General features: G+C 43.0%; 3 protein-coding genes across 4 annotated transcripts; all 3 read left to right on the plus strand.

The window, feature by feature from the left end:
- Positions 1-34886: 34886 nt before the first annotated feature.
- plch2a (phospholipase C, eta 2a) lies at positions 34887-121454 on the plus strand. The gene is made up of 22 exons (XM_090202583.1): positions 34887-35971; positions 45846-45992; positions 52340-52583; positions 53515-53644; positions 65131-65301; positions 74418-74511; positions 75244-75447; positions 75844-75964; positions 77271-77442; positions 79835-79942; positions 86951-87106; positions 88062-88160; positions 96699-96799; positions 98643-98731; positions 98931-99116; positions 99546-99653; positions 99881-100005; positions 100227-100311; positions 100837-100983; positions 105430-105509; positions 109295-109679; positions 118437-121454. The coding sequence occupies exons 1-22, from the start codon at positions 35698-35700 to the stop codon at positions 120155-120157; spliced, it is 4947 nt and encodes a 1648-aa protein (XP_090058709.1). The 5' UTR covers positions 34887-35697; the 3' UTR covers positions 120158-121454.
- A 4486-nt stretch (positions 121455-125940) lies between these two features.
- On the plus strand, positions 125941-134334 carry si:ch211-251b21.1 (PBP2_iGluR_non_NMDA_like domain-containing protein). The gene is made up of 10 exons (XM_021565655.3): positions 125941-126556; positions 127527-127607; positions 128980-129011; positions 129512-129691; positions 129943-130169; positions 130555-130652; positions 131967-132184; positions 132421-132640; positions 132952-133199; positions 133591-134334. Exons 2-10 carry the CDS (start codon positions 127544-127546, stop codon positions 133687-133689), a joined length of 1386 nt encoding a protein of 461 aa, XP_021421330.3. The 5' UTR covers positions 125941-126556; positions 127527-127543; the 3' UTR covers positions 133690-134334.
- Positions 134335-144352: 10018 nt separating this feature from the next.
- Positions 144353-227041, plus strand: LOC110491848 (MORN repeat-containing protein 1). Of its 2 annotated transcripts, XM_021565656.3 has the most exons (15): positions 144353-145130; positions 145271-145342; positions 145762-145860; positions 147371-147481; positions 147977-148067; positions 148385-148472; positions 153295-153391; positions 161896-162006; positions 162221-162344; positions 163085-163296; positions 172326-172397; positions 189731-189873; positions 190143-190219; positions 221138-221208; positions 226543-227041. In XM_021565656.3, the coding sequence occupies exons 1-15, from the start codon at positions 145058-145060 to the stop codon at positions 226683-226685; spliced, it is 1584 nt and encodes a 527-aa protein (XP_021421331.3). In that variant the 5' UTR covers positions 144353-145057; the 3' UTR covers positions 226686-227041. The 2 variants fall into 2 exon arrangements, with proteins under 2 accessions (XP_021421331.3, XP_021421332.3); XM_021565657.3 differs by lacking the exon at positions 172326-172397.
- Positions 227042-288358: the final 61317 nt, after the last annotated feature.

The raw sequence follows: 288358 nt of genomic DNA on the forward strand, positions 1-288358 counted from the left end.
GCTGCCATGTTGTTGTTGTGTAGCTGCCATACTATGTTGTCGTCTTAGGTATCTGTTAATGTAGTGTTGTGGTGTCTCTCTTGTCGTGCTGTGTGTTGTCCTATATTTGTATTTTTTAAATTTTATTTTAATTCCAGCCTCCCCCGCAGGAGGCCTTTTGACTTTTGATAGGCCATCATTGTAAATAAGAATGCCTAGTTAAAGGTTACATAAATCAAATAAAAAAGACCAGTCCCCCAAGTCTCCAACGTTATTAATGCGCTCGAGTCGCAGCGCCGCCAAAGTGGTGCTTATGGGAAGGGAACTCACTTATCCAATCAGAGTGAAGAGTCCTTCCGCGCTTAAGCTCCTGTTCACAAACTACAAGATGAGAGAAGGGGAAACTTGAGGATACAGGCACTCCTTTTGCATTATTCACAATGGACTTTGAGTCACTTAGTAAAAAAGCCCTTGATGGAAGTCCCAGGAGTGAATCCTTTAAAAGTAACACAGGGTGGTGACACTGGTAAAATAAAAGTTCCTCATCTAGTTGGGGAAACGTACGGAGGAACTTAAGTCTAACATGCTGACCAAAACGTTCACGCGCATGTTCATTTTGTACCCCCACACCAGACACGATCAGGACACTTATCAAAATAAATTCTGAACCAATTATATTAATTTGGGGAAAGGTCAAAAAGCATAAAAAATGTATGGCAATTTAGCTAGCTAGCTTACTGTTGCTAGCTAATTTGTCCTGGGATATAAACATTGGGTTGGCAAGAGTTCAAGTGTAGTTCAAAATAACTTTGTTCGGTCTGGCCAGTGATAGTTTATGTGCCTGTGATCAATTTATTTACAACTGTGTTTAAAGTTGCTTCAGTCAATGCACAAGTTGTGGTATACTCAAATCAAATTGTATTTGTCACATGCGCTGAATACAACATGTGTGGACCTTTAACGTGAAATGCTTACTTACAAGCCCTTAACCAAGAATGTAGTTTTAAGAAAATAGTTAAGAAAATATTGACTTTTTGAGGAGTAAAAAAGTTTCACGATCAGCTCCTTTGTCTTGCTCACATTGAGGGAGAGGTTGTTGTCCTTGCACAGGACTGCCAGGTCTCTGACGACCTCCCTATAGGCTGTCTCATCGTTGTCAGTATTCAGGCCTACCACTGTTGTGTCGTCAGCAAACTTAATGATGGTATTGGAGTCGTGCTTGGCCACGCAGTCATGGGTGAACAGGGAGGACAGGAGGGGACTAAGCACGCACCCCTGAGGGGCCCCGTGTTGAGGATCAGCGTGGCAGATGTGTTGTTGCCTACCCTTACCACCTGGGGGCGGCCCGTCAGGAAGTCCAGGATCCAGTTGCAAAAAGAGGTGTTTAGTCCCAGAGTCCTTAGCTTAGTGATGTGCTTTGTGGGCACTAGGGTGTTGAACACTGAGCTGTAGTCAATGAACAGCATTCTCAAATAGGTGTTCCTTTTGTCCAGGTGGGAAAGGGCAGTGTGGAGTGCATTTGGGTCATTTGTGACTCTGTTGGGGCGGTATGCGAATTGGAGTGGGTCTAGGGTATCTAGGAGGATGCTGTTGATGTGAGGCATGACCAGCCTTTCAAAGCACTTCATGGCTACCGACTTGACTGCTATGGGGCGGTATTCATTTAAGCAGGTTAAAATCTAAATCAAATCAAATTTTATTGGTCTTATACACATGGTTAGCAGATGTTAATGCGAGTGTAGCGAAATGCTTGTGCTTCTAGTTCCGACCATGCAGTAATATCTGACAAGTAATCTAACAATTTCACAACAACTACCTTATACACACAAGTGTAAAGGAATGAAAACGTCAACAAAACTAAGGAGATGATTGTGGACTTCAGGAAACAGCAGAGGGAACACCCCCCTATCCACATCGATGGAACAGTAGTGGAGAGGGTAGCAAGTTTTAAGTTCCTCGGCATACACATCACAGACAAACTGAATTGGTCCACTCACACAGACAGCATTGTGAAGAAGGCGCAGCAGCGCCTCTTCAACCTCAGGAGGCTGAAGAAATTCGGCTTGTCACCAAAAGCACTCACAAACTTCTAACTTCTACAGATGCACAATCGAGAGCATCCTGTATCACCGCCTGGTACGGCAACTGCTCCGCCCTCAACCGTAAGGCTCTCCAGAGGGTGGTGAGGTCTGCACAACGCATCACCGGGGGCAAACTACCTGCCCTCCAGGACACCTACACCACCCGATGTCACAGGAAGGCCATAAAGATCATCAAGGACATCAACCACCCGAGCCACTGCCTGTTCACCCCGCTATCATCCAGAAGGCGAGGTCAGTACAGGTGCATCAAAGCTGGGACCGAGAGACTGAAAAACAGCTTCTATCTCAAGGCCATCAGACTGTTAAACAGCCACCACTAACATTGAATGGCTGCTGCCAACACACTGTGCCAACACACTGACACTGACTCAACTCCAGCCACTTTAATAATGGGAATTGATGCGAAATGATGTAAATATATCACTAGCCACTTTAAACAATGCTACCTTATATAATGTTACTTACCCTACATTATTCATCTCATAGGCATACGTATATACTGTACTCTATATCATCGACTGTATCCTTATGTAATACATGTATGTATTATGTATCACTAGCCACTTTAACTATGCCACTTTGTTTACATACTCATCTCATACGTATATACTGTACTCGATACCATCTACTGTATCTTGCCTATGCTGCTCTGTACCATCACTCATTCATATATCCTTATGTACATATTCTTTATCCCCTTACACTGTGTACAAGACAGTAGTTTTGGAATTGTTAGTTAGATTACTTGTTGGTTATTACTGCATTGTCGGAACTAGAAGCACAAGCATTTCGCTACACTCGCATTAACATCTGCTAACCATGTGTATGTGACAAATAAAATTTGATTTGATTTGATGAATAAAAATATGTAATATATGGATGAGCGATGGCCGAACGGCATAGGCAAGATGCAGTAGATGGGATAGAGTACAGTATATACATATGTATGTATGTATGTAAACATTATATAAAGTGGCATTGTTTAAAGTGACTAACGATACATTTATTACATCCGATTTTTAATTATTAAAGTGGCTAGAGATTTGAGTCAGTATGTTGGCAGCAGCCACTCAATGTTAGTGATGGCTGTTTAACAGTCTGATGGCCTTGAGATAGAAGCTGTTTTTCAGTCTCTCGGTCCCAGCTTTGATGCACCTGTACTGACCTTGCCTTCTGGATGATAGAGGGGTGAATAGGCAGTGGCTCGGATGGTTGTTATCCTTGATGATCTTTTTGGCCTTCCTGTGACATCGGGTGGTGTAGGTGTCTTGGAGGGTAGGTAGTTTGCCCCCAGTGATGCATTGTGCAGGCCTCACTACCCTCTGGAGAACCTTGCGGTTGTGGGCGGAGCAGTTGCCGTACCAGGTGGTGATACAGCCCGACAGGATGCTCTCGATTGTGCATCTGTAAAAGTTTGAGTGTTTTTGGTGACGAGCCAAATTTCTTCAGCCTCCTGAGGTTGAAGAGGCGCTGTTGCACCTTTGTCTGTGGTGTACGCCGAGGAACTTAAAACTTTCCACCTTCCCCACTACTGTCCCGTCGATGTGGAGAGGGGGGTGCTCCCTCTGCTGTTTCCTGAAGTCCACGATCATCTCCTTTGTTTTGTTGACGTTGAGTGTGAGGTTGTTTTCTTGACACCGCACTCCGAGGGCCCTCACCTCCTCCCTGTAGGCCGTCTCGTTATTGTTGGTAATCATGCCTACCACTGTAGTGTCGATTGAGTTGGAGGCGTGCATGGCCACGCAGGGGTGAACAGGGAGTACAGGAGAGGGCTGAGAGCGCACCCTTGTGGGGCCCCAGTGTTGAGGATCAGCGGGGTGGAGATGTTGTTTCCTACCCTCAACACAGAAAGTCCAGGACCCAGTTGCACAGGGCGGGGTCGAGACCCAGGGTCTCGAGCTTAATGACGAGTTTGGAGGGTACTATGGTGTTAAATGCTGAGCTGTAGTCGATGAACAGCATTCTTACATAGGTATTCCTCTTGTCCAGATGGATTAGGGCAGTGTGCAGTGTGATTGCGATTGCGTCGTCTGTGGACCTATTGGGGCGGTAAGCAAATTGGAGTGGGTCTAGGGTGTCAGGTAGGGTGGAGGTGATTTGATCCTTGACTAGTTTTTCATGGCACTTCATGATGACGAAAGTGAGTGCTACGGGGCGATAGTCGTTTAGCTCAGTTACCTTAGCTTTCTTGGGAACAGGAACAGTGGTGGCCCTCTTGAAGCATGTGGGAACAGCAGACTGGGATAGGGATTGATTGAATATGTCCGTAAGCACACCAGCCAGCTGGTCTGTGCATGCTTTCACTTTCTTGGGCACACCAGCCAACCCTGGATGTTGTCAGCCTCTAGGAAGTCTTCACTATTTGACTTTGACACAGGTCTTTGAAGCCCGTTGAGGAACTACTCTTGTTTAATTCATACAGCATCCGTTTCCTTCCTCAGGGATGCAGAGTCTTATGAAAAACCATTCAAATGACTCAAAGGGCCATTGCAACAGATGGAAAACAGGGTGACATGATAAGACTTTTCTGCTTCCTTGGTGTATTTGTATGAAAAATAATGTCCATTATAAAGTAATGCAGGGGGATACTGGCAAAATGAAATAATTGGATTAATAATTAGAAAATTTTATTTACATTATCTCTGAACTCTCTTCAGAAACACACACACAATTCAAATGCTATCTTCTCTGCCAAGGCTGTCGGCAGCTCCCACATACTGGCAATGACAAAAATAAGTGATTTGTAGCGTCAGCTATGAAGTCATTAACATGGTGTAATAGCCTGCAGAGTTTGGGAGATGAACTGTGTATAGCGCCACATGATGTGGCTTCGCACCTTTAAAAGTTAGAATTAACAGCGCACGCTGCTATGATACGTTAAAAAGGAACTAAGGTCTGTGAAATAAATGCCAAGGCGATGTTTTATCGTCTCAGGGGATCGACCATACAACGCCAATGTCAGATGTTTGACATTCCTCAGATTAGACGCCAACCGCTGTTTGGAAGCCAACATCAATAATGAAGTGGTTCAGTGGCAGCTGCTGTAGTGGTGTTCTCTTCTTTTGAAGAGTGACACTGGGACACGGTCTGCAGCACAACAGCTAAAGGCTGCTACACCCCTATCAGATAGCCACTGAGAGAAAATCATTAAGAAAGAAAGCTTTGGAAGAATCCAATGTGAACTGAAGCGGCAGTTTCTGTGGTACAGCTGTTACTCTCTAATTCTCTAGTTCTCCCATTGAAATTGCCATTAAATTCTACAAAATGTATTTATTAATCTTAACATGATTTCAAGTGAAGCAGTCAAGCTTTCAGAAGTCAGTGGCACAATGGCTTTGATTGATAGCCCATTCATTTAAATTGAGTCAATCCAATTCATTACTCTATAACCGTGTCCGGTATTTAACTAATGACACTTCATTGCAGGCCAACCCCTCTATAGGCAGATCTAGAAGACTAGGCCAATCCATACTGCTATAAGAAAAAAAAAGAAGAAACCAACAGTGGCCAAAATCAAAATGACACGAACGTTGTCAACACTGTATATTGACACTAATCAATCACTTTTCGCCAGCTCTTCGATGCCGGCACGTTCACCTGGTCAGGTTGTAAGAAAGAGAGAGTTAGTCATCCCTCAAGCCACCGTTTCTGTTTTTCAGTATTAGTTTCTCAAATCTGAAAGTCATTAGTTTCCGATTTAAGTCAGAATAATTTCCAGCATACCCTGCCATCATCAGTCCATGTATCTGACATGACCAGAGGCACTGTGAATGTGTGGCCATCAATATAAATGCTAATGTCACTAAAGTCAACTACCTTCCATAAAAGACGTGCGTAGCATTTTAATAGCTTTTTTATTTGGCCTTTCCAATAATACTAATTTGACACGTTTTACCCAAGTCATTCAGCCTTTTAAAATACATCTAAACTAGTGTCCCTTAACGTAATTCGGTCTGGTCCAAAACAACGTGGTGGGTTAAATGTTAGAAGATATCATTCAGTATCTGCAGAATAACATATACATGCAAAAAAAGGTCCTATCTAGAAGCTTAAAGGGTTCTTCGCCTGTCCCCATAGGAGAACCCTTTGAAGAACACTTTATGGTTGCAGATAGAAACCTTTTGGTTCCAGGCAAAACCCTTTTGGGTTCTACATGGAACAAAAAGTGTTCTACCTGGAACCAAAAAGCGTTCTCCTATGGGGACCCTTTTTATTTTTCTAAGAGTGTATTATTTTACTTTACACACTGTTATTTTGGCCTGATGCACAATGGTGAGATTCAATCTTCACCCACCCTGGCCACAACAGCTCAGGAGGTCCCTGACCAGATCCCCTACGAGCAAATCATTCTCATGTGTACAAACCAATTCAGAACTACCCAAGTACTTTATGAAGACACATGAATGCACTGAAGACACCCGATGACACAAGTTGAACTAACTGAATACAGATTAGGCTTCATTGTTAGACTCTGGCAGGTGGATTGACTCGATCTCTGTAAATCTCTTTAAAAGTAATGAGAAGTGCAGATGGGGAGACCTTGACCTCCAGGTTCCCCTGGAAAGGATGGCCTGAAATGTGGAGCTGAGGCTGTGGTGCTATTGATTTCCATGAGCTGAAGGAGATTGGTCTCATGCATATTGTACCTCTCATGTGCCACTGCACAGTAAGGGTTTCATTCATAAAATAGAACGCGGCCAGCACTGAGGTTTGTAAAGCATAACTCTGTACTGGCACCCACAGGTGTGGTTATGGTCGTGGTACGAACTTACCCCCCCCCCCCCCCCCCCCCCCCCCTCTTTCTCTCACACACACACACACACACACGCTGTTAGCTACTCTTCTTCCGTGGCTTAATTCAACGAGAGAAGGTCACAAGTGTTTCCCTAAAGGCTGTCTGGGTTTGAACATCTAATATTGTACAGAAAGTGAACAGCTTAATCAATTGATAGTGACCGAATTAGATTACTTCTCAAGCAAAGTCAGCCTCTGAATGTCAAATAAACAAAACAATGATATCCACATATGCATCAGAGTCACGTCTTTCCAGAGTATTTTCCAGGTTGTTTCTAGCATTGCGGACCAAATCTCTGTAAAAGATCGCTTTATATAATCTGATCTGTGTTATGTTCTTCAAAATCTTAAACTAACAAGGGCCTGTGCATTTAGTCATTTTCTTTAATAAAAGGTAGGCCTATGGTATACCACCACAATTTGAGTCTTGGTTTTAACTTAACAGCCCTTCACTGACACAGAGCTATTTAAAGAGTGCATGATGAAATTAACTGACACATCTTTGGATATAGCAGCCTATAGCCTAATTTAATCTGTCTAACAGGTAGGCCTACCTCTTATTTCTTAAATAGGAAGAAATAGGCTCCAACACAAAGCCCTCTTGTTGTTCATAAAATTAACATTTTGAAATGAATAATGCCTATTGGAATTTGGCTACTTTCAGCATCATGAGCTGTCCATTTCTGATTGATTGTGCCGCGGCTGCTGCTTCAAGTTTCAGCACCACAATGTAAGTTAGTTGAATCTGGCTTATTGTGAGGTCAATAACTCCGATAGATACATCATAAGCAAGAAACAGGTTGTTTTTAATAAAAATCAATTATTGTAGTGGCAAGCTATATGGTCCTCTTTCTCATCTTCACACGGTCCTTCTCAAACTGAATAGAGGATAGGCTAGTCCTGACCTACCACCATAGCCCTTCACAGCGCAGCCATTGGTTAAGCAGCACACCAACACGTTTTTGATCAGCAAGAGCAGAGCAGGCTCACTGCAGGCCGAGGTTCAGGGTTAGAATAACCACTGCAGTGTCTAATGCAGCCGAGTTTTATTTACTCCATCACGGCAGCTGTCTTGGAAATATAACTTTGCTCTGTGCTTCTCCCAGCATGCACTTCGTAGCCTATATCATATAGGCTATGGATCACTTTGAGACCACACTAAATGGCCTATAGGCTCAATTGATATCACGCTCATCAGAGATGAGGGGCGGCATCAGGCACACATTGATATACAGTCTAATAAGCAACTAATTTTAAAACACTGAGAAATATCGAAATTCCAAATGACATGATCCTCCCCTAGACTAGATTATTTAAAAAATTACTAAACTCTCCCCTTGACTGAAATTGATAAAGCATGACCATCCCCCATTTTCCTACAGGTAAATTTCGATCTGTGCCTAATTATTAATGTTCTTCCCTTGGGTCCCAATTTGACCACACCTCAAAACCAAGTCCAGGTACTGAGTGGAGGGAGGGGGCATTTACAGTAACAAATACATATATATACACACGTAGGCACGCACGCACACACACATGCACACCACATAGATAATGAATGGCCATTTGGACTAATGTCGTAATCATACAGTTAGGTCTGAAATGCGATCTGGGGGTCTTATTAGGTTCATGTCCTAACAGCGCACACACTTCTAGGAGATGGTAATGATGGTTGAATGCATTTACATGTCATATCTCCATTTCACTGTATGGGGTAGTTGTGGAAATGTAAGAGTGGGTTGACTGCTGTGCTGTCCTTTTGCATTAGTAAGTACATTAGAGTATCTTTTTGGTGATGGGTATAACTTACAATGCATCCTGTGGAAGGACGCAAGCCCGCTCCTAACTCTATTCCATATCAGCCAGGGATAGGGTCAATTCAGTTTTCAATTCAGTCAATCCAGGAAGTAAGTTAAATCACGATTCTCGAATTGTGGTTCACCTTGAACATAACGTTTACGGGACTAAGTCCCATCCAGCACCCTTCTGATTGGCCCATTGGGTTATTAAGGGACAGTTTGGGTTACCAATTACAATATATTTCAATAGGGTCTCTTGCTGTGTTGTTGACCCCAATCCTACTTCCCCTGGTCTCCCCACTGAGTCACCCAGTTTCCCACTGCACTACCTCAAAGCACAAATGCATCCAGTTTTCAGGGGAAATGGAAAAGGGAGCCAGTGATGCGACTTCCGCTCTTGGATGTTAAGAAGGCGACACTCCATCTTAACTCCTCCTCCACATTTACTGGATTGGTTCAACAGTGCAGGAGAGAACCTCCCCCCGACAGTCTTTTTTTTTCTCATCTTGACCATGACTGCTAAGCTAGGTTAGTGTCTGGGAGACATAGGATCAGCTACAGCCCTAATGGTCTCCTTGAGTGACCACATAAGGCCAGTGAGACCGGGGATGCGTCCCAAATGGCACCCTATTCCCTATGGGCCCTGGTCAACAGTAGAGCACTATAAAGGGAATTGTCATTTGGGACACAATCCAGTTTGTTTGGGACTAGGTGAGGTGATTAGGTGATTATAGGTGAATGCTATGATCCCTTATTGATGCCACCTATTAAATCCACTTCAATAATTGTAGATGAAGGGGAGGAGACAGGTTATAGAATGTTTTTTAAGCCCTGTGACAATTGAGACATGGATTGTGTATGGTGTGCCATTCAGAGGGTGTATGGGCATGACAAAAGATTGAAGTGCCGTGGTAGGGGTGTTGTAGTAGGTGCACGGTGAAGGGCTGATACGGTGACTGTATTACCGCCACACAATATTAAGCACTTTACAACAGGAGTATAGCCCACCTGTCTGGCATGAAAATGAACCACAGGAAAAGCGTCCTCCATTCGCTATTTAAGTGCATAGATGACATGTATTTTTTCCGCTGCCTCTGTTTTTGAGACAGGTGGATGATAATGGTCCATTCTACATTTCACACATATATTATTTAGTAAATGTAAAGACAAGATTAAATCAATAATAGTCTGATGGGTAACATTCATAACTCATGCCCATAGGCCTTTCTGTTTGATAAGGTTTGTATCGCAACTAAAGTGGCCAAATCGCAACTAAAGTGGGCAAATAACTTCAAATGAAGCACATTAATCCGCTTTACAAGAGGTATAGAGCCTAACTGGTATATATATAAGCAGCGCGTCAGTTTCAAGCTTGGGGAAGATCACTTTCACCATAAAAATGCACCTTTATAATAAAAACATTACCTGCATAATCACATTTGCGGTCTCTTTTGATAATGGTGTTTTCCATCTAATGAAACATTCGCGCTTTGCCGTGTGCGCGTAGCTGCGCTTATAATGTGAAGAAATAGTTTATCAACATTTTTTGTGTGTCAAGAATGGTCCAGCCAACTTGACACAACTGTGGGAAGCATTGGAGTCAACATGGGTCAGCATCCAGCGTCTGGGTCAGAACACTTCTGACATTTTGTAGAGTGCATGCCCTGACGATTTGAGGCTGTTGTGAGGGCTAAAGGGGGGAGGTGTTCCAAATGTTTAGTACACTCAGTGTATATGAAAACCCTTTGCTGGTGGGCTGTTAGTCATTCCTGACTTGTTTGTCAAACTGAGAAAGGCACAGTATAATATTGTTTTACTTATAATCAGAACGGACTAATGGTCAAAGGCATTGGTTATTAGTGTTTGAGTAGTTTCCGAACAAAAGGTCTATCCATACTGAAGCTATTACAGTCTCTATGGGAGACTGCGGAGGTAAGTCCCAGTGTAGAAACACATACACACAGTCTTCTTTTGGCTACACACCGACCCATAAACCTGGATGCCCAAAGTCCTCCTTCCTTCCTGACGTCCAATACCAGAGAAAATTTCAACCAAAGGCCACCAATCCCTCACAGAGGAAAGTACAGAACTACCTTTAGCTGTGTTTTGAACGTTACGTAAGCGTTTCCCTAAAGAGAATACATTCATTATTTCCCCTAGAATTAAGTTTGGATTAAATCACATGGATGATCGGATTTGCGGTCCGTGAGCAGCCAGCCGGTCTGGAAGCAGGGGTTATTTTGAGTGAGTTCACTCAACGTTTCCCCAGCGTTACATAACAACAACCATGTAACACATCTGTGCAATTGGACTAAGAGCTGGCGATGTGAGAGCATTTGTTGCTTCTACATTACCTTTACATTTGCTGATATACCGTGTGTGTGTATGTGGTCCATTATACATACAGCAGAATCTCTTCCATGTGGTGAAACTGTATGTTGGATTAACTAATGGATGTTTAGTGGCGTATCCCTCTTGAGGAATGGTATGGGGACGGATTACTATATGCACTTGGTGGGGAGCCAAGGTCAAGCTTGACGTGATGGAGGTCTGCTGGAGGTCTGGGGTTAGCTGCCCTTGCTTCACTCACGGGAGAGAGGAAGACAAAATGAGGGGAGAGAGAGCGAGAGAGAGTGAAAGAGAGAGACAAAGAAAGAAAGAAAGACCGAGGCATGGCTTATCGTAAATGACCTCACTCGAAAGGAAATATGTAGCGAAAGCACTTTTATATATGTGGCTTATCATTATTTAACACCCCCCCCCCCCCATTATTCTTGCCTTCTCTCCAGTTTTCTCTCCCTCATTTTAGCAGCTGTAAGGAGATATTTCTGGGTGGGTACCGCTGTGTGTGGCTCAGGGTTGGGATAACAACTAGGTGAATAGAGAGAACCCAGTAGAGTTCTCTTAGTGAGTTCCTGTCATGACTAGAATCCTCTACTTTTACGGTCTCTGCGAGGTGGATGCTGACACACCCGCTACATATACAGGCATAATACACACACGCACGCCAATAAAGGCAACACTACTCATAATTTAGTTACAAAACATTAAGTGACATGCGAAACACACAGGAGGTTGGTGGGGAGGACGGGCTTATAGGAATAGCTGGATGGGAATATGACATCAAGCTCATGGTTTCCAGGTGTTTGATGCCATTCCATTTGCTCATTGCCATTCTTATGAGCCGTCCTCCCCTCAGCAGCCTCCACTGACGAACGGTCCTCTCCATCGAAACAATTTGTGAGAGGCGAGTTAGTTCACTAGAGGGCGCTGCGTATAGAGTTTAAGAGCACATTTGGCATTGTGCAGACAGAACGACAGAAGGGCACATAGACTATGGTAATAGGACTGAGAATCCTCATCTCCACTCGTCTCTGATATTAATACTCCCTCCATTGATGTGTATAGAAATGCAAATTGCATTCAAGTGTCAGGTAGAAATCATTGCGTTATACAGGGCTGGTGAATGGTCTTCGGAAACAATATATATTGTTTGAAAACGCCAAAGCGTATTACATTTTTGTTTGGGATTGCAGAATATAAAGTCACTGGTGAAATAGCAGTGTATTTTACTACTACCATTTTTATCAACTGAGAAGCCTTTGATTGTGATAACTTTGACTGAATAATATTGGTAAATCTGTTTTATATAATTAATTATGTATATTATGCTTAAACTGTATACAAGCAACACATTTACCAAACACTGTATTTAAAAATGACTCCTAACTATAGCTAAGCCACCATATGCTATTAGCATGGTTGTGCATCTTATGCGTTTCTAAGTAAAACATTTCCCAAATGGCTATGTCTGTTTTACACGGCAGAGCAGATGGTTGTGCATGCTACCTGTAAGTTGCTGTCTTCTGTCATAACGTATTGTCTGTTAAAAAAAATGGACTGTCAAAGATACGTCAGGCATGAAATATTTCTGGCAGCTCGATTTATGAGCAGTTCTCTTTATTCTATAACCCACAGTGGTCCAGTAGTAAGAGGCGCAGTCCTAATCCAGCAGAGAAAGACGTGGGGCCTTGTTCAATCCAGACTGCTAACCTATTCTAACTAAGTTACCGAAACAACTTTCCTCCTCCAACGCAATGAAGAAAGCATATTTGTTAAGGTATGCTGTTGAGTTTCACCCCATGAACGTTTTGCTGAGAACGTCAATGCTGTTTTTGACCAGGGCTGCAAAGGGTCGGAAACTTTCTGGTAACTTTCCGGAAATTTTCCATGGGAAGTTAAGCCCGGGAATTTGGGGAATTTTGCTTAAATTCATCACAAAGTTAGCTTGTAACAGTGAACCTTTTTTTGTGGGATACACGTAAGGCAATTCTAGGTCTTGTGGCCATATTTTGGTTAAACTTTCCCCAATTCAATGGAATTGCAACCCTCTGCATGCACAGTGCATTCTTCCATCACATGTGCAGTGTACTCTTTCATCACATGTGCAGTGTACTCTTCCATCACATGTACAGCTGATTCTCAAGATCTTGCACACTAATGAGATGCTATTGAGCCCACACTACTACACTGTCTGATCCAAGGACTACATGCTTTTTGGTACGTTTTGATTACAATACTGGGTGGGGTGAATATATTTTATTTGACATACATGATTTTTTGTTAACTAGTAAATAGTAGCCTACAGCAAAGTGTGTTTAAATAATTTCTAACTTGTTAACAATTTCTGCTAGTTAGTTTTTGCTACCATGTGGATTTTAGCTTGCTTGAGCCTACTAACTGAGGAGTGTTAATTCACCTGTTTCCATACATGTTTCATTTGAACACATTTATCTTACGCAGGAGTTGTTTAATTTAACTGCTTAACTATTTATCAGTACATGGAATTGTATTTGTTTGTTTTTTTACTCATTTTTTTCTAATCTTTACAGGAAAATGCCACGGGCACTATTTGAAGTGTGGAGACATTTCACTGCAGCTAACGTACATTTGCAAATACTGTGCCAAATCATATGTGGAGAATGCAACAAAGATGCAGAATCACCTGGCCAAGTACATAAAGTTCCCTCAGTGCTCACAACAATCAACCTCTGACAAAAGTCCCTCTACTTCTATTTGAGGTGAAAATGATGTATCAGACACCTTATCGATAGCAACAGCTCATGTCCTCCTGGAATCAGACGTTTGACTCAATGGAGGAACGTAGTCAGAGAAATGCTGATGAATGTCTTGCTCGAGATGTGTATGCAACTGGTTCACCTCTGACGCTCACAGGCAATGTGTATTGAAAGAGATTTCTGAATGTTCTTTGCCCAGCATACACCCCTCCAACCAAACATGCTTTATCTACTCATTTGCTGGATGCAGAGTACAACAGGGTTCAAGTGAAGGTCAAGCAAATCATAGAGAAAGCAGACTGTATTGCAATCATCGCTGATGAGTGGTCAAATGTTCGTCAGCTAGGAATAATTAACTACATCCTCTCCACCCCTCAACCAGTATTCTTCAAGAGCACAGACACAAGGGACAACAGACACACCGGTATCTACATTGCAGATGAGCTGAAGGCAGTCATCAATGACCTTTGGCCTTACCACAGAAGGTATTTGCACTGGTGACAGACAATGCTGCGAACATGAAGGCTGCTTGGTCTAAAGTGGAGGAGTCCTACCCTCACATCACAACCATTGGCTGCTGCTCATACATTGAATCTGCTCCTCAAGGACATCATGGCACTGAAAACAATGGATACACTCTACAAGAGAGCCAAGGAAATGGTTAGGTATGTGAAGGGTCATCATGTTATAGCAGCAATCTACCTCACCAAGCAAAGTGAGAAGAATAAGAGCACCACATTGAAGCTGCCCAGCAACATCCGTTGGGGTGGTGTTGTCATCATGTTTGACAGTCTCCTGGAGGGGAAGGAATCTCTCCAAGAAATGGCCATTTCACAGTCTGCCGATATGGACAGCCCCACCAAGAGAATCCTCCTGGATGATGTATTTTGGGAGAGAGTGGTAAGCAGCCTGAAACTCCTGAAACCTATAGCAGTAGGCATTGCGCGGATTGAGGGAGACAATGCCATCCTGTCTGATGTTCAAACTCTGCTTGCAGATGTAAGAGAAGAAATCTGTACTGCCTTGCCCACTTCACTGTTGCTCAAAGCAGAGGAATCTGCTGTTCTGAAATACATCAAAAAGCGTGAAGACTTCTTCCTGAAGCCCATACACACCACAGCGTACATGTTGGACCCCAAGTATGCTGGCAAGAGCATCCTGTCTGGTGCAGAGATCAACAAGTCCTATGGTGTCATCACTACCCTGTCTCGCCACCTTGGCCTGGATGAGGGCAAGGTTCTTGGCAGTCTGGCGAAGTACACTTCCAGGCAAGGGCTTTGGGATGGAGATGCAATATGGCAGTCGTGCCAACATATCTCATCAGCAACCTGGTGGAAGGGACTTTGTGGATCTGAAGCTCTTTCTCCTGTTGCCTTCATCATCCTCCAAATCCCACCAACATCAGCCGCCTCAGAGCACAACTGGTCCTTCTTTGGGAACACATACACCAAAGCACGCTACAGGGTGAGCAATACAAGTTGGTTGCCATCTGGGCAAATGTGATGCTTTTTGAGCCTGACAATGAGCCATCTTCAACAAGGTTGGAAAGTGACAGAGATGATGAGGTCTCAAAGTCGGATGTTTAAGAGGTGGACATTGAGGAAGACAACCAAAGCTTTAGTTTCTATTCTATCATTTTACAGATGTATGTTGAACGTTTTTGGGAGATGTGATGGATCATTGGGGATCATTCAATACTCCCTTTATTTTGTTGTTCAATGAAATTATCGCATGTGAAGAGTCAACTCATTTAATTAAAGTTAAATTCGACAACTACAATTTTTGTTTTTCTATTGGAAGGATTTAATCATTTGCAAGTATGTCTACTTATGATAAGGTAAAATGTTTGTTTCTGTCTCCATATGATATGGTTAATATATCCAATTCAAAAAAACATCTACATTTAAATGGTATTAATATTAATTTGCATATATTTCCGTTAATTCCCTTCAATTCCCATGAAAAGTTTCCACCTCTGAATATTCCCCAAAATGCGCAACCCTATTTTTGACCGACCCTGGAAAATCCTTTTCAGGTATTTTACTGTGAAATGCCTAGCATAATGATAAAGCCACATCAATCCAGTGGTATGAATACAATGCTTTATTCATGGCTTCGGTGTTTGTGTGTGTGTGTATATGTGTCCGTGCGTGCATGCGTGTGCATGCATGTGTCCACCAGTGGGTGAAATCAATCCTTATGTTTACATTAGAGGCCCATGCTTTGTCCAACCCATTCTCTAACCTCTCTCACCATGGTGTGTCGTGAAAAGGGGTGAGGGAAGGGGTGAGGGAAGGGCCCCTTCCTTATTCCATTGCCCCAGGGCTACAAGGCCACGGGTCTGATGAGAAACACACACACACAGGTCTGATGATGAGAAAGTCAATGACCACAGCTGGATCTTCCTCTCCACAGAGAAAGGTTATTAACCTCTTCTACGGGCTTCCAAACGAAACACCGGCTCCCATCTACTCTGAGAACAGTTAACACCTCACAGTTCACAAGCAGCCATTTCCAGCCATTTTCTTGTAAACCAAAGACTAAGATGTTTTTCAGGTTGCCAATGAGTTTTTCGGTGTTTTCACATCACACAAAAGGCAAACCTGACTTCAATCATTGTGATGCTTCGACACATCACCCGCACTGCGACTTTTACACCCGCGCCTATCGAGCGTATAAAGCGCTTTTTTTTGTCGATCTGCCATGTTATCTGCCCTTTCCGTGCCACTCCGTCCATAGTTTCTTATCAGCTATAGGCCGGTACTGCGGCTTTTGTGACATCACATCGCTGGTATCTGTGCTCGGGAGGTATCGACCGCTCTGTGTCCAACGACCTTGTCGTTATGTCCAGATAACATCAAACTTCGCCGATGTGAACAACACTCTAGAGATAAAGACAAATGTACTTCCTTAAGGACTTTAACAAAAAGGGGCTGAGCTGAGCTTGACCCAGATTTTCTTTTGAAGTCGGCTGAGTGGGAGAGGTCAGATCATGGCAACGCACTTCTTCTGACCATCACTCTCCGTCTCCACAGCCGACCAGAACAGAGCCGAAAGCCATGAATGATTAATCAATAACAGAGACCTCAAAGGGGTGTGATATCTCTCTTGATGTGGAATACAAATGTTAGAAATGTGGCTGTGGCTGCCTGAGCTGAGCCTTGGCTATCAAGCCGAGGCCATTGTCAGTTAACAGCTGTGATCAGCGTCTGGTCTGTGTTGAGGCGCTCCAACCTTTTTGAGGGAAATAATCTAAACCATTTGGTTCAGGGAATGACAGTGTATTGGGAACAGGGAGTGTGGTTTTGTATTTACAGATCTAGATTATGTTTGTGATGTGTGTTTGAAATCCTTACGAATAAAGACATCCATATATTTCATTATACATTATGCACATAGATCATTTTAATACATGCTGTATTTGAAGGCATGCCTTCTTTAACGCAAATCGGTTAACATCTCACAAATGACTATATTGGACATTTGTCCAAAAGACACCAACATCAAACTGCGAGGCTGCGTACAAACATCCTATAACAGTTGGTTGGCACCAGTTTGACTCCTCAGAGTATAATCAATGTGGACTGAGTGACAAACTCCTCAGGCCTTCAGCCAACCAATTCTGAGCGTGCTGCCCAATCTTTAATAATCATACAGTATACGCCTACCGATGTTTAAAGTCTAATCCGCATAGCAGGTAGTCAACCCTTCGTAGTGCTCAGTTACCTGTAGGGCATGTAACAAAAAACACTTTCGCAACAGAAAACAAAATTGAGCATTTCTTATTGTTCTGGTAGTCCCTCCCCATTTCGTTACGTTTTCTTTGGTTTCGTGTTTTATCCCAACACAGCACTGGTCATACTTACAGTCATTCAATAAATCACCATACAAATGTATCTATTAGGTCATGATGATTTGAATACGGTAGTAATGACTAAGTCTGTCTCCATCTCTTCAACGATTTGAAGTAAATACCAAGTTAAAACCGACAACCTTATTTTCCCAGCCCCACTTCGGCCATCTCTGCACTACAACTTACAAAGGTCCCCCCCCCCCGATCTCTATGCCCCCCTATAACAGCACCTGAGGACCCAGTCTTAGGCTCCATAGTAGCCCTCAATGTTCCGCCCATCCCCCCATGCTGTTTCCAGCCCTCACTAGTGAGTCTGGATGGTGGTCTGTCTCCCTTAGCCTCATTCTGATAGGCCATTAGCCTGTCCTTTATGGACTGTACAGTGGTCTTAACTCACTCAACCTCGCCACGCCTCTCCTCTCTGTCTCTGTCCAACAACCTGACTCAATGGACAGTTACTGCACCGTAGTGAAGCTCACTCAAGCAGCAAGAGGTGTAGCACGACAACCTATGGCTCTACTGTACGCGAAGACAGTCATTGGCTAAGGAATAATTGCTTGTGGTTTATTGCAAGTTCAGTTGAGGTCGAGGTAAACTGTGGCCAAAAGTCCAAATAAAATACATCTTCAGATTGTTTCGTGTTTCTGCAGTTGTGAAACATGGATGGATCAAGGCTAATCAGGCCGTGTATTATTCACTATTCATAGCGGAAAGTGTTTTATTATTATTATTATGGGATGCGGTTTCTGTCTCTCTGTGTAGATTTCACTGCAGAAATGTGTCCGCTCTCTATCCTTTAGCTCGTTCATATGCCATGCCAGCAATTGGAGGCAAATTGAATTCTGACAAGTGTCAGTCATCTCGCAAGTGTTACTGAATTGCTTTTAACAAGGCTCAACTGGAAATGACCCCGACATTTGGTCTCACTTTTCAGGGTAATGTACAATGAACTTGAATAATATAGCTACAGTAGCTAGCTAGCTACACAGTAAACATAATTCATGGTTGCACATTACATTACAATAAGTTTGATATTATCAGGTTTCAGGTAAGACCCAGATGCAGACAGTGTCGAAGTAACACAAGTTTATTGCTAGTACAGAGGCAGGCAAAACTACAGGTCAAGGGCAGGCAGAGGTCAGTAATCCAGATAGGTCCAGAACAGCAGGCAGTCTCAGGGTCAGAGCAGGCAGAGGTCAGTAATCCAGATAGGCCCAGAACAGCAGGAAGTCTCAGGGTCAGAGCAGGCAGAGGTCAATAATCCAGTGTGGTGTGGCAAGGTACAGAACGGCAGGCAGGCTCAGAGTCAGGGCAGGCAGAAAGGTCAAAGCCAGGAACAACTAGAAAACAGGAACTAGAACAGACAGGAGCAAGGGGGAAAACGCTGGTAGGTTTCACGAAGAAAAACAAATTAGCAACAGACAACACGGGTATAAATACACTAGGGATAATGCGGAAGATTTGCCACACCTGGAGGGGGGTGGAGACAAGCACAAAGACAGGTGAAACAGATCAGGCTGTGACATATATAATCAGAATTTACCTAGTTTAATCTACTCCTATTACAGTACATCTGGAGACAAAACATACAGCCCACGTCCTGCCACATTTCAACACTCTCTCATGAGTTAGCTAATGTGCTGTAGTTTGTTGTCACTAAGTGATAACACACCTCCCTACATGACAGCCCCCTCTCTCCCTTTCTCTCCCCCTGCCGACCCCACGCCACAGCCCTGGGAGGCATCCATCCACACTATTTCTCTCTATCTCTCTCTCTCAATTCAAGGGGCTTTATTGGCATGGGAAACATATGTTTACATTGACAAAGCAAGTGAAATGGATAAACAAAGTGAAATAAACAAAAGTGAACAGTAAATATTACACTCACACAAGTTCCAAAAGAATAAAGACATTTCAAATGTCATTCTCTCTCTCTCTCTCTCTCTCTCTCTCTCTCTTTCAGCAGCTCTTCCCTGAATAATACATGTGTAGAAGAGAACTCGCTCCGCAAATCACAGACGCTTTGTGTCTTTCGCTCTCTCTCTCTCTGTCTCCCTTTCTCTCTTCCCGCGTGTTCCCGCCTATCTTGCTCCTCCCCCTCTATTTCTCTCCTCAATTTCTTCCCGTTTCTCTTTCTTGCTATTGTTCTCTCTCTCGCCCCCCTCCCCACTCTCTCTCTCTCTAAAAGCGCCTGTTCTCCCAGGTGATCTGTGAGCCGAGCGAGGGCTCTCTGGCACACAAGAGCTGTGAGAGGCTGACTGCACTGAGCACGCTCCCCAGGCTCTCCGGGCGTTCCTCGCTGCCCCGGCCAGTACAGTACATAACTATACCATAGCACACAATACACCACAGCATCTCAGCCGCAGCCTGCCTGCCTACTTGACTGCCTGCACAAGTCTTCTGAGGGCCGAGAGAGGGAGATAAAGGGAGGGAGAGAGGGAGTGAGTGATGGGATACGGAGACAGATTGTGAGAACAAGAGGAGGGGAAACTATACAGGGAAGTGAAAGAGAGGGTGAAAGAGAGAGAGATCAAGGGATATAAGCTTTTACACCTCTGCAATGACACCCGTGGGACATGTCTTCCCCCTGTCCTCCTCCGACCTGAGATCAGCAGCCCTCCTGCCAGGAGAACCCAGCCCTTCCATCTCGGTTTTAGCAGCACCTGGAGCCTGTTCTTTAGGGGATAATACAGCATGGATAATTCCGGCAATATCCGAAGCCTCAGCCCGGAGAAAGGTAAGAGGAGCCTTTCCGATTTCATACTTCCGCACGGGCAAAAGTAGGCCAACGTGCGGCAAGAAGTTCCTTGTGATCGGAGGAGGGGTGGGCGAACGAGGCAGAGAGGAGTTCAATCGTTTGTTGAATGCTCTCTCTTTCTCTCAAGACAATTCAGAAAGAATCCATAGATTTTCTGTTATTCCACTTTCCTGTTATTATTTGATAATGTGCTTATGCCCACTTGCTTTCCTTTTTTGCAGACAACGAGCCACAATTTTTTTTTGCACGGCTGCCCTCCTATGAATATCTATGTGCATGCCCTCCATTTGGGAAGCCACTGAATAAATCTTTTAAAGGGTTCCACGCTGAAAATCGTAGGTTTGAATGCCTCAGAGGACCGTACCGTGATCTCTCTCGGCTACAGTACAGTTTCTTTGCGGTGTGTTCTGGGGGGCTGCTGTACCGAAGGAATGTGAGATGGAATGGGAGATGAGGACTGGGGATTCGGGACAGATTTAAGAGCGTTGTTGCCCTCATTGTCTCCAGACCCAGATCAATGGCTCTTTGAGATGTGTGTCCTTTGGTTGTCCTGTTGTGGGGCTCAAGTCGTTCATTATTGATCTCATACGGTTTTGAAGATCTTTCTGCTCGGTTTGTTAGGACACTATATCCCCTTTAAAGGTGATCACCTGGGAGGAAGTGTGTTAAGGAAGTACGCGTAAGTCACTTTTTCACTTGCATTGAAGGAAATAGGGATACACAATGGTAGGAGGAGAATTATGAAAGGGAAAATGAAAAAAGAGGGAGGGGCAATGAGGTCAACTCTATTTTTGACAACTCTGTCTCCAACAGGGGTTTGCTCTTCCCTCAATCCTCCCCCACCGCTCTCTTCCCTACTCCCCCAAGCCCAGGTAACCATGGCATAATTAGTGCCAGCTCACCCTGGCACAGAGTATGCAGTATAGCGACGACAGCAGCAGCATTGCAGGCCAACAAAGGCACATGGCGCAAACACAGAGCGCTCGTCAACGTTCCAAAACTACAGCAAAATGGTGCGCTAATGCTAATGCTCCCCGCTCCACATGTAAGAAGTGTCAAAACGGGGTGCAAGTGCTTATTTTTCCCTAAGCTGACTTTGAAACTGTGGCGCTCATGCTACGCATGTGTTTTGAAGTTGCACACAGCGAGACAAGCTGTACAGCGTTCACACAATGGAGTTAATAGCTAGCGGGAATGTGCTAACAGAGTGAACGTGCTTGCCTAAGTGCTACAAACAGTAGGCTTTGATACAAAAGAGTGTGATTGTAAGCGCTTATCTTATATCTAAAAGAACACCAAGGAATGCTTGTGTGACAATTTGAAAGGTTAAGAAAGTCTATTGGAGAGTGTTTAAATATCAATGAAAAGTAATCTCGCTAGTCACCTCTTGCTTGTGAACACAACCTCTTACCGATTGATCGTTTTATGACCACTTACTCTGACATCCGACCTCGTTTCCTCAAGACTTATTGGCTGGCTATTGGGCTTTTACAAGACTCCCTGTCGTACATGTGTTGCAACACAAGCTCCACGTTTCACACAGGGGAAGACTGATGGTCGTCAGCTGTGTTTCAAATCATCCATGGAACGTGCTGCTGGCATTGCCAATGGTGACATGGAGTTTGACATGCATACTTCCATTGCTATCAGTCAGAACGATTCTGAAGGGCAGAAAATTGGATTTTTGACAGTTCTGAGTTTTAGAATTGTACGAAGCCTTTTTGGTTTAAGTTAGTCACAAAACACCTGCATGTGTCTCTAGGCAACTCTAGGTTTGATATCTGTATTAGATGCACCTAGAGGCTGCAGGCGTGGTACAGCAAATTGGTCTGTCTGATTGTCATTCGTGGCATATTGTGTCTCAATATTTGTTAGTTAATTAACTGAACAGCCATCTGGTTGTCTGAAATTCTTGCCTGAGCAACTCATTTAACCTCCCTTAAAGTCAAAGCAGCGACAGCACTAAAGAATGCTTTCTATGTTCATTTCTTCCCAATCTCTCGCTCTCTCTTCCTCCACAGTCCTCTCTTTGCCGCAGACATTGAGGTGGGGCAGACTTTTATCCTGGATCACCACATTGAGACCCATCCTAACGCAAAGCTCCAAATTATCGAAAGGAACCCATTGTGAATTTGACTGTGATGGAATATAAATGGAATACAAGGGACAGACACTGAGGTAGATCGTTTTAAGACAGCAATACGATGAGGCTGGCCTATGAAAATGAATAATTTAATTGGATAATGTCTAGTAAAAAGCAAAACCATTTCAGATCAAGATTGGTGAATGGATTCTCAGCAAGTGAGTGAAATAAAAAAAAATGGACCAAGTGATATACTAGATACCACTGTATGGTTTTTAACATATAGGCTGCAGTAGGTTTTCCTGTAATGCATGTCAAATCACTTAGAAAAATATAGGAGGAGTCAATAGTCATAACTAGCAACCTGGAAGATGTAGCCTCTTTTTATGTGCCGACGCTCCACGTTTCACACAGGGGATGACTGATGGTAGTCAACTGTGTTTCAAATCATCCATGGAACGTGCTGCTGGCATTGCCAACGGTGACATCATGGTGATGTCTGGCAACAACGAACAAGCAACTTTTTATCGATAACACACGACAACAAAACGGTTGTGTGCATGAGATCAAATTCTTCATTGAACACTTGAGCCCTTTCAATGAAGAACCATATGTGTGTTTAGCAAAATTTGGATATTGTCAAATATGTATATTTGGGGGGAATGTGGCTCTTTCAGTTAGTTTCAGCTAGTTTTTTTTAATTGAATACTTTTTTTTTTACCATATATATTTTTTTTTACACACATATGGTTCTTCATCTGTAGGATTCAAAGTCCTAATGCTGAAAACAAAACCTTCAAATCCCAGAAGCAAAAAGGACATTGTGTTTGGAAAGACTCCCAGTTCACATATCTACTTAGAATCATCATGAAAAGCCCTTGTTGTTAGACACCTTAGTGTGACATACATGCAACTCTTGCATTACCATTAAGATGTGAAGCCCAGAGAAGGTGTGTGTGTGTGTGTGTGTGTGTGTGTGTGAGCTGCATTGAGCTGCATTTTGTGGTCGGTTACCAGGAATAGAGTGGTTTCTGAGGACATTTGTTTTGTCTTTTGTTAGCTATTCTACTTGCTCAGGGAGCCTTATGTGTTAATGAACGAGGTCAATTGATTTGTGCTTGGAAGACTTGCTCGCACACACACACAAACTGTTTACAGCATTGTGTGGTGAAAAACACTATCCAATTCACAGAACATTTCTACAAATGTATAAAAATGAGTGATAAGATGCTATTCTATGGTACTAGCAACACTTCTGCTGCACATCGGCAAGCAGCCTGGGTTGTAAGTTGATTCCTGGGTAAAATAGCTCACTAAGCCCTCACCCCTGGCGTTTCATTAGAGGCTATGTGAGAAGAATGTCACAGCGGAGTACCAGGCATCTCGGCAGCTTTACGTAACACTTTGGGTAGGTCACAAGAGCACTGGGGGCTGGATGATGTGAGATGGAGATGGATGATGTGAGAGGGATGACAGAAAAGCAACAAGCTATTATTGAACCTTTCTTAGCCGAGACCCCAAGGGAGAGAGGGGCGAACAGAGGTAACAAAGGTACGAGGGAGGGCTGGTGAAAAATGAAGACTGTGTCTGACTGTCCATCCGTCCACTGATATGAACCCACCGATGCAGCAAGGGCTCTAGTCTTGTCTGAAGTGTCCTTGTCAGGAGCAAACCAAGATGGCGGAGACATCTCTCTCAGGTAGGACATTTTAATTGGTATTTTCAGTCCAGCTGTCCGACAGAGTGCCCGGAGAAAATTCCCTCCGGGAATGTTCTTTGATCATTTTCAGAGGCGGGATGATGCTTGTTGAACCCAATGACTTGTGTTCAGAGAACGTTTCTAAGGAATAGGTTTGACTCCTTCTCAGGCTTTAGAACTTACCCTTAACATAACCCCAGTAGAGAGCTCTGTCGGAGCTTATCCAAATGATCAACATACACACTATAGGTATACAAACGTATGTGGACACCCCTTCAAATGAGTGCTTTTGGCTATGTCAGTTGCTATGTATGTCACCTGTTGCTGACAGGTGTATAAAAACATTGGCAGTAGAATGACATTACTGAAGCGCTCAGTGACTTTCAATGTGGCACTGTCATAGGATGTCACCTTTCCAACAAGTCAGTTTGTCACATTCCTGCCTTGCTAGAGCTGCCCCGGTCAACTGTAAGAGGTGTTATTGTGAAGTGGAAACATCTAGGAGCAGCTCAGCTGCAAAGTGGTGGGCCACACAAGCTCACAGAACGGGACCGCCGAGTGCTGAAGTGCGTATCGTGTAAATCGTCTGTCCTCGGTTGCAACACTCACCACCGAGTTCCAAACTACCTTTGGAAACCACGTCAGCACAAGAACTGTTCATCGGGAACTTCATGAAATGGGTTTCAATGCCCGAGCAGCCGCACAAAAGCCTAAGATTGTTGTGTAAAATTGGCTGGAGTGGTGTAAAGCTCGTCGCCACTCTGGAGCAGTGGAACTGCGTTCTCTGCAGTGATGAATCATGCTTCACCATCTGGCAGTCCGACGGACAAATCTGGGTTTGCCAGGAGAACGCTACTTACCCGAATGCATAATGCCAACTGTAAAGTTTGGTGGAAGAGGGATAATGGTCTGGGGCTGTTTTTCATGGTTCAGGCTAGGCCCCATCGTTCCAGTGAAGGAAAATCTTAAAGCTACAGCGTACAATGACATTCTAGACGATTCTTTGCTTCCAACTTTGTGGCAACAGTTTGGGGAGGGCCCTTTCCTATTTCAGCATGACAATGCCCTCGTACAAAAAGTGAGATTCTTACAGAAATGGTTTATCGAGATTGGTGTGGAAGAACCTGACTGGCCTGCACAGAGCCCTGACCTCAACCCCATTGAACACCTTTGGGATGAATTGGAACGCCGACTGTGAGCCAGGCCTAATCGCCCAACATCTAGTGGAAAGCCTTCCCAGAAGAGTGGAGGAGGCTGTTATAGCAGCAAAGGGGAGGCCAACTCCATATTAATGCCCATGATTTTGGAATGAGATGTTCAACGAGCAGGTGTCTATGTAGTGTATCTTGAAACGTGAACACCAAGGGATAACATTGTGCTGGAATATACCGTGTCCAACGAAATACTTATTTTTGAAATAATCTACTTATTGAAATATTCTGCTCTCTGAAATGATTAGACTAAATACTCTGCTTTCTGATGCTTCAGAACCGGGAAACATTAGCTTTGCTTGGCGTCCCACCAGAGGTTTAGCAAGGTGGACTGACCAGGGCGCTCAACACTACAAGAAATCCATGGAGGCGATTAAGAAAGCCCACAGTCCCGTTCAAACATCCATACAAGGCTGCACAAATACACTCTCCTGTGGTTTCCTATAACCTCTATTGAGTTCACTCAAACAAACACACACACCTACACCACTTGTACTTGTGCGGGTATTGACCACTAGTGGCTGGAACCAGAGGTCCTGATTGAGCGTGTGTGGGCGGCCTGTAAGAACCCCTGGTTATTAGCGAGATAAGGTACACCTACACATCACCACCACCATTAAATCTGTTAGTATAAAAATCTATAGCCAGCTGTGAATCCCCAGCACGGCGCCCCGAATAGTCTCATTGAACGTTGCTGAAGGACTGTACTGTAGGAGGCTGGTAAAGGGCGATTCCACGATAACAGAGTGATCCGGAGAAACAGATTTGTCACTTTAATGATGGCAAAAGTTAAACAAACCAGACAAATCTCTGCCCAAAAACTACTTTTAACAATTTCCACAGAAATGTTTACAAAAACATTTTTACTTTCAGCTCACACAAACATACACTTACATCCCCAGCACGGCGCCCAGAATAGTGTCATCGTACACTGAATGAGGTTGGTAAACAACAGCACCAGGACCAATCAGTTACACATAAATGAAGAAGAGCTGTGCAGGTTCATTCTGAATGATTACACTATCGGAGGAGTTAAAAATCGCAACATGCAAAATGGACACTCTCCGCAAACTGTTCCTGTCATGGTCATTGTCATTGGATACACAAACCACACGTGTTGGTAGTTACTATACAGTGTAAACATTCTGAGGGAACCCGTACTGTAGTTATCCTGTACACCTAATGATTGAATTGGAGCCTATATCCCAGAATGCCTGGGTTTATGTCTGTTTCAAAAAGCCCCTGACAGAGCGCCGACATTCTGTTGGTTGAGCCAAAGATGCATCAGACAACCTACTTGTCTGTGCCTGATGAAGAATGAAGATCATGGAGAATGCACATCTTTACTTGTTCATCTTTACTTCCCATTCAACCACCTCCCTGACGTCACTGGATGTAGTTCCTCTAGAGATGAAGTCATGAATCACTTTGAGCCAGTTCTATGGAAACGGTTGTTTCTCCATTAGGGAACGGCATCTTCCATGGCAGCTCCTGCTCATAAAGAACAGCAAGTTGATCAAGGGTTCAGCAAATTGGAATTGACAAAGCAAGCCATTACTGTAGCTCCTGGCTGAATGAGGAGGTTGAGACGGCACGTAAACAGATCACAGACAATGGACTCTTCATTCCCAACCTCTAGCACAGCACGGTGTACAGTAACAGGAACTAGTCCGCTGTCGCTGAACTGCTTCGCGTAATGCTCTCTCGGGAGCTTCTATAGGATGGCAACAATAATATACACTTTCACATTTTTCTTCTTCTGACAAGTTTTCCGAGTGAGTTATAGTTGCAGAGAGATTAAGTTTGATGCTAACATGGCTGTTGTGGACGGCTCTATGTTTGTCTCTGACGCGGGGCCTGTTATTGTGCCGTGTCGCATCGAGTGATGGAAGCTGTTTATCATTCGGCCGCCCGCTGCTTTTATGGCGTGTGACGCCTGATAAATGCCCCCCGTGAGCTGAGTACTCTGGGAACTAAGAGGGAGAGAAATAGAGAGACAGAAAGACACACAGACAGTCAAAGACGGAGAGAGCGAGAGACAGAGACTGAGAAAATAGAGAGAGGCTGCCATGAGGACATGTAAGAGGAAATGTACTGGAAAATGGACACGGGACTGGGGAATACTGGAGCTTTTTGTTGTTGTTGGGAACAGAAGAACTATTCACGCCCAGTAAGGGACCGACCTACTCCGTTACAGTGGTGCTACTTGACTCAGATAACCCAGTTGGGCTCTGCCTGACTGCTGGGGTTTCTGCAGAGAGGAGGAGGTGAAAAGAGGGTAAATATAGCCAATGCGTATTCACTAACTAGTTAGCTATGTATGCGCTAGTAGCGTCCATTTTGCAAGTGACGTCACCCTCTCTGAGACCTAGAAGTAGTTGCTTCCCTTGCCCTACAACAGCCATGGCTCAGCGATAAACAACACTGCTTTGTGAGTGGGAAGTGTTGTTGGGAACAGAAGGTTGCAAGTTCGCACCCAGTGAGGTAGAGGGACAGGACCTACCCTGTTAGACCAGCACAGGTGTCTGTGGGTTCATGTCCCTTCTCTAGATCAAAGTTGAGTAAACCATTGGATCAGCAAATGCATTATTCAGCATTTGTTTGCTTTGGAAAGTCTGGTTTACACTAAAGATCCTTTCTTGAATGGATATTTCTCTTTAGTCATTCAGTCTCACTAACGAGGGTATTGACCTCCTTTGAATGACAGTGTCTGCACTGTAGAAAGAAATCATTGTCGTCATCCCATTTTCCATGCTAATTGTCGCAGCCAGACAGCAGGCAAGGGGTTATCTCCAAATGTAAGCTTTAGCATTTCAAACATGCATTGTGATTGGTCTGTATTTTGATGCCCAGCAGTACCACATAACAAGATTGGCACATCATAATTCCGGTCCAGTATTTCCCCCAGCAAATAGACCCTATTTTAATGATTGCTAACCCAGTGGATGACTTGAGGGACTGGTCAACTTACCTCTCATAGTGTACCCAGTGTTCTCTTTGTCTAATTTCTCAGTACCACACATCCTCGCTGCCCGCCCTCTCTTTGCTGATGATAGTCCAGTTAACCTTTTACAAGCTGGTACGCCTTCAAGACCATGGCATGGAAGCTGAGAATGTGCATTAAGTGAACAATGTATAGCTACTAAAATCTCCCACACCCCAGTTTCCAAAAAGTGCAAGTGCGTGCACAGCACGTTTGAATTCAAATCCACTGCAGAAGAGTGCCGACATGGCTTTTTGTTAGTGCTTAAAGACTTTGTGGTTCAGGTCCTTTAGAAACTGTTCATGGTACTGAGCTGTTCTATATCCTCTGCATAGGTCTAACCACAGTTCAACCAGGTCCAGTTGAACTAGATTGACAGGGGCCACAGGATTGGAGCCAGGTTTTGAGGTGAAATTGTGTGGTGCGGTGTTTGGGCAGTCAACACCTCAGATTAGGCTTGACAGAATCCTCTGGACCCCTGATTCCCCAAACACGCACACACACACCAAGCTCATCCCCCCGGAAAGCTAAGCAGCAGGGTTCCATATACTCTATGCCACCATGCCATCTGGCAGACAGAAACTCTGCTCTCCGTTGGCATGGTAACCCTACGTCAGGGTTCACGGTGCCCTTGCTGCTCTGGGCCTCTGATCTTTGATCCATCCGGTGGGAATATTTGTAATTTTTTACACTTAAATGACCAATCTACCATATTCATTTGAGCACAATTCAGCAAGATGTACTCAAATATTTTGCAACGTAAAACAAAAACAACCATTTCTTATTGGACAAGTTGTAGTTCCTCCCTGTTTCAGTCTGTTTTCTTCCGTTTGGTGCCGAATGAATACAACCCTGGTTAGCAAGTTAATTGACACATCATTCTCACTTACAAACCATGACCAATAGGATACTGCCAATACAGGATGGAGATTTTTTTCAAAGAGAGGATGATTAGTGCAGTTTCTCAACTTCTTTGTACTTTTGAACAGCATATGTAATGGTTCTCTTCCTTGAACAACCGCTAAAACCGACACAGTTGGACGAGCGCTTCCATTAAAATATCCCAACATATCTCAACATAGAGGTTGAGAAACAATCTGTGCTGTTTTTGCACTCTCAGATAGCAATCTATTATACCCAGTCCTTTTCATTTGGCATGTGCGGAGTCAACACGACTGGAGTTAAAATAATGTGATTTCACATCACATGATTTTCCTGTTCGTCCAGAGTCTTTTAAAGTGTTTTACGGTAGTGTTTCATTCCATAACTGCACCACTTCTTGTTACGCTGCATGATATGAGATTGACCTCGGCTCTCCCAGGCAGGCTGGCTGAGTGGCAATATTCTTCTCCCTGGTATCTTCAGGAGGAGGGTGGCTTAGAGGGAGGAGGGATAATAGAAAGGGAAGGAGGAGGATAAGGATAAGGGGGGGCTCAATAATCTCCCATGGGTGTTAAAAACGCCTGGCAGGCATTTCTTTACGTGTGTGTCAGGACGATAAAGTCTGATAATGATTCATTCATACAATAATCAGACAAGATTCTGATATGTATTTTCTTCCACTCTGTGGGTAAGAGCGTCCCTTCTCGTTTTTGACAAGTCTTTACATAATGCAATTTGGCCCAGTGGACTTCTCCGCCAGCCCAAGTTCTAATCTGCAGCCGGGAGTGTGGATGGAGGGAGAGGACGGGGTGGTTCCTATCTAGCTCCCACCAAAACCGTTTCAAATCCTACATTGCTATTTTGAATTGTAGGGTGAACCCACGGCATTAGCTGAACCAAAGCTGACAAACTTGTGGGAAATTTGTGGTAAAATTGTATATAAAATGACATCCTATCTCCTGACAGAATTCCTAATAGAGACAGAAAAAGGGAGACAGAGAGGGAGGCGGTATAAATATAGTAATAATGTACCATATTTATTTGTGAGGCGGGACCAGATACAATTAAAACATTGATAGATTGAATTGTCACCAGGCATTGCAACATCATGCTTTAGATTACGCTATAGTATAGAGAGAGGGCAAGAGAGAGAGGGCAAGAGAGAGAGGGCAAGAGAGAGAGGGCGAGAGAGAGAGGGCGAGAGAGGGAGGGCGAGAGAGGGAGGGCGAGCGAGAGAGGGAGAGGGCGGGCGAGAGGGCGAGCGAGAGAGAGAGGGCGAGCGAGAGGGCGAGCGAGAGAGAGAGGGCGAGCGAGAGAGAGAGGGCGAGCGAGAGAGAGAGGGCGAGCGAGAGAGAGAGGGCGAGCGAGAGAGAGAGGGCGAGCGAGAGAGAGAGGGCGAGCGAGAGAGAGGGCGAGCGAGAGAGAGAGGGCGAGCGAGAGAGAGGGCGAGCGAGAGAGAGGGCGAGCGAGAGAGAGGGCGAGCGAGAGAGGGCGAGAGAGAGAGAGGGCGAGAGAGAGAGAGGGCGAGAGAGAGAGGGCGAGAGAGAGAGGGCGAGAGAGAGAGAGGGCGAGAGAGAGAGAGAGAGAGGGCGAGCGAGAGAGAGAGAGAGAGAGAGGGCGAGCGCGAGAGAGAGAGGGCGAGAGAGAGAGAAAGAGAGAGAGGGCGAGCGAGAGAGAGAGAGAGGGCGAGCGAGAGAGAGAGAGAGGGCGAGAGAGAGAGAGGGCGAGCGAGAGAGAGAGAGAGGGCGAGCGAGAGAGAGAGGGCGGGCGAGAGAGAGAGAGGGCGAGAGAGAGAGAGAGAGGGCGAGAGAGAGAGAGAGAGGGCGAGAGAGAGAGAGAGAGGGCGAGAGAGAGAGAGGGCGAGCGAGAGAGAGAGAGAGAGAGAGAGAAAGAGAGGGCGAGAGAGGGTGAGAGAGAGAGAGACAGAGAGATCCATTCACAACTCAGCCTATCAATCTGTCCACATAGTTTAACACATTAAATGTATGATCCCACTGAGTAACATTTATTTTTTGCATAGTGTAGCCTATTCAAGTACAGTACAATAAACCACTGTCTGTTTTTAAAGACATGTTGCATCCTAACCAGGGTCATATTCATTAGGCACCAAACGGAATACAACGGACTGAAACAGGGAGGGACTACCTGAACTTGTCCAATAAGAAACTCACATTTTTGTTTTCCGTTGCAACAAATCACTATGTTTTGCTATGTGCTTTGCAATAGTAAATACAGCCCAGTACTCCATCTCCACAAATGTAAGAATGCAGCCCACAGCTATAACACCACTGTCTTAATTGAAAAAATTAAACATCACAATAATTCTATTGACAGGCTGGGTTCTATACGACTCATTGATATCTCACTGTCATTCTCCACACCGCCTTGCCAAGTCCAGCCGACTCGATATCGGGGGGGGGGGGGGGTACACATGTGTATTGCGGCAGTTTAAACTCCTCTGTCTTAAAATATATTTGAGTTTCTTTTTTCACCTCTTTTGTTTGTTTTGGGCGGCACTCGCGAACTTGTTTCATCGAAAGACACAGTATAACGGCGAGCGTGTGTTGAGGTCACACAGGGAGTCTTTAGTTGGAGCATCATGAGCCTCTTCTGGAACAGTGTTTCTCAATCACAGAAGCCCTCCTGGGAATGCACGTTTTGATGTAGCCCAACAATAACACGCCTGATCCACTGAATCAAGGTTGATGGTGATCTGACACGTTGAATCAGATCTGGTCGTGCTGGGCTAAAAAACAAAAATGATGTAACCCATAAAGTCATTTTAAGATCTGGTTACAGACGACGATCTGTCTGTAGAAAAGGAAGCATGGAAAGGAAGCTGTTCTGAGGATCTTGGAACACAAGCTGAAGCTAGTACTGTGTGAACAAGCTGGATACTGCTGTTGTGCTAGCCTTGGTGCTGAAATGCCCCGTTAGGTCAGGCCTACTATAGTCAGTCCAGGCTGTGAGTGTGCCTATACAATACTACAGCAGAGATTGGATCTCTATATCAGCCCAAATTACCCCCAGAATCCAGTTGCGGTCGAAGCTAATAAAACAGGTCAAACAGAATTTCCCTTCAAATCTCGTTCTCAAGCCAATAAGCTAGTTTCAAGTTGTCTGGTGAGCTGCCTTTTTTGTGGGGATCAATTGTAACTTGTGTTATTTACATTGGATAAAAGTATAGAAAATGGTACATCATACACTACAGTTGAGGAACAATGGGAAAGTAATTCTGCTTCAAAGGTTGATAAATTTGTAACCCCACTTTTGAGAAAATGGCCCTTGAATGTTTTGGTACACCTTTTGGAGAGCTCTTCTTTGTTTACACTCATTCAACATCGTTTACACACTCTTAAGCCTTAGCCCCACCCATCACTTTAAGGATTCACAGGATTCACACTCTAAACAGAGTGAGTAAGGTAGTAGCAAACAACCAAGACTTTCAAGAGTAAAAGTGGTGAAAGTAGTAGCAAAAATACACATATCTAGTCCTTGGCCTACAGTGCATTCAGAAAGTGCATTCAGATCCCTTGTCTTTTCCCACATTTTGTTACATTACAGCCTTATTCTAAAATTGATTAAATAGCTTTTTTCCCTAATCAATTTACACACAATACCCCATAATAAAAAGCAAAAACAGATTTGTATGCATTTTTGCAAATGTATAAATATATAAAAACCCGGAAATATATCACATTTACATAAGTTTTCAGACCCTTTACTCAGTACTTTGTTGAAGCACCTTTGGCAGAAATTGCAGTCTCGAGTCTTCTTGGGAAAGACGCTACAAGCTTGACACATATATTTGGGGAGTTTCTCCCATTTTTCTCTGCAGATCCTCTCAAGCTCTGTCAGGTTGAATGGGGAGCTATTTTCAGCACTCTCCAGAGATGTTCGATTGGGTTCAAGTCTGGGCTCTGGCTGGGCCACTTAAGGACTTTCAGAGACTTGTCCCAAAGCCAACCCTGCATTGTCTTGGCTGTGTGCTTAGGGTCATTGTCCTGTTGAAAGGTGAACCTTCGCCCCAGTCTGAGGTCCTGAGCGCTCTGGAGCAGGTTTTTGTCAAGGATCTCTCTCTGTACTTTGCTCCGTTCATCTTTCCCACGATCCTAACTAGTCTCCCAGTCCCTGCTGCTGAAAAACATCCCCAGAGCATGATGCTGCCACCACCATGCTTCACAGTAGGGATGGCGCCAGGTTTCCTCCAGATGTGATGCTTGGCATTCAGGCCAAAGAGTTCAATCTTGGTTTCAACAGACTACTTCTCCTGTGAAGTAGTGACGTGTGACATACGCCTAGTTTCTTGAAATGAGTCACATATTTAAACGTACTTTACCGGTTGTCTGTGCCGTTGGTCCTTTTAGTGGGAGGAAGTGCAGATAGGGTAACCACAGGAAAGTGTTAAGTTCTGTTGCCAGTAAGTTCTGTTGCCTGTTTTTTCCATCTCCTGATGCATTTCACGTGATGTACAATCTGTAAACAATAGCCGAATGTAACCGAACGTTGTCGACCAAAGCGTTTTCCCTCGCAATCAGCTGGAAATTCTTGTGAAATTTTCCAGCTGATTGCATGGGACAATGTTTGGTCTGTGCTTCATTTAAGCTTGGCCATTGTTGACACATTGTGCAAGTCGTTTGCAAAGTGCATCCGCACTGAAAATACAAACTGGAAATACAAACAGACATACAGACCAGCGTACTGAAAGTCTGGTTAATGACACTACTCTGTGGATATTTTGTGGATATTACCTCCTACATAAGGTCACAATCAGCAGACAACAGGGAAAGTACATTCAAATGAAGTTTATTCAACAGTCTGACTTGTGATGGGACTGTGAGAGGACTCTTGTCCTATCGGATTCGTAGTTTTTTATTTTTCTTTACATTGTCGAGATTTGTGAAAGTGATATTTCAGATAAATTATATTTTGACTAATATATGGCAAGGGAATGACTTAGCCACATAGGACGATACTGCTGCTATATCTAGAGCGAATTCATGAGAACATGTCCTCAATTCCCCTTGTAGGATGAGATGTTAATGTGTGTGCGTTATAAGCTATTACATTTCATAATCTTAAAATGGCTCTGTCACTGACTGGCATGAACCAAGGATCTCTGCCAGCAGAAACCACATTTCCCCCCCCCCCCCTTGTAACCACCCAAATTAAAATTGCATTGGACTGCTAGCTGAGGATTTAACGGAGGCATTTTGATTACAAAACAACACTTCAATATTCAACTTGTCTTCTGTTTCTTAATTCTAACTACGAAGGACTGTGGGATTTCTTATATAACAATGGAAGAGGATTCCAACTCTGTCTCTATTTTTACAGTGAAGGTGTGACATTATTGCAGTGTTTGTTTTGTCAGATTTAAGGCTTTGCACCCCCTCTTTCACCCTCCCACTTGATTTTGCAGCGCTTAAGTCGTTTTATATGCACCTCTGCCAAAGACACACTAGTAGCTAATCATATCTTCGTACACCTATAGCAGGCCATTCAATTAGCCAAAATTGAGTGTTTGAATGTATTCAAACCGGACCCAGATTATACAGGTGGTCAGAATAGAGAGGGAGATCATTTTTCCTCTCTATGGAACGTAACTGGAGATTGAGGTCTCTCAAACTTTCCCCTCAGCCGGGGAAAGCGAGTTTGTGTGCACAGACTTGTGTGTGTCGTCATTTTGATACCCTCTGGTAGCCCCACAGGAGACACCTTCAGGCATGAAAAAAAAAACGTTTTAATTGGTGAGAAGGAAAAACAAGACTTGTTACATCTCTATTAGGGTGCCTGGCACATTCTCAGTGCGTTTCTCTCTCTCTGTGTCTCTCTCTCTTTCTCGCCACACGTTAAGTAAATCCCCCCGACCTGGATTAGAGATTCCGAAGGATTTACGCTCCCGACTGACACTGAGAGGCAGCCTTTTGAATTCTAGCTGAAGAAAGAAGAGAAAGGATATATGATACAGGCGCACCTCGTTGTCAACTGAGATGGAGGGATATTGAAGAGAAGGCGAGCTGAGAGAAGAGAAGAAGAGAAGGTCGTTTGCTGTGGTGAGCAGCGCCAGATTATTGACTAACTGTTGACAGCATTTGGAGAGGAGGATTTTCTTCTCGCTCTCCCACCGAGAGAACTGCCTACTGAAAAGGCTAGATCTGAAAGAATGCTTTGGAAAGGAGCCATCAGCAGATATTGTGATTACTAACTCTCAGCAGTCTACCAAGGACTTTGTACACTAATCAGCTCTAACAAAGACAGAAGAAGCATCCTTCCAAATCGAATCCAAAAAATATCCCCCTTTGACCTCAGTCATACGTTAAGATGTCCATGTCGCATTTGCATTGGCTTTGCCAGCCAGAGGGAAAACAGACCTAACTCTACCTGAGCAAACGTAGCCGGGGCATTCAATCTCCTTTTCGCAATTGAGAGAAGCAGACAGGGAACCGGCGGCGTTCACCCACAATCCTTCAGACATGAGCGCCTCAGTGATGACCAGTGGCCTTTTCCCCATGTCCTTTCCCGTGTCCTCTGCGCTGATGCGGTACGCGGAGGCTGCCCAGGAGCCATGCCCTACCACGGACCAGGCCCCCATCCACAGGGACGAGAAGGTGAAAGAGAAGAAGAAAGAGGGAGAGAGTGTTGTGTGTAAGAGCCAGCAGCAGGCCTCCCTATCCTGCCTGGTGGAGGAGTTCTTCTGTATTGGCAGCAGAATTGTGTCCTCCTCCATGTGGAGGCTGGGAGACATGGGTAAGGATGGATGGATGGATGGATGGCATTTGGACTAGGTTAAAAATTGACCATTACAATAACTAGTGTTCTGGAGTACATTTGTTGTTGAAACGGAATGGGAACTTGGTCGTGTGTGTGTGTGTGTGTGTGTGTGTGTGTGTGTGTGTGTCTGGATTGCGGATGTGTTGTAGGAACAGTACATTTGTTTATGTATCTCTGGTGAGACATGGTACTAGGTACTGTTCTACCGGATGACTGGAGTGTGCCTGTGGGACTGTGTGTCCAATGACCTATTGGTCTGCTGCTTTTTACATCAGTGACACAGACACCTTCACTACAGAAACATCTGTCTATAGGTGTGTATGTGTGTTTGCTGTATGTGTGTGCACGCTTGTGTGTGTGGGTGTGTGACATATGGACTCCAGACAATCCCCTAAAGCTTAGCCTAGTGCTCTGACCGAGTGAGTGAAGGACAACGTGACTCCGCCCCGTTGGCTCTCCTGGCCCAGTTCTTCTACCCAGACTGTACTCCCACTGATGCGCTGGACGACCAGGTTATGCCATCACTGTGGTTGCACCCGGCACTTCTGCCGCTGCTTGTTTAGCAGCATTAAGGTTGACACCAACTTACCTCATCCTCAGCTACCTCCTGGCAGATTATGTGTCCATCACCTGTCGTCTGGCTTCTATTTTAACCATGTTAACCAGTTGTAAAGCCCTCACACGATGGGTAGAAGTCGGAAGAGTGTAGTTATGAATCAAGGTCATAGGGTAATGTGTTTTACTAAAATCATGTTGAGAGTCAACACCAAAAGTTAGGAGATGGACTACGTTGGGAATTTTGCCTGGGTAATTGTTTTATTGTTGTTGACGGTCAGGGTAATTACTTTGATTCGTTTTCAAGCAAGCATTTGTTTTTGGTCTGATTCTTGTCATTAATTGCGTTTGTTGAATTCCAGTAGCTTGTTCTCAAACAAACAAGCAAACCACTTTAGTGTGTTTCAATCAGACCTTTTGGGGCGAAGTGATTTCTCTCATTCAGAGATGTAATTGTTTCCCTTATTAGCTGACACGTTGTTACACACAAGTGATTCTGACGTTCTCTCGTAATTACAATCAATTACAGGAAAAGTAAAATAAGTGTGAATTTAGGTTGACCTTGTAGACATGCCGAGAATAATACCATTATAATTGATGTATTTATTTTCAGTAGCTCCCAAATGTAATTTGGTTGTTGGTCATATCTCCCATGACTGGCATCTGTATACAGCAGGCTAGTCAAGCACAGTAATGACACACAAAACTGTATTTTTTATAACTATTTTATCCTGCTGGACTGTCTTATTGTCTACATGTTCTTTTACATCTCCCCATACTGTGTAACCCTGAGCATGTTTCCATGGCAGCGGCTCTGGACCCAATAATAAAGAGTTAGTTTGAAGTGGCCAGTCTCTGGGCAAACATTGAGATTTCCCTCCAGCTGTTAGTAGAAGTCTTTGCTACAGTACTACTGCAGCATGTCTTTGCCATGCTGTGTCTGCTTGTTATCACTAAAAACGAGTGTCTCACGTCATGCCAAACCTTTATTCATGATACAATTCTCAGTCCTTTCCCGAGGGACAATTTTTTTTTTAGGGGGTGCACATTTTTTCTCTACCCACCTGAATCATTGAGCCCTTGATCAGTGGAATCAGGTTTTGTTGGTGCTGCTGGGCTAAAACAAAAACGTAGACCCGCTTGTGTGATCCCAAGGGGAATTGATCGAGAAACACTGCACTACACACACACACGGCTGGAACACTTAAAAAAAAAATGTTCCTTCTCTAATTTCTTCTTAGAACACTGCACACTTTTGTGCAGTGTAGTTATATTACGAAGAGTTTCCTACAGAGTCCTTGAAGTTGAGTCTTCTTTACAATGTGTATCTGCCCCAGTTTGACCAGTTGGTCCCTAATTGCTCCATTAGCAGCAATTCAAACAGCTGCAACTTCCGAGAGCAGCAGTTTATCTCTGAGAGAGGGAAAGTCCAACATGCACTAGACTGGTGCCTAATTGATTGTCCTTTGATTAGTCGGGCTTCCATGGGCTGTGAATAGCCTTGAAGCTTCCAACGTATTGACAAAATACGTTGGAAAATATGCCGTATTTATTATGTGTTGAATACAATTGAGTTGCATTCCCATGGAGACATTCCATGTCCAAGTTAAAGAGGAAGTGACCCCAACCCCAAAGAGGAAGTGACCCCAACCCTGTAGAATGATGTGGTGTTCTGTACACTTCACAGTAGACTGTAGATGACCCAACAACCCATTAGTGCACATTCCATCTCCCCCAGTTTAGACTGCAGATATTCATCATTTCATATCGTAACTCTTTGACGCAATCCTCTCCCATCTATCTTTGTCTCCCCTTGCTTCCCTCTCCTTTTCACCTCTTCACTTTTTGTCTGCTGTACGCACCGTGCAATCAGCACTCAGCCCACTTTAAACAGAGTTTCGTTAGACTAGATTTGATTCGATTTTGCCCCTTGTCGCTGTAGTGAAATCCATTAGTCTACCCCACCCCCAACACACACACACACACACACACACACACACACACACACACACACACACACACTCACAGTTGAGTAGATTCCTGGAGGAGCTCTCTGTCTGTATCATGGACTATGAAGAGTTAAGGTGAAGGCTGGGTATAAGGGATAGATGCAGTCAATGATAGTGTTGCGTTTGTAGGGGGTTGTGATGGTTCTGTAGCAGATGTTGGTCTTCACCACCTACCTTATTATATCTGGGATGGCTCTTCACAGATTCGGAGCTGAAGAGGCAGGCGGACAGTTTAGTTGTTGGCACAGTTCAGGGACGGGGGAACACAAAATATATAATACAAATACTGAGCTACATTGTATGCCAAAACATTTAGGGGGAATATATTATTTTATACTAATACAATTGCTCATAGACATCGACTCCAGCACCCTCCCGCTGCGAGGATAAGGACACTGAGCCGTTTTCTTAAATGATTCATGAGATTGGGTGGGATCTTAGACCATTCCTCCATACAGAACCCTTCCAGATCCTTGATATCCTTAGTATGCACTTATGGACTGCCCTCTTCCATTCAAACCACAGGTTTTCAATGTCCGGATACTGAGATGGCCATTGCGATATGTTGATTTTGTGGTCAATTAATAATTTCTTTGTAGATGTTGATATGTGTTTCTTAGAAAAAAAAGGGTTCCAAAATGGTTATTCGGCTGTCCCCATAGGAGAACCCTTTTTGGTACTGTGGAAAGGGTTCTACTTGGAACTAAAAATGGTTCTTCAAAGGGTTTTCCTATGGGGACAGACGAAGAACCCTTTAGGTTCTAGATTGCAAAAGTTTTTCTAAGAGTGTACATTTTTTGAGGAAAACAAGTATTACTTGTTAAACAAAATGTATTTCTCTGAGCAATTGTATAAAATAATATCATTTTCCATTTTTTGCATACAATATAGCTCTGTGTTTAAATTGATTTATTTGATACAGTCATTTTTGCTCATCTTTATAAAGGCTGTCAATATTTTCGGACCCTACTGTAAATATACTGTATAAATAAAGTACTGCGTCTCTATGCCACAATAATGTAAGGCTTCAACATCTATGCCCAAGCCATAGAAATATAATTACTTGAATAGGCATTCCCATTCAAGTCAATGAGTGGGTGATGGGTGGTCTATTTATATTGCTTATTAAACAGCCTGAGAATAAAATGAACACAAATGAGCTGGACTGTGCAAAGCCCGGCGTATTTTACTGATGTTGTTGTTGGGCTGAGCATTGCGACAGTATGTCCAGGCCTATTTGGAATGAGTACAGTTACAGTATGCATCAGCTCTATTGTCTCTGGTGGACAATATTCACAATGTTTATTCCATGCATAGCGACTCACTCAACACCCATTTCCAAGGGAATGAAATTAAAAAACATTATTGATCCCTAGAGGGAGAGACTGGGTTTTTTACTGGCAGCAGACAGACTGGGACAATACAGACACACCAGCATGCGTCAGAACACCTATGGAGATTCTCCTTTTCTGTCCTCCTCCGTGACCTGGAAACCGATAAGTGGTAGAGTGATCGAGGAAAGTGTCAAGTCGTTATTAGGCGAATGGAAGAGTGTCCGTCCTTCTTCAATACCCACCTTTCATCGAGCATAGTCATGTGTATTTGAGTTTTGATATGTGTCACTCCCCCTGTTGTTTTGTCAGAGAGGAAAAGCATGCACACATTTTAAGAACATTACACAACACACAATGATATACCAGGATATTTGGCATTCTTACTGAAATAAAACAAACTTTTGAATGTAGATTTTCTGACAGAAAAAGGACAGTGTATTGCCTAGACAGGTTTTACGCATGTACAGTAGCTTGTTGTTGTTGGCACTACTGTCAGACTCCATGTTCAGTAGCTTGTTGTTGTTGGCACTGCAGTCAGACTCCATGTACAGTAGCTTGTTGTTGTTGGCAGTTACACTGTACACATTCAAGGCTCTAATAAAAAATGAAACTGAAAGTAAAATCAACTTCCACAATGTATTTAACATCGTAGCCATATCCTCTTTACATCATTGAAATCACACTGATTCAAGCTCTTTAACAGTATAAAACATCCCTGTTATCATATACACATGTTGTCTTGAATTTCAATGCTAGCTAGCTTCGCTACTAAAAAAAAAAGCTAGCCAACAACACCCAGAATTTCGACATGCACACTATCCACCTAAATTGTTGTAAAATGTGAATTATTCATCCAATCATGAAAACATTTGGTGGGGTTATGCATGACACTTTATTGATCTAGTGGCTAAAGACAAAGAATAGTGTTTAAAAGAGTTAAATGAATTTGGACATTCAGTTGTATATTTCCGTTATTTTTAAGTTAAAATTGTACATTATTTTGTGTGTAGGGTGGACCTAGGAAAGTTGTGAAGGCATATATTTAATCTTACATTTATGCTCTTTCAAATGATATAATAACCATAAGTGTGCTATGTACATTTCTTGATTTAATAGCTGTTAAAAAGGGTGAGTATTACACTAAGATGAAATGTCCAACTGGCTGGGTTATAGCAGGTTATTAAGGGTAATATAAAACAGCACAATTGATGTCATAATATAAACACATTGTTCAATTTATCATTATTGTGATAATTAAGTAAATTTTTTGTGATGTGGATTTTTGTGCCAGATAGAAATGCTTCTCAATGTTGTCATATGATATCTTAAAACACTTTACAGTAGGGTTGGGTGGTATCCAGATTTTCACACCGTCATACCGTGTACCATACCGGGGTATACGGTATTACCAGAAATGCACACAAGGAGTGCTATTTCAAAAATGATTAAATAAATGCACAAAACAATTTAGGCAACAGGGATGTTGATCCAGGTGGGATTGAATGTCTCTGCTCTAACCAAGAAGCTTGATCTTGACATCTTGCCACTTAGCTAGGAAGTTATCAAACCAAATGCATAGCTGGAGCCATGACCAGGATATCATTTATTTGACATCTTTGATTTCTTATAGTTATACTTAACTTGTACTTATAAGAAAGGGCATGGCACGCAGCATCTTTGAGCGGAGGTGCCCCCAACCCAAAAATGACAAATACATGTATATATATACATACGCCGGTATACTGTACAAACGGTATATCGCCCAAGTCTACTTTACAGTCCAATCTATTGACCCCAATTGCCCCCGCCTACGGCAGTAGAGAAATAATTGGGCATATTTCAAGTAGTCTATTCTCTTGTTCAGCCTATTGCTGGCATGTAAGGCTAACATTATTGTGCCACATACTGTAGCCTATATTATTAGCATCATTGTAGCTGTAGCAGTAGCTGTAGCTGTAACAGTAGCTGTAACAGTAGCTGTAGCTGTAGCTGTAACAGTAGCTGTAGCTGTAGCAGTAGCTGTAACAGTAGCTGTAACAGTAGCTGTAACAGTAGCTGTAGCAGTAGCTGTAGCAGTAGCTGTAGCAGTAGCTGTAGCAGTAGCTGGTAGAATTGCAATTTAAGTAAGTAGTGGTCTGGATTGGACTGACATTCTGCATTATCCCCTGGAGCAGGTATTCCCAAACTGTGGCAATGCCATCGAGGGTACGGCAAATAAAAATTTGATTAACATTTAAAAATATATATATATATATAACTATAGAATCCTTTTTTATATACAGTGCCTTGCAAAAGTATTCGGCCCCCTTGAACTTTGCGACCTTTTGCCACATTTCAGGCTTCAAACATAAAATTATAAAACTGTATTTTTTTGTGAAGAATCAACAACAAGTGGGACACAATCATGAAGTGGAACGACCTGTTCACAAATGCTCTCCATCCAACCTCACTGAGCTCGAGCTGTTTTGCGAGGAGGAATGGGAAAAAAATTCAGTCTCTCGATGTGCAAAACTGATAGAGACATACCCCAAGCGACTTACAGCTGTAATCGCAGCAAAAGGTGGCGCTACAAAGTATTAACTTAAGGGGGCTGAATAATTTTGCACGCCCAATTTTTCAGTTTTTGATTTGTTAAAAAAGTTTGAAATATCCAATAAATGTCGTTCCACTTCATGATTGTGTCCCACTTGTTGTTGATTCTTCACAAAAAAATACAGTTTTATATCTTTATGTTTGAAGCCTGAAATGTGTCAAAAGGTCGCAAAGTTCAAGGGGGCCGAATACTTTCGCTAGGCACTGTATTTTTTTCCTTCACATTTTCAAATAGTCCATTTATATTTTTCAGGTTTTTTTCTCGCTTGAGTAACCTTGTTTCACTGCCCCCCCAAAAATTTAACTATCTAGTGTTCAGCGAAATAACAACACAATGTCAAATACAGGTAGCCTAGTCAAATAATTAACATCCAATCACATTAACCATTACTCTCTCACAGGAATTCCACTAACAGTCCATAAGTAGCTAAACGTAGCTGCTGCTCATGTTGGTATCTGTACTGATGGCGCAAACGCCATGACAGGGAGACATAGTGTAGTGGTAATGCTTGCTCCCAATGCCACTTGGGTACACTGCAGCATCCACCGACAGGCTCTTGCTGCCAACCGAATGCCTGACAGCTTGAAAGACGTTTTGGACACTACAGTGAAAATGGTTAACTTTGTTAAAGCAAAGCCCCTGAACACTTGTGTATTTTCTGCACTATGCAATAATATGGGGCAGTGACCATGTAACGCTTTTACAACATACAGAAGTGTGCTGGTTATCAAGGGGAAAAGTATTGACACATTTTTTTTAATTGAGAGACAAGCTTAAAGTTTTCTTTACTGACCAGGATTTTCACTTGTCTGACCGCTTGCATGATGACGAGTTTCTCACTGGCCTATCTGGGTGATGTATTTTCTCGCCTGAATGTTCTGAATCTAGGACTCTCTGTGCGGGACAAATTTGAGGCTATGATTAAGTAGTTGGAGCTCTTCTCTGTCTGGATTAACAAGGACAACACACAGGTCTTTCCATCATTGTATGTTTTTTTGTGTGCAAATGAACTCAAGCTTACGGACAATGTCAAATGTGAAGCACCTGAGTAAGTTTGGTGCACAATTACACATGTACTTTCCCGAAATGGATGACACAAGCAACTGGATTTGTTATCCCTTTCATGCCCTGCCTCCAGCCTCATCGAAATTGCAACAAGCGGATCTGTGAAAATTTAATTTAATCAGAAACCACTGTCAGATTTCTGAATAGGGCTGCGCTCAGAGTATCCTGCCTTGGCAAATCGAGCTGTTAAGACACTGAAGCCCTTTGCAACCACGTACCTATGTGAGTGTTAGATTCTCGGCCCTCACTAGCATGAAAACTAAATACAGGCACAGACTGTGTGGAAAAGGATGTAAGACTGAGAGCAAAAATGATTGATTATTATAATATTATTATTTGTGCCCTGGTCCTATAAGAGCTCTTTGTCACTTCATACGAGCCGGGTTGTGACAAAAACTCACACTCATTCTTATGTTTAATAAATGTATCATAATAGGCTTACAATGATTGCAAAAAACAACATTTGAGAGTGTGCTGAACTTGGTGCTAGAGGGGTAAGCAGCTGGAGGTTGAATGTTTGAAGGGGTACGGGACTAGGGGGTACAGCTGGAGGTTGAATATTTGAAGGGGTACGGGACTAGGGGGTACAGCTGGAGGTTGAATGTTTGAAGGGGTACAGGACTAGGGGGTACAGCTGGAGGTTTAATGTTTGAAGGGGTACGAGACTAGGGGGTACAGCTGGAGGTTGAATGTTTGAAGGGGTACGGGACTAGGGGGTACAGCTGGAGGTTGAATGTTTGAAGGGGTACAGGACTAGGGGGTACAGCTGGAGGTTGAATGTTTGAAGGGGTATGGAGCTGGAGGTTGAATGTTTGAAGGGGTAGGGGACTATAAAACGTTTGGGAACCACTGGCCTGGAGGAAATTGACACAGGCCGTTTGGGGTTCGGGACTGCATGGAATTAACCAGGGCCTCTGGGCCAATTCTCACTATTGACCAATGAAAGCCCAGGGAAGCCAAAACAATGGCAATCTATCTATCACTGGGATGTCTGTACTACTTTAGCCTAACATAGCAGCCGTAAAAGAAATGCCTGAGCGGAGTTCCCACCGGAACTTAGGTCAAAGATGGCTGTATTCCTGAATGCATCCGGTTGTTGGTAACTCCGCTAAGGGTGGTACTATGCACCACACTTAATGTTTAAGGAGATGTTTATGATAATAATCATAATGGTATTATATATTAGTCAAACATGATTCATTCATAGGATGTTATTGACACCTGACAGTTGAGAATCTGGCATTGGAGACTTCAGCCTTAGCCCAGGGTTGTGTAGGGCTAAACAGTGGCACTGGACAAGCTAAATTAGGGATGCCATTACCTGGGCTATCTGTGGAAGAGCTGTCAAACTGAAACCAAAATAATGAACCTGAATGACCGAAATTATGCCCTAAATGTGGTAGCGATATTTTGGTGCCGCTCTGTTTTAGCCATTTTCCTCTTGAGGTATGTTTGGTGCTGTGCGAGAAGTGGTCTCGTCTCAGCACCAGTGTTTAATAATCTCTTCTGTACAAACCAAATGGATTCGGGTAGCTAACAATAGCTAACCATTTTTCTTCTTCCACACTAACACAGTGTAAAATAGGTGTCTGGTTCAGGGGATAAAAATAAAAAAAAAGAATGGAAATTGCTGGGCTCTGCCTTCTCCCCCTTTATCTTCCCTTCCCTCCCTCTCTCTGCCTCCCACTCTCTCTCTCTCTCCCTACCCCTCTCTCTTGCCCCCTCCCTCTCTCCATGTCCCCTTCTCTCCCTCTCCCTTCCTCTCTCCCTTCCTTTCCTCCTCTCCCTCTCCCCCCTTTCTCCCCCATTTCGCCCTCTCTCTACCCCCCCTCTTTGTCTCTCTCTCCACCCGTCTCTCCCCCTTATTCCCCCCTCTCTCCCCATTATCCCCCTCTCACTCTCTACCCCCTCTCCTCTCACTCTCACTCTCTCCCCCTCTCACTCTCTACCCCCTCTCCTCTCTCTCACTCTCTCCCCCTCTCACTCTCTACCCCCTCTCCTCTCACTCTCTCTCTCTCCCTCTAAGTAAAACACTGCATTGGATATGAAAGCCATATCCAATGCAGTATGTGGGAGCGCGACCTTGTGTGAGTAAATGGTAAATAAATGTTTATCTGCCTTGAGCTCCAGACTGAAATGAATGAATGAATTGGTGCTTGACAACAACACCTACTCTCACTCCAATGCAATACACACAGCCTCCCTCATTATCCCAGACATAATCACTTGAATACAAACACTCTCTCACTCTTACACTCACACTAACTTCATGCTTTCTGTGTTTCCCTCTCCAGTGGAGAAATGCATGAGCTCCATGCAGACAGGGACCCAGATGGTGAAGCTGCGCGGCGGCTCCAAGGGACTGGTGCGCTACTTCTACCTGGACCAACACAAGTCCTGCATCCGCTGGCGGCCTTCTCGCAAGAACGAGAAGGCCAAGAGTGAGTAGTTTTACTATTTTACTTCATTACTGAATGATTAGCTGACCTGCTTAGACCTGGAATTAACAGGAGTTAAGTCTTTGTAGCCACACAGTCTGTTTAATAGTCGAATTACAAAGCCAAGAGTGAGTCTCTTTAACTTTACGACTGAGTGACTGGCCCTCATCCAGTGTCTCACGTTTTGATTCCCTACTTCTGTATTAACCTGGATGTAACAGGAATTAAGGCCCAGATCCAATCAGATCAAGACTGGCCCTCATCCAGTGTCTCACATTTTGATTCCCTACTTCTGTATTAACCTGGATGTAACAGGAGTTAAGGCCCAGATCCAATCAGATCAAGACTGGCCCTCATCCAGTGTCTCACGTTTTGATTCCCTACTTCTGTATTAACCTGGATGTAACAGGAGTTAAGGCCCAGATCCAATCAGATCAAGACTGGCTCTCATCCAGTGTCTCACGTTTTGATTCCCTACTTCTGTATTAACCTGGATGTAACAGGAGTTAAGGCCCAGATCCAATCAGATCAAGCGTTAAGCCGGAGGTGTAACTGTGTTAGAGCTGTCAAATCGGTGAGTGGCTGCTTGTGTGGTCATTATCACGAAGCCACACCCATCCCACTCGCTTTAGGCTATATAAACATAATGACACTCGCGTTCAAAATCAATAAAAACATCATACGGATTTATATTGGCCTAATGTAACAGGGCTGCATAGGATTATTACTAATGCGACTTGGCACATCCAATGGAAATGTCGTTGATAGGTATAATGCTGGAAGCTCCAATGCAGTTACAACTCTGACACACCTCCGACATCGCCTAAATAAAAATGATGAAACTGATGTGCGGTTGTCGGTTATTGCGGGTTAAGGCAGAACTGATTGAATCTAGAATAGTATCTATAGCTCCACAATTAGATTCATAGTACATATTAGTACATATAACATGTTTGCGTGAATGTCCCTTTAGTCTGTCTTACATCAACAATCAGCACTTCCATCTCTCCCACTAAGCTTATTACCGTAGTCCCAAACAGGAATCATTGAGGATTCACCTCAAAATTGTTTGTGTAGAAACAAAATGGCCCCGTCTCACAGGAGGCACCAGGCTCAGTTTCCTGATGCTCGCTTCGTAGCCTCCAGCCCAGCTCCACCACCGCCATGGGAGTTAATAAGCTTCTTAAGTAGCCTCAATTATTCATCGGCTTTAATCTGCCAGACCAGCGTTGCTTGATTCAACACATTGAGCCAGGAAAGGCAGAACGCAGGGACCTCCAGAGAAACGAATGGAGCAGGAAAGGAAATTAGAATAAGAACCCCGGAATCTTCAATTTTGTCACATGGGATCGGATTGGGAGATACCCTAATGAACACAGTCTCAGGCTATGCGACGGAAAGCAAAATCAGCATTTCTTATTGGACAAGTCTATTGTGATGCATACGACCCTGCCTTGCCGGGGCAGTTTTGGTGGTGGGGAGTCGAGACAGCTGGGTGAGAAAGGTAGAGGTTGTTGTTGTTTTCATGCAGCAACAACAATCATGTCAACACTAAACTAAAAGACAGCAGGCCACATGACAGCACACTGACCCTACAGCAGCATATATATATATATTTTTTTTTTTTGAAAAACGGTTCTTGAGAGGCCCACGATCACATTCCCGGCCCCAGATAACTGTACACCTCTGCATTATTTATGAACAGGCCTTATTCAGGGATCCCTTCGTGCTTTTTTTCCCCTCTCCACCCGGGAGCACACAAGCACCATGCGCTGTTGTTATTCAGCGTGCCGGCTTCACCTTTGACATGTCGTCTTGTGTGTGTTGACAATCTCCAGTCAAATTGGTTTCAGGTTTCCATTCAACTGGGAGGCTTCTGTGTGACCTGAGATGCATACTGTACCTGTGTGCATGCATGTGTATAGAATTTTTCTGTATTTATTTTTCTATTTGAAAATATGAGGTACTGTACGTTTTTTAGATTGTATAGATCACTCCTCTCCTATAATGATGCTCTGTGTTTTTTAACAGAAATGCATCCACAAACATAATTGTATTAGTATATTAATAGATTCATCAATTACCATTATCTAAGTGAGTTTCATCGAGAAACTTTCTTAGACAATTCCTTTGATACAGCAGTAGCAATACAAGGATATAACATCTACAGAAAAGACAGAAGTGCTTATGATGGAAGTGTTACGATATACAGTACCAGTCAATAGTTTGGCCACACCTACTCATTCAAGGGTTTTCCTTTATTTTTTTACTATTTTCTACATTGTAGAATAATAGTGAAGACGTCAAAACTATGATATAACACACATGGAATCATGTAGTAACCAAAAAGGTGTTAAACAAATCAAGAAATATTTTATATTTTAGGCTCCACCCTTCACCTGGAATGCTTTTCCAACAGACTTGAAGGAGTTCCCACATATGCTGAGCACTTGTTGGCTGCTTTTCCAACTGTGGTCCAACTCATTCCAAACCATCTCAATTGGGTTGAGATTGGGGGATTGATCCAGCATTCCATCACTCTCCTTCTTCGTCAAATAGCCCTTACACAGCCTGGAGGTGTGTTGGGTCATTGTCCGGTTGAAAAACAAATTATAGCCCCAATAAGCGCAAACCAGATGGGATGGTGTATCTCTGCAGAATGCTGTGGTAGCCATGCTGTTAAGTGCGCCTTGAATTCTAAATAAATCACAGACAGTGCCAACAGCAAAGCACCCCTACACCATCACACCTCCTCCTTCATGCTTCACATTGGGAAACACACATGCGGAGAGCATCCATTCACCTACTCAGCATCTCAAAAGGACACAGCGTTTGGAACCAAAAATCTCAAATTTGGACACATCAGACCAAAAGACAGATTTCCACCGGTCTAATGTCCATTGCCCGTGTTTCTTGGCCCAGTCAAGTCTCTTTTTCTTGTTAGTGTCCTTTAGTAGTGGTTTCTTTGCAGCAATTTGACCATGACGGCCAGATTCACACATGTTGAGATGTGTCTCTTACTTGAACTCTGTGAAGTGAAGCATTTATTTGGGCTGCAATTTCTGAGGCTGGTAACTAATGAACTTATCCTCTGCAGAAGAGGTAACTCTGTGTCTTTCTTTCCTGTGGCGGTCCTCATGAGAGCCAGTTTCATCATAGCGCTTGATTATTTTTGCAATTGCACCTGACAAAACTTTAGAAGTTCTTGAAATGTTCCAGATTGACTGACCTTCATGTCTTCAAGTAATGATGTACTGTCATTTCTCATTGCTCATTTTAGCTGTTCTTTCCATGATATGAACTTGGTATTTTACCAAATATGGCTATCCTCTGTATACCACCCTTACCTTGTCACAACACAACTGATTGGCTCAAACACATTAAGAAAGAAAGAAATTCCACAAATTTACTTTTAACATGGCACATGGATGGAAATGCATTCCAGGTGACTACCTCATGAAGCTGGTTGAGAGAATGCCAACAGGAAGTATTTGTTAAGAAATTAACTGTGAGAAGTGTTAAAGCCCTTTTGGATTGATGATGAATGAAAACATTTTATGGTTCAAAGAAATTATGCAAAAGAGGTGACAAACAAGTCAGGCTGCTCAGCTGATTGGTTGGCATACTGTAAATTGAGAAATGTTTTGACTAAACTTAAGAAAAATAAGAAACTATATTATCAAACCAAGATAAATGACATAAAACACAGTGGGAAAATAGTTTTGAGTACCTTAAATTATTTAATGGGCAGAAAACCCAATTCATCTCCATCGTTCATTGAAGATGATGGGTCATTTATAACAAAACCTTTCGATATTGCCAATGAGTGAAATGACAACATTGAACAGGGAGTGAATCATCATATTTTTGTATAAAGCATAATGAAAGAGAAGGACTGCTGTTTTGAATTTGGTCAAGTTAGTGTGGGAGAGGTTGAAAAACTTTTAATCAATAAATGATAAGAATGATAAGCCACCAGGTACAGACAACCTTGATGTCTCTATTTGGTTAGTTCGGGGTGTGATTTGGGTGGGCATTCTAGTTTTTCTATTTCTTTGTTGGCATGGTATAGTTCCCAATCAGAGGCAGCTGTCTATCGTTGTCTCTGATAGGGGATCATACTTAGACAGCCTTTTCCCCACCTTTAGTTTGTGGGATCTTGTTTTTGTGTAGTGCCTGTGAGCACTCCAGTCGTTACGTCTCGTTTGCTGTTTATTGTTTTTGTTGGTGAGTTTCATTTATATAAACATGCCCCCCCCCCCAAAGGAGTGTGGGTGTCCACAGGCATGGAAGGAAGCCAAAGTAATTTCACACCCTAAAAATCCTAAAACACCCTTTGCTGGCTCTAACAGCCGCCCAATCCGTTTTGCTGCCTGCTCTTAGTAAACTGATGGAGAGAATTGACCAAATACAATACTATTTTTCTGAGAACAAATTAACTACGGACTTTCAACATGCATATAGAGAAGGGCACTCAACTTGTACTGCACTGCCTCAGATGACAGATGATTTGTTAAAATAAATTGATAAAAGATGATAGTTGGGGCTGTATTAGATTTCAGTGCAGCCCTTGATGTTATTGATCATACATTGTTATTGAAGAAGCTCACTCCCTTCCATCTCCAAGTACTCAAGCAAAATGACCTTTAAAAAGGGATTAAACATCATCTCATGGAACAGCAGGGACTGTGACGGGACACACACACACATATTTTTTTATTATTATTATATATAGATTTGTTGTATTGTTTTGTTTTGTATATAGTTTTTTTAAATTTGTGGGCTTGTCCTTGTTATGTTTTGTGTTTTTTTTGTGGACTCCAGGATGAATAGCTGCAAAAGCTAATGGGGATCCAAATAAACATATAAACCATCAAAGCGTATTGGCTGGACCTCCTCCAAGCATTAATCAAAGGCACAAAGGCTTTTGAACTAACTGTATGGGAATGGATTGTTTTGCTCAGGTTGGATGGCCTCTAGGTTATCAAGTTGTTATTTTCATGGGAATTATGCATGTTCAACAGCTCCACGACCCAAGGGGCTGGTATATAAAATAATGACATAGAAAGAGCTCAACCTCAAAACCAGCCAGAATATATTTTATTAGCTCCCAAATTAGGTGATCATCCCAAAAGGTTACTGAGTCAATCTTCCTGAAAACAGGCCAACATGATAGCATACACTTCTCACCTTTTCTTTCTCAGAACATTGAGTGGGCTTGAGGTAAACTCAAAATGGCCACCACATACAGTTGAATTCGGAAGTTTACATACACTTAGGTTAGAGTCATTAAAACTTGTTTTTCAACCACTCCACAAATGTCTTGGAGTAGCCATCATAAGCCCTGACCTCAATCCTATAGAAAATGTGTGGGCAGAACTGAAAAAGCATGTGCGGGCAAAAACGCTTGACCCAAGTTAAACAATTTAAAGGCAATACTACCAAATACTAATTGAGTGTATGTGAACTTCTGACCCACTGGGAATGTGATGAAAGAAATAAAAGCTGAAATAAATAATTCTCTCTTCTATTATTCTGACATTTCACATTCTTAAAATAAAGTGGTGATCCTAACTGACCTAAGACAGGGAATTTTTACTAGGATTAAATGTCAGGAATTGTGAAAAACTTCAACTGTAGATACCATTATAAAATCCGTTTGGGAAAAAATATGCTAAATGTTATTGAACATCTCAAGGCAATTTCTTCCTATAAAATATAATTATCATGCCATTAGTGTTTCATCTTAATAACGTAGCTCTCCTGGCACAGCATGCTAATTCTGTGCCCGGTAGAGTTTTTTTGTGTGTGTTTTTTCTGTATCATATTGCCTAGGCTTCGTAATTCAGACTTCGAAGTTAAGTTTCCATCCCTCCCTGTACCTCAACAATTTAGCCGCCGCTGCCGTTTCAGCCTCGTTATACGTCAGACGGGGGGGAAATAAATCCCATCCCGCCCAATGGAATAAACTCAATATGAATATGAGGGTTATAAATGGATTTGCTTCATCGAGTGACTTTTCCTGATTCTTTATTAAGTTTTAATGGTCTACATTGGAAGTGCCTCAGGTTTCCCTTGAATAGTTCCTCTTTTAACATGTGGATTTTTCACGCTACTGAGCTGGGTTAAATGAAATGGACCTGGTTATGCATTTTTTAGGTGCTGAAAAGGACCATTTTTGAAAGGGAAATAACTAAGCCAAAACAGTGGTTCGGGTTGGCATGATGGTGTGAAAAGGGTCATTCATGTAAGGTCCCAAATTCACCGTCAACAGTCAGCTTTTCAGAGTGATGGTGAACTAACCTTTATTTCCTATCTCTCTCCCTCCCTCTCGCCCTCGCTCTATCCAGTCTCCATCGACTCCATCCGAGAGGTGTGCGAGGGTAAGCAGTCTGAGATCTTCCAGCGCTACTCTGAGGGCAGCTTCGACCCCAACTGCTGTTTCAGCCTGTATTATGGCGAGCGCTTGGAGTCCCTGGATCTAGTGTCCAGCACAGGCGAGGAGGCGCGTACCTGGATCACCGGCCTCAAGTACCTGGTGGCGGGCATCAGCGACGAGGACAGCCTGGCCAAGAGGCAACGCACCCGTGATCAATATCCTTACCGGGGCAATGGGCATGTTAGGCTGTCTCTGGGAATGGGTTTAGTAACTGGACAGCCGGGTCTCATTCATTAGTGCACACTAGCAAAATGTTTTGCATTAGCATTTGTAATTGGGCAGGTTTAGCTAGTTTTCTTCCGTTGCCTAATAAATAGGACCCACAGGTCAATGACATTTCTATTCAGTCAGTGCAGGTCAGAAGAAGAATTGAAATACCATTTTTGGTGAGGACTTTTCAATACTTGGTTAAGATGATTCTGAGTGTGGATAAGTAATAACGCAGACTGACACACACACTCACACACATGCAGACTGACACGCACACTGACATTCCTTCTCTCTCCCCACACGCAGACTGACACGCACACTGACGTTCCTTCTCTCTCCCCACACGCAGACTGACACACACACTGAAGTTCCTTCTCTCTCCCCACATGCAGACTGACACGCACACTGAAGTTCCTTCTCTCTCCCCACACACATACTGAAACACACACAGTCTTCCGTGCTGGCATGTCAGCAAGGCTGATGTGCTGATAAAAGAAGGGCAGGTGAAGGCTGCCGGAGGCACCTATCACATCGTCTCGATCAGAGACGCACACAGACGGTTTGCGCTAAAATTAGACTCGGCTGCGGAGAGTGAGAGCTGTGTGAGAGATCAAAAGGTTTTGCTTGTTTCAGAACAGTTTGGGGTCTGAACCGCAATTCAGCTTAGGGCTACCTTCTCTAAATATTCTGAACCACCCTAGCTGTCAACTATTTGTTGCAGATTATACTTTATTAATTGATTGATCAATCAATAAATCAATCAATCGATGTGAACACCTGTGGATAGTTAATAGAACACCAAGACTGCGTAGTACCCGTGTCTGTGTTTGTGCTTACATGTGTGTTATCCATCCTCAACACCTGCTTGATTGGTACGTGGCTGAAGCAGACATTTGCGGAGGCGGATAAGAACGGCGATGGCAGCCTGAGCATCAGCGAGGTCCTGCAGCTCCTCCACAAACTCAACGTCAACCTACCCCGCCAGAAAGTCAAGCAGATGTTCAAGGTACACTACAGTCGTAGTTTTATGTTAATAATAATAATGGAGCTTTAATAGCACTGAATTACAAAGATCATCTCAAAATGAGAGGGAGAGAAGTGTTATCAGTGACAACAGGGCTGCTTAGTGGCCTTTTTTTTATACCAATTTGTGTGTGTCTCATTGTTGTGGTAGGGACGCACTACTCTCTAAATAATGAGCAGTCAAACAGTCAGTTGTTTGAGCAGTCAAACAATCTTACAGACAAGTCTGTCAATGGAGTTGGTCCCAAATGGCACCCTATTTCATCTATAAGTCTTTGCTAGGTAAAGCCCCGCCTTATCTCAGCTCACTGGTCACCCTAGCAACACGTGCCCCTGGCACACGCTCCAGCGGGTATATTGCACTGGTCATACCCAAAGCCAATACTTCCTTTGGCAGCCTTTCCTTCCAGTTCTCTGCTGCCAATGACTGGAACGAACTGCAAAAGCTGGAGTCTTATATCTCCCTCACTAGTTTTAAGCATCAGCTGTCTGAGCAGATTACCGACCACTGTACCTGTACACAGCCAATCTGTAAATAGCACACCCAACTACCTCATCCCCATATTATTACTTTCCCTCTTGCTCTTTTTCACCCCAGTATCTCTACTTGCACATCATCATCTGCTCATCTATCACTCCAGTATTAATGCTAAATTGTAATTATTTTGCCTCTATGGCCTATTTATTGCCTACCTCCCTACTCTTCTACATTTGCACACACTGTACATTCTATTTTTATTTTGTGTTATTGACTGTACGTTTGTTTATGTGTAACTCTGTGTTGTTGTTTTTGCCGCACTGCTTTGCTTTATCTTGGCCAGGTTGCAGTTGTAAATGAGAACTTGTTCTCAACTGGCCTACCTGGTTAAATAAAGGTGAAATGAAACATTTAAAAAAATATATAGTGCACTACTTTTGACCAGAGCCCTAAGCACTACATAGGGAATAGGGTGCCAATCAGGACGCAAACAATGTCAACAGATTTTTTTATTTTATTTAACTAGGCAAGTCAGTTAAGAACAAATTCTTATTTACAATGACGGCCTACCCCGGCCAAACCCGGATGACGCGGGGCCAATTGTGTGCCGCCCCGATCAAAGCAATTGATTCTACACACGTAGATTCAATCAAAACAATTGATTCTACACACATAGTATTGATCAAAACAATTGATTCTACATGTATGTATTTTGGTAAGTACTTTCTTAACACTTTTTTCTCAAAACTGCATTGTTGGTTAAGGGCTTGTAAGTAAGCATTTCACTGTAAGGTCTACAGCTGTTGTATTCGGCGCATGTGACAAATACAATTTGACTTGATTTTGTGGATATTTTGAAACGGTAAGTACAAAACCAGAGATGCACTTTCATTTCTGAGATAATATTTAGTGAGTCTTTATCTCATGAATTGAAACCATAAAGCCTAAGCAAACGACAATTACCTTTGATTTCTTAGATATCTCGGCTCAGTTTGTGTGTGAATGCCTATTCTCCCTGTATGGTTTAGAAATGACGAGGCGCTTTTTCTAAATGACCCAGTCATGGTGAATAGATAGGGCTGTGGCTTTCACGTCTTGATTACTTCACAACTTTAAATTGAGTTCATTCACCAACTTCAGTCAAGAATGTCGCAAAAGTACGCATTCACACTTGACCTTTTCCAAACCCATTTCGAATTACTCACTCAGTGGTAATGGGGATGTGTCATCATGATGGTTGTGACATTTCAGACAGATTTGTCACAGGAAACTGTATTACAGGAAAGGCAATTGTGTCGTTCCATTTGATTTCAGTCACTTTTTAAATTTGTTTTATTATTAAATTTTTCTCCCTTTTTCTCCCCAATTTCATGGTATTCAATTGGTAGTTACAGTCTTGTACCATTGATGCAACCCCCGTACGGACTCGCTAGAGGCTAAGGTCGAGAGCTGTAGGTCCTTCGAGACACGATCCAGCCAAGCTGCACTGCTTCTTGACACAGTCCCCACTTAACCCGGAAGCCAGCCGTTTCCTCCGCCAGGTGTTGGAGGAAACACCGTACACCTGGCGACCGTGTTAGCGTGCATGCGCCCGGTCCACCACAGGAGTCGCTAGAGCACGATGGGACAAGGCCAAACCCTCCCCTAACCCGGACAACGCTGTGCCCGTAGGTTCCAAGGTCGCGGCCGGCTGCGGATCTCTAGTGGCACATCTAGCACTGCGTTGCAGTGTCTTAGACCACTGCGCCACTCGGGAGGCCCTTCAATCACTTTTTAACCACACCCCTTTTGATTTGAGCAAAACTTACCATACATATTTGCCATGGTAGAAGTTGTCCTGAAAGCCCCAATATTTTGTGTGTTTTACTCTCCTTTTCTCCGCAATTTCGATCTCATCGCTGCAACACTCCAACGGGCACGGGAGAAGCGAAGGTGGAGTCATGCATCCTCCGGAACATGACCCACCTAACTGCTCTCCTTAACACCCGCCAGATTAACCCGGAAGCCAGCAGGCACCGCATGTGTCGGAGGAAACACAGTTGAACAGGCGACCGGGGTCAGCCTGCAGAAGGAGTTCCACAAGGAGTTTCTAGAGCTCGATGACCCAAGTAAAGTAAAGCCCCCCCCCCCCCCCCCCCCCCCGGCCCAAACCCTCCCCTAACCTGGACGAAGCTGGGCCAATTGTCCTCCATCCTATGGGACTCCCGGCCACGATGCAGTGCCTTAGACTGCTGCGCCACTCGGGAGGCCCGCCAAAACAAAGTTTACCCATTTTGCATACCATGAGACATCCATGCCATCACTGGAAAACCCTGGAAAAGATCAACGGTTTGGTTTGATATAATTTTAAAGCTTACAAACAGGGTTGTCAAACTATTTTATAATTTCTTTTAAAAAAAAGTGCAATAAAAAATCATTTTTTTACCTTCAATTATCTTAAAACGCATAAACTCTTATGTTTTACATTTGTGCGTATGTTGTAGCTTCAAACCTATTCTACATCATCCGAGGTGTTTGTGTTGTGCCCGCCGCCGGTTGAGACACAGCATGCCTTTGAATACAGGGTGGGTGTCATTGTGCTGTCAAAAAGTCTGTATGAACAATTTACATATACTGTACGATGCCTTCAGAAAGTATTCACACCCCTTGACCTTTTGCACATTTTGCTGTGTTACTGCCTGAATTTTAAATTGAGATGTTGTCACTGGCCTACACACAATACTCTATAATATCAAAGTGGATTTTTTTTTACAAAAATTAAAAGCTGGCATGTCTTGAGTCAAGAATTCAACCCCTTTCTTATGGCAAGTCTCTAAATAAGTTCAGTAGTAAATAATAGTGTTTAACATGATTTTTGAATGACTACCTCATCTCTGTACCCCATCCATACAATTATCTCTAAGGTCCCCCAGTCGAGCAGTGAATTTCAAACACAGGTTTTCCAATGCAACACAAAAAGGGCACCTAGGTGTAGGTGGGTGAAAAAAACACATTGAATATTTTTTATTTAATTTTTTATTTAACCTTTATTTAACTAGGCAATCAGTTAAGAACACATTATTATTTACAATGACATAGTAAAGTCCTGAACCGGTTCCAACCCCCAAAAAGTACTGGTATATATCGTTCCTTTCTGTTCCTTTTTTTAACCAGTGAAGTCAAGTTTTTTAGATTTGGCTAAGTCAATTACTTCACCAATCAGTGCGGATAGAGCAGGCAAGCTATTTGTTTACATGCGTGGTGGACAGACAAGTGTAGCCTATGGCACAAGTGAAAATTTGCAGCTAGGGAAAGAGTGAGAGAGGCTTGAAGCACTGGGCATCTTGTTATGACATGCATTATATGAATTAGTTCCATAGAATTATACCTTCTATGGAGGAACGTTTAAATATCCTTTGAGCTAGCTAGCGAACAAGCTTGAGCTAGCTAGCGAACAAGCTTGAGCTAGCTAGCGAACAAGCTTGTGTGTGCAGAGTGGCACCAGAATTAAAAACATGTCTTACCTTTTTGTAGTTAATAAATCCAACGTGAAACATGATAACTATGCTTATAGTATTATAAACGCAACATGCAACAATTTCAAAGATTTTACTGAGTTACAGTTCATTTAAGGAAATCAGTCAATTTAAATAAATAAATTAGGCCATAATCTATGGATTCCACATGACTTGTACTACAGATATGAATCTGTTGGTCACAGATACCTTAAAAATCTGGTGTGACCACAATTTGCCTCATGCAGCCCAACACATCTCCTTCGCATAGAGTTAATCAGGCTGTTGATTGTGGCCTGTGGAATGTTGTCCCATTCAATGGCTGTGCGAAGTTGCTGGATATTGGCAGGAACTGGTACACTTTGTCATACACGTTGGCCCAGAGCATTCCAAACATGCTAATTTGGTGACATGTCCTGGTGAGTATGCAGGCCATGGAAGAACTGGGACATTTTCAGCTCCCAGGAATTGTGTACAGATCCTTGTGACATGGGGCCATGCATTATCATACTGAAACATGAGGTGATGGCGGCAGATGAATGGCACGTTAATGGGCCTCAGGATCTCATCATGGTATCTCTGTGCATTCAAATGGCCATCGATAAAATGCAATTGTTCTATGTCTGTAGCTTATGCCTGCCCATACCATAACCCCACCGCCACCATGGGGCACTCTGTTTACAACATTGACATCAGCAAACTGCTCGCCCACACAACGCCATACACGTGGTCTCCGGTTGCGAGGCCGGTTTGGATGTAGTGCCATATTCTCTAAAACGATGTTGGAGTCAGCTTATGGTAGATAAATTTGCATGAAATTGTCTGGCAACAGCTCTGGTTGACATTCTTTCAGTCAACATGACAATTTTACACTCCCTCAAAACACACTTGTTGTGTGTCAAAACGGCTAATTTTGGAGTGGCCTTTTCTTGTCCCCAGCACAATGTGTACCTGTGTAATGATCATGCTGTTTAATTAGCTTCTTGATATGCCACACCTGTAAGGTGGATAGATTATCTTGGCAAAGGATAAATTCTCACAAACAGGGATTGAAACATATTTTTACAAAACATTTTAGAGAAATAGGATTTTTGTGCGTATGTATTTGTTTTAATCTCATGAAACATTGGACCAACACTTTACATGTTGTGTTTATATTTTTGTTCAGTGTAGCATTGAAAAAGTTCATCCATTCTTCTCTAGCTAATTAAAAACTCTCTCTATCTTCTGAATCAAGCTTGTAATGTCAGTACAGTAGCCTGTGCTATGGAGGGGCAGGTAGCCTAAACACGCACAGGCAAAGATTTTCAGCTTGCAGGCAGACACTGGAAGTTTCTGAGTGACAGAGTGAGGGCTTTGCATAGGAGCTTTGTTGCATTTTGTCAGTCGGACTGCCAGATGGTGAAGCGTGATGAGTCCAATGGTGGCGAGCTTTACACCACTCTAGCTGACGCTTGGCATTGCGCATGGTGAACTTAGGCTTCAGTGCGGCCTCTCAGCCATGGAAACCCATTTCATGAATCTCCCAACTAACAGTTATTGTGCTGACGTTACATTCAGAGGCAGTTTGGCACTCGGTACTGAGTGTTGCAACTGAGGACAGATGATTTTTACTGGCTACGTGCTTCAGCACTCGGGCGGTCCTGTTCTGTGAGCTTGTGTGGCCTACCACTTTGCGGCTGAACAGTTGTTGCTCCTAGACTTTTCCACTTAAGTGATAATGCCAGAGAAGCTGGTGTTAGGAGAATATATTGGCCAATATATCCTCCAAACACCGGCTTCGAGGGCATTATCACTTTCATACAACGGGGGTTACCAACACATTAAAATAATGATTTACATATTTTCATTCAACTTTATTTTGATGAATTTATTCATACTATTTCATCCTTCCACAAGATACAGTCCCGACACAAATCTAGGGTTGCTACCCAAGCCAGCTGGTTGTTCGTTCTATCGGTTCGGTTGCCAGAGACAAGACCCAGTTAAGTCTTTTTGTTCTGTATCTATGGACGCGACCGAGTTGTTTGTTCTAAATGTTCTATTGCCATACTGGCTGGCAACGTTCTTATCCCTTGTTGCTAGCTAGCAAACTACATCAGACTTGCAGTCACTTCAAACAGTGCAGACAGAATAACAAAAGTAGCTGCATTTGTTTAAGCTCTTTTCTAGTGACATTTAGTTGGATACATCCATAACAATGCGCTAATGATGCTCGATTTCAGCTGGCATAGAAAATGTGCTCTACTGTCAGGACACTGTTGTTCAGAGGAGCTAGCCAACACAATCCCTTCAAACTGAAGCTGGAAAGACTGGAAACTAGATACATTTAATTTTAACAGTTTGCTATTGATATTTTTTTGTATATTCTTTGTATAAAAATGATGCTGATTCATGATTTCGAATGGCTGAGAAAAGCTGCCTGCTTGTCGGTCTCATCCTGAGTCTCAACACATTCATTACTATGAGACAGCTGGAGATTGAATTTGAATATTGTAACAATGTTGCAAATGTCAGAGAGACAGACAGCAAGGTTTAAATCTCCGCTTTTGAAAACAACTAAATGTTAGTCTAAAAGAAATGTGAGATAATGTCTACGTGCCCTTTACAGTGGAGATCAAGTTTATAAATTGCCCAGCTGGGCTAATGAGACAGTGGATTGCTCAGTCAGATGGAACAGAGTAAATACCCATTTTAACGTCATATATTTAGCAGATGGGAACTTGTGGAATAGACACCGGCTGGAATGCAGTTTTAACCAATCAGCATTCAGGATTAGACCCAACCGTTGTACAATTCACAATAACAGCACTTACAGTTGACCGGGGCAGCTCTAATAGGGCAGAAATTTGACCAACTGATTTGTTGGAAGGGTGGCATCCTATGACGGTGCCACCTTGAAAGTCACCGAGCTCTTCAGTAAGGCCATTCTACTACCAATGTGTCCTCGATTTTTATACACCTGTCATCTACGGGTGTGGTTGAAATAGTTAAATCCACTAATTTGAAGAGGTGTCCACATACTTTTGTATATATAGTGTATCTGCAACAAAGCAATTTGTTGGAAAACATGCATTTTTTTTTGTTGTGCTGATTTTAGATATTAACATGAAAATATGTCGCCAATTGGATGGAAACCTAGCTTGTAATGTCTATGATAATGTTTTAAATGTATGCAAATTGTGAAGTTGTCTGTAACGTATTTTCAGGTATGTGTCAGATCGCAGGAAGACTTAGCTGTCTCCATTGACGTTGGCTAATGGGGATCCTAATAAAAATCTAAAATCCTAAAAAGTGGTGGTGAGAAGATCATGGAAAGACCAGATATAACCCTTGATACATGACTTTTTACTGAGGGTTAAGCTATTAGCTGCAAACTCCCAGCCATGACATAGCCTAGTAAAGCCAGTGGGTTCTTTGACAGCATGACCCTGCGAGGATTAGCAAGTTAGCGTTGTGTTATCGTGTTAACGTGTTGTTAGCGCTGGTGGCCGTGGCTGTTCTTTTACCCCAGCCTGTGGCGTAGCTAAGCGCCCTAAGCCTCGCGCCCCACCGAGGGGTCACCCATATGGTGCTCAGGGACGCAGATGGCTTCTGGTGTAATACATGGTAACACACGGTAAACACACCAGGGAACAGTCTGGACGTATGTGTGTAAGTGCGTGCGTGTCAGACAGGAGTGTGTTTACGAGATGGTGGACTTGTCTGCTGGCTTAACCTATTTACTCCTGGGAGGAACCTGTGTGTGCTTTTCTCTGTTGACTTGACCCGGTAGGAGGATAATAACCAGCGCACATGCATCAATTGCAATAAGCATTAGTGACCCTCTTTCAATATATATTACAGTATACAGAGTTCTTGGCTTGTTAGCACATGATTTTTGGTACATTTGTCAAATCACAACATTGTGTGCAAAGTCATAGGCGGTCATGCCAGAGAGTCTGCGTTATGTTTTTTAAATGTATTTATTTAACTAGGCAAGTCAGTTAAGAACAAATTCTTATTTACAATGACGGCCTACCCCGGCCAAACCCTCCCTTAAACCGGACGACGCTGAGTCAATTGGGCGCCGCACAATGGGACTCCCGATCACGGCCGGTGTTGATACAGCCCGGGATCGAACCCGCGTCTGTGAGGACGCCTCTAGCACTGCGATGCAGTGCCTTAGACCGCTGCGCCACTCAGGATAAATGTCGCATTGCTGTAATTTTCCAGTTAGCTTTGAAACTCTCATACAGTGCCTTGCGAAAGTATTCGCCCCCCTTGAACTTTGCGACCTTTTGCCACATTTCAGGCTTCAAACATAAAGATATAAAACTGTATTTGTTTGTGAAGAATCAACAACAAGTGGGACACAATCATGAAGTGGATGACATTTATTGGATATTTCAAACTTTTTTAACAAATCAAAAACTGAAAAATTGGCCGTGCAAAATTATTCAGCCCCCTTAAGTTAATACTTTGTAGCGCCACCTTTTGCTGCGATTACAGCTGTAAGTCGCTTGGGGTATGTCTCTATCAGTTTTGCACATCGAGAGACTGACATTTTTTCCCATTCCTCCTTGCAAAACAGCTCGAGCTCAGTGAGGTTGGATGGAGAGCATTTGTGAACAGCAGTTTTCAGTTCTTTCCACAGATTCTTGATTGGATTCAGGTCTGGACTTTGACTTGGCCATTCTAACACCTGGATATGTTTATTTTTGAACCATTCCATTGTAGATTTTGCTTTATGTTTTGGATCATTGTCTTGTTGGAAGACAAATCTCCGTCCCAGTCTGAGGTCTTTTGCAGACTCCATCAGGTTTTCTTCCAGAATGGTCCTGTATTTGGCTCCATCCATCTTCCCATCAATTTTAACCATCTTCCCTGTCCCTGCTGAAGAAAAGCAGGCCCAAACCATGATGCTGCCACCACCATGTTTGACAGTGGGGATGGTGTGTTCAGTTGTGTTGCTTTTACGCCAAACATAACGTTTTGCATTGTTGCCAAAAAGTTCAATTTTGGTTTCATCTGACCAGAGCACCTTCTTCCACATGTTTGGTGTGTCTCCCAGGTGGCTTGTGGCAAACTTTAAACGACACTTTTTATGGATATCTTTACGAAATGGCTTTCTTCTTGCCACTCTTCCATAAAGGCCAGATTTGTGCAATATACGACTGATTGTTGTCCTATGGACAGAGTCTCCCACCTCAGCTGTAGATCTCTGCAGTTCATCCAGAGTGATCATGGGCCTCTTGGCTGCATCTCTGATCAGTCTTCTCCTTGTATGAGCTGAAAGTTTAGAGGGACGGCCAGGTCTTGGTAGATTTGCAGTGGTCTGATACTCCTTCCATTTCAATATTATCGCTTGCACAGTGCTCCTTGGGATGTTTAAAGCTTGGGAAATCTTTTTGTATCCAAATCAGGCTTTAAACTTCTTCACAACAGTATCTCGGACCTGCCTGGTGTGTTCCTTGTTCTTCATGATGCTCTCTGCGCTTTTAACGGACCTCTGAGACTATCACAGTGCAGGTGCATTTATACGGAGACTTGATTACACACAGGTGGATTGTATTTATCATCATTAGTCATTTAGGTCAACATTGGATCATTCAGAGATCCTCACTGAACTTCTGGAGAGAGTTTGCTGCACTGAAAGTAAAGGGGCTGAATAATTTTGCACGCCCAATTTTTCAGTTTTTGATTTGTTAAAAAAGTTTGAAATATCCAATAAATGTTGTTCCACTTCATGATTGTGTCCCACTTGTTGTTGATTCTTCACAAAAAAATACAGTTTTATATCTTTATGTTTGAAGCCTGAAATGTGGCAAAAGGTCGCAAAGTTCAAGGGGGCCGAATACTTTCGCAAGGCACTGTAGACTAGCTCTCATGTCTCAGCTACCGTTTGGGTGCAAATCGTTACTCATATTCTGAGTTCACCATCACTGGCAACGTTAAATGGAACGGGAAAAAGAGAAAGACAAAACACCTTGCCTGACCATGTTTGCAATTTTCCAGTAAATGTAGATCCTTTTGATTCAGTCAATCTGATCGTAGCACTGGCTTATCTTACTTCCACACTCCCCTCTATAAGTCCCTTGAGCTCCACACACCGATAGCATCTCCTCCATTCTGACTCACTATCATCTCATTCATTGGTTCCGATTCACTGGGCCTATGAGCAGAGGCCGCTCTGTTGCTTTCAGAACAATCCTTAGGGTGAGTCCCAAATGGAACCCCCATGGGCCCTGGTCAAAAGTAGGGCACTATATAGGGGTTCTGGTCAAAGTAATGCACTTTATAGAAAACAGCGTGGCATTTGTGACGCACACTCAGTCTGACCCCCTGCCTGCCCAAGAAGCAGTAAGCTGAGGAAATGGTGTTGCCCGTTTTATTACAAAAGGACTTCCAGCACCAACTGGGGTGAGGTGATGTACTGTAGCCTAGCTTAGCCTAGTGCATCAATAGTCTCTCTCCTCCTCTCACCCTGGAAAGATTCAGAGAGCCCGTTTGGTGTTGAGACACAGAGGTACGTTGTTTCAGTGAGGCACTCTTTATCCCGGGCCGGAGGCACCACCACTCAGGCAAGCTGCTCAATGATTTATTGCTGCTGAAAGCACCGGAGATGAGGAAGAGAAGCGAGAATCACCACACACTGATGAATTAGTTCATATTAGCCACATGGCTAAAGCGCCACCTCGTAGTAACCTGCTTAAGTGCTCAGGCCCCCTTTTACATAATGAATGTGTGGGAATGAGACTAGATTGATATTTTCTGTTGATTTAGAAGAACAGGAGCTCTCCTGGTGGATGTGTGTGTCAGTTGTTTCTGCCTAGTCTTAATGAGAAATAAGTGTCAGTTCCTCACTTGTGCCAAAACCCATATTCACTCTGTGACCTGGGTGTGTGTGTGTGTGTGTGTGTGTGTGTGTGTGTGTGTCAGTGTAGAGCAGGGATCTGGCTGATTGAAAGTTATGAGACCTGGAAGTTTGAAAGTTTGTGTGTGTTTTTGAAGAGCTGGGAGCTGGCCGTGTATCAGAACTGGCAAGTGTGTGTGTTGTGCATGGAGGCCAACCTCCCACCAGCACCCACGTCATCACTCTGCAGTCAGGTCCATCTCAAGCAATGCGAGACATATGGAGCTGGCCATACACAAGAAAACCATTTCAGCCATGAGTGTTGGCAGGCATGCAGATACCTAACTACAATATGCATGCGCATATTCACACTACATCACCAAAACACAACTCGATATTCCATCTGACTAGTTATCTGAGTGTTGGTGGCTGTTAATTGCTGTGCATATTATTCAAGCAAACTTTTAATAATGTGATCCTATACACAACACCGTTCCATTCACAACAACACATCATTTGGTCTAGGATCTATAGGCTAGCCACATGATGGATGCAATAACAATCATCCCTCAACTGAATAACTACTGCGATACAGTGGAAGTTAGGATTCCATTATTTGTCTAAATGACCTGACATGGCATTGTGACTTCTCTTCTCCCCAGGAGGCAGACACAGATGACAACCAGGGCACCCTGGACTTCGAGGAGTTCTGCTCCTTCTACAAGATGATGTCGACGCGCCGCGATCTGTACTTGCTCATGCTCACCTACAGCAACCACAAGGACCACCTGGACAGCATCGACCTTACCCGCTTCCTGGAGGTGGAGCAGAAGGTATACAGGAGCAGAGTTGAAGCGTATGCAGGCAGGCTGTTAAGCAGAGAGGCACATAGACGCACACATGCATGCTAGCACACACATCCATACACGGACGCACACACAGGTGCAAGCATGCAGGCACGCTGGCATGTACTCACACGGAGGTACTCACACGGAGGTACTCACACACATACACACACACACGCACATCCCTAGATTGATCTATGAGGACATGGTCTATCTATGGGGACATGGTTTGGGTTAACTTTTATTTTGTTGGTCCCCTTTAAAGGCCAGTGCAGTCAAAACTCTGTTTTCCCTGTGTTTCGTATCTTATTGTACAACAGCTGATGTAACTAACAGTGTAAACATTTTTGATCAGGGTTATTTCCTGATAGTTGCTGGTTGGAAATACGATCTTCACAGGACCTTCTAATCAGCAGGTTTGCACAGGCTGGAGTTTCAGCTTACCATGGTGACATCACCATGCGGTAAATTGGTTAATAGACCAATAACAAAGACATTTCCAAACCTCTGCCAAAAACATCTAGTTTTCAGTTTTCCCCTCCCCACTCAGACCACTCAAAAGCAATTTTTGCCAATTTGAATAAAAATCTATTACAGTAAGGTAATTAATTAATTGTTACCCAGAAATGATTTGATATTGATATAAAACGGCTGCATTGGGCCTTTAACCTGATGACGCGTTCCGCTGGAACGTGGCGCATGGAACGCAAAAATATTCTTAGAAATATTTAACCTCCACACATTAACAAGTCCAATACCTCAAATGAAAGATAAACACCTTGTTCATCTACCCAGCATGTCAGATTTTTTAAATGTTTTACGGCGAAAACACACCACATATTTATATTAGACCACCACCGAAACGAAGACAAGAGGCAGCCATTTTGTCCCAGAAAATATAAAATTATAAAAGCAGGATTAAAAAATAAATCATTCACTAACCTTTTGAAAATCTTCATCAGATGACAGTAATAGGACATGTTACACAGTACATTTTTTCAATAATATGCCATTTATATCCATAAATGTCAATTTACATTGAATTCATGTTCAGAAAATACTGAAAAATGTCCGCAGAAAATATAGGTAGCGCCGCAAGATAACGTAAATAGACATCATAAACTTTGACTAAATATACATGTTCTACATATAGTTAGAAAGATACACTGCTTCTTAATGCAATCGCTTTGTTACATTTCTTTTTAACGTTACTGAAATCGCTCACTATTCAATATTCTGAGACGGCGCCTAGACATAAGCAATATTTCTCCGCTATGTTGGAGTCAACAGAAACACACAATTTCAGCATAAATATTCCCTTACCTTTGATGGTCTTCGTTCAGAATGTACTGGAAGGGTTCATACTTACCCAAAACATTGTTTGGTTTCAAGTCTTGTGTCTTTGTATTAGCATCTGCTAACAATATCAGCTGAAATGCACCCAATATGTCCTCTGGTCCCAAAAAGTTGCGCATTAAAACTTCAAAATTACATATTATATGTCGACTAAACAGGTCAAACTAAGTGCAGAATCAAGCTTTAGGATGTTCTAAACATACAAAACAATTTTCAATTCAACCGGTCATTGTTAGTTCTCCTCCGGAGTGCTGGAACAAAGGAATGGATGGGACCAATTCGCGCCCTAACGCACAGGTATTTTCTCGCGACACTCACTCAATTCACTCCCATAGGGCCAAAACTCGCGGGATTTGAACGATTAAACGCTCTACTGAATGAGGACATCTAGTGGAAGACATAGAAAGTGTCCCCAGATCCATAGCTGGTTGGGAAGGGTGGGGGCGATGACGTCAAAGTTGCCCCAACTTTCATGATCCCAAAACTAGTTTGGAAGAATGCCTGCCCTGTGAGTTCTGCTATACTTACAGACATAATTCCAACGGTTTTAGAAGCTTTAGAGTGTTTTCTATCCAATAATAATTATTATATGCATATATTAGCAATTTTGGACAGATTTGTTTTCAGTTTACTATGGGCACGCAATTCCTCCAAAGGGGGCAGTATTCTGCCTAGCCTTTCTGTGACAGCCCTTTTTTGTAATGGCTTGACTGAGGCAAACATCTGAAGATTTGACTCTCAATAATGGTTAGCGACATGATCTACTTGTGGAAAATGGTATAGTCCCCCCCCCCTCCTGCCTGTTTCCATGTGTCAAAAATATGTTGGTCAACAGATTAGGGGGAAAAGCAAGGAATATTACTGTTTAATTGCAGTGAAAATCAAATTTTGACATTCTGACGCTCCAAGCTTTGACAAAGAGGTTTCAACCGTTAAGGGACAGATCGAAATGTACTGGGGGGAGGGGCAGGTTCAACTCAAGGTGTTATAAAAAAGAAATGCAACCCCCTCCCCAATGTTACAAATATTTTCACATGACCCTCCCCTTGTACAGTAAAATAAATGGAACACCCTCCCCCCTCATAGAATTAACTAATTAACTCAAAATAATGTTTACGACCACAAATAACAATAACTATAGCGACTCTGTGTTTATAGACGTGGATATAGACTTCAACATGCTTTTGTGGCACGATCGGTGCCACCCAGAGCTACAGTGCCTTGCGAAAGTATTCGGCCCCCTTGAACTTTGCGACCTTTTGCCACATTTCAGGCTTCAAACATAAAGATATAAAACTGTATTTTTTTGTGAAGAATCAACAACAAGTGGGACACAATCATGAAGTGGAACGACATTTATTGGATATTTCAAACTTTTTTAACAAATCAAAAACTGAAAAATTGGGCGTGCAAAATTATTCAGCCCCTTTACTTTCAGTGCAGCAAACTCTCTCCAGAAGTTCAGTGAGGATCTCTGAATGATCCAATGTTGACCTAAATGACTAATGATGATAAATACAATCCACCTGTGTGTAATCAAGTCTCCGTATAAATGCACCTGCACTGTGATAGTCTCAGAGGTCCGTTAAAAGCGCAGAGAGCATCACGAAGAACAAGGAACACACCAGGCAGGTCCGAGATACTGTTGTGAAGAAGTTTAAAGCCGGATTTGGATACAAAAAGATTTCCCAAGCTTTAAACATCCCAAGGAGCACTGTGCAAGCGATAATATTGAAATGGAAGGAGTATCAGACCACTGCAAATCTACCAAGACCTGGCCGTCCCTCTAAACTTTCAGCTCATACAAGGAGAAGACTGATCAGAGATGCAGCCAAGAGGCCCATGATCACTCTGGATGAACTGCAGAGATCTACAGCTGAGGTGGGAGACTCTGTCCATAGGACAACAATCAGTCGTATATTGCACAAATCTGGCCTTTATGGAAGAGTGGCAAGAAGAAGCCACCTGGGAGACACACCAAACATGTGGAAGAAGGTGCTCTGGTCAGATGAAACCAAAATTGAACTTTTTGGCAACAATGCAAAACGTTATGTTTGGCGTAAAAGCAACACAGCTGAACACACCATCCCCACTGTCAAACATGGTGGTGGCAGCATCATGGTTTGGGCCTGCTTTTCTTCAGCAGGGACAGGGAAGATGGTTAAAATTGATGGGAAGATGGATGGAGCCAAATACAGGACCATTCTGGAAGAAAACCTGATGGAGTCTGCAAAAGACCTGAAACTGGGACGGAGATTTGTCTTCCAAGAAGACAATGATCCAAAACATAAAGCAAAATCTACAATGGAATGGTTCAAAAATAAACATATCCAGGTGTTAGAATGGCCAAGTCAAAGTCCAGACCTGAATCCAATCGAGAATCTGTGGAAAGAACTGAAACTGCTGTTCACAAATGCTGTCCATCCAACCTCACTGAGCTCGAGCTGTTTTGCAAGGAGGAATGGGAAAAAATGTCAGTCTCTCGATGTGCAAAACTGATAGAGACATACCCCAAGCGACTTACAGCTGTAATCGCAGCAAAAGGTGGCGCTACAAAGTATTAACTTAAGGGGGCTGAATAATTTTGCACAGCCAATTTTTCAGTTTTTGATTTGTTAAAAAAGTTTGAAATATCCAATAAATGTCGTTCCACTTCATGATTGTGTCCCACTTGTTGTTGATTCTTCACAAACAAATACAGTTTTATATCTTTATGTTTGAAGCCTGAAATGTGGCAAAAGGTCGCAAAGTTCAAGGGGGCCGAATACTTTCGCAAGGCACTGTATAAGCTAGAAGGTTGTGGGTTCGCCGACCAACACAGATGAGCTCACACTCTCTGCCTGGTTCATTACACTATGATCAGAGCTGGCTGCAGACAATGATCAGCTGGGGTGAAATCAGATTTTCAACATTTTGATGGCATATTTATAATGACAAAATATATGCAATTAATTTTCCACTTCCAGGTTTCTGTGCCAATGTACCACACAACCAATCAACAAAGCATACCGACTTCGAGCAATTCAATATCATGGTTTTGTGTCGACAAAAATAAAATGCATCCCTCCCTATCTTGTAGGCTTACCCAGTATAGAAGGGATAACTTGACAATGTCATTAAACTTGTTTGTTGTTTCCTGACATTTAATCCTAGTACAATTTCCTTGTTTTAGGTCAGTTAGGATCACCACTTTATTTTAAGAATGTGAAATGTCAGACTAAGAGTATAGAGAATTATTTATTTCAGCTTTCATTTCTTTCATCACATTCTCAATGGGTCAGAAGTTGACTTACACTCAATTAGTATTTGGAAGCATTGCCTTTAAAGTGTTTAACTTGGGTCAAACGTTTCGGATAGCCTTCCACAAGCTTCCCACAATAAATTGGTTGAATTTGGGCCCATTCCTCCTGACAGACCTGGTGTAGCTGAGTCAGGTTTGTAGTCCCTCCTGCAGCAAAGCACACCCACAACATGATGCTGCCACCCCCGTGCTTCACGGTTGGGATGGTGTTGCAAGACTCCCTCTTTTTCCTCCAAACATAACGATGGTCATTATGGCCAAACAGTTCTATTTTTGTTTCATTAGACCAGAGGACATTTCTCCAAATAGTACGATCTTTGTCCCCATGTGCAGTGGCAAACCGTAGTCTGGCTTTTTTATGGCGGGTTTGGAGCAGTGGCTTCTTCCTTGCTGAGTGGCCTTTCAGGTTATGTCGATATAGGACTCGTTTTACTGTGGATATAGATACTTTTGTACCTGTTTCCTCCAGCATCATCACAAGGTTCTTTGCTGTTGTTCTGGGATTTGTACTTTTTGCACCAAAGTACATTCATCTCTAGGAGACAGAACGCGTCTCCTTCCTGAGCGGTATGACGGCTGCGTGGTCCCATGGTGTTTATACTTGTGTACTATATTTTGTACAGATGAACGTGGTACCTTCAGGCGTTTAGAAATTGCTCCCAAGGATGAGCCAGACTTGTGGAGGTCTACAATTGTTTTTCTGAGGTCTTGGCTGATTTATTTTGATGATCCCATGATGACTAGCAAAGAGGCACTGAGTTTGAAGGTAGGCCTTGAAATACATCCACAGGTACACCTCCAATTGACTCAAATGATGACAATTAGCCTAACAGAATCTTATAAAGCCATGGCATCATTTTCTGGAATTTTCCAAGCTGTTTAAAGGCACAGTCAACTTAGTGGGTGTAAACTTCTGACTCACTGGAATTGTGATACAGTGAATTATAAGTGAAATAATCTGTCTGTAAACAATTGTTGGAAAAATGACTTGTGTCATGCAACCAGTAGATGTCCTAACCGACTTGCCAAAACTATAGTTCGTTAACAAGAAATTTGTGGAATGGTTGATAAACGAGTTTTAATGACTCCCGACCTAAGTGTATGTAAATTTCTGACTTCAACTATATATATATACAAATATTTTTAAAAGTGACCTGGATTGCACTATAAATTCAGGGACTTATTTTCATTGTGGTTCTTATTTTTTTACATACATACATATACAATTACATAGATACAGACACATTACAGAGATGAGTATGAGGGGGTGTTTAAGTACAATTCTTCCAAGCTTGTTTGGCTGGTAGCTTATTCCTTCGATGTTTGGGGCTGCTGGTGAACCATGATGTGCAGGCATCATCAAAGTGACACTGGACCAACGCACACTAGCTAGGTTTCCATCCAATTGGTGACAGATTTTCATGCAAATATTCTAAAATCTTCATAAAAACAATACAATTTCAGAGTTTTCTTTAGGAAAAGGAAGAATTTAATGTACCGGACATTTGGGAAATGTATCGGACATTCAGGTCCGACCTGGCGCAGCCAGCGCCATCAATAAACCAGGGATGTTGGCTTGTGTATCGGAGGACGCATGACTTTCATCCTTCGTCTCTCCCGAGCCCGAAAGAGAGTTGTAGCGATGAGACAAGATAGTAGCTACTAACAATTGGATACCACGAAATTGGGGAGAAAAAGGGGTAAAATTCAACAAAAAAAAGAAAGAAAAAAAAAAAAAGAAGAGCAAATGTAAACCAGGGAAAAAACACACTACCCTCCCCTGTGCGCAATAAAACCCACAAAACCCTCCCCAAAGCCCACTAGCTAACTAAATGGGGATGTACTGTATCTTCCCCCGTGAGTCACCCCGTAGAGCCTGCGCTAGGTGACAGACAGTCGTTTAATGGATTTGCCATTGGGTTCTGAAGCAAATGCTTAATAGTGCTTAAGCGCAGACACAGGCCCCTACAAGGCTATTAGAATTAGCAGTATCACTTCAAATGAACTTCTAAAGGCTTCAGGGGATAAAATGTAATATGGTTCTGCTGTGAAAAAGAGACAGAAAAGGAGCTGTAATTAGGAAATTGTATCCAATCTGTCGTATTTTTGGGCACGGAATTGGATGTTCCACTACTCCCTACTTTGTTGGGAAGCATTGAGGCGGTTTTGCGAGGTGATTTATTTGAAATGGGGCCAGGATGCAGCTGGGCTGTCTCTAGCTCTTCTCTCCTCTCTCTGCTGGCATCATTAGCTACAGCCTCCCCTCAGTTTCTCATTTTAACTGTGTTTACTAGCTCTCTCTTGGTGTGTGTGTGTGTGTCATTAGTCGTGTGTACTGGATACACTGGATACACATGGTATCAATGGATACACATGGTATCAATGGTGGTCAGTGCCGTTTAAGGTGAGGGAGGCCATTTTTACTTTATTTAGCATGGATATTGGATGACTGGAGCATGGATATTGGATGACTGGAGCATGGATATTGGATGACTGGAGCATGGATATTGGATGACTGGAGCATGGATATTGGATGACTGGAGCATGGATATTTTAATTTGATGACTGTCATTCGTATTCTATGTAACATCGATAGGTTTTGGCTACTACATGATACTCTCATTTTCCCTACAACCATCATGAGGTTGCTACAACCTAGCCTATGAATGAAAGATGGCTACATGTGTGCCTGAAGAAGCCTGTAAAGCCGAAACATCTGTGTACTCTATCTTCGATGCAGTGGGGGGGAAAGGAAGGAAGCCTTTATGCGGCATCTTCTTTATTGCGACCCGTTACACTTTTTTGTTTGTCCTTCTCCACAATGCAACAACCATAAGAAATAAGAAAATTATACGAATATAAAGTAAATGGATTAATAAAATTGAATAATTTTTTGCATAAGTATAATATAGCAAGGCACAATTTATAGTCCAATATGTGTTTTGAGGAAGGGGGGGGGGGGGGGGGGATTGGGGGAAAGTTTAAATTGTGCAGTATTTAGCAATCATAATAAGAGTGTGTGTGTGTGTGTGTGTGTGTGTGTGTGTGTGTGTGAATGAGTGTATATCTGTGTGGGTGGGTGCATGTGTGAGTGCATGTGTGCTAATGTGCGGCGAGTCAGTGCAGGTGGTCTGTCCTGTTCAAGTTTTAAGCAGTCTGATGGCTTGTAGATAGAAACTGTCTCTGAGACTGTTGGTATCAGACCTCATGCTCTGATACAATCTGATGGCTTGTAGATAGAAACTGTCTCTGAACCTGTTGGTATCAGACCTCATGCTCTGATACAATCTGATTGCTTGTAGATAGAAACTGTCTCTGAACCTGTTGGTATCAGACCTCATGCTCTGATACAATCTGATGGCTTGTAGATAGAAACTGTCTCTGAACCTGTTGGTATCAGACCTCATGCTCTGATACAATCTGATTGCTTGTAGATAGAAACAGTCTCTAAACCTGTTGGTATCAGACCTCATGCTCTGATACAATCTGATTGCTTGTAGATTGAAACTGTCTCTAAACCTGTTGGTATCATACCTCATGCTCTGATACAATCTGATTGCTTGTAGATTGAAACTGTCTCTGAACCTGTTGGTATCAGACCTCGTGTTCCGATACGGTCTGCCCGACGGTAAGGGAGTGAACAGCTTGTAGCTGGATTGTATGGGTCCGTTGATGATGCTGCGGGCCTTAATCAGGCACCATTTTGTGTGTGTGGTGTATATTAACTCTCCCATCTCTGCCTCAATACCATTGCCCAAAATGTGTCCACTCTACACCCTCGTAAGCCAAACCCATTTATCCACATTTACCCACTTCTTAAAAATGCCCTGAACCTCTCATGATGAGGCATTGGGAATTGGAGCAAAACCACAGTCAGTAAGCAGTTTGATGTCAAATCCCTCATGTTTGAGAGTGAGCAGTTGTAAGTGTCACAACAGAAGGGAGAATTAGCTATTTTGCTGGCTAGTTGCTCATTCTGTGGTCGAAATCCTGTTTACCCCTTCAACAAGTAGACCAAGCCACTTAGCCAAAGCCTCTCTCTCCCAGTGCTAAGCGGTAACCACAAACATATTGGCCTAGTAGTGTGCAGCCCTGTACTGGGAAAAAACCTGGCACCGAGACAGTCTGTTTCTTCAACAACTTCCCCCACCCATTTTGCAACGGCCTGACGATGATCAACATGGATGGGAATCTGATCGACCAGTCAGCCGGTTTAAAAGGGCCAGCTGTTGGGCGGACAATCGGATTCCAGCACAGGGATGGGGGACAGAAGCCGCATGTGAGGACATCTCCTAATTGGATTAACAGGACTTCCCCAACCCTCCCTATGTTTACTGTTATGGAGGGGGGATTTGAGGAGACGTAGTTAATTATGGGTACTGTCGTCAATCTGCGTTTCTTACTGTTTGCTTATGTGTTTTTGTTTGTCTTTTTGTCCGTTTTGTAGATGACCAAGGTGACCAAAGACCATTGCCTTGAGATCGTGAACAAATTTGAGCCCTGCTCCGAGAACCAGAAGCAGGGAGTTCTGGGTATTGATGGTAAGAGCTCTCTTATTGGTCCCCTTTTCGATTGTCCTTTTATCAGTCAGATGTTGAATGTCTCACCATGCTCTGAAATTCAGCTTTTCCAACAGCCTATTCATATAGACTCCCTGAACTCCCCCCCAGTGATTATACAAAAAAACATGTGTTTATTGTTCATCTCTAGAAAATCCAAATAGTTTAGAAGTATTTGTATAAAAAAATGGATGCATGAAATGTTGGCTTGTAATCATTGATTTTTTGTTGTTGATCTGTCCCTAAACTCACAGACATACTCTTCGCATTTTCTGAACTTGTCATTTTAGTGAGCGAATACTTAACATTTGTGTACTGTCAGTTTAAATACAACATCTACAGACCACATTCATGTATCTGTTTCTCTATCATATTCTCTTTTCAGAATACATCTACAATATTGATACTTTATATGCCCAAAGGAAATCCCTCTAGGAACTCAACCATGGTCAAATCACCCTGAGATCCACTTTCATGTTCAACACATCTGCCCCATTCCCCTCAATCCCACCCCTGTCTCCAACATGTCTCCAACACATCATGATTGATGGCTCCCATGTGGTCCTCTTCAGGGTTGCATTCACTAGGCACCAAAGGAACGAAAATTGACTGAAACAGGGAGGGGACTACCTGGACTTGTCCAATAAGGATCGTTCATCTTCATTTTCAGTTGCAAAATGTTGTAAAAAAATGTTCTGTTTGTGTGTGACCCAGGTTTCACCAGCTACATGCGCAGCCCGGCAGGGGACATCTTCAACCCGGAGCACTACGAGGTGACCCAAGACATGTCGCAGCCGCTCTGCAACTACTTCATCGCCTCGTCCCACAACACCTACCTGATGGGCGACCAGCTCATGTCCCAGTCCCGCGTTGACATGTACGCCTGGGTGCTGCAGGCTGGCTGCCGCTGCGTGGAGGGTCGGTGGAAGAAGCCGTTCTCTCCCTCATGAGCACACACACAGACACCCAAAGATTTGTGTGTGAAGAAACACATGCAAGCAAACACATGCAAATACATGTTTGCAAGGAAGCATGTACCCGTGCACATATACACACGCAGGTTACCTACAGTGTTACAAATATTCACTATGTCTATCCTCACAGTCAGTGACTGTAATGGGTCCCTAGTAAGTTATACAGTGTTACAAATATTCACTATGTCTATCATCACAGTCAGTGACTGTAATGGGTCCCTAGTAAGTAAAAGAGCATGTTTAAAGTAATAACACAGGGCTATTAACTGTCTGAGTGCCCTTCCCTTCTCATGGTCGCTCCTCTCATTCGCCCCTTTCTTCTTATTCCCCTCCACTGAAGTGGACTGCTGGGACGGGCAGGACGGAGAGCCCATCGTGCACCACGGCTACACGCTCACCTCCAAGATCCTCTTCAAAGACGTCATCGAGACCATCAACAAGTACGCCTTTTTGAAAAACGAGTAAGTGTGTCGCTGCTTTGATTTTCATCTCTTTCTTCTCCTTTTGTCCGTAGATACTTCAGCTAGTTTCCCAGGTTTCAACCACCTGACAGAAAGTGGGGCTTTTATGGCACATGGAAAATGAGGTCCTGAGACATTCGCTCGCACATAATCTCAATTCACAACTCTCCCTTATGCCGTGTCTTCATCCTGAGCCTATATAGGAGAATGCGTGGGAATGAGACGTTGAATTCAATTGCCGCCAGTATGGTGTTTCATGAGATAGGGGTCTGATGAGAGTTTTTTTTTGTCATGCACGCAATAGCGAGCCTAACAACATTGTGCGTTTATGCTAATGCTTGCAGTATGACATTCAGATGTAGTCTACTTTACCGTAGGGTATGTAAATGCATTAGATACATCAATGAACAAGGCTCATGGTAAAAACATTTATTTTTATTGAATTATTATAGTCATTTATAAATCACAAACTATTAAAGATAATTATCTCCTAATATTCCTTAAAACAAATAGGTGGTTCTCAGTGACTCAGTCTCTTTCATTGAATTGTTTTTCTTGAACAAAGCAAGCATACAAATTGATGCTCCGCTAGAATGAAATCTATCAGACTACACAACGAATCCCTGGGATCATAGTTGAAAAGCATTGCCAGACAATGTAGTGTTTTGAGTAGGACCCATAGCAATTGCAGTCTAACCCACACACATGTTTTTGAGGACAGAACAGGGAACGTCGGCGACCATCATGTCTTGGGTTATGATGGGCTGTGTTGTGTGCCTTAGTAGACAGAGAAATGCAGGCTTGACACTCCTACAGGCTTACTGGAACAAGCAAGTGTTTCTACATGACCTGCTTACACACACACACACACACACACACACACACACACATACACACACACACACACACACATACCATCAGAGATGCAGTGCTACTGTAGGTGATAATCCAATCAAGATGCACGTGAGTCTGCATGCATATTTGGGTGATCTTTAGTGCAAGACTATTTGTACATAATTGTTTGAACAGCAAGGAACGTATTCAACTTCAGAGAATGTTGTACATTTCTGAGGCACTTCAAAATCACATTTCAGAGGGTTGAAGGTGATGACATTGGACTGAAACTCTAGTGACAAATTGAAAACCCATGTCTTAGTCATCGACTGTCTGAGTAGTGATAACCCAGTGCCAAGGCTGTACCATAGATGTCTGACACGATATAGATTGATGGCTTTATCTCTGGCTGTACCTGAGTCTTTGTCCTCCAGTCTCAGACGTTGTGATAACCCATGTCTGTCCCTGTCAGCTACCCAGTGATCCTGTCCATAGAGAACCACTGCAGCGTCCCCCAGCAGAAGAAGATGGCCCAGTACCTGGTGGAGGTGATGGGCGACAAGCTGGACCTCTCGGCCGTCAAGGCAGACGAACAGGGCCACCTGCCCTCCCCAGACACCCTCAAAGGGAAGATCCTCGTCAAGGTAAATACTTTGCATTCGCATATTCACACACGCCCAGACACACACACACAGAAGTATTATTCTTAGCAGCTAGCCATAGACCAGGGGTCTTTCCACCATCCGTCCCAGAGAGGAGATCTACTGGGTGTTCAGGCTTGTGTTTCTTCCCAGCAGTTATACAGTTGATACAGCGAATTGTGGATCTGCGGACTATTGAAATAGAATTCTTGGTTGGAACAAAAGCCTGCAGGCTTGGACACTAACCCTTGTCACATTACAGAAAGGGAGGAATATTGCCAAAAGCAATACATCATATTAGAAACAAGCAAATTCATTTCTAAAAAAAGGTGAGGCGCCTGAGTTCCTTCCTTCTCGCTACATAAATGGTGTTGTGGAAATTGTGGAAATTGTTCAACCTGTAGCTGACTTCAGGCACATCAGACTGCTATGGGTCAATGGGCACTTCTTGCGCAAGTTACCACACTGTTCTAAATACAGCCTCAACTCCACACGTCTTCCCCGGACAGACAGCTTAAGAATCACTCTGATTTGGCCCTAGTGGGTCTTCGGAAGTAGTCCTCTCCTTCATGCCCTCTGACCTTGAAAGGACGTGACTGGCCAAATCAATATGGCTGACAGCTATCCAGCTTTTTTCTTTTCATTATCACTAAAGAAAGGAGACAACGAGAGGAAACCTTTTAAGAGTGCTAAGACACATGCATGTCTGCAACGAACTGAGTTGCCTCCATCAACTCCACATTAGCAGACAAGACAGAACAGCCAGTTTTGAAGTTAAGGAGGGTTTATTGATGCCAGGTGCTTTAGTGGAAGAAGGCCCAGTACCAAGGCCTGGTTGGCATTCACACCACACTGCCATGTGGCAGCTGTCCAGTAGAGCTGCGTGTGATTGTACTATAACATCACTCCTACATGATCGTTTGGAACTGGCTGAGGGGGATGGATTTTCTCATTTGATTGTGGATCATTATAGTTTTGTCTGTGTTTCAATTAACTGTCAATAGTGTGTGTGTGTGTGCGCGTGTGTGTGGCCCCGAAAGAGACCGCTTCTTATGATGGTTCTAAAACATTGCATACCAGAAGCACACTAGGATGTTTAACACAGCACTTAAAGGAAAACTCCCCCCGAATGATTTTATCATATCGGCTGGACTTCTGTATATTGAAAGGTAAATGTCTGGAAAACTTGATTGCTGACATGCAAAACATTTTGGAACTATATCAACAATGGACTAAAGAAACAAATACCAAAAGTATTTGGGTGGAATTGGCCTTTAACTCATTCCACTCCACTCACAACGTGCACACTGCTTGCGAAACTGTCCGATGACACTAAATGCAGCCATTTTCGATCAATCCTGGAGCCAAAACAGAATCCGCGCGGCTCTCCATTGAATAATATAATATCACAGCCTCGGACCTCGTTATTGACCATGGTTGCTGCTGAGAAAATCAAACAAACATCCCCTCGTTGAACCTTGGAAAACCGGCGACCGGCAAAATGGAGACCAATCCTTCACTGCTGCATCGATCCCTGACATGTTTACCCCTCTATCCATCAGCGTTGTCTTTTCAACTGTCCCTCTCGTAGAGTATAAGGCTGCTACTCAGCCGGGCCGCTTGTGTCATTCAATCAAACCGTTACTGGTTAACAGCATGTTTAGAAAGTGTCATTTTACAGGACAAAATAGAAATGCATCATGTAGAATAGACATTCTTCTTTGTCAAGGAGAATAGGCATTTGTGCCAGCTTTTATGTATGATATTTCTATCTACAACATGACACCATTCTGAACACTACCCCAGATATACTGGTATGGGAACAGTCCCTAGTGGCTGCTGTAGCTGTTACGGCTGGTACACCTTTAGCACTCAGGAGGAAAGCCTAATGGTTCAGATTGGGGAAATATAGTGCAAAAAGCTACACCCTTTACTACACACCATGTTAATAGCACTCAGCACCTCTGAGCAATAACAACCCATTTGGTGTTTACACTGAATTAGACAGTATTATGTTATGAATATCTAGTCCAACCTAAAATGTCAAATTCAAAGCCGAACTGACCCACACACTGGCATACAGATGAAAAGGTCCTAGAATGGAGTACAGGTCAGTTTGTTTACCCATCCCTAATGGTTCAGGTAGAGGATTGAGGAGGGTTACATGATTCTACACCTGGCCTACGGGTAACATCTACCCAGAAACTCATGAAATGGTGCTACTTGGTGCTACTTCATTAGAGCATGCAATCGAAAAACAATTTGCAAAGAAGTATGAACATGTGCGATTCTTATTGATCCTATTCAGGTATTCCATCCCTCATACAGAATGTTTTTCTTCTGTTTGGTGCCTAATAAATATGACCCACATATTAACGCCACTTTTGTCCGCCAGGGCAAGAAGCTCCCGCCGAACATCGACGAGGACAACGAGGAGGGCGACGTGACGGATGAAGACAGCGCTGACGAGATGGAGGACGACTGCAAACTGATGAACGGAGATGTAAGGACCCCGCCCCTTCTCCTCCTCCTCCCTCCATTTACCCATTTGAATCCCTCCATCTCTGCGGTCGATCTATTCTATATTGAAAATAATACAATATACAATACAGACCGAAATATACTGTATTGTATATTGTGCTGGATGTTGTTTGTTCCTAATTGGAGTCTAGAAACAACCCCAGTATGTTTGTCGTTGTTATTATTGTATCATTATCTGTGCTGGTAAATGTGCATTCGTGATTGTGGGAATGCATGTTTATGTCAGGGATAAGATTTCCGTTCCCGTTTTGTACTTGATGAATGATGTCCCAATTAAGCATTAGCCCGTGTCCGTTGTGGCCCCCTCCTCATGTCTCGTCTTCTCTGTCGTAAAGCTCTGTTGTTCCCGCTGTGTACCTATCTCTCGCTCTATCTTTTCATTGTCGTCCATGCATTCTGAAGTGGAAGGTACTATAAAACGTGGTCCTTCTCAGACTTCTTTAAACATCACCCCTCCCCAATCATATCCTATTTAACACACATATGTGCACACTACACCTGTGACTCTGCTGTCCAATGCCAGTGCAGAGGTATTTATGAAACCATAAACCATAGAATCGTTAGAAGGGACATGGGAATTCTATTTTTGTATGAAACCTTAGTCAAAGTGAGAAGCTTTACCATGACCAATGGTGTAATTTTTAGGATACGTCCCAATTTCTCTCAGTGGTTGCTTCTCCTCGTCTCCTTTCCCTCCTCACTGATATGACAAGATAGTTGTCGTTAAGCCCATTACAGTTAGTGGTCCTGAAGGTGTGATAAATAGTATGTATATTATGTGGAAGGAAACAATTGAAGACTGCTTGGATAATGTAGCTATTAGCTATGTACATCTGTTTTGATTTGTATCTCAGGACATTGTCTATGTACATGTTGAGACCGATGACAGGAGTTTGTTTGTGGTGTAACTCTCCCATCTAGTGGTAGAAGCATGCAAGTGGTTTCAGGTCCAACTTCCATAGTGCTCTCTTTTGACACTATACAGGATACAGAACATTTCCATGACATAGACTGACCAGGTGAAAGCTATGATCCCTTATTGATGTCACTTAAATTAGTGTAGACCGGGTAATCCCAAACTGGGGTACGCGTAATGCCGTAGGGAGTACGGACAAATAAAAATGTGATTGACATTTCTTTTTTTACTCACATTTTCAAACAGTCCATTTATATTTTCCAACGGGGCTATACGTTTGGGTGAGGTTTTTTTCTCACCTGTGTAGCCTCATTTCACTGCCAAAAATTAAAATTCAACCATCTAGTGTTCAACAACACAATGTCAACTACAGGTAGCCATGTCACGTTCTGACCTCTATTTCCTTTGTTTTTGTATTTATTTAGTATGGTCAGGGCGTGAGTTGGGTGGGCAGTCTATGTTTGTTTTTCTATGTTTTGGTCTAGTTCTATGTTCGGCCTGATATGGTTCTCAATCAGAGGCAGGTGTTCGTCATTGTCTCTGATTGGGAACCATATTTAGGTAGCCTGGGTTTCACTGTGTGTTTGTGGGTGATTGTTCCTGTCTTTGTGTTTGCACCAGATAGGGCTGTTTTTGTTCTCACGTTTCTTGTTTTCGTTAGTTTTGTTCATGTATAGTGTCTTCATTAAAATACGACGAACAACCACCACGCTGCGTTTTGGTCCGCCTCTACTACACAACAAGAGAACCGTTACAGAATCACCCACCTACCAAGGACCAAGCGGCGTGGTAAACAGAGGCAGCAGCAACAGCAGCAGCAGGAGCAGCAGCAGCTGCAGTGGGAGAGGCTGCACCACCTGGAGAAATGGACATGGGAGGAAGAACTGGACGGTAAAGAACCCTGGGCTCAGCCCGGAGAATATCGCCGCCCCAAGGAAGAACTGGAGGCGGCGAAAGCTGAGAGGCGCAGATATGAGGAGGCAGCACGGCGTAGCGGATGGAAGCCCGGGAGTCAGCCCCAAAAATTTCTTGGGGGGGGGCTAACAGGGAGTATGGCTACGCCAGGTAGGAGACCTGAGCCAACTTCCTGTGGTTACCGGGGGGCTAGAGAGACCGGGCAGGCACCGTGTTATGCTGTGGAGCGCACGGTGTCCCCAGTGCGGGTGCACAGCCCGGTGCGGTACATTCCAGCTCCGCGTATCGGCCGGGCTAGAGTGGGCATCGAGCCAAGTGCCATGAAGCCGGCTCTACGCATCTGGTCTCCAGTGCGTCTCCTTGGGCCGGCTTACATGGCACCAGCCTTGCGCACGGTGTCCCCGGTTCGCCTGCATAGCCCAGTGCGGGCTATTCCACCTCGCCGCACTGGCAGGGCGACCGGGACCATTCAACCGGGTAAGGTTGGGCAGGCTCGGTGCTCAAGAGCTCCAGTGCGCCTGCACGGCCCGGTCTATCCGTCACCACCTCCACACCCCAGCCCTCCGGTGGCAGCTCCCCGTACCAGGCTGTCTCTCCGGCCCATCCGTCCAGAGCCTTCCTCCTCTCCAGCTCTGCCGGAGCCTCCCGCCTGTCCGGCGCCTCTGCCGGAGCCTCCCGCCTGTCCGGCGCCTCTGCCGGAGCCTCCCGCCTGTCCGGCGCCTCTGCCGGAGCCTCCCGCCTGTCCGGCGCCTCTGCCGGAGCCTCCCGCCTGTCCGGCGCCGCTGCCGGAGCCTCCCGCCTGTCCGGCGCCTCTGCCGGAGCCTCCCGCCTGTCCGGCGCCTCTGCCGGAGCCTCCCGCCTGTCCGGCGCCTCTGCCGGAGCCTCCCGCCTGTCCGGCGCCTCTGCCGGAGCCTCCCGCCTGTCCGGCGCCTCTGCCGGAGCCTCCCGCCTGTCCGGCGCCGCTGCCGGAGCCTCCCGCCTGTCCGGCGCCTCTGCCGGAGCCTCCCGCCTGTCCGGCGCCTCTGCCGGAGCCTCCCGCCTGTCCGGCGCCTCTGCCGGAGCCTCCCGCCTGTCCGGCGCCTCTGCCGGAGCCTCCCGCCTGTCCGGCGCCTCTGCCGGAGCCTCCCGCCTGTCCGGCGCCTCTGCCGGAGCTTCCCGTCTGCCCGGCGCCTCTGCCAGAGCTTCGCGTCTGCCCGGCGCCATCGGAGCTTCCCGTCTGCCCAGCGCCGCCAGCGCCGCCCGTCTGCCCAGCGCCGCCAGCGCCGCCCGTCTGCCCAGCGCCGCCAGTGCCGCCCGTCTGCCCAGCGCCGCCAGTGCCGCCCGTCTGCCCAGCGCCGCCAGTGCCGCCCGTCTGCCCAGCGCCGCCAGTGCCGCCCGTCTGCCCAGCGCCGCCAGTGCCGCCCATCTGCCAGGAGCCGCCAATGCCGCCCGTCAGCCAGGGGCCGCCAGTGCCGCCAGTCAGCCAGGGGCCGCCAGTGCCGCCAGTCAGCCAGGGGCCGCCAGTGCCGCCAGTCAGCCAGGGGCCGCCAGTGCCGCCAGTCAACCAGGGGCCACCAGTGCCGCCAGTCAGCCCAGCGCCAGCGCCGCCAGTCAACCAGGGGCCGCCAGTGCCGCCAGTCAGCCAGGGGCCGCCAGTCAGCCAGGGGCCGCCAGTGCCGCCAGTCAGCCAGGGGCCGCTAGAGCCCCTCCGCCCGGAGCAGCTGTCCCTCTGTCCCGAGCAGCTGTCCCTCTGTCCCGAGCAGCTGTCCCTCTGTCCCGAGCAGCTGTCCCTCTGTCCCGAGCAGCTGTCCCTCTGTCCCGAGCAGCTGTCCCTCTGTCCCGAGCAGCTGTCCCTCTGTCCCGAGAAGCTGCCCCTCTGTCCCAAGCAGCCCCTCTGTCCAGTGGGGTCATTGAGAGGGGTGGGCATGGTGAGTAAGCCACGGAGGCGGACAATAAGGCGGACTGAGACAATGGCGAAGTGGGGTCCGCGTCCCGCGCCAGAGCCGCCACCGCGGACAGACGCCCACCCAGACCCTCCCCTATAGGTCAAGGTTTTGCGGCCGGAGTCCGCACCTTTGGGGGGGGGTACTGTCACGTTCTGACCTCTATTTCCTTTGTTTTTGTATTTATTTAGTATGGTCAGGGCGTGAGTTGGGTGGGCAGTCTATGTTTGTTTTTCTATGTTTTGGTCTAGTTCTATGTTCGGCCTGATATGGTTCTCAATCAGAGGCAGGTGTTCGTCATTGTCTCTGATTGGGAACCATATTTAGGTAGCCTGGGTTTCACTGTGTGTTTGTGGGTGATTGTTCCTGTCTTTGTGTTTGCACCAGATAGGGCTGTTTTTGTTCTCACGTTTCTTGTTTTCGTTAGTTTTGTTCATGTATAGTGTCTTCATTAAAATACGACGAACAACCACCACGCTGCGTTTTGGTCCGCCTCTACTACACAACAAGAGAACCGTTACAAGCCACCTAATTAACATCCAATCACATTAACCGTTACTCTCTCGCGGGTTCACTCTTGTGCAGACATTTAGAAACGAAACATGACACTTTGAAAAGCAAGCCACAGGAGTTTTTTGAGCGACAATATAGACGACTTTCGAGTAGTAAGACATATAAAAGCAACAGATACCATTAATCAGAAGGGGCTAGAAGCGTCTTATATGATGAGCTACCGAGTGGCTAGAACAGGCAAGCCCCATACTATTGTGGAGGACTTAATTGTTCCTGCTGCTGCGGATATGGCTTGGAAAATGCTGGGGGAAAAAGCCCCAAAAAACTATACAAACAATGCCTTCATCAAGCAACACTGTTTCACGACGCATCAGTGACATGGCAGGAGATGTTTTGAAACAACTACTGCTTCGCATACAAGCTGGATGAGTCAACAGACGTGGCACAGCTCCTGGTGTTTGTCCCTTACGTTTATGGGGGGTCAATTAAGAAAGACATCCTCTTCTGGAAACCACTGGAAAAGTACTGGACAGCTTTGTGACATCATATGGACTTTGGTGTTCAAGATATGTTGGTATTTGTCCTGTGGCCGCAAAAGCCATGACAGCGAGGTATAGTGGAGTGGTAACGTGATTGCAAGCAGTTACTCCCGACGCCACTTGGGTACACTGCAGCGTCCACCGAGAGGCTCTTGCTGCCAAGGGAATGCCTGACAGCTTGAAAGATGTTTTGGACACCACAGTGAAAATGGTTAACTTTGTTAAAGCAAAGCCCCTGAACTCTGGTATATTTCTGCACTATGCAATGATATGGGCAGCAACCATGTAACGCTTTTACAACATACAGAAGTGCGCTGGTTATTAAGAGGCAAAGTATTTACACATTTTTTGGAATTGAGAGATCAGCTTAAAGTTTTCTTTACTGACCGACCATAATTTTCACTTGTCTGACTGCTTGCATGATGAAGAGTTTTTCACACGACTGGCCTATCTGGGTGATGTATTTTCTCGCCTGAATGATCTGAATCTAGGATTACAAAGACTCTCTGCAACTATATTCAATGTGTGGGACAAAATGGAGGCTATGATTAAGAAGTTGGAGCTCTTTTCTGTCTGGATTAACAAGGACAACACGCAGGTCTTTCCATCCTTGTATTATTATTTTGTGTGCAAATTAACTCAAGCTTATGAACAATGTCAAATGTGATATAGCGAAGCACCTGAGTGAGCTGAGTGCGCAATTACGCAGGTACTTTCCCAAGGCGGATGACACAAACAACTGGATTCCTTATTCTTTTCATGCCCTGCCTCCAGTCCACTTACCGATATCTGAACAAGAGAGCCTCATCGAAATTGCAATAAGCTGTTCTGTGAAAATTGAATTAAATCAGAAGCCACTACCAGATTTCTGGATTGGACTACGCTCAGAGTTTCTTGCCTTGGAGAATCGCGCTTGTTAAGACACTGATACCCTTTGCAACCACGTACCTATGTGAGAGTGGATTGATTCTCAGCCCTCACTAGCATGAGAACTAATACAGGCACAGACTTTGTGTGGAAAACGATTTAAGACTGAGACTCTCTCCAATACAACCCAACATTGCAGAGTTATGTGCATCCTTTCAAGCACACCCTTTTGTGACAGGCTTACAATGATGATAAAAAACAACATTGGTGAGTGAGCTGATCCTAGTGCTAGATGGGGTACGCAGCTGGAGGTTGAATGTTTGAAGGGGTACAGGACTATAAAACATTTGGGAACCACTGGATGAAGGAGAGGACACAGGTTAAAGAAGGATTTTAAGCCTTGAGACATGGATTGTGTATGTGTGCCGTTCAGATGGTGAATGGGCAAGACAACAGTTTTGTGCACCGGTTTGTGTCAAGAACTGCAACGCTGCTGGGTTTTTCACGCTCAACAGTTTCCCGTGTGTATCAAGAATGGTCCATCACCCAAAGGACATCCAGCCAACTTGACACAACTGTGGGAAGCATTGGAGTCAACATGGGCTAGCATCCCTGTGGAACCCTGTGGAACGCTTTCAACTCCTTGTAGAGTCTATCCCCCGACGAATTGAGTCTGTTCTGAGGGCAAATGTGAGGGGGGATGGGACTCAATATTAGGAAGGTGTTCCTAATGTTTTGTATACTAAGTGTACATTAAATTACAATGAACAATATTACACAATGCCTAAGGATTGCACACAAAATAGTTTGAATCCAATATGAATGTTGTCAGTGCTCATAGAATTGTTTCTTTACTCTTTATCAAATAGTACACATCAGTACATTACAATATTGCAGATTGTCATATAAAACTAATCTCATTCTCAACCAATGAAATAGTAATGTTATATGCTGAAATATTCAGTGGTTTTAAATGGCACCCTGTTTCCTATAGTGCTCTAATTTTGCGTCTTTAGGCATAACATCAGGGTTTTTTTCCACATAAAAGTATCTACAAAAAATGTTTTTCTACAGTAGTGTCCATATTGTCTTTTCTCTGACATATTGCATGACCATTGACCAACCATTTATTTTGTAAATCAGAACAAAATGACGATCTTTCTTTGTTGCAATATATGGTTGTACTTAGACCCTGTAATTCTCTCTCGCCCCCCCCTTTCTTCACCTTCCCCCCCCCCCCCTCTCTCTCTCTCCTTCCTTTACCCTCACTCTCTCTCCCCCATCCCTCCCCCTCCCAGACATCCATGACCAGGAAGCAGGTAGAGAACGTGGCTAAGAAGAAGCTGGACAACCTGCTGAAGGAGTCTAAGATCCGTGACCGGGAGGACCCAGACAGCTTCACCATCGCCACCTTGTCCCCCACGGGGAAGCCCACCGATCAGTCAGCCTCCAAGGTAACAACCACGGCTCTGTAGACTAGAACTGGGTTCATATTCTATACTTTGAGTGTTTGCTTTAACCTGCCTGGACTTTTCTATTGGTTCCATTGCAACAGGCATGCTCAATCAAGCACAGATCCAGAATTTAAAATGATTTCAAATAGTATTTGAACCCCCAGGTCTGTGAAGAAATGTAGGCTACCGCACGCACACCCAACGGGGGTGTGAGTGGAGTGAAGAAGAGAGCCTCTGCACACTTATTCTGTCAGGGTTATACTACCTCTGTAAGTAATATGAAGGGACATTTCGTTAAGTACCACTGCAAGCCGGAGAAGCAACACTTATAGAACACTTATATAAGTATTCTGGGCGAACGTTTTGGTTTTCGCTGAGACAATCGTTCTTTTCCTCCCCTTTCTCTTATCGCAGAGATGCCCATTATTAGTAGAATGTTTCATTAGCATTGTAATTGAGCCCTTTCTCTCTCTCTCTCTCTTGCTCTCCTAATCATGATAAACATTAAGTAGTGTGGCCTAGCAGCACCGGAGGGCTATGGCTGATTGAGGAGGCAATGCCTCCTGCCCAGGGTGCCTAATGCAAGCAACAGTACACACATATACTCACATGCATGCATGCAAGCAACCACACACACATATACACACACACACACACACACACACACAACACACACACACAGGCCAAGCGCGAATCAATTTCAATAAGGAGGACATTAGCATTCAAATTGGTCTCGAGGCATTGCTTATGTGAAGACAATAAACATGGTGAAGAAAATAGGTGTGTTTGTGTTTGTCTTCATAAATGTTTTTGAAAGCCTCTACAAGTTTATTATCCATTTGAAAGTGGGACCAAAAACATATCACTTTGGAACTGAACAGGTGTCTTTGTGGCAACAAAATATGTTTAAAGGAGGTCTTGAATTGTGTTTGTTTGTGTGCTCCTTCTCTTCCAGAGCAAAGGTGATGATGATGCTGACACAGGGGACGAAGCCAACCCCAGCACCAACAAGCGTCTAGGCAGGAGCTTCATGGGAAGTTTCTCCAAACGCAAGGTGGGCTTCATTCGCCACCCCACCTCCTCTTCCTCACTCTTTCCTCTCCTGTCCACCTTCCCAGGTCATCTTTCTTGGGTCATGTTCAGTAGGCTATAACGTAGTGAAATGATTTGATTCAACATAGTGTTACAGTACTGATGGAAAACACTTTGGAGCAGAGGTGCTACCGTACCAACTGAACTTGTCTTATAAGAATGCAAATTTTTGTTTCTTCCGTTTAGAAGCATTTTGAAACGTTTCTGTTTTGTACCTGCTAAGCACGACCCTGGTCTCCACTCCTGTCCTTAATTCCTGTTGTTATCTCAACATGATTGAATTTACCACTTCTCATTCCATTTCATTAGTCTTTTGAGGAATGTCAGGTCAGTATCATGTTCCATTTAAAACATGTCCATTTAGATCCATGGCTGTTTGAAATCACACCCTATATCACGGGTCGGCAACAGGCCGGTCAAAACCGGAACAGAAGTGATTTTTTTTTGGAGCCCCCCAAAGTTTATAGTAAAAAAAAGATTTACACTGAGTGTACAAAACATTAGAAACAGCTTCCTAATTTTGAGTTGCACCCCCTTTTCCCTTCAGAAACGCCTCAATTTGTCGGGGCATGGACTACAAGGTGTTGAAAGCGTTCCATAGGTATGCTGGCCTATGTTGACTCCAATGCTTCCCTGTTGGCTGCATGTCCTTTGGGTTGTGGGCCATTCTTGGTACACACAGGAAACTGTTGAGCGTGAAAAACCCAGCAGTGTTGCAGTTCTTGACACATCCAAACCGGAGAGCCTGGTACCTACTACCACACCCCATTCAAAGGCACTTAAACCTTTTGTCTTGCCCATTCACCCTCTGAATGGCACACATACACAATCCATGTCTGAATTGTCTCAAGGCTTAAAAATCCTTCTTTACCTTGTCTCCTCCCCTTCATCTACACTGATTGAAATGGTCAGTCTATGTCATGGAAAGAACAGGTGTTCCAAATGTTTTGCATACTCAGTGTGTATATTAGTTTGGGTTAAAAAAAATACTGTAAAATCATAAGGAATTCAGATTTTTTTTATTTAGGAAATACGTTCCCTTGAATAAAAAAAAATATTTGTTTGTGTGTCAATGTAATCTAGGTATGAAATCTTTATTTTCAAATACCATTTTTGGGGGGGCTTAGTTGGGGTCAATTTTCTGTGTACAAATTATTATAATTATGTTCCGACCCTCCGCTCTGACAAAAATCAGCCCACGGGCTAAATCTACCCCTGCTCTTTGTAGTCCAGATTTTTTGTGGAAGTACAATACTTTTGTAGTAGGGATAGGATGCAATTTCAGACACAACTAGGTGGTGGGCCAAAGCCGAAAAACTTGAAGTTGATCGATCCCCGCTGAGGGAGGAGTTAGATTTTTTTTGTATATGACAGTAAAACATTATTTTGATGACTATAATATTTGTTGGCACTGTAAATTCTTGCAAATCTTCTCAGAAAAACTATATTTCAACACTGTCTGCTTAGGTAAATTTGCTGAACTGCTAAACTTGGAACTAGATGTAAACACAGCCTCTTGTGAAAATGCGAGCTGTTGTCTACTAAGAAAGAGATAATATACCTAGCTCCCAAAAACTGAAATAAGATAACTGTTTTCGAGTGCACTTGAAATATGCAACATGCAATATGAATTGTCTTGATCGTATGAATAGGTAACTCCGTTGACCATTTAGCCAATTTATTGAAATCTAGCCTATGTTAGTTTGACTAGCCTAGCCAGCTACTGTAAATGTACATTTGTGTATCATTAGCCATCTCTCTGTCAGTGAATTCACAATCATGTTTTGGCGTGATTATACACTGAGTGGACAAAACATTAGGAACACCTGCTCTTTCCATGACATAGACTGACCAGGTGAATCCAGCAGAAAGCTATGATCCCTTATTGATGTCACTTATTAAATCAATGTAGATGAAAAGGGGAGACAGGTTTGGGGTTAAATAAGGATTTTTAAGCCTTGAGGAAATGCAGGATTCATGGACTGTGTATGTGTGCCATTCATAGGGTGAATGGGCAAGACAAAATATTTAAGTTGCTTTGAACAGGGTATGGTAGTCAGTGCAAGTTGCACCGGTTTGAGTGTGTCAAGAACTGCAACAGTTCTGGGGTTTTCACGCTCAACAGTTTCCTGTCTGTATCAAGAATGGTCCACCACCCAAAGGACATCCAGCCAACTTGAGACAACTGTGGGAAGCATTGGAGTCAACGTGGACCAGCGTCCCTGTGGAACGCTTTCGACTCCTTGTAGAGCCCATGCCCTGATGAATTGAGGCTGTTCTGAGTGCAAAAGGGGGTGCAACTCAATATTAGCAAGGCGTTCCTAATGTTTGGTACACTCACTGTATGTCTCATTTCATGTAACTAGCCGCAGGCTTAAATAAACATTAAATCATGTAGATAGAAAGATGTGTGTCATGTATACTAGAATAGAGGTTTAAAAACCACACCTGCATCTGCATATTAGCCAATACATGGGACATAGCCTACACATATAGCTTACCTTGCAATACAATGTTCTCTACAAACAGTTGTTCAGTGTGCTCTGCAATAAGATAACCAGAGTTGTAAACCAGATGAGCTCTCAAATGGCAGCTACCCAATACCATGGCAGGAATGCATAATATTGGAAAATAAGGTATGATGGAGGCTGTAGGATTATACAAAAAGCAGTTGGGAAATTCACATTTGAGTTTCAAATACTACATGTTGGTTTAAATGATTCACTTTTCTACGATCCTAAAGGCTGACAGTGCCAAAACCTTGCCAAGCCATTCATTATTCTACAAACTATGAGTCTGAGCGTCAGACATGTTTTCCAAATGTACATCTCATATATATACTTTAGATCAAAGAACACCATCACAAATAGTGTTTCACCATTTATTGAGTACGGAGACAAATCGCAAAGGTGTCTCAGGCAGTATTTGAAGTATCTAAATATAGTGTAAGCTGCAGTACCAATCAATGTATATCAAGTACTGTGGAGGGCACAATCTTACAACGCTGCAGTCCAGGAATGAGAGCTTTACCATCTATGAGCCTGAGCCTCTGATGGTGACTATAGAACTGTCATCAACAGATACTTCAGAATTCTTTCCAGGAGCCTTTGTTTGCCGCCCAGGGCCATGGAAAGAATCCCACCCTGGTCACCAATGTAGCCAACCGATGTAGATGGAGACCAGTGCTTTAGCACAGTGTTTCCCAACTCCAGTCCTCACATAATACCTGTGTATTCCAGAGACGAGAGCTCTACCATCTATGGCAAAATCCTGGGCTCCTGACGGGGGCAATATAATTCTCCCCACTGCATGTTACAATAGTAAAATAATCTGTCACCTGAGGATCGGACCCTTTTAAAAAAATATATATTTAGCCTAAAATGACATACTCAAATCTAACTGCCTGTAGCTCAGGTCCTGAAGCAAGGATATGCATATTCTTGATACCATTTGAAAGGAAACACTTTGAAGTTTGTGGAAATGTGAAATTAATGTAGGAGAATATAACACATTAAATCTGGTAAAAGATAATACAAAGAAAAAAACATGAGTTTGTAATAATTGTTTTACATGTTTTTATAGTCTTTGAAATACAAGAGAATGGTCAATGTATGATTTAGGAATATAGGCGCAATTTAGGTTTTGGCCACTAGATGGCAGCGGTGTATGTGAACGTTTCAGATGGATCAAATCAAATGACATGTTATTTGTCACATGCGCCGAATACAACAGGTGTAGGTAGACCTTACAGTGAAATGCTTACTAACAAGCCCTTAACCAACAATGCTGTTTTTAGAAAATACCTAAAATAGTAAGCAATAAGAATAACAAATGATTAAAGAGCAACAGTAAAATAACAATAGTTAAGCTATATACAGGGGGTACCGGTACAGAGTCAATGTGCGGGGGCACCGGTGTTGAGGTAATGGAGGCAATATATACATGTAGGTAGAGTTATTAAAGTGACTATGCATAGATAATAACAGAGAGTAGCAGCAGCGTAGAAGAGGGGGTGGGGCAATGCAAATAGTCTGGGTAGCCATTTGATTAGATGTTCAAGGGTCTTATAGCTTGGGGGTAGAATCTGTTTAGAAGCCTCTTAGACCTAGGGCCTTCCTCTGACACAACCTGGTATTTAGGTCCTGGATGGCAGGAAGCTTGGCCCCAGTGATGTACTGAGCCGTATGCACTACTCTCTGTTGTGCTTTGCGGTCTGAAGCCGAGCAATTGCCATACCAAGCGGTGATGCAGCCCGTCAGGATGCCCTTGATGGCGCAGCTGTAAAACCTTTTGAGGATCTGAGGACCCATGCCAAATCAAGTCTCCTGAGGGGGAATAGGTTTTTCTGTGCCCTCTTCACGACTGTCTTGGTGTGCTTGGACCATGTTCGTTTGTTGGTGATGTGGATACCAAGGAACTTGAAGCTCTCAACCTGCTCCACTACAGCTCCGTCGATGAGAATGGGGGAATCTTCCTTTTCCTGTAGTCCACAATCATCTCCTTTGTCTTGATCACGTTGAGGGAGAAGTTGTTGTTCTTGCACCACATGGTCCAGGTCTCTGACCTCCTCCCTATAGGCTGTCTCATCGTTGTCTGTGATCAGGCCTACCACTGTTGGGTCATTGACAAACTTAATGATGACTTTGGAGTCGTGCCTGGCCATGCAGTCGTGAGTGAACAGGGAGTACAGGAGGGGACTGAGCACGCACCCCTGAGGGGCCCCCGTGTTGAGGATCAGCATAGCAGATGTGTTGTTACCTACCCTTACCACCTGGGGGCGGCCCATCAGGATGTCCAGGATCCAGTTACACAGGGAGGTGTTTAGTCCCAGGGTCCTTAGCTTATTGATGAGCCTTTAGGGCACTATGGTGTTGAACGCTGAGCTGTAGTCAATGAATAGTATTCTCACATAGGTGTTCCTTTTGTCCAGGTGTGAAAGGGCAGTGTGTAGTGCAATATAGTTTGCATCATCTGTGGATCTGTTGGGGCGATATGCAAATTGGAGTGGGTCTAGGGTTTCCAGGATAATGACGGTGATGTGAGACATCACATCCCCGCCTTTCAAAGCATTTCATGGCTACAGATGTGAGTGCTACGGGTCGGTAGTCATTTAGGCAGGTTACCTTGGTGTTCTTGGGCACAGGGACTATGGTGGTCTACTTGAAACATGTTGGTATTACAGACTCTGACAGAGAGAGGTTGAAAATATCAGTGAAGACACTTGCCAGTTGGTCAGCGCATGCTCGGAGTACACGTCCTGGTAATCTGTCTGACCCTGCGGCCTTGTGAATGTTGACCTGTCTAAAGGTGTTGCTCACATCGGCTGCGGAGAGCGTGATCACACAATCTGGTAGACTCTGGTAGACTCGTGTCACTGGGCAGCTCTCGGCTGTGTTTCCCTTCGTAGTCTGTAATAGTTTGCAAGCGTCAGAGCCAGTGTAGTACGATTCAATCTTAGTCCTGTATTGACACTTTGCCTGTTTGATGGTTTGTCGGAGGACATAGCGTGATTTCTTATAAGCTTCCAGGTTATAGAGTCCTGCTCTTTGAAAGCGGCAGCTCTACCCTTTAGCTCAGTGCGAATATTGCCTGTAATCCATGTCTTCTGGTTGGGGTATGTGTGTACAGTCACTGTGGGGATGACATCATTGATGCACTTTTTGATGAAGCTAGTGACTGATGTGGTGTACTCCTCAATGCCATCAGAAGAATCCCGGAACATGTTCCAGCTTGTGATAGCCAAACAGTCCTTAAGTTTAGCATCTGCTTCATCTGACCACTTTTTTTTAGACCGAGTCACTGGTGCTTCCTGCTTTAATTTTTGCAGATTTTTTTTAAATCCAAGGAATCATTGCATTTCTGTCCAAAATGTTGTATCAAGACTGTCCAAATGTGCTTAATTGGTTTATGAATACATTTTTAAGTTCATAACTGTGCACTCTCCTCAAACAATAGCATGGTATTCTTTCATTTTAATACCTACTGTAAATTGGACAGTGCAGTTATATTAACAACAATTTAAGATTTCTGGCCATATCAGATATGTCTATGTCCTGGGAAATGTTCTTGTTACTTACAACCTCATGCTAATCACATTAGCTTGCATTAGCTCAACCGTCTCGTGTGGGGGACGGGGTCGCCAATCCTGTAGAGGTTAAACTGATTCTACATTAGTCTTCGAGATGCTCAAACAAGCATGTGTATCTTCAACTCTATAATGCACTACACTGTGCAAGACAAAACCCCCAACTAAAAGACAACAGGCAGATGCATACCTGGTCCCAATGTCTAAATGGTGATGGCAGGGCTAGTTCAAACTGCAGTAGTATGGTTCTCACAAGTGAGAGAATCAGCCCATGCTTGGTCAAAAGCACTTGGTTGATCTCTGGGAGCTGGACACAGGAGAGCTGAATAGATTATGTGAGACAAAAGTGAAAGACAAACAAATAAATCCTCACAGCAAAGGAATGGAGTTTGCGAGCTATAATATGAATAGATATGCACATCTGATCGTCTGAGGCAGGGTGCTCTGCGATCGTCCTACTCCAACTATTGACAGGGATATGTGGCATTTCTTATTTGTCAGTATGAATGAAATGAGTGGGTCCTGCCTTGATGACTGTATTAGAGTTACACTACTTGTCCTACAGATTTATGTCGTCTTAAATTATTACTTGGAATAAACTATTAGCTAAATGACATGCTAGCTAGTGATAAAGCTATCTGCTCCTGCTAGCTAGCAACATATCTACTTGTTGTAACTAGCTAGCCAACTAGCAAGATAACTAACTACATTACTTGTTAAGTTTATTTGATTCAATGTTGAGTCATTTTGATGGTATCACATTTCTATAACTAAGTAGTCAGATTATAAATAAAAAAGATTTAGACCCGCCCGTGCACGGTTTTCGGCGTACTACCTTCAGATGACAGAGACGGATATTTAGTTCCGGCGTTCGAAGGACCAATTGTTAGAGGAATGAAATTCCTATATGTTTATTAACCATCTATATGTTTAATACACTCAGCCCATTTCTAAGGATTTGTAAGATACTTATTTGCATAAAATGGGCAGAGACCAGTCTCAAAATCCAGCAATAGCGTTTATGCTCGAGAGTACTGAACATGATACAATTTTCAACAGGTTATAAACTGAAAATGACGTCATAGGTTTTAAACTGTCCCGTCCCTCCTCCACTCCGATACAATGGCAGTATAGTTCACAAGCCTTCCTACATCGTCTCCCACCGGTTTAGATCATTTACGACCAGGCCAAGGTTTCCCTGTGTAGATAGATAAGCATTCTAGCCAGTCTGACGATAAGTTAATTCGTTTCTACCAAGGAACAGACAGTCATTGTTCTAATTCTTGATTATAATTACACACATTATATTCAGTACTAGGATTAAAATACAATTAATATATCTATACAGTAACATAATAGTATTCTGATTAGTCAGTCCTGATTGAAATGTATACATCATTTAGTCATTATTGATAAAAATCCCTTAACAGTTTGTCGGACGGAGATCTTTCTCAAGATGTCACCAGCTGTCTACTACTTTAGGTAAGGATTACTTGATTGACAGACGTGATCAGCAGAGATAGTACCATGGATATTACACCATTTTTGATGGGTTTACAGTTTAGTACTCGACGGCATTGGCCTTTTTTCTTCTTATTCTTTAACGTTTTATGGCAGACTACACCTATTGGTGTATTGCCACCACCTACTGTGCAGTGTGTTCTTCTTTGATATGATTGCAGTCCACAAACAAATGCAATAGGTGCATGCCAGCGCCTACTGTTTTGGCTGTAAATCAGCCCAAATAATTAACGAAATAAATCTAAACGGAATAAAACTCAGTGTACACCTTTATTCAGATTCAACTGCCAACACCCATCCCTACAGGCTCTGGGGCCTGAGAGGGAAGACCATCTTTGGAAAGTATTCTTTGCAATGTTTTGGCAGTGAAGTCCTGGAAACCCAAAAAACCTTTCAGCCGTAAATACTATTATGTCCAGTTTCTTGGACACCATAAAATCCACCTTCTTCACATCAGTTTCCCTCAACTGTTGAACAACACTCTGAATCTCCACAGTCTGCTGAGCATCCACCACCATATCTTCAGCTCCCCTCGCTCCTTAAACTATTTCACGTGCCTCTGTGTAGGAGACCTGCTCTATATCCCTGACCCTTGCCACTACATACTCCTTTACCCTAGCCAGGCACTCCGGGGAATTGGGGCGGCATTAGCCTGTCCAGCTAGCGAACGTAAACATTTTTAAAAAATCAAGAATTGACATTACCAACTAACGGAAATGTGTTCAGAATAAATAAATATACACAATATGTAAAAACCAGCTCCTCCCTCGACAGAGATCAATCATCTTGAAAACTAAAGCAGATAGCTTGCTTCGGCCCACCACTTAAGCTCATCTCGAGAAACTTTAGTGCATCGGTGCTGTTGTAACTGTATTGTGACCTTCTCCCCTCCAGAAAAAGGCGGCCAAGCTGAAGAAGACCAACAGCCTTGAGGACACTGACACGGACCAGGAGAGCACCAGCATGGCCTCCCGCGCCCCCTTACACCACAGCAGGTACTGTTACCGTAGAGGCATGGACTGTTACCATAGAGACTTAGGAGAGAGTGGTGCCGAAGGAGATGGCTGCTGTTTTACGATCTCGTAACCAATTGTGCTATTGTGTATGTTTTTTTTGCATTATTTGTAACTTATTTTGTACATAATGTTTCTGCCACCGTGTGGCAGGGCTTGTGTTCAACACCATAGTGCCCTCAAAGCTCATCACTAAGCTAAGGACTTCCTGACGGGCCGCCCCCAGGTGGTAAGGGTAGGTAACAACACACCCACCACGCTGATCCTCAACACTCAGGGGTGCGTGCTCAGGGGTGCGTGCTCAGTCCCCTCCTGTACTCCCTGTTCACTCATGACTGCACAGCCAGGCACGACTCCAACACCATCATCAAGTTTGCTGATGACACAACAGTGGTAGGCCTGATCACCAACGACGACGAGACAGCCTATAGGGAGGAGGTCAGAGACCAGGTCATGTGGTGCCCGGACAACAACCTCTCCCTCAACGTGATCAAGACAAAGGAGATGATTGTGGACTACAGGAAAATGAGCACTGAGCACGCCCCCATTCCCGTCGACGGGGCTGTAGTGGAGCAGATTGAGAGCTTCAAGTTCCTTGGTGTCCCCATCACCAACAAACTATCATGGCCCAAACACACCAAGACAGTCGTGAAGAGGGCACGACAAAGTCTATTCCCCCTCAGGACACTGAAAAGATTTGGCATGGGTCCTCAGATCCTCAAATGGTTCTACAGCTGCACCATCAAGAGCATCTTGACTGGTTGCATCACCGCCTGGTATGGCAACTGCTCGGCTTCAGACCGCAAGGCACTACAGAGGGTAGTGGGGCCCTGGGGCCAAGCTTCCTGCCAGTACATCCCTGGGGCCAAGCTTCCTGCCATCCAGAACCTCTGTACCAGGTGGTGTCAGAGGAAGGCCCTAACAATTGTCAAAGACTCTAACCACCCTAGTCATAGACTGTTCTCTCTGCTACCGCACAGCAAGAGGTACCGGCGCCAAGTCTAGATCCAAGAAGCTTCTAGACAGCTTCTACCCCCAAGCCATAATACTTCTGAACAGCTAATCAAATGGCTACCCAGACCCCTCTTTTATGCTGCTGCTACTCTCTGTTTATTATCTATGCAAAGTCACTTTAATTCTACCGACATGTACCTATTACCTCAATTACCTTGACTAACCGCACATTGACTCTGTACCGGTACCCCCTGTATATAGCCTTGCTATTGTTTATTTTACTGCTGCTGTGTAGTTATTTGTTACTTTTATTTTTCTATTTTTTACTTAACTTATTAAAGCATTGTTGGTTAAAGGCTTGTAGTAAGTAAGCAGCATTTCATTGTAAGGTCTACGAACTGTACGGATACTATTTGGATTTTTCGTCTGCCTGTTGTGACTGCGTTTGAGCCTGTGGATTACTGAAGAAAACGCTCGAACAAACGGAGGTTTTTGGATATAAAGAGAGACTTTATCGAACAAAACTAAAATTTATTGAGTAAATGAATGCCTTTTGAGTGCAACCATATGAAGACCACCGAGACATGGGCTGTTACCACAGAGACATGGGCTGTTACCACAGAGACATGGGCTGTTACCACAGAGACATGGGCTGTTACCGCAGAGACATGGGCTGTTACCGCAGAGACATGGGCTGTTACCGCAGAGACATGGGCTGTTACCATTGTGACATGTTACACCTGCACCACAGCAGGTACATGGCAGCATGTACTACATAGCAGGTTACCATTGAAACGCTCTGTACAACCATACCGTAAGCCTAGACGTAACATAGCACTGTCCCACTGGCTCACTGGTTGTTTTCCTGCAGGAAGAAGAAGACCATGAAGCTGTCCAGGGCTCTGTCAGACCTGGTCAAATACACCAAGTCAGTGGGCGTCTCCGACATAGAGACACAAGGTGAGCAGGGATTACACACCCGGAAACTGCTTTACCATACGGATACGGACCCCAGAGAATAATGTGTCTGTTTTTAACGTGTTCACAGTCCATTTCAGACAAAGGAGTCTTTCTTTGTGTGTGTTTGTTTTATCACCAAGCCAACATAAAGGATATAGTTGTCTGTTTGTATGCACGCGTGTGTGTGTGTGTCTTCCAGCCGCCAGCTCCAGTTGGCAGGTGTCTTCTCTGAGCGAGACCAAGGCCCACCAGATCATGCAGCAGAAAGCTGCCACCTTCATCCACTTCAACCAGCGGCAGCTATCACGCATCTACCCCTCCTCCTACCGTGTGGACTCTTCCAACTTCAACCCACAGCCCTTCTGGAATGCTGGATGCCATCTGGGTATGGGGGGGGGGGTCCATTTCCATATAAAAACCTTGTTTGATAATGTAGAGTTGGACTTTGCCCCCCTACATGTACAGATTACCTCAACTAGCCTGTACCCCTGCACAGTGCCTCGGTACCGGTGCCCCCTGTATATAGCCTCGTTATTCTTATTACTTTAGTTACTTTTTATCATTACTTTTTATTTTAGCCTACTTGGTAAATATTTTCTTCTTCTTGAACTGCACTGTTGGTTAAGGGCTTGTAGGTAAGCATTTCACGGTCAAGTCTACACTTGTATTCGGTGCTTGTGACTAATAAAGTTTGATTTGTTTTAGTTGAATTCTCCAAAGGCTGCTCATGCGGACAGAATATGGTTCCATTTGCCCCCAGATTTTCTGAGTTTCTAAGTTTAATCAAAAAGGTTTTGGTTTGTGTGATTTTCAGTGGCGTTGAACTACCAGTCGGAGGGGAGAGTGCTCCAGCTGAACCGAGCCAAGTTCAACAGCAACGGCAACTGTGGTTACATCCTAAAGCCGGCCTGCATGTGTGAAGGTGGGCAGCAGCACCCTCCCATTGATTTCATAGCAAAACAACTACAGGGCCGTATTCACAAGTGCACACCGTAGCAAAATGTTTTGCAACAGAAACGAAAATAAGCTTTTCTTATTGGACAACTTTAGGTTGTCTCTCCCTGTTTCAGTCTGTTTTCTTTCATTTGGTGCCTCGTGAGTAACAGAGGAAAGAGTAAGAGGGTTTTTGTACCTCCGTCCCTCCTGTAGGTGTCTTTAACCCTATGATGGAGGACCCGTTGCCGGGGCAGATGAAGAAACAACTGGTGCTGAAGATCATCAGCGGGCAACAGCTGCCCAAACCCAAAGACTCCATGCTGGGGGACAGAGGAGAGGTGATGATTTATTTTTCACTCATTATTTTAGATACAGTTTTCAAATATATGCCAAAAATCCATCCTCCAAAGGACCTTTTTTATCGATTTAATTTGAGGAAGATCATATATTATGGACCAAAATTACACAGAATGTCCCTATTACTAATAATGCTACTACATTGGCTGTTTTGGTGAAGCCTCTTAACTTCTGTCTGTCTGTCTGTCTGTCTGTGGGTCAGATTATCGACCCCTTTGTGGAGGTGGAGATCATTGGTCTGCCAGTGGACTGCTGTAAGGAACAAACCAGGGTGGTGGATGACAATGGTGAGTACGCTTGGATAAAAAGTTGGCTAAATGTGCATTGCACCCGCTACTTGTCCTTTACGTTTGGTTAAGTCAGGTGTTTTGTTTTTTTGGTTGCGCTTGTCTCGGCGTGTGTGTATGTCATGGATAATTGATGAGGTTGGCACCGAAGCAGTGCACTTTACAGCACCACTGGGTCTCCACACACACACACACACACACACACACACACACACACACACACACACACACACCCTGAATTATTCATGACTGCTGAGCCAGCGCTCTAACTCGTCTCTCTCACTCCCTCTCTCCTGCTCTTTTTCATTGTCCATATCTCTCCCACTCTCTGCTCATCTCAATCTGTGTCTTCACCGCTCTCCCTCTTTCTCTACCTCTTTCTCGCTCTCGCTCTCTCTGTCTATTTCTATATTTTCTCTCACACTTTACTTCTTCCCCACACCTTCTCTTGCTTCATCCCTCTCCTCCCCCCTCTCCCTTCCCCTCTCTCCTGTCCTCCCTCCCTCTCTCTCCTCTCCTCTACAGGCTTTAACCCCATGTGGGAGGAGACACTGGTGTTCACGCTGCACATGCCCGAGCTGGTGCTGGTCCGTTTCCTGGTGTGGGACCACGACCCTATCGGCCAGGACTTCATTGGCCAGCGCACCATTGCCTTCAACAGCATGATACCAGGTACCTACCCACATCCTCCTCCTTCTGCACTCACACCAAACCCCCAACCGCTGCTCAGGGCTCCCGAGGGGCGCAGCGGTCTAAGGCACTGCATCTCAGTGCTAGAGGCGTCATGACAGACACCCTGGTTCGATTCCAAGCTGTATCACAACCGGCCGGTGATTGGGAGTCCCATAGGGCGGCGCACAATTTGCCCAGCGTCATCCGGGTTTGGCCGTTGTAGGCCGTAATTGTAAATAAGAATTGGTTCTTAACTGACTTTCCTGGGCTATTGTGTTAGTATAGGCTATGTATGTTATGTGTTTGTTATTATAAACTGAGTGGATTGAGCCCTGACAGCTGTGGTATGTCAGAGCGCATACCACGGGTATGACAAAACAATACTTGTTACTGTTCTAACCCAAAATAGTTTATAATAGCAGCAAGGTACCTCGGGGGTTTGTGGTATATGGCCAATATACTATGGCCAATGGCTGTATCCAGGCACTCGTGCATAAAAACAGCCATTAGTGATGGTATATTGGCCATATATACTGTATACCTAAGTATAAAGAAACGGGATAGGGGGATACCTAGTCAGTCGTACAACTGAATGCATTAAACAGAAATGTGTCTCCCGCATTCAGCATAGCCTGAAGTTAGGGAGGGGAAGTTCCTCCTGCTGCTCCTTAGATAAGCACCATGGTCTTGATGTGAGCTTCGACTGGAAGCCAGTGGAGTGTGTGGAGGAGCGGGGTGACATGAACGGTACATTGGCAGGTTGAAAACCAGGTGGGCTGCGGCGTTCTGGATAAGTTGCAGGGGTTTGATGGCACAGGTGGGGAGACCAGCCAGCAGAGAGTTGCATTAGTCTAGACAGGGTGATAAGTGCCTGGATTAGGACCTGCACCGCTTCCTGTTGCAGAGCATGAACCTGCAGGAGCGACTCACTGCTTGGATGTTTGCAGAGAACGACAGGGTGTTGTCCAGGGTCACATCAAGGTTCTTTGCACTTTAGGAGGGCAACACTATGGAGTTGTCAACTGTGATGAAGAGGTCTTTGAGCAGGCAGGCCTTCCTCGGGAGGAAGAGCATCTCCGTCTTGTCGAGCATGTGGTGGGCTGACATCCAAGCTGAGATATCTGCCAGGCACGCAGAGATGCGTGTCGCCACCTTGGTGTCAGAAGGGGGGAAGGAGAAAGTAGTTCAGTGTCATCCTCATAGCAGTGATAGGAGAGACCATGTGAGGATATGACAGAGCTGAGTGACTTGGTCTATAGAGAGTAGAGGAGAGGTCCATCCTCATGGCAGTGATAGGAGAGACCATGTGAGGATATGACCAGTGACTTGGTCTATAGAGAGTAGAGGAGAGGTCCATCCTCATAGCAGTGATAGGAGAGATCATGTGAGGATATGACAGAGCTGAGTGACTTGGTCTATAGAGAGGAGAGGAGAGGTCCATCCTCATAGCAGTGATAGGAGAGACCATGTGAGGATATGACAGAGCTGAGTGACTTGGTCTATGGAGAGGAGAGGAGAGGTCCATCCTCATAGCAGTGATAGGAGAGACCATGTGAGGATACGACCAGTGACTTGGTCTATAGAGAGAAGAAGATGGGGCCAAGAACCAAGCCCTGGGAGACACCAGTAGTGAGAGTACGTGGTGTCGACACAGATCCTCTCCATGTCACCAGGTCGGAGCGGTAGGATGAGTCCAAGAGTGTGCAGACCCTGAGACGCCCAGCCCTGAGAGGGTGGAGAGGAGGATGTGATGGTTCACGGCATTGAAAGGCAGCGGATAGATCTTGGAGGATGAGAACAAAAGAGAAAGGTTCAGCTTTGACACAGAGAAGTGCAGTCTGGTTGAGTGACCTGTCTTGAAGCCTGACTGGTTAGGGGTCCAGAAGATCCTCCGTGACAGAGAGGAGAGCAGTCTGGGTTGAGTGACCCGTCTTGAATCCTGACTGATTAGGGGTCCAGAAGATCCTCCGTGACACAGAGAAGAGCAGTCTGGGTTGATTGACCCGTCTCGAATCCTGACTGGTTAGGGGTCCAGAAGATCCTCCGTGACACAGAGAAGAGCAGTCTGGGTTGAGTGACCCGTCTCGAATCCTGACTGGTTAGGGTCAAGAAGGTCGTTCTGAGAGAGATAACGAGAGAGTTGATCAGAAGTGTTTTGGAAAGAAAATTAATTAGTGATACAGGTCTATAGTTTTTGCCATCAGACGAGTCGAGTGTTGGTTTCTTGAGGAGGGGAGCTACTCGGGCCATTTTGAAGAGTGGAATACAGTGTTTAAGGTAACACTTTACTTGACACCCAGCATCATAACACGTTTTGACGTGGTCATAACTATGTCGTAATGTCATAACCTGTTATAATATGGTTATGACACATATATTTAGACGTTGAGCGTTATTTTATGGTTGGTTATGACACCTCCATAAGATTGTGAAAACACACAAAAGGCAAAACATTCCATTGGCCTACATGTCAACAGTATGTTTTATATATATAAATATTTTTTTATTGACCATATTAAATTATTATTGTAAATGCAAACACATTGATGTCAGACATGTACCTACCCCAATGCTCTGTTGCTGATGACCGGGATGAATGCAGGAGCAGATTTCAGGAGCAGGACAAGACACCCTCTTTTTGACTGATGACTGATACACTACATGACCAAAAGTATGTGGACACCTGCTCGTCGAACATCTCATTCCAAAATCAAGGGCATTAATATGGAGTTGGTCCCCTCTTTGCTGCTATAACAGCCTTCTGGGAAGGCTTTCCACTAGATGTTGGAACATTGCTGCGGGGACTTGCTTCCATTCAGCCACGAGCATTAGCGAGGTCGGGCACTGATGTTAGGTGATTAGGCCTGGCTTGCAGTCGGCGTTCCAATTCATCCCAAAGTTGATCGATAGGGTTAAGGTGCAGGCCAGTCAAGTTCTTCCACACCGATCTCGACAAACCATTTCTGTATCGAACTCGCTTTGTGCACAGGGGGCATTGTCATGCTGAAACAGGAAAGGGCCAGATTCGTCCATCGGACTGCCAGATGGTGAAGCGTGATTCATCACTCCAGAGAACGCGTTTCACTGAGTCCAATGGCGGTGAGCTTTACACCACTCCAGCCGACGCTGGGCATCACGCATGGTGATCTTAGCTTGTGTGCGGCTGCTCGGCCATGGAAATTTCATGAAGATCCCGACTTACAGTTCTTGTGCTGATGTTGCTTCCAGAGGCAGTTTGGAACTCGGTAGTGAGTGCTGCAACCGAGGACAGACGATTTGGTCCCGTTCTGTGAGCTTGTGTGGCCTACCACTTTGCGGCAGAGCCGTTGTTACTCCTAGACGTTTCCACTTCACAATAGCAACACTTACAGTTGACTGGGACAGCACTTGCAGGGCAGAAATTTGACAAACTGATGGTGATGACGGTCCACATTGTAAATCACTGAGCTCTCCAGTAAGGCCATTCTACTGCCAATGTTTGTCTATGTAGATTTCTTGACTGTGTTCTCAATTCATACACCTGTCAGCATCGGGTGTGGCTGAAATTACCAAATTCACTCATTTGAAGGTGTGTCCACATACTTTTGAATATGTGCCTGTACTTGATAGGCCTATCGGGCTTATATGTTTATGGTGGTCACAATGTTTATTTTTTAATCCCTTTTTCGCCCCAATTTTGTGGTATCCAGTTACAGTCTGTCTCATCGCTGCAACTCCCGTATAGACTCGGGAGAGGCGAAGGTCGAGGGCCCTGCGTCCTCCGAAATACGACCCAGCCAAGCCAAGCTTCTTGACCCAATGCCCACTTAACCCGCACCAATGTGTCAGAGGAAACACTGTACACCTGGCGACCGTGTCAGCGTGCACTGCGCCCAGCCCGCCACAGGAGTCACTAGTGCGCGATGGGACATGGACATCCCTACCGCCCCATGGGTCTCCCGGCCGCGGTCGCCCTCGACAGAGCCTAGACTCGAACCCAGAATCTCTAGTGGCACAGCTAGCACTCCGATGCAGTGCCTTAGACCACTGCGCCACTCGGGAGGCCCCGGTCATAATGCTTCTTGACAGTGTCATAAAGTGTGTTTTCATAGTCCAAGTAAAGTGACACAGGATGGTCATAATGCTTCATTTGAATAAATGTTTTGACACTTTTATTTAGTTGTCATAACAGTCATAAAATAACACAATATATGTCACAACAGGAATAGATATGGGTCCTGACAGTGTTATGACCATATTATGGCAGGTTATGACATATTATGACATGTTTATGGCCGCGTCATACCGTGTAATGACACTGGGTGTCAAGGAAACTGTTACCGTATTTAAATACTCAGTGTGACATGGGACAGCAGCGTGTGTGTGTATGTTCTAACTGAGAGACGGAACATTGCGCTGTTTTCTTGTCGCCGGGCTCATTGTCATAATGTCTTTGTTTTATTTTAGGTTTTCGCCACGTGTATTTGGAAGGTATGGAGGAGGCTTCCATCTTTGTTCATGTGTCTGTACATGACATCACTGGTAAGGTAGGTACTAAGGGAGGTACTAGGCCTTTTGTTTTCGAAATGAGGGTTTGTCCTTAGTATTGGAAAACATTTAACTGTCCTTCTCTTAATAATTTAACTTTGGGCTTCTAAGTATGATTCCTGTCAAAACACTATTTAGCTCCAAAATACTTCTCAACACAATATTCTAGATAGAATTTAAGTTACTTTCCCCTCCTAGTCATCAATCGATGGTGATTATTGAAGGGAAAAAATATGTTGGAATTCAAAATCTCCATTATTATACAGATGAAGGATTGAGTGCCAAAGCTGGAAATAAATATAATAATACAACATTTTATTCAATTAGGAACTCTCGCTAATTGCCCCGGTTGCATCTCAATCAATAAGAATTCATCTGAGAGATGACTAATTAAGTAATTAAGGCATTAAAGTGTCATTAGCAGCAGCCAACCGAGGCCCAGACAGCCTACCAGTGTGATCTGTGCGTTGCAGTTGAGTGGCAGCTGCTGCGGATGCCACCCTTCTGACAATTGGGATGTTGAAATGGGGACACGTATAGTAGAATTGTCTCAGTGGTGTTTATTTTATTGTTTTAAAGACAGATTACACTCTTCCTGTATCCATGCAGACATATGCAATTGTGTTTCTTATATTATATATTTTTTCATTACTCAGTCAAGACACTCTGAGTTGATTTTTGATAAATTGAACGGCTTGGAACGGCCTTGGAAATGTTGTGACATCTTGTACTAAAACCAGAACATTGTCAGAAGCCGTTAAAAAGGATGGCCTTCATTAAATAGTTATTGGAAATTGTAAGCATATGGTACTTCAGTTTGCAGTTACCCAGAGTTAGTTATCGGGAGTCAGTCAACACATGTTGGATTAAATTAAACAATTTACTATCAACAGGAGAAGAGTATTTTCCATAGTTTGGCTATCTCCTACTGTCATTCTTTGTTTATTTCTATACTGCATTTTGTCTTCTGTCATACTTGAAATTACCACACTGTTGTTCATCTCTTCCTGTTTCTAGATCTTCCCTGTCAACTGTGACTGTATGTGCATCTGCTGTACTCTTCCCCCCCCCCCTCCCTCTCGCTTCCTCCCTTTGTCTCCTCCTCTCTGAACTCTCTCTCCTCTGTCTCTTTGTGATTTCAGTGGACCCCTCTTTGTCCAAACGCCGCTTTTAGAGGCAGGAAATTGTTAGGAGCCCTGAAGGCGTCACTCAGAACCCAGGTGTAGTGGGATCCAATCAGCACACTGCATGCACCACATGCCCCTCCCCTGCCACCCCAGTGATTCCGCCCCCGCAAGCCAATTGCGTCCACCCGTAGAGGCCAACTCATGCTGACCATGAGTTGTGAACATGCCAGCATCCTCCATCAACCCAAAGTAGATCCAATGTCGCTAACCTGCTCTGGGGGGAGGGAGGGAGAGACAGAGACAGAAAGGGAGCGAGAGACAGAAATGGGGGAGCGAGCCACAAAAACAGGGGACTAGTGGCCTGTTAAGTGGAGAGTGACAATGTATTTTTCTGGACAGTATTTTCCCCTTACTCAGGACATTCTCAGTTTGATGCACTGCAGGGGTATACAGTTCCTGCTTTTTGAGGACACTGTCCCCTGTGTCGGCTTGTTTTAGTCCTGACCTTGTCATCACATTACCTAGAGATGGGAAAAGAGTTCCCATGTATGGCGAAAGGAAAGGGTACCCAATCACCACTGTGTAAAGCAGAGCACTTTCCCCATGCGTTTGAATGCACTGCTAACACGTGCAATCTAATTCCACTAGAATTGCTACCTTTAATGCTAGTCTAGAGATTCTGGATGTTGCTAAACAAATGTAAAAGTGGAGGAAAGTGGAAAGGAAACATTCCCTAGATAAGAACCCTTGAGAGGAACCCGTCTCCGATTTCAAATGTGTTCTGGATAATGTCTGCCATCGGTGTGTGTTCAGTCTGCCATCCCCTTTCTGTCCATAACATGTAGACAAACTATCAGGCCCTTGGTGTTCATGGTATTGTGATTTTTACTTTAGTCGATCTGCATCATGTGTACTGTAATGCCTGGGCACTCAGTCAGTCTGGATGTAATTCCACTTGAATCTACTTCATGGTTTATGAAATGACATTGGGTTGTTGCACATCATGTGCTGAAAGGCGAGCATTTTTCAATGAATGCACATCCGCACACAGTGCAAGGAGTGTAACAGCAGATAGCCCCGTGTTATTTAGATGAGTGGCCGTCAAATTGTGTCATCACCATCATGTCCCCCTGTCAGGGTGTTCATGAATCAATCACACTGTCCCCCATTGTCACTTTCATCGTAACCTTTCACCCCCACACTGTACATGTGGACACAGCATGTGTCCGTCCGCAGACTACTGTGTGTGTTTGTGAAGTGAGCAGAAAGTCACATTACAGTGGTTACCATAGTTTATGTTGTTGTTGACGATGCGGGGTCAAAATGCTAGGTCTTTGTATAATAAATGAATGGACTTTGGAAATGAAAGCTGATTCCTTTCTGTCACCTGTTGTCTGGGTTGAGTATTAGGCCTATCTGCTTTCTCTAGCTTACTAATATCGTTTGTGATGCTCAACATATGTTTCGTTTTGTTCAGGGAGCTTACCAGAATTATAACCCTCATGAAAATACAGTATATACAGGGAATGTTGTTGTTGTTGTTTTGGCTCTGTACTCCAGCACTTTGGATTTTAAATGATCCAACGGTACAATATTTATGCATTTAGCTTTCTCACAATTCATTCATTCATGATTATCCGTAATCATGGTAGCATCCACATTTAATGTAGAAGTGTTTAGAAACATTCTTATTTACAATTAAAGTGACTCCAAAATGACAAAATACATGTAAATGCATTAATAATGCATCAATAAAGAGTCACCAGCTTGATGTAGTCATTGTGTGCTAAGAATATGGGGGGACTACTTACAAAATGTGCTGAAATAACTCAACGGTTCACCCGATATGGATGAAAATGCCCTCAAAATAAAGCTAGTCTGCACTTTAACCCCATAGTCATTGTATAATTTCAAAGTGCTGGAGTACAAAGCCAAAACAACAAAACATGTGTCACTGTCCTAGTCCAGTATGCACGGTATGCATGTTTACAATATTGTTTACAATGTTTACAATATACATGCAATATATACGCATGGATAAACTGACTCTTGGGGTTTTGGCAGCAGACATGTATAGTAGCAGACATTTGCTTTTCAATATGAATACAGATGCCTGTAACACAAGAAGTTGGCATGGGTTTCAATTGAAAAAAACATCATTATGATGTGGTAGTGTGACATTCTATCAAACAAATACTGATAGATGATGTGTGGTCATCAATACATTCGGACAAGGCAAACCAACGCTGTCCAACAGTAGATGGTTATCATAGTGGAACTTGTTCTACAGACGGGAACTAATTGTCACGTGGTCACGAATCCAGTGGCTGCATCTGAAATGGCATCCTATTCCCTATAATGTGCATTAGTTTTGGCCAGAGCCCATGAGGCTCCAACAAGATTGTGCACTATATAGGGAACAGGGTACCATTTCGGGACATAGCCAGTGTTACTGTCAATATTGTATGTTGGAGCATGTCTAACTATTCATCTACCCTCATTCGATATCTAGTAACGCAAATGCAATGACACCAAGTAATGACTTGCATTAGACTAGGTCTAAAGATCCAGAAGTTCAGTACTGTATGTTCTGGTGAATGCTAACTGTGAACCTGTTCATGATGTTTGTTTTCTTTTGTCTCGTCTCTTGTTCTCAGGGCAAGGTGGCCAGCGGCATAAAAGGGCTGTTTCACAGAAACCCAAAGCAGGCTTCTCTCGACAGCCATGTTGCTGCACAGCTCAGCCGTAAGCACCCATTCGGAGCCCACCTGCTGCGCCGCACGGCCAGCGAGCCCACCAAGGGCGAGCCCAAGGTCAAGAAGGGTTTCCCCGAGATCGCCATCGACACCAAAGACTACAGCTCGGAAGGGGCCAGCGAGGACCGGGAGTCAGAGGACAGGGATCTCAGCGCCTCACCCCAGCCCCCGCAGCTCCACCAGCGCAACGGAGACGCCACGGACGCAGCTGCTCCCGCCACGCCACGCCAAGGCACCAACGGGCACCACAGCACCAACGGGGCTTTCAACCCCGATGAGGGCAAAGGTAAGGGCTCGCCTCGCTTCCTCCGATACCCCATGAGTGAGCCCCTCAAGAGGGTCAATCGGCTGCGCTGCCACGACCCCCTGAATGAGAAACAGGGAGTGTTTGCCCGCATGGCCCTCAACAGCAGTGGCAGGATGGGGGTGTCCTCCAACTGCATCAACTGTGTAATTAGCTCAAAAGAAAGCCCTGAGATGGAGAGGAAGTTTAAGGATGAGGAGAAATGGGGAGAGAGGCCTGAGAAAGCCGCCTGTTGCCCCACTCTCTCCAGACAAATTCAACCCGAGCCAATGCCCAAACCACAGATCCTGGCCACAGCCCACCCTGTTGAGCCCCAAGCCCAGACCAAGCCCAAAGTTGAGGCACTGCCCCTACTTCAGCCCCAGGCTTTCTTCCGGCCTATCCCCTTCCCCAGGTCCCGGGCCAAAGCCAGACAAACTCTGGGCACCCAACACACTGAGCCTCATCCTGACCCCTCTGAGAGGAACGCCCGCTCCTGCAGCGTGCCCCGCAGGTGCTTCCTCACACTTGCCCCCACCCCGGTGCCCATGCTCACCCCTGACTGCCGGAACAGCCTGCGCTGGCAGTGCGTCCCGCCGCCCAACTACGGCAGCGCTTGTGGCCCGACTAAGGCCCCTCGCACTACCATCACCAGCGCCGACTGCGACAGCTTGTCGCTCAGCGACCGTTGCAGCAGCTGCGAGAGCCTGTGCAGCATTGAGCTGGCCCCTATGCTGCCCCCAAGAGAGGTCCTTGACAGCCGCAGGCGCGCCGTGGGCACCTTGCAGCGTGAGATGAACCTCCTCTTCGCTCAGAAGATGGATGAGCTGCGCAGTAAATCGCCCATGTTCTTCGCCGGTAAGGTGGAGCAGCCATTGCAGTGCCCACTGTAGTACCCATAGATGTCCCATAGAGGCACCTATAGCAGTCCCTTACAGCTGCCATAGTGAGCCCATTGTGCAGTGCTGATCCCCTAGTTGTGAGCCCTGTGCTGTGATCAGTCCCCCCCAGAGAACCCATCCTTTAGAGAGCCAATATCATTGGGCTTGTAGTTCCCTGGGTGTTCTATAGTCTAGAACCCAGGTCCCTTCTCCAATCAAAATCTACCTTTTGTCTAGACCTCCAGTTCTTTCACCAATCAAAAGTTCCCTTTAAATGTTCTCTCACTAATCAAAATCTCCCTTTAGTCTAGACCTCCGGTCCCTTGACCAATCAAAATCTCCTTTAGTTCATTAGCACCAAAATCCCCACTAAATATCCATTGTGACTAAATTGATAGGCAGTGCATAATTGTGCTAATGTGTAGAAAACTAGTAAAGTGTTATTTTAATGATTTCTTTGTCTGACAAAAACATGCTGTGTGTCCAACAGATGAAAGAGCAGCTGGTAAGTGAAGGACATGTAACTAGGGTTGTAAAGGGAGGGTATATTGCTGGAGACTTTCGAAGTTTAAGAGTAAACTACCAGAATTCTGGTCACTTTGAAGGATTTTATGTATTATATCACAAGACATCTAGTGGCCCTTTTAGGGTACTTCACAGGTGTCTGTAATTATCTCAGAATATACACTGAAAGAAAATATAAACGCCACATGTAAAGTGTTGGTCCCATGTTTCATGAGCTGAAATAAAAGATCCCAGAAATGTTCTATAAGCACAAAAAGCTTATTTCTCTCAAATGTTGTGCAAAAATGTGTTTACATCCCTGTTAGTGAGCATTTCTCCTTTGCCAAGACAATCCATCCACCGGACAGGTGTGGCATATCAAGAAGCTAATTAAACAGCATGATCATTACACAGGTGCATCTTGTGTTGGAGACATTAAAAGGCTGTGAAATGTGTAGTTTTGTCATACAACACAGCTTTCTCAAGTTTTGAGGAAGTGTGTAATTAGCATGCTGACTGCAGGAATGTCCACCAGACCACGTGTAACCCTGCCAGCCCGGCACCTTCACATCCGGCTTTTTCACCTCCGGGATTGTCTGAGACGCCTGAGACCAGCCACTGGACAGCTGATGAAACTGTGGGTTGGCATAACTGAATAATTTCTGCACAAACTGTCAGAAACCGTCTCAGGGATGTTCATCTGCGCGCTCGTCATCTTGACCTGACTGTCCTGGGCAGATTGCAGATTGCAGACGTATGGCGTCGTGTGGGTGATCGGTTTGCTGATGTCAACATTGCTAACAGAGTGCCCTATGGTGGCGGTGGGGTTATTGTATGGACAAGCATAAGCTACGGACAATGAACACAATTGCATTTTATAAATTGCAATTTGAATGCACAGAGATACCCTGACGAGATCCTGATGCCCATTTGTTGTGCCATTCATCCGCCACCATCACCTCATGTCCCAGTTCTTCCATGGCCTCCATACACACCAGACATGTCACCCATTGAGCATGTTTGGGATGCTCTGGTTCAACCTGTACAACAGTGTGTTCCCGCCAATATCCAGCAACTTCACACAGCCATTGAAGAAGACTGGGACAACATTTCACAGACCACAATCAACAGCCCGATCAACTGTGTGCAAAGGATATATGTTGCGTTGCATGAGGAAAATGGATACTGACCGGTTTTCTGGTCCACGCCCCTACCTTTTTTTAAGGTAACTGTGACCAACAGATGTATTCGCAGTCATGTGAAAACCATAAATTAGGTCCTAATGAATTTATTTAATTTGACTGATTTCCTTATATGAACTGTAACTCCGTAAAATCTTTGAAATTGTTGCATTTATATTTTTTGTTTAGTGTATTAAATAATTTAATAATAATTTAAAATATGACAAAGCTGTAAAACATTGTCCTAAAAATCAACCATCAACACATTATTATGTATTATGTAAATATGTATTTGTTGTCAATGTTTTGGCGTCAAACTGGTGGCAGTTGTGAAAAAAGTAAATAGTTGGAAGAGTTCATTGAAAATAATGCCATTGTTGATTGGATGGCTTTTCATTAATTAGACTATTTTCTCTTGAACTATGGCCTATCTACTAGAAACTCACGGACAATATGTATAAAAATATATGCAAATATATAATATTTAAAAAAATGAATACTATATCTGAATATTTTTTTTGTTTGATATTTAAGTATAAATGACCAAAGTCCCGAATAATTAACAAAAAATATATGGCAAATTATCAACTATAGGAAATGACCGGTAGCTTCGCAACCCTACCTGTAACTGGTGTGAAATGGAAATGCAAAAAAAAGAGCTCAATTCACCATCATTCTATGGAATGTAGACCACCTAGTTGGACTGCAGAAAGACCACATGTCACTCTTGAACTCAAACCTCCTTGGTTAACACTGAACAGAAAACTTCCCCCAGCAATGAAAGAGCCAAACCATTATATGATTTGGCCTTGAGGAGCCCTTCACCCCTTGACCCCCGGTTCACAACATGATAAACACCAGCTGTCCTCTCTCCCCCGCTTAGCATCTCCCACTCACTGCATTACATCAGAGGAAATCACGAGTTGTTCCTTTTGGGGGGAAAAGAGAGGCGGGGTAGGGTTTATGTTTATCCCTTTGGGTCTCAGATTTATGTTGCAATGAAGGATGTTGGCCATACATTTAACACAATATCCTATTACTCCTCAGAGAATATATCATGTTCTTCTCTTCGACCGTTCGACCCTGCTTGAGCAGGGTTTAATATATATATATATATATATATATATATATATATATATATCATCAGGATCCCCATTAACTGTTGCGAAATCAGCAGCCACTCTTCCTGGGGTCCACACTTACCAATGGCTCTGTTGTGTTATGGTGTGCTCTATGTACACAGTATAATATATATGTGGACTATCTAGTGTAGACATGGTTTTAAATAGTTAAGAAACGTGATATTGTGAAATTGATAGTTTGTCTTTAGAAATTAGTAGTCTTCAACTTATCTGTGCATTTGGTACAACTGTACTGTGCATTCGGAAAGTATTCAGACCCCTTGACTTTTTCCACATTTTGTTACGTTACAGCCTTATTCTAAAATGGATTAAATAAGTGTTTCCTCATCAATCTACACACCATACCATATGACAAAGCAAAAACAGTTTTTTAGATTTTTTTGCAAATTTTATATGAATAAATAACAGATACCTTATTTACATAAATATTCAAACCCTTTGCTATGAGATTTGAAATGGAGCTCAGGTGCATCCTGTTTCCATTGATCATCCTTGAGATGTTTCTACAACTTGATTGGAGTCTAACTATGGTAAATTCAATTGATTGGACATGATTTGGAAAGGCACATACTTGTCTATATAAGGTCCCACAGTTGACAGTGCATGTCAGAACAAAAACCAAGCCATGAGGTCGAAGGAATTGTCCGTAGAGCTCCGAGACAGGATTGTGTCGATGCACAGATCGGGGGAAGGGCACCAAAACATCTCTGCAGCATTGAAGGTCCCCAACAACACAGTAGCCTCCATCATTCTAAATGGAATAAGTTTGGAACAAACAAATACTCTTCCTAGAACTGGCCGCCCAGCCAAACTGAGTAATCGGGGGAGAAGGGTCTTGGTCAGAGAGGTGACCAAGAGCCCGATGGTCACTCTGACAGAGCTCCAGAGTTCCTCTGTGGAGATGGGAGAACCTTCCAGAAGGACAGCCATCTCTCCAGCACTTAATCTGGCACCATCCCTACATTGAAGCATGGTGGTGGTAGGATCATGCTGTGGGGATGTTTTTCAGCGGCAGGGCCGGAGAGACTAGTCAGGATCGAGGGAAAGATGAAAGGAGCAAAGTACAGAGATCCTTGATGAAAACCTCCTCCAAAGTGCTCAGGACCTCAGACTGGGGCTAAGGTTCACCTTCCAACAGGACAATGATCCTAAGCACACAGCCAAGACAACGCAGGAGTGGCTTCGGGACACTTCTCTTAAGATCCCTGAGTGGCCCAGCTAGAGCCCGGACTTGAACCCGATCTGACATTTCTGGAGAGACCTGAAAATAGCTGTGCAGTGACACTCCCATCCAACCTGACAGAGCTTGAGAAGATCTGCAAAGAAGATTTGGAGAAACTCCCCAATTCAGGTGTGCCAAGCTTGTAGCGTCATACCCAAGAAGACTCAAGGCTGTAATCACTGCCAAAGGTGCTTCAACAAAGTACTGAGTAAAGGGTCTGAATACATATGTAAATGCAATATTTCAGTTTTTTTTTTTTTTGCAAAAAAATATGAAAACCATTTTTTGCTTGGTCATTATGGGATATTGTGTGTAGATTGATGAGGGGCCAAAAACAATTTAATTAATTTTAGAATAATGCTGTCCACAAAATGTGGAAAAAGTCAAGGGGTCTGAATACTTTCCGAATGCACTGTATGCTCTCTTGCTTAAGTGCTCTCCTCTGTACTGTCCTCCCTCTTATTTCCTCTTTTCCTCCAGTTGTGCTAAACCTATGTTTTCCTTCTTGCACGCTCTCTCTGTTCCTAGTGCAGAATTGAGGGGATGACCAAAGCCAGGTAAAGAGAACCCTTGAATGTCTGCACGCTCACCCACTATTTTCTACTCACTCACTGTGCCTTGCCTGTCTTCATAATCCTCCTTCACTCACTCACTCATTCACTCACTCACTCACTGACTTACTCACTCACACTGCCCCGTTAACATCGTGGCGTGTTTAAGGTCAGGGCCGTATTCACTAAGCACCAAACAGACTGCTGGGTGGGGGGGGGGGGGGGGGTTATGCACTAATGAATATGACTCAGGGCAGGGTAGTTAGTCACAGATAGCTTTAAAGAACTAGTTCGCTATTTTGTTGTAATTACTTTGGTGACCAGTTTCTAATAGCAGTAAGGTACCTAGGGGTTTGTGGTATATGGCCAATATAACACGGCTAACGGCTGTTCTTACCCTTAGTGGTATATTGGCAATATACCACAAACGTCCAAGGTGCCTTGTTGCTTTTAGAAACCGGTTACCAACATAAATATAAAGGTAAACAGGTAGATTGTGTCATACCCGTGGTACATTGTCTGTCGCTTTCAGCCAATCAGCATCCAGACGCCAAACCACCCAGTTTATAATCTTGTGTATGGGTAAGAAAAAAAGACACTTGTATCCTATTTTTCCCAAACTTTCAGCACATTTATCTTCCAGCATATGTCAGGTAGACATATATACTACTCACACACTTGCATATTTGTATTGCATATTTTAAATGTTTACCTGAATTCCTTTCCACCCCACTAAATGTGTCACTACCAAAACATAGTAGTGATCATTTTGATTAACCTTTTATCAGCACAGTAGAGTACAGTAGACCAATAACACTAAATCAAGAGTCCATGGGCCCCTTCAATTGTAAGGAACTCAAGTAGAGTAAGCTTGAGTACAGTAGGGTACAGTACAGTAGAGCACATTGTAGACGTCTATGTTTTGGCCAAATAGATGTCAATGTTTGTGCTCTGGGAGGGTGGGAGTCCCGCTGCTGGCGATGCATCTCAATACTCTACACTTTGTCCTGAAGTGTGCACTTATCTACTGCTCACATGGTGGTGGGCTGTAACTCAGTTGATATAGCATGGAACATGCAAAGTTAAAATGGAGATAGCCTCAATGGCACTGCATGTGAAACAGTAGATGTTTAGATTTACCAACTGTTCTCAGTCGTTTTCTCACCATGGGGCCATGCTGGTGAGGGGTGCATTCCTATCACTTGGTGATATTTGTAGGGGTGTGGCTTTAGGCACAGTCATTCTACAGTCTTTTAATGTGTGTGTTTCAGTAGTGACGTCAAAACGTGGGATAGTGAAAACATTTTTGTCGGGTTGTTTAAAAATAAACTGCTAATTAGATCAATATCTTTCAATGTAATAGTATAACTCAAGATGTTATATTAAAATAATAGTGTTTAAAAATATTACAATCATTCATTGCTTTATTTTCAAACAGGAAGTTTAGGAGTCAGGGTTTGGGACAGCCACCTCTTAATATAAATGTGTATGAACAATGACTTTCTATTATATACATTTAACAATGTTTGTTATTGCCTAGGATTGAATTATCATATCATGATGTATGTACAGTACCAGTCAAAAGTTTGGACACACCTACTTATTATTTTCTTAATGTTTACTATTTTCGACATTGTAGAATAATAGTGATGACATCAAAATGATGAAATAACACATATGGAATCATGTAGTAACCAAAAAAGTGTTAAACAAATCTAAATATATTTTAGGTTCTTCAAAGTAGCCACCCTTTGCCTTGATGACAGCTTTGCCCACTCATTGCATTCTCTCAACCAGCTTCACCTGGAATGCTTTTTCAACAGTCTTGAAGGAGTTCCTACATATGCGGGGCACTTGTTGGCTGCTTTTCCTTCACTCTGCAGTCCAACTCATCTCAAACCATCTCAATTGGGTTGAGGTTGGGTGACTGTGGAGGCCAGGTCATCTGATGCAGCACTCCATCACTCCATCACACAGCTTGGAGGTGTGTTGGGTCATTGTCCTGTTGAAAAACAAATGATAGTCCCACTAAGCGCAAACCAGATGAGATGGTGTATCACTGCAGAATGCTGTGGTATCCATGCTGGTTAAGCATGCCTTGAATTGTAAATAAATCACTGACAGTGTCACCAGCAAAGCACCATCACAACTCCTCCTCCATGCTTCATGGTGGGAACCACACATGCGGAGAGCATCCGTTCACCTATTCTGCGTCTCACAAATACACGGCGGTTGGAACCAAAAATCTCCAATTTGGACTCATCAGACCAAAGGATTTACACCAGTCTAATGTCCATTTCTCGTGTTTCTTGGCCCAAGAAAGTCTCTTCTTCTTATTCGTATCCTTTAGTAGTGGTTTCTTTGCAGCAATTCGACCATGAAGGCCTGATTCACACAGTTGATGTTGAGATGTGTCTGTTACTTGAACTCTGTGAAGCATTTATTTGGGCTATAATTTCTGAGGCTGGTAAGTCTGAGGAACTTATCCTCTGCAGAAGAGGTAACTCTGGGTCTTCCTTTCCTATGGCGGTCCTAATGAGAGCCAGTTTCATCATAGCGCTTGATGGTTTTTGCGACTGCACTTGAAGAAACTTTGAAAGTTCTTGACATTTTCCAGATTGACTGATCTTCATGTCTTAAAGTAATGATGAACTGTCGTTTCTCTTTGCTTATTTGAGCTGTTCTTGCCATTATATGGACTTGGTCTTTTACCAAATAGGGCTATCTTCTGTATACCACCCCTACCTTGTCACAACATAACTGATTGGCTCAAACGCATTAAGAAGGAAAGAAATTCACACCTGTTAATTGACACACCTGTTAATTGAAATGCATTTCAGGTTATTACCTCATGAAGCTGGTTGAGAGAATGCCAAGAGTGTACAAAGCTGTCATCAAGGCAAAGAGTGGCTACTTTGAAGAATCTCAAATATATTTTAATTTGTTTAACACTTGTTTGGTTACCACATGATTCCATATGTGTTATTTCATAGTGTTGATGTCTTAACTATTATTCTACAATGTAGAAAATAAAGAAAAACCCTGTAATGAGTAGGTGTGTCTAAAATTTTGACTGGTTCTGTAACTGTCCTAAGTTTGGAGACCTAACAGTTTTTTGGGGGTGGGACTGCAATTTGCACCACTTCTGTAGAATCACCCATATACTGAATGCATCATAAGGCTCACATAACAATACTATAAGCATGCTACTGGTAGTAACCATTTTGTAAAATATTATCCTGTAGCTACTGATCTGATTCTTATCTTCTCCCTCTCCAGACCATTCCACAGGGCAGAGACCAACTCCCCCTCTTTCACTGTTCAGGCCAATCGCTGAAGAACTGGGTGACAGACATCTCACTAGCTCCGCTTCTACTCCAGCAGACCACTCATCAACACGTCACTCGCCCCTCCCTCCAGCCACAGCAATAACCACCACCACTCCATCCCCTGCTTCTAATAGTGAGGCGGACAGTCCCGTCAAGGGAAGGGGGGTCAGCAAAATACCCCCTGTCCTTCACAGGACCACCTCAGCCCCTGTCGTACCCGTCCAGGGGGAGAGACCGGACCCCAAAGACCTGAACCCCTCACAGTCCTGCAGAGACCCCCGGGTCGACAACGGCACCTCGTCACCCATGGAGCACGCTCCAAGCCGAATGGAAGCACTGTATACTCCGACAGACCACACAAAGGACGATGCCGAGCGCAAGACTGAGACGAGGGCAGAGTCTCCTGCTCTTCTCGCCGACCACTCTGTCTCCAGCCCTCAGAAAGTCCAGGTCCTGAGAACGATGTTCGGCGGCAACTCGTCACGCACGCCCGTCAGAAGGACCAAAAGCGAGGGCTACGTGCGGTCGGTGGCAGCTGGGGGGCAGCAGCAGGCGTCTGCCGTGCCGGAGGTGTGCACAGACGCCACCCTGAATGACCGGCTGTGGAGCAAGCTGGAGCCCGAGCCGGGCAACCACCGAGACAGCGTGTCCTCATCCTCCAGTATCTCGTCCAACGACACCGTCATTGATCTGTCCCTGCCCAACCTGGCCAGGAAGAGCCTCACCTGCCTGAACAGCGGGCCCTCCCCATCTGACAACACCTTCCAGGACCCACCCTCCTGGGTCACCAGGCCACGCTCGGCCATCACCTCTTTTGACACGCTGCGGGTCAGCAAGAGCAAGTCCAACCCCAACCTCCGGCAGGGCCACCCGGGGGAGCCAGAGGACGAGCTGCAGCCCAGACCCCTCGGAGCCCCCAGGGAGCCTCCAGTGGACTCACCCAGCAGAATTACCCAGAGGAGGCACACCTGGAGCCGCCTCTATATGGAAGGGCTGAAGCAGTCCTCCTCCCCAGCCAAGAAGCCCTCTGCAGCAGCAGTCCTTGCTGCTGCAGCTGCCAGCCCCCTGGATACCGGAGCCTCTATGTCCAAGAGTCTGGGGGACTTGACTTCGGACGACATCGCTTGCAACTTTGACAGCAAGTACCGCAGCATCAGCCGCAGCTTCATTGTCAGGCCCTCCAGGAACGATCCTCGACGAGGTCTCCAGAGGCCCCGGCCGCCAAGCGACCTGACAGAGCAGCTGAGGAGGCTGACGGATGTGGAGCCCCTGACGGCACGTGACTTCGCCACCCAGGCACAGCAGGAGTCCCCGGAGGAGGCTCAGGAGGAACCCCCACTTCGGAGAATGTCCTCCCGGAGTCAGAGCAGGGTGCGCTACATCGCCAACAGGGCCAAGGAGGCCCAGGAAAGGAAGAGGCTGCAAGGTCTCAACCAGCCCCACCTAGCTGCCGGCGTCGCTAGCATTAGCATTTTCGGAGGCGGTAGCCCTATTGAAGAGCGGGGTAACCCGGAGGGGGCGTGCTGCGTAGCCCAGAGCCCCTGCACTAGTTTGGACCTGTTAAGCCAGCTCAGCCCCCCGGGGCCGCCCCCCAACAGACAGTCCCAGACACAGTCCCAGACCTCCCCAAACTCTGACAACAATGAGGTCTTTTTCATGCTCAAGCTCTGAGAATCAGATTTGTTTTGGACCGGACCGTGAGAGACACTGAAGCAAAACTAATTTAGAATTCCATCCAGCTTTCTAGGAAGGGGAAATTGTCATTTATAAAGAAAGGGAATTCTGTATATCTTGACAGGATGCATTTTTAAATGTGTTTAATCAAGCACTGAATAATGATACTTCTTCCAGAAACTTCCAGATGCAGTCACAAGCACAGTTTTACTCTGGTCAATGTTTAATTTTCACTGCTCAGTAACTCACCTATAAACTTTGAACAACTATACGCCAAGCTGGTCACAAGGATGGGCAAGTAATTTTTCCAACAAATTGACCACACATACACACAAACAATAAAAATAGCGGTGAGCTGTGTTATGAAAGCATCCTTTACCAATACAGTCATTTGTTTGCACCAAATTAGGAATAGTGAAATGTAATTGAAAAAACAAACCTCTACAATAGTTTTTATATGCTTGACTGTTCAGTGACTTCCACGTTTTGAGTATTCATTGTGAGTTGAGCTGATCCCAAAGTAGCAATAGACAACCATTAGTGGAGTTTTTTATTTTTTATTTAAACTTTATTTAACTAGGCATATCAGTTAAGAACAAATTCTTATTTACAATGATGGGCTACAAGAGTCTGATTAGAAAACATTTTTTAAACTTGAAATTGAATGATATATACTGTACTTTTAAACCTTAAGATTGAAGAATAAACTGTTAACTCATATATCACCAGTAGCCCAGCCATGTGCAAGCAATATTTTAAAAACAGCTATTAGTGTATTATATTGCAGATAATGTAGATGAGGGATTTTCTTTGAAGGTTGTTGTTTAGCCAAGGGCCCATGCAGAATCTTTACTAAAAACAACTAAAGAAGTCAAATGACAATAACAACACAATCCAAAACATGTCTTTCCAACCCAACTTGTTTTATTCTGTGCGTACAGTGAAGTGTGATTTGAGTGAGTATTTTTTTTACCATGTTACCCATTTTTTATGTGGCTGCATGTCTTTTAAGCACAGTATATGTTTCTTATTTTATTATAAAAAAAAAAATGTTAAATGGGACCTGATATTTAGACTTTTCTTTCTGTGTTCAGGCTGTTGAATGATGTGATTGGTCACACTCTCATTGTAGATACTGGACCAGATAGGAGGGACCCTGTTTCCACGCACGTTTGTACTGTTCCGTTTGTACTGCCATGCCAGTTCCCTGCAACCTTTTAGGAACCATCATTTTTGAGGTAAAAACCAGATGTTATTATGAACTGAATAAATATATCTACTGTATATTACACAAGCATATTTCCTTTTTTCTTTATTCAGTCGCATTGGGCTCTTGTTCAGACGTTGGACTCTTGTCTCAATGTTTGGACCAAAGATTTATCTTGGAACAAAATGGGCAGCCAGATGAAATGATCTTTACAGAAGTTGACGTGTAAAAGCACTCGGTCTTGGCACAGCGGCTCCCCTAGCTGCCCTATTACGGACTGCCTGGCTGGGCTGTATTGACCAACCATCACCTCTCCCAACCTCATTGGCGTAGTTCACAAGACTCCCTGATGGGGAGAAATGTTGCAGAACAATGTCTCTGGCCACAATACATGCCCAGCCAAGAAAAGAAAACAGAAGAACATCCTTTCCATTACATTTGCCACCCAAGATTTTGGAAGATAAAATGTTGTGGTCACACTTTTAGTGAACTACAACTTTTAAGGCTTTAAGCACTCATAAGGCCTGTATATAGTGGCTTCAAAAGTCTTCCGGGAACTTGCCATGCTTGGCAAAGCACCAAATGTAGGGGTATTTTATATAACCCTTTATGTATGACATTGCTTATAACTAATATTGGCAAGCATTTGTGTAGTGCTTATGAACGCTTTATGACTGCACTATAAATTCTGCATCATTTTTGGTTCATGTGACAAAAATGGGTAATGATGATTAAAACCGGTAAGACCGTTATAAAGCCTTGTTTATATTTTCACTGTACTGACCTATCAATCAACGGACAACGGTCTGCCAACAGTGTTTTTGAGTCTGGGGTTGCCAAGATGACGGCCACCTCTGGTGAAGCTGTTGGCTATAGCCAGGCCTCATATTCTGTACTGAGAGAAGGTTCTGAAGCGCGACATGCTCCTTTTAGCACCACAGACTGTGCCCTGCTGTCACACATACAAAAGACAGCTTCATTAGGATTCCGAGAGCATTTCGACTCCCCCTCTTCAAACCCTATTTATCCAGTCGATTGGCCATGGCTCAGCCCTCCAACCAAAATCTGGAGCTCTTTTGAGCCACTACTGGAACTGAGGGAATGATGTTGTCACAGGAGCTTGAATGCTTTCTTACCCCGTCAAACTCCAGCCCCACATGACTCCAAGCTCACAACTTCTCTGGAAGAAATGGAGATTTATGGAATTAAGTAAATAACGTTTTTAAGACTGAACTCCGTATGAATTAACATTATGTTGCCAGAGTTCTAGGCATTCCTCCAAAGTGTACAACATTGGAGAGATGAGTTAATTGCCATGTGTTAGTCTCTTTAGTTGATTTGAACAGGGGGTGTCTTTTGCTTGGGTACCAAATAAGTATTTCTCTGATTTATTGGATAGTGGAGTCAAGTCCCTCTTCGATGGTATCATGGGGATTAACTTAAAGTAACACTGCAGCCAATACAAAAATAAAGAGGTTGAACCTTCATGTGGCTCAATGAACTTCTAGGATAAAATCAACAAATGATTAATATCATAGTCTGTTTTTAATTATTTTTTTCTGCCTCGTGCACTAACTCTGGCCACTTCCTCAAAAGGATTGTTCTATAAACAGTTCTCTCTCTCTCTCTAGCACGGTTCTTTTGCCATTAAGTTCCTTTGGAGTTAGCTTCAAGAATAGGACGCTTGTTTTCAGTGACCACATTATCTTCCCTCTGGTTCCAACTCTCCTCCTGATGATTCCCAAAGGATTCGTCAGGGTGGAAATTCATCCCCCTGGCTCCCAGGGACTGTATCTGTTCCATTGGTTTGCCAGGAACTTCTTTTGATGTTTTATTTGTATTTTTTGAGAGGGAAGGGGGATGATTAGTTGGGGGCTCTCTTATGTAACCTGACAAAACAAGGCTTGCCATCTTGATGTGCATCACTGTAAGCTGCTAGTGTGTTCGTCATAACGCTACATTCCCTTTCAGTCAGTCAACTTCGGAACAACATACTATGAGGAAATAGAATCATAACCCAAGCTGACCCCAATGGATACTAAATTACGCCGCTTCGAGAGCACCCTGTCACGAGCTGGAGTAGCAAAACAGACCAAAGCTGGTCAGATAAATGCTTAACCCAGGTCCGTTCAATGTACGTGTGCCAAGCTCTCCACGGACACAGGGCATGTGACCTCTGTTGCTCTTCAGAAGCAAAAGGAGGAGGCGAAAAGGGAAATGGCTCAAACGCTGAGGACCTCTAGGACGTAGCCATGACATTCGGGGGCAAAGGCGGCATTTGGACGCAACGTCACCTTAGTCGCCTGGGGCGAACTGAGAACAGGAAGGGTGTACGATAACGCATAGATGTCCCCAACACGTTTAGTCGAGGCCAAAGCCACTAGCAAGGAGGTTGTATAACGGAGGATCTTCAGATCCACAGACTCCAGTGGTTCTGAAGGGGGCCTCATTTTCAATGCGCATTTGCTCGTGATGGGTAAAGATCTATGTCGGCCCTGACAAAATTCCTCTCCCCGTCTTTTGATGCACGCCACCACTGACATATTGTCAGTTCTGACCCGCACAAGCCAGCCCGACAAAAACTGGGGGAAACGCCTGAGCGCAAGACACACTGTTAGGAGCTCCAGGTAATTGATATGCAGTGTGCTCCGCACCAGTGTCCATAACCCCCCTCCCCCCTCCCTAGAACTCAGCGCTGGAAGGGCCGCAACAGCAATACGACTTCCATCACAGAAGTCAACCAGTCGTAGGTACTGGCGACAAAGCACCTTGTAACACCATGGAATGTGGGATACCAGACAGGCACATGGACAAGTGTAACATTATTGCTTCCGTCCCTCTCCTCGCCCCTACCTGGGCTTGAACCAGGGACCCTCTGCACACATCAACTGCCGCCTCCCACGAAGCATCGTTACACATCGCTCCACAAAAGCCGCGGCCCTTGAGCAAGGGAAACAACTACTTCAAGGTCTCAAAGCGAGTGACGTCTCCGATTGAAACGCTATTAACTCGCACCACCGCTAACTAGCTAGCCATTTCACACTGGTTACACTCACCCCCCTTTTGACCTCCTCCTTTTCCGCAGCAACCAGTGATCCAGGTCAACAGCATCAATGTATCAGTACAGCTTCCGTCCCTGTCCTTGCCCCGACCTGGGCTCGAACCAGGGACCCTCTGCACACATCAACAACTGATTGGTAACGAAGTATCGTTACCAATCACTCCACAAAAGCCGAGCAAGGGAAATAACAGAGCATGGGGAAGGGAAATAACTACTTCAAGGTCTCAGAGCCAGTGACGTTACCGATTGAAACGCTATTAGCGCGCACCTCGCTAACTAGCTAGCCATTTCACACGGTTTACACAAGCTTCCAACACATGTTATTCTTGTTGTTCTTCCGTGAGACTGTATAGCCCAGCCCCTTAATAGGCACAGAGGTCTCCGGAAATGGTTGATGTAGTACCCTGTTTGCCATAATAAAACGTGAGGGCACTGTCGTCACAGTATTTTTTTTTGTGGAGTGGCGCACTGGTCGCTCAGACCCTTGCTAAGACCCCTCACTCCTGGGGTGTGCACGGGGGTAGCTTCCTCATCAGAGGTGAATGCAAGTCCTGCTTTCTCCACTCTCTCCAACTTCAGGAATTGAAAATAGAAATGGGGTTGCCATAACACCAGGGGAACGCTAGTAAGCTTAATTGGCTGGAAGTTATGCATACTAGCCGACATTAGTCAGGAGGCTCTTTAGTCTAAGTTAGGCTAGCTCGACTCTTTGACCGTAGCACGGTCCGTTTAGAATGACCAAGCTATTTAACGTTATGTATATGAAACAAGAGTTACCCAAGCAACTAGCAACTACTCCTGAACACGAACTGAATTGAATGAGGGCACAGCAGAGCACGAACCCTTACCCGGCTTAGCCTTCGTCATCTATGTCGCATCTTTTGCCATCTTAATCAATACTAAAGCCAGGCCAAACAATCTGAAGAATAACTAATTGTTTGTGATTAGGAAACTATGAGAACCATACAAACTCCAGCACACAACGTCCAGAGGGGAAACTTTAGTCGGCACATCGTAAGACTGTCTCATGTTCCATTTGTTTGTTTTAGTAGCGTGAATCATTCCTGTTCACACTGAGGTAAAGAGCGGAATAATTGAAGGAATTCATCAGAGCCTCATGCTTATCACATGAGGAAGGCAGGGATTCCAACGAGGTGTGGATTTCATTGGCCTTGTCAGGCGTGATTTTATATTCTTCAACCGAAGTCGCGAGTGCGACTCCCCATATTATGTTGTAAGGAAGTTGACTAACTGAAAGCGAACACAATGGGAGGGATCATAGACCATTCCTCCATATAGAATCCTTCCAGATCCTTGATATCCTTGGTCTACGCTTAAGGACTACCCTCTTCCATTCAAACAACCACAAATCTCCTGCGTTGTATGGGTGTGCTACTGTACCCAACTCCCCTTTCTCCATTGGCTACTAAGAACTTGTGCAGAGGAGTCAGGCGCAGGACAGCAGAGATGAGTAACATAAGTAACTTTACAAAAAAATTCCAATAACATGTCGTAATACCGAGCCCACAAATAACGGATCCAACATGCATAAGACAATCACACACAAAAACCATGTGGAAAACAGAGGGTTAAAAAATTAACATGTAATTTAGGAATTGAAACCGGGTTTGTAAAACAAAGACAAAACAAATGGATAATGAAAAGTGGATCGGTGATGGCTAGAAAGCCGGTGACGTCGAACGCCGCCCGAACAAGGAGAGGGACCGACTTCAGCGGAAGTCGTGACAGAACTAGTTTTTTCTTCTCCTTTTTTTAGGTGGGGGGATGAGTGGTTGGGGCTCTCTTACTTAACTTGACAAAAACAAGCATTTTCCAAATTGATGTGCATCACTCTATAGCTGCTATTGTGCAACAAGGGAAGTGAACAAGTGCACACTTCGGGAGAAAGGAGATTAGATTAGAGAGATTATTGGGACGCAACCCACATGTTTTCGAGTCCTCCACATCTACTGCCATGTCCAACCCCTTTATAATTTCGGGTTGCGTGTGGGTGTGATATCTGACCCTCTTGCACTGCACCCAACCATCCCTCCCTCTCCATTAACTACTTTGTTTGTGTCCTTCCACTCCACCAGAGTTGCTTCTTTACCAAGACAGAATATCTAAGGTAAGGAAACCTTATTGGTATCATTCAGACAGTGCTATTCACTTTTACAGTGAATTTTGATAGCAGCATCTTATTGATGTTGTTCTTAATAGCATTTTGAATTTTTTTCTCTTCCATTTGTGATCTATTAATGAACCTATGCATGTGCCATGAGGCATGGTTTATTATAGTGTTTTTGCATTACAACCCCCACATTTGAATTCCAATGTGAAATTCTGGTTTAGGATTTCCAATGTTTTTATAAGAAGTAAAGTTGAATTTGAACCTTGTGACTAACCGAATAGACTAAACCATATGTTGAGCTATAACCCAGTCTGTAGGCATGGTCCGTCAGTCTCAACCCACCATTTGGAAAGCATTGTCCTTGGTTAGCAGATAGTGCTAAAAATGCATCTGTTAAAAGAATTACACATAAAATCTCATTGTTATCCCCTGAGCCAATAAATATATTTTATTTTTAAGTGAAAGGTTAATAGGCTTTTCTTGTTTTTTTTTTGTGCAGGGAAGTACTATAACACTTTACACTACAGTGCCCTTATTACTGTGTATTAACAGGTAGTGTATTATCAGTACACTGTACTTTAACATTAGTCGTAACCCTGACCTGGAGTAACCTTGAGTACAGTTTTAGAAACATGTAGTAATGAGTTACTATAATACATGTTACAGTGTAACAGGAATCACTTCACATTAATAAGATAAGGTATAGTATAGCCAGAATTACTGCCCTCAAATTATAGAAAAATACCTCTGCATTTATATTATTATTATTTCTACAATAGTTATCGGTTTATAGTAATTTTGTTGAATTTGACCCATAGCTTACAATGTTGAAGTTCAAGGATTTCACTACACTCATGTTGAGGTCAATATTAACTGAAATCCGTGAGCATCTAATCATCAAAAATAAATACAAATGTAAGGTCACCTGGGTCATTGAAAATGAGTTGTCACCTCTTATAATTCTCAGGTTCAGAAGGTGACAACATGAAAGTGTTGATTGGATTGGTCGTGTGTGCCGTGGCACTGCTATCTGGGTGTTGCACTGCTGGTAAATATATACATATATATCATAAGGTTTCCAAGGAATGCTGCCACTGGTTCAGGTTCAAATATTTTTTATAATCCTCCTAATGGTACGGTTAGGATTTGGGGTTGGGTAATCTGATCATGGATCTGTGTTTGAGGGCAATTTCTACCTTAATCCCCCAGTATTACTTCCTCCCTGCTACTGTCGAGGGTACTCATTAACCATTACCTTTTATTACACTGACCCCTAGTGGTATAATGTATGTGGTCAAGACACCTCTGAAGTACCTTAGGTTATCTATAGGAATTTGGGGAATAAGGGTTGAAAATACATTTAGAAAACATACTGAGCCACCAAGCTGTGGCAGGCAATGGCTCTCTAGCGCTGCCTTCATAGAACCAGCCTGGAGGTGAAATTCCTAAAGCATCCCAGCATGCCCTAGTCTACGGGAGGGTGCCCCATCTGACTCTGCCCATTGACCGAGGCTGGACTGCTGGAGCCCTAACAAAGCCCGGGGCCTCATCAGATCTGAGGCCTGACCATTTCTCACGAGCCGTCCAAGAGGATGCCTGCCACGGCCAACAAAAGAGTGTGATAAATCAATTGAGCTTGCAGACAATGGCTCGGGGCAGGCCCGTGAAATGACAGACATCTCAGTGGGCTTGTAGGTCGATGCCAAAGGTCTTTTACAAATTATTGTTGATGTGTGTCAGTATGCCACTGACACCATACGATACCAAGGGAGCACCCCCGACTGGGCCCACCACTGTATGTGGAGCGATTGCTCCCCAGCACCTCCGCTTCCCCGCCTCCAACCCTGGCAGGGCTTGTTAGTTCTTGAGACGGACATGCTGAAATGGCATTGGTCACAGTCAGTCTACGGCAAGGAAAACTTTCAGTGTCATGCATAAGGGAGGGGGATTGGAAGGGGGGACTGTTTGCTTCTTCTGCTGGAGGGGTTTGATGGAGGGGTTGTTGGTTCCAGAACATGCCTTTAGGGAAGAGCGGGGTGGGTAGGAGCCCATTTTAGTCTCACCACAGGAGGTTCAAAACAGTCCTGTTGTACCCCATTAATGTCCCACTACATTACCCCCAAAATGGACTCCTTATCATTGGAGAGAAAAGTGTTTCGTTAGAAAGATGCAGTACAATACAGCCATTCTTCTCTATCCTGGCTCTTGGGTCTTAACTCCTGAAGTTGGAAGGGAGGACAGAGCATAACATGGTAAGATGATACGCTTACATTGGAAGCACTCAAGAAGCAACTTCCACTATTTTTAAACCAGACAAAGCAAATGAACCAATGCAAGGCCGGGAGAAGGGATTAACATTCATTACACAGACAGACTAAGGAGCAGTGTGTACACATTGACGTGTTTGGTTTTTGTTCCAGGGCCTGCAGCGTTATCCATCACCACTATATTGGTAAGCTATTACACGTCATACTAATACTTATCGCAATCATATTATCATATTGTAAATGGTTTATAATGCATATCATCAGACATGTTTATCATAATGACTCCAATGCATTTATCTGGGCACACCCGTTCGAATGACACTGTGGCTTCTTTTACACATGCAGCCCAATTCCGATGTAATGAAATATCTGATACCTGATTTCCCCCAAATGTGTAAACAGGAAAAACAACATAAGATGCCCAATTCTGATATTTTGCCCAAGTATTGTTCTTTTGAACAATCAGATTAGATTTCATGGCTGTGATTCCATGGCTGTGCTTACACAGGCCACACGATTCTGATCTCTCATGACATACACGGACTACCCACTGAGATGTGCCTTTTGTTAAGTCAATCAGAAGTTACATGTGGTGAAAAGGAGACTGGTGTGCCACTTGAATGTAACTCTATGATGGAATGCATGTTTTAACTTATGATCCACTTGTCGGATTCTCTCCCACCAGCAAGAGCCATGCACCATGACCCAAGGGTCTGAGCTGGAGGGGTACTGCATTGACCTGCTTGCGGAGATCGCCAAGAAGTTGGGCTTCAAGTACGAAGTGCACCTGGTGAAGGACGGCAGATACGGGCGACAGGACGAGAGCGGAAACTGGCTCGGGATGATCGGGGAGGTGGTCCGAGGGGTGAGTGACCTGGACAGAAAGTAGCAGGTGGTATACTCTACGCTGGGAGATTGGTTAAGTCATTCAGACCTCTGTTCAGTAGGCCGTGCATGGATATACTCACTCACACTTGTGTGTGTGGGTCCATATTCCTGTTTGTTTGTCCCTGTTCCTGTGTCTGTGTGTCCCTACTCCTGTGTGTGTTCCTGCTCATGTGTGTGTGTCACTGTGTGGTGTTTGTGTGTCTGCTCTTGTCTGCTCCTATTTATCAGGAGGCCGACCTGGCGGTCGCCCCACTGACACTCACAGCAACCAGGGAGCTGTCGGTGGAGATGAGCACTCCTTTCATGCAGACCGGTGTTGGTTTCATCCTGAGCAAGGACCTGGGCTCCGAGGAGAGCCACTTCGTCAGCTTCCTCTTCCCCTTCTCCACAGAGATGTGGGTGGGTGTCCTCATGGCCTTCCTGGTGACTGGCCTCTGCATTTATCTGGTGGCCAGGTGAGATATCATCATCAACTGGGCCCCATTCCTAATCTATCCGCTAGCTATAAACCCTAGTCATTCCGGGGTGAATCCTAACTTCCACTTAAGTCTGTCAGTCATCCATTAAAGTCAACGAGACTAAGTAAAAATACGTAGAAGTTAGAATCTTTGCATACAAAGATGTCAACATGCAATTAATGCGTAAAGCTATGAAACATATAGGCTAGAGTATGTCCGGTATACAACTCTAGCGTGGGAGATAGGGGTGGTTGATAATAGAGCATGTCAATGGAAGTAGACTACACTGCTAATTCATCCTTCTAAGAATCTGGTTTGGCCACTGTCCAGAGAATGAAGTTCTGTAAAGAAAGACATCTCAATGCTCACTTTACCCCCTCAGGATAAGCCCCTGTGAGTGGGCGGATCCCGAGACAGACGAACACAGCTTCACCCTCCTGCACAGCTTCTGGTACATCACCGGAGCCCTGACACTGCAAGGTAACGCAGTTATGAGCCAAATCGCCCCGACTTGTGTTTTTTTTTTTTTACATAGCCATGCATCCCCTCCTTTACACAATTACACAAAACGGTCCTTAATAAATGACAATCTGGGTCAGGTGGGCATAATTTGAAAGCTTGTTCTATTGCAACATGACTAGCTAAATTATAAATAAATAATACGACTGACATTATATTATGAAATATTTATAGGTGCTAACAGGAGATAAAATTAACATATTTTAAGTGGACGGGTGTGGATGGACACGTGTGTGTGTGTGTGTGCCGGTTGATGAGTATGTGCGTGTGTGTAATACACGCAGACGATGAAAACGTAAGGTGGGATGCCAACAACAAGCAAATTAGATTTAACAAAAAACAAGTAAATAACTGAAAACAATAACACTTCAGAGACATGCTCAAGCCAACACCAAACAAAGGATACCTTGCCTTTTGTTGTGATTCTGTTGTGATCAAAAACCAATATATAAAGTATATATATAAGTATTTTAAAAATAAACCATATTTGACACGAGTTTTATGATATGGAAATGTGAAGTGCACATTTGGACTCGGGTGTTTGGCTTGCTTGTATCACATCAAAGTGCTATTTATTATCATCCTCAAAATACATAGAGGCCTCGTAATGTACGGCATTTTCCTCACTCAGACAACGAACAAATTGCATAAGTTACCCATTTAGCAGTTAGCTGGAGAGGTGGGAGCAACTTTTTGTCGCGCCCGGTGCTCAAGTTCAGAACTGGCTGTCAGACAAAACCCATTCAGAGCTTTTTGATTTTTTATTCAAAATACAGATCAACAATTTACATTGTTACATCACACAAAACAGAACGCAGGTATTAATGAGAAAATACTAAAACATACCAACAAAAAAACATTTGGAGCTGTGAAGCGGAGACCCTGAGCTCTGACGGCATGCAAAGCATGTTTCTGTACAGCCACTGTGTTCTAATTTAGGCGCTTATCAGTGTCCAGATCTGCCATTTCCTACCCGCATAAAGGGCTAAGAAGCAATCTATACCTTCTGTTATTATGTTTTTATGTTCTACATTGCTTGTCTGAAGAGAAAACTAGGACGGATAATATGGGAGTTTGCACACTTTCTATTGTAGTCCAGAAGAAAGTGATGGAGTGACAGCAAAAATAAGTTTGAGTTTCTAAAATGAAAAGCGTTTTTCAGTCTCCCCAACAGAAGTTTCAAATACGTTTTTAAGTGATCTTTCCCATTTCAAATTTCAATCATAGAATACAATTTTACATAATATAATGGATCTCTATGGGGTGCGTTCTCAGGTGCTGGCCCACACCCTAAAAGCCTGTCTGGCCGCATTATCAGCGCCATCTGGTGGGTGTTTGCGGTGGTGCTCCTGGCCTGCTACTTCAGCAACTTCAACACCATGCTACGCTCGGACACCAAACACGTCTCGGTGATGAACTTCGATGAGCTGGCCAGACAGGACGTCATTGACTATGGAACAGTGGAAGGCGGCTCCACGTTCAATTTCTTCAAAGTACGTGTCGCTTTAAAAAGAAACCGCACAAATGTATTCCTTAGTAAACGTCAATCGATGTACAAAAATGCTAAATTGTCTATACCTGCACATATTTCTTTACATTTCCTTCCATAGTGAGTTTCGGATAAAAACGTACACCTACAACTAGAATCGCTAATGTCTCAACAACTATGGCCTAAAATCATCTGACCAACGATGCATTTCTAAGATGCCCTTTTCGCTCCCATTTCTAGAACTCCAACAACCCCACCTACCGAAGCATCTTCCAGCACATGGAGAGGAAGAAGAGTTGTGTGCGTTCTGTGGAAGAGGGCAATCGACGTGCCCAGGAAGGCAACTACGCCTTCATTGGCGAGGCAGCGTCTCTGGACATAGCTGTGGCTCGCTACTGCAACCTGATCCGCAGCAGTGAACTCATTGCCATGAGAGGGTACAGCATTGCAGCACCCCTAGGTGAGCCCCGAGCAGCTGGATCCACTGTACACCTCATAGATGGAAGGCTGTGCTATCAATAGGCAACATTGTCTATGTGTTTTTATGGGTGGTCTGCTGTGGTGATGAATATCTGAAGTATTCAAAATTCAGTTCATTTCTTGATATGCACCCAAACACATACACACTGACACCCTTCTCTCGCAAGACAAAAAATGAACTCCCCTTTCTCACTTGCTGTCCCTCCATCTCTCTCCTCCTCCTTCCCTCTGTATCCTCCCTCCTCCTTCCCTCTGTATCCTCCCTCCTCCTTCCCTCTCATTCCCTGCCAGGCTCCCCTATGATGAAGAACATAACGGTGGCCATACTGCAGCTGAGTGAGTCTGGGGAATTGGCGTACCTGCAGAGTAAGTGGTGGGCCAATAGCTGTATGCCAGAGGGGGGCCAAGCCCCACAGGCCCTCCAGGCCCACCTCCTGAGGGGCCTCTTCATGCTGCTGGCCCTGGGGTGTGGCCTGGGCCTCCTCATTGCCCTCCTGGAGCTTGCCTCCAAGGCCCGCGACCAAGCCAAGGACCAGAAGGTAAGGGAACATGAGGAGAGGACATTGAATGGACTTAAAACATATATACAGTTGAAGTCAGAAGTTTACATACACCTTAGCCAAATACATTTAAACTCAGTTTTTCACAATTGCTGACATTTAATCCCAGTAAAAAAATCCCTGTTTTAGGTCAGTTAGGATCACCACTTTATTTTAAGAATGTGAAATGTCAGAATAATAGTATAGAGAATGATTTATTTCAGCTTTTATCTATTTCATCATATTCCCAGTGGGTCAGAAGTTGACATACACTCAATTAGTACTTGGTAGCAGTGCATAGCATAATTTTCTTCCTATAATTCCCCCTACTACTCACACTTCTTCCTCCTCTCCTCTCCTCTCTTCTGTCTCCCGTTTTCTCTCCTCACAGAAATCCTGCTGCTCAGTATTGTCGGCAGAGCTGAGTCAACGTTTTAGATCGGGCAGGGCGAATGCAGGCACAGAGACGTCAGAGAAGAGCAAAGCGTAAAGGATCTGTTTTACTGATTGGTTCCGAAAAGCACCATATAGTTTGATACGCATATAAACCATGTGTGAGGGACCCTGGTCCTGTCCTTGGGAGCAGCACTATCTCTTCCGTATCCTAGTAGTGTATCACAGCAGTAACTTCTGTTTCATAGTGTAAGACACAGCTACCGAGTTCCCCATGTGCACTTACAATGGCTTGTTAGAATAGATTCCAATTAGAGTAGATTCTACTATATATTCCACTCTGAAAATGTATTATTAAGCCACTATAGAAAAAAGCAACAATAACATTTCATGCTCTCAGAGGACATGGGCCTCCCACTGCAGAAGTAGACTACTAACAGTTTGTTTTTTATATATATTAAGTTGATACAGGCTTTTCAACTAACCTCCAGATAAATCCTTTTAGCAACTGTATTTTCAAAAGTTTTTTTGTTGATATGTACTGCCAAAATATCTCATGTGCTACTAAATCTGGTGGTTTATGAGTTGTTTCATTAACCGTTCTATATGTTTTATTTTAACCAAATTAAATCCCTAGACATCCCAAATGCATAGATTTTTGTGAAGTTTCACACCTAAGCTCTCTCAAAAGTGTTTTGGATGGATGGATAGAATTAAATAAATAAAATAGATTTTTGATGGATTTGTAAAATGGTTGCTTTCCAGGAGTGGGGGGAATGAACAGGCACTGTGGGTTAGAGGTACAGTTATTGTGATAACTGATCAGTCCATTTTTTTCTTCTAGGAATATTGCTATTTCAGTAGAGTTTTGTTGCATTGTGGGGTCAAATAAAATCAACCAAATTCCACAAATGGGCTCGTTCTCCATCCCCCTTGGCTTGTTGTCTCGCGAAGCCAGATGGAAGTAAGATGGCGCTGCAATGCATACACTGTAAACCCCAATGAGTCAAAACTTATGAGGAAACCCATTGCACTTAATATATCTGAGTACAGTTACTTAAAGTCATTTTGTAGTCATTACTCAAACCCATAGAGTCACTGTGACAATTTGGGACATAGACATGTCTTATATGGGCATAAAGCTTACATTCTTGTTTATCTAATTGCAGTGTCCAATTTACAGTAGCTATTATAGCAAAAAAAATACCATGCTATTATTTGAGGATAATGCACAACAAAACACTTTTATTGCAGCAAGTGGTTTGATACATTCAGTAATCTTGCTCTGATTTGTCATCCTGAGGGCCCCAGAGATAAAATGTAGAGTAGTTTTGTTTGATAAAATCCATTTTTATATTCAAATGCAGGAACTGGGTTCTACAGTTTGACCCCACTGCTGTCTCTGTGATGTTTTGTGTTGGATTTGCCCCAAACATAACACTTTGTATTCAGGACAAAAATGAATTGCTTTGCCACATTTTTTTCTGTATTACTTTAGTGCCTTTTTGCAATCAGGATGCATGTTTTGGAATATTTTTTTATCTGTACAAGCTTCCTTCTTTTCACTCTGTCATTTAGGTTAGTATTGTGGAGTAACTGTAATGTTGTTGACCCATCCTCATTTTTCTCCTATCACAGCTATTCAACCCTAATTGTTTTAAAGTCACAATTGGCCTCATGGTGAAATCCCTGAGTGGTGTCCCTCCTCTCTGGCAACTGAGTTAGATACAGGCATCTTTGAACTGACTTTTTGATAGAAAGTTTATTTTATTTTTCATAATTGTACCCATTCCTTCTTTGCGAGGCATTGGAAAACATCCCCGGTCTTTGTTTTCAATCCCTGTTTGACAATTCACTGCTTGATTGAGGGACCTTACAGATAATTGTATGTGTGGGGTAAAGAGATGAGTTAGACATTCAAAACTCATGTTAAACAGAATCCATGCAACTTATTATGTTACTTGTTAAGCACATTTTTACTCCTCAACTTATTTAGGCTTGCCACAACAAAGGGGTTGAATACTTATTGACTCAAGACATTTGAGCTTTTCATTTTTAATTAATTTGTAAATATGTCTAATGAACATAATTCCACTTTGACATTATGGGGTATTGTGTGTAAGCAAGTGACACAAACTCTTTAAAATTGAATCCATTTTAAATTCAGGCTGTAACACAACACAATGTGGAGAAAGTCATGTGGTGTGAATACTTTCTAAAGGGACTAATTTCCCAGTGTGCCTTGCCTTTTTGAGTGAATTGTAGAATTCTACCTACCACCCATGACTATTTTTAGTGACAGAGACATGTTCATTTTCAGTCCTTGTGGGCTTCACCAAGTTGAGTTCCTAGGCAAATTGTGTCATTATAATGAACTCTTTATGATAATACATTGCATATTAGTGATGGGCATTCCGAGTCTTTTCGGTGAGCCGGCTCATTTGGCTCCCAAACAGCTCTTAGTCCAAAATCGACCTAAAACCATGAAAATATTGCATATCTCCAATGTAGAGCCCAAAAAGTAGGCTACATTTATGTCAGATTAAGAAATGCGCATTCACATTTACTTGCAAAATAAAAAATGTAAACGCACTGCAAAAATGAGAGTGGACCAAAATGACTTTATTGTTTCTGCAGTGAGGATTCTATGCACCCTCTTTAGAAAATAATTGTGTAACTCATCTACAGATAGTCGTTGTTTTGAGGTAAAAAAAGCAGCAACAGCAGTATGCAAATCAGGGAGCCAAATATATATATTTTTAGGTTAGCTTTACCCTGATACAATGGCCTAAAGCACATTGTTTTACAGGCCACATCAGGCCTGCAAGTAGGGTTGAAAAATCCCTGTAAATTCCCCAAAATCCCCAGATTAAAAAAAAAAAAAACTTGGTTGAAGGATTTCCTGGAATCTTCCAACTGGGATTTCTGGAAACCTGGGAAATTTACCAGAATTTTGCAACCCTACCTGCAAGTCACATTATGCTGGTGTTTAATATCTATTGGGATCCAGGCAGAGTTTTGTCATTTTTATTCAACCACAACCTGCATTCATAATGACTGCCAGCATTAGGAACAGTGTGAGGAGACTACCTACGCCAATTAAACTGGAACAATAATTTCAGTAAGGGGTGCAAAAAATGTAACAATGATTGGATTAGTTTAAGAACTGCAAATTGACGCCGACAAATATGGCAGATCTGCTTCTAGCTCCTAAGCAACTTTGCGTGTATTTTTTTTGTGTGTGTTATTTCTTGCATTATTAGCCCAGAACGTTTTTTGTGTTATTACATACAGCCAGAAATAACTTTTGGATTTCAGAGGTGGTAACTCGCCAGCATTACGACCATGAATACAACTTTCCCAAAATGGATACTTTGTTCGTACCCCCCTAGGCAATTTAACTTATTCCAGAGAAGAGAAGGACTCAGGAGGCGTGCACACCATCCAACGCTACCGAGTATATTACTCGCTAATGATCAGTATCTGGACAATAAAGTAGACGAGCTCAGGACAAGGATCTCATCCAGAGAAACATCAGGGACTGTAACATACTCTGTTTCACGTAATCATGGCTCTCACCGGATATACTGTCCTCGTCCATACAGCCAGCTGGGTTCTCAGTACATCGCACAGACAGGAATAAAATAACTCTCCGGGAAGAAGAAAGGTGGGGGTGTATGTTTCATGATTAACTACTCATGGTTTGATTGTGATAACATACAGCAACTCAAGTCCTTGTGTTCTCCCGACCTAGAATACCTCACAATCAAATGCCGACCGTAATACCTCCCAAGAGAATTCCCTTCGATTTTTGTCACAGCCGTGTACATTCCCCCTGATCACATGGACTGGGATATGTTCCGGGTAGGCTCTGAGAATAACTACAAACAGTGTAGTTATTCCCTCCATAAGGCAATCAAACAAGCAAAATGTCAGAATAGAGACAAAGTGTCGCAATTTGGCTCAGACATGAGACGTATGTGGCAGGACCTACAGACAATCACAGACTACAAAGAGTAAACCAGCCATATTGCGGACACCGACGTCTTGCTCCTGGACAAGCTAAACACCTTCTTTGCCCGCTTTGAGGAAAATACAGTGCCACCGCTACTCCAGAGGACTGTGAGCTCTAGTTCTCCGTGGCCGACGTAAGACATTTAAGCGCGTTAATCCTCGCAAAGCTGCTGGCCCAGATGACATTGCTAGCTGTGTCCACAGACATGCGGACATATTTTATCTCTACCTATCCCAGTCTGTTGTTCCCACTTGCTTCAAGATGGCCACCATTGTTCCTGTACCCAAGAAAGCGAAGGTAACTGAACTGAATGACTATCACCCCATAGCACTCACTTTTGTCATCATGATGTGCTTTGAGAGGCTAGCTAACGATCATATCAAGTACACCTTACCCGACACCCAAGATCCACTGATATATGCATACCACCCCAATAGATCCACAGATGACGCAATTGCCAATTGCACACTGCCCTATCCCATCTGGATAGCAGAATATCTATGTAATTATACTGTTCATTGACTACAGCTCAGCCTTAAACACCATCATACCCTCCAAGCGCATCATTAAGCTCAGGGCCCTGGGTCTGAACCCTGCCCTGTTCAACTTGGTCCTGGACTTCCTAACGGGCCGCCCCCAGGTGGTGAAGGTAGGCAACAACACCTCCACTACGCTGACACTCAACACAGGAGCCCCCTAAGAGTGCATGCTCATCCCCCTCCTGTACTGTCAGTTCATCCATGACTGAGTGGCCACGTACGCCTCCAACTCAATCATCAAGTTTGCAAATGGCACAACAGTGGTAGGCCTGATTACCAACAATGACAAGACAGCCTACAGGGAGGAGATGAGGGCCCTGGCGGAGTTGTGCCAGAAAATGAACCTCTTACTCAACGTCAACAAAATGAAGGAGCTGATCGTGGTCTTCAGGAGACAGCAGAGGGAGAACGCCCCCATCTACATCGATGGGGTCACAGTGGAGAAGGTGAAAAGCTTCAAGTTCATCGGCGTACACATCACTGACAACCTGAAATGGTCCATCCACACAGACATACATTTTAAATAATAAGTATTCAGACCCCTTGCTATGATACTCGAAATTGAGCTCAGGCGCATCCTGTTTCCATTGATCATCCTTGAGATGTTTCTTCAAATTGATTGAAGTCCATCTGTGGTAAATTCAATTGATTGGACATGATTTGGAAAGGCACACACTTGTCTATATACGGTCCCACAGTTGACAGTGCATGTCAGAGAAAAAACCAAGTCATGAGGTCAGTAGAGCTCAGAGACCGGATTGTGTCGAGGAACAGATCTGGGGAAGGGTACCAAAACATTTCTGCAGCATGAAGGTCCCCAAAAACACAGTGGCCTCCATCATTCTTTTATGGAATGAGTTTGGAACCACCAAGATTCTTCCTAGTACTGGCTGCCTGGGCCAAACTGAGCAATCGGGGGAGAAGGGCCTTGGTCAGGTACAGTGGGGCAAAAAAGTATTTAGTCAGCCACCAATTGTGCAAGTTCTCCCACTTAAAAAGAGGAGAGGCCTATAATTTTCATCATAGGTACACTTCAACCATGACAGACAAAATTAGGGGGAAAAAATCCAGAAAATCACATTGTAGGATTTTTAATTTATTTATGGATCTCCCATGGTCACGACAAGCAGAGTCGTGGAAAAAGAGGGAAACCACATCGGCGAGAGGACGTTCACATCTGAGAGAGACTCAGGCATTTCCAACGGCAAGATGGAAGACACTGAATCGGATTTAACAGAATTAATAGTTACCGTGAGCTGTGAAGACGTTGGGTTGCTACGGTTGACATTGCAATAGGTAAAATATCTCCCCTATTTTCCCCCAATGCTGAACAAGGGTGAGTAGCCAAAAGTATGTGTTCTTTATGAACACACTAAGTAGCGTCACGTTAATAACATATATATATTAGCTAAGGATTAATGACACATTGACAACGGGGCGACAGAAGGGCATATTAAGGGGATAGGATTCATGATATGCACGTGTATAACCGATGTGTATAAGCGACGAAATAGGCGCCCTTATTCTTTTCGGTTCCAACAGGTCTTGTTTGTGACTACGTCAAGCATTTTTATATCTGAGCGAGGGGCCCCTCCTGCGGACAGACTCATCTGCGGACAGCCTCATCCCCTCAAACCCCAGACAAAAACAGTTGTTTCAGCTTCCAGGAATTGTGTACAGATCCTTGTGACATGGGGCAGGACATTATCATGCTGAAACATGAGGTGATGACGGCGGCTGAATGACATGACAATGAGCCCCAGGATCTCGTCACGGTATCTCTGTGCATTCAAGTTATCATCAATAAAATGCAATTGTGTTATCTTTAGCTTATGCCTGCCCATACCATAACCCAACCGCCACCATGGGGCACTTTGTTCACAACGTTGACAAACCGCTCGCCCACACGACACCATACATGCTGTCGGCCAAATTCTTTGGTTGTGCAAACCTACAGTTATATTATCTGTCCGGGTGGCCTCAGATGATCCCGCAGGTGAAGAAGCCAGATGTGGAGGTCCTGGGCTGGCATGGTCACAACTGGTCTGCGGGTGTGAGGCCGGTTGGACGGTTGGCTTATGGTAGAGAAATAAATTAACATTCAATTCTCTGGCAACCGCTCTGGCGGACATTCATGCAGTTAGCATGTCAATTGCACGATCCCTCTACATTTGAGACATTTATGGCATTGTGTTGTGTGACAAAACTGCACATTTTAGAGTGTCCTTTTATTGTCCCCAGCACAGGGTGCAACTGTGTAATTATGCTGTTTAATTAGCTTATTGATATGCCATACCTATCATGTGGATTGATTATCTTGGCATAGGAGAAATGCTCACTAACAGGGATTTAAACACATTTCTGGGATATTTTATTTCAGCTCATGAAACATGGGACCAACACTTTACATGTTGCATTTATATTTTTGTTCAGTGTTATAACTCTGCTTTTCTCTAATTAAGACTTCCAGCTTTGCATAAACAATCAACTAAGCCTCCATAATACAAAGAACTACAGGATAATTTTTTGCCTACTTATAAACATACCAACTAAGACAACAAAACACAGACCATGTTTATGCCTAGCTCCAATATATTTATTTGCTCATCACTGAGTCATGGAAAGATTTAGCAAAGGTGACTTATACTAGTTCCTGGTGCTGAGCATGATGTTGATGCCGCTGCAGATGTTGATGGGATCGGGCTCTGTAAATACAACACATAGGTCATCTATGTTATCTTCTGCAGTTAAGTTCGCTAGCTAATGGTTAGATACGGTCTGGTAGGCTGTAGCTAACGTAACCTAATGTAGCTAAAGTTAGCATGCAAAGTTGCAAATCACGTCCCTAGATAGCAGATGGCTAATTATATTGATTTGCTTTGGAATGTCTAGTGTATTATGAAAGCTAGCTAGATTTTGGTTTAGGTAAACAAATGTAGTTCGCTAGCTAATTTAGCTATGTTACGCCTGCCCGACTTCTTCTTAGTAAGGTAACTGATGAAATGTTACCCTACCACAGCCTATGTTTTCTTCTAATGTGCACATCCACGTACTGAGCACCACACCATGACTAAACTTTACAGTTGTTGTCAACACAAACGGATCTCGTCACGGTATCACACAGATAATAAAAAGTTATTCGCAAGCCAATGTTCGATAAAAGATTGTAGTTTTAAAACTGCAGTAACTGCAGTCGACTGGTATTTTGGACGCAGTAATTACAGAATAACTGCAGTTATATTGAACTCTGATTGCAGTCTTTTTTCGTCAGGGTTGTCTTTTAAAAGTTGATACAGATTTCCACGTTCTTCCTCATGACCTCTTGTCTTGCTAAGTGCTTCACTGAACCAACAATATTCAGTAGACAATGTCTTGCTTCCTCTTGTTGTCTGGCTAAAGCAGTAGATAACTGAGCCCACAGGGTTTGATTGTTGTGCACTCACTGTAACTGGGTGGCAATGGGAGTGACTTCTCACATGAGCTAAAAACCTCTCAATGGCCTTCTTCCAATTTCTAAAGCCTGGGCTGAGTCAGGCATAGAGACACATTGTTTGGGAATTGTGGGGAGGTGGGTATTCCGGCTATAAGTCCCTGCTGATGTTCTAAAGAGGTCAATCTAACTTGACCATAACAATGGAATTGGCATGGAAACACGTGGGGGAAAGGGTCGAGGTGAAAGTTCCAGTCTCCTCATTGCCCCCCAGCAAAATGTGCCTACATTTAGGCTATTGTTTTATGTTTATTTCACACCATGTTGAGGTAAAAATCTAAGTATAATGCTTGCATGGACGTCAACCCCAACACATGTTCATCATGTCATCATTACCAATCAACTGCATTACAGTTAAAAACTACTTTGACTACCATCAACAATTTATTTATGCTAGCTATGCTAACCAGTTATACAAACAGGAGTTAGCATTTAGCAGTCACTTCTTCTATGCAGTGAAAACAGATTTAAGTAAGCACATTGTGGGCCTGTTACATTACATAAATCATGACAGATACCCGTTTTGTTGGATCAGATTTGTTGATGGTGTGCCAATCTGGTCAATGGAACGTCTGCGTTCCTATGGGACACCAGGCTATCACCTCTCAAGCCTTCTGGCTCAAGCATTATTTTATATCCCAATGGATTCAAGAGACGATCCCCTGCCCAGGCGTTGCTGACGCCTGCCAGATATTACATCGCCTGGATAGCTATTTTACATATCAGCTAACCACATCATGGTCGCCTTCCCCTGCTCAGACGTTGCATGCATCAACCAATGATTGCGTGCTACGTCACCGACTGTGTCATTGACTGACAGATTGCGGTTATCTGAAATGTAAAATATCTTATCCAGACGTTGTAAGATCTGGCAGGCGTCAGAAACCCCTGGGCAGAGGAACATGACCAAAATGTTATCGCAATCTGTCAGTTGATGACACAGTTGATGGCATGACACGCAACCATTGGTTGAGGCATGTCCTTTCTAAAGATTCTATTTTAGTCCAAAACATGTGTGTATGCACAGCAGTGTTCTATATGTAGCAGTGTGATGTTGTTCCCCTAGATTATGCACTAAATTGCACACAATTCAAATAGGCCAGGTCAAGAGGGGATGTTAATAATTTGATAATAATAATAATAATTCAGTGTATTTTTTTGTTTGTTAATTACAGCTGCATAGCTAATGTTTTTTCTTTGGTGTACAAACACTTTTTCATATCAATATTGTACATACATGTGATTGTAAAAGTTTTGTATATTTTGGTTTGGCCCATCGCGGGTTATCTGTATTTCCGTACCCACTTATTGTTCTCTTTTGCCTGACCTTCGGTTAGCAAGGTGCCTGAGAGCTTGGACTGCGCCAAGGGGTACCAAGGGGTACCATAATGTGGGTTGTCACTTCGTGTGCAGGGCAAATAAAAAAAGAATTCAACTAGCAGACCTCCAGTTGTGGCAGCGTCCTAATTAAAAGTACACGACGCAGAACGAACCACGCTACATATACAGTGGTTCCCAAACTTTTTATAGTCCTGTACACCTTCAAACCTTCAACCTCCAGCTTGAGTACCCCCTCTAGCACCAAGGTCAGCACACTCTCAAATGCTGTTTTTTGCAATCATTGTAAGCCTGCCACACTATACATTTATTAAACATAAGAATGAGTGTGAGTTTTTGTCACAACCCGGCTCGTGGGAAGTGACAAAGAGCTCTTATAGGACCAGGGCACAAATAATAATATAATAATAATCAATAATTTTGCTCTTTATTTAGCCATCTTACATATAAAACTTTATTTGTTCATCAAAAATTGTGAATAACTCATCACAGGTTAATGAGAAGGGTGCGCTTGAAAGGATGAACATAACTCTGCAATGTTGGGTTGTATTGGAGAGTCTGTCTTACATCCTTTTCCACACACAGTCTGAGCCTGTATTTAGTTTTCATGCTAGTGAGGGTCGAGAATCCACTCTCACATAGGTACATGGTTGCAAAGGGTATAAGTGTCTTAACAGCCGATTTGCCAAGGCAGGATACTCTTGAGCGCAGCCCAATCCAGAAATCTGACAGTGGTTTCTGATTAAATTCAATTATCACAGAACCGCTTGTTGCAATAAGGAATCCAGTTGTTTGTGTCATCTGTTTCGGGAAAGTACCTGCGTAATTGCGCACCCAACTCACTCAGGTGCATTGCAATATCACATTTGATATTGTCCATAAGCTTGAGTTCATTTGCACACAAAAAATCATACAATGATGGAAATACCTGTGTGTTTTCCTTGTTAATGCAGACAGAGAAGAGCTCCAACTTCTTAATCATAGCCTCAAATGTGTCCCACACAGAGAGTCCCTGTAATCCTAGATTCAGATCATTCAGGAGAAAATACATCACCCAGATAGGCCAGTCATGTGAGAAACTCGTCATCATGCAAGCGGTCAGACAAGTGAAACGTATGGTCAGTAAAGAAAACTTTAAGCTTGTCTCGCAATTCAAAAAAATGTGTAAATACTTTGCCCCATGATAACCAGTGCACTTCTGTATGTTATAAAAGCATTACATGGTTGCTGCCCATATCATTGCACAGTGCAGAAAATACACCAGAGTTCAGGGGCCTTGCTTTAACAAAGTTAACCATTTTCACTGTAGTGTCCAAAACATCTTTCAAGTTGTCAGGCATTCGCTTGGCAGCAAGAGCCTCTCGGTGGATGCTGCAGTGTACCCAAGTGGCATTGGGAGCAAGCATTACCACTACACTATGTCTCCCTCCCATGGCTTTTGCGCCATCAGTGCAGATACCAACAACAGCAGCTACTTCCCGTGAGAGAATAATGGTTAATGTGATTGGATGTTAATGATTTGACTAGGCTGCATGTATTTGTGTTATTTCGTACTGGAGCCGCCTTATTGGTGAAGATGCACGTTTGGTAACTATGTCACAAAATTAGATGTCGGACTATCGCGTTTTAGCGTCTGTGGACTATTGCCGCGTTCAGAACAACTGGGAAATCTGAAATCTCCGACTTCCGACTACAGTGCGTTCAAAACAACTGGGAACATATAGAAACGAGCTCCAACTGGGAAATTAGAAATCTCCGACCTCCGACTACAGTGCTTTCAAAACAACTGGGAACTCATAGAAACGAGCACCAACTGGGAAATCTGAAATCTCCGACATCCGACTACAGTGCGTTCAAAACAACTAGGAACTCATAGAAACGAGTTCCAACTGGGAAACATCTTTTGAACGGTTAAACAATTCTGCATCTTTCTAGAGCTTAAAATTTCCGACCTGAAGATCACTTATGTCATGATTTGATCTCGTTTTTTCCTACCGAAGCCCAGTTGTGTTGAAAGTTCCCCTATGCTTTAGCCCTGCCCCGCGAGAGATGACTGTTGCTAAGGACGCATTTCCCAAGCAAGATGGCTGTTGTCAAAAAACAAATAAGAAACTCTCGCTACTACGTCGGAGGAGTAACAAATCTTACCCGGAACGGTACGTTTAGACAGTATACGCTCAAAAGAACACTTATATGATTTAAATAATTTAAGTACAACTCGTCAAATATTTGCTATAAAAAAAGCGTATTATCAGCAGGTGCGTGAATCTGTCTGTCTATCCCCACCACCACGCAGGTTTTGGCGTGTATGTGTATCCAAACAGCTTTTTTCGCTATGAGGGAGAGTGGAGTAAGGGCGAAAAACACGGTGTGTATGCCCTATGCCTTTGGTAGTAACTCACTACGTTCTTTTGGTAATAGCAGAAGGTTACATACACTTGGCCATGTTGCTGACAATATGATTGCTGATGATATGAGAAACAACAATAACTGAAAAACATAGCTGAACCTTATGTCGCATAGTGTGACTTTGCTACCATGTTTGCTTGTTATATTATAATGATATGCAAACTATATGTTTATGTTATCTAGCTAATCACCGTTTGACATAGCTAATCAAACACAATTATATAATGTTGTATAAGGGAGGGAAAGCATCGGCATGTCAGGCCTAGCGTTGATGCTAACAAGAGTTTTTACGTTGTGCTGGAGGTAAACTCTATTGGTTGCATTGAAGCTAGGCTAGGCTATGCACTTGAATGAAACTCCTACTTTTTTTTTATCCAGGGCATGGAAAACTCTTGATGAAAGATGGAAGTTACTACGAGGGAGAGTTTGCTCATGGGGAAATAGAGGGGAATGGGTCAAGGTTCTGGGCAAAAACAGGTACATGCACTAACCTAGTTTCGATGGAACCAAGAGAGTTTTGACATTGTGCTGGACTCTCTTGGTTGCATCGAAGCTAGCACTCACCTAGGTTAGTCAGTCCCAGAGCTATATATTCTTTTGTTCTACTGTATTATTGACTATGTTTTGTTTATTCCATGTGTAACTCTGTGTTGTTGTATGTGCTGAATTGCTATGCTTTATCTTGGCCAGGTCGCAGTTACAAATGATAACTTGTTCTCAACTAGCCTACCTGGTTAAATAAAAAAAATATATACATACTACATGGCCAAAAGTATATGGACACCCTTTCACATTTGTGGATTTGGCAATTTCAGCCACACCTGTTGCTGACCGGTGTATAAAATTGAGCACACAGCCATGCAGTCTCCATAGACAAACATTGTCAGTAGAATAGCTCAGTGACTTTCAACGTGGCACTGCCATTGGATGCCACCTTTCCAACAAGTCAGTTCGTCAAATTTCTTCCCTGCTAGATCTGCCTTGGTCAACTGTAAGTGCTTTTAGTGTGAAATGGAAATATCTAGGAGCAATAACGGCTCACCCGCAAAGTGGTAGGCCACACAAGCTCACAGAACGGGGACCGCAGAGTGCTGAAGTCTGTCCTCGGTTGCAACACTCACTGCCGATTTCCAAGCTGCAGCTGCACACAAGCCTAAGATCACCATGCGCAAAGCTCGCTGCCATTGGATTCAGTGGAAACATGTTGTCTGGAGTGATGAATCAGTCTTCACCATCTGGCAGTCCAACTGACATATCTGGGTTTGGCGGATGCCAGGAAAACTCTACCTGCCCGAATGCATGTAAAGTTTGGTGGAGGAAGAATAATGGTCTGGGGTTGTTTTTCATGGTTCGGGCTAGGCCCCTTAGTTCCAGTGAAGGGAAATCTTAACGCTACAGCATACAATAACATTCTAGACCATTCTGTTCTTCCAACTTTGTGGCAACAGTTTGGGGAAGGCCCTTCCCTGTTTCAGCATGACAATGCCCCCGTACACGAAGAGAGATCCAACCAGAAATGGTTTGTCGAGATCGTTGTGGAAGAACTTGACTGGCCTGCACAGAGCCCTGACCTCAACCCCATCAAACACCGGGATGAATTGGAACGACGACTGTGATCCAGGCCTAATCATCCAACATCAATGTCCAACATAAGGCTCTTGTGGCTGAATGGAAGCAAGTCCCCGCAGAAATGTTCCAATGTCTAGTGGAAAGCCTTCCCAGAAGAGTGGAGGCTGTTGTAGCAGCAAAGGGGGGACCAACTCCATATTAATGCCCATAATTTTGGAATAAGATGTTCGACAAGCAGGTGTCCACATACTTTTATCCATTAGTGTGTGTGTGTGTGTACCACACACACACTCTGGTCAGTCCACTTCCTAAATTTGATAATAATTCAGTGCTAGAAGACTGTATAAAGCACCAGACTTGTAGCCTAAAATGTAATATCAAGTAGTTTCAATGAACAAAATATTTATGAATCTCTCAGGTGTTTCCTATTCTGGCCAGTTCAGTGGAGGGGAGCTTCATGGCTGTGGTGTGATGCAGAAAGGCAATGGAGAGAGATACAAGGGAGAGTTCTCCTACGGACTCCGAGATGGTGGGCAATACTAGACCTATATCCCAAAATACATGTCCTGCACTGGAAGCAAAGTATTTTTTGCATATTTTGACATGTTAGCCTATGTGCTAATATGCATCTACTGCAGCGTAAAGGAAAATATCTATAGGACTTCTCTGGGTGTGTCTGCAATGGCACCTTTATGTAGTGCAGGAAAATGCCATTGTAACAGAGTGATGCTGAGACACAGATTTTTCACTTTAAAATATATGCAAAACAAAGACCAATGATTGCAAAGTTAAACAAACCATACAACTATGTGCACAAGGACGACTTAACAATTTCCACTGACAATTTGACAAAAATGCGTTTACTTGAAGAGCAGTGCAGATGCAACGTTTGGTAACAGAATGACAGCACCAACAGCACTGTACCTTTTCAGATGTAGCCAGGACTTCTGTCTGACCTTGATATGTGAAGTCAAACGTGAAGATTGTGTCATTCAATTATATTTTGCATACTCCTATCATCCAGGCAATGGGTTTCTGTTGGATAAGGATGGACAAACATACGAGGGATCGTTTCATCAAAACAAGCGGCATGGTGAAGGACAAATGCATTACAGGTACAACGTTGTCCCTCTCTTGATTACGTTGCAAAGGACCAGAGTGCTGAGTTTGATATTACTGTCTCAAGAATGTATTGCAAGTACTAAATGTTCATACCAGTCAAGATTATTAATTAGATTACGCATTTTTCATCACACTGGACATTCAAACCCTATAGGCTGGACAAAGTTGTTTCAAACTGAAAACATACCCAGATTAAGTTTTAAAATTTTCATGGACAGAAGTATGCCAAACCCAATGAGCCATCCTGTTGGAAACCAATGTCCGGTTGTTGTTCAGATGAACTCAAGATGAACTTTGCTTAATTTGACAGGAATGGGGATCAATATGAAGGAGGTTGGCTTCTGGACCAACAACAAGGCCACGGAGTGATGCGCTTTGGGGATGGATCAGTGTACGAGGTGGGTGTCCATTTTGATTTCATTTCTTCACAATGCATGTATGTTCAGTCAAATCAAATGATTGATACATGCATGGTTTATTTTTCTTTCTTTCTTCGATGTGATATAATGTCCAGATGACACCGTTTTAACTGGGGTATACTATTCTCGTCCTCAAACTTTTATTTCCCAAAATAAGATTTGATTTGTCCTCAAGCTGGCCACAAATAAACATATTGCTGTTTTGAGCGCCTCAGAATTAGAACATATATTTAGCTGCTGTTCATCCAAATTGCCACTGCGGGTCACCAATGTATTTCTACTGAGGATCAGATCGTATGTCAAGCATGCCGTAATTTACACTACATCCTAGGACCGCATTGTGTCTTCAACGAGGTCCCGAGGGCCACACTGAAAATGTGTTATATTTCCTAGCTGTGCAAATGTGCAATCCTTTTGGAAAATGTCGATGCCCCTTGACTGTCTAGCTTTCATTTCAGTGGTTGTGTTCAGCTCGCTAATAGTCAAGAAAATGTAAGTCCAGTATCATTTCTACACAGTTTAGATGTGGTTTTAGTCATTTTAAAGTACATCAGCGTTCCAAAACACTTCAATACACACACACAGCTGTAATACGCTGACTGCACAAACGGCAGGACTTCCGTTTTTTAATTTTGCCAAATAAAATACACATTTCACTACGTTCAGACCACATAATAGGGCAACAGTATGTGATTATACAAATATACTAATCACGGTATTTCACATTTGTTCATCTGCATAATTTAAATCTAACATTCATTTGCAAGAGACAAAGCCCACTTGATCAGTAGTTATTGCTCTAATATCCTTAGCTCATTCATAGACACTAACTCCTGTACCTCCAGCATCTATTCATTTAAGGATTCATTAAGGTATCTTCTGTCCAGGGGAGTTTTGTTAAGAGTCCCGATGCTTGGTCTGAACGTTAAAACACAGTTAAATTACAGCACAACTTTATAGGGTTAGTGTTCCTACACGGCCATATCTCCATGTTACCGTGCTTGTTTACGGAAGTCAGAAGACAGAGGCGACCAAATGTGCTAATTAGCTTTCTAGCGTGCTTGAACACCTGTGTGTAAGCGTAACTGGGAAGTGTAACAGAAGTGTAGTTGATCATTGGAGGCACACACAGCCTTATTGATCGGTGCAAACCTGCTACAGTAAGTGTATATTTTTTATTTTAAAGATTCTTTCTCGCTGATAGGAAAGATCTATCTATAAAGGTAAAATGTTTCGAAAACCATATCGCAATCTATGATTATTGACATTTGAAAATGTTAAAACAGAGCGTCGGGAATGTAGTTAACACCGGTAAGCAGTGTTTATAGCTGAGAAACTTGGGATAAGGCAGAATTTCTTGTTAATGCCTTGGGTTCTCAAGCGCAATTTTATCCTGTAGTGCCACTGCTGCCAATGACATCTCTAATGCCACCAACTGGTCTGGTCCAGCCATCTAAGGTTGCTGTGACTTTATATTCACACAGCTTCTAAGGACAAATACTGTACATAAGATTTACATAACACATGATTTACATACCAAAATATTTACATACCAAATGTCATTGTTCCATGTACATCGGTTCAGTTCCAGTAGCCAGTTGTTGTTGCCCATGGTGGAATCATCTAGCCCGCTGACTCCTGAAGCCCCCATGAACTCCAGAGTCTAGAAGCTGTCTAGCTAATGTGTAAGCTGGCTAGCATTTGCAAGTGAGCATTTCACTAGTTAGCTGAGCTGTTTATCAGAAAATGGTTGAGATGACTCGAACACTGTAGCTAGTTAGTGTGCCTTCCTTGGCGACAATGTTATTGGGGCGCAGGAATGTTAGATCTTTTCATGAACTGTCATTTAAGTTGGTTTGTTGCTACTGGTTTCAGATCTGAGGCGAGAGAAACTGTCTGCCATATTTTGTGTTTTGTTAAGGGCTCAGAGTGACGTCACGTACCCATGAAGCCTCAACCAATCACCTGACGGATATGAATGACTTTGCCTCCGGGTATCCTACAAAACAAAATTTTGCGACCGGATATGCGATAACCCAGCATCTCCGGAAAAAAATATCTTGTATACAGTGACACACTTTCACAAGAATTTACTTCTGGGTAACTGAGATTCCCCCAAAATACATGTCTTGCATCAGAAGCAAAGTATTTTTTGCCTATGTGCTAATATGCATCTACTGCAGCGTTTCCCCAACTCGGTCTTCGGGACCCCAAGAATAAAATAAATTTTTTTTTTAAAAGAAGAGAAACAAAATGGTGCCGTTTCGGGCCGTGTGGTGGAAAGTGATGCGGGCGCTGGAGATGGGGGTGTGATGTAGTTGATGTTTGTATGATGTTGTTGTTTGTATGTGTATATTTTGTATTGTTTATAAAATAAAATCTTATTAGAAAAAGATATGTACCATGGGCATACATACCAAATTTGGACATGTGGCCCATAACAATATGTTTTTCAAAGGTTTTCAAAAATGGCCAAGATGGAGGACAATCGAAAGACACCTACATACAAAGTTTCAAGTCTCTAGGTCAAATGGGACAGCAGGTATGAGGGTTTCAAGGTAGACTTGGCGATATGACGTAGATTCAGAAAGTAAATAGCGTAGTGGCTCAATTTCCAGAACAACAACTAGTGTTGAAGCGCAAGGCCAACTGTGGAGATGGGAGAACCTTCCAGGAGGACAACCATCTCTACAGAACTCCACTAATCAGGCCTCTATGGTAGAGTGGCCAGATGGAAGGCACTCCTCAGTAAAAGGCACATGACAACCCGCTTGGAGTTTGCTGAAAGGCCCCTAAAGGACTCTGACCATAAGAAACAAGATTCTCTGGTCTGATGAAACCAAGATTGTACTCTTTGGCCTGTATGCCAAGAGTTACATCTGGAGGAAACCTGGCACCATCCCAACGGTGAAGCATGATGGTGGCAGCATCATGCTGTGGGGATGTTTTTCAGCGGCAGGGACTGGGAGTCAGGATCGAGGGAAAGATGAACGGAGCAAAGTACAGAGATCCTTTATGAAAACCTGTTCCAGAGGGCTCAGGACCTCAGACTGGGGTGAAGGCTCACTTTCAAACAGGACTATGACCCTAAGCACACAGCCAAGACAATGCAGGAGTGGCTTCGGGACAAGTCTCTGAATGTCCTTGAGTGGCCCAGACAGAGCCCAGACTTGAATCCAATCAAACATCTCTGGAGAGACCAGAAAATAGCTGTGCAGCGAAGCTCCCCATCCAACCTGACAGAGCTTGAGAGAATCTGCAGAGAAGAATGGGAGAAACTCCCCAAATACTTCTAGCGTCTTACCCAAGAAGACTAGAGGCTGTAAAAAAATCTAAAAACCTGTTTTTGCTTCATCATTATGGGGTGTTGTGTGTAGATTGATCAGGGGACAAAAAACAATTTAAACTATTTTAGAATAAGGCTGTAAGGTAGCAAAATGGGGAAAAGTCAAGGGGTCTGAATACTTTCAGAAAGCACTGTATATACTTTTTATTGAAACAATTGAATAGTTTGTTTAAAATGTGTACATTGGAAATAGCCCTGTACCCTACAGTAACTACTACTTTCACAGTAAACACAACTCTATTGGCTATTTACCCCCACCTAACCCTTGATCGAGTGTTTTTATTAAAATCTAAAGGAAACATATCTCTCCTCTGTGACCTGAACTTGAACTTTGTAATGAGTTGCAGGACTCATTGATTTAGAACTGGCAGCAGGCTGTGGCTATGGGGAGCCAGGGGGGTAGAGACCCAGGAAAGACAAGTATTGACTATTCACCACACAGCTTCTTGACAGCTGCGCTAAGCCAGCACTAAACTTCCAACCAGAGAGAAGAGAGAGAGACTGCCTAAGCAGATGAAGCCATAATCCCAGTTGATTTCACCTATGACATTAAAAGTCTGATTATTGATGATTATGAATGTGGAAATATTATGTGCTTTGAAATGATCTAGCCTATATGCTGTCAACTGAAAGCATAGGGGTGAAGAGAATTTTTCATTTGGAAAGATAACGAACAACGTAGTTCACCAACATGAACTCATTGATTTATGTGACGGTTGTCCAAAAAGACGCAAACGTTAAAATTTGTTAAAAAGGTTGCAGTCAAACCTCCAGCTCTTCCCCTTGGTACTGTAGGTCATCAAAAGTCCCACTGAACATGGTCCAGCAGCAATTCAAGCTTTATTTCTTTACTGTATCCTGTTGAACAACTTTCTATCTACACCACCCCTCAAGGCCTCAAGACATTCAAAGGTTATGATTGACGTAAATCGTGATTATTTTTTTTAGGTTTATTAAAGGAAACGGTGCTTACTGTAGAATACTCATGGCAGTCTCTCTGTTTTGCTCTCTTTCTCACTGAACAGTGGCCTAGTTTCCCCTGCACATGTTTGCCTGTGCCATAGCCTTAGGCCTGTCGATGCGATCAGAATTAGAAATTCTAATGGACGTGTCACCACTTTGAAGTAGTGTTCGAGAGCTTTGAGTCTGGAGCTCCCTTGGATCTGCCAGGCAAAGTCTGTGCATTGATCCCCCTGAATTTGTTTGACTTTGACTTTCTCTGTCTCCCTTTCTGCCTCTCTCTCTCTCGCTCTTTTACTTTCTTTCTCTCTCACTCCCTCTCCCCCCTCTCTCACACGCGCACACACACACACTCCTCCCCTCTTATCTCAGAGGTATGGCTTTCAGTGTCTCCTGATGTACATGTCTTCCTTGTTTCTTAACAAGTTGTATATTAAGAATAGTACAGTAGTATAAATATAATGCCTCAAACCTAAAATACAATCTCCTTAAAAGGGCCAATGGCGTAATAACCTCTTCAACGGCCAGGGGACCATGATCCACTGTTCTGGGATTATCTATGAAGGGTTGTGGACCAACGGCAGACCGCTAGGTAAGTAGAACTGCAATATACCTACGAACATATGCACACAAATTCACACACACAGCCTGGGTGTCAGGTGGTTTGCCAAGTCCCAAATCAATCCCTAGACTCTACCCCTAAAGGCCCATCTAATAGATATGTAAGGATAAAATGTGCGTAAGCTTATTGGTCTTTTAACAAGACTAGACTAATGGCTCTGGGCCAGTCCAAGAAGACAGTGGCTGCATCCCAGATTATACCCTATTCCCTATTTAGTGCACTACTTCTGACAATAACACTATGGGCCCTGGTCAAAAGTAGTGCACTGAAAAGGGCATAGGGTGCCATTTGGGATGCAAATTTAACCTTTTACTGCAGTGAGCTAAATCAGGGTCACACAGTATTTATTGGTTGTCTTAAACAAATCTACCTTGAATCAAAAGTATACACCTCACACACATGGTTATGGGCTTAAAAAAAGAAGACATCTGTACCATGTCAGATATAGAGTGTATTCAATTTTGAGTTTGCATCCCAATATTACACTTAATATACACTGAACAAAAATATAAACGCAACAATTTAAAGACTTACAGTTCATATAAGGAAATCAGTCAATTGAAATAAATTAATTAGGCACTTATCTATGGATTTTATGACTGGGAATACAAATATGCATCTGTTGGCCACATATCTTTAAAAAAAATTAGGGGTGTGGATCAGAAAACCAGCCAGTATCTGGTGTGACCACCATTTGCCTCATGCAGCGCAACACATCTCTTTCACATAGAGTTGATCAGGCTGTTGATTGTGGCCTGTGGAATGTTGTCCCACTCCTCTTCAATGGCTGTGCAAAGTTGCTGATATTGGCGTAACCTTGAAAACTGTCGTACACGTCGATCCAGAGCATCCCAAACATGCTCAATGGGTGTCCTGTCTGAGTATCAAGGCCATGGAAGAACTGGGACATTTTCAGCTTCCAGGAATTGTGTACAGATCCTTGTGACATGGTACATTATCATGCTGAAACATAAGGTAATGGCGGTGGGATGAATGGCACAACAATGGGCTCAGGACCTCGTCATGGTATCGCTGTGCATTCAAATTGCCTTTGATTAAATTGAGTTTTGTTCATTGTCCGTATTTTATGCCTGCCCATACCATAACTTCACCACCACGGAGCACTTTGTTCACAACATTAGCAAACCGCTCGTCCACACGACTCCATACACACTGTCTCCATCTGCCTGGTACAGTTGAAACTGGGATTCATCTGTGAAGAGCACACTTCTCCAGAGTACCAGTGACCATCGAAGGTGAGCACTTCCCCATTGAAGTCGGTTACGACACCGAACTGCAGTCCGGTCAAGACCCTGGTGAGGACGACGAGCACGCAGATGAGCTTCCCTGAGACGGTTTCTAGCAGTTTGTGCAGAAATTCTTCGGTTGTGCAAACCCACAGTTACATCAGCTGACCGGGTGTCTGGTGTCAGATGGTCCTGCAGGTGAAGAAGCTGGATGCGGAGGTCCTGGGCTGGGTTACATGTGCTTCTGTGGTTGTGAGGCCTAGTTGGATGTAATGGTAAATTCTCTAAAACGACATTGGAGCGGCTTAGGGTGGAGAAATGAACATTACAATCTCTAGAAACAGTTGTGGTGGACATTCCTGCCGTCGGCATGCCAATTGCACGATCCATCAAAGCTTGAGACATCTTTGCATTGTGTTGTGACAAAACTGCCCATTTTAGTGGCCTTTTATTGTCCCCAGCACAAGGTTTAATCAGCTTCTTGATATACCAAACCTGTCATGTGGATGGATTATCTTGGTAAATGAGAAATGCTCACGAACAGTAATGTGAATAAATTTGTGCACAAAATTTGAGAGAAATAAGCTTTTTCTGGGATCTTTTATTTCAGCTCATGAAATATGAGACCAACACTTTACATGTTGCATTCATATTTTTGTTCACTGTACATCACAAAAGATTGAAATATAACAAAATCATTTGAAATAGAAACACCAGATTTTCAGCTGTTGTTTTTAGTGCGGGCTCTGGTGAAAAGTAGTGCACTATATAGTGAATAGGGTGCCATTTGGGATAGCCAGCGACAAAGCAGGAACGGTATGTTACCTACCTAGGCTAACCTATTCCGTACATGACAGACACAAGCCTGTCTAACATACACTGCACAGTAGACTGAGTAGGTCATTGATTTAGCTGTTTTTTTGGCCTTGAATTATGATCAGTCTATGCCTTGCCATAACAAAATCCTTGGATGTGTGCTGTTGTCATGGACATCGTCAGGCATGCACAGCAAAATTTTTCCATCCAGAAAAATCTAAGGAGCGTCCATGATGTGCGTCTCCTGATTGGTTTTTCAACAACAACTATAACTATATTGTTACATCTCGACGCTCTGCATCCTTCATATTCGTACTTCAATAAATAAAGCGTCCTCCTAATGGTTACTCTGTCCTCAGGCATTTCACAAACCACCATATTACACACCACTCAGACTGTGGAGTGGATCACATTGTCATTGTCACAGGTCGACTCCTCTTTTTTTTTTTTTATACATTTCTGGAGCTGCGGAATGCACTCATTCGTTGTCTTGCAATCAATTACATAGGCTGTGTGACCTATTTCTTGGTCGATCCATATCAACATCTCTGCGCATTAGTGGTGTGGTAGGCTAAATAAATACATCAGAACAGGCAAAATTCAAAGAACAATGATGAAGGAAATGAAAAATGCTGGGCCAAGCATTACCAAAGCTGGTGGCTGAGCGAAAATGGAGCGAGAGAGAAGGCCAAAGCTCCAATTTTTTTGAAAATCCAGCCAAACTACACATGCTCCACTCCTCTCCGCCCACATCCTCTGGGGCTGAGAGGAAATGGCATTCCTCCTCTGGGAAGCAGGCAAGTAGGGATCTGGGACTTAAGCATTGTAAAAAAGGCTGGCACTCTTGTTTGTTCATGTATGCCTTTTGTATTGCCATATTATCATTAGCTGACTGCATTGCTACCTGTTTTCGCGTGAGTGTGTGTGGTGGTGACCAAGTTACAGTAAGGGGCCTCAACATCCTGTTCTAACTGGGCAGCACTATAGTGGGCAGATTTTAGTTTAATCAGTTCAAGTTTACTAGCGGATGAGGGCATTCACAGCTGACCACTAAGACGAGCTCCAGCTAGCCATTTTTCATGGTCCTTCGAGCCTGATTTAGCATCCGACTGTGTTTTTCATGGTCCTTCGAGCCTGATTTAGCATCCGACTGTGTTTTTCATGGTCCTTCGAGCCTGATTTAGCATCCGACTGTGTTTTTCATGCTCCTTCGAGCATGATTTAGCATCCGACTGTTTTTCATGGTCCTTTGAGCCTGATTTAGCATCCGACTGTGTTTTTCATGGTCCTTTGAGCCTGATTTAGCATCCGACTGTGTTTTTCATGGTCCTTCGAGCCTGATTTAGCATCCGACTGTGTTTTTCATGGTCCTTTGAGCCTGATTTAGCATCCAACTGTGTTTTTCATGGTCCTTCGAGCCTGATTTAGCATCCGACTGTGTTTTTCATGGTCCTTTGAGCCTGATTTAGCATCCAACTGTGTTTTTCATGGTCCTTCGAGCCTGATTTAGCATCCAAATGTGTTTTTCATGGTCCTTCAAGCCTGATTTAGCATCCAACTGTGTTTTTCATGGTCCTACAAGCCCTGCATCAGGCGTCCTCAGTGAACATTGAGTGGAGTGATCACACCCTCTCCAGTTGGGAGATGCAGAGAGACTATGAGAGGGAAGAGATCAGGCAGGCATTCTCTAGGACCTTCCGGGTCAGAGTCACCGCCCCGGGAGCACTTGCCACTAATCTCCTGACTTCCACCGCTCTAGGGCCTCCTGACTTCCACCCCCCCCCTCTGCTTCGTCAATGCCACGGGAGCACCATCACTGCCTCTACTCCTTGAGTCAGCTAGGCTACTCCCCTGAGAAACACTACACCGGGGCCCCTGGCCTGAGCGTTCACCATCTCTGGGGCGGCAGGGTAGCCTAGTGGTTAAAGCTTTGGACTAGTAACTTAAAGGTTGCAGGTTCGAATCCCCGAGCTGACAGGCAGTTAACCCACTGTTCCTAGGCCGTCATTGAAAATAAGACTTTGTTCTTAACGGACTTGGCTAGTTAAATAAAGGTAAAAAAATAAATAATAATCTCCACGGTACTGTTGGGACTTCCACTATATCCCAAGGTAGCCTAGCTACTCACCAGAATGATGTCAATCCAGGCCCTCCCGGTTGGAGCATACTCCATATCTACCAGAACATCGGGGAGCAGCTGCCACCCGAGTGCCTTGTCCACTTCTGCTCTCCAGAGCGGCCCAGCTCCCCATCAGCCAGCGGTGGATTATTCACCTGCTCCTAGGATGGAGCCACAGCCTGCATCTACTACAGATTTCAAGTGCAGCCAGGACGTTGGGGCCTCTCCATCCCTGCCTGCATTCACTGTGATAGTTCAAGCCCCGATTTTTCAGTTCCTGCCTTCCTGGCAAGTGTAAAGTGTCCAGGTTTTGAATGTCTTGCCCCTCAAGTAGGTCCAGTGTATCCTGTCCCCGTTGTAGGTTTAAGTTCCTTGCCTTCCTGGTAGGCCCAGTCTATCATCTACCCTTAGTCCCTAGCACTAGGTCCTCAGTCTCCAGCTGTGAAACTGTTGGTCTGCTGTCGCCAGCAGTAATCGGCCCTCAGATCCTAGCCCAGATGGGTCCTGCCCGGCTAGGTTCAGAGTTACCAGTTCCCCTCAGTCATTGTCCCTGTCAGGTTACGTACACATATTTTGCAGATGTTATCGTTCATAGCTCCAACAGTGCAGTAATACCTGACAATACAAAACAATTCACGCAAATCCCCAAATAAAAAGAAAGGAAATATAGAAATATTAGAACAATCAATGTCAGAGGCCAGAATATAAATAGTATATGATAGACATTATGGACTGTATATGAATAGAAAAGGTGTGACTAGAATACAGTATGTACATGGTGGCAAGAAAAAGTATGTGAACCCTTTAAGAATTACCTAGATTTCTACATAAATTGGTCATAAAATGTGATCTGATCATCCTCTGTCACAACAATAGACAAACAGTGTGCTTAAAACTAACACAGAAATGATTGTATTTTTCTTGTCTATATTAAATACGTAATTTAAACATTCAAAGTGTAGGTTGGAAAAAGTATGAGAACCCCTAGGCTAATGACTTCTCCAAAAGCTAAATGGAGTCTGGAGTCCAATCAATGAGACGAGATTGGAGATGTTGGTTAGAGCTGCCTTGCCCTATATAAAAACACTCACAAAATGTGAGTTTGCTATTCACAAGAAGCATTGCCTGGTGTGAACCATACCCCGAACAAAGGAGATCTCAGAAGACCTGAGATTAAGAATTGTTGACTTGCATAAAGATGGAAAGGGTTACAAAAGTATAGTAGACAAATTGTCTATACATGGAGAAAGTTCAGCACTGTTGCTACTCTCCCCAGGAGTGGCCATCCTGCGAAGATGATTGCAAGAGCACAGTGCAGAATGCTCAATGAGGTTAAGAAGAATCCTAGAGTGTCAGCTAAAGACTAACAGAAATCTCTGGAAGATGCTAACATCTCTGTTGACGGGTCTGCGATACGTAAAACACGAAACAAGAATGGTGTTCATGGGAGGACACCACAGAAGAAGCCACGTTTGCAGGAGAATGTTAGGCTATCTGTCCGCCAATTGAACCTCAGTAGAAGTTGGGTGATGCAACAGGACAACAACACAAAACGCAGAAGTAAATCAACAACAGAATGGCTTCAACAGAAGAAAATACGCCTTCTGAAGTGGCCCGGTCAGAGTCCTGACTTCAACCCGATTGAGATGCTGTGGCATGACCTCAAGAGAATAGTTCACACCAGGCATCCCAAAAATATTGCTGAACTGAAACAGTTTTGTAAAGAGGAATGGTCCAAAATTCCTCCTGACCGCTGTGCAGGTCTGATCCGCATCTACAGAAAACGTTTGGTTGAGGTTATTGCTGCCAACCCAGTTATTAAATCCAAGGGTTCACATACTTTTCCCACCCTGCACTGTGAATGTTTACACGGCGTGTTCAATAAAGACATGAAATGTATAATTATGTATGCAGTGGGTTAAACAGTATATAAACATTGTTAAAGTGACCAGTGTTCAATGACTATGCAGGGCAGCAGTCTCTAAGGGGCAGGGTTGAGTGCCGGGTGATAGCTACCTAGTAACAGTGACTAAAGTTCAGGGCAGGGTACTGGGCGGAGGCCAGCTAGTGGGGACTATTTATTATCAGGCTGTTATAGCAGCAAAAGGGGGACCAACTCTATATTAATGGCCATGATTTTGGAATGAGATTTTCGACAAGCAGGTGTTACATACATTTGGTCATCTAGTGTATATATGTATATTGGTGTGGGCAATGTCTGAACCTTGCAGGATTAGTCCGAGTTGTTAGGTTTGAGAGTTTGTTTTGTCATGCTTTGCTTATAGCTAATGCTAGTGCTATTGTTTGTTTATGCATGCCTTTTGTATTTCCATATTATCATTTGCCTACTGCATTGCTACCTGTGTTGTGTGGCCATTAACTGTTTTATTTGTAGTGTCTATATCACATGCTACCTCAGTGATTTCTATAGTTATTTTATGGTGCTGTTAGCAGGCTACCGTTGCATAGTGTCTGTAGCTTTCTGACCCTATCCAGCCTGCTCTCGTGCTCTAGAACATGTGCAGTAGCCAATCCATTAGATAAAATCTGTAGCCAGGCCTGAGAGAGAACCATACATCTTAATAACCCTAGGCTCAGTTCTCTCCCCCTCACTGGCAACACGTTTACATGCTGATGTGTGAATATGTTAAACTATAGCAGTCTGTGTTAGAACATCATGCTTTCTGTTTGCACATATTGTTATTGCCTTCTTAATTATGTAGAGTCCACCTTTACTATTGCATTATGTATATTTATCTCAGTAGTCTCTTAGAAATGGATCCTAATGATTGTTTTACTCTGCCTTTCCCTGTTAGAACGCAATGTTGAGGCCCATTACTGTAACTTGGTCACCACCACACACCATGCATATAAAACATATTCAAATGGAAGCAGCAGTGTGTGTGTGTGTGTGTGTGGTGGTGACCAAGTTACAGTAATGGGCCTCAACATCACGTTCTAACCGGACAGCACTATAGTGGGCAGAACCAAAACCAATCAGCATTAAGTACTAGCGGGTGAGGGAATATCCAGCCAACTGCTCAGACCAGCTCTAGGTAGCCGTTTTTTTTCAAGCAGGCTTGACGTCTCCTCTCTTTGGCAGGCTGCTGCTGCTCAGGGTGAGGCAGGTGTGGAGTGAAGGTGGGGGGGGGGGGGGGATCACTCCCATCGGGGGGGATTTCCTGTGTGCGTGTATGTGTACATGCAAACATGCACATGTTGGAGGAGGCAGGTTACTTACGCCTGATTCATTTGAACCAGCGCTGAGCTGACAAGGGTGTAAATTGCTCCGATTAGGATTCTGAAGATTGTGGCATCTGTTTACTCTTCTCGGTAATGCCTGCTGTCTACGAGGAGCCATCGCTTCCAACGTTATTGATCTACCACTCTTCTCTGCCCGTTGTTTTCATCAGGCGCCCAACACAGGGGTGATCATCTCCAATCATAAGACTACTATGCACCGCGCCCTGCGTTGAATGCTAATGCCCATCGTGGATAGAACACACAGTGCTTCTTGGCACTAGGAGTTGGCAGATTTATGATTTCTTAGTGCTGCCCACTACTGAATGCTAAGCCAGTGTACTGTCCTGCATGGCAATGCACCACACACAACTTCTTGGGCTCATATTAATAACGTCTCAGAGTGCTGATCTAGGATCAGGCCCATGTAATCGTGTTCATTATGACCACGACTGTGGGAAGGCAACACTGTTCCTAGATAAGCACTCCTACACCGAGATGCTTTCTGAATACAGGCCCAGCTCTTCGACTTTTGGCGTCTGTTTTTGTTCTTGGTAGATTTGAAGCGGCGGTACATGAGTGTACATGACGTGGCGTGATGACTTCCTTGACATGACATGACAAGGTTTGTTAATGTAGTCGTCTGATCTGCATGCCAACTAATGGGTGGGGATGGGATGTAGTTGGATCTATTCATGAGGTGGGACCTGGCAGGCACTTCGAGACGACTCAGAACAGTGACATATGCTAATTACCTATCCTACTGAGGGCAGAGAGAGAAGGGGAAAGAGAAACCAACAGAGGGAGAGAAGAAAAATAGTTTACTCAAACTAGAGAGTGAGGAGAGAGAGAGAAAGAGCGAGAGAGCTAGTTTCCTTTTGTTATACACTAACACTTTGACCTGTCTCAGCGTAGCTCTGATCAAGGGGTTTTAATGAGAGCGTGGTTTTGGATGTCGAGTGGAATTGAAAAGAAGTCTCTTTGGTGATGTGGTGCATGGAAAACTGAATGGCCTTGATTATTCATTGAAGCCCATTTGTATACCACGGCAGGTGGCGCTTCGAAAGTCGTAATAGAGGGAGGAGATGTCTTGGAGGTCTTCCAAGAGACTCCATTTTGTGTGGAAGTGCAACTGCAGACGGAGGCGGGAGAGAAGGCAACGGGTGAGACACAAAATGGACGTCAGATAGGAATATCATAGTTTACTTTACGGTTACCAGGGTTGGGGACTGGGTCAATTCCATTTTCAATTCAGTAAATTGAGGAAAATTCTAAGTTGACTGTTACACAAAAATGCAGTTTTTAAAAATACAATGTGTACATCTGATTTGAGAAGTGTGAACTGTAAACCATGTACAATCTCTTTTCTTTTTACAGGTGAAAATGGCAGAGTCTTACAAATATCCACTGCTATCAGACTCTGTGATCTCTCCCCGTCAACTCCAGCGAGCCTGCTGAAGATGATGGAAGACATCAAGGAAACACCCATCCCCACACCATTGTAGGATATGCCAATCATATAATTAAATAGAAAATGTATCCCTGACCAAGATGGCTGCCTTTATCAGCACATAAGAGCAGGGATGGGCAACAGGTGGATACGGTCCGCAAGCCGATTAAATACAGCCGGCGGTCAATTTAAAAATAAATAAATTGGGGAAACAGCACTTGAACTTCTAAATCCTGATTTATAATTATTTTTTGAATGGACCGATGTATTTTGAAATAACTGTCCTTTTTTTCCTGACTGCAAATACATTTTTACAAACAAATCGGTCCACATTTGTTTTTGCGTCACTCTGTTCAATTTCCAAGTCTCGATGTGGTCCTCGAGCCTTGATGTTGCCTATCCCTGTTCAAGAGCTATGCAGGTCAATGACATTATCCGCTCCAGTGTAATCTCTATGACGCAACTTTATTCCAACGTAGTTCCATGTTTCCACTGCTTCCGCCAATGCCCATGTTTGTTAATCTTTTTTTTTGTCCCATGGTTGGCAGGATGTTCTGTGTTTGAATTGCATGGTCTCTAGTTCTCTTGGCATAGTCTAGAGATTGGGAGCTGTGTGGATTACACGGATGTGTCATCTCTCGCACTCTCTGTTTTCATTATTTTTCATTCACTCGCTCTGTCACACTCTTTTACTAACCCTTCTATGCCTTTCTCTATACCTATTTCTCCTTATTTCTTCTCGCTCTCTCCCCCTCTTCCTATTTTATATCTATTTCTCTCCCCCCACTCAGTGGCTTTCAGGTTGTCAGCTACCCTTTGATGGAGAGAGCCTTTGGAAGCCAGGTCTTCATAGACACTGCAGCCCCCCTAGCCGTGGCTGCGGTGGCAGCTAAATCAGGCTCAGCGCAGGCTGACTCGCCACTGCTTCCCGAGGGCGAGTGGGAGTCTGGAAGCGGATCAGACGGGCCGCCACTCGTGGGGGGTACCCCCAGCTACCTGGATGGTAAGGGATAGTCGCGGCAAGTCATTCGCCACGCCGTCCTTTATTTCTCTCTCGCACTGTTTACTGGGCCTTCTGTTATTTGTACACACACACACACTCACTCTCTCACTATTTATCTTGCTTTTTCTTTCTCTCTTTAAAAAAACATGGCTTCTTTATAGGAGATGCCTGGAGAGCAGAGTCTACCAGTATGTGTGTGTATATAAAGATATCTTTAATGTTTTGGCTGCTGAAATGTACTTAGGATTTTCCTCAGGGAGGTCCCATTTTATGGAGTGTTTCAAGTCTATCTGGCTTCACAGACGTCTCAATCAGCTACAGAGGTCTTGGCAGTAAAATTTTGTGTTTGATGAATCAAAAACGAAATGTCTTAATTTGTTTAATTAATTGCAAACACAGGATAGACTGTCTTTCTTATAGAAAAGCTTGTGAACAAACACAAATAATCATATTTGTCGTATCCACTATCCATACCATTTGTCATCGACACTGTTTTAACCAATAAATGATTAAATTGTTCAAGCCATCGCGACACATACAACCTATCACATATAAGTGGCCCCCTTTTTAAAAAGGCTCTCTGCAATTCAGACGCCAATTCAGACACTATTTGATCAACAGCATTAATCTCAGCTAAATGCCACTTTAACCTTAAGCTGCTGTTCCACCCCACTCACCATGCTACCAGCCCATCCCATCACCCTGAGTCTGGGAGCTAGCACGCCGCCCTTCGCTTACCGTTAGAATTCTTGAGACAATTACCTTGGCAGGCAAGATGTAGGGGTGATAAATATTTCATACTGGCGTCCATTAAAGACACAAGAGGCTCCTCTTCATCGAGATGAGAGGCCAGGCCTCCCGCTGTCTAGAATGTTAATGATTGTGTAGTGTAGTGGTAGAAGGGGGTGTGTGTGTGTGTAGGCGGGTCGAAGGGAGAAGGCAGGGGATCAGTGATATTCCAAACAGATGTTGTTGTGGTTTTTAAGTTAATTTGTGTTGTGCTGTTCGGTACACTCCATTGCTCTTGTCAATGTTCTGGGTGCTTGGGAGGATGGATCAGCTTTAATATTGCAAATAGATTGTGGCTTCTATCAATGTAATTGCCTGCATAATTTCAAATCCCCCATATATACTGTACATGCAGTTGAAAGTAGGAAGTTTACATACACTTAGGTTGGAGTCCTTAACTCGTTTTTCAACCACTCCACACATTTCTTGTTAACAAACTATAGTTTTGGCAAGTCGGTTAGGACATCTACTTTGTGCATGACACAAATCTTTCCAACATTTATTTACAGACAGATTATTTCACTTATAATTCACTATCACAATTCCAGTGGGTCAGATGTTTACATACACTAAGTTGACTGTGCCTTTAAACAGCTTGGAAAATTCCAGAAAATGATGTCATGTCTTTAGAAGTGTCTGATAGGCTAATTGACATAATTTGATTCAATTGGAGGTGTACCTGGATGTATTTCAAGGCCTACCTTCAAACTCAGTGCCTCTTTTCTTGACATCATGGGAAAATCAAAAGAAATTGGCCAAGACCTCAGAAAACAAATTGTAGACCTCCACAAGTCTGGTTCATCCTTGTGAGCAATTTCCAAATGCCTGAAGGTACCACGTTCATCTGTACAAACAATAGTACGCAAGTGTAAACACCATTGGACCACGCAGCCGTCATACGTCTCAGGAAGGAGACTCGTTCTGTCTCCTAGAGATGAATGTACTTTGCGAAAAGTACAAATCAATCCCAGAACAACAGCAAAAGACCTTGTGAAGATGCTGGAGGAAACGGGTACAAAAGTATCTATATCCACAGTAAAATGAGTCCTATATCGACATAACCTGAAAGGCCACTCAGCAAAGAAGAAGCCACTGCTCCAAAACCGCCATTAAAAAAAGCCAGACTACAGTTTGCAACTGCACATGGGGACAAAAAACATACTTTTTGGAGAAATGTCCTCTGGTCTGATGAAACAAAAATAGAACTGTTTGGCCATAATGACCATCGTTATGTTTGGAGGAAAAAGGAAGAGGCTTGCAAGCCAAAGAACACCATCCCAACCGTGAAGCATGGCGGTGGCAGCATCATGTTGTGGGGGTGCTTTGCTGCAGGAGTGACTGGTGCACTTCACAAAATAGATGGCATTCAAGGAAGGAAAATTATGTGGATATATTGAAGCAACATCTCAAGACATCAGTCAGGAAGTTAAAGCTTGGTTGCAAATGGACAATGACCCCACGCATACTTCCAAAGTTGTGGCAAAATGGCTTAGGACAACAAAGTCAAGATATTGGAGTGGCCATCACAAAGCCCTGACCTCAATCCTATAGAAAATTTGTGGGCAGAACTGAAAAAGCGTGTGCGAGCAAGGAGGCCTACAAACCTGACTCAGTTACACCAGCTATGTCAGGAGGAATGGGTCAGAATTCACCCAACCTATTGTGGGAAGCTTGTTTTGTTTTGTATTTGCTTTAAGCACAACCAGGGTACTCTGAACAATGATCAACACTTGACTTTGTGAATACCATTTACTCTTTGAATTGGTATTTTATTTGTGACTTCTAACCTCTACCTCTAACCTCTACCCAAAACGTTTGACCCAAGTTAAACAATTTAAAGGCAATGATTCCAAATACTAATTGAATGTACGCAAACGTCTGACCCACTGGGAATGTGATGAAAGAAATAAAATCTAAAATAAATAATTCTCTATACTATTATTCCGACATCTCACATTTTTAAAATAAAGTGGTGATCCTAACTGTCCTAAAACGGGGAATTTTTACTAGGATTAAATGTCAGGTTTTGTGAAAATTTGTTTAAGTGTATTTGGCTAAGGTGTATGTAAACTTCCGACTTCAACTGTATATAGGTTTTTTATAAATATACACAGCAAAAAAAGAAACGTCCTCTCACTGTCAACTGCGTTTATTTTCAGCAAACTTAACACGTTTATATATTTGTATGAACATAAGATTCAACAACTGAGACCATAAACTCAACAAGTTCCACAGAAATGTTACTAACAGAAATTGAATAATGTGTCCCTGAACAAAGGTGGGGTCAAAATAAGTAACAGTCAGTATCTGGTGTGGCCACCAGCTGCATTAAGCACTGCAGTGCATCTCCTCCTCATGGACTGCACCAGATTTGCCAGTTCTTGCTGTGAGATGTTACCCCACTCTTCCACCAAGGCACCTACAAGTTCCCGGACATTTCTGGGGGAATGGCCCTTGCCCTCACCCTCCGATCCAACAGGTCCCAGACGTGCTCAATGGGATTGACATCTGGGCTCTTCGCTGGCCATGGCAGAACACTGACATTCCTGTCTTGCAGGAAATCACCCACAGAACGAGCAGTATGGCTGGTGGCATTGTCATGCTAGAGGGCCATGTCAGGATGAGCCTGTAGGAAGGGTACCACATGAGGGAGGAGGATGTCTTCCCTGTAACGCACAGCGTTGAGATTGCCTGCAATGACAACAAGCTCAGTCCACCGTTACTAGGCCGTCATTGAAAATAAGAATTTGTTCTTAACTGACTGACTGAAAATAAAAAACCTAGAATGCTTTTCCAGCAGTCTCGATGGAGTTCCCACATATGCTGAGCACTTGTTGGCTACAATTCCTTCACTCTGTGGTCCGACTCATCCCAAACCATCTCAATTGGGTTGAGGTCGGGGGATTGTGTAGGCCAGGTCATCTGATACAGCACTCCATCACTCGTCTTCCTGTTTATAGTCCCACTAAGCCCAAACCAGATGGGATGGCGTATCGCTGCTGAATGCTGTAGTAGTCATGCTGGTGTGCCTCAAATTCTAAGTAAAACACAGACAATGTCTCCAGCAAAGTACCCCCACACCATAACACCACCTCCATGCTTTACGATGGGAATGCAGAGATCATCCGTTCACCCACACTGCATCTCATAAAGACATGGAGGTTGGAACAAAACTTCTCCAATTTGGAGTCCAACGCAAAGGACAAATTTGCAACAGCCTTTTGTCCATAGCTCGTGTTTCTTGGCCCAAGCAAGTCTCCTCTTCTTATTGGGGTCCTTTAGTAGTGGTTTCTTTGCAGCAATTCAACCGCGATGGCCTGATTCACACAGTCTCCTCTGAACAGTTTATGTTGATGTGTCTGTTACTTGAACTCTGTGAAGCATTTATTTGGGCTGCAAATTCACTCTAATGAACTTATCCTCTGCAGCAGAGGTAACTCTGGGTCTTCCTTTCTTGTGGCGGTCCTCATGAGAGACAGTTTCATCATAGAGCTCAATGTTTTTAGCGACTGCACTTGAAGAAACTTTCAAAGTTCTTGAAATTTTCCAGATTGACAGACCTTCATGTCTTAAAGTAATGATGGACTGTCATTTCCCTTTGCTTATTTGAGCTGTTCTTGCCATAATATGGACTTGGTCTTTTACCAAATAGGGCTATCTTTTATATACCCCCCTACCTTGTCACAACACAACTGATTGACTCAAATGCATTAAGAAGGAAAGAAATTCCACAAATGAACTTTTTAACTGTTAATTAAAATGCATTCCAGGTGACTCCCTCATGAAGCTAGTTGAGAGAATGCCCGAAGGGTGTCTGTTTAAAGAACCTCAAATATAAAATATATTTAACACTTTTTTGGTTACTACATGATTCCATATGTGTTATTTAATAATTTTGATGTCTTTACTATTATTCTATATTATAGGGAATAGTCAAAATAAAGAAAAAACGTTGAATGAGTGTGTGTTAACTTTTCACCGGTAGTGTATTTAAAAGAAACCATCTACATGCAGATCGGTTTGGGCAATTTGCACATTGGGATCAAAATTATTTTTAAATAAAATCATCACCCTTTTTGAGTTTCTTTGCCCATGGTAGAAGTATATTTCACCCCCACATTCCTTTTCCACACATCTCTAAAGTTGTTGAATGCGTTTCCTATAAACAATCAATATTATATTCCTTCTCCTTTAGCCAGGAAAATACGGATCGTCTTATCTGCTAAGCCCTTACAATTATACTCGGCTATACTTATTTCACCATTTACCATAGTGATATTCAAGTTTCAATTCTATTTATCATTATATATGTTTGTAAACTTACCATTAAAATGGACCATAATGATTGAGTGTCTATATACCGTATCTGTACCATGATATTTGCACAGCAACTGAGTCAACCTTCAATTGTTCTCCGCTATTGTCATCCCAGTGAGTGGCAGACCACCCCTGTCCACCTGTATCCTATGGCCTTTTTAGAGATTGGGACACATCCTTTAAAAAGAGCACACAGTGCCACCCACAGAACAGAAGCAGATTAACTGCCAAAAGTATTTCCAAAAAACTCACCTCCATTGTACTGTTATTACAAAAAATATATATGTAAAAAAAATCTTGCATATCTTAATTTATTTCTTCAATTAACAAACACTAATATGTAGGAACTTCATACGAAGGATTGTTATCTATAACCAGGACCGGCATTACAAAAATATATTTTTTTGGCAAGCACGGATTATTTTGGGAAACAATTATTGTGATTCATCCTATACTGTCCTTGACATCATTACCCCTTAGCAACAGATGTGGGATACATACACACCCTTCCCACACAAACAACCACAAGATTAGATGTTCAACATTTGTTCCATCCCCGAGCCCAACTCAACAGAAGACTTGATGTGTGAATGCATATACAGTGCCTTGCGAAAGTATTCGGCCCCCTTGAACTTTGCGACTTTTTGCCACATTTCAGGCTTCAAACATAAAGATATGAAACTGTATTTTTTTGTGAAGAATCAACAACAAGTGGGACACAATCATGAAGTGGAACGACATTTATTGGATATTTCAAACTTTTTTAACAAATCAAAAACTGAAAAATTGGGCGTGCAAAATTATTCAGCCCCTTTACTTTCAGTGCAGCAAACTCTCTCCAGAAGTTCAGTGAGGATCTCTGAATGATCCAATGTTGACCTAAATGACTAATGATGATAAATACAATCCACCTGTGTGTAATCAAGTCTCCGTATAAATGCACCTGCACTGTGATAGTCTCAGAGGTCCGTTAAAAGCGCAGAGAGCATCACGAAAAACAAGGAACACACCAGGCAGGTCCGAGATACTGTTGTGAAGAAGTTTAAAGCCGGATTTGGATACAAAAAGATTTCCCAAGCTTTAAACATCCCAATGAGCACTGTGCAAGCAATAATATTGAAATGGAAGGAGTATCAGACCACTGCAAATCTACCAAGACCTGGCCGTCCCTCTAAACTTTCAGCTCATACAAGGAGAAGACTGATCAGAGATGCAGCCAAGAGGCCCATGATCACTCTGGATGAACTGCAGAGATCTACAGCTGAGGTGGGAGACTCTGTCCATAGGACAACAATCAGTAGTATATTGCACAAATCTGGCCTTTATGGAAGAGTGGCAAGAAAGCCATTTCTTAAAGATATCCATAAAAAGTGTCGGTTAAAGTTTGCCACAAGCCACCTGGGAGACACACCAAACATGTGGAAGAAGGTGCTCTGGTCAGATGAAACCAAAATTTAACTTTTTGGCAACAATGCAAAACGTTATGTTTGGGCCTGCTTTTCTTCAGCAGGGACAGTGAAGATGGTTAAAATTGATGGGAAGATGGATGGAGCCAAATACAGGACCATTCTGGAAGAAAACCTATCTAATAAATGTCGTTCCACTTCATGATTGTGTCCCACTTGTTGTTGATTCTTCACAAAAAAATACAGTTTTATATCTTTATGTTTGAACCCTGAAATGTGGCAAAAGGTCGCAAAGTTCAAGGGGGCTGAATACTTTCGCAAGGCACTGTACAATTGTAGCTGTTTGAGAAGGCATGCAAAATTGAGCAAGAACTGGGAGATTTGCTTAACCAATGTCAAGTCCTAGCCGATGGAGCTCAGATACACTCCTGAAACACAAACACATGCTTGTCCCCCGTTGTTACCATTTTCCCAAGTGTCTCTGAGTAGTCAGACCTTTTTGATTATTTTGTGCCGCCAGAGCCACAATCATTTCCCCCCTCTCTGATTGTCTGAGTGTGACCCCCTCCCCATGGGTTACTGCAGCTAGTGTTGCCAGTACTGCCACTACCTGGGTGGGGGTTTCCAGCGGAATTCCCACCAGCTAGGTACAAGGTCGTCAAGGTTCTTATTAGCAGCTTTGAGAAATCCTTGTATATTATGCTTACCCTCCTGGGGGCTTTGGCTCTGTTGGACCAACCCTGCCAGGCAGGCTCAGACTGTTGAGGATGCTGCTTTAGTGGGTCTCTGACCACGTTTATCTTTCTGTCTTGGCTGCGTATAGGCTACTTGCAGTAAGCCTATAAAACAGATAAGGATTTCTCCTTAGTGTGTGGGTCGCTCAGATGGGTGTCTAGGGTACAGGGTTCACCGTTCCATCATGATAGGACAATACATAAATAGACTTTGTGATTTATTTTTAAATGTGTATCCCATATCTGCACAGAATGTAAAACTCTCAACTCTTGTTCGCAGACAATGGCATTTGCAACCATTTTCCTTTTTCAGTCACTTAACTCACCACACTTTTCCAATCACAAAAACACACACCCCATCTTCCATTACAACCACACTCCCCCACATATACACCTGCACATACCCACACTGTGCCGTCTATGTCCTCTGTTTGGTGTGTTTTTATCTCCACTATGTTGACTCCTACTTCATTTTGGGCTTTTGAGTACTTTTGTGTTCCAGTACCTTATATTTGAAGATTATTGAAATAATAATAATAATGATCCATTGTTCTAGTGCTATCTTTAATCTGTTTATAAATACTCTAAATTATTTTACAACATTTCCTATTTTGAATGGTATATTGTATTTGTAGTTTATTTCTTCATCAATTTATGTATTTTATTATTTTCAGTTTTTTTTACATTTCCTACCGTGGATAGTATTGGGTGTTCCATTATTCTACTCCTCTATGGGAACTTGGTATTTAGAATAGCCATGGAGGAGTCTTGGTGTCTCAGAACAGCTGGTTATCAATGTACAGTTTATCTACTGCGAGAGCTGCACGTTTCCCTTTTAGTCTATTCGCTTTGAAGAGTGGGACAGAACTTTGCGCCGTTCTGCAATTTCCTTCGGGAACTGATCATTCATGCCTATCTTCGTGCCAGCGAGTCTTTTGCCCAGGTTTTTAACCATTATTTTTATCCTTAAAGAATGCAAATTTGGCAACAATCGGGTGGTCGTTTCTCTGTCCGAAAAGATGTACACATTCGATTTTGATTTTGTTGACAGTATTGCCTGGGATCTGTAACTCTCTCTGGGTCCTCATCCTCATTCTCTTTAATACTGTTAGTAGCATATCTTCTCTCACAGATCTAGTCTGTATTTCGAGTAAGGCTTCTCTCAGAAACATGTTCTTTAACATCCGTTTCAATAGTATGGACTGTAGCGTTTAGATTTTTTGTTTCTTTCTCTATTGTCGTAGAATTTTCGTCACTCATCTCGAGGCTCGACTTTAACTCCTGTATATCTTTACCGACTAGTTCAAGTATGCCCAACTTATCATTCGTCGTCTTTAGCAAGACGGTCTCTACACTTATACATTGTTTTGTGTTGTTATCCAGATTGCAGCTAATATTTAGTCGGATTTACAGATATTGAATATTATGTTTTTATCTTGAGGCATTCTGTTCCGCTGTCTTCAGTCTGCCATTGTTCTTCCCTACACTGTCCTGCTTGGTGGTGTTTTGTGAGGGAAGTGTATTCAAATTCCATTACTAGTATCCATAATATTATAGCCGGCCCTACGCATTCCATTTCCCTGACCAAACTGAGACACTGTCACTCTATGGCCTGCAGAGTTCTGATTCTGTGTTCTTCTGAATTAGGCAGATAATGACGATATACTATCTGGACATGATGCATTATATTATATATACCAGAGCCTTATCGATATACTATCCAGTAGTGTATTATATTGTATGTCAGGACCATGATAGAGTTGAGTGTGCTTCCTCTGCTCAGGAAAGGAAGTGCGTGGGGAGCAGAATAAGTCAGGAGAACGGGAATCAACCACCATCACCGAGTTCTTCTCAGGTAATTATGCCTCTCGTTAACACATCTGCGTCTTTAACTTCTTCAAGATTCATGAAAATGGTTTGGAGATCTGGATTGCCATATAAGTTGTTGGCAAGAGGGTCCATCAAGTTCACTACCTTAAAACCTTTTAAATCTAATTGTCAAAATGTAGATTTACACCTAAATAGATGTACCCAAAAGTAATTATTTACCGAGAGGGCCATAAACAATACGTAGTAATGCTTATACTGTCTGAAAGATTAAAATCTCACCTTTTCTGGTAAAACATAGTTATAAATTGCTGAGATGTAGTCCCATTTACGGACACAAGCTCAAGTACACACAGTACAAATATGAAAAATTATATGGGAATAGGACTTGAACCGATTTTGAAATGCTTTCTAAATATAATAATAATCAAATTATAAACTACTTAAAACATTTCACCTTTCTTATAACTGTAAAATAAATATGATCATACTTAATGAGAGTACAAAATTGGCACCATTTCATATAACTGCTGACCGAGTATTTCTGCCCAGTATCCTCTGAGCGAAGCACAGACGCCATTCAAATGCCTGCTGACTCTTTGAAAGTGGTCTTGTTAAAATTCTACAAAATTATTTTGTATTTTTTCTTGTTGAGAAAAATCCAGATGATACTGCATTTGCTGCAATCGCTAGAGTCTCCGGTTTAATATCACATATTGTTCACAGCAAGGGGAGTTTGATCCTTTGTCTGGATAGGCCAGAAAATGTGACTTGTCGCTCTCAATGAGGTGTCAGATTTCACATACTCTATCTCAGATGAGAGCCGAGAACTGATTGCGAAGCGGGACAACCGAAGGTGTCACACGGCCAAAGTGCAATCATTGGATAATAAAATGGATGAGCTCCGATCAAAACTAAGCTACCAACGGGACATTTAAAAACGAATATCTTGTTTTTCACAGAGTCGTGGCTAAATGACGACATGGATAACATACATCTGCTTGGGTTTTTTGTGCATCGGGAAGATAGAACAGCTGCCTCCGGTAAGACAAGGGCTGGTGGTCTGTGTCTATTTGTAAATAACAGCTGGTGCACGAAATCTAATATTAAGGAAGTCTCAAGGTTTTGCTCGCCTGAGGTAGAGTATCTCATGAAAAGCTGTAGACCACAGACTGGAATATGTTCCGGGATTCTTCCGATGGTATTGAGGAGTACACAACATCAGTCACTGGCTAGAAGCACAAACATTTAGCTAAACTCGCATTAACATCTGCTAACCATGTGTATGTGACCAATAACATTTGATTTGGTTTCGTCAATAAGTGCATTCGACGCTTGTCGGATGTGGCATGGCTTGCAAACTATTACGGACTACAAAGGGAAGCACGTCGGGTCTCCCCCTCACATTGAATCTGTACCGGTACCCCCATGTATATAGTCTCGCTACTGTTATTTTATTGTTGCTCATTAATTATTTGTTATTTTTCTATATTTTTTTTGACATCAGTTTATTTTAGTAAATACTTTAACACTTATTTTTCTTAACTGCGTTGTCTAAGGGTTTGTAAGTAAGCATTTCACTGTAAGGTCTAACACCTGTTGTATTTCGCGCATGTGACATAATATTTGATTTGATTGGATTTGATTTTGAAATAGGGGACTAAACGTTTTTAAATGGTGAAAGCCTATATTAACATGGGGAGCACCAAAAGAGGCTTTGTGGCAAGTGTGCCCTTCCGGCCTAGAATTTCGGGATTTTAGGGGCAAGGCCATCTTGCAATCTGAGCGGAGACGGTCAACATCTTGAAACCATAAACGTAATGTTTTACCAACTGTACTTTGTTTGTCATTTTTCTGTGTTCCGACCATAGGAATGGTAAGAGGATTATTTTATAAACAATTCCTCATATGCCATTGAACCCAGAATTGCTGTCATATTCTCTGTCTTTTGTTGTCCAGCAGCCAAAGACACAATCCGAGTCATATTAACAACCCATCTTTAGATCTTACCTCTTTCTACATTTGTAAAGGATATTTTCGTCTGTCATATGAAACGCTTGCATTTGCAGTGTGCTTTTCAATCATTTAATTTTGGAACATTTGCGCTTATAGACAACTGCCGTGCGCACATTGCTGCGTTCATAATGTGAAGAAAGCCTAATAGTTTATCGTTCCGATCTGTAGCAGCAGCCTCATTTGCTTTTAAAAGTTGTATTTTATGTACAGTTGTATTAATTTGGGATCTATCATCCCACAACTGTCCCAGTTGAGTCTGTTATTTATTTATCTCACAGAATGACAAGCTGACCAATAGAATAGGTACTTTTGCACTATGGAGGAAAGTAGATTAACATACAGTAGGTTTGTGCTTTTGGTGTTTGTTACTCATCTTGTTGGCTGACAAAAAGTAAATGTGGACAGTTCTTCTAACATCTTCACCCTGCACCTTGGAATTGGATAAGGACGTGTGCCGTTGCATCCCCAATTTTTTTTTCCGTCTTCACTTGTAGCCTACTTCAGAGCTGCTAGGCCTGTGGAAAGGAACTGATCATGTGACGGCATTGGCTTATCAGAATTGAGATATCTGAGTGAGCCACCTGAGTGATAGGTGCTTTGGAGCACTGCGATTGGCAGTCGGGAGAAAGGAATTATAATTATTATATTCAGCCCAAGGGCACAATGGCCACTTTTTCTGCAAGGCATGGATTGTTTTTGGGGACATTACAACCACACAAGGGGTCATCGGCGGCCATAGCCGTCATTGCCACTGGGAAATTCGAGGCCTGGTGCCCTCTATCTAATTATATGGGTACATTTTGATAGACAGCAGAATTCTGAGGAGAGTTCTTTCTCAACCTCACCACCAATGACCTTGAAATCTAATTTTTAGTCTGAACAATGTTCCTCCCTATGGTCGCTTAGTCCTCTAGTTAAGTCGTTATTGACAGCATTAAGATGTTCTCTTGGAATTAAGTGAAAGTACACAATATTAGTGTATTTTAGGGGGCTCTTTTGCGGCCCTTGTTTTTTGACCGATTTACAGTTGTTTGTTCTCTGTTGTCCAAGGTCTGAGGATCAATGCTATTTGATCGAGCTTGATCTTTTCTTCGAGTGTAGAACTTGCGCTTATCTCTGTTCAAAGTGCCACTGATAGTGAAAATCCATCGAGGCTCTCTTCGGACAGCACGAGCAGCTCTTTTACTTTCTCTCTCTCTCTCTCTTGCTCCCCAAGCGCATCTCCTATTCATTTGCACTGAACAACAGTGGACTGCGCAGGGCTTCGCCCGCAAAGTTCAAAGGAAGCCCTCTCAGTTAAGTGGAAATGCACAGGGGATGATAATTTACTGCTCTCCATGCTGTGAGAGAGAAAGAGGGAGGGAGAGAGGATGAAGTAAGTAATGGAGTAACTGAGAAGGAGAGAAAGGAGTAAGTAAATGAGATGAAAAGGAGAGATGAAGGGCAGAGAAGTAGGAGAAAGAGGGAGTAATTAAGAGTTTACAGAAGCAGCACAACTGAGTACATTCATGACTACTAAAACAGAGCTTAAATTGTATTAACTTGGATAAAGTATCAGGACATAGAAATGGGAGTGAGAGGGAGAGAGAGGCAGTGCAAGAGACCGAGATGAATTGCGAGGACGTGTGTTTGTTTGTACGCACGCACGGGTGTGTGTGCGTGTCAAAAGAGAGAAGAAGGTCAGAGCGCCGGCGAGGCTGCTTCCGTCTCGCCTCGTTAATTTCCTGACGGCCTCGGCTCATTTCGCAGCAGTTAAGCTAGGTGAGAAAGCAACTGACCCCTACGGCTAATCCTCCCCCCGCTGCCACCTGCCCCATCTCTCTCTCCCTCATACCTCTTTCACTGTCCCTCTTTCATTCTCTCTCCCTTCTCTCACTCTCTCTCTCCTCTTTATCTCTACCACTCTCTTTCTCTCTCCCCCTCTCTCTCTTACCGCCCCTCTCTTCCTCTCCATCTCTGTCTCCATGGTTGCTGTGTTTTCACCATCAGGCCACTCCCATAGGAGCTGCAGCTTCATCAAGTCTAGGAGTATAAGAAAGGGCATCATCATTAGGTTAGTCTCTGATCGCCCTCCCTAAGTAATTATCCCTCGCCTAGACTCTGGCAGCAGACATAATTGATTTAATGGAGTGTTCTCTCTCTCCACTTCTTTTACGATGCTCAGGAGTATGTTTTCTCTTGTTAAAGATTGGGATACATTTTTGATTAATGGCGTACAACACCGCATAACACTTTTATTGAAATCTGAATGGGATTTAATGTGGAGTGTAAATGGTTAATGTCATAAATGGAGATCATTTTGTAAGGGGTGTTCTGTATTTCATCTGCTTATTTATTTCTGTATCAAGGAGAGAATGTTTCTCTCACCATAGAAAAGACCCAGAGACATTGGAGGTGTCAATTTGAAACGATTATAACATTTTATCAGTACAGTACATCACACATAAAAGGCCCATAGCCATTTCAGAGAGATTTATTTACCGAAGGTGCCATTGACGGGCATTAAAACACAGAATTTACAGTTTTCCATCTGGTTTTATAATACTTCTGGTCAAATATGTGTGAAAAATCCAATTATGTTTTATTGATCATCAAAACTATCTGGAAGCTTTGGCCTTGAATTTATGAGAGTGGGGTGCAGACGTGATCCAGACCTGATAAATCAAGGTAATTTCAGTTGGCCTCCAGAGGTGGGGTGCTTGTAGAGGTGAGCCTCTACCTCCTCCATCCATCCATCTATTCCTCTCTCTTTCACCCTCTCTCTGATGATTTAATCATGGCGTTCGCTTAGGGACCATACCTTGAAAATGATGTATATCTTAAAGGGTGCCCGGTCGACTGGAACAGAAAACAGACATGCATTTAAATGTCCCCCCAAATTCTTCATCCTTTTTATACCTTCATTGATAGATGTTGAACCTGGTAAGTAATGTTAAAGAAGAAACACTCTACTCTACCGTAATGGCTTTTACCTGGCTGTGGCTTAAGACGAACAGTCGTTATTGTGGTTTAGAGGGATTCCATATGAAACCAGGACAAAAAATTGGGGGGATTTTCATGACATTTATATCTAAAAGCATAATTGAGAAATAATGTATCAAAGTTGGCATATTTCTGACATTTTGGCCTTACCTTGGCCTCCATTAAGACTCCATAATATTACATCTGTAGGTGCTACAAAGCAGCAATTGGTGTCAAATGAAGCTTTACCACTTGCTCTGTAATATGAGTAGTATTTCGATTTCAGTAACATTTTGTTTTACATTAATTTATGAATATTGTAAAATATTAACATGAATATTGAAAAAGCACATTTTATGATTGACATTATGATCCAATTTGTAAGCATTACAACAGAGTGAATGTGAAAATGGATTCAAAATGGACACCCTATGCTGGTAATTTGAAGGATGTGCAATGATACGAGTAAAAGAAGGGCTGTGATTGGTTACATTGCCTTCTATTCCAATTTCTCTGTATAAAATGGGCCATAACTTTAAAACTAGCAGAGATCCCACTCTGAAACTTTGATATACCCATAGAATATGTTCAACAATATAGAACAATTAGCAAAATACAAAATAGTTTGTTTTCAATATTCATTTTATTTTTTAAATGTTTTAATCAATGTAAAAAAAATATATATTGAAATTAAAATACTACTCATACTGTATTACAGAGCAAGCGGTAGAACTTTGACACAAATGTTTGCTTTGTACACTGAACAAAAATAAAAATGCAACATGCAACAATTTCAAAGATTTTACTGAGTTACAGTTCAAAGGAAATCAGTCAATTTAAATATTTTTGGGGGGCCATAATCGATAGATCACATGACTGGGTGGCAGGTAGCGGCCAGTAACCGAAAGGTTGCTAGATTGAATCTTCGAGCTGACAAGGTAAAAATCTGTTGTTTTGCCCCTGAACAAGACAGTTAACTCACCATTCTCTGGGCGCTGAAGACTATTATGGCAGCCCCTCGCACCTGCTCCTTCGGATAGACTTGATCAGGTTGATGATTGTGGCCTGTGGAATGTTGACCCACTCCTCTGCAATGGCTGTGCGAAGTTGCTGGATATTGGCGGGAACTGGAACACGCTGTTGTACTCGTCCATCCTGAGCATCCAAAGCATGCTCAATGAGGTGACATGTCTCAGTATGCAGACCATGGAAGAACTGAGACATTTTCAGCTTCCAGGAATTGTGTACAGATCCTTGCGACATGGGGCCGTGAATTATCATGCTGAAACATGAGGTGATGGTGGTGGATGAATGGCACGACAATGGGCCTCAGGATCTCATCATGGTATCTCTGTGCATTCAAATCGCTATCAATAAAGTACAATTGTGTTTGTTGTCTGTAGCTTTTGACTGCCCATACCATAACCTCACCACTATCATGGGGCACTCTGTTCACAATGTTGACTTCAGCAAACTGCTTGCCCACCTGATGTCATCTGCCCAGTACTGTTGAAACCTGGATTCATCCGTGAAGAGCACACTTCCTCAGCGTTTCGGGGGCCATTGAAGGTTAGCATTTGCCCACAGAGGTCGGTTACGACGCACAACAAGCACTCAAATTAGCTTCCCTGAGACTGTTTCTGACAGTTTGTGCAGAAATTCTTCAGTTGTGCAAACCCAAAATTTTGTGACTGATCTCAGACGATCCCACAGGTGAGGTCCTGGGCTGGCGTGGTTACATGTGTTGTGAGGCCGTTTGGACGTACTGCCAAATTCTCTAAAACAACGTTGGAGGTGGCTTATGGTAGAGAAATAAACATGTAATTATCTGGCAACAGCTCTGGTGGGCATTCCTGCAGTCAGGATGCCAAATGCACACTCCCTCAACTTGAGACATCAAGTTGTATTAGTCACATGTGCCAAATACAACTGGTGTAGTAGACCTTACAGTGAAATGCTTTCTTACATGCCCCTAACCAACAATGCAGTTTAAAAAATACAAATAAAAGTAACAAATAATTACACAGCAGCAGTAAAATAACAATAGTGAGGCTATATACAGGGGTACCGGTACAGAGTCAATGTGCGGGGGCACCGGTTAGCTGAGGTAATTGAGGTAATTTGTACATGTATGTAGAGTTATTAAAGTGACTATGCATAGATAATAACAGAGTAGCAGAATATTGACCTGTTTAAAGGTCTTACTCACATCGGCTGCGGAGAGCGTGATCACACAGTCGTCCAGAACAGCTGATGCGCTCATGCATGTTTCAGTGTTATTTGCCTCGAAGCGAGCATAGAAGTAGTTTAGCTTGTCTGGTAGGCTCGTGTCACTGGGCAACTCTCGGTTGGGCTTCCCTTTGTAGTCTAATGGTTTGCAAGCCCTGCCACATCTGACGAGTGTCGGAGCCGTTCTTAGTCCTGTATTCGATCTTAGTCCTGTATTGACACTTTGCCTGTTTTGATGGTTTGTCGGAGGGCATAGCAGGATTTCTTATAAGCTTCCAGGTTAGAGTCCCGCTCCTTGGAAGCGGCAGCTCTACCCTTTAGCTCAGTGCGGATTTTGCCTGTAATCCATAGCTTCTGGTCGGGGTATGTACGTACGGTCACTGTGGGGGCGACGTCATCGATGCACTTATTGATGAAGCCAATGACCGATGTGGTGTACTCCTCAATGCTATCGGAAGAATCCCGGAACATATTCCAGCCCGTGCTAGCAAAGCAGTCCTATAGTATAGCATCTGCTTCATCTGACCACTTTCTTATTGACCGAGTCACTGCTGCTTCCTGCTTAAATTGTTGCTTGTAAGCAGGAATCAGGATGATAGAATTATGGTCAGATTTGCCTAAATGAGTGTGAGGGAGAGCTTTGTACGCTTCTCTGTGTGTGGAGTAAAGGTGGTCTAACATGCTGATAGACATTTGGTAAAACAGATTTAAGTTTCCATGCATTAAAGTCCCCGGCCACTAGGAGTGCGTTTTGGATGAGCGTTATTCTGTTTGCTTATGGCGGAATACAGCTCATTGAGTTCCTTACATATATGTATAGCAGCAACATTATGTACAAAATAAGTAAAATAATTACTTGCAAAAAATGAAAATGCAATCGGTTAGGCGCACGTAAAACGTCAGCCATCTTCTCCGGCGCTGCCTCTCACATCTGTGGCGTTGTGTGACAGAACTCCACATTTTAGAGTGGCCTTTTATTTTCCCCAGCACAAGGTGCACCTGTGTAATGATCATGCTGTTTAATCAGCTTTTTGATATGCCACACCTGTCAGGTAATGGATTATCTTGGTAAAGGAGGCTGGGAAAAGACAGGAGCAGACAGGACAAATGCTGGTAAGCTTGACAAACAAGACAACTGGCAACAGACACACAGAACACAGGTATAAGTACACGGGATAATGGAGAAGATGGGCAACACCTGGAGGGGGGTGGAGACGAGCACAAAGACAGGTGAAACTGATCAGGGTGTGACAACTTTACATGTTGCATTTATATTTTTGTTAAGTGTAGCACCTCGGCCTACATTATGGAGTCTTAAAGGAGACCTGGGTAAGGACAAACTGTCATAAAAATTAAATATTAAATATGCATTAAATATGCTTTTTAGATACAGCCTTATTCTAAACAGCATTAAATAAATCATTTTCCTCATCAATCTACACACAATACCCCATAATGACTAAGCAAAAACAGTTTATTTTATGTTTGTGAATGTATTAAAAATAAAAACCTGATATTACATTTACATAAGTATTCAGATTCTTTACCCAGTACTTTGTTGAAGCACCTTTGGCAGCGATTACAGCCTCAAGTCTCCTTGGGTATGACGCTACAAGCTTTGCACACCGGTATTTGGGGAGTTTCTCCCATTCTTCTCTGCAGAATCTCTCAAGCACAGTCAGGTTGGATGGGGAGCATCGCTGCACAGTTATTTCCAGGTCTCTCCAGAGATGTTAGATCGGGTTCAAGTCTGGGCTCTGGCTGGGCCACTCAAGGACATTCAGAGACTTGTCCCGAAGCCACTCCTGCGTTGTCTTGGCTGTGTGCTTAGGGTCGTTGTCCTGTTGGAAGGTGAACCTTCACCTCCGGTTCAGTCTTCAGTGCCTTTCAGTTCACTTTTAGAAACACGAGTTTGGCCAGAGTCTGTGACTTAAGGCTCATGCGATGGTGCCTGGAAATCAGGCCAGCATCGGAGAATACCATATCCGCCCTTGTTGAGACACTGAGGATGCTCAACACCCTTCAGGTGACTCTTGCCAGGCTGGGCAGAGTGGTTGGCCTGAAGGTTTTTAGGCATATAACTTTCCAGATTCTAGAATGATTCTTTAGTTGTGGACACTACATCACCTCACTCCCGTTCTTGCTCTTGGTCCTCCTCATCTTTGTCACCTTGATTATGCACTTGTTTTATCAGTTTCTTTCTGAAAACTCCATAACAGTAGCTCAAGCAAGGGTTTATAGCAGCACACAAGTAGCCTACAAATGCATGCTGGGCTGGTCATGCCTTGAGCTCGTGAAGTGAGCGGTACTGGAGCGAAATTGAAGCTGGCGAGAAGGCCTCACTCCAGTCAAATTGGGCATGCTCCGCTCACGTACTTGGATCAATTGAAAGGGCTGATCATCACCATTTGTGCTCCACTCATCATTCATTATGGTTACAAAGTAAATGCTCAAACTAAAATTGAAAACTAAAAGGGTTTCGTGTGGCTCAGTTGGTCGAGCATGGCGCTTGCAACGCCAGGGTTCGATTCCCACGAGGGACCAGTATGAACAATTATGAACATATACAGTGCCTTGCGAAAGTATTCGGCCCCCTTGAACTTTGCGACCTTTTGCCACATTCAGGCTTCAAACATAAAGATATAAAACTGTATTTTTTTGTGAAGAATCAACAACAAGTGGGACACAATCATAAAGTGGAACGACATTTATTGGATATTTCAAACTTTTTTAACAAATCAAAAACTGAAAAATTGGGCGTGCAAAATTATTCAGCCCCTTTACTTTCAGTGCAGCAAACTCTCTCCAGAAGTTCAGTGAGGATCTCTGAATGATCCAATGTTGACCTAAATGACTAATGATGATAAATACAATCCACCTGTGTGTAATCAAGTCTCCGTATAAATGCACCTGCACTGTGATAGTCTCAGAGGTCCGTTAAAAGCGCAGAGAGCATCATGAAGAACAAGGAACACACCAGGCAGGTCCGAGATACTGTTGTGAAGAAGTTTAAAGCCGGATTTGGATACAAAAAGATTTCCCAAGCTTTAAACATCCCAAGGAGCACTGTGCAAGCGATAATATTGAAATGGAAGGAGTATCAGACCACTGCAAATCTACCAAGACCTGGCCGTCCCTCTAAACTTTCAGCTCATACAAGGAGAAGACTGATCAGAGATGCAGCCAAGAGGCCCATGATCACTCTGGATGAACTGCAGAGATCTACAGCTGAGGTGGGAGACTCTGTCCATAGGACAACAATCAGTCGTATATTGCACAAATCTGGCCTTTATGGAAGAGTGGCAAGAAGAAAGCCATTTCTTAAAGATATCCATAAAAAGTGTCGTTTAAAGTTTGCCACAAGCCACCTGGGAGACACATCAAACATGTGGAAGAAGGTGCTCTGGTCAGATGAAACCAAAACTTTACTTTTTGGCAACAATGCAAAACGATATGTTTGGCGTAAAAGCAACACAGCTGAACACACCATCCCCACTGTCAAACATGGTGGTGGCAGCATCATGGTTTGGGCCTGCTTTTCTTCAGCAGGGACAGGGAAGATGGTTAAAATTGATGGGAAGATGGATGGAGCCAAATACAGGACCATTCTGGAAGAAAACCTGATGGAGTCTGCAAAAGACCTGAGACTGGGACGGAGATTTGTCTTCCAACAAGACAATGATCCAAAACATAAAGCAAAATCTACAATGGAATGGTTCAAAAATAAACATATCCAGGTGTTAGAATGGCCAAGTCAAAGTCCAGACCTGAATCCAATCGAGAATCTGTGGAAAGAACTGAAAACTGCTGTTCACAAATGCTCTCCATCCAACCTCACTGAGCTCGAGCGGTTTAGCAAGGAGGAATGGGAAAGAATTTCAGTCTCTCGATGTGCAAAACTGATAGAGACATACCCCAAGCGACTTACAGCTGTAATCGCAGCAAAAGGTGGCGCTACAAAGTATTAACTTAAGGGGACAGAATAATTATGCACGCCCAATTTTTCAGTTTTTGATTTGTTAAAAAAGTTTGAAATATCCAATAAATGTCATTCCACTTCATGATTGTGTCCCACTTGTTGTTGATTCTTCACAAAAAAATACAGTTTTATATTTTTATGTTTGAAGCCTGAAATGTGGCAAAAGGTCGCAAAGTTCAAGGGGGCCGAATACTTTCGCAAGGCACTGTATGCTTTCACTACTGTAAGTCAGAGCGTCTGCTAAAATGTAAAATCCAAATGCCCGTTTCATGCATAATCCCTGTCAAAACGCATCAAAAATTGGATTTCTCGTCCACATCCATATTCCCTTCAATTATTGACAAAACTGGTTGCATTGTGTAAGGGACAACATGCACACATGCTGAGCTGTCCTGCACCAACACTCTTATTTACTTAAGTTAATGAGAAAGCCCGGCAATTAGAGAGGCAGGCTCAGGCATATTCTGTGCTGTGATTTGCAGCTTGTCACTCCGGCATGTTAATTGGCTGTAGCACAGCACACACACACCCAGACACAGGCATTAAACCTGAGGGGAGTTGGTAAAACAAGGCCTCGGATTTGAAACACAGGGACCATATGCTCCATGTCAATCCCTTTACGGCTAAGGACAAAACTGGTGCACGGCAGGGAATGCTTGATTTGAAAATGAATGGGCTGTGTTTTCCCCCACTTCAAGTCCAGGTAGTAGATAACGGACCTTATCAGATATGTAGTTGGTGCTGTATATTAACTAATTTGTGTGGGTTCTAACTTGAACAATTATTTTGTAAGTTTACAATTGTACAATTTATGCTCTCTGCATATAAAATCCACGAAGGCTGCCGGAAAGTCCCGAATGCAAGATGGTAATTTCTGTGATTCGCACGGTGGAGGAATATATTGCCTGTAGCCTACTGTACATGGCAAGCTGGTCCTCACCCAGTGGCTGTGAGGATTTTTCTACAATATTCACAACATATTGACACAATTACAATATTTATAGAATTTCATCAATTTACATGTGTAAGAAGTTATGAGTGAACATTAGCAAGCCAGCAGCAGATGAAACAGAAAGTGAATTCTATCCTGTTCCTCTCCACGGTTTTAGCTTGTCTATCACTGTCTGACTGGATAGGTTTAGGATATTTACTAGCCCATACCAGTGACAAACATAGTTATGTTATCGACATATGGCAGTACACAAACAAAATCTAGCTCACTTATTTTGATAGCTAGAAGGATAGCCACAAATTCATTCAGAAATGGTGGAAGAGGATAGCTAGCTATAGCAAGCTAATGTTATCTGCTTCAACAAGAAGCAACTGACCACATTGATCCTAAAATATACAATCCACCCCTACAAAGAAAGCATGGCTCTGGGGCTTCTCCGAAATGCTATCCGATCCACGATCAGATCCATGGCCCGAAAGATTACATTTCAGTTTAGCCCGCACTCAGAAGGCCGTATAGAAAACTCCCCCAGAGCCACAGAACGACCGAATTATCGCAACTTGCAGCCACCACAAACACATGAAAAACTCTGGTTTCCATATTCCATTCCTAAAATCTGTTGGACTGTAGGCAATATATTTGAGATGCCCTAGCCCATAGCAGATATAGCAGAATACAATTATGCTGGAGGTCTCCATCCACCCGCGTGGATCCATCTGACGAACCATCCACACACACACACACACACACACACACAGAGCCCGAGTACAGACAGCCAGCAGCTCCCAAAACACAATTCACGGTGAGCTCCAGAAATTAACTTTCCAGATTGACCAAAATCCACAATCCACACCTCCAAAGAAAGCCTGGCTGCTGGGCTTCTCTGAAATGCTGCTTGCATTTACCCGGTTTACTTCCATGCCAGTGACAATGCTCAGTCTCTGCTAGTGCTACTGGCTGTTTGAGATGTTTTAGAAGCCACGTTAATGGTAGGGACAGCATCTACTTTGAGAAGCAACTTCTTGCTGAAGCCTTCCTTCCATTACTGATAGCTGTGGAATTTCTCAGGAATTAGATTTGGCTCGCAGATTGACGAGGAGACGTCCAATTCACCCACCTCATTCTCACAAATGTATCCCACGTTTTTACTACGTTTTTCATTCACCATGTGACGCTGACTGCAGGGCGTTGTGGGATTGTTTCCGAAGTTAGAGCTGATTTGAAGTAAACCTCAGTTTGTCATTTGGAAATGTTTTTTTGGGGTGCTCTAAGTTACTATTATGCATTTCTGGCATTGGGAAATAAGTGCTATACTGCCTTTGCAGCCACAACGTCACTCCTCCCCCTCCTCCCACTTTTACTGATGTTCCTCTGGCTGTGGATGAGGAGACCTTGCAGTTAGAGCGCAGCTAATTTAATTAAATATATGTGTGTCCTTGTTGCTAGTGCAATGGGAGGTGCCCGGCAGATCTTGATTGAGTCGTGCATGCAGACCAAACTGTTGGATTTTTAGGGTTCATGGTTTATGGGTTTGTCTGAATTTAAAAGTAAAACCCCAGCTGTTTATACCTCTGTATTTTGACCAATCAGTCTTTGTCTAACCTTTTAAAGGGGAAGGTATTGCATGAACATTTTGAGAAGATACCTTTTAATGGATCCTTTTCCAACATGAGTTGTCAGTCTAGCTGAATAGGTGTTTTATTATCACAGGCAGGTTTTTGGTGACTGACTGTCTTGAAGGCTCTTCTCTGGCAAAACAGCTCGGTGCGATAGTCCTTCACCTGGCTTTCATCTTAGGTTTCAGTGTTATTAAAAGTGACACCTTGATGTAGAGGTCACGACCCTAATTGCTTACATTTGAACTGAACCGTTACAGGACCTGCTGGGCTCTCACACCCAAACAATCTGACAGCAGCCAGAGTATACAACCACACTAAAAACAATGTTTTGAAAAGAGAGTTGAGTCGCAATAGCCTGTCAGTACAAGGACGGATGTTGGAGAATGGATTGCACTGGTTTTGGAGCTATTGACTGACTGTTGACTGAAGAAAAGGAAGAGGTTAGAGACAGCAGTTTGGTGACATAAGGGATGACAAGACCGCACAGCATAATTAGAGCAATAGAGGTGCCGTGCTCTGAGTGAATGTCGAATTTCTAAGTTGATAATTTACTATATGATAATTGGAATGTGTGTATTGACAACAAAATGATCTCACACACTCATCCATTACAGATGATGGTTTACCTCCAATGTATTATGCTTTTAATCATCCCTTTACATTTAACTTTCATGACTTATTCAACTTCAGTAACAGCAAGTAATGACAGTTCAGTAGAGAAACTACTTATCAAGATGACATGGCAGTTCACCTGAAGTAAGCCTGCCTGTCCTTTATATGCCTGTTTTGTTCTGACTTGACTTGATGTGGAAGGTCATTTTATGAAGCCCTTTCAACCCCCCTTGTAACTCTCTATTGAAGTCATATTAAAGAACTTACAGTACAAAGTGAGACATTTTCACCCATGTAGCTATTCTCCAAGTAGGCATTTTATTTGTTGCTGTTCCTGGAAAAAGTAGGCCATGCGGAGGCTTGTGCAATTTTCTGTTATCAGAATGAACAACTTTTCGGTCACAAATATTCAGTGGTTACATTACTCTATTGAAGTTATATAAAATAACTTATGGGACGTAGACTTTGGTCATGAATATTCAGTGGTTACATTACTCTATTGAAGTCATATAAAATAACTTATGGGACGTAGACTTTGGTCATGAATATTCAGTGGTTACATTACTCTATTGAAGTCATATAAAATAACTTATGGGCCATAGACTGATACTTTTTACCGGAACAGTAAAAAGTAAGCGTAGGCATATGCAATTTTCTATTATCAAAACAAACAACTTTTTGGTCATGAATATTGTTCCGTGGTTGGAAAAAGAGTCCATGAGGTGAAATTATGGCCTTTTTCAATGCTTTGGATAAAGGAAGAGCAGTGTCGGAATCTGGATATGATTTTATCTTCCAGTATATCAGAATATAACCTTTGTGTAAAAGACAAAATATTTTTAGTGACAAGTCAAATGGTTCACTTTCTCACTAAAAGGGCAACTTCCCAAACACTCTTCAAGGCATCTTCCCCAGTATTTGTTGACGGAACGCTTGAATTGAGGGTGGTGAGGATTTGTTGTATTTCAGACATCAAAGAGCAATGAGCATGACAGCTGCAAATTGGTGGTGGGTGAGAATTTAGTATATATTAAAAAAATTGCAGCTAAATCTGTCTACTTGGGCTGGTTATATTCAGAGTGGCTGACACAGACGTGAGTAATATTTAACTGTAAACCTAATTTCAAATGATTAAATCCAGCTTGCTAGGTCGATAAAGCCAATCAATTTTCTCTGAGGAGAATGCCCACCTCTTATGTGATGACTAGCCCATGAAATGGGATATAATCACAGCTAATGCTCAAAAGTGTTATGTCTGAACAGTATGTTTTTTTACAGGCACTAATGTACTCCATTGTGCTGCTTCTGTAAACTCTTAATTACTCCTTCTCTCCTACCTTTCTAGATTTTATCTCTCATTTTCCTCTAGTTTACTTACTCCTTTCTCACCTTCTCTCTAACTCAATTGTTCTCTCCGTACCTATTCTTTCATCCCTGATTCTTGGCAACAACCCTGTATTTACCCCCTTTCTCTCTCCCTTCCATTATCCTCTCTCCCTCCCTTTCCCCACACTCCCGCCCCTCTTCCCTCAGTGTCCTCTCTACCCCTCTCTCCTCCTCAGCCCCTTTCTCTCTCCCTTCCATTATCCTCTCGTCTCTCTCTTTCCCCTCACTCACGCTCCCTTTCTCGGTCTGCCTCTTCCCTCAGTGTTCACTCTCCTGGGGTGCAGGAGAGTATGCTAATTAGCCGCTGGCTGCGCAGTGCCGGGAGGTCAAACGATCCTAGCCAGCAGCCTACCACCCTGCATCCCACGGATGGCTTGCCTCTGAAGCTAAGTAGGGTTGGTCCAGGTCAGTCCCTGGATGGGAGACCAGATGCTGCTGGAAGTGGTGTTGGAGGGACAGTAGGGGGCACTCTTTCCTCTGGTCTAAGGAGATCCCAGGGCAGTGAAGTGGATATTGCGCTGTGTAGGGTGCTGTCTTTCGGATTGGACATTAAACATCTGTCCTTACTCTGTGGTCATTAAAAATCCCATGGCACTTATCGTAAGAGTAGGGATGATTAACTCTGGTGTCATGACTAAATTCCCAACCTGGCCCCATTCCATCATGGCCACCTAATCATCCCCCTCATTCCTTAATTGGTGTATATCACTCCTCACCTCTGTAGCTAATGTGTGGTGAGTGTTCTGGCACAAGAAAACGGTCGCTGTGCATCATCCAGGTGGTGGATGAGGTGCATTTTCCCCCTACTATGTAAAGTGCTTTGAGTATCTCGGTTGGTAGAAAAGCGCTATATAAATCCAATCAGTAGTAAACTCATGGGATGTGTTTTGCATCCATATTAGGATATCATCAGTTGTCGTACATGTGGGCTAGCATCATGTAACAACATTAATGTTGGCTCACTTGATGTTATTTGCTGAAGATACTTGTGGTCTTCTATATCTGGAGATGCAGCCCCTATTTTAGCATCAACCCCATCAAGGTAAATCCTATTTTTCTCTGCGAAATGGTATCCTCTTGAGTTCTTTTCTTTTCTTAAAAACAACTGCAAATTGCACTAATGAGCTATTTCCCTCCCTTTGTGCTTTTGTGCCTTATTGTACAGTACCAATGGTTCCACTCCACCACTCTCAGTGAGCTAGCTAGCTGAAGTCATCGCTATTTCAGCGTCGGGTGCATTAAGTAAATGAGCCTCTCGACCAGAGAAAGCGCTGCCTGAGCACTGCCAGAAAAGGGCTCTCATCCACTTAACGCTTCCTTAAATGATGCCATACGGAGTCACCGTGCCTGTGGTTTCCAGGGAGACGCAATACCAAAAAGTGAAAGGAAAATAAATAACAGCCTGACTAAGACAAAGTATAAGGCAGACTTGTGCTGTAGCGTTTCACTTGAACTGTTCAGCTACAATGAATTATAATATACTAGAAAAAGAACAGAAGGATTATAAAAATGATGTCACATAGCGTATTCAATTGGTTTATGCTATTTGTGTCTTACGGTTTCCGTCTGCTTTTGTACAAAACAATATATACATCCCCCAATCACAGGACTCTTTGCTGGACAAGAGGAGGACTCCACTCCTCCTCCAGCCAATCAGAGGGTGGAAGAAGGCCAAGTTAAGTTCAAAAATCTACTGTTGGCCCCTCCCCCTCATGACTTCATCCCTTATCAGCTGATGGATGAGTTGAAGGTGAATGATTTTACTATGACCTTTCTCACAAAGTATTGTCTAACTTTCAATCAAAGTCAGACAGCCACATATTAGGAATTAGTTGTAAATGATCCGTTGCATAATTATTTTTGAATAATCTGAGGTGTTCATTTTGGGGGGTAGATAATCATTAACCACAGCTTGCACTGTTATTGCAGTTCTTTATGTGACCAAGTGTAGTTGTCTCTATACTTATGTAAAGTGTTAATGATCAAGATGATTCATTTCTATGATATTTTTGTTCACAGAGAAACATCAAGAAGCCGTCCAACAGAGCACCAACTGATAGACCGGTCCTCTCCCAGGACAAGAACTCAGAGCGCAGGTATGTACCACACACACAATGAATTTGCATTGGGACAATAAAATATCACACGTGGACATCTGGAGAAAACACCGACTGTGCAATTTGCACTGACGGTGACAGAGTTTTCCCAATATCTCGCCACATGGAAGCTTTTCAGTGAAGGCACCTGGGCTGGCCACCAATTCGGGGCCTTTTGAGAAGTGTGACTTGGTCCCAAACATTTTTGATTTTGTGATATTTTAACATGGTCATAATGACAAAAAAAACAAACAAAAGAAAACACGTTTTCCAATCTCAAGAGGTTAAATAACAAAATGACCACAGTAATTGCATATTAAATGGCAAAAAAAAGTAACAGGGTTGACCGTGACGGGGTCAATGATTTCTTCTTAAATATGCCTTGTGACAGGGGGAATGCAAGCTTCACCCCAAAAAATGTCATTAGTAAACTATTTCTAGCCTTTCTGTCTATGGGTAACAGGGTTGATGTGTTATGCTCGACCCGCTTAGTTTTCCTCCACAAAACACCAGAAAATTGCTAAAAAGAATAGTAACAGCTCACCTGCTTTTACTCTATGGTTTGACTACATGTTAAATGTTTCTTTTGAAAGGAATAGTTTTACCATATTAAAACCAGAGTTCAGTTCACGGAACAGGGTTGACCTTAAAATGAGGGACAGATGTAAATGAATCACTAATCAATATGAAATAAATAATAATCTTCAGAAATGACTGTCAAAGCAACAGAAAAACTAGGGTTTTACGATGATGGTGAAACTTGGAGAAATGTGTGAATTAAGTGGATTGATGGATGGACATGTCAAAATGCATATTCATATTAAAAATACGATTTATTGAATTCTCTACTAATATCAAAGGGACTCATTTCATGGAATGACCCACATCTCTACGCATGCAAGTGTTTTGACATTGTTTGACGGTTTAGACACATCAGCACCCGAAACAGACAAACAGTATTTATGTAGCATGTTATTTGGCAGCAAAGAACCAACAGAGCCGTCTGATTATCCTTTGTGCACTCAGCATTTAGTGTAATCGAACAATTAGTTGTACACCATGACCAGCTTGTTTTTTCACCCACTCTGTAGTGCTAGCATTTCAAAATGGTGGATTTAAGGTAATTGCGGCACACTCACCTGCAGCTACTTAATGGAATCATGTACTGTAGGGACAGATGGCTGGGGCTACTGGATAGGGAACGTGCATCATTAACTCAATTAGCCTGCCAATGGAGGTTGAGGAGGCCTTTGTGCGCTCTCTCCCGCAGATTTGACACTAATACACAATACATTTTCATTTCTCCAACTCCCCATCCCTTCATCCCGCCCACTTCTCTTTGTTGTCCCTCCTTCCTGTGTTCCACCATCTGCACATACTTTGAGAGCTGTGCAAGCCATTGGGGCACCAGCTCCTCTTTGACTGACAATAAAAACATGTTATTTTTTTTTACTAGTTTTTTTGGAAGAGCAAAATTCTATTGTTTTCAGCTGAAACACAATGCCTAGAGCTTATCCATGATGTTGCACAACGATTGAAGTTAATAAGTCATCGTTTTAGTCAAATTATGATATATTTGGGCGTGAAGTGGGAAATCCGAAGGGCTAATACTTTTCAGTTTCTTTTCAGGGCTGGGGTTTATTTGAATGTTACCACCCACCAGCATGGCATTGTTTATTAATCAGAAACAGCTGCAAAGTTATTCTTCTTCGCTACTGAGTTTAGCCGAACAGTCTTGTGTCTACTTGGTCTCCTGAGCCATGGAACAGATACAAATATGGGGTGCAAATGTATGTTTTTGCACCTCTCCATTTTTGTCAATTTTCACTTATGTTTGAGCTTTTCTGTATTAAAAACATATATATGTATATATATCTGACCATTTTACAAATGGTATAATTGCGTAATATGTTTGCATTTTGCAACCCTGCTCCCCCCGTCGCTCCATGATTGCTGGTTTTGACCACTAAATTCCCACTTCATTACACACTTTACTACTTTGATTGGTGCAGCTAGAAACCACAGTGTCTATCTTATAATGAACAGGCGCACACGCAGAAGAACATTTGGTATTGATGTTTCATGTCCAATGCGCTCATGGTGTTGTTACATGGTATTTGCAACGTGCAAAGTCATTGTAGTCTTATCATTTCACTTCCCTTTGAGAACCATGAGCAAGGACTGACTTGGCTTTGCTGTACCGAAGCCTGCCAGCAGCCTACCTACCAAAGGTTGCACCGTGTCCATTGCAATGTAGAAAAACGTATGTCTGTTATACAAGATACCCAAGGTAACAATAGATGACGAAGACAAAGATACTGGTTTCCATTTGTGGTGAAGTCTTCACTAAATGCTTATGACAAATCCAGCTCCAGAAGCAGCATAGCCAGCTGGCTAATCTTTTAAATACGGTGTAGTTTAAAAAACAAAACATCAACAACCGATAACGTTAGCTAGCTAGATAAGGTTAGGAATAACAGCTGTCAGTTCCCTGTTTGTTTATGTTTCTGGACTCCACGTGGAAATCACCATTATCGGAGGTGGAACATAAACGAGCATTTCCGCTCTAGGGCATGAATTAAGTTGAAATAGGGGTGCCTTTTTAAGTTTTAATGTCACATGCGCAATTACAGTGAAATGCCTTTCCTGCAAAGTCAAAACCCAACAATGGAGTAATCCATAACAATGTGTTACTAGAAAGAAAGAAAAACACAAGAAATAAGAATATTGAATACACAAAGTAATTAGCTATGCATACTGTATACAGAAAATATTTAAAAAGTCAGATCCAATTCCATATTTACATGTGCAGGCATACTGGAGGCATACTGGAGGGTTAGAGGTAGATATGTAAGGGGACAGGCTATAAGATAAACAGTAGCAACAGTTTTCATGTGAGTGGGTGTGTAGAGTCTGTATAAATGTATGTGCATATTATGTGTGAGCAAATTATGGAGTGAGTGTTTGTGTGTTGGTGTGACAGTGTGTGCGAGTGTATAGGGCCCTGTGAGTGTGCAGAGATTAAAGGTAAACTCAGTCTGTGTAGCTATTTATTAGTTGTATTGATAGGCGGTAGAAGACGTTCAAGAGCCTGTTGGTGTCGGACTTGATTCACCGGGACCGGCAGCAGAGAAAATAGTCTTTGGCTTGGGTGGTTGGGGTCTTTGACGATTTTCTGGGTCTTCTTTTCACATCACCTGATATAGAGGTCCTGGATTGCAGGGTGCTCTGCCCCAGTGATGTGCTGGGCTGTCCGCACAACACTCTGTAGTGCCATGCGGTCGAGGGCGGTGCTGTTGCCATACCAATAGATGCTTGGTTTGACATTTCCCACCGGGGTTGAGAATTGCGAAAGATGCCCCTTACTGGTTTGTTTTGGTCTGATCATATATTCTTCCCTAGTGGAATGCACCCAATTAGCTAGCTCGATCAAATAGTGACTAGTATCAAGGAAATACACATTCCTACCGATTTATGAACATGTGATTTGAAACCAGATATTTTCTTTTACATTTTCTTCCCCATTTTGCTAAATTATCTTTGTGTCTAAGCTAGTCAACTCAAATACAATTACGAGTGGTTCTTTTGAGAGAGGAAAAATCACTTATGCTTTCCCCCAAAGGAATGCGGTGTGAAATGTCTTCATTCATCATGTTGTTATGAAGTCCATTAATGTACTCATTTAGAAACCCGGCAGTGAGTGCCCTCTTTTGTATACCTTTTATTTTTCTAGGTAGGTTGACTGAAAGTGCATTCTCTCAACAGCAAGAGGACGCAGAAGCTGGTAGTGATTTAGTGGCTATGGTAGTACGAGTTGCCAGGTTGCAAACTTTGAACATTCTTCATTGAGAAACACAACTTTCATGCACTTTATCCATTGACATTACTGCAAATATCGACATCCTTAGATCTCAAGGATACAGTTACATTTGGTTTGCAGAGATTGCGTTCCCATTTAGTGCTAGATGTTTTTCTGATAGTACATCTGTAGGCCTGATGTCAGACCATGTTCATTCGGGACAAATCACTAAATTTAAATACCATGTTTTAAACAACAGAAACCAATGCATTTCAAACAAATGCCTTTTTTATGCCATTTGTAACCAGACTTGACCAGGTTGAGCGGTAGAAGTACTGGGAAAGACAGCCTGTTTAAGTATTTGTATGAGGGGAAAAACACATTTACTGAGATTGTCCTACATTCATCTCTTCCCCAAATGAATATCCCAAGAGGTTCAAGTCCCTCATGTCAACAACAATGTGTGAGCAAAGGCGAAGGACCTCCATGTAGACCCCACACAGATAGGCATTCACTGCTTTATCCTGCCTATTCTTCCTTATGTAATTCAAGTGTAAATTTACCACTGGCTCCTATGTAGAGTATTTTTGCGCCTATTGTCTAAGCCTAGTCAAGTGAGATGGCTCCCTCTTAATCATTGATCCAATTAATTTGGACAACCTTGTCCCTCTCTCCCTAGAAGAAAGGACAGCACTGAAAGAACACTGTTACAAAAGGAGTGACTTCATACCGACCAACTTTTTGGATTGACACCGGTGCCAAAACGGCGCCAGGTCACTATTATAGGGGATGAAGTTATAGAACTTTGGAATGAGAGAGTGGAATCACTGAAAGAGCTAAACATGTCTCTATGCCAAATAAATGTTCTCAATTATTCAACTAACTCAAACAACCCCAATGGACTTTTTTTTTTACAGCATACTTTCCTACAATGTATTGAAGGGCAGAGCTTAGAATCCTGTCATATTAGCCACGTTTTCTGTGGACACCTGGCATTTCTATGCACCATTCTTAACTCCCTCCACAAGGGAAACATTGAGTTTCTCTACAGTAGGTCCAGACGTGTATGAATCTGTTTGTTCCATTAACCAACAGACCCAGAGAGTATGATGTTCAAGGTTTTTTACTCTATTCAGCATAAATCATGCAGCCAAATTAAAAGACTTCTCAGCAGTTGGGGGGAAAAGTACTGAACCAATGCTTTAATGCTCATAGATTTGTTGTTGTTTGTGTGCAAGTTAAGTTCTGACTCAATTCATGTCAGATGATTTTGGTTCCTAATGTGTTTCTCAAAATATTACATTATCTAAGGAACAAATACGCATGATATTCTTGTATTTGAAGAAACATAGAATGATCCATTTCTGACAAACGGACGTTTTCCTCTCGCAAAGACACGACGGTAATTGGAATATGTTCTGGGACTCCGCCGATAGCATCGAGCTAAGCACTTCCTTCATTGGCTTCATTAGGAAATGCATAGCCAACATTGTCCCCACAGTGAAGGTTTGCTGCTGTCCCAATCAAAAGCCAAAATGTAAGGGCCTCCCGAGTGGCACAGCGGTCTAAGGCACTGCAGTGCTTGAGGTGTCACTACAGATCCAGGTTTGATCCCGGGCTGTGTCACAGCCAGCCGCGACCCGAAGACCCATGAGGCGACGCACCCTTTGGCCCAGCATCGTCCGGGTTAGGGGATGTCCTTGTCCTATCGCGCTCTAGTGACTCCTGTGGTGGGCCTGGCGCATGCATGCTGACACGGTCGCCAGTTGTACGGTGTTTCCTCTGACACATTGGTGCGGCTGGCTTCCGGGTTAAACAAGCAGTGTGTCATGAAGCAGTGCAAAGGAGTGTGCACATGCAACTCTTCTGTGTTGAGCGCTTAACCTCTGGGATATGTGGGACGCTAGCGTCCCACCTGGCCAAAAGCCAGTGAAAATGCAGAGCGCCAAATTCAAATTACTATAAAACTTCAAATCATAAAACTTTAAATCAAACTTTCATGAAATCACACATGTAAGATACCAAATTAAAGCTACTCGTGTTGTGAATCCAGCACATGCAAATCTTCTGTGTTGAGCGTTTAACCTCTGGTTAAACGCTCAACACAGATGTCAGATTTCAAAAAGGCTTTTCGGCGAAAGCAAAATATGCTATTATCTGAGAGTAGCACCTCCATAAACAAAGAGAGAAAACATATTTCAACCCTGCAGGCGCGACACAAAACACAGAAATAAAAATAAATCATGCCTTACCTTTGACGAGCTTCTTTCGTTGGCACTCCAATATGTCCCATAAGCATCACAAATGGTCCTTTTGTTCGATTAATTCCGTCAATATTTATCCAAAATGTTAATTTATTTGGCGTGTTTGATCCAGAAAAACACTGGTTCCAACTTGCTACAAAATATCTCAAAAGTTACCTGTAAACTTTGCCAAAACATTTCAAACTACTTTTGTAATACAACTTTAGGTATTTTTTAAAGTAAATAATCGATCAAATTGAAGACGGGATGATCTGTGTTCAATACAGGAAGAAATCAAACTGACGCTACCTTTCTGGTCACGCGCCTCTAACAAACGTACACTTGAAGTGACCCTCGGTTTGAACAGGGCTACTTCTTCATTACACAAAGGAAAAACCTCAACCAATTTCTAAAGACTGGTGACATCCAGTGGAAGCGGTAGGAACTGCAAGAAGGTCCCTTAGAAATCTGGATTCCCAATGAAAACTTATATTATACTCACAGACATGATTCAAACAGTTTTAGAAACTTCAGAGTGTTTTCTATCCAAATCTACTAATAATATGCATATCTTCTGGGGATGAGTAGCCGGCAGTTGAATTTGGGCATGCATTTCATCCGGACGTGAAAATTACTGTCCCCTGTCACCAAGAAGTTAACAAAGTGCTCATTTGAAACAGGTCCTCCTATATGCCTAGTATAGTTATTTATGCAACTTTAGTTGTGATACAAACCTTAGGCAATATGTTTTGAGTTCTAATACATTCTAAGGCTGCATGATGCAACTCTTTTGGGGTGGCAGGTACAGTGCCTTGCGAAAGTATTCGGCCCCCTTGAACTTTGCGACCTTTTGCCACATTTCAGGCTTCAAACATAAATATATAAAACTGTATTTTTTTGTGAAGAATCAACAACAAGTGGGACACAATCATGAAGTGGAACAACATTTATTGGATATTTCAAACTTTTTTAACAAATCAAACACTGAAAAATTGGGCGTGCAAAATTATTCAGCCCCTTTACTTTCAGTGCAGCCAACTCTCTCCAGAAGTTCAGTGAGGATCTCTGAATGATCCAATGTTGACCTAAATGACTAATGATGATAAATACAATCCACCTGTGTGTAATCAAGTCTCCGTATAAATGCACCTGCACTGTGATAGTCTCAGAGGTCCGTTAAAAGCGCAGAGAGCATCATGAAGAACAAGGAACACACCAGCTTTAAACATCCCAAGGAGCACTGTGCAAGCGATAATATTGAAATGGAAGGAGTATCAGACCACTGCAAATCTACCAAGACCTGGCCGTCCCTCTAAACTTTCAGCTCATACAAGGAGAAGACTGATCAGAGATGCAGCCAAGAGGCCCATGATCACTCTGGATGAACTGCAGAGATCTACAGCTGAGGTGGGAGACTCTGTCCATAGGACAACAATCAGTCGTATATTGCACAAATCTGGCCTTTATGGAAGAGTGGCAAGAAGAAAGCCATTTCTTAAAGATATCCATAAAAAGTGTTGTTTAAAGTTTGCCACAAGCCACCTGGGAGACACACCAAACATGTGGAAGAAGGTGCTCTGGTCAGATGAAACCAAAATTGAACTTTTTGGCAACAATGCAAAATGTTATGTTTGGCATAAAAGCAACACAGCTGAACACACCATCCCCACTGTCAAACATGGTGGTGGCAGCGTCATGGTTTGGGCCTGCTTTTCTTCAGCAGGGACAGGGAAGATGGTTAAAATTGATGGGAAGATGGATGGAGCCAAATACAGGACCATTCTGGAAGAAAACCTGATGGAGTCTGCAAAAGACCTGAGACTGGGACGGAGATTTGTCTTCCAACAAGACAATGATCCAAAACATAAAGCAACATCTACAATGGAATGGTTCAAAAATAAACATATCCAGGTGTTAGAATGGCCAAGTCAAAGTCCAGACCTGAATCCAATCGAGAATCTGTGGAAAGAACTGAAAACTGCTGTTCACAAATGCTCTCCATCCAACCTCACTGAGCTCGAGCTGTTTTGCAAGGAGGAATGGGAAAAAATGTCACTCTCTCGATGTGCAAAACTGATAGAGACATACCCCAAGCAACTTACAGCTGTAATTGCAGCAAAAGGTGGCGCTACAAAGTATTAACTTAAGGGGGCTGAATAATTTTGCATGCCCAATTTTTCAGTTTTTGTTAAAAAAGTTTGAAATATCCAATAAATGTCGTTCCACTTCATGATTGTGTCCCACTTGTTGTTGATTCTTCACAAAAAAATACAGTTTTATATCTTTATGTTTGAAGCCTGAAATGTGGCAAAGGGTCGCAAAGTTCAAGGGGGCCGAATACTTTCGCAAGGCACTGTATATGTGGAATTATTTTCATACACACAAAAAATCATCCGTAGCCTGCACTCGAAAAGCTAATGGAGGAAGCTCTTCCCACGTTTACATTTAAAAAAAAAAAAAATCTAATAATATGCCAGCCAAGTAAGCTACGCCAGTTCTAAAGCGAAGCAATGTGCTTAGTATTAGGAAAGTTAAGAAATAAATATATTAGGCCTTAGCCTGAGCCTTGATAAGACCCAGATGCAAACCCAGGAGGCAGATAGTACGAGTCTGAGTTTATTATAGTTCAAGGGGCAGGCAAAAGGTCAGTCAAGGAAGGGTCGTAATCCAAATTAGAGTCAGGCAGGTACAGGACGGCAGGCAGGATCAGGACAGGCAGGTCAGAATTGGGAAGACTAAGAAAAACTAGCGCATAGGGAACATGGGAACACGCTGGTAGGACTTGACGGGACAAGACGAACTGGTAACAGACAAACAGAAAACCAGGTGTAAATACACAGGGGATAAAGAGGGGAGATGGGAGACACCTGGTGGGTGGTGGAGACCAGCACAAAGACAGGTGAAACAGATCAGGGTGTGCCAGGCCTAGCCTATAGAAAGCTGATGGGTCACCGGTTGTAAAGCAGATTAATGTGCTTAATATTAAGAATTGAGCAATAAATATAGCAGCACCGGAAAGCTGGGGTCCTCTTTTAAATAGTGTCCAGTTAAAACTCTGTTTTCTCATGTAAATGTGCTTATATGGGCTTATAGGAACATGTTTCACTACTAGGTTCTGTAGGCTATGAGCTCTGCAGTCCCTTCAGTTGTGATACAAACCTTATCAAAACATATAGACCTATGGGCTAGGCTACGTGGTGCATGCGACTATGATTTGAAAAGAATTGCAAAAAAATGCATATGCTGTTTCTTGCCTGAGACTGCAAGTGCTAATATTCTCACCCGTTAGACTTTTCTTAATTTGATCTTGTCTTTACATATACTAAATAATATACAGTACTAGTCAAAAGTTTGGACACCTACTCATTCAACAGTTTCTTTATTTTTACAATTTTCTACATTGTAGAATAATAGTGAAGACATCAAAACTTTGAAATAACCCATATGGAATCATGTAGTAACCAAAACAGCGTTAAACAATTCAACATACAGTGCCTTGCGAAAGTATTCGGCCCCCTTGAACTTTGCGACCTTTTGCCACATTTCAGGCTTCAAACATAAAGATATAAAACTATTTTTTTGTGAAGAATCAACAAGAAGTGGGACACAATCATGAAGTGGAACGACATTTATTGGATATTTCAAACTTTTTTAACAAATCAAAAACTGAAAAATTGGGCGTGCAAAATTATTCAGCCCCTTTAAGTTAGTACTTTGTAGCGCCACCTTTTGCTGCGATTACAGCTGTAAGTCGCTTGGGGTATGTCTCTATCAGTTTTGCACATCGAGAGACTGACATTTTTTCCCATTCCTCCTTGCAAAACAGCTCAAGCTCAGTGAGGTTGGATGGAGAGCATTTGTGAACAACAGTTTTCAGTTCTTTCCACAGATTCTCGATTGGATTCAGGTCTGGACTTTGACTTGGCCATTCTAACACCTGGATATGTTTATTTTTAAACCAATCCATTGTAGATTTTGCTTTATGTTTTGGATCATTGTCTTGTTGGAAGACAAATCTCCATCCCAGTCTCAGGTCTTTTGCAGACTCCATCAGGTTTTCTTCCAGAATGGTCCTGTATTTGGCTCCATCCATCTTCCCATCAATTTTAACCATCTTCCCTGTCCCTGCTGAAGAAAAGCAGGCCCAAACCATGATGCTGCCACCACCATGTTTGACAGTGGGGATGGTGTGTTCAGCTGTGTTGCTTTTATGCCAAACATAACGTTTTGCATTGTTGCCAAAAAGTTCAATTTTGGTTTCATCTGACCCGAGCACCTTCTTCCACATGTTTGGTGTGTCTCCCAGGTGGCTTGTGGCAAACTTTAAACAACACTTTTTATGGATATCTTTAAGAAATGGCTTTCTTCTTGCCACTCTTCCATAAAGGCCAGATTTGTGCAATATACGACTGATTGTTGTCCTATGGACAGAGTCTCCCACCTCAGCTGTAGATCTCTGCAGTTCATCCAGAGTGATCATGGGCCTCTTGGCTGCATCTCTGATCAGTCTTCTCCTTGTATGAGCTGAAAGTTTAGAGGGACGGCCAGGTCTTGGTAGATTTGCAGTGGTCTGATACTCCTTCCATTTCAATATTATCGCTTGCACAGTGCTCCTTGGGATGTTTAAAGCTTGGGAAATCTTTTTGTATCCAAATCCGGCTTTAAACTTCTTCACAACAGTATCTCGGACCTGCCTGGTGTGTTCCTTGTTCTTCATGATGCTCTCTGCGCTTTTAACGGACCTCTGAGACTATCACAGTGCAGGTGCATTTATACGGAGACTTGATTACACACAGGTGGATTATATTTATCATCCTTTGTCATTTAGGTCAACATTGGATCATTCAGAGATCCTCACTGAACTTCTGGAGAGAGTTTGCTGCACTGAAAGTAAAGGGGCTGAATAATTTTGCACGCCCAATTCTTCAGTTTTTGATTTGTTAAAAAAGTTGGAAATATCCAATAAATGTTGTTCCACTTCATGATTGTGTCCCACTTGTTGTTGATTCTTCACAAAAAAATACAGTTTTATATCTTTATGTTGAAGCCTGAAATGTGGCAAAAGGTCGCAAAGTTCAAGGGGGCCGAATACTTTCGCAAGGCACTGTATATTTGAGATTCTTCAAAGTAGTCACCCTTTGCCTTGATGACAGCTTTGCACATGCTTGGCATTCTCTCAACCAGCTTCATGAGGTAGTCACCTGAAATGCATTTCAATTAACAGGTATGCCTTGTTAAAAGTCAATTTGTGGAATTTCTTTCCTTCTTAACGTGTTTGTGACAAGGTAGGGGTGGTATACAGAAGATAGCCCTATTTGGTAAAAGACCAAGTCCATATTATGGCAAGAACAGCTCAAATAAGCAAAAAGAGGTGACAGTTCATCATTACTTTAGGATATGAAGGTCAGTCAATCTGGAACATTTCAAGAACTTTAAACATTTCTTCAAGTGCAGTTGCCAAAACCATCAAGCACTATGATGAAACTGTCGCTCTTGAGGACTGCCACAGGAATGGAAAGGCCCAGAGTTACCTCTGCTGCAGAGGATAAGTTCATTAGAGTTATCAGCCTCAGAAATTGCAACCCAAATAAATGCTTCACAGAGTTCAAGTAACAGATGCATCTCAACATCAACTGTTCAGAGGAGACTGCATGAATCAGGCCTTCGTGGTCAAATTTCTGCAAAGAAACCACTACTAAATGACACCAATAATAAGAGGAAGAGATTTGCATGGGCTAAGAAACACGAGCAATGGACATTAGACCGGTGGAAATCTGTCCAAATTTGAGATTTTTGGTTCCAACCGCGATGTATTTGTGAGATGTTGAGTAGGTGAACGGACGATCTCCGAGGCACACTTAACCAGCATGGCTACCACAGCGATACGCCATTGCATCTGGTTTGCGCTTAGTCCCACTATCATTTGCTTTTCAACAGGACAATGACACAACACACCTCCAGGCTGTGTAAGGGCTATTTGACCAAGAAGGAGAGTGATGGAGTGCTGCATCAGATGACCTGGCCTCGACCTCAACCCAATTGAGATGGTTTGGGATGAGTTGGACCGCAGAGTGAAGGAAAAGCAGCCAACAAGTGCTCAGCATATTTGGGAACTCCTTCAAGACTGTTGGAAAAGCATTCCAGGTGAAGCTGTTTGAGAGAATGCCAAGAGTATGCAAAGCTTTCAACAAGGCAAAGGGTGGCTACTTTGAAGAATCTTAAATATAAAATATATTTTGATTTGTATAACACTTTGGTTACAACATGATTCCAAAAGGTTTATTTCCTAGTTTTGATGTCGTCACTATTATTCTACAATGTTGAAAATAGTAAAAAATAAAATAAAAATCCCTTGAATGAGTGTGTCCAAACTTTTTTGGCTGGTACTGTATGTGTGGAATTTGTTTTGATTTAGAATGGGCCATTATCATGCACTTGTCGTAACAAGAGCAGGGGAAAAATGACATGTCATGCGTATGCACTTGAATAGCGAATGGAAGACACTTTTCCGGTTACTCTTCATGCCAGGCAGGTAGGATACCCCAGTTGTAAAGCGAAGCAATGTGCATAATATTAGGAAAGTTGATCAATAAATATCTTAGGCCTAGCCTATAGAAAGCTGATGGTCTCCTCCTCTTTTTAATAGAGGCCATCAAAACTATTTACTCACAGAATTGTATAGTATAGCCTAAAGAAATGTTGTGCAACTTGGGCTTATATGAACTCTTATTTCATTCCATGCATCAACCAGCTATGAGGAGCTGGCTCTCGCTGTGCATCAGGTGAACCTATTCTGATCAAACTCTGAATGCCAGGGCTCTCATGAAGTGTTTGATTCGATTTTGGATTGCATTTGAATTGATGTTAGAGTGATTAGAGGGACAATAGAGTGTTGAGTACCAGACCATTAGCAACTGGCTGTTAGCAAGTTTGGTAGGCTATTAATAGCCATCAGCGACATCAGAGCCCAGTTTTGGAGAAGTTAGTAAGGCCGCGGGGCAGGGCGGAATTCCAGGGCATGTTCTTAGAGCGTGCGCAAAACAGCTGGCAGGCATATTCATGGTCATTTTCAACTTCTCCTTGTCAAAGTTTGTAATTCCCACATCTCAAGCGGACCCCCATCGTTCCTGTTCCCAAGAACTCTAAGGCTAACTGCCACAATGACTACCACCCTGCAAATCGAATCAATGTTATTTGTCGCATACACATGGTTAGCAGATGCGAGTGTAGCGAAATGCTTGTTCTTCTAGTTCCGACAGTGCAGTAATATCTAACAAGTAATGCAACCATTCCCCAACAACTACCTAATACACACAAATCTAAAGGTGTAAATGAGAATATGTACATGTAAGTATATGGATGAGCAATGGCCGAGCGGCAAGGTGCAGTAGATGTTATAAAATACAGTATGTGTACATGTGATGTAAGATATGTAAACATTATTAAAGTGGCATTGTATAAAGTGACTAGTGATCCATTTATTCAAGTGGCCAGTGATTGGGTTTCAATGTAGGCAGCAGCCTCTCTGAGTTAGTGATTGCTGTTTAGCAGTCTGATGGCCTTGAGATAGAAGCTGTTTTTCAGTCTCTCGATCCCAGCTTTGATGCACCTGTACTGACCTTGCCTTATGGATGGTAGTGGTGTGAACAGGCAGTGGCTTGGGTAGTTGATGTCCTTGATGATCTTTTTGGCCTTCCTGTGTAATCGGGTGTTGTTGGTCAGTTTCTTCAACAGATGATCAGGTCTATATAATTATCAAACATATATTAGTAATGGAAAGGAAACACAGACACTTTGTTTAAGTATTAAAAGTATCCTTTAGTAATACAATAATAGGCAGAAGTTGGTACAGAGTACAGTAACTTATAGCCTCCCCAGTTCCCCTTGCCTGACTTTCCCTGGCAACAACATTTTAATACATCTAACCACCCCCTGACAGCAGCAACCATCTTGTCAGCAGTTAAAAGCTCAGAAGTGGGTTTGACCGAAACTTGACCTTTCATCACAAGTATAGGGTCATAACAAGGTGAATGAGTCTAAGCATTCTCTGACAGGTGGCTGTTTTCATCAGTCCTGCGGCAGCCTTGTGTTCTCAGAAAACCAGTCGTATTCTCAGAACCTCAGATAGCCATGGTGGGGCCCAGACAGGAGGAGTCTGAGCTTCTGATGGTGTCTGAAGGGCACAACACACACACAGAGGTCTCCTGAGAGGGGACATAACCGTTTATCATAACACAATTTATTACCCCTTTAAAAGGTATAAGGTCTTGGTTTAATCCCTTCAGTATCATGGAGGGTAGGTAGTTTGCCCCGGTGATGCGTTGTGCAGACCGGACCACCGTCTGGAGAGCCTTGCGGTTGAGGGCGGTGCAGTTGCAGTACCAGGCTGTGATGCACAATCGAGACCATCCTGTCGAGCTGTATCTGTAAAAGTTTGTCAGGGTTTTGGATGACAAGACACATTTCTTCAGCCTCCTAAGGTTGAAGAGGTGCTGTTGCACCTTCTTCACCGCACTGTCTGTGTGGGTGGACCATTTCAGTTTGTCTGTGGTGTACGATGAGGAACTTAAAACGTTCTACCTTCTCCACTGCTGTCCCTCTGCTGTTTCCTGAAGTCCACAATCATCTTCTTTGTTTTGTTGATGTTGAGTGAGATGTTGTTTTCCTGACACCATACTCCGAGTGCCCTCACCTCCTCCCTGTAGGCTGTCTTGTCATTGTTAGTAATCAAGTCTACTACTGTTGTGTTGTCTGCAAACATGATGATTGAGTTGGAGGCGTGCTTGGCCACGCAGTCGTGGGGGAACAGGGAGTACAGGAGGGGGCTGAGCACGCCCCCTTGTGCGTGACCCCAGTGTTGAGGGTCAGCGAAGTGGTGATGTTGTTTCCGGTTGTGGCCGGTAAGGTGGAGGTGATATGACCCTTGACCAGTTTCTCAAAGCACTTCATGATGACCGAAGTGAGTGCTACGGGGCGGTAGTCATTTAGTTCAGTTATCTTTGCCTTCTTGGGTACAGCAACAATGGTAGCCATCTTGAAGCATGTGGGGACAACTGCCTTTGATAGGGAGTGATTTTGAATATGTCCGTAAACACACCAGCTAGCTGGTCTGCGCATGCTTTGAGGACGCAGCTAGGGATGCCGTCTGGGCCAGTAGCCTTGCGAGGGTTAACACGATAAAATGTTTTACTCACATCAGCCACACAGAGAGTGAGGGGGGGGCAGTTTTTTAGCGGGCCGCAAGGGTGGCACTTTATTATCATCAAAGTGGGCAAAGAAGGTGTTTAGTTTGTCTGGAAGTGTGACGTCAGTGTCCGGGACATAGCTGATTGGGGGAGGGTGGGGGAGGGCTTTGGACTTGCGTTCCTGTATGTTCTTATGACTACACCATGAGTCGTTAATCATGAAGCATAAGCCCCCGCCCTTCCTCTTCCCAGAGAGGTGTTTATCTCTGTCGGCGCGTTGCATGGAGAAGCCTGGTGGCTGAACCGATTCCGACAACATATCCCAAGAGAGCCATGATTCCGTGAAACAGAGAATGTTACAATCTCTGATGTCTCTCTGGAAGGCAACCCTTGCTCGAATTTTGTCTACCTTGTTGTCAAGAGACTGGACATTGGCTAGTAGTATACTCGGGAGCGGTGGGCGATGTGCACGTCTACGGAGCCTGACCAGGTGGCCGCTTCATCTGCCCCTTCTGTGGCGCTGTTGTTTTGTGTCGACTACTGGAATTAGATCCATTGTCCTGGGTGGTGGTCCGAACAGAGGATCCGCTTCGGGAAGGTCTTATTCCTGGCCGTAATGTTGATAAGTTGACATTGCTCTTATATTGTTCTTCCCGGCTGTATGTAATAAGACTTAAGATGTCCTGGGGTAACAATGTAAGAAATAATACATAAAAAAATAAATTCCTAAGAACTTGAATCGAGGCGACCATCTCTGTCGGTGCTATCTTGGGCTTCGCCATCTAGCACTCACATTTGTAATCATGAAATGCTTTGAAAGCTGGTTATGACACTCCATCATCCCAGACAATCTAGACCCACTCAAATTTGCATACTGCACCAACAGATCCATAGACGATGCAATCTCAATTGGGAGGGAGGGAGGAGGGGAGGTCGTCAGTGACCTGGCAATGTGGTGCCAGGACAACATACTCTCCCTCAATGTCAGTAAGGCCAAGGAGCTGATTGTGGGGGGTGTGGACAGCCTAGTACATCACTGGGGCAAAGCTCCCTTCTATCCAGCCACCCAAGCTATAGACTCTTCAATTTGCTTCCGCACGGCAAGCGGTACCGGCGCATCAAGTCTGACACCAACAGGCTGCTGAACAGTTTCTATCCACAAGCCATAACATGCTGAATAGACGCGCATGCGAGCCTCCACGTGTGCCATTGCATTACCACCACAAACTGTACTGGAGTGTGGACCACAGTTCTTCTAAACAAATCATTGGCCAGAGCGTCAAGTGTGTGCTCTGAACACTCCAAGAGCGAAACAAGATGGGTGAGACTAAAGCTTAAGAGGGTGTGAACGATGTTGAATGGGTGTAGACAAGGAATAGCTCTTCAGTAGATAACAAAACATTCAAAGGCCATTTTCTCAAGTGAGTTTACAAGTTTATCAACTTTCAAAGCAGAATTACTTTCCCATTCCCAATGCAGTATATGATATACAATTTTGTAGCTCTGAGTCTCTACTTTTCTGCAATGTAAAGAACACAATTTAAAATTTTGCTACATAAGACCGAATCCAGGTGGTGAGTCACATATGCTCCTATAAACCAATGAGGAAATGGGAGAGGCAGGACTTGCAGGGTGTCAAGCATCAAAAATAGAACCAAGTTTTACTTTAGTGCCTGGCTACGAAGAGCAGTTTGGATGAAATGATTGAATAACATGTTTGTGTAAATTGGCTACATGGACTATCTGCATTGACCCTTCTATTTTATTTTTGCACTGTCCCTATTCACACTCACACACTCACTCTATGCACATTCTACTCACTCACTCACTCACTCACTCACTCACTCATACTGACTCTATACACATGCATACCCAGTTACCTTACCCTACCACTCCAGTATCCCTGTAAATATGGTATTGGCACTGACCCTGCATATAGCTCACTTACTTTCCTGTGTTGTTCTTATTCCTATTTCTTGTGTTTTTCTTCCACTTGACTTGTTTATAAATGTTTTCTAGTACTACTGCATTGTTGGGAAAGGGCAAGATCCTCATGGATCCTTGCAGAGAGGAAGTTACAGCATAAAGGGAAAGGGGATACCTAGTCAGTTGCACAACTGAATGCATTCGACCACATTAAACCCAACCCCTCTAGGTTACATTGGATAGATTTTACTCATTCTGTATATTGAAAATGTTCACCCTCACAGCGTGTGTGCCATTGCGACAGGAAAATGTCACCCTTAACGATATCACCAACCATTTCCCCAAAAATATTATTGAAAACATTCTGACTTTAACAAGAGAACTAAAGAGTGTAGTCTGGAACTCAGGTAATGGAGCCCCGGGCACTGGCGACATGATCAACATGAAATAAATAATGTGTAACCACGGGGGGGGGGGGGGGCTAACCGTCCGCCCGGCCTCCATGCTGCCACTACTGGGAGTATTCATGTTTTACTGTACAGCTGCTGCACTGTTTTAATGAACTACACAATGAGAGCTGGGCTGCTCCATCAAATACTACATTCCCTCTCTCACTGCGGTCTGCAGCACTGTCTCGTAATTACTCCCCTTGTAAATTCCATTCCATAGAATACAGCTGCATGTATTACCGTTCAGAGTTGTTGGCAGCTGAGATTTCACTTGTTTTCTTGGAACTAAAGCAAGGGTGTTGAAGATTTTTTTAATTTTTTAAGAGATGTTGCAATGTATTGGATTCGTGTTTTTTAAGTGTCAGAAATTATGGAGTATATCAGCAAAGGGTGTCACTTTCAAGGGTAATTTTGTTATAAGTGTAAATGTTTGTGCTGTATGTACAGTGGGCTCGGAAATGATTGACATCCTTGATAAAGATGAGCAAAAATGAATGATACATACTGTGATAAAACATTTGGAGAGTATGTCTTTACTATAAACGTAACAGGTGAAGTTTTGTTCCCATGTTTCATGAGCTGAAATAAAAGATCCTCAAAATGTTCCATATGCACAAAAAAGCTTATTTACATGCCTGTTAGTGAGCATTTCTCCTTTGCCAAGATAATGTATCCACCTGACAGGTGTGGAATATCAATGAAGCTGATTAAACATCATGATCATTACACAGGTGCCCCTTGTGCTGGGGAAAATAAAAGGCCATTATAATGAGCAGTTTTGTCACACAACACAATGTCACAGATGTCTCAATTTTGATGGTGCGTGCAATTGGCATGCTGACTGCAGGAAGGTCTAATGATCAATTGTCCTTTTAAAATGATAAACTTGGATTAGCTAACACAACGTGCCATTGGAACACAGGAGTGATGGTTGCTGATAATGGGCCTCTGTACGCCTATGTAGATATACCATCAAAAATCTGCCGTTTCCAGCTACAATAGTCATTTACAACATTAACAATGTCTACACTGTATTTCTGATCAATTTGATGTTATTTGAATGGACAAAAAATAGCTTTTCTTTCAAAAACAAGGACATTTCTAAGTGACCCCAAACTTTTGAACAGTAGTGTAATTGGCAAAAGTGGGCATGTAAGCCATCCATACCCGTTGTGACACACTCACTTCCACATCTTGTTTTGGACATGACTGACATTATGACCAAAATGATCCTATTTACACTTACTAGTAAATCTTGACACTAGAATTAATGTTTCTGATTCATACTGATGGCACATAGGCCATTTGTAACCAAGAAGTTGATTCTAGGAGGCAGTTCCACTTTAAGGTCAACGGCATCATAAACTTTACCCAGTACCAGGACATTTTACCCCAAAACCTGGAGGCTAAAACAAGACAAGCACATATCAAAATCCACAAAAATGATTAATTAGCCACAACATCAAAATTGTTCTATGCCCATCTCAGTCTCTCTGGATTTGAAACCCATTGAAAATGTGTGGTTTTAATTGAAGAGGCTAGTCCATAAGTGCATACTAAGGATATCAAGGATCTGGAAGGATTCTGTATGGAGGAATGGTCTAAGATCCCTCCCAATGTTCTCTAACTCTAAAACATTTTAGAAAAAGGCTCAGTGCTGTTTTCCTCGCACAGTGAGGCATTGGAAGGTATTACAAATCATTTTGTCTCCTTCCATATTTTGAACGTTTTATCACTTGTTAAAAAAATTATCTTTCTCTGAGAAATTGTAGTAATATAAAATAATATAATTTCCCAATGTGCAATACAGTTCATTATTTCAATTATTTATTTTAGACAGTTATTTTTTTCAAGGGTGTCAATCATTTCAGACCCCACAGTACACTGTGTACAAAACATTATAAACACCTGCTCTTTCCATGATAGAGACTAGGTGAATCCAGGTGAACGCTATAATCTCTTTTTGATGTCACTTGACACAACTGTGGGAAGCATTGGAGTCAACATGGGCCAGCATCCCTGTGGAACGCTTTTGACACCTTGTAGAGTTGAGACTGGTCTGAGGGGAAAAGGGGGTGCAACTCAATATTAGGAAAGTGTTTTTTAAAGTTTTGAACACTCAGTGTATGTTTGTGCTGTATGCTTTGTCCACTACCAGAACCACAAGTCGTTTTACTTAATCTGTCATCAATATTGATACTTTACTTTTCCCCCATATTTCTGTGTTGCTCAGAAGGGCCTATTGCTTCTGCAGTTGGTCCATCTTTAAGCACAGTCTTTGACGTGATTTACAGTAGCAGGAGGTAAACCAGCAGGCACGACAACCACACACGCACACATACACACATCCTCCTCCTCCTCCAAAGGCTGCACACAAAGGTTGAATCATAAGAAAACACACAATGGCACAAGCGAGACAGCTCCCACCACTCTCTATGCACCAGCCAGGAGAATACATTGTACATTAACAATACCCAGAGAAGAAAAAGTGGCTTTTTATACACCTACTGAATAGGTCTGAAAAGCTAGGCTCTGTTCCCGTTGGCGGTGGGGGATAATAACTAAAAGTATGTGCGCTGGGGGGGAGCTTCGGTTTACTCTGGGGTTTCACTGTCTTCACTCCCTAATCCCCCCAGCTCTGCTGGAATAGCTCTTCTGTGACGTAATGCAGGGAGGGAGCTGAAGAAAAGAAACTCATAGCTAAACATATTGAGGGGGGATTGTATAGTATTGCAAGGGAACCTAGCTAACCCCCTCTGAATAAAAAAAAAAAAGCCTCTTGTATGGAGTGTGCATGTTTGGTACGTGCATGCGTGTGTATGTACGTGCATGCGTGCCTGAGACATACCCAGGGTAGAACACACACAGTAAACCATTAGGCAAAGGCAGGAGAAGTGTTGAAGAAAGGTTCCCCCAACTCTCAGATATAAATCTGGACTGTGTAGAAAAGGTAAACCCTGCTGGTGTAATTGTGAAAAGTTACATCCTACCTAGATGGTGGAACCGTGAAAAGTTACATCCTACCTAGATGGTGGAACGGTGAAAAGTTGCATCCTACCTAGATGGTGGAACGGTGAAAAGTTACATCCTACCTAGATGGTGGAACGGTGAAAAGTTACATCCTACCTAGATGGTGGAACGGTGAAAAGTTACATCCTACCTAGATGGTGGAACTGTGAAAAGTTACATCCTACCTAGATGGTGGAACCGTGAAAAGTTATATCCTACCTAGATGGTGGAATGGTGAAAAGTTACATCCTACCTAGATGGTGGAACCGTGAAAAGTTACATCCTACCTAGATGGTGGAACCGTGAAAAGTTACATCCTCCCTAGATGGTGGAACCGTAAAAAGTTACATCCTACCTAGATGGTGGAACGGTGAAGTTACATCCTACCTAGATGGTGGAATGTTGAAAAGTTACATCCTACCTAGATGGTGGAATGTTGAAAAGTTACATCCTACCTAGATGGTGGAACCGTAAAAAGTTACATCCTACCTAGATGGTGGAACCGTAAAAAGTTACATCCTACCTAGATGGTGGAACCGTAAAAAGTTACATCCTACCTAGATGGTGGAACCGTAAAAAGTTACATCCTACCTAGATGGTGGAACCGTAAAAAGTTACATCCTACCTAGATGGTGGAACCGTAAAAAGTTACATCCTACCTAGATGGTGGAACCGTAAAAAGTTACATCCTACCTAGATGGTGGAACCGTAAAAAGTTACATCCTACCTAGATGGTGGAACCGTAAAAAGTTACATCCTACCTAGATGGTGGAACCGTAAAAAGTTACATCCTACCTAGATGGTGGAACCGTAAAAAGTTACATCCTACCTAGATGGTGGAACCGTAAAAAGTTACATCCTACCTAGATGGTGGAACCGTAAAAAGTTACATCCTACCTAGATGGTGGAACCGTAAAAAGTTACATCCTACCTAGATGGTGGAACCGTAAAAAGTTACATCCTACCTAGATGGTGGAACCGTGAAAAGTTACATCCTACCTAGATGGTGGAACGGTGAAAAGTTGCATCCTACCTAGATGGTGGAACGGTGAAAAGTTACATCCTACCTAGATGGTGGAACGGTGAAAAGTTACATCCTACCTAGATGGTGGAACGGTGAAAAGTTACATCCTACCTAGATGGTGGAACTGTGAAAAGTTACATCCTACCTAGATGGTGGAACCGTGAAAAGTTATATCCTACCTAGATGGTGGAATGGTGAAAAGTTACATCCTACCTAGATGGTGGAACCGTGAAAAGTTACATCCTACCTAGATGGTGGAACCGTGAAAAGTTACATCCTCCCTAGATGGTGGAACCGTAAAAAGTTACATCCTACCTAGATGGTGGAACGGTGAAGTTACATCCTACCTAGATGGTGGAATGTTGAAAAGTTACATCCTACCTAGATGGTGGAATGTTGAAAAGTTACATCCTACCTAGATGGTGGAACCGTAAAAAGTTACATCCTACCTAGATGGTGGAACCGTAAAAAGTTACATCCTACCTAGATGGTGGAACCGTAAAAAGTTACATCCTACCTAGATGGTGGAACCGTAAAAAGTTACATCCTACCTAGATGGTGGAACCGTAAAAAGTTACATCCTACCTAGATGGTGGAACCGTAAAAAGTTACATCCTACCTAGATGGTGGAACCGTAAAAAGTTACATCCTACCTAGATGGTGGAACCGTAAAAAGTTACATCCTACCTAGATGGTGGAACCGTAAAAAGTTACATCCTACCTAGATGGTGGAACCGTAAAAAGTTACATCCTACCTAGATGGTGGAACCGTGAAAAGTTATATCCTACCTAGATGGTGGAATGGTGAAAAGTTACATCCTACCTAGATGGTGGAACCGTGAAAAGTTACATCCTACCTAGATGGTGGAACCGTGAAAAGTTACATCCTCCCTAGATGGTGGAACCGTAAAAAGTTACATCCTACCTAGATGGTGGAACGGTGAAGCTACATCCTACCTAGATGGTGGAATGTTGAAAAGTTACATCCTACCTAGATGGTGGAACCGTGAAAAGTTACATCCTACCTAGATGGTGGAACCGTGAAAAGTTACGTCTTTGATTTGTTGCATCAGGTGAATTGAGTAAAGGCGAATTACAGGGATCATTGGTCGCCCCTTGAGTGACGTCCCCCTCTCAAAAGGCAGCTCCATATCCTGTTTACAATAAACCTCTGCACTCCATGGGTTCTCGCTCTTTCACTCTCCCGCTTCTCCGTCTCTTTCGTCTTCTGCCGCTGTCTCGACAAGACGTATAGTAAAGGAAAGGGATCCCCCCCCCCCCCGCCCCCCCAGACAGAGAAGCGCACTCTCAAAGACATACCCATCACCTTGTGTATTCACTGAAAAGAAACAGCCGGGGGTGTGGGGGGGGGACTGTATCTCCCAGGGGTCCTTTGTAACCTTGATTTTTTTTCCCTCTGTCTTTTTTCGTAAAGATCTTTGGAATGTGCTCTCCAGCTGTAGGAACCCTAGGTGGCTGACGGGGGGGGGATGTTTACAATGCCTCTCTCCCCCCCCCCCCCCTCCTTCTTACACCCCCAGCTCCATCTCCATGTTCTTATTCACAGAAGTAGGTCTAGGGCTAGTTTCCTCAGAATGGCACCACTGCGTATTTTGAAGGCCCCATGTCTGAAACCACAGGTTTGAACCCTCCCTTCCTTTAGTCCCGCAGCGTTCTCATCTTTTGAAAGCTTTTCAACCGCAATAGTGAAATCTCTTGCATTGGTACGCCAGCATAATGCCATAGGGCCTCAGAGTTGCGGAAAAAGCAAAGGAATGGCAACAGACAGCCTTGTGACAGGAAAGCCATTATGTGACGGCTTCATAATGCGACAGAGTCTCGGATTCCAGAGCAAAACAACCCCACAATAATCGCTATACTCCATAGAAAAACCAGACCACTCTCATGCACGACTACTGCTAACCAATGTAATTCCATCATTAGAACCCAGTCCCTTAAATCCTTGCAGAGTTTTTATTTTTTATTTTTCAAGGCTAAAACCTAAATGAGCGAAAATAATTATTCACACACCGACAGTTCCTTCCAAAATGTCACATTGGTTGTTTATGGACAATATGAAATATAGTATGAAAAATCGTGGACCCTTTGGGGGGGGGGGGGGGGGGGGGGGTGTTCTATATCTTGGTTCTGTTTTTGTGGCTCTTTCTTCAGCCTTCAACAATGCCTTGACTTCCCCCATAACTTCCTCTCCAAAGTATAGGCTTGCACAGCCTTTCAGTCAATCTCAGGTTACAGAAAATACAGAAATGTAATCTTGGAGCCGAAGTAAAAAAGGCTTTGTTTGAAATGAGGGACCTTGAGTAACCTATTACGTACAGTATTTGAATCGTGTTTAATTATTTCCTATTGAATTGAGTGGGTTATATAACTTAGCTTGGATCTGTCTTCTGACATGTTTTTCCACTGCTGGAAGGAAATAGCTCAAAGTCCACCATATTAATGAACCCCCATGTGGACAGTAGGAGCGTTAATGTATGTAGAGTTCTTGAAATTAAGAGTTTTACCTGTCTATTTCATTACATATAGTATATATGTTGGCTACTTTAGTGTGTCTGTCTGTACTTTTCAAAAGCTTAGTTTCATTTAATATTACTGTTCTGTTTTTCTATTAAGCTGATATTGATTATAGAGGAATTAAATACCAAAAGAAAGGTTCTGAATAAACTATTTTTTAGGAGATGGGATTGTTATGTACTTGCCCCAAGATGCTGTGGGGGCAGGAACAGAATGTTAAATCACAAGTCACTATTAGAGAGTTAACTAGTTAATAGTGATAGTTCAGCCCAAATCAACATTTCTGTCATTTCCATATCATTAAAGTGTCCTACAGTCAGCCTGACTTCCAAGGAATGTATTGCATATTCGCCCAAAACCTCAACAGTCTTCATTTCCAAAAGGAATGGGAAGAATGTAACCTCACCTTATTACAACTCAATGTCCTTAAATACATCTTGAAATCGGCAAAATAAGTTAAATGTGTAACAAGGGTGCCGGCTGACTTCAGGACACTTAAAGGGGAACTTGGCTTCATTTTTTGGCTTGCTCCTCAAGAAATGGTGGTGGCCATGACAGAAGCCAAACTTCAGTTGGCTTGGTGGTGTGGTTTGATGTGGGTGTGTCTTGGCTGTGTCCTTGCCACCACTAAGACACACCCATCTGTCAGAAACATGCATGCGCTGTTCCCCCCGCTCAATCACAACAAACAAACCCCGGCAGCTGGAGTTCAATAACTAATAGATGTATGGTGAGATGCTGGAGGAGGCTCTGAATAGGTCAGAAGCCTACAGAGTAATATGAGGAGAATGCAATTGCTGAATTTACGTAGATATTTTAAATGAAGTGTTTTGATACCTTTTCAAATGTAGTGAGGTCCATGTATAGAATAAACAACACTTTACGTAATACCATAGAAGCAGTGTTCTGCTATTGTAACAATGTGCACATTTCATCGTTCATGGTCATTTCCAGCCGATACAGATGTTGTGCCTATCTGCATTTTGTCTGGTGGTGATGGGGCTACCTTGGCAAACATGTCAGAGTGGTCAAATCTTCCTGTGTGGTGTCCTGTATACAACAGGAGTTCCCTGATCCTAGTGCAGAAGACAATACAAGTAAAAGTTGTGTCTAGAAAATGTTTTATGCAGAGTTCCAGGTCTCTTTCTAATCAGAGACATCAGTATCAAGCCTGTCAGTCTGGACTTCACAGCATCTTGCAAGCCTCCATGAAGAAAGGACAAAGCTTTTTGCTAATGCACTTCACAACCAAAATGTGTCTACTAATTGTATCTGCTTGGCTGGGGAATTATAGCCTCCTATTTTGTCAATCCGTGTATAGAACTCTTCAGATTTCACATAACATACATTACCTGTCGTTGTTGATGAAGTCGTCTGTGTTATCTGGGCAGTAACTCGGAGCACTATCGGAGACCTCATGATGGCGTATCCTTTTCATAGGAGTCGAGGGAGACTCTGGCAACAATGGAGGAGGTGTCGTAAGGGTACTTATGTCACATGACACACGTTTATTCTGAGGTCTTGCCTGACAAGCTGTGAAAATGGCAAGGGATCAGTTAATGAAATTATTTTTTGAGGTGACTAAATGATTCCAATCATATTGCTGGGCATGATACCCACCTTTGCTCTTTTTGGTAGGTTTCGGCATGACCAAGGGACCAATCATCCCTGAATTATAAGCATAGCTCGAGAAAATAATGGAATCTGATTTGGAAGCTAATTCTATGCTTTTCATACACTACTGTTCAAAAGTGTGGGGTCACTTAGAAATGTCCTTGTTTTTAAAAGAAAAGCTATTTTTTTTGTCCTTTTAAAATAACATCAAATTGATCAGAAATACAGTGTAGACATTGTTAATGTTGTAAATGACTATTGTAGCTGGAAATGGCAGATTTTTTTTAATGGAATATCCACATAGGCGTACAGAGGCCCATTATCAGCAACCATCACTCCTGTGTTCCAATGGCACGTTGTGTTAGCTAATCCAAGTTTATAATTTTAAAAGGCTAATTGATCATTAGAAAACCCTTTTGCAATTATGTTAGCACAGCTGAAAATGTTGTTCTGATTAAAGAAGCAATAAAACTGACCTTCTTTAGACTAGTTGTGCAGTTTTGTCATAATCAGCGCTGTTGCCGGAGAATTGAATGTTCATTTCTCTAGCATAAGCCACCTCCAAAGTCGTTTTAGAGAATATGGCAGAACGTCCAACCGGACTCAAAACCGCAGACCACGTGTAACCACGCCAGCCCAAGTACTCCACATACGGCTTCTTCACCTGTTGGATCATCTGAGACCAGCCACCCAGACAAACTGTGGGTTGGCGCAACTGAAGAATTTCTGCAAAAACTGTCAGAAACCATCTCAGTGAAGCTCATCTGCGTGCTCGTCGTCCTCACTAGCAGTTCTCCGCCTTTACCAACTTCAGTGGGCAAATACTCGCCTTCGATGACCACTGGCATGCTGGAGGAGTGTGATCTTCATGGATGAATCCTGCGTTCAACTGTACCGGGCAGATGGCAGACGTTTGCTCATGTCAACGTTGTGAACAGAGTGCCCCGTGGTGGCGGTGGGGTTATGATATTGGTAGACATAAGCTCCGGACAACTAACACAACTGCATTTTATCGATGGCAATTTGAATACACAGAGATACCGTGACGAGATCCTGAGGCCCAGTATCGTGCCATTCATCCGCCCCAATCACCTCCTGATTCAGCATGTTAAATCATGGCCCCATGTCGCAAGTCTACAATTTCTGCAAGCTGAAAATGTCCCAGTTCTTTCATGGCCTGCATGCTCACCAGACATGTCACCCATTGAGCCTGTTTGGGATGCTCTGGATCGACCTTTACGACAGCGTGTTCCAGTTCCCGCCAATATCCAGCAACTTCACACAGCCATTGAAGAGGGGTGGGACAACATTCCTCAGGCCACAATCAACAGCCTGACCAACTCTATGCGAAGGAGATGTGTCACACTGCATGAGGCAAATGGTGGTCACACCAGATACTGACTGGTTTTCTGATCCTACTTTTATTTTATAAGGTACAGTATCTTTGACCAACAGATGCATATCTGTATTTCCAGTGAAATCCACAGATTAGGGCCTAATGAATTTATTTCAATTCAGTAAGATTTTGAAATTGTTGCATGTCGCGTTTATATTTTTGTTCAGTGTAATTATAATCTCAAAATGGTATGTACCCTATATCAGTCAACATAATCCAAGCCGTCTCATCAGTCTACTCTTGGCCTACTTGAAGTAGGCTACACATTGAGAGTGTGCGTAATTGTGCATGCTGAACGGCTTTCAATATCTGGGAAAATATTCACATCAGGCAGCAGTGTCGTAGAATGTGGCGATGAGACTTGTAGAACCTTACATTGGCAAGGAGAGAAGTGTCACCATGTACAATTTCTTCACTTCACTGTCATTGGTGAACAAGTTGCTTGCAAAGAAAACAAGCCACAAAGTGAGACGGGAGCTCCCACCCTCTGCTCAAAATAAGGCACATGCACAGCCGTTGTATTCCACAACAGTGCTGAAGAATGACAAGACAACAGGGACACAATAGAGAGAAAACCGTAAACTATTCCACACTACACCCAAAAAAAAGTATGTTAGTGTGTCAAGCAAGTGAAAGTTACGAAGATTTATGTCAACAAGGGATAACGGCTAAATTAAAGATGCACACAATGTAAGCATGAGCTGACAATAGTGGACTCTTTTTGACTGCTGTCATAGCTACACTTACAGTGCATTTGGAAAGTATTCAGACCCCTTTTTTGAGAAATGTTTGTAAATGTATAAAAAATAAACAGAAATACCTTATTTACATAAATATTCAGACCCGTTGCTATGAGAGTCCAAATTGTGCTTAGGTGCATCTTGTTTCCATTACTCATCCTTGAAATGTTTCTACAACTTGGAGTCCACCAGTGGTAAATTCAATTGATTGGACATGACTTGGAAAGGTACTCACCTGTCTATATAAGGTCCCACAGTTGACAGTGCATGACAGAGCAAAAACCATGCGATGAGGTCGAAGGAATTGTCTGTAGAGCTCCGAGACATGATTGTGTTGAAGCACAGATCTGAGGTACCAAAACATTTCTGCAGCATTGAAGGTCCACAAGAACACAGTGGCCTCGTCATCTTAAATTGAAGAAGTTTGAAACCACCTAGAGCTGGCTCCATGGCCAATCTGAGCAGTCAGGGTAGATGGGCCTTGGTCAGGGAGGTGACCAAGAACTCGATGGTCACTCTGACAGAGCTCCAGAGTTCCTCTGTGGAGATGGGAGAACCTTCCAGAAGGACAACCATCTCTACAGCACTCTACCAATCAGGTCTTTATGGTAGAGTGGCCAGACGGAAGCCACAGTAAAAGGCATATAACAGCCCGCTTGGAGTTTGCCAAAAGGCACCTAAAGGACTCTCGGATCATGAGAAACAAGATCTTCTGGTCTGAGGAAACCAAGATAAAACTATTTGGCCTGAATGCCAAGTGTCACGACTGGCGGAAACCTGGCACCATTCCTACGGTGAAGTATGGTGGTGGTGGCAGCATGCTTTGGGTATGTTTTTCAGTGGCAGGGACTGGGAGAATAGTCAGGATTGAGGGAAAGATGAAAGGAGCAAAGTACAGGGAGATCCTTGATGAAAACCTGCTCCAGATCGCTCAGGACCTCAGACTGGGGCAAAGGTTCACCTTCCAACAGGAAACGACCCTAAGCACACAGCCAAGACAATGCAGGAGTGGTTTCGGGACAAGTCTCTGAATGTCCTTGAGGGGCCCAGCCAGAGCCTGGACTTGATGCCGGTCGAACATCTCTAGAATTACCTGAAAATAGCTGTGCAGCGAGGCTCCCCATCCAACCCGACCAAATCTTGAGAGGATCTGCAGAGAAGAATGGGAGAAACTCCCTAAATACAGTTGTGCCAAGCAGACTCGAGGTTGTAATCGCTGCCAAAGGTGTTTCAACAAAGTACTGAGTAAAGGGTCTGAATATTTATGTAAATGTGATATTTCAGTTTTATTTTTTGAATTTTTTTTTAACCTTTAATCTTTAGGCAAGTCAGTTAAGAACAAATTCTTATTTTCAATGACGGCCTAGGAACAGTGGGTTTACTGCCTGTTCAGGGGCAGAACGACAGATTTGTACCTTGTCAGCTCGGGGGTTTGAACTTGCAACCTTCCGGTTACTAGTCCAACACTCTAACCACTAGGCTACTCATTATGGGGTATTGTGTGGAACTTTGTATCCATTCACTGATTCATTAATATACAGCAAATCTCAACTGAGTTTCGCAGACGGGTCTTCCCTGGCTGTATGACACTGCTGGGACATAAACATGATGAGCATAGTGTTGTGTACTGACTGTGCACCATGACAGTGTAGCCTGTAGAGCTGTTTATACCGTGTCATTGTGAAAAGATAGGGAAGTAGCTAGGGAAACTGACAGATCAATAACCTTACATTGCTATACTGACTCTAATAAAAATTCACATTGGGCTGTCAAAAAACGTCAGAAAATCAGTCTTTAATTGTTTGGCTGCTGGTTTCATTGTTTGATTCAGGTCTCGTGTGATTGAGACAAAAATATTAGCTAAAGTTAGCTAATGGTACATTTAAAAAAACAAAAAACGCCTACAAAACTTTTCCATACACCCAACAGCTGTTAGATACTGCTGCCTAACAGAGCTGAACTGGCTCTAGTAGCTACCCTAATAGCTAGCTAGCAAGTTCATTCCCTTCAGACAGAACATCAGTTGAGAGGGGATGAAACATTAGCTAACGGTACATGTCAGTTACAATGCTCAGCCCTGGGAATAAATAATTTTTAACATTTTAAGTAAAAAAGCAGTTACCTTGCCGGCTACATCAATCAAATAAAGAGTAGCCAGTTTCTGCTCTGTTTGCTTTTACAAATTGGAGCAAAAGGCGCAACACACACACAGACGGCAGCTACAGACAGCAGCACCATGCTTGTCTTATAAGCCAGCCTTTCAGAACGCCAAACAGCTTAACCAACTACTGTGAGGTGCTTTTTGTATCACTGTGCAATGATAAAGCAATTTTAGAATGTGGGGGGGATCATGTCCCCCCCGTCCCCAGTGAAAGTTGCCCACCTGGGTTTTTGGATGAACTCAGAAAATAAGGTCTGTGGTAAACGTAGGCTTAGGAGATCTTATACGTTTTGTTCTATGAGATCATCTTCATCAATTTAAAAAAGCACATAAAGGCTTCATAAAGGTCATGTTAACTGACAGATATTATTTCATAGAACAAAATAAGATCTCCTAAGCGTGTGTTAATCTCGGACCTTATTTTCATTGTTTACCCAAAAACCTATTCTTTCCCCATTCATTTTCGCCATAGTTTTTTGGACTATAAGCTGGTGAGGTCTATAATCCTCTCTTATGGCCCTCTCAATATCTTTTTGATCTTATGCAGCGTTCATATGCATGTATGTATCAATGCAGTCGAGATAGCAAGACCCTTACTACTCTGTAAGATCTCTTTCCGCTCTTCCGTACTCCGCCAAAAACATAATATGTACTGTTTGATTCTATCTTTCCCATGCTAAAATATTTGTGAAGGTCACTATGGGTTTTTTGTGGCAATAGATAACAGTGGATTAAATGGGCTCTGTGCCCAGTTTAATCGATTGATTTGTAGGTCCCGATTCCGTGATGTTCTTTAAATGAATTGATGAAGCTCTTTCTCTCTCTCTCTCTCTGCAGGTCAAGCACGGGGTCTTGTTTTACCAGCAACACAAAGAAAATCTCCATTGACAGCAGGAGTGTGAGGCCAGGTGACACAGGCGTCTTGTACGCATTATTTTAGAGGCGGCACGAAGTACGTGAGGATGTGGGGGGAGGCCCTCCGGAAGTCTGCAAGTTTTTCAAACATCTGTAATCTAGAGCACAATCATTATGCCCAATTCTATGTAAAATAATAATCCTGCATAGGTCATCTAAGCATAGCTTTTTACCTTTTCAATTGTCATTTTAATGAATGATGCACATTGATTCATTAAGAACGCTTATGTCTTAGGAGTTTAGTAAAACTGCTACACTGGTATATAGTGTCACAACCCAAGAATTAAAGCAATTTGAGTATTTTCTAAAGTCTAGCAACCTTGCCAGCAGACATGTCAGCTAAGATAGTTAGACAAGCTACTCTAACTTGATGATTGATAGTCTGAAATGGCTTGGTAGCTAGTTATGAGGTTGGGAGATTGGGAACCTACAGTTGAAGTCGGAAGTTTACATACACCTTAGCCAAATACATTTAAACTCAGTTTTTCACAATTCCTGATATTTAATCCTAGTACAAATTCCCTGTTTTAGGTCAGTTAGGATCACCACTTTATTTGAAGAATGTGAAATGTCAGAATAATAGTAGAGATTTATTTCAGATTTTATTTCTTTCATCACATTCCCAGTGGGTCAGAAGTTTACATACACTCAATTAGTATTTGGTAGCATTGCCTTTAAATTGTTTCACTTGGGTCAAATGTTTCGGGTAGCCTTCCACAAGCTTCCCACAATAAGTTGGGTGAATTTTGGCCCATTCCTCCTGACAGAGCTGGTGTAACTGAGTCACGTTTGTAGGCCTCCTTGCACGCACACACTTTTCAGTTCTGCCCACAAATGTTCTATAGGATTGAGGTCAGGGCTTTGTGATGGCCACTCCAATACCTTGTCATTGTTGTCCTTAAGCCATTTTGCCACAACTTTGGAAGTATGCTTGGGGTCATGGTCCATTTGGAAGACCCATTTGCATCCAAGCTTTAACTTCCTGACTGATGTCTGGAGATGTTGCTTCAATATATCCACATCATTTTCCTGCCTCATGATGCCATCTATTTTTTTAAGTGCACCAGTCACTCCTGCAAGAAAGCACCCCCACAACATGATGCTGCCACCCCTGTGCTTCACGGTTGGGATGGTGTTCTTCTGCTTGCAAGCCTCCCCCTTTTTCCTCCAAACATAACAATGGCTATTATGGCCAAACAGTTCTATTTTTGTTTCATCAGACCAGAGGACATTTCTCCAAAAAGTGTGTTCTTTGTCCGCATGTGCAGTTGCAAACCGTAGTCTGGCTTTTTTTATGGCGGTTTTGGAGCAGTGGCTTCTTCCTTGCTGAGCGGCCTTTCAGGTTATGTTCATATAGCATTCGTTTTACTGTGGATATAGATACTTTTCTACCTGTTTCTTCCAGCATCTTCACAAGGTCCTTTGCTGTTGTTCTGGGATTGATTTGCACTTTTTGCACCAAAGTTCGTTCATATCTAGGAGACAGAACGCGTCTCCTTCCTGAGCGGTATGACGGCTGCGTGGTCCCATGGTGTTTACACTTGCGTACTATTGTTTGTACAGATGAATGTGGTACCTTCAGGCGTTTGGAAATTGCTCCCAAGGATGAACCAGACTTGTGGAGGTCTACAATTGTTTTTCTGATGTCTTGGCTGATTTCTTTTGATTTTCCCATGATGTCACGCAAAGGCACTGAGTTTGAAGGTAGGCCTTGAAATACATCCACAGGTACACCTCCAATTGACTGAAATTATGTAAATTAGCCGATCAGAAGCTTCTAAAGCCATGACATAATTTTCTGGAGTTTTCCAAGCTGTTTAAAGGCACCGTCAACTTAGTGTATTTAAACTTCTGACCCACTGGAATTGTGATACAGTGAATTATAAGTGAAATAATCTGTCTGTAAACAATTGTTGGAAAAAGGACTTGTGTCATGCACAAAATAGATGTCCTAACCGACTTGCCAAAACTATAGTTTGTTAACAAGACATTTGTGGAGTGGTTGAAAAACAAGTTTTAATGACTCCAACCTAAGTGTATGTAATCTTCCGACTTCAACAGTATCTAGCTGGCTAGCTAAAGCCAACTTCATAAAATTGCTAGGTGGCTAGTGTTACAAAGATACATCAAAACATGTTTGTTTTATTTATTCATCAAGAAGGAATCAATAGCTTGATCAAATTAATTTACAAACATACCTCCTGTGAGTCCTGCACATCAACGGCAGCGAAAATCAAACATTGTGTGTGTCATTGAAAACTCTTTCTCCTCCTCCACTACCGTAGCATATCTTTTGCTCTGTGGTGCACCTTGGAGTGAACCGCTTACTAGGGAGAACGGGGGTACTCTTTGCGTGGTCCAGTCAGTGTGGCCCCTCCGCAAAGTACAGATGACAGATCTTTTTCTAAATAATTATGAGAAAATGTGAGCTTGAAAATTAAGTTTAGTAATTCATTTAAAGGGTAATTCCGCCACTTTTCAACCTCATTTATTATTTCCAGCTCCATACCAGTGTCTAGATATGTGAAAATGGTGTGTTTCTATGATCTCTGGTTAAAAAGATAAGAATCAAGGTCCTAAAAAAATGCTTCTCTGTGACATCCCAGGGTAGGATTAAAAAGTAAGAAAACAAGTTTCTAGACAGAGGGAGGACATTTTATAACAAGCGAGGCTATATTTTGAGGCTTCCCTGACCTGTCAATGTTTTTAATTTGCTGTTTTATGATTTTGTTATACACTTGTGAATTCTATGGTTTTTACTAGATTACTTGTAGTTTTTCATGTTGTCTGTCTGTAATTGTGTAATGACATGGTGCTGCCTATCTTGGCAGGACGCTCTTGAAAAAGAGATTTCAAATCTCAATGAGCCCTTCCTGGTTAAATAAATAAATATACAGGGGGTACCGGTACAGAGTCAATGTGCGGGGTACATGCTAGTTGAGGTAATTGAGGTAATACTGTATGTACATGTAGGTAGAGTTAAAGTGACTATGCATAGGTTATAAACAGAGTTGCAGCAGCGTAAAAGAGGGGTCTGGGTAGCCCTTTGATTAGCTGTTCAGGAGTCTTATGGCTTGGGGGTAGAAGCTGTTAAGAAGCCCTTTGGACTTTGACTTGACTTGTATTGTGCTGGAGATAATGAAAATGATTTGAAAAGTGGTGGACTTGCCCTTTAACATCTGAAAAATGTGAGGGGGCACGTGCCCTTGTGCCCCCTATGGGCATGACTCTTCTGCCAAGTGAGATTAAGTCAGACCTGCCCTATGGTCAAGGTAAAGCCTTTTGCTCATTTTCAAGAATTGAAACTTTCTTTCAGACCCCTGGCAACAAAGTGGAAAGCAAATCAAAAACAAAAATTAAAGGAAAGTATAAGGCAAGTGTTTAACAGATAATAACAGAGCGGAGCTTCCTACAGCATTTCCATTACCCTCTCCTTTCACAGTGTTTCATGTATAAAAAGACTCATAAATATATGGGGGGATATGAAATTAGATTGGTGACGACCATGCAGAAACTGAGCACCTGTCCGCCCATATCCCTTCCCCTCTGAAGTAACCTGCATGCTGGAGTTTTATTTCCAGTGCTGTAGACCTCTGTGGATGTTTTCCTTGGTCGTCTCTGGGAGCATTGTGGCGAGGAGCATGGAACAGGCAGCAGCTCTGTAATTTTGTGTTCCTCCTGCTTTTGGAACTAAAGATGCTCTCTCTTCAGTGTTTTGTAGATTTATTTTTCCTTAATGATATTTCCAGCCTTGCCTAAGGACACGCTATCTAAGATGGAGGATCAAACACAATACGAAGTGTGAGAAATCTCACTCTGCATTATGTTTAACTAGCATATCTAGCATTTAACTAGCATACTGTCTGCGTGCACGTTCAACCAATTGTGAACAAAAAAAGTGAAATTTAGACGTTCCCCTAGTTACTTATGCATGGTATATGAGTTGTACATAGTTTATCTATACGAAATATACAATGCAAAATAATTTGACTTGCACTTTAAGTTAAGAATATTCTCCGAACTGTTTTAGATTTTGCCTTTTATACCCTCTTACACGCACGCACCCACACACACAAGACACACACAAAACTCTCCTTCAGCAAGTCATTCAGCCAGTGACGGTGATATTTCATACGTCAGGGGACATGTGTGGCGGGCCCATAACTCAGGAAGTGGGGCTTATGTTCGGGGAGCCTACCCGCTATAGATACTATACCCCCTAAGCTTACAGACCTAATTCCTCTATCCCATAACACTACCTTTGCCGCTGTGTGGAGGCATGGTATACGTCCCAAATTGCACCCTTTTCACTAGTGCACAATTTTTTTTTACCAGAACCCTATGGGGGCTATATAGTGCCCTGGTCAAAAGTAATACACTACATAGGGAATAGGGTGCTATTTGGGATGCAACCATGATGAAGTGATAGCCCGGAGGAAGAATGCCTGCCCCACGGTAAAACGATCGCCTGGCTGCCACTGCTGCTGAGCTCTCTGTGGACTGGAGCGGTTGGCCAGAGGACAACAGCTGAGGAACCTATCGGCCTAGAGGGCCAGGGCTCTGATGTCTTTGTGCCATGTTAACCCAGCGGATTTACAGGACACAGTGTGATGTCATGGGATATGCCCTGTCAGCTGTGATAGTCCCCTCTCTCTCCGCCTCGCTCTTTCTGGTGTGTATATACGCAAGGCGGATTGACAATTTTTTTTATTTCACCTTTATTTAACTAGGCTAGTCAGTTAATAACAAATTCTTATTTACAATGACGGCCTACCCCTGCCAAACCTGGATGACGCTGGGCCAATTGTGCGCCGCCCTATTACCAGAGGACAAAGGAAGAAAGAAAGTGAACTCAGATGTGATCTTTCTGCACATGTGGCGAACCATTTGCTTCTGAACAGCCTTTCTATCTGTGCAATCGCTGTGGTACTGCATTGCCTATGTGCTGTCATTTATGGTTTGATTTCATTCATGGAATCCAACATAAAACATGAACTCAACCAGCTATAGTTAGCATTAGCTTCATTATTTTCTTCAGGTACTAAAGGATATTTAATCCAGATCAAAATGATTGTGTTGATACTGTTAAACATTATGGAAATGTAACTGTCCCCTCGTCTCAGACAAGGTCATATCACTGCAGCAGTCAACGCCAACCTTCTGTATCAAACAAAGTCCCTTTGACCCTAGGGAGCACCAAGTCTGAAGCCACCAGCCAACCTGTTAACCCATTGACGACTAGACCCATATTTCCTCAACCTTTGTGAGTTGGGAGTACAATGTCACTTAATATTTACATTTTAATTGCTTTTTTCTCTCTGCCATAGGTGAATATGTGATTATGGTGAAAGATGTAACCAACCCACCATTTCAAGGCCAGACCTTATCCCCAGCATTTGCCCTGCTGCGCTTGTTTCCTGCCAAGACCAAAAGTAAAAACAGCCAGACGGACAAAACCAAGAGTAAGTGACGTCCTTCTCAACACGTCAGAGACTTTCATAGAAGACTTTAGAAGAGAAGCATGACACGACCTTCAGCACTCAGAACCTCACAATAAACTCTTCAATGGGACATAAACATGTTTGTTCTAGCATCAACTGTCACATCAACTTTGGCATTTATTACTTCAAATTGTTTATACATGGTCATGTTTTCAGTATGGAAGAATCCAGACATGGTTTTAGTGACAGTTGGGAGAGTGTTCCTCATTGATACAGAGCAGCAGAGTTTATACTTTACTGGAAATGCCCTAAATTATTCTAATAAGGTTCTATATGATTGGAAGCAGCCTCATTTAACCTCAAATAAAAATGAGTGAAATGAAAATGACTGGTGAATGATAATTACTCAAGGTCCAGCATGGCCTCAGAGAATAGACATAACATAGTAACTGTAAATCTCTGACCCGCCAATTAGTATGATATGTTACATTTGGTATGACAGAAGGTTACTTAAGCCAAATGGGTCGTTCCGGGAAATGAGTGCCTTTTGATATTTTAAAGGTCGACTTTGGGCACGAACAACTGACCAACTCCACCCCTTTCTCAATATTCAAACAGAAATAGGGAGTGCCTTTGGTGGTTTGTCTGTGTCATTCTGGTCATGTGAGCCACAACCGACATAGCTAGTTCGTTAGCTAAGCTAGCCAGTAACTCCCCCAGTATGTGTTGACGTCATTTCACAGGATTCGTTTTTGAACTGAAGCTGTAGAGATTGGTAAGAAAGGGCACTTCTGTAGCCAAATATCTTTATTCATATTTTTTGTTTGTTTTTAAACATTAAATGACCTGGTATGATGGTCAAATCAAATGTATTTATATAGCCCTTCGTAACATCAGCTCATATCTCAAAGTGCTGTACAGAAACCCAGCCTAAGACCCCAAACAGCAAGCAATGCAGGTGTAGAAGCACGGTGGCTAGGAAAAACTCCTTAGAAAGGCCAAAACCTAGGAAGAAACCTAGAGAGGAACCAGGCTATGAGGGGTGTCCTCTTCAGTCCTCTTCTGGCTGTGCCGGGTGGAGATTATAACAGAACATTGCCAAGATGCCCAAATGTTCATAAATGACCAGCAGGGTCAAATAATAATAATCACAGTAGTTGTCGAGGGTGCAACAAGTCAGCACCTCAGGAGTAAATGTCAGCTGGCTTTTCATAGCCGATCATTGAGAGTATCTCTACCGCTCCTGCTGTCTCTAGAGAGTTGAAAACAGCAGGTCTGGGACAGGTAGCACGTCCGATGAACAGGTCAGGGTTCCATAGCCGCAGGCAGAACAGTTGAAACTGGAGCAGCAGCACGGCCAGGTGGACTGGGGACAGCAAGTAGTCACCATGCCAGGTAGTCCTGAGGCATAGTCTTAGGGCTCAGGTCCTCTGAGAGAGAGAAAGAAAGAGAGAATTAGAGAGAGCATACTTAAAAAATCACACAGGACACCGGATAAGACAGGAGAAGTACTCCAGATATAACATGGTGCATTGATTAGTTATACAGTTTAAAGGCTTTATTTTTGCGGTTTTGACCAAAGTAGACCTTTAACCCTTTGACACATACGAACACACAGGTGATCATTCTACAGTGGTCCCTGCAGCGTACGCTCAAACCGGTGTGATTAGAACACTTATTTAGAATGTCCCCTTACGATTGATACAACAGTCAGCGTTTGAGCTGGTTACACTGTGTTTTTTCACAGAATTGTTTTGGCACAAACACAGTCTTTACAATGTTATGTCCTCAAATGTTCAGACATTCACAGAAGTAGAGACCGAATAACACAATTCTCTTCCAAACTGGAAAATGTAGGCTACATTAGTCGTAGCGCTAACTGAGGTAAGAGTGACCTAACTAAAGCGGTCATATTTAGCTAACTCTCGGCTGACAGAAATCAAAATATGAATGAACTAATAGCAATTACTATTTACAATTTATCACATCACGGATGACCTCACCATTGATCAAAAATAATTGAGTAAAACACGTTCTACAAATCTAAAGTAATCTGATGATGGGTAGTTTATGCGTGCCACCATATTTGTTTTTTAGTGTCAAAGATAAGAGGTTACAAGATTAGTTGGGTTTGTTTGCAGTATGCGTGTTGAGGGGGGTGTGTCGTCTACCATCATTTATTTACATCATTCACTTCCGGAGGTTTACTCGAAAGATGAGCGAACCATCCCTTCACCTCGTTTTGTTATAACATCTTTGGACTGACAGACGTTTACATGACAATCAGAATGCATTGTATGATGTCAACAAACATGGTGCCACACATAGCTGGCAATTAGCTTGGCATTAGCTCATCATAATTAGTACAACTTTCATATGTGTCCATAACATTATATGCAATAATTGGAAGGCATGTTTTGTCACCAGTACTTGAAAACATGTTAATAAAACAGTAAATATATAATGATCCATACATACATACATACATACATACAGTGGGGCAAAAAAGTATTTAGTCAGCCACCAATTGTGCAAGTTCCCCCACTTAAAAAGATGAGAGGCCTGTAATTTTCATCATAGGTACACTTCAACTATGAGACAAAATTAGAGAAAAAAATCCAGAAAATCACATTGTAGGATTTTTTATGAATTTATTTGCAAATTATGGTGGGAAATAAGTATTTGGTCAATAACAAAAGTTTATCTCAATACTTTGTCATTGCCAAGAAAGGGTATATAACAGAGGTCAAACGCTATCTGTAAGTCTTCACAAGGTTTTCATACACTGTTTCTGGTATTTTGGCCCATTCCTCCATGCAGATCTCCTCTAGAGCAGTGATGTTTTGGGGCTGTTGCTGGACAACACAGACTTTCAACCCCTGCAAAGATTTTCTATGGGGTTGAGATCTGGAGACTGCCTAGGCCACTCCAGGACCTTGAAATGCTTCTTACGAAGCCACTCCTTCGTTGCCCGGGCGGTGTGTTTTGGATCATTGTCATGCTGAAAGACCCAGCCATGTTTCATCTTCAATGCCCTTGCTGATGGAAGGAGGTTTTCACTCAAAATTTCACGATACATGGCCCCATTCATTCTTTCCTTTACACGAATCAGTCGTCCTGGTCCCTTTGCAGAAAAACAGCCCCAAAGCCTGATGTTTCCACCCCCATGCTTCACAGTAGGTATGGTGTTCTTTGGATGCAACTCAGCATTCTTTGTCCTCCAAACATGACGAGTTGAGTTTTTACCAAAAAGTTATATTTAGGTTTCATCTGACCATATGACATTCTCCCAATCTTCTTCTGGATCATCAAAATGCTCTCTAGCAAACTTCAGACGGGCCTGGACATGTACTGGCTTAAGCAGGGGGACACGTCTGGCACTGCAGGATTTGAATCCCTGGCGGCGTAGTGTGTTACTGATGGTAGACTTTGTTACTTTGGTCCCAGCTCTCTGAGATTTTGCGTGGAGCCCCAGATCATCAGATTATCAGTGGTCTTGTATGTCTTCCATTTCCTAATAATTGCTCCCACAGTTGATTTCTTCAAACCAAGCTGCTTACCTATTGCAGATTCAGTCTTCCCAGCCTGGTGCAGGTCTACAATTTTGTTTCTGGTGTCCAGCTCTTTGGTCTTGGCCATAGTGGAGTTTGGAGTGTGACTGTTTGAGGTTGTGGACAGGTGTCTTTTATACTGATAACAAGTTCAAACAGGTGCCATTAATACAGGTAACGATTGGAGGACAGAGGAGCCTCTTAAAGAAGAAGTTACAGGTCTGTGAGAGCCAGAAATCTTGCTTGTTTGTAGGTGACCAAATACTTATTTTCCACCATAATTTGCAAATAAATTCATAAAAAATCCTACAACGTGATTTTCTGGATTTTTTTTCTCATTTTGTCTGTCATAGTTGAAGTGTACCTATGATGAAAATTACAGGCCTCATCTTTTTAAGTGGGAGAACTTGCACAATTGGTGGCTGACTAAATACTTTTTTGCCCCACTGTATGTATGTATGTATGTATGTATGGATCATTATATATTTACTGTTTTATTAACATGTTTTCAAGTACTGGTGACAAAACATGCCTTCCAATTATTGCATAGAATGTTATGGACACATCTGAAAGTTGTACTAATTATAATGAGCTAATGCCAAGCTAATTGCCAGCTATGTGTGGCACCATGTTTGTTGACATCATACAATGCATTCTGATTGTCATGTAAACGTCTGTCAGTCCAAAGATGTTATAACAAAACGAGGTGAAGGGATGGTTCGCTCATCTTTCGAGTAAACCTCCGGAAGTGAATGATGTAAATAAATGATGGTAGACGACACACCCCCCTCAACACGCATACTGCAAACAAACCCAACTAATCTTGTAACCTCTTATCTTTGACACTAAAAAACAAATATGGTGGCACGCATAAACTACCCATCATCAGATTACTTTAGATTTGTAGAACGTGTTTTACTCAATTATTTTTGATCAATGGTGAGGTCATCCGTGATGTGATAAATTGTAAATAGTAATTGCTATTAGTTCATTCATATTTTGATTTCTGTCAGCCGAGAGTTAGCTAAATATGACCGCTTTAGTTGGATGGTGGATATATTATCGAATAGATATTTGAAAAACACCTTGAGGATTGATTATAAACAACGTTTGCCATGTTTCTGTCGATATTATGGAGCTAATTTGGAATATTTTTCGGCGTTTTCGTGACCGCAATTTCCGGTCAATTTCTCAGCCAAACGTGAAGAACAAACGGAGCTATTTCGCCTACAAAAATAATATTTTGGGAAAAAAGGAACATTGGCTATCTAACTGGGAATCTCGTGATTGAAAACATCCGAAGCTCATCAAAGATAAACGTTTTAATTTGATTGCTTTTCTTTATTTTTGTGACCAAGTTACCTGCTGCTAGCTGGACATAATGCTATGCTAGACTATTGATAAACTTACTTAAATGCTTGTCTTGCTTTGGCTGTAAAGCATATTTTGAAAATCTGAGATGACAGGGTGATTAACAAAATGCTAAGCTGTGTCTCAATATATTTAACTTGTGATTTTCATGAATAAGAATATTTTCTACTAATATTTATGTCCGTTGCATTATGCTAATTAGTGTCAGTCGATGATTACGCTCCCGGATCCGGGATGGGGAGTATCAAGAGGCTGGGGTGACCGTTAGAAATATTTGGAACTCAGACGTGAAGCCTGTTATATTAATATAAAATAAAAGCCTGTTATGTTAAATGAAGTGCCCTTTAATATAGACCACATGGGGATTTTTTCCATATTAAAACTCTCATTTTAATATGGTAAAACTAATTCCTTTAAAAATATATATATATAAAGAAATGTTGAACATAGTTAAATCATAGTTCTACTCTTTTTGTAACTTTTCTGATGTTTTATGCTGAAAAACTGGGTGGGTCAAGCATAACACTTCAACCTCTGTTACCCAAAGATAGACAGGATAGCAATCAAATAAAAATCTGATGCTTGCATTCAATTGCCACACCTTGTTGCCCACAACAAGCTTCCATATCCCCTGTCACATGGGGATTTATGGCTGATTTAAGATGAAATCATCAACCCTGTTACGGTCTACCCTGTTACTTTATTTGGCAGTTAATATGCAATTACTATAGTCATTTTTTTATTTAACCTCTTGAGATGTGAAAATTGTTTTTTTTCTGAAGTTGAATATGTGCTCTTTATGTCAGAATGTTTTTTTAAATGACCCGAAAACAAAAGGAGGGAGGTTAGTCGGGGAGGATAGGTGGGCATATAACGCAAATGTCTTGGAACCCAAAAGTTGCGTGTTCGAATCACAAAACAGACAACTTTAGCGTTTTAGCTAATTAGCAACTTTGCAACTACTTACTATTTTTTAGCTACTTTGCAACTTAGCATGTTAGCTAACCCTTCCCCTAACCTTAACTACCAACCCTAACCGTAACCCCTAACTCTAACCTTAACCCCGAACCCAAACCCCTAGCCTAGCTCACAACAAATTCAGAATTCGTAACATATCATACGTATTGCAATTTCGTAACATATTATACAAATTGCAATTCATAACATATATGATTTGTAGTTTGTAACATATCATACGACATGGATAATTGAAATTCACAAATTAATACATACCATACGAAACATGATATATCATACTAAATGGAGGGAGACAGGTTTACGTTTGTGTACCTGAGATAAGATTGCAACAACGGCAACGCTGCGAGGGATTGAGGTTATTCCAGGGCTGTGTGTGTTTATTTTCACCCGTTATGCATGTGCTGAACGGTGTCATTCCTGAGAAATGTTCATTTTAGTATGTTTGAAAGACCAGGATGTCAGACTACTACAGTCAATGAAAAATTAAGTATGTGATAATAATTGGCGTGAGAGGAAGGGGGATAACACCATAAGTACTTAAAAATATCTTTCACTCAGTATAAGTAATTTAACCTTGTACCAGCTATTTACAAGCTAATGGGAGGAAACATGCTCTCATGGAGAGGCGTCATTTATGGACGTGTTACCCAATTCTGTTCTCAAGGTATGCCTGTATATTGTTGTTCCACTCCTGGACTGTGTCATGTGCAGCTCATTAACGTTGGATCGGGTCGAGCTGAGAACCTAAATCACGGCTGACATTAACCTTGTGCTGGAATTCCCCCCTGTGTTTCTCTCCAAAGGAATAGCAATAGCTTATAACATACTGCATTTGAACCCCTGCCTCGGTTCAAGTGTTCGGCTGTAATGAAAGTAATTGGACTCAATTAGATTTAAAAGTTTAATAATGCACCATAATGAAACACAAGGATAAATAGCATGTACACCTCACTGCTTAGAAAACAACAACATGTTTAGTAATTAGGTTTTTAGTGTTCCCACATGACTGGTGTCCCCAAGGTACAACAGCAGAAGTTATGCTGGCTCAGTTATTGCAATACTTAAATAAAATGTATTCATCCTTCCCTCTTATCTATTCAGTTATTTATACATGCATTCGGATAAATAATTGAGGATAAGCCATGACATGGTAAATCATAATTGTGAAATTAAATGTACAACTCCTACGTAGATATCATGTATTATTGTATAAAAAGGGTGTTGAGTTATCTAAATTCAATTAAACATCTGACAATAGTTAGATAATTATATTGGCACTGCATCAGAGACAAGCGTTTCAATTTAATTTCAGTCAAGACATTACTGATTGCCTCAAATCCAGAAGTGGATCAATCATGTGATTATTGAGTAGCCAATCAAACTGCACAATAGTTGGCGGTGAATTAGTCACCTGTTTAATGTGTAGCCAATCAGACTGCACATTGATTGATTAGCCCAAAGAGGGGCTACAAAAGCCATATTGTGGCACCAGCTGATCATCATAGTTTATTAGCTTTCCAATCAGGTATTATGTTCTTGTCATGTCTTTGTGAGAATAGGCAAATATACACTTAGTGTACAAAACATTAGGAACACCTGACCCGGTGAATCCAGGTGAAAGCTTTGATCCCTTATTGATGTCACTTGTAAAATCCACTTTAATCAGTGTAGAAGAAGGGGAGGAGACAGGTTAAAGAAGGATTTATAAGCCTTGAGTCAATTGATACGTGGATTGTGTATGTGTGCCATTTAGCTGTGAATGGGCAAGAAAAATGTAAGTGCCTTTGAACGGGGTATGGTAGTAGGTGCAAGGCGCACCGCTTTGAGTGTGTCAAGAACTGCAACGCTGCTGTTTATTCTACCCTCATCAGTTTCCCGTGTTTAATCAAGGTCCACCACCCAAAGGACATCCAGCCGACTTGACACAACTATGGGAAGCATTGGAGTCAACATGGGCCAACATCTTTCCACACCTTGTAGAATCCGTGCCCCGACGAATTGAGGCTGTTCTGATGACAGAAGTGGGTGGACAAAAGGTGTTGCTAATGTTTTGTACACTCAGTGTATATTGTCCTCCATCCATCCACAACTTAACATTAAAGATAACCATGCCTGGTTTAATGTAATGGAAGTGGATGCTCTTCATGGTTCCATGGTCCAAGCTATCCTACTGCAGTGTCCAGAGGGGTATACTCAGGGTGCGTTTTGTGGGGGGGGCTCAGCTTCCCTGAATGAGGCATTAGCTCCCCTAAATGTAACAAAAGTAAGTAGCGGTGTGCGTAAAAACACTAGGGAAGCCATTAAAAAAGCCATATTACAACCTATGTTGTTCATACACCAGCGTGACATAGGCCTACAATAAGGCCCTAACAACAAAAAGACGAGTCGCACAGTGGCGGAATAAATATAAATATACAATTTGTTTCATCATAAAACCGGAGAGAGTACACCCCTCACATTTTTGTAAATATTTGAGTATATCTTTTCATGTGACAACATTGAAGAAATTACACTTTGCTACAATGTAGTGAGTGTACAGCTTGTATAACAGTGTAAATTTGCTGTCCCCTCAAAATAACTCAACACACAGCCATTAATGTCTAAACCGCTGGCAACAAAAGTGAGTACACCCCTAAGTGAAAATGTCCAAATTGGGCCCAATTAGCCATTTTCCCTCCCCGGTGTCTTGTGACTTGTTAGTGTTACAAGGTCTCAGGTGTGAATGGGGAGCAGGTATGTTCAATTTGGTGTCATCGCTCTCACACTCCCTCATACTGACTGGTCACTGGAAGTTCAACATGGCACCTCATGGCAAAGAACCCTCTGAGGATCTGAAAAAAAGAATTGTTGCTCTACATAATGATGGCCTGGGCTATAAGAAGATTGCCAAGACCCTGAAACTGAGCTGCAGCACGGTGGCCAAGACCATACAGCGGTTTAACTGGACAGGTTCCACTCAGAACAGGCCTCGCCATGGTCGACCAAAGAAGTTGAGTGCACGTGCTCAGCATCATATCCAGAGGTTGTCTTTGGGAAATAGACGTATGAGTGCTGCCAGCATTGCTGCAGAGGTTGAAGGGGTGGGGGGTCAGCCTGTCAGTGCTCAGACCATACGCCGTACACTGCATCAAATTGGTCTGCATGGCTGTCGTCCCAGAAGGAAGCCTCTTCTAAAGTTGATGTACAAGAAAGCCGCAAACAGTTTGCTGAAGACAAGCAGACTAAGGACATGGATTACTGGAACCATGTCCTGTGGTCTGATGAGACCAAGATAAACTTATTTGGTTCAGATGGTGTCAAGCGTGTGTGGCGGCAACCAGGTGAGGAGTACAAAGACAACTGTGTCTTGCCTACAGTCAAGCATGGTGGTGGGAGTGTCATGGTCTGGGGCTGCATGAGTGCTGCCGGCACTGGGGAGCTACAGTTCATTGAGGGAACCATGAATGCCAACATGTAATGTGACATACTGAAGCAGAGCATGAACCCCTCACTTCAGAGACTGGGCCGCAGGGCAGTATTCCAACATGATAACGACCCCAAACACACCTCCAAAACGGCCACTGCCTTGCTAAAGAAGCTGAGGGTAAAGGTGATGGACTGGCCAAGCATGTCTCCAGACCTAAACCCTATTGAGCATCTGTGGGGCATCCTCAAACGGAAGGTGGAGGAGTGCAAGGTCTCTAACATCCACCAGCTCTGTGATGTCGTCATGGAGGAGTGGAAGAGGACTCCAGTGGCAACCTGTGAAGCTCTGGTGAACTCCATTCCCAAGAGGGTTAAGGCAGTGCTGGAAAATGATGGTGGCCACACAAAATATTGACTTCTTACAAACAACTTCGCCTTTTAGCTTGCTTACATAGAGCGGGTACTACCTGTTTGCTGAACTTGGTCCATAACGTGGCTCGAGCACTATCACAAGGTGCTGAAACCCCCTATTCTTCTCAACCACCAATAATGAGCACATATCCGCAGCTATAAACATACCTATCGCTCTTGTAATCATCTGCAAAGGGCTGAATGAAGAGTGGAGGATTTGGTCTTGCACCAGTGGTAGAATATTTGGTTTAAATGTGTAATTATTATTATTTATTAAAAACAACTAACAACTAAAACAACCCTTTTTCCTCCCAAATGTTATCATATCCAATTGGTAGTCACAGTGTTGTCCCATCGCTGTAACTTCCGCACAGACGAGAGAGAGGCGAAGGTCTCGAGCCATGCGTCCTCCAAAACACGACCCCGCCCAGCCGCACTGCTTCTTGACACGCTGCTCGCTTAATCCGGAAGCCAGTCGTGTTTTAGGAAACTCCCTACAGCTGACGACTGAAGTCAGCATGCATGTTCCCGGCTGCCACAAGGAGTCGCTAGAGCGCGATGAGACAAGGACATCCCAGCCTGCCAAACCTTCCCCTAAACCGGACGATGCTGGGCAAATTGTGCACTTCCTCATGGGTCTCCCGGTCACGGCCTGCTGCCTGGAATCAAAACCTGATCTGCAGTGCCACTCAGCTGGCCCCTAAATGTGTCAACATGTTTAAGGTGTTGGCAGCTGCGTAGGCTATTGTCATTGAGCGCTGGCAACATACACTCTCTTTCCATCGCTGTTGTAATCTACTGAGAAGCCAAAATATTCCCAAACTGGAGATTTAATAGATAATGGAGAATCCTCCTAGAGCTGGCCGCACGGCCAAACTGAGCAATGGTCAGGTAGGTGACCCGATCGTCACTGACAGAGCTCCAGAGTTCCTCTGTAGAGATGGAAGAACCTTCTGGAAGGACAACCATCTCTGGAGCTCTCCACCAATCAGGCCTTTGTGGTAGAGTGGCCAGTAAAAGGCACATGATAGTCCGCTTGGAGTTTGCCAAAAGGCACCTAAAGGACTCTCAGATCATGAGAAACAAGATTCTCTGGTCTGATGAAACCACGATTGAATTCCATCTCTACGGTAAAGCATTGTGGTGGTAGCATCATGCTGTGGGGATGTTTTTCAGCGGTAGGGACTGGGAAACAAGTCAGGATGAGGGAAAGATGAACAGAGCCAAGTACAGAGAGATCCTTGATGAAAACCTGCTCCCGAGCGCTCAGGACCTCAGACTGGGGTGATGTTTCGCCTTCCAACAGGACAACGACCCTAAGCACACAGCCTAGACATCGCAGGATTGGCTTTGGGATAAGTCTCTGAATGTTCTTGAGTGGCCCAGCCAGAGCCCGGACTTGAATCCAATCGAACATCTCTGGAGAGACCTGAAAATAGCTGAGCAGCAATGCTCCCCATCCAACCTGACAGAGCTTGAGAGGATATGCAGAGAAGAATGGGAGAAACTCTCCAAATACAGGTGTGCCGATTTTGTAGCGTCATACCCAAGGAAGAGAGGCTGTAATCGCTGCCAAAGGTGCTTCAACAAAGTACTGAGTAAAGGGTCTGAATAGTTCTACAAATGTTTCAGTTTTGTATTTTTTGCACTGAAGTCCACAAGCAAGGGAAAAGGTGAGAAGGAGACCGCGTAGACAGTTGCGAAAATTAATTATATATACAACGAGCAAATGTATCATGCTGTTTTTATGTGGCTGCTATGAAAGTGTAGTGTTTGCTTGTGATCAGGGTGAATTCAGTCCGGCGATTCTGTTGAAAAAAACGGAAGAATTGGGGATAAAAATACCTGAATTTGTCCAATGGAAACTATCATTTGCAACTGTTGGACTGATGATTACACTCTAGATCAGCTAGATGCAGGCAAGAGTGTGCAAGGCAGTATTGAATGTGTCTGTCACCTTGATTACTCAAAATTATTTCGACCTGTGCACCTACTTTGTAAACTTTCTTTCATAGGCTAGGTTGTTGCAACCTCATGATGGGTGAATGGAATATGAATAACAGCCATCCAATATGCTGCAATAGAAATAAGCCCATGCTCATAAAAAAATAATCATCCTCCCTCATCTTAAACGGCACCGACCGCCACTACTTGGGAGTACCTTTGGCTATAGGCTTGTTAGCTGCTGCTCATTCTTTCCAGTACTTTTTTTTTTAAAGGCGCTTTAAATTGAATGTGTTGTTATTATTATTAGCTGTGTTGTTTGCTGCTGCTTGGTTTTGTTTTGTTGCTGTGTGGTTTTGACATTTGGTTGTTGTGCTCTGTCTTGGATCTCAAGATGATGTGTTAGATGCTCGTTTCAGTAAAGATCAGGCATGCGTACTTTAAGGAGCACAGACAACGCCCCCTGTTGGAAAGGTACTAGGTAGTACACATAATTACAAATTCTTCAAATCTGTGTTTTCCTCGAGTCTAAATTCTCTTGGAAAGGTCTCTGTGTAGTCGTGGATGGCTAAGCTTTCACACCACATTCACTCTGTCACATTTAGAGTGTAGCCTTATGTACAGCCATTATATACAATCAGCAACTTGCCTCAAATTATATCTGCATTTAGAGGCGGATTTTATACAATCGCTCTAGATGTCAAGCCCCAAAGGTACATTAAAGCTTTGTTCACACTGGCAATTTGAAGTGACTCAAATAAAAAAAAATGCATATCCAAATCAGATCTTTTTCCTGCAGTCTGAACAGCCAAAAAGCACATGGAATCGGATATTTCAAGCCACCACCTTCATAGGAATTGTTGTCACCTTAGCTTGCAAGTTGCTACACAACAACTTCTGAGTGAGAGGAAACATGAGCACCATCACCAATCATTCTATGCCATTGCACACACACACCCACAATTAGCATAACAACTAACGTGGCCATGTCAGCAAATGACTACCAATCTGATTTGGACAGGCAGTATTCCAAAACTGATTTAAAAAACAAAACTTATTTGAGCATTAAGGCCTGCAGTGTGAACAAGTCTTAAGTCTCAGCTGTCGGATTTAACTTAATCCTTTGTCACATTGTTGTATAGGTAAGATAATAATCACTGTACATCGTCTTTGCTTAAATACAATTTTTCCCACCCTTCTCTATCAAACATTTTGTATTGCAATGCAACAGATATTTTGAGTATGAATCACATCCACCGACTACAACCGGCTGAATCTGAAATGATTTTTCACTCATGTCTGGCCCTTCCTGCAGCCCCCCCTAGCCCTTTATCCTTGCCCCCCCCCTTCATCCTGCAGATGTTGGCTTGACTTTGTGGTTTGTCATTTCAGCACAAAGCGTGCTCTGTTGATCAGGAACACTGGAAGAAAGGGGCTGGCACTGGGTTGGCCGGCTGCCAGCATAATCTGTCCTAGACAGCCGCCCAGAGCGCAAGCGGGGCGGGCAGAGGCTCACTCTCAACAGCCTTCCTCACTCTCACTCCCACCCCTGCTAGCCTCACTACCACCAGCCAGTTTCAATGAATGCGGTCTGTGCCCATCCATCGCGAGACAGAGAAGCCAACTCAGTCGAATGCAGTGTCCTTATTTTGCTTCTGAGAGAAGGAAATGTTCTTAGTATGGAACAATGAAAGCTGTCTGGCTCGTAGGATCAATTTAGAACATTTGTATTCATTAGTCATCTAGCTAGGGTCCTAGTGGAAACGCAACACAGGCCTCCCTCTACCTGACAACAAAGATATGTCTTCTCTGTGGTGCTGCATAGGCTATGGGTACCACTGTTTACATAGAGTATGTTCAGAAATGACTATATGCTACATTTATACTGTGAATGTATGTATGTATGTATGTATGTGTGTATATATATGTATGTGTGTATATATATATATGTATGTGTGTATATATGTATGTGTGTATATATGTATATATATATATATATATATATATATAAAAAAAATGGGTCTATAGTTTTCATGAAACTATTCTCTGTGGAGTATGTGCAGTGTGGAATCAGGTTAACATGACCAGGTGGAAAATCCAGTGCAGCCACAGTTTACTGCTTTGCCATGGAAACAGGGGATGTGCTAATCGGAAAAACATGCAGTGTGGTGCAAAGGCCTGAAACACTTCATGCAAATTCAAAGGAATCACACAGGCTCAGTTCTGAAGTATTTAACCGCATTTCTAATAGCCGTTAAGAGACCTCTGTATGCTATGCGTCGTTTAGAAATGGCTGATTTGTGTGTTCAAAATCTCCATTGTCAAACGCGCTATAGTTGGCACGTCTGACTTCACCCCAACTTTGCAGGCTCGACTCTTACTTTGGCCTGCATGGTTTAAACTTGGTGTTATGAGTTGAACAGCTGTGGCAGAGTTAGAGACAATGGTGTATTCTCAAACATGCCTGCACAAATCCAGAGCCTGAGGAAGATTTATCGGTTCCAGAGACAGCAGCAATGAGATGCTGTCATCTCCTGGCTCCTGGCCGTACTATCGCTGGATCGGACGGAGGTGAAATCGGGCCATGGTCTGCTCTCGCACCCCCACTGGCCCACATTGCAAAGGGCAGGAGGTGCCCCTGCCAGAGCCTGCCAAACTCACACTGACTCAGGAAATGGCACGTTAGCCTGGCTAACTGAGAGGCCTGTTAGCCCCACAATAGCTAGCATAGAGGACTGTTATCGTAGGCTAGGTACAGTAGCTGCTAGGATAACGTTATGTTAGCAGCATGTTTAGCTGTGGGGCGTGTTAGCCAATGTTAGTGGAGTAGATAAGAGTTAGCTTAGGCAAGCAGGACAGCATGCTCACTTGGCTGGAAGAGCAGCATGTAGCATGCTAGCCCAGACTAGTGACTAATGCAGGGATGGTGAATTCCAGTCCTCGGGGGCCACACCTTTGCCCCAGTCCCACACCTGACTCCAATAATCAACTAATCATGGTCTTCATTTTAGAATGCAATTAGTTTAATCAAGTGTGTTAGCTGTAGGGCTGGGAGAGAAGTATGATACCAATCTGGCCCCCAAGGATTTGAGTTGCATATTCCTGGCCTAATAAATTAGTGGAGGCTAGTAAGAGTTGTGTGCTTTTCTGGCTTGCAGCAATCTATAAGCCCCAGCTGTGCTATAATTATTATTTCCTGTGTATGACTGAGGTTTGTAGTGCTTTTAAATCCAGGCCGTCATTAAACTTAAGAGATTACCTTTCATAATGCTATTTGGCCATACCAGTATAGGATGAGATCCCACAGATGAGGGGATTTTTTGTTGTTGTTGGAACATGCTTGTTAAAATGTACACACAAATGTGCCTCATATATTCAAGTCTGGCCTGAAAAGTGTGTGATGTTATCATAGCCCTCCGTGCTGCCCAGCAACAGACAAGGCGGCAAAGTGAATCACCAGGAGGACCATCTGGGGAGCTGAATGCTCCATGCTGTGCCAAACTGCGGTAAAATAACTCACCATCATGCTGCCCTCAGATAGAGGGAGAAATAGGGAAATGGAGAAAGGGTAGACGGAGGGAGAGAGGGGTGGTGCACATTTAATATTTTCTGTAATAGATGCTCCCCTCCCCCATTCTACTCTCTGTCTGTCTGTGTATGGCTTGCTGAATGGATGTCTGCTCCACTGTATTTTTCCCCATGGTCACTTGGGAAGCCTGCATTATTTTGTCACCCTGCAGTCTCTATCAAAGTTCTCTCTCCCCTGGATTGTGATGGACTCTCACTTCAACCCAGAATGAGTGTGTCCCAAATGGCACCATATTCCCTATATAGGCTGCATTTACACAGGAAGCCCTATTCTGATAATGTTAACCAACTAATTGGTCTTTTAACCAATCAGATCTTTCGCATCAGATTTTTCCAGATATGATCTGATTGGTCAAAAGACCAATTAGAGAAAGAACTATCAGAATTGGGCTACCTGTGTAATCGCAGCCTTAGTGCACTACTTTTGACTCGTGCGTGCCCACGACAAATGCTTTAAACCTTGCAGGCACCCGTTTTCCCGCAAAGGTTTGTATTTATAAAAATGTAACTTGAGAGGAAAGGGTAAGTATCTCCACGCAAATCTCAGACAATGCGTAAGCATAACTTCTAGTGGTTGATCAACTGTTTTGCAAGAAAATGTTGTTATTTTGTGGAAAATTGAGTTTTTTCTCGAATAGACAATCAGTTGCAGAATGCACTGCCAGTGTTTGGCACTCGCTATATGCATTTTTTGTTTGAAACTTTTTCAAACTGAAAAAATGTGAAAACATTCTGCCCATACGTCTACAGAAAAGTGATCAAATGAAATTGTGCTTTCTTTTAGGAACTGTCATGTCCCACTTCCAACATCTCCAAATCATACAGCAAACCAGGCATTTTTGTCACCAAAAAGGTGAATGGAAGGGACCGTTTTCCAGGTGGGGATATAATGCTTGTTTACTAGCGCAAATAGTATTGCTTTGATTTAGCAATGAAAGCATGTTTTTGTTGCATGCGGCAGTTAGATAAATCCCAATAATTATTTGCATACGCAAATCCTAGAATCTCCACGTACGCCAGGATTTAGTGAGAAATGTACGCACGGTTGATACAATGTCAAAAGTAGTGCACTATGTAGGGAATATGGTGCCATTTGGGATGAAAACACTGACGTGACTCAGTGCAACCAGACTGCCTTCTCCAGACCAGCTTGACTAGGGTGCTGTCATCCTCCACTGACTAATGTATTGGAGCAGGATGGCAAGACTAGAGCATCGCTTACTTCATTCAATCGCTTCATTCACTGTTGGCACAAAGATGTAGGCCACAGATTGGAGAAAAAGTTAATCATTCATCTTGTTTAGGTCATGAAATAGGCAGGCAGTGATGGAATGGTATGACTATGGTCATCTATAATTATGTTTATTAATATTCTAACAGTGACTTAAGGGTGCAATATGCAAATTTGTACGAAATCTGACAAAATTCACATAGACATGTGAGTTATAGATCTGGCATTCTCATTGAAAGCAAGTCGGATAAGTGTACTCTGTGCACTTTTTTGATGCTTCCCTACCTTAGTTCTTGCTTCTTTAAACTTTCGGTAAGTTTCAAAGAAATATAATATTATTTGTCACATGCACCTAATACAGTGAAATGCTTACTTACAAGCCCTTAACCAGAAATGCAGTTAAGAAAAATAAGTGTTAAATAAGAGTTCACTAAAATAAAGTTTTTTTTTTAAAATAATGACAAAAATAACAGTATATATACAGGGGTTACCAGTACAGAGTCAATGTGCAGGGGCACAGGTTAGTTGAGGTAATGTGACTATGCATGGATAATCAATCAATCAATCAATCAATCAAATGTATATATAAAGCCCTTCTTACATCAGCTGATGTCAAAGTGCTGGACAGAAACCCAGCCTAAAACCCCAAACAGCAAGCAATGCAGGTGTAGAAGCACGGTGGCTAGGAAAAACTCGTTGCTATGAGGGGTGGCCAGTCCTCTTCTGGCTGTGCCGGGTGGAGATTATAACAGAACATGGCCAAGATGTTCAAATGTTCATAGATGACCAGCAGGGTCAAATAATAATAATCACATTGGTTGTAGAGGGTGCAACAGGTCAGCACCTCAGGAGTAAATGTCAGTTGGCTTTTCATAGCCGATCACTCAAAGTATCTCTACCGCTATTGCTGTCTCTTGAGAGTTGATAACAGCAGGTCTGTGACAGGTAGCACGTCCGGTTAACATGTCAGGGTTCCATAGTCACAGGCAAAACAGTTGAAACTAGAGCAGCAGCATGACCAGGTGGACAGGGGACAGAAAGGAATCATCAGGCCAGGTAGTCCTGAGGCATGGTCCTCAGAGTGAGAGAGAGAGAGAGAACATTCTTAAATTCACACAGGACACCGGATAAGACAGGGGAAACTTCAAATATAACAGACTAGCCCCCCGACACAAACTATTGCAGTTGAGACCGGAGGGGTCAGGAGACACTGTGGCCACGTCCGACGATACCCCCGGACTGAGCCAAACAGGCAGGATATAACCTCACCCACTTTGCCAAAGCACAGCCCCCACACCACTAGAGGGATATCTTCAACCATCAACCATCCTGAGACAAGGCCGAGTATAGCCCACAAAGATCTCCCCCTCGGCACAAACCCAAGAGGGGGCGCCAATCCGGACAGGAGGATCCGTGGCGCACCACTCCTAAGGACAGCATGGAATTGAACCAGTAAGCCAGTGACGGGGTAATAGGGTTTAAGGCAGAGAATCACAGGAGAGAGGGGAACGGCCAGGCAGAGACAGCAAGGGTGGTTCGTTGCTCCAGTGCCTTTCCGTTCACCTTCACACTCCTGGGCCAGACTACACTCATTCATAGGACCTACTGAAGAGATCTCAATAAAGACTTAAAGGTCGAGACCGAGTCTGCATCTCTCACATGGATAGGCAGACCATTACATAAAAATGTAGCTCTATAGGAGATAGCACTGCTTCCAGCTGTTTGCTTAGAAGTTCTAGTCTTGTGACCGTAGCGTACGTGTAGGTATGTACGGCAGGACCAAATCAGAAATATAGGTAGGAGCAAGCCCATGTAATGCTTTGTAGGTTAGCAGTAAAACCTTGAAATCAGCCCTAGCCTTAACAAGAAGCCAGTGTAGAGAGGCTAGGACTGGAGTAATATGATTAAATTGTTTTGTTCTAGTCAAGATTCTAGTAGCCGTGTTTAGCACTAACTGAAGTGTATTTAGTGCTTTATCCAGGTAGCCAGAAAGTAGAGCATTGCAGTAGTCTAACCTAGAAGTGACAAAAGCATGGATTAATTTTTCTGCATCATTTTTGGACAAAGTTTCTCATTTTTGCAATGTTACGTAGATGGAAAAAAAGCTGTCCTTGAAACAGTCTTTATGTTCGTTAAAAATGAGATCAGGGTCAAGAGTTACGCCGAGGTCCTTCACAGTTTTATTTGAGACGTCTGTACAACCATCAAGATTAATTGTCAGATTCAACAGAAGATCTCTTTGTTTCTTGGGACCTAGAACTACCATCTCTGTTTTGTCCGAGTCTAAAAGTAGAACATTTGCCGCCATCCACTTCCTTATGTCTGAAACACAGATTTCCAGGGACGGCCATTTTGGGGCTTCACCATGTTTCATTGAAATGTACAACTGTGTATCATCCACATAGCAGTGAAAGTTAACATTATGTTTCCAAATGACATCACCAAGAGGTAAAATATATAGTGAAATCAATAGTGGTCCTAAAACGGAGCCTTGAGGAACACCGAAATTTACAGTTGATTTGTTAGAGGACAAACTGATATCTTTCCCGACAGATAAGACCTAAACCAGGACAGAACTTGTCTATGTAGCCCCATTTGGGTTTCCAATCTCTCCAAAAGAATGTGGTGATCGATGTAATCAAAAGCAGCTCTAAGGTCTAGGAGCACGAGGACAGATGCAGAGCCTCAGTCTGACACTCTTTAAAGGTCATTTACCACCTTCATAAGTGCAGTCTCATTGCTTTGATGGGGTCTAAAACTAGACTGAAGCGTTTCATATACTTTGTTTGTTTTCAGGCAGGCAACCTTTTTTTGAGAGGAATTTTTTGAGATTCGATATAGGAATGGGTGATTTGATTTAGTCCGATAGTTTTTTATATTTTCTGGGTCAAGGTTTGGCTTTTTCAGGAGAGACTTTATTACTGCCACTTTTAGTGAGTTTGGTACACATCCGGTGGATAGAGAGCCGTTCATTATGTTCCACATAGGAGGGCCAAGCACAGGAAGCAGCTCTTTCAGTAGTTTAGTTGGAATAGGGTTGCTGCTCCAGTTTCAACTGTTCTGCATGTGATTATTATTATTGACCATGCTGGTCATTTATGAACATTTGAACATCTTGGCCATGTTCTGTTATAATCTCCACCCGGCACAGCCAGAAGAGGACTGGCCACCCCTCATAGCCTGGTTCCTCTCTAGGTTTCTTCCTAGGTTGTGGCCTTTCTAGGGAGTTTTTCCTAGCCACTGTGCTTCTACACCTGCATTGCTTGCTGTTTGGGGTTTTAGGCTGGGTTTCTGTCCAGCACTTTGAGATATCAGCTGATGTTACGAAGGGCTATATAAATACATTTGATTTGATTTGAATAGGGCCCAGTATGCAGCTTGAAGGTTTAGAGGCCATGATTATTTTCATCAATGTGTCAAGAGAAAAAGTACTAAAAAACTTCAGTAATAAACAGAGAGTAGCAGCAGTGTAAAAATGGGAGTGGGGGGGGAATGCAAATAGTCTGGGTAGCCATTTGAATAGCTGTTCAGGAGTGTTATGGCTTGAGGGTAGAAGCTGTTAAGAAGCCTTTTTGACCTAGACTTGGCGCTCCGGTACCTCTTGCCGTGTAGTAGCAGAGAGAACAGTCTGTGACTAGGATGGCTGGAGTCTTTGGCAATTATTAGGACCTTCCTCTGACACCGCCTGGTATAGAGGTCCTGGATGGCAGGATGCTTGGCCCCAGTGATGTACTGGTCCTTACGCACTACCCTCTGTAGTGTCTTGTGGTTGGAAGCTGAGCAGTTGCCATACCAGGCAGTGATGCAACCAGTCAGGATGCTCTCGATGGTGCAGCTGTATAACTTTTTGAGGATCTGAGGACCCATGCCAAATCTTTTCAGTCTCCTGAGGTGGAATAGGCGTTGATGTGCCCTCTTCATGACTGTCTTGGTGTGTTTCGACCATGATAGTTGATGTGGGCAACAAGGAACTTAAAGCTCTCAACCTGCTCCACTACAGCCCTGTCGATGAGAATGGGGGCGTGCTTGGTCCTCCTTTTCCTGTAGTCCACAATCTTCTCCTTTGTCTTGATCACGTTGAGTGAGAGGGTGTTATCCTGGCACCACACTGTCAGGTCTCTGACCTCCTCCCTATAGGCTTTTTCAGCGTTGCCAACGACACAACCTACAACTGTTGTGTCGTTGGCAAACTTAGTGATGGTGTTGGAGTCGTGCTTGGCCATGCAGTCAGGGGTGAACAGGGAGTACAGGAGGGGACTGAGCACGCCCCCATGTTGGAGATTAGCGTGGCAGATGTGTTGTTACCTACCCTTACCACCTGGGGGTGGCCCATCAGGAAGTACAGGATCCAGTTGCAGAGGGGGGTCCTTAGTCCCAGGGTCCTTAGCTTGCGATGAGCTTTCACAGCACTATGGTGTTGAACGCTGAGCTGTAGTCAATGAATAGCATTCTCACGTAGGTGTTCCTTTTGTCATGGTGGGAAAGGTCAGTGTGGAGTGCAATAGAGTGCATCATCTGTGGATCTGTTGGGGCGGTATGCAAATTGGAGTGGGTCTAGGGTTTCTGGGATAATGGTGTTGATGTGAGCCATGACCAGCCTTTCAAAGCACTTCATGGCTACAGATGCGAGTTCTATGTGTCGATAGTTATTTAGGCAGGTTACCTTGGTGTTCTTGGGCACAGGGACTATGGTGGTCTTCATGAAACATGTTGGTATTACAGACTCGGTCAGGGACAGGTTGAAAATGTCAGTGAAGACACTTGCTAGTTGGTCAGCACACGCTTGGAGTACATGTCCTGGTAATCTATCTGGCCCTGTGACCTTGTGAATGTTGACCTGTTTAAAGGTCTTAATCAATGGTAGGTTAGTCTTGATTGGAGCTTGTCCCTTTTATTATCCAATGATTGCACGTTGGCTAATAGGACTGATGGTAAAGGCGGATTACACACTCGCCGTCGGATCCTTACAAGGCAACCCGACCTACGTCCCCGTCTCTTCTTCATGCGAATGATGGTGATTTGGGCCTTGTTGGGTGTCTGAAGTAAATCCTTTGCATCCGACTCATTACAGAAAAAATCTTCGTCCAGTACGAGTTGAGTAATCACTGTCCTGATATCTAGAAGTTATTTTTGGTCATAAGAGATGGTGGCAGAAACATTATGTACAAACTAAATTACTAATAATGCGAAAAAACGCACACAATAACACAATTGGTTAGGAGCCCGTAAAACGGCAGCCAACACCTCCGGTGCCATCATCTCCGACTGCATTGGTCTTAGTCAACGACATTCAGGAAGGATACTTTGGACAAACTCTAAAGCCATCCATTTTAAAAGCAATACGCTATGGGCCGTATTGCTCCACACCACCACCAGTTGTAAATCTATGTTATAATGTTTTGAAAAAAACAACATTATATAGCCTTTCACGCTCTTATCCGGTATATGGGTTGAAAATGGCAGAGTTGGACATTGATAATTTGGCAACTTTTGTAAATGTTCTGAGTGAGAGAAATGTTGTAAATTAAGAGGGCTCTATGTATTTTGAAAGATGAGATGTTGAGGATTATAATAAATACTGCCTTGATGTCAAACAAGCAAGCCAAACAGTCCACTTCCTATATCCATATCATAAAACTCATGTCATATACAGTGTCAATGTTTATGATCACTATGTTTGATGTACAGTTACAAGAGGACATGGCGAAGTACCCGGGGTTGTTCTGACCAGAATTAGCCTGTTTGTTTATTGTGAAGGAAATTCGAAGCGGAACACGCACCTGCATATACGCACCAGCATCCACGCACCTGCATCCACACGTCTCCTTTCTAGGAGCACCAAAATTACAATCCGTTTCTCTGAATTGCCCGGTGAAACTAACACTGTAAGATTGTATTTTATATCTTAGCTAGTTGTGTTGGCAATAGAACACACTTTTCAAATGATTCCCACCTGACGCAGATTGTGATTTTTATTGGGCCGTTTTTGGATTGCGCAAACAACAGTAATTGAGTGATGGCGGGGATGCAGAGTTGTTCCAAATAAAGGCACTATGGATTTATTTTCCCTGGTTGACACAGACATGCTCAGGAAAGTGATATCACAACTTAAGCCTTCTACCTGCCTTCTCAATTCCATCCCCACCAACTTCTTCAAAACAGTTTTAATTGCATATCTGAAGAAGTGCAAGCTATTGTTAATCACTCCGTGTTCCTGGGCACTTTCCCCACTGCAATAAAAACTGCTATGGTGAAACCCTTTCTGAAGAAAAGTAATCTAGATTCTTCCAACCTTCCATTTAAAAATAAAACAACTTTTGGCAGAATTGGTGTTCAAACTGTTGACCATGATGTCCTTCTTGACAGACTGGAGAGGTGGGTTGGCCTCTCCGGTCCAGTTCTAAATTGGTTTAGGACCTATTTAACCGGTTGAGAGTTTTGTCACCCTTGGTGAACATAACTCAGAGAAAATACATATCACATGTGGCGTTCCACAAGGTTAGATTTGGATCCGGTACCGTTCAGTTTATATATGTTACCTCTTGGTAGCGTTATCAGAAAGTACAGCAATGATTTTCACTGCTACGTAGACAATACAAAATTATTAGACTGTATTAGTGATTAAAATACTTGGATGGCTCACAACTTCCTCGACCGATGTGCTTATTGTTGTAGGTAAAGCGCAGAGAGAGAATCTAGCCGCACATTTTAATTCATGGGTAATAAAGATAAAACACCAGGTAAAAAAATCTAGGAACAAAATTTAAAATCACCAAAATGTGACCAAAATTGTTTTTTTTGCCACTTGAGGAAAAGTTGTTGCCAAGTTGTGGACGTTTCTCTTTCAAGCTGAAAAATAGAGACTTGGGCTTGACTACTGGAATGCTCTCTTGTCTGGTCTAACCCAGAAAGCCATGGGACAACTGCAAAACATACAGAATGCTGCAGCATGGGTACTGGCCAAGACCAGACGGAGAGCACACATTACACTGGTTTTGAGGTCTCTGCACTGGGTGCCTGTGAGCTTTAGAATACATTTTAAGATTCTTCTATTGGTTTTCAAATCAATCCACGATTGTACACCACAACACAACACATGTCAGACATGCTTTTAAGTTATGTGCCCAGTAGGTCCCTCAGGTCCTCTAGCACTGGCCTTTTAACTATCCCAAAGCCTAGGACCAAGAGGCATGGAGAGGCAGCCTTTAGTTATTATGCCCCCAGCCTCTGGAATAGACTGCCAGAGATCTTGAGGGGGGCCAAAATTGCACATGTTTAAAAGAGATTTTAAAACGTATATTTTTAGCTTTGCTATTCCTTGTGCTTTTTAGTTGTTCACTTTGTGTCCATCTTTTGTATTTTATCTTATGTTTGTTGTGTAGTAAATATTTCAGCTTTTATTTTCATTGTTTTTTATCAGATTTTCCAGTAAAAGCACATTGCGTTGCATGTGATGTCTGAAATGTCCTGTATAAATAAAGCTTGATTTGATTTGAAAAACAAGTGTTCTAGTTCCTCAACAGCACAGCTAGGAGAGCTCAAATAAGCATCTTATAGTTGAAGACTCTTCTTTTGAGTCATAAAAGTGCATTGAAATTACTTAGGAACTGTGTACACTGGAGACAACAGTTAATCCTCTTACTTAAACCCTTGTAATTTTTTGGTCTTAGGGGAGAATGGAGTAAGTTAATACATTTTCTTTACATTTAGCATCACTACATCAAGGAAAATATATTCTTTCTAACAAAGATATCAACATATATTTAACATGGTAAACAAATAAACAAAGTAAAAAAAAAAAAGTGGTCTCTTGGCACATCTTACTTCAGGTATGGGGTATGTTGAGTTTAGGGACAGGGTAAGTTGAGCCGCCTTGGGGTAGGTGGGTGAGGTGGAAGGCGACGACCATCCTCCTCAGTGAATTTAATAAAAATACAAATAGTGAAACATTAAAAAAGTTACTATTTTTAGATAAAACTATACTAAGTATATTCACATCACCAAAACAATTATTAAAACACACTGTTCTGCAATGAAGGTCTACAGTAGCCTCAGAAGCACTCTGTAGGGTAGCACCATGGTGTAGCCAGAGGACAGCTAGCTTATGTCCTCTTCTGGGTACATTGACTTCAATACAAAATCTAGGAGGCTCATGGTTCTCAACCCCTTCCATAGACTTACACAGTAATTATGACAACTTCCGGAAGACGTCCTCCAACCTTTCAATGCTCTTGTAGCATGAACTGACATGTTATCCACCCTAAGGATCAGAAAATGTATCTAGTACTGAAAGCATAAGCAACACCTAGCTACCACTGCATTGCATAAAATGTGGTGAGTAGTTGACTCAAAGAGAGAGGTTTCGAAAATTAAGAAGACAGAGAGAGAGAGCTACTTATATTTGGTTGAATTTTTTAATATTTAAAAAAAACTTTTACTTAGCTAGCGAATGCAGCTAGCTAGTTTAGCCTACTACAACACCCGGCTCAAACAGAGAGGGATGCTATGATATCCAACACTGGAACTCTTATTGCCCCCGGGGCTGGCCAGTGTAACTGCTAAACTGCTTTCTGACTGTACACTGTACTGCATGATTGTAGTGGGTTTACTTTTGACACTACATAAACGAGTCATCCCACAGTGTTTGTGATTATACCCTGATGAAGACAGCTTGGCTGTCGAAGCGTTGGTAATTACATTTTTGCATCTGAGCTCCTAGAGTGTGCGGCTCTCTTTTATTTTCACGTCGTAGTCAACATAGATACTAGAACTAACACGTTAGTTCTAGTATCTATGTTGACTACGATGTGACAATGATGTAGGCTAAGTGTAGCGGTTAGTGGTCATGATATGAAGCTTTGCCTTGGAAAGGTTTTTTCGCCTGGTCACAGATAGCTGATGTGTTGTGCCCTGAAGTCCACAAGCGAAGAAAAAAGGTGAGAGGAGGAGAGCGCGTAGATAGTTGCGCAAAGGAATTATATATTCAATGAGCAAAGTGAGCATGCTGTTTTTATGTGGCTACTATGAAAGTGAACTGTGTTTGCTTGTGATCAGGAGTGTATTCATTCCACCGATTCTGTTGAAAAACGTTTCTTAAATGGAAGAAAACGAAAACAAATTACTTCCGGCGCCGACAGAGATGGCCGCCTCGCTTCGCGTTCCTAGGAAACTATGCAGTTTTTTGTTTGTTTACGTGTTATTTCTTACATTAGTACCCCAGCTCATCTTAGGTTTCATTACATACAGTCGAGAAGAACTACTGAATATAAGATCAGCATCAACTCACCATCAGTACTACCAAGAATATGTTTTTCGCGACGCGGATCCTGTGTTCTGCCTTACAAACAGGACAACTGAGTGGATTCCATGCAGCGACCCAAAAAAAAAACAACTCCGAAAAAGAGGGAAACGAGGCGGTCTTCTGGTCAGACTCCGGAGACGGGCACATCGTGCACCACTCCCTAGCATTCTTCTTGCCAATGTCCAGTCTCTTGACAACAAGGTTGATGAAATCCGAGCAAGGGTAGCATTCCAGAGGGACATCAGAGACTGTAACGTTCTTTGCTTCACGGAAACGTGGCTCACTGGAGTGACTCTATCCGAAGCGGTGCAGCCAACGGGTTTCTCCACACATTGCGCAGACAGAAACAAACAACTTTCTGGTAAGAAGAGGGGCGGCGGCGTATGCCTTATGACTAACGTGACATGGTGTGATGAAAGAAACATACAGGAACTCAAATCCTTCTGTTCACCTGATTTAGAATTCCTCACAATCAAATGTAGACCGCATTATCTACCAAGAGAATTCTCTTCGATTATAATCACAGCCGTATACATCCCCCCCCCAAGCAGACACATCGATGGCTCTGAACGAACTTTATTTAACTCTTTGCAAACTGGAAACCATTCACCCGGAGGCTGCATTCATTGTAGCTGGGGATTTTAACAAGGCTAATCTGAAAACAAGACTCCCTAAATTTTATCAGCATATCGATTGCGCAACCAGGGGTGGAAAGACCTTGGATCATTGTTACTCTAACTTCCGCGACGCATATAAGGCCCTGCCCCGCCCCCCTTTCGGAAAAGCTGACCACGACTCCATTTTGTTGATCCCTGCCTACAGACAGAAACTAAAACAAGAGGCTCCCACGCTGAGGTCTGTCCAACGCTGGTCCGACCAAGCTGACTCCACACTCCAAGACTGCTTCCACCACGTGGACTGGGACATGTTTCGTATTGCGTCAGACAACAACATTGACGAATACGCTGATTCGGTGTGTGAGTTCATTAGAACGTGCGTTGAAGATGTCGTTCCCATAGCAACGATTAAAACATTCCCTAACCAGAAACCGTGGATTGATGGCAGCATTCGCGTGAAACTGAAAGCGCGAACCACTGCTTTTAATCAGGGGAAGGTGTCTGGTAACATGACCGAATACAAACAGTGCAGCTATTCCCTCCGCAAGGCTATCAAACAAGCTAAGCGTCAGTACAGAGACAAAGTAGAATCTCAATTCAACGGCTCAGACACAAGAGGCATGTGGCAGGGTCTACAGTCAATCACGGACTACAGGAAGAAATCCAGCCCAGTCACGGACCAGGATGTCCTGCTCCCAGGCAGACTAAACAACTTTTTTGCCCGCTTTGAGGACAATACAGTGCCACTGACACGGCCGGCAACGAAAACATGCGGTCTCTCCTTCACTGCAGCCGAGGTGAGTAAGACATTTAAACGTGTTAACCCTCGCAAGGCTGCAGGCCCAGACGGCATCCCCAGCCGCGCCCTCAGAGCATGCGCAGACCAGCTGGCCGGTGTGTTTACGGACATATTCAATCAATCCCTATACCAGTCTGCTGTTCCCACATGCTTCAAGAGGGCCACCATTGTTCCTGTTCCCAAGAAAGCTAAGGTAACTGAGCTAAACGACTACCGCCCCGTAGCACTCACTTCCGTCATCATGAAGTGCTTTGAGAGACTAGTCAAGGACCATATCACCTCCACCCTACCTGACACCCTAGACCCACTCCAATTTGCTTACCGCCCAAATAGGTCCACAGACGATGCAATCTCAACCACACTGCACACCGCCCTAACCCATCTGGACAAGAGGAATACCTATGTGAGAATGCTGTTCATTGACTACAGCTCGGCATTCAACACCATAGTACCCTCCAAGCTCGTCATCAAGCTCGAGACCCTGGGTCTCGACCCCGCCCTGTGCAACTGGGTACTGGACTTCCTGACGGGCCGCCCCCAGGTGGTGAGGGTAGGCAACAACATCTCCTCCCCGCTGATCCTCAACACTGGGGCCCCACAAGGGTGCGTTCTGAGCCCTCTCCTGTACTCCCTGTTCACCCACGACTGCGTGGCCACGCACGCCTCCAACTCAATCATCAAGTTTGCGGACGACACAACAGTGGTAGGCTTGATTACCAACAACGACGAGACGGCCTACAGGGAGGAGGTGAGGGCCCTCGGAGTGTGGTGTCAGGAAAATAACCTCACACTCAACGTCAACAAAACTAAGGAGATGATTGTGGACTTCAGGAAACAGCAGAGGGAACACCCCCCTATCCACATCGATGGAACAGTAGTGGAGAGGGTAGCAAGTTTTAAGTTCCTCGGCATACACATCACAGACAAACTGAATTGGTCCACTCACACAGACAGCATTGTGAAGAAGGCGCAGCAGCGCCTCTTCAACCTCAGGAGGCTGAAGAAATTTGGCTTGTCACCAAAAGCACTCACAAACTTCTACAGATGCACAATCGAGAGCATCCTGGCGGGCTGTATCACCGCCTGGTACGGCAACTGCTCCGCCCTCAACCGTAAGGCTCTCCAGAGGGTGGTGAGGTCTGCACAACGCATCACCGGGGGCAAACTACCTGCCCTCCAGGACACCTACACCACCCGATGTCACAGGAAGGCCATAAAGATCATCAAGGACATCAACCACCCGAGCCACTGCCTGTTCACCCCGCTATCATCCAGAAGGCGAGGTCAGTACAGGTGCATCAAAGCTGGGACCGAGAGACTGAAAAACAGCTTCTATCTCAAGGCCATCAGACTGTTAAACAGCCACCACTAACATTGAGTGGCTGCTGCCAACACACTGACACTGACTCAACTCCAGCCACTTTAATAATGGGAATTGATGGGAAATGATGTAAATATATCACTAGCCACTTTAAACAATGCTACCTTATATAATGTTACTTACCCTACATTATTCATCTCATATGCATACGTATATACTGTACTCTATATCATCGACTGTATCCTTATGTAATACATGTATCACTAGCCACTTTAAACTATGCCACTTTGTTTACATACTCATCTCATTTGTACATACTGTACTCGATACCATCTACTGTATCTTGCCTATGCTGCTCTGTACCATCACTCATTCATATATCCTTATGTACATATTCTTTATCCCCTTACACTGTGTACAAGACAGTAGTTTTGGAATTGTTAGTTAGATTACTTGTTGGTTATTACTGCATTGTCGGAACTAGAAGCACAAGCATTTCGCTACACTCGCATTAACATCTGCTAACCATGTGTATGTGACAAATAAAATTTGATTTGATTTGATTTGATTTGAACATACCTGAATTTGTCCAATAGAAACTCTCATTTGCAACTGTTGGACTAATGGTTACACCCTAGATCAGCTAGATGCAAGCAAGAGCGTGTAATGCGGTATTGAATGACAGACACTCTGTCACCTTGTTTACTCAAAATTATCTCGACCTGTGCTCCTACATTGTAAACTTTCACCCATAGGCTAGGTTGTAGCAAACTCATGACGGGTACAGGGAAAAGTGTCATGTAGTAGCCTAAACCTATAGATGTTACATTGAACTGGGTGAATGGAATATGAATGACATTTATCCAATATGCAGTAATAGAAGTAAGGCCATGCTCATGTAACAGTATAGCTTCCGTCCCGCTCCTCGCCCCTACCTGGGCTCGAACCAGGGACCCTCTGCACATCAACAACAGCCACCCTTGAAGCATCATTACCCATCACGCCACAAAAGCCGCGGGCCTTGCAGAGCAAGGAACAACTACTTCAAGGTCTCAGAGCGAGTGACGTCACCGATTGAAATGCTATTAGCGCGCACCCCGCTAACTAGCTTGCCATTTCACACCGGTTACACTCATAAAACAATAATAATCCTCCCTCATCTTAAATGGCACTGACCGCCACTGGGATGATGGTGCTGGTAGGTCAATGTTTCATTCATGGAATGGGGGTGTTTATGTTTTGTATATCTTAAATGTACGCCTACTTTCAGATAGAGATCTCTCTGTTCAATATCACTTCCACTTCCAGTTCTAGACCAGTTGTCTGGGACAGGGATGTTGTTTTGGTGTGCCAATTTGAAAGCCGGGTTACTAAGCCCTTGAAACTAGTCCGCAAAATTCTTGATATGTTTAGCAAGCTCAGTCTCTATGCCAACAGATAAGACCTTGTGTGTCTCTGCTACTCTACCATATCCTCCACTTTCACATAGGTACATGTTCGTTTTCAGTGTCATTCACTTTATTTTTTCATCCCTTTCTGCTGCTTGAATGGACTTCTTCCCTTCTCTCACTTCCTTGGCTGCTTTCTCAAAAACCTCAAGGGGGGCTGATGTCTGCTCTCAAACAACAAAAATACTATATTGAGTTCATATGCATGACACATTGCAAAAATACTATGAAAAAAACTGAACAAATGTAATAATCATTTGTATGGGGTATGGTGGCCATTCGCTCAACTGACTCCACGGCAAACATTTTGACTATATTAGACCACACAGCTATAAGGATGCACTTTCATGTTAGGTTTAGGACTTCATATTGTAGCTTATAGAGACCCCAACTAAAGTGTGAACAATCTAATTTGGTTTAGAGCAAAGAATCAAATAAGCAAAGAAGAAAATGCTCACCCAGAAGTGGTGCTCCTAGTGGCCGGGGACTTTAATGCAGGCAAACTTAAATCAGTTTTACCAGGGTTTTACCAGCATGTCACATGTGCAACCAGGGAAAAATAAATCCTAGACCACCTTTACTCCACACACACAGATGCATACAAAGCTCTCCTCCGCCCTCAATTTGGCAAATCTGACCATAATTATATCCTCCTGATTCCTGCTTACAAGCAAAAACTAAAGCAGGAAGTACCAGTGACTTGCTCAATACGGAAGTGGTCAGATGACGCAGAGGCTACACTACAGGACTGTTTTGCTAGCACAGACTGGAATATGTTCCGGGATTCATCCAATGGCATTGAGTAATACACCACCTCAATCATTTGCTTCATCAATAAGTGCATTGGCGATGTCGTTCCCACAGTGACTGTAAGTACATATCCCAACCAGAAATAATGGATTACAGGCAACATCCGCATCGAGCTAAAGGTTAGAGCTGCCGCTTTTAAGGAGCGGGAGACTAATCAGGACACTTATAAGAAATCCCGCTATGCCCTCAGACGAACCATCAAACAAGCAAAGCGTCAATACAGGCTTAAGATTGAATCCTCCTACACCGGCTCTGACGCTCGTCGGATGTGGCAGGGCTTGAAAACTATTAAGGACTACAAATAGAACTCAGACGCGAGCTGTCCAGTGATGCGAGCCTACCAGACGAGATAAATGCCTTTTATGCTCGCTTCGAGACAAGCAACACTGAAGCATGTACAAGAGCACCAGCTGTTCTGGATGACTGTGTGATAACGCTCTCGGTAGCCGATGTGAACAAAACCTTTAAACAGGTCAACATTCACAAATCCACTGGGCCAGATGGATTACCAGGATGTGTACTCAAAGCATGCGCGGACCAACTGTCAAGTGTCTTCACTGACAGGTTCAACCTCTTCCTGACTGAGTCTGTAATACCTACATGTTTCAAGCAGACCACCATAGTCCTTGTGTTCAAGGGAGCGAAGTTAACCTGTCTAAGTGATTAGCCGTCCCGTGGCTCTCACGTCGGTAGCCATGAAGTGTTTTGAAAGGCTGGTCATGGCTCACATCAACAGCATCCTCCCTGACACTCTAGACCCACTTCAATTTGCATACCGCCCCAACAGATCCACAGATGACGCAATCTCAATCACATTCCACACCCCCATTAACATCGACGGGGCTGTAGTGGAGTGGGTTGAGAGTTTCAAGTTCCTTGGTGTCCACATTCCCAACGAACTATCATAGTCCAAACATAGCAAGACAGTCGTGAAGAGGGCACAACAAAACCTGAGACTGAAAAGATTTGGCATAGGCCCACAGATCCTCAAAAGGTTCTACAGCTGCACCATCGAGAGCATCCTGACCGGTTGCATCACCGTCTGGTATGGAAACTGCTCGGCATCTGACTGTAAGGCTCTACAGAGGGTAGTGCAAACGGCCCAGTACATTGCTGGGGCCAAGCTTCCTGCCATCCAGGACCTATATAATAGGCGGTGTCAGAGGAAAGCCCATAAAATTGTCAGACTCCCCAGTCACCCAAGTTATAGACTCTTTTCTCTGCCACCACACGGCAAGCGGTACCGGAGCGCCAAGTCTAGGACCAAAAGGCTCCTCAACAGCTTCTACCCCCAAGCCATATGATTGCTGAACAATTCATAAAAATCGCCACCGGACAATTTACATTGACCCCCCCCCCCCCCCTCTTGTACACTGCTGCTACTTGCTGTTTGTTTGTTACATATGAATAGTAACATCACCCCCACCTACCTGTACAGATTACCTCAACTAGCCTGTTCCCCTGCACACTGATTCTGTACCGGTGTCCCCTGTATATAGCCTTGTTATTCTTATTGTGTTACTTTTCATTATTACTTTTTATTTTAGCCTACTTGGTAAATATTTTCTTCTTCATTAACTGCACTGTTGGTTAAGCGCTTGTAGGTAAGCATTTTACGGTAAAGTCTACACTTGTTGTATTCGGCGCATGTGGCAAATAACGTTTGAATGCATTAAGATACAAGCATCATGAAACCTGTAACACAAAAAATTCATTTGACTTTGTGAAAATCAGTCTTTAGAACCGAACTTACTTACTTACCACTTTTTCCATGTGGTTTTCCATGAAATTATGACCTCTTCCTAAATATTTGGTCACATGATTACTTTTTCCTAGAAACAAGGGGTAGCTCAACTAACCCCTTGGCTCAACTTACCCCACTCTCCCCTATGTTGCACCTACACCATGTTTTACAGGAATATTCTTATCATGTTATTGAATGTATCCAGAGTTCAGATTTCGTTATCAACAGATGCCGTGAAAAGTACAGTAAATGTAAAATGCACATAAAATAAACGGTAACTATGTTTCCATCCAGCTGAGTAAAATCATACCATATTAACAAAAAACACAACAGCTGTGATGGAAACAGGACGTTTTGGTACTATTTTATAAAGGCCAACAGATCATTTGTTCATTCGACATGGTGGGATTGTTTTGTGTCAGTAAAATGAATTAGGTGTTAAATGGCGGTGGAAACGTCTTTAATGCAAATATTAATATAATAACCATCACATCAAAGTAAACTTGGAGTCTCACATGTGGTGTGTAGTCCTGAACCAAGAGTTTGATATCAGACCATTTCTTACATGAATATGTCACTTTGAATTGTCTTCCCTTCCAGGTCAGCTACTTGGTCATTTTTTAAATATATATTATTTTCTGTAACTACTACGTTTGCCCATCTCATTGATATCAAATTATTAGAGATACACAAACTGTGTTAGCACCCACCATGCGTCATGTCCGCATTGGTCATGTGAGGGGAAATGTGTATATTTTGGGATGTGAGCACTCTGCTTGTTTTACCTGACGAATATCCCTTTCGATCAAAACGTTGTCAATAAAGTGTTGAATTGGGCTCTTTAACAGTCTGCGGGCCTTTTTGTTCTTTAATAGTGTATCGTCCTCCCACTACGACTCGGGAAACCATGCAGTTTATTAGGCTACAGATTAAATAAGTTATTATGAACTTCACATTGTAGTGAAAGCTTGATGCTCCTTTCCAATAAATATTGAGGGTCATCTATAGTTTGGAAGCACATCAACTCTACAAGAGTAGCAAGTATATTTTCTGATTCAATAAGTAGCTGTTGGTATTGTCTTGTAACTGTTGGGTGTTTACCTGTTTGCCCTGACTATTTAAGGAGCCTGACTTGGCACCAGTCTGCGTCATCTATAGTTTTGAAGGACATCAGCTCCTACAAGAGTATCACGTTTATTTAATAAGTAGCTGTTGATATTGTCTTGCTAGTGTAATTGAATTTAAGTGCTGTCTTTTAAGTAGTAGGCTACCTAATCATTGCTGTTTGAAATATCTGATTGCTCAGTACGTGTGACTGTCATTGTAGACTTAGATTTCAGGCCTTTTTGTGTGGGAGGTTATCTTTCACCTCTGCTAGGCAATTAGAGCTAGTTCTTCAGTCCCCTGTTTTTTCAGCGGCATCTGTGTCAAGCGGTGGTATTGTCAAGTGACGGTGTTGTTGTAAAAACGAAGACGTTCTGTCGAGTTATTTGAGGAAGGAAAGAGAGGAAGGCTCCACAACACTGTCACTTGAGAATCTTACCTAGTAAATTTGTAATGATTTAATTTTGATATTTGGTATCTTTGGCAAGTACCGTTGAAGTTGGAAGTTTACATACACCTTAGCCAAAAACATTTAAACTCAGGTTTTCACAATTCCTGACATTTAATCCTAGTAAAAAAATCCCTGTCTTAGGACAATTAGGATCACTACTTTATTTTAAGAATGTGAAATGTCAAAATAATAGTAGAGAGAATTATTTATTTCAGCTTTCATTTCTTTCATCACATTCCTAGTGGTTTAGACTCTCTCTCTCTAGACTTCTATCCTGTCCTCTCTCCCTTCTGCTAAATCCTTCTCCCTCCTGTCACCTGACTGCCTCGTTGACCCTACTCTTCTCCCATTCCGCATCCTTTGACAATCAAGCTCCCCTTTCCTCCGGATGACTCGACCTTCCCCTCCCATTCCATGGCTGAGTGACTTACTGTGTGCCTACAGCACAGGGCTGCGGGCAGCTGAGCGGAAATGGAGGAAAACTAAACTTCCAGAGGACCTATCCTTCCACTCCCTCCTCTTTACCTTCTCTTCCTCTGTATATGTTGCTAAAGCCACTTTCTATGACTGTAAATGTCAAGCTTCCCAGTGTTTACTTTCTCCCATTGTTTCCTCAAATGCAGTGTATGATATACCATTTTTTACCTCTGAGTCTCTATTTTTATCCATTGTAAAACACAGAAATTCAAATGTTGCTACATAAGACCGAATCACATTTTGTTACATTACAGCCGTATTCTAAAATTGATTACATTTTTTTCTCAGCAATCTACACACAATACCCCATTAAGTCACAATACCCCATCAAGTCTTCTTTGGTATGACGCTACAAGCTTGGACCACCTGTATTTGGGGAGTTTCTCCCATTCAAACTCTGTCAGGTTGGATGGTGAGCGTCGCTGCACAGCTATTTTCAGGTCTCTCCAGAGATGTTCGATCGGGTTCAAGTCCGAGCTCTGGCTGGGCCACTCAAGGACATTCTTAGACTTGTCCCAAAGCCACTCCTGCATTGGTTTGTCTATGTGCTTAGGGTCATTGTCCTGTTGGAATGTAACCCTTCGCCTCAGTCTGAGGTACTGAGTGCTCTGGAGCAGGTTTTCATCACTTTGCTCCGTTCATCTTTCCCTCGATCCTGTCTAGTCTCCCAGTCCCTGCCATTGAAAAACATCCACAGAGCATGATTCTGCCACCACCATGCTTCAGCGTAGAGATTGTGCAAGGTATCCTCCATGCGTTACGCTTGGCATTCAGGCCAAAGAGTTCAATCTTGGTTTCATCACACCAGAGAATCTAGTTTCTTATGGTTTGAGGTGTCTTTTAAGTACCTTTTGGTAAACTAAAAGCGGGGTGTCATATGCCTTTTACTGAGGAGTGGCTTCCGTCTGGCCACTCTACCATAAAGGCCTGATTGGTGGAGTGCTGCAGAGATGTTTGTGCTTCTGGAAAGTTCTTCCATCTCCACAGAGGAACTCTGGAGCTCTGGAGGGTTATTTTCCAAATCATGTCCAATCAATTGAATTTAACACAGGTGGACTATAATCAAGTTGTAGAAACATCTCAAGGATGATCAATGGAAACAGGATGCACCTCAGCTCAATTTCAAGTCTCATAGCAGAGGGTCTGAATACTTATGTAAATAAGGTATGTCTGTCTTTATTTTTAATACATTTGTAAAAATGTTTTTTTAATCCATTTTAGAATAAGGCTGTAAACGTAACAAAATTTTGAAAAAGTAAAGTGGTCGGAACACTTTCCAAATGCACTGTAGCTATTAAAAGGTTTGATGATCAGTTGATTAGTTGAAATGGAAAAATATGTTCAGAAAAATGTTCACCTCTGCGAGTCTCCTGACAAGAATTACCCTGATTTAGTCGCTCCATATCACTGGTGGTCGACAACCCAAAAAATGAACATTACCTTATGCTTGTCAACCCAGCAATTGTGTGCCAAAGTGCAAGCAGCACACACTGATTGTAAGCAGTTGGACTGCGCCTATGAATCCCAAAGTAATTATGATGATTTGCTTTTCAATTGTTGCGCATTTACTGTATGCCACAGAGCCCCTGCTTAGCCGTCTTCCCCTATGTTTCTCAGATAAGGGAAACACTGAATGCCTCAGATCTCCCGCAATCCCTGGAGCCTCGTTTAAGCTCTGGGTTCCTGGTGTGCCACCCCTAATTTAATTACCTTCCTGCTTTCTCCCTCTTGTCTTTGTTGGGTCTGCCTGCTGTATGCTCTGGCTTCCAGTCCCACATTCCATTAAAACGCACACGTACATGCACGCGCACACACACTCACTCACACTCACACTCACACACACTCGCAGAGACAGGGACACGCACACACACACACACACACACACACACACACACTCTGTTATTCTTGCAGTAGGCGAGCCGACACACACACATGCTCATCCACATCCCCCTGAGCAGGTGAGAGGAGGGCAGATGCACTCGAGTCAGCAGGATAATAAGCCCGTAATAAGTACCCCAGTCTGCCTTTCCTCACCTCTATGTTCCTCTCCTCTTCCCCCTATGCACTGCACTGTGGTTGCGGCATTCGCCTCAAGGCTGGCGTTTGCGGTGTAGGGCTTCTCAAAGTCTTCCCTTGTTATTATCCTTAAACAAGCCGTTACAGCCATGTCTCCAAGTGGAGAAAATAGAGGGGGCACACCCAGAGCAAAGTGCTGTGTTTTTTCTAGACATGCAAATGGAAACCTCTCTGGCAAGTTGATTGGACAAAGTTCTCGACGGTTAAAAAAGCACCCGAAAACAACATAAGTAGTAGTGCTATGTTTGTGATTCTGGTTACAAAACATCTTTCTATTTTTGAAAAAGGCATCACAGTAATTTTTCTGCCGTCTGGTTTTGGGGAGACACTAAATTAGAAAGGAGGGATGCCTTACAGGGAGCTGCGAGTTAGGAGCATCTCTGCATTCACACAGGCAGTCCAATTCTGATCTTTTTTCAACTAATTGGTCTTTTGACCAATCACATCAGATCTTTTCCAGAACTGATCTGATTGGTCAAAAGACCAATTATTGAAAATAATTGTTCTGCCTGTCAACACAACCACCGTTATGTAACTAAGGAAAGACATGTAGCTGCCTTTCAGTGTAGATGCATAAACTTGACTGGTTGTATATTGGCCTTGTTTGGGAGGAAAGGGGGTTGGGCATTAGCGTCGACCTCAAGGTTATCACTCGGCGGCCTTGCCCGTGTGATTTAGGGAAACCATTTCTAGGTAAATATGCCTTTCTCCTGTTTCTTGCCTGCCTGGTGCACATTAGTGTGAAGGCTGTGTGAAGGCTAACATGATGTTCGCTAGTTTCGCTAACTTGACATACTGTAACTAGCTAACTGAATTAAATATCTGAATACTTTTGTAAATGTCATATTTCAGATTACATTTTTATATACATTTGCAAACAATTCTAAAAAACAGTTTTTGCTTTGTCATTATGGGTTATTGTGTGTAGATTGATGAGGGGATTTTAAAAAAAAAAAGTAGAATAACTGACTTGCCTAGTTAAATAAAGGTATAAAAAAAAAAAATACATTAGCTAGCTAGCTAGCTAGCTAGTACATAGCTAGTTGAGCAATGTGCTAAATCCTCCAGCAGAACTTCTGTATCCAAAAGTGAAACAAATTGCATAGAACTTACCCTCTCTCCTCTGTCAACATTTTATCTTATGTGTTCTGCACAATCTCTTTTGTCTGGTCTTTGCTCACTTCTCCCAAAGATAGTTTCAAAACTGTGCTCCTAGCCACCCACATCCTGATTCTTCGCAATGCACTGTCACATCAGTGTCACACATCACATCAGTGTCAACACAGAATGCAGGACATGTTTCAGATCATCTTTATTTCAAGTCCATTTCACAGATCGGGAGATCTCACAAAGTCTGTGGAATTGCTCAGAAAACAGCTAACCACAGCAGCAATATGGCTTGAGATCTTGAGATGAGGCCTTAATTCCTGGAATAAATAAGTGTACCAATGGATCATCAGGATTTAAAACGTGGGGCAAGACACATCATGGGACTTGACCATTGGTCTGAAAACCAAACATTTCTGTTCCTGGGACAGAGCAACAATGTATCACACCCAAAAGTGAGAAAATAACCATTGTTCAACTATGCAACCATTGAAAATGAAGTTGCATGATGACACAAAGGGTACGATATTATAAGCATCTGTAAGTACATTTATAAATGGTTATTAAGTGGAGGTTAAAAGAAATAGGAACTCATTCGGGGTTTCAATTTACTGTTGCAAGTTAGAATACACAGGGTGCAAGTCTAAAATGTGGTTGTGCATCAGCAATTTTTATTTTGTTATCTCAGTCACTCAATTAACCATGCCAACTAACAATATTTAGATTGGTAAGTTAGTCTAGCTAGGTATCTTGTAGTAATCATGGTCGAACAACAGCCAGGCATGCAGGGTACGTGCCCAGAGACCCTGACCTTCATATTTTGAATAGTAACTCTCACTTAGTTATAATTAACATGGCACAAAGCATAGTAAGATGTGTAGAATTGCAGGAAATTAGCTTCAAATCTGCAAAAATGTATATCCAACCCATGGCAAAAGGGGTAGAATAGCAGGAAATTTGCTGTAAAACTGCACATTTTTTCTTTCTGCCTCATCGCAAAATGTGTAGAACTGCCAAAAACTTGCCGTAAAACCTCTACATTTTTTTCTACGCCCCATTGTAAAATGGGTTGAATTGCAGGAAATGTACTTTAAACTGTAAATGTCTCTACGCCATGAAGAGGAGGGTCACAATTGTTTTGCCCACAAGGTGGTGGGGCCCCCGAACCAATTCTTGCTTAGGGCCCCCAAAAGGCTAGGGCCGGCCCTGCCCTACTTTACATCACCAGCATTACCTCACTGCACAGCCCGGTCTAGTCTAAACACACCCAAACTGCTGTTGCCATAACAATGTGTTCCACTGGCTTGGCCGCCGGGATCCTACTCGACTCTAACTCCGGGCCCTGTCCTGCATGAGACATTCCATCAGTCATACATCTGTAACTTCAGTCACCCGAGAGGCTGCAGGGTCTCCGTACCGTTCCTCTCCGCAACCCCTATGACGACAGATTTCTTTTCACGAGGAGAAGGAGAATGTATTAAATAGACACAAGGACAATGGGAAAGCTCTCTATAAAAATGATGGTGCATTAACTAACATTGTAAATCTTGTTCAATTTGACGATTTGTATTGCTAGAAGTTCCCTTTTATTAGGTCAAATACCATCAAATACTCTCATTTTCATGGCAAGCCAAAACAAGGGCTGGTCTATCTATACCGTGATCATATTACATGGGCTTGTGGGTCCTTCGTATTACCACTGATGAAGGAGGATGAATCAACTTTTATCAGAGCTGTTGAAGTGAATGATGGGAAGACAAGTGAACAAATTATATTAACCCCTCCAGAAGTCGTGGTCATCTAGTCTGATGGTGGACCAACCAATTAGTGGATGGAGTCATGCTCACTATACAAATCTGTACTGGGAACATAGGTGCACCAGGGGAGAATGACTGCCCTCTCTCATTGAAGCCACAAAGTTCAAGGCCGACCGGAGTATTCCAGACATTCTTTGCAGAAAACAGGATCCCCCATTATAGTGAAGGGGAAAATAGCAATCATCGTGGTCAATCTTTGTGTAAATGAATAAGAATATAGAAGACAATCATGGTACTCAAATGTACTTCAACGTGACCTCTATCCACATCGATGAGACCGCAGTGGAGCAGGTGAAAAGCATCAAGTTCCTCGGCGTACACATGACAGACGATCTGAAATGGTCCAGTCACACAGACAGTGTGGTGAAGAAGGTGCAATAGTGCCTTTTCAACCTCAGGAGGCAAAATAAATTTGGCTTGGCACCTAAAACCCTCACAAACTTTTACAGATGCACGATTGAGAGCATCCTGTCAGGCTGTATCACCGCCTGGTATGGCAACTGCACTGCCCGCAACAGCAGGGCTCTCCAGAGGGTGGTGCGGTCTGCCCAACGCATCATCGGGGGCAAACTACCTGCCCTCCGGGACACTTACAGCACCCGATAACACAGGAAGGCCAAAAAGATCATCATCATCAAAACAACCACCCCAGTCACTGCCTGTTCACACTGCTATCATCCAGAAGGCAATGTCAGTACAGGTGCATCAAAGCTGGGATCGAGAGGTTGAAAAGCAGCTATCTCAAGGCAAGCAGACTGTGAAATAACCATCACTAGGTGGCTTCCACCCGGTTACGCATCCTTGCAACTTAGAGGCTGCTGCCCCATATACATAAACATGAAATCAATGGCCACTTTAATAATGGAACACTAGTCACTTTAAATATGTTTACATATTTTACCTTTACTCATGTCACATGTATATACTGTATTCCATTCTACTTTATTTTAGTCTATGCCACTCGACATTGCTCTTTTGCTTTTAGGTTGTGTGTAGGGATGCACCATGTGACATTTTTGGCTAATACTTATATCTAATATTTTCATTGCCAAAAAACGATACTGATAACCGATATTTAAAATTTTAGCGGCCTTTTAACGATTCTCGTACAGTTGAATAGTTAACACACACATGGACGCAGCGGTCTAAGGCACTTAATCTCAGTGCAAGAGGCGTCACTACAGTCCCTGGTTTGAATCCAGGCTGTATCACATCTGGCCGTGATTGGGAGTCCCATAGGGTGGTGCACAATTGGCCCAGCGTCATCCGGGCCTTCATTGTAAATAAGAATTTGTTCTTAACTGACCAAAACGTTAGCCTGTTGGCATTAACGTATGTCCCCATTACCAGCAAAACATAATCAAAACCTATTTCTTTCACTTACTTGCTGTGCTGTTTCGTTGTTCATTTGTTCAGTCGTTGCATTCTCAACCAGGATTTCTATGGAACGGCGTTTCGGTCTTTGCCTGTCAAAAAAGATACACGTCAAATAACACCATTTGACGTGTCAAATAACACAACATAATCTGTTTCAGTAGCAATAGTTAGCTAGCTAACTATATAGCTAGGTATCATCTAAAATAACCCTAATTTATAAGACAGTTCTTATTTGATTAATGGTGGTCGGACCCATCTACCTGAAGCTAGCCACAATAAGGGTTTGCGGTTAGCCTTCAAAATATAAATATGGCATAATTCTGCTATTTGTATTAATTTGCATCACTGTCAATGACATACTTTGATTTTGAAGGCAAACCGCAAATTCTACTATTGTGCCTAATCCTTATTGTGGCTAGTTTCACAACACATAACCTGGTCCGGTCAAGCCTCGCTAGCCAGATGAAGCTAAATGGCTGCAAAAAACATTCGCTTTGGGCAACAGGGTTAAGTAGCTGGCTAGCTATTTATTTTCATGAACTGAAGTTCAATTTCAATAGGCGAACAACAAGTGGCAACCTAGCTAATACTTACTCACAAGGATTCCTAAATCATTGCTAAGAATAATGAAAATGCGGTCAAACAAATTATGCTATATTACCAACGGGGTATTGTAAACACATTGTTCGTGGCAGGTGTTTGCTTGTTTGCAGACTTTTTTGTACAGCTATGACAGTGCTGCTGTGTCTTTTTAGACACTCCAAGACCCAAATGGTGTTCCATAGTATGTATGTCGTAAAGCTAATAGCGTCAGTGCTATTATTGTGTAACTCCGGTAGGGCAACATCTGAAAAAAAAACACACTTGTTAGTTTGTACCGGTGCTCGACCAGTCGCCGAAAGGCAACATCACCCACAACAGAGAACGGTTGATTGTCAAGTGCAATGAATTCCATTATCTTGGTGTTAATGGATTTCACCTTTGAGTTGTCTCGCTGAAATGTTCTTGCTCTTTCAAATGACTGCTCGACTTGAGTGCTCGATCCACAGACACAGACATTGTGTGGGCTAGGTTAGGAATGCTGTGTTGCACATGTAGCGCAAAATGTTATGTGGCGTTATTACGCCATGTACCTTCATTATAACGGTAGCTTTGACATAGTTTTTTAACATTAGCATTAAACTACACATCGGGCCGATACCGATGTTGGCATTTTTACCTAATATCGGCTGATTCTGATATGTTCACCGATATATTGTGCATCCCTAGTTTTGTGTATTGTTGTGAATTGTTAGATATTATTGCACTGTTGGAGCTAGAAACACAAGCATTTCGCTACACTCACAATAACATCTGCTAAACATGTGCACAATATGTGACAAATCAAATTTGATTTTGAAACAGGAAACTGCATCATCATAGCTAGCTTTTATGCTGTTTACATTGTAGCGGTGTGAGAAACTAGTGCTAGCAATTCAATTAAACTATTCCAGAATGGAAATACTTAACACTAATAATAAGTAAACAAATAACAGAACCGATTTTCCCAGTATCTGTTAGGGAATTAAGCCGACACCGACCAGAATAATTTTATGTGGGGTCCTCCTGAAAATTGCTTGGTCTGCTGCTACATTCTTTTGGACATATGACAGGTAAGCTTGCATGCATGCATGGTACAGGGGTTGAAGCTTCAATTGTTCTGAAATAGTGAAATAAATGATTTGGCTTAACTGTTTACGAATGATTTTGCCGGGTTTCACTGTGAAGCTAATAATTATACTGCATTAGGACTGCTGGTGTTTTATTTCCAATGAGCAGGCTTGCATTGTGATACATTTATACAACTATAATAACCATGCATACGATTAAATTCACTGATGTTCAAGATAGCTTGGTTTTACATTCACCTTATATGCATGGATAACTCATATTGATAGGTGATATGATGTAATCTAACTACATTAGAAGGCCTAGGCTACTTCATCCTAATGTATTGGATACAAAACAAACATTGGCATATTATAAAGGAGAACATGTCTAATTGAATGATATGCATGCATATCAAACATGAATATATATTACATTAAATTAATACATCATTGTGATATTAATAATGCCTTTCAGTACAATATAATAAACATTTTAGCATCCCCAAGTGAGGTACGTCAAGGAGATGAACCTCCAACATTCAAAACCTTTTGTCATGACAGTTTTTTTATACACAAGACAGGAGTTTACGGGTTTTTGTTCCAGCCCTTCACTAACACCCCATTCAACTAATTGTGGTCTAAATTGTAGACCATGAATAGTTGAACATGGTGTTTGTGCTGGGCAAGGAATATAAACTTGCACACAGTGCAGTACCCCGAGACAGAAATCACCCACGTCTGTATTTTAGAATGAGCTTCATACGTTACAATGAACCGACAATTTTGCATGATAGAAGTAAATCCACACATGTAATTCTCTAACATAGTATTGTTACACGCTGCTGAATAAACTCCTGGGATAGGTGATATTCTCAGTGGACGGGAGGGTCCAACTTCTTTACATCTGTCTGGGTGATGGGGTGGGATGTGCTTCAACCTACGGAGAACAGAGCAGAAACATTTCTCCCCAAAACTGTCAACGGTTTTGCATATTCATAAGCTTAATCAAGTTGCCACTGATTTACTTTGAATTGGTTATTTCCCTATTCAAAACATTTTCTTCATATGCAATGGTGCAACACAAAAGGGGAGTGGAAAGTGACAAGAAGAAGTTTAGCTGACGTTAGGTAAACATTCACTACATGCATGTATTGACTGATCATGTATGAATACACAAATAACTTGGCTGGCTAGCAAGCCTGGTTTGAACAGAACACCACTAGCTGCATTTTCTATGTTTTTAATCAGATGTTGTTCAAATGTCTTACCTCCAAACCAGTCGGCCATGACTGTTTTGTACTGCCAAGCCAATGCCATGGAGTGAAATGAACACATCAGTTGCCATCAATCTCGGAGGAAAAAAATGAAAAACACCTATGTGTCATTAGCTGGCTAGCAAGTTCACCAATTCAGGATGAAAAAAACTGTCCAGCTCTTCACAATTGACACTGCTGATTTTAAGATTAGTTTGTTTAGTTGTTCAACCCTAAACAGCTGATAGGCAGGACGAGATCGCCTGCTAGCTAGCCATTACGTCCGACAAGCTAATTTAGCTTGGCTAAAAGTAATTTGTTGAACATGAAAGTAATTAGTTGAATATTTTAACATAATTTGGTGAATAAATAAACATAATACATTTACATTACATTTTACAAAGTTATTCCTTATTCCTCTCGAACATTTACTCCCATCAGGTACTTCAGACGTTTTTGGAATTTTGCTGCATAGCAAGGTCTTATGGGATGGCCTCCCCGGCGAACAGAAAGAAAAAGTATGCTCCCATGCATGCTTTGTATTCCAGACCTCGCAAATACGCTCATAGAATTTACGGTGAATTTAGTACGTACTTGCAATTTCACATTCTTATGTTTGGAATCGAATTTGAAAATGACAATTGACTTCCGTACTTGATATACACTCTGGATAGAACACAAGTAGGCATTTTGAAGCCCAGATGTACAGTACCAGTCAAAAGTGAGGACACACCTACACATTCAATGCTTTTTCATAATTTTTTACTACTTTCTACATTGTAAAATAACACAGGGAATCATGTAGTAACCAAAAAAGTGTTAAACAAATCAAATTATATTTATATTTGAGATTCTTCAAAGTAGCCACCCTTTGCCTGATGACAGCTTTCCACACTCTTGGCAGTCTTAACCAGCTTCACCTGGAATGCTTTTCCAACAATCTTGAAGGAGTTCCCACATATGCTGAGCACTTGTTGGCTGCTTTTCTTTCACTCTGCGGTCCAACTCATCCCAAACCATCTCAATTGGGTTGAGGTTGGGGTGATTGTGGAGGCCAGGTCATCTGATGCAGCACTCCATGACTCTCTTTCTTGGTCAAATAGCCCTTACACAGCCTGGAGGTGTGTTTGGTCATTGTCCTGCTGAAAAACAAATGATAGTACCACTAAGTACAAACCAGATGGGATGGCATATCTCTGCAGAATGATGTGGTAGCCATGCTGGTTAAATATGTCTTGAAATCTAAATAAATCGCAGAGAGTGTCACCAGCAAAGCACCCCCACACCATCACACCACCTCCTCCATGCTTCATGGTGGGAACCACATGCGGAGATCATCCGTTCACCTACTCTGCGTACAAAGACACGTCAGTTGGAACCAAAAAGCTCAAATTTGGACTTGTCAGACCAAAAGACAGATTTCCACATGTCTTATGTCTATTGCTCATGTTTCTTGGCCCAAGTCTCTTCTTCCTATTGGTGTCCTTTAGTCGTGGTTTCTTTGCAGAAATTCGACCACGAATGCCCGATTCATTCATGCTCTTCTGAACAGTTGAACAGAACTCTTCTGAACATTCAAAGTTCTTGACATTTTCCAGATTGACTGACCTTCATGTCTTAAAGGACTGTTGTTTCTCTTTGCTTATTTGAGCTGTTCTTGCCATAGTATGGACTTGGTCTTTTACCAAATAGGGCTATCTTCTGTATGCCACCCCTACCTTGTCACAACACATCTGATTGGCTCAAACGCATTAAGAAGGAAAGAAATTCCACAAATTAACTTTTAACAAGGCACAACTGTTAATTGAAATTCATTCCAGGTGACTACCTCATGAAGCTGGTTAAGAGAATGCCAAGAGTGTGCAAAGCTGTCATCAAGGAAAAGGGTGGCTACTTTGAAAAAACTCAAAAATAAAATATAATTTGATTTGTTTAACACTTTTTTGGTTACTACATGTCTCCATATGTGTTGTTTAATAGTTTTGATGTCTTCACTAATATTCTACAATGTAGAACATAGTAAAAATCCTCTAATGAGTAGGTGTGTCCAAACTTTTGACTGGTGTTGTATGTCCTTGACCTGATAACTTTTTCATCGCACACAGAAGTTATCCTTATAGTTTAGTAGCTAATGCCTTCAACTTGAGAGGGGGCAGTACACCACACACCACACAGCAGGACACCACACACCACACAGACACACAGAGAGACACACACTGAACATCCACGGGCGTACTAAACATATAGTGCATTTGGAAAGTATTCAGAGCTCTTGATTTTTTCCAAATTTTGTTACGTTACAGCCTTTTCTAAAATTTATCAAATTGTTTTTTCAATCTTCACACAATACCCCATAATGACAAAAGAGTAACATGTTTTAGGAAATCGACAAATGTATTAAAAATAAAAAACTGAAATCACATTTACATAAGTATTCAGATCCTTTACTCAGTACTTTGTTGAATCACCTTTTGTAGCGATTACAGACTCAAGTCTTCTTAGGTATGACGCTACAAGTTCGTCACACCTGTATTTGGGGATTTTTGTCCTATTCTTCTCTGCATGTCCTCTCAAGCTATGTCAGGTTGGATGGGGAGCTTCGCTGTACAAATGTTTTCCGGTCTCTCCAGAGATGTTCGATCGGGTTCAAGTCCGGGCTCTGGATGGGTCACTTACAGACATTGAGACTTGTCCAGATGCAACTCTTGCGTTGTCTTGCCTGTGTGTTTAGGGTCGTTGTCCTGTTGGAAGGAGAACCTTCGCCCCAGTCTGAGGTCCTGAGCCCTCTGGAGCAGGTTTTCATCAATGATCTCTCTGTACTTTGCTCCGTTCATCTTTCCTTTGATCCTGACTAATCTCCCAGTCCCTGCCGCTGAAAAACTCCACAGCATGATGCTGCCACCACCATGCTTCACCGTAGGGATGGTGCAAGGTTTCCTCCAGACATGACGCTTGGCATTCAGGCCAAAGATTTCAATTTGGTTTCATCAGACCAGAGAATTTTGTTTCTCGTGGACTGAGAGTCCTTTAGACGCCTTTTGGCAATCTCCAAGTGGGCTGTCATGTTCCTATTACTGAGGAGTGGCCTCTGTCTGGCCACTACCATTAAGGCCTGATTGTTGGAGTGCTGTAGAGATGGTTGTCCTTCTGGAAGGTTCTCCCATCTCCACAGAGGAACTCTGGAGCTCTGTCAGAGTGACTATTGGGTTCTTGTTCACCTCCCTGACCAAGGCCCTTCTCCCCACAATTCCTTAATTTGGCCAGTTCTTGGTGGTTCCAAACTTCTTCCATTTAAGAATGATGGAGGCCACTGTGTTCTGGGGACCTTCAATGCTGCATACATTTTTTTGGTACCCTTCCCCAGATCTGTGCCTCAACACAGTCCTGTCTCTGAGCTCTACAGACAATTCCTCATGGCTTGGTTTTTGCTCTGACAAGCACTGTCAACCATGGGACCTTATTATATGTGCCTTAGTGTATGTGCCTTTCCAAATCTTGTCCAATCAATTTGTATTTGTTTTTATTATGGCAGCAGCTACTCTTCCTGGGGTCTGGCATAATTAAGGCAGTTATAAAGAATGTAAATGTAAAATTTGACATTACAATACATTCATAACAGGCCACTACAAAATCCATGTGTATGTGTGTGTATAGTGCATATGTTATCCTGTGTGTATGCATCAAATCAGATTTTATTTCTCACATGCACCAAATACAACAGTGAAATTCTTACTTTCAAGCCCTTAACCAACAATGTAGTTTTAAGAAAAATACAAAAAATATAAATAAAAGGAACAAATAATTAAAGAGCAGCAGAAAAATAACTATAGCGAGACTATATACAGGGGGTACCAGTACAGAGTCAATGTGCGGGGGCACCGGTTAGTTGAGGTAATATGTACATGTAGGTAGAGTTATTTAAGTGACTATGCATAGATAATAACAGAGAGTAGGAGCAGCATAAAAGAGGGGGGGGGGGGGGGGGGGGACAAAGCATTTGATTAGATGTTCAGGTGTCTTATGGCTTGGGGGTAGAAGCTGTTTAGAAGCCTCTTGGACCTAGACTTGGTGCTCCGGTACCACTTGCCAAGAGGGGGGGGCATTTTATGATTGTGTTTTTATAACTAAGAGAAACAGGCCTTGATGGTGAGGAGGAGGTGGAGTGTGGGAAGGCGTTCACGCTAGCCGCCTTTTTTCGGGTGTTTGCATATTCTCAGGACCCCGATTGGGGGGGGCGGCATCATAGGAATGAGGCCCGAAATGTCTTTCAGTGGTGGTGCAGCAGTGACGCTGGGGAGAGCTCGTAGAGGCAGAATGCAGCCTGGCCCTTCTTCCTGTGTGAACTGTTCCAGGAGCAGGCCCCTGTCCCTGGGTTGGAACTGCTCACCACATCCAGAGCCCCTGATACCACACAGGTGATGGTTAATACACCAACTCTTCCCTTCTCTGCTCTCCTCTGGCTCATAAGTGCATGTATTCCTTTTATTCTCACAATTGTGTTAAGTTTGACAATGTATATAAACAAAATTCCAGAATAGCAGCGAGGTATGTAAAAAGCACATGTGGAAGCAGTTTGGCTGCCCAGAAGACTAGGAATCTAGAGTTTTATAGATTTGTTCTGAGCAGAGGAGGATGCAGTTATTAGAGCCCAGCAGACAGTTGGAAGAGAGGACAGGAAGGGAAGACTTAGTGACAGTTTTTGATTTCTTCAGAGACTACCTTGTGCTATTCACTCTATAACTTGTAAAGAGTCCAGAGAGCGAACCAGAGGATTTTTGTTCCACCTCCTTGTTTTTCCTCCAATGTGTTCAGTTATAATTTACGCAATGGCCTCAAACTTGGAAGTCGTAGATCAGGGTCGTATTCCAGCCAGGTCACACTAGATCCAAGGCGATATTCGATGCTCTTCCAGGTCCATAGGATGTCGGGAGATGCCCTCAATACGTCTACTAGGGGCAATGGTGAGCGTTATTACCATAAAGTAAGCTAGCGGCTTGCTAGGGCATTGTGGACGGTGATGCCGTATGGGTGTAAGCTCCGGGGAGGGTCAATCTCAGTGCTAGGTACTCATTTATTTTTTGTTTTTGTTTTAACCCTATCCCAAACCTTAACCCTTAACCATTTGTAGTTAATGCCTAAGGTTAACTGTCAAAATTGGTAATTTATGGACAACGTTGAACACTGCTGTCAAACCGTGAGATCCTATTGCTTATTTATTAGGACACACCATAGCGATTCATAGCGATTTGTAATGATTAATATGTTGATGATGTGAAGAAAATTTGCTGGTCTGTGGTGTGTAATGAGGAGCAACCAGACGCTGCACTTGACGCATTTATGAAACTATGAAATTCCAGTTACTAATAAGCACGCACCCATTAAGAAAATTACTGTAAAAACTGTTAAATCCCCTTGGATTGATGAGGAATTGAAAAATGGTATGGTTGAAGAATTTTATTTATTTTACCAGGCAAGTCAGTTGAGAACAAATTCTTATTTTCAATGACGGCCTAGGAACAGTGGGTTAACTGCCTTGTTCAGGGGCAGAACGACAGATTTTTACCTTGTCAGCTCGGGGATTCGATCTTGCAACCTTTCCCTTACTAGTCCAATGCTCTAAAAGGCAAAAGGTAAGGCAATTAAGTCTGGCAGCCCAACTGATTGGCAAACATACTGCAAATTAAGAAATCATGTGACTAAAATAAAGAAAAAGTAACTAGACTATGAAACTAAGATAAATTATATAAAGAATGATAGTAAAAAGCTTTGGGACACCTCAAATGACATTTTGGGTAAAAACAAACCCAACTTGGCTCCTTCATTTATTGAATCAGATGGCTCATTCATCACAAAACCCACTGATATTGCAAACTACTTTAATTACTTTTTCATTGGCAAGATAAGACATTATTGATCATAGTCTGCTGCTGGAAAAACGTATGCGTTATGGTTTTTTACACCCCCTGCTATAATGTGGATAAAGAGTTACTTGTCTAACAGAACACAGAGGGTGTTCTTTAATGGAAGCCTCTCAAATATAATTCCCCAGGGTAGATGTTTAGGCCCTTTGCTTTTTTCCATTTTTACTGACGACATACCACTGACTTTGAGTAAAGCCAGAATGTCTATGTATGCGGATGACTCCGTATGACTCCGCAACACTATACATGTCAGCTACTACAGTGACTGAAATGACTGCAACACTCAAGAAAGAGCTGCAGTTAGTTTCAGAATGGGTGGCAAGGAATAAGTTATCCCTCAATATTTCTAAAACTAAAAGCATTGTATTTGGAACAAAACACTCATTAAACCCTAAACCTCAACTAAAATTGTAATATATAATGCTCTGCCTTCTTAACAACGCTATCAACAAGGCAGGTCCTACAGGCCCTAGTTTTGCGGCACCTTGACTACTGTTCAGTCGTGTGTTCAGGTGCCACAAAAGATAGGGCAGCACGGCTGGCCCTTGGATGTACACAGAGAGCTAATATTAACAATTCATTAATATGCATGTCAATCTCGTGGCTGAAAGTGGAGGAGAGATTGACTTCATCACTGCTTTTATTCATGAGAGTTATTGACATGTTGATTGCATCGAGCTGTCTGTCTAAACTACTGGCACAGCTTGGACACCCATGTACACTCCACAAGACATGCCACAAGAGGTCTCTTCACAGTCCCCAAGTCCATAACAGACTATGGGAGGCACACAGTACTACATAGAGCCATGACTACATGGAACTCTATTCCACATCAAGTAACAGACGCAAGCAGTAAAATTTGATTTAAAACTCAGATTAAAAATACATCTTATGGAACAGCTGGGACTGTGAAGCAACACAAACATAGGCACAGACACATGTATACACACACACACACACACACACACACACACACACACACACACACACACACACACACACACACACACACAGTCACACACACACACACACACACACACACACACGATAACATACGCACTATACATACACATGGATTTAGTACTGTAGATATGTGGTAGTGGTGGAGTAGGGGCCTGAGGGCACACAGTGTGTTGTGAAATCTCTGAATGTATTGTAAGGTTTTAAAATTGTATAAACTGCCTTAATTTTGCTGGACCCCAGGAAGAGTAGCTGCTGCTTTGGCAGCATTTTTCAACTGACAAACAAGCGTTTATTGAACAAGTTCATGTAGTCCCTCCCTGGTTCCGTCTGTTTTCTTTCGTTTCTTCCTAGTGAATACAACCCTGGATAGTGATGGGGACGTTGCCCTTTAAAGGGTTATGTTCTTTGGATGTGGCGTTACAGTGATAGTTCACTCCAAAAACATTGATTTCATTTAGTTTAGATCAAGGCATTGACTCCTTGTTCACGATCCCATGGCACTTATTGTAAGAGTAGAATAGATTTCACAAAATGATTGCCATGCATCCCCAGTAATACACATAAGTGGGGAATGGGACTACCTATCCCTAGACAATGTAAAGCACTGAGAAAGATACAGTACATCCATGAAATACAGTCGATTGTATTTCCACCCATTACAAAGAGTATCCTGTTTACTATTCGGCAGCTCTGACAGTGATTAAAAAATTGGACAGGGTGTACCAATGAGGGAGGTTTTGCCAACCCTGCTGAGAAAAAAGCATAGACTAGCATACATTTCAAGCTGGTCAGTGCCGGTCAGATGCTATTTATCTTTGTGTAGCATGAAAGCCCTAGATAGTCTACAGATGTCACACCCTGATCTGTTTCATCTGTCCTGGTGCTTGTCTCCACCCCCTACAGGTGTCACCCATCTTCCCCATTATCCCCTGGGTATTTATACCTGTGTTTTCTGTCTGTGCCAGTTTGTCTTGCATGTTCCAATCAGCGTGTTTTTCCCGTGCTCCTGCTTTTTCTATTCTCTTTGCTAGTCCTCCCGGTTTTAACCCTTGCCTGTTTTCTGGACTCTGTACCTGCCTGCCTGACCATTCTGTCTGCCCTGACCTCGAGCCTGCCTGCCACTCTGTACCTCCTGGACTCTGAACTGGTTTTGATCTTTTGCCTGTCCATGACCATTCTCTTGCCTACCCCTTTTGGATTATTAATAAATATCAAATACTCAAACCATCTGCATCTGGGTTTCGCAATGTGCCCTTATAACAGATGCTATAAACAGGGTCCTATGTGAAACCACAATTGCTTTGTAGCATAATATACAGTACCATTCAAAGGTTTGGACACACCTACTCATTCCAGGGTTTTTCTTTATTTTACTATTTTATACATTGTAGAATAATAGTGAAGACATCCAAACACGTATGGAATCATGTAGTAACCAAAAAAGTGTTAAACAAATCAAAATATATTTGAGATTCTTCAAAATAGCCACTCTTTGCCTTGTTGACAGCTTTGCAAACTCTTGGCATTCTCTCAGCCCCCCACAAAAAGTAAGTAGCCTAAAAACCAATAAAAAAATAGGCTATAACGTTTTGTATATACGACACATCGGAACACAAGTAACATTTTTGTAATTGGTTATAGGCTGTTTTTAAGGACACGAAATGTGGCTCATTTGGCCAACATCCCTCATTAATTGATGGGGCTGTCTGCACCAGGATGAATCTGAATGCATATGGATGTCCATAACATTTCTCAAATGTCCAGTAAATAAAAGTCTTCCCTGTCGTGTTGTCTGGAGCCAAGTTTTCCTAAAGGAAACTTCTGAAATGGCATTTTTTATGAAGATTTTGTAATATTTACATGCATCTGTCGTTAATTGGATGGAAACCCAGTTATAGACACCCTAAAGACAGTGGCATGTGCGCTAGTCCAGTGTCACTTTGATGATGCCTGCACATCATGGTTCACCAGCAGCCCCAAACATCTAAACAATAAACTACCAGCTAAACAAGCTTGTAAGAATTGTTCTAAACTCACCTCTTATACTCATTGTTCTAAACTCACCTCTTATACTCATTGTTCTAAACTCACCTCTTATACTCACCTAGAGGTTGATCATTTTTCATCTCTATCTCTGTAATTTGTCCATCTATGTAAGTGTATATGTATTTATGTAACAAATAGGGACCACAATGGAAATAAGTCCCCGACTTTATTGTGCAATCCAGGTCACTTTAAATATCTTTGTGTACGGCATATACAGTATGTATTTTTCTAACTGACAAATAAAATCAACCAAACAATCGAAACTTTGCAGCGGCCAATTGATGAATGGAAAGAAACATCTGTTAAAAAACACAAAAGTTGAATGACATTTGGAGATTGACAAGCCAAGTCTTCGATACTGGGTAAGCCTACAAGGCAGGGAAGGATGTATTTTCTGTTTTGTCGAGATTGACATAGACTATTTATTTTGGTGTTAAATACAAACCATGATATTGAAGTGCACAAAGTCGGTATGGTTGTTTTGTTGGTTGTGTGGTGCATTGGCACAGAAACCTGTGAAAACCAACTAAAATTTGTTGCAGATTTTTTATATAATTGTAAATATGTATTATAAATCTGATTTCCCCCTAGCTGATCATTGTCTACAGCTGACTCTGATCGTAGTGTAATGAAACAGGCAAGGAGAGTGAACTCGTCTGTTGTGGTCGAGGAAACCTCAACCTTCTGGCCTGTAGCCCTGCCTGTCATCAGCTGTGCCAAAAAGCATGCTGAAGTGGCAATGTCGATATCCATGTTTATAAACAAAGGGCCGCAACAGTTATTTGTGGTCGTAACCATAATTTTTAGTTAATTCTATGAAGGGGATGTTCAATTTATTTTACAGCACAAGGGCAGGGTCATGTTAAAATCTTTTTAACTTTGGGGAGGAGGGTGCATTTTTTTTATGACACCTTGAGTTGGACCAGCCCCTCCCCCCAGTAAATTTAAGTCTACTTAGCTATACAAATGCAAATATTTCTCTCTGCCCCAAGGCAATATATGTGTGGAATTGCATGAGCTATAAAACTGCTGTAATATGTTGTTATGATAATGGCCTGGTTAACTCTACCACACATTCATGGACGTTACCCTGCACATATTGTGTTGAACTGTGCTGGATTTATGGCATTTTCAGAGCTTTTTGAATTTTAGAATTTTAGAATGTATTTTTTACTGATGATTTTGAGCCCCTGCTCAAATTAAACCTCTCTCCTGGATGAAACAGTTGATTAAATTATTCTCCCCCAACCATTTTTAAAACATTTATTTCACCTTTATTTAACCAGGTAGGCAAGTTGAGAACAAGTTCTCATTTACAATTGCGACCTGGCCAAGATAAAGCAAAGCAGTTCGACACATACAACGACACAGAGTTACACATGGAGTAAAACAAACATACAGTCAATAATACAGTATAAACAAGTCTATATACGATGTGAGCAAATGAGGTGAGATAAGGGAGGTAAAGGCAAAAAGGCCATGGTGGCAAAGTAAATACAATATAGCAAGTAAAAAACTGGAATGGTAGATTTGCAATGGGAGAATGTGCAAAGTAGAAATAAAAATAATGGGGTGCAAAGGAGCAAAATAAATAAATAAATTAAATACAGTAGGGAAAGAGGTAGTTGTTTGGGCTAAATTATAGGTGGGCTATGTACAGGTGCAGTAATCTGTGAGCTGCTCTGACAGTTGGTGCTTAAAGCTAGTGAGGGAGATAAGTGTTTCCAGTTTCAGAGATTTTTGTAGTTCGTTCCAGTCATTGGCAGCAGAGAACTGGAAGGAGAGGCGGCCAAAGAAAGAATTGGTTTTGGGGGTGACTAGAGAGATATACCTGCTGGAGCGTGTGCTACAATAGCCATAGCTAGAGGTACTCCTGGCTGGCTGACTACTATTTTTGGATACCCCCAATAGGAATTAGACATAATTTTGCAAGTCAACATAATGTGACATGATGCTGGTTTTGAGGGTGACCAGCAGTCTAAAATGCAACGAAGGCTGGTCACCAGCAAAAACACAACGAAGCCTAGTCACCAGTGAAAACACAACGAAGGCTGGTCACCAGCAAAAACACAACGAAGGCTAGTCACCAGTGAAAACACAACGAAGGCTAGTCACCAGTGAAAACACAACAAAGGCTGGTCACCAGCAAAAACACAACGAAGGCTAGTCACCAGTGAAAACACAATGAAGGCTGGTCACCAGCAAAAACACAAAGAAGGCTGGTCACCAGCAAAAACACAAAGAAGGCTAGTCACCAGTGAAAACACAACGAAGGCTGGTCACCAGCAAAAACACAAAGAAGGCTAGTCACCAGTGAAAACACAACGAAGGCTGGTCACCAGCAAAAACATGTGCCGAATACAACAGGTGTAGGTAGACCTTACAGTGAAATGCTTACTTACAGGCTCTAACCAACAGTGCAACAAAAAATATTATGTGAACAATAGATAAGAAAAGAAAAAAAACAACAGTGTATGGCTGCAATGAATGCTGGTCACCAACGAAAGCACAACAAAAGCTGATCACCAGTGAAAACACAACGAAGGCTGGTCACCAGGCTATGCTGGTCAATGCTGTTTTTTCCATCAGGCATTGGTTAAGCCAGATGGACTCTGCAAATCATTCCCTTTTACCTTGAAGAGAAGTCGGCTCGTTACACAACCTGGCAAATGTTCAGTGTTAGCCAGGGCAGAGCAAGGTCAACCATCTGCGAGCTACACAACATGACCAAAAGTATGTGGACACCTGCTCGTCAAACATCTCATTCCAAAATCATGGGCATTAATATGGAGTTGGTCACCCCTTTGCTGCTATAACAGCCTCCACTCTTCTGGAAAGGCTTCCACTATAAGTTGGAACATTGGTGCTATAACAGCCTCCACTCTTCTGGGAAGGCTTTCCACTAGATGTTGGAACATTGGTGCTATAACAGCCTCCACTCTTCTGGGAAGGCTTTCCACTAGATGTTGGAACATTGGTGCAGGGACTTGCGCTTCCATTCAGCAACAAGAGCATTAATTAGGTAGGGCACTAATGTTAGGCGATTAGGCCTGGTTCGCAGTCGGCATTCCAATTCATCCCAAAGATGTTCGATGGGGTTGAGGTCAGGGCTCTGTGCAAGCCAGTCAAGTTCTTCAGCACCGATCTCGACCAACCATTTCTGTATGGACCTTGCTTTGTGCACGGGGGCATTGTCATGCTGAAACCGGAAAAGGCCTTCCCCAAACGGTTGCCACAAAGTTAGAAGCACAGAATCGTCTAAAATGTTATTGTATGCTGTAGCGTTAAGATTTCCTTTCACTGGAACTAAGGGGCCTAGCCCGAACCACAACTTTATAGTTGGCAAAATGCAGTCAGGCAGGTAGCGTTCTCCTGGCATCCGCCAAACCCGCATTCGTCCGTCGGACTGCCAGATGGTAAAGCGTGATTTATTCTATTGCCATTCTACTGCTAATGTTTGCTATGGAGATTGCATGGCTGTGTGCACGATTTTATACACTTGTCAGCAACGGGTGTGTTTGAAATAGCCTAATCCACTCATTTGAAGGGGTGTCCACATACTTTTGTATATATGGTGTACTTAAGTAAAGTATATCATTGGGTTCTCCATTAAACGTTTGTGCCTAACGCTCTAAACATGAACTGTGCGGTTCCAGTGCATTGCCAACAATGCTGTCCTGGCCAGCTAATTGTTTCCATGCAAACACCAGTGAGCGGACGTTTTTCTCAACCCAGTAAGACTTTATTTCACTGAGGGAAATGTTAGTTTTACAGGTGGTGCTAAAATACCTCTGCAGAGGGTGTAGGTCAAATGAACGCTCCACTATATAAAACATTGATATCTGTATTGTAGTTGACAATGACATCAACATCTGGCCACATCGATGCTACACATTCGTGTTTTGAGTACCTTGGAGAGCGCTATGAAAATGCTAACCATTATAATTTTTCAGTCATTAACCCTCCTATTTTGAATGGGGGCATCATTAGCATTGCTAACTGCCAGACACATGCCTTCCCCCGGCGTAAACAGATTGTCTACCTGCTACACACTGTAAGCCACTAGTAGATCCAGACAGACCATCTCTCCCCCTCTCCTTTCTCCCTCCCTTTCTTTTTCCTGTTTACTGGTGTTTTACAACTGCGGACCCAAGCCCTCAATGCACAGTGTGTGGGGGGCTGAAGGACGATGGATGGTGAAAGTACAACCAGCCCCAGATGTAGACGTAAATCCAGAAGACTTGTACAGTATAAATCTAAGTCGATGATGGACAGACCCTTCTAAAGTACTGTAGAAGGCTCTGACTGCATCCTCCACCTACATCGGATGAGAAACACCTTAGGGGTCGACCAGTGTTATTGCTGTAAATAGTTAGCGTGACTACAGCCTTCGAATCTGGTTCTGTAACATGTGTTAGGCTGTGCCCCAAATGGCACCGTATTGTCTATGTAGTGCATTACTTCTGAAGCCTTAGTGACGCTTTCACAATGGGTTGTTTTCCTGAAGAAATATCAGATCAATGAAGAAGTAAAGCTCACCCGGTTCTAATTCGTCAGACTGTATGTTGTAATGGTTTCCGGATAGTTTTGATACAGTGTGTCAAGTAGCTTAGAGGTGCCCTCAGAGGGATCTACACCGGACGTAGACAAACTTCACAATAGATCGCTGAAATATTGTTTTGAGCACGGAGTATGTTTTTTGGTGTGTTTACATAGCTGTGAATATTGCATTACGGTACCTATAGTGTCACTACAGATGGGCACGGGGTACAAAGAGAGAATGGAGAAAAGGCACTGCAGCGTCCAATTTTGATGATTTGATGAAGCTGTCCACAAACACGAATCAAATTTGACTACAGACTACAGAGTTCAGGGGACCCGGAGCTATTGCTGTTGCTGATCCCCACTCCTATGTACTGTCTCTCTGTGAGTTCTGTACGCTCTGTCAGTGTGCTCAGTCAGCGAGAGAAGACAGGGTGCCAGACATGTGTTTCCAATCTGGGCTGTGCTCATATGGGACATTAGAGCGGAGCGGGGAGAACATTTCTGCCCAGACCCTGTGAGGCAGCATGGGGAGGAACACAGCCAAGTGCCTGCCCAGAAGAACCATGAGCCATGGCAATCAAACGCTGCTGTGACATCTCCCCCAACATGGAAATATAGCCCTGCAAAAAAGAGACCAGAGACATGGATTTTGCAAATATTTAGCATTGCTCATCCAAAGATCCGAAGACAGGATCCCAGAGGCTTTTGATTGTTATTGGCAGCATTTTTTTCTATCCAGATTTTGAGGGATATTTTAGCGGCACCAATAAAATGGGTTTAACTGAGGTGCACTAGATTATTATTGACATTTAGTGTTATTCTTTTTATAACGTCATACTGACTACACTGTGGATCAGTGACAATGAAACATCAAACGAATAGCTTTTTTTCTCTCAATATTTCTGCTGTGTAAGTAGGAGTGGCTTTAGTTTACGCATAAAGTTTAATTGATGGGGCACATGCAATAAAGTAATTCTTCTGCCTTGAGTGCCATAGCTAAACCAGGCTTGCTTTTTATGCCATGTTAATTTGAGATCCTGTGTTCCAAAACTTCTAGGCTTGTAATTTCAGCACCTGTCCACCAGGTGTAGCTGTTTGTTATGTTCTGTTTCAGCTTCTACAGTCTCATTCAACTACTGTAGGATGTCTTTTAAGCATGTTTTTTCCCCTAATCATTCACTCAACTATCGATGGGACTTGTTACTATTGTTTTCAAGATTTTACTGTAGTTTGGTTTGCTCCCAGACCTATAAAACTTGATAGAAAAACCCATCAGATGAGATAACCAACAGTGGGTAGTAATGGAAGTAATGCCTAATTTTGAGTTTATACAACAGAGTTGCACTTGAGTACAGTAGTATGTGGTACGACTGTATTAAATAGTGTCGGCTAAAGGACTAGAATGTGAATAAAAATGGAGGGTTGTGTTGGATTCTACCGAGTCACCATTAAGTGTCATGCCTCCCTCTGCATCCTAAATAACACCCTATTCACTATGTAGTGCACTCCTTTTGACCTGGGCCCATAGGTCTCTAGTTAAAAGTAGTACACAATATAGGGAATAGGATGCAATTTGAGGTGTAGCCCCATCGCTCACCTCCCCACATCTGGACCCTGTTAACATTCCACAGGGCAAGCAGAGACGGGGCGCCCACACACACACACACAGTTACACATGTATGTGCCTGTTTGTGTTCATGTGTTACAACTCAGCCTCTCCCCTTTCTACTTGTGGGACACTCCCACACCCAACACTCCCGCACACACATACACATTGTTTCCATGCATACTGTATGTACAACCCCCTGCTCTCTCATCCTGAGACCAAAATCAATGTCTGCTTCTCTTGGTGTGTAGCCTTACGGCCAGGGAATCCGCCACACACATATACTCACTCAGTAATAGAATCCACAGGGAGGAGTGTGAGAGCCTGACACAGTCCTAGACGGCCCTGATAATGGAAATATAATAACATCAGCACCATTTCTCCCCGTCGTCAACGGGCCATGTTCCAGATTAGTATAGAGGTAATACAGCTCAAGTATAATACATGTATCTTCTCAATGCAGCTATGGGAGATTAGTACTGAGTCAACATTAGTGTAGGTCTTACAGCTGAAGTATGATACTCTTCTCAATGAAGCTATAGGAGATGCAGCACAGTGTAGTCTTGATTAGTTTGTTTCAGATAGCCCATTATTCCATTTGTAATGCTTAAAAAAAGACATCTACTGACAACTGCAAACTATAGTGAGTGCTGTCGAAACAGTCTATTCAAACCGTTACTTTCATTCTCTCAGCTTCTCTGTGTGGCGTTGCATTTTTAAGAGTCAACTAACTGTACATTAAATAATGAAAGATTTGTGATGTTTGTTCAGACTGTTTAAAGTCAGAGATACATTTATGTCTTGGCTCTAACTGTGAAGGAGGGGTGAATAGTTTGGTGCAATAGGTTTTATTAACAAGTTATGTTTAGAACAGGCCCATACAACCCTCAGGATGTGACTGTGGCCTGTCTCTGTCTGTCTATTCGTTTGTTTCTGTCTGTGGAGAGAAAGGGGCTAGTCTAGGCTAGGACCCTGAACTATAGTGCTGGGGGTCATTGCTTTGTGCACTTACATTTCCATCCTCCCCCTCCCTTTTCCACTTTCATCTGCAGCTGTGAACTTGCACTTCCATTCACAACCTGTGTGTATGTGCTCTTCAAATCGAATCAAATGTTATTTGTCACATGTGCCGAATACAACAGGTCCTTACAGTGAAATGCTTACTTACAAGCCCTTAATTAACCAACAATGCAGTTTTAAGAAAATACCTAAAAAAAAGCAAGAGATAAAAATAACATAATTAAAGAGCAGCAGTAAAACAACAATAGTGGGGCTATATACAGGGGTACCGGTAAAGAGTCAATGTGGGCAGGCACCGGTGTCGAGGTTATTGAGGTAATATGTACATGTAGGTAGAGTTATTAAGGTAACAATGCATAGATAATAACAGAGAGTAGCAGCAGCGTAGAGGAGGGGGGGGGGGGCAATGCAAATAGTCTTGGTTGCCATTTGATTAGATGTTCAGGAGTCTTGTGGCTTGGGGTAGAAGCTGTTTAGAAGCCTCCTGGACCTAGACCCATGCCAAATCTTTTCAGTCTCCTGAGGGGGAATAGGTTTTGTCGTGCCCTCTTCACGACTGTCTTGGTGAGCTTGGACCATGTTAGTTTGTTGGTGATGTGGACGCCAGGGAACTTGAAGCTCTCAACCTGCTCCACTACAGCCCCGTCGATGAGAATGGGGCTTGCGCCTTTGCCTGTAGTCCACAATCATCTCCTTTGTCTTGATCATGTTGAGGGAGAGGTTGTTGTCCTTGCACGACACGGTCAGGTCTATGAACACCTACCTATAGGCTGTCTCATTGTTGTTGGTGATCCGGCCTACCACTGTTGTGTCATAGGCAAACTTAATGATGGCGTTGGAGTCGTGCCTGGCTGTGCAGTCACGAGTGAACATGGAGTACAGGAGAGGACTGAGCACGCACCCCTGAGGGGCCCCCATGTTGACGATCAGCATGGCGGATGTATTGTTACCTACTCTTACCACCTGAGGGCGGCCCATCAGGAAATCCAGGATCCAGTTGCAGAGGGAGGTGTTTAGTCCCATGGTTCTTAGCTTAGTGATGAGCTTTGAGTGCACTATGGTGTTGAACTCTGAGCTGTAGTCAATGAATAGCATTCTCACATAGGTGTTCCTTTTGTCATGGTGTGAAAGAGCAGTGTGGAGTGCAATAGAGATTGCATCATCTGTGGATCTGTTGGGGCGGTATTTAAATTGGAGTGGGTCTAGGGTTTCTTGGATAATGGTGTTGATGTGAACCATGACCAGCCTTTCAAAGCATTTCATGGCTAAAAATGTGAGTGCTATGGGTCGGTAGTCATTTAGGCAGGTTACCTTAGTGTTCTTGGGCACAGAGACTATGGTGGTCTGCTTGAAACATGTTTGTATGACAGACTCAGACAGGGAGAGGTTGAACATTTCCCTGAATACACTTGCCAGTTGGTCTCCGCATGCTCGGAGTACACGTCCTGGTAATTCATCTGGCCCTGCAGCCTAGTGAATGTTGACCCTGCAGCCTTGTGAATGCTGTTTGAAGGTCTATCCCACATCGGCTGCGGAGAGTGTGATCACACAGTCACCTGGAACAGCTGATGCTCTCATGCATGTTTCAGTGTTGCTTGCCTCGAAGCAAACACAGAAGTTATTTAGCTCGTCTGGTAGGCTCATGTCACTGGGCAGCTCTCGGCTGTGCTTCCCTCAATAGTCCCAGTACAATATGTACAGGGGGTGCTAGCATGCTAGGCTAGCCTGCCAAGGGCAAGTAGGCCTAAGGCTATAGGTAATAACACACAGT

The sequence above is a fragment of the Oncorhynchus mykiss genome, chromosome 16 (assembly GCF_057628025.1).
Source record: "Oncorhynchus mykiss isolate SJ-2025 chromosome 16, ASM5762802v1, whole genome shotgun sequence".
NCBI lineage: Eukaryota > Metazoa > Chordata > Actinopteri > Salmoniformes > Salmonidae > Oncorhynchus > Oncorhynchus mykiss.

Excerpts from the sequence above, each read along its gene's own strand:
- LOC110491848 (XM_021565656.3), top strand. The coding sequence starts at position 145,058 with ATGGCTGTTGTCAAAAAACAAATAAGAAACTCTCGCTACTACGTCGGA. Across the intron at positions 148,068-148,384 it reads GAAGGACAAATGCATTACAG|GAATGGGGATCAATATGAAG; the intron begins GTACAACGTTGT and ends TTAATTTGACAG. Across the intron at positions 162,007-162,220 it reads GGCGGGAGAGAAGGCAACGG|GTGAAAATGGCAGAGTCTTA; the intron begins GTGAGACACAAA and ends TTCTTTTTACAG.
- si:ch211-251b21.1 (XM_021565655.3), top strand. The coding sequence starts at position 127,544 with ATGAAAGTGTTGATTGGATTGGTCGTGTGTGCCGTGGCACTGCTATCT. Across the intron at positions 132,185-132,420 it reads CCACGTTCAATTTCTTCAAA|AACTCCAACAACCCCACCTA; the intron begins GTACGTGTCGCT and ends TCCCATTTCTAG. Across the intron at positions 133,200-133,590 it reads ACCAAGCCAAGGACCAGAAG|AAATCCTGCTGCTCAGTATT; the intron begins GTAAGGGAACAT and ends CTCTCCTCACAG.
- plch2a (XM_090202583.1), top strand. The coding sequence starts at position 35,698 with ATGAGCGCCTCAGTGATGACCAGTGGCCTTTTCCCCATGTCCTTTCCC. Across the intron at positions 35,972-45,845 it reads GTGGAGGCTGGGAGACATGG|TGGAGAAATGCATGAGCTCC; the intron begins GTAAGGATGGAT and ends TTCCCTCTCCAG. Across the intron at positions 45,993-52,339 it reads CAAGAACGAGAAGGCCAAGA|TCTCCATCGACTCCATCCGA; the intron begins GTGAGTAGTTTT and ends CGCTCTATCCAG.